This window comes from Schistocerca gregaria, chromosome 3, assembly GCF_023897955.1.
Source record: "Schistocerca gregaria isolate iqSchGreg1 chromosome 3, iqSchGreg1.2, whole genome shotgun sequence".
NCBI classification, from domain to species: Eukaryota; Metazoa; Arthropoda; class Insecta; order Orthoptera; family Acrididae; genus Schistocerca; species Schistocerca gregaria.
This window is the reverse complement of record NC_064922.1, coordinates 131,711,371-131,995,547: the sequence shown is the minus strand read 5'-3', so window position 1 is coordinate 131,995,547 and position 284,177 is coordinate 131,711,371. Positions and strand designations below refer to the sequence as shown.

At 42.3% G+C, this 284,177-nt stretch overlaps 2 protein-coding genes across 2 annotated transcripts; one reads left to right on the top strand and one right to left on the bottom strand.

The window, feature by feature from the left end:
• Positions 1 to 16,576: 16,576 nt before the first annotated feature.
• On the bottom strand, positions 16,577 to 94,285 carry LOC126355280 (arylsulfatase B-like). Its single transcript, XM_050005568.1, has 9 exons — positions 94,226 to 94,285; positions 84,230 to 84,359; positions 74,864 to 75,023; positions 69,994 to 70,229; positions 63,158 to 63,407; positions 55,034 to 55,191; positions 28,535 to 28,670; positions 20,425 to 20,583; positions 16,577 to 17,052 (listed from the first exon to the last, which is right to left on the bottom strand). The coding sequence occupies exons 2-9, from the start codon at positions 84,344 to 84,346 to the stop codon at positions 16,577 to 16,579; spliced, it is 1,692 nt and encodes a 563-aa protein (XP_049861525.1). The 5' UTR covers positions 84,347 to 84,359; positions 94,226 to 94,285.
• A 66,766-nt stretch (positions 94,286 to 161,051) lies between these two features.
• On the top strand, positions 161,052 to 261,989 carry LOC126355029 (arylsulfatase I-like). Its single transcript, XM_050005177.1, has 8 exons — positions 161,052 to 161,178; positions 184,229 to 184,388; positions 185,679 to 185,914; positions 210,049 to 210,298; positions 212,385 to 212,542; positions 215,167 to 215,302; positions 219,090 to 219,248; positions 261,439 to 261,989. The coding sequence occupies exons 1-8, from the start codon at positions 161,059 to 161,061 to the stop codon at positions 261,912 to 261,914; spliced, it is 1,695 nt and encodes a 564-aa protein (XP_049861134.1). The 5' UTR covers positions 161,052 to 161,058; the 3' UTR covers positions 261,915 to 261,989.
• The last annotated feature ends 22,188 nt before the right edge of the window (positions 261,990 to 284,177 follow it).

Below are 284,177 nucleotides of genomic sequence, written 5' to 3'. Positions count from 1 at the left end.
CTCACAGCTGCCCGTTGCCATTTCCCTTTCCGTAAGTAAACATCATACCAGCAAGCTCTCGATTCGAATACGGTACCATTGTTTACAACGCTGTACCACGTCTTCTACAGGGTGAGTCAGCAAGGAAAATGAATCGGACAAAGCATTACCAATTACCGCGGCAGGGGAGGGCGCTAGGGCATGAGGTATGAGCAAAAGTACAACCCTCTAGGAGGAAGCCATGCGTACTGTAACTGCAGCTGCACGGTACAGCGTGTACCAGACCGCAGTATCTGTAACAAAGTATGGTTGCATGAACGGTGTCTAGCACGGAAACGATACGTTACCGGACATAAGTGTATTAGATCTTTTTTTTTTTATTCCGTATCCTCTCATCGATCAATCAGTAGAGTATGTACACGGTAGATGTAGATGTAGATGTAGACAGAGTACACTGGTGATCATGGCGAACAGCAAACCTGAGGACACCTCACCTGGGCCATTCAGATCCACCTGCGACGGCGCTATACGCCGGTTGTCAGGGTCAGTCCGTCAACATGGTCTTAGCGTATTGGTGGAATACACACAATGCGCTGACAAACTGCGTGACAGGAGAGTCTTCGTCAGTTTTCTGTGGCACACCTGACACTCGTTGGCAGCCGCCTAGTCTAAGCGTCTTGGATCGCAATTATTCAGGTCCGGCTGCAATCCTGCATTGTCTCTAAATACGACTAAACGGCAATACACTATTATTAAAACTCGGCTCGAGACGGCAGCAGCATAACAGAAGAGTCATGGACACCAAAATTACAGAGGTAGATCGTCTCATAGTAAGACAATTTCGATAACTCATCCAGTAGGCTGCAGTTGTGGTTAAAGACAGAGCAGATTAGAATACTGGAGGAATGGATTTCGAATTCCCAGCCACTAATCTAGATTTAGTTTTTAAGTGATTATGCTAATCAATTGTCGTCTCCATCCTAGTGCATCCTGGCCGTTAGCTCAGTCGCTTGAGACTTGGGTCTTCCTATCTCCATCAACGAGCGGGGTGTGGCAGTCAGTTGCCGGTAACGGTCATAGCTAATAATGCTGTATCACTGTTAAAGTAAACATGTGATTACTGCTAGTGTCCTAACAGTTGCAGTCTTATCTAAGGAGCGTACTTATCAATAACAAAACAAAGTGTTTAATAGAGAGTGATCGGAGCAAATCGTTTTTATAGAGAATAACAGTTAAACAATGTCTTTTTGCATAAAATGTCGCTGTCACAGTACAAGACGAGTTATCTCGACCACTATCATGACACCAACCACAGTGGTTTTCGGGAAAACTTTCCTGTTGTTCCTCAGCTAAGGAAAACTAAAGTGCGTCACTGCTGGAAAAACTTCAAGGGCAGAGTAAGGTTACGAGCACGTTTTCCAAGGAAGGAATACCTACTGAAACTGCCGGCTTTTTATATTCCAATATAAAGGACTGCTTACACAGAGGGAGAACCCATAGAGAACAATATGACACAAGCTGTTTTTGTTTTAGAGCTTGACAGTAAAAAACTACAAATAGCGGTTGACCAAATGTCCCGTTCTATACATACTTTAAATACGCAAAGTTTCTACCATTAGTAGTGATAGAGTAACTACAAAAAGAAAGAAAATTATATGTGGCTATTCAGCAATGAGCTTGACTTAGGATGAATCTGCCGGTATTCGAGACCTGGGTTCGAATTCCAGTACGGCGCAAATTTTCAACTTTCCTCATTGATTTAAATCAATGACCATTGGCAGATAATGTTTTTCCTTTGTGTCTTGAACCGTTGTGATTACAGGTTGAAAAGAGTGTCTGTTGTTTGTCGCCGGCCGTGCTGGCCTTGCTGGCCGAGTGGTTCTAGGCACTTCAGTCTGGAACCGCGCGATCGCTACGGTCGCAGATTCGAATCCTTCCTCGGGCATGGATATGTGTGACGTCCTTAGGTTAGTTAGGTTTAAGTAGTTCTATGTTCTAGGGGACTGATGACCTCAGATGTTAAGTGCTCAGAGCCATTTGAATTTTTGTTGTTGTTTGTCCTAAAATACAGTCAGTACATTTATGAGAATATAGTGCAGGAATGTTAAATGGTTCAAATGGCTCTAAGCACTATGGGACTTAACATCTGAGGTCGTCAGTCCCCTAGAACTTAGAACTACTTAAACCTAACTAACCTAAGGACCTCTCACATATCCATGCCCGAGGCAGGACTCGCACCTGCGACCGTTCCAGCAGCACCTAGAACCGCTTCGCCACAGCGGCCGGCATAAGGATGTTATTTTTAAAGCAATGTTTCCTCATTTATGTTAGCTATTAGCCTCTAAGAAATGCTGGTCGCTTCGAAGCAGCTACACACATTTGCGTCTCCCAAACGTAATGTAAGTTGCCCTCCTGGTGAGCAAATTGTGTACCAATGGTGGCCACTTACCTTTGGGAGACGCAAAATTGAGTAGCCGTTTGGAAGCGAGCCGCATTATGTAACACACACCCACACACTCATTATATATATATATATATATATATATATATATATATATATATATATATATATATATATATATATATACCAGGAATATTTATTCAGGTAGCTAAACGTGCAACTATCAACGAAGTTTATCAGTTTTAAGTGGGATGCAGTAATGCGTTTAAGAATTTTTCATGATAACGTTATTTAATTTTTTATGTAGCTGATGCATTTAAACCAGATGTTTAATGTGGACACGATGACATGACCACAAGTCTGTGAATATCCCCACCGAAAGAAACTTACTGGCGTTTCATTGGGCGATTTTGCGGACCTTTCCAGAGAACACGGTTTCCAAACTATCGACCAGGAAATATGTTGTTCATTTCTTGCACAACATGGCACCAAAATTGACTGTGTGGGCATGGTTCTGTGACCATACCACCATATATGACCTCTGATGCCTAGACTATTATTTCCGAGGTGAGCATTTACAATAACAGCTCGATACATGTCATCTGTCAGGGCTCCTGCGAAGCAGTGTGAATCCCATATACCTTCATGTCTTACGATTTCATAATTCACGTTAATGACCCACATTCTTTGAAGATCGACGTGACGAATTCGACTTGGATTTTCTGTGAGACAGTAATGTTTCATCGCAGTCGAGTGCACCATAATTTGATGAAGTAAGTTATTGAGCGAAAATATCAAATCGTGAGATGTCCGGAGCGCAGTCATTCACGGCCTATCAGCTGAAACTTTCCAATTGAAGCGCTTCCCATGCAATTGTTGTGTCAGTGATAGGTGGTACGGGTGAAACTTGTGACCGTGTACCGTTCGCCACGCCGATACAAGGCTAGAATCAGTGACAAGAGCAACTTATCGTCAGATAACTTACGTATCGTGGTGTACTGTAGCTACAGCAAGATCTTTCATATGCTCACTTCTGTTGCTATCCGTCTGAGTGTGCCACACATTATGAATTTACTTCATCTCGAAGTCAATCTTCACCACATAAGAAAGCTACTGCTGTTGGAGCTCGGCCACCACGATAACTAACAGCATTAACCGTGGCTGTTACGTTGCAGCGTGCTGGCATTCACGGAGACTCAGCGATATGTGAATGTACTCGTTGGTTGTTGATGCCACGTTTATTAAACGTCAATTTCTGCAGCAGGCCGAACCTCGTTTACATGTTCATTCAGCGCTGCCTTGTATACTTCAGAGTTGAGGAGGAACTCTATAGTCTAACCGAACAAGTCCACAAACAGCAAAGCGACGGAGCTTGTCCCTCCATGATACCAGCAACTTCACGTACAGTCTGTTGCATCCACCCTCACAACTTAAACAGTTTCTACATCCCTAACTGAAACTGACAGAAGTTTGATTTAAACTGATTTCTACACATAACGTGAGTGCTAGTAATGAATAGTGTTGTATTTAAAAAATATAAAGCTGTTTGTCACTCTTTCGTAAATAATTAAATAAAGTGCGTGTGTGTGCGTGTGTGTGTTTGTGTGCATGTGTGTGTGTATGTGTGTGTGTGTGTGTGTGTAGCAGAGAGAGAGAGAGAGAGAGAGAGAGCGAAAAAGGTTGTGTAACACCTCCACAAACACTGCGCCTTCCACCTCGTATTTAAGCTTCGTATGTGACAACAATTGACACCGTTACCAAGCAGTTGAAATGTGTCCCTTGCATCCTTAGTTGCAGCAGCATTTCATACAGAAATTTACAGCCATTCTGTCTGTTTAAACCTACGCAGCTGAATTGCTGGTCTTCAGGACAAAAGCGTTTCTTACAGGATTTAGTATTATTCCGATCCATCATAAACAAAATAATATTAGGTATTTGAAAATTCGCATTCTTGCGTTATCACCCGTTCTGTTGTATTCCGTAGAATTTGCATCAATGTGCAAAAGGCGCACCGATATCAGTAACCGAGAGTTTACAACGCGCTAACCACCCACGATTTGCTCGCAGTCAGAAGTAATGACATGATGAACCCTGCTTGAACGTAAATGCTACGACAGTGTTGAGAGTCAGTTTTAGTTGGACTATATCACTGTTATGCACAATACCAAATTCTGGTGACAAAAAGAATGAACAACCTGCCAAAACGATCATGTAAATAAATTTAAAACAAGGGCACTGTCGCGCAAGGAAACGTATTGTTTAGATGAATATTAACAGTGGTAGTCCAATTAAGTGTGGAAAAAATTAGTACCACATCACTCACACAGGTTTATTAATCGGAGTAGGGATCCTCTAGCTATGAATGGAAACAGATGGTCACTATCACATTTATATTTATAATATTTAAACACTGAAGTTGCCAACAGATATACTAAGAAGAAGCACTGACAAAAGTGCAAATGATCGTAAACGTGAGGCATAACCTTGAGTAGGATGAGACACAGGTACATTAATAATGACCGGTGACTGCATAAGTTGGTAATTAAAAGTAGTAAGTAGACCGAAAGATAAGAGCGAGCACCATAATGTTGCCAAAATGTGCACTGAGAGCAAGAAGCCAGATGCGTGAGTTTACAGTTACTCACCTGGCTCCTGTGGGGAGCGAGTTAACTCTGTGGCTGGACGATGTCGGCGGGTGCGACGGTGACGTATATTACCAAAGCGTGTGGAACGTGAATAAGATTCTCGGCGGCAGCAACAGCAGCTGGAAAATGAGTTTTCAGCCGTCTCGTTGTACTTATTGCGTAAGTATCTACATCTCTGTAGTGGCAGCAAGGCTGATCTCACCACGTATCTCTCCTGTCCTAACCGGAAGTCTGAATTCTGAAAATCTAGAGTGAATTCTTCACCAAATACTACAGTGATGTAATATCTCTGCAAAAGCCTACGCCGAAGTGTACTCCTTCTGGCCGATCTGTAACTTTGCTGTTTCTCGTCACAACAGCTGGTCAAGGGCGGTAATGTTTCCTAGTGCTGACCAGTGAAAGTCGAGTGAAGATGTTAAAAAATAACCTATTCTCCTATATTTTTCCTATGATGATCAAATAGAACTCTTAGTTGGCGGAGGGATGAAGAAAATCTGTCCCACTCCATAGCATAATTCTCAAAAGAGCCTATACAGTGCCCTACATATAGCTGGAAGATAGCACCAAGACTCAATCATAATACTGGATTTAAGCCGAACGTTTATCGGAGGCGTCGTAACGAAGATTCACACGCCCTGTGGTAAACCGCACCTGCCTAGAGACCTCTTATCTTGCTAAAAGTCTTCTGTGGAGAATTATTTTTATGACGGCTAACTCCTCTTAAAGGGTCTCCTATCTCGTGCAGCCATAATTTAAGCTTTCAGCTTTTCGAAACCTCCGCGTACTGTTTAGTAAAGTCAGAAAAATGACTACAGCCACTGGTGATGCCAAGCCGGATCAGCAATTACAGAGCGGTGTAACTGAACGACTACTTGATCAAGCGAATTCGCATCCTCTGAAACATGTCAGGACAGTTTCAAAGAAAAATGGGCACGCTTCACAGCGGCCAGAACTGTTTCGCAGGGGTGTACACATAACATGGCGGCTGATGAAGTGATGTGCAGTGCACCGCATGACGTCACAAACAGTAACGTCACTCTCCCGGCTCTGTCTGTAGCCTGTGCTTCGCGCTGTACAGAGAATGTACATAGTTGACTGCCATGTTACTTCTGGTATGGCGAGGGAACTTTTCTATTGTCATGGACTGTGCGACTGGTCCCGGCGGAGGTTCGAGTCCACCCTCGACGTGGGGTCTTTAGGATAATTTCGGTTAAGTAGTGTGTAAGCTTAGGGACTGATAACCTTAGCAGTTAAGTCCCATAGGATTTCACACACATGTGAACATTTTTTGAACTTTTCGACTATAGTGTTTATTGTGGGTAAGAAAACAAACAAGGCACTAATATATTACGAAGCAACTGCAAGAATTTTTCCAGTACATAAAATTTCTTCCAGTGACAGTCAGAAGAAGAAATATTGGTGCTATGCTGCGTTCGTCTCAGCGTGACCCTGTATCAGGGTACGCAGTAGCTAGTGAATGGGGCGTGGGACAGAAACGGAGACCTCACTGATGAAGCCCCACAGGTGTGCGTAAATCTGATCGCATACACGACAGTGCAGCCACCAGCTAGAAAGTGTTGTCCGAATGTTTTGGGGCCTTATGAAGTAGGCATTATGGAAAGCATCTAACGACTTGAGAGTTTAGAGACAAACAGAGAGTATCGTAACAAGCCAATACAGTAGATACGGCAGTGTAACAGGAATGCTAGGGGAAGTTAGATGGGAATCCCTGGTATAAAGGTGACGTGTTCTCGCGAAACTCGGTTGGATTAATTTAGACAACGTGTTTTCGATCATGGCGGAGCGACCATTACGCAACACTCACCGTATGTCTGACGTTGAGATCATAAAAAATCTATAAAAGAGATTAGCGTGGATGCAGATCAATCTTCCCTCGCTCAGTCCACGAATGGAGTGGAAAAGAAAGCTGATGACACTCGTACGACATACGCCCCAATATGCACTTCACAACAGCTTCCAGAGTGTGTAATAAGACGTAAAATAAACAATTTTTTATTTAACAGTATTTCCCTTATTCTGTCATCGTAATTACAACATGTATATGTATATGGAAGTAATATACTCTTTCTGAAATAATTAAAAGAAAAATACATAAAACACCTGGTACAAGTAACTGTATGTAAGTGGCACACGTACACACCATCACCTAATACGCACATTATTGCAGCTGCATTTCTCTATGATGCATTAGTGTTGTTCTTGTTTATAGTTGTTACCGAGGATTGTAGTGTGTATAACGTGAACATAAGTAAAAGCCGACAAACATCAGGGACGGATTCCTAACTGCCAAAAACAAGAAAAAAGGTGGAATGAATAAATGGTTCAAAACGGTTCAAATGTCTCTGACCACTATGGGACTTAACATCTGAGGTCATTAGTCCCCTAGAACTTAGAACTACTTAAACGTAACTAAGGACATCACACACATCCCTGCCCGAGGCAGGATTGGAACCGGCGACCGTAGCGATCGCACGCTCCAGACTGCAGCACCTAGAACCGCTCGGCCACTCCGGCCGGCAAATGAATATGTATCCGGAAAGGCATAGTTGCCACAGAGGATGATGCTGACGAATGACGCTTCCTGTGACTGTGTTCCGTGTATTCCTTGTAGACTGTAGGATATGTGATTGACAGAAATTACTGTTAGCAACATAATGGTTCGATTTCATGTCGGGAAAGAGTTGAGATGGTTTTTGTGTACGGCCGAACAAAGGGGGATGACCGAGATGCAGCAGAGCTGTACCAAAACAGGTACTCTCACAGACACCAACCACATCACGCAACATTTCAAGCATTTCTTGGGTGTTTGTCTGGTCAAGGGACCCTTCATGCAGAAGAACGTGCAGGGAGATGGAGGACTGTAAGTACACCAGATTTGCAGGTCTGAGTGCCATAAGATATTGAGACGAACTCTAGAAGAAGTTCCAGGAAGTAGTCCGGCAACATTCTCTTGGTCGAACTACGATCATACGTATCCTGCAAGGCAACCGCTACTATCCCCATCCCCTGAAACCCCACGGAGGCCACTTTGAACATCTGTTGTGACGTGGGTGCCAAGCAGCTCTGTACTGTGTTCCGGGACGATTTGTTGTCATTGCACGCACACCGTCCATTTCCGGACTCATGTTCATAGGACCTCTTTTCCTCCATTTACATGCTTTCCAGTCATGAATCCGTCCCAGAGGTTTGTCGGTTTTCTTAATGTTCACTCTGTGGAAGAGGCGATAATAGCGTCAGATTTTGAATGAGCAATCTGAAGGACCCGGAGAGACCGCGTACTAGAGGGAGACAGCTTTATAGGTTCCTGATAGAGTTTCAGAGGGGACGTATAGCGGGCGTTTGACCTGCTGCTTGAATTGTAGAGCGGCCAGAGGCGTCTTGTCACGGCCCGAGCGGCTACCCCCGAAGGGCATGGGTGTATGTGTCGTCCTTAGCGTAAGTTAGTTGAAGTGAGATTAAATAGTGTGTAAGCCCAGGGACTGATGACCTCAGCAGTTTGGTCCCATCAGACCTTACCACAAACTTCCAACTTTTCGAATCTTAGGATATCCACGGTTGTGGTTCACTTGGCTACGACAGTGACCCGATGTTGAGTTGCAAGGGAACGTAAGAACAGACATACTCTCCGATAACGTTCCGGCTCTTCAAGTCTGACCACCACGTGGGGGGATCCCCGCAGTGTGCATAGCAGCCCCTTCACATCTGCGCCAGCCGTGAGGGAACGAGTAATGGACTCCGCACAGCGTTGTGTCTGATCTCGCACCATTGGCGAGTAGCAGAAGCCAGAGTAGGAAATTACCTGTACTCATCGATGAATCGTGGTTCTGCACTGCTCAGATGACCTTCGGCGGCGTCTGTGGGTACGACCTGTGGAGAGGGTCTATTCTTTCAATGTTTTAGCAGGCACCGCAATGCAACTCACAGTGTCACGCTATGGAGAACTATAGGTTATGGCTTCAGGTCACGCTCGGCAGTGACTGAGAGAACTCTGATTTCAAAACATTATGTCACGGAGACCTTTCGTCCATATCTGCTACCTCTCATGTGACAGTATCGTACCATTTGCAACAGGATAGCACTCATCCACACATGTCAAGTCTTACTATAAAATTTCAGCGTGATCTGACGTATTCCCGAAGCCAGTCAGACCCATAAGATTTGTACATTTGTGGGACCAGCTCTGATGTCAAGTAACCCCTTGTATCACCATCCAAAATATCGATGACCGCATACAGTTGTCGACCAGCGTGACTCAGGAAAGGGTAAAACAGCTTTATGACGCCCTTACAGTCGATTCACTGCATGCATCCAGGTCAGGCGGGATGCAACGTCATAATATAATGCCTGCTCGTACTGCCGAATTCCTTGTAAATTTGATATGATTCTGTGATCACGTATGCTCTCAAAACGGTAAGTTTCATTTCCTTTCCACCTTTACTTCCGCATGCTTCACTGTTCTTTTACAACGTTATGTATCTGAGGCCTCTTCAGGAAAAGTGTTTTCAAAGCTCTACTAACGATCCTTCTCGTATTAGCCTACGGTTTTATTTTATTTCTCCTGAGTTTCTTTATTTTACAGGTCCTTCTTGATCACATAATTTTTTTTCTTTTTCAACATTTCTCTATGACCGTTTTGGGGAAACTGCCATCTTCAGATCATAAAATACTCTAATGTAGTATCAACGTTTAGGTTGACGTCCATAGAACATCGGAATATTTTATGATCTGAAGATGTCAGTGGCCGATAGAGAAATGTTAAAATAATATGTGATCAAGACGGGCCTGTAAAATAAAGTGGCAAAAATATGATCACGGATTCATTTTCAGACGTTATGTCTCCAATTGATCTCCTGAGCTTACTGACGTCGAGTTTCCCACAAGTGACGAATCATCTCTTTGCACTGGCTTTACCTGTTCTTCTGATAGTAACAACCACCACAAAGAGACGAACTGTAGCAAAGATAATATTGGGAGTAGTTAAATACACTCTCAGAAAAAGAAAGGAAGAAGAACGAGGCACCACAACTTAACTATCCGATTGGGTCATTCTGTTTCACTGAATGGTGCACTGAGATACATTTTTTAATAGTTCTTTAGGAGAGGAAATGAATTACCGAATAAAAATACAGGGTGCCATTTAAAAAAGTCATACCGCTCTTCATATCTTTGTAAGCAAACAAAGCTACAACGAAGGTAATCATGTTGATTGATATCCCCCTGACGGCTAAACAACATTTGCTTGAAAAACTTTGTAATTTGTATCTGGACTTAAAGTTATTTAGGGTGGTCAAGATAAATGGGACACCCTGTATAACGCACCAGTTGGACAGAATTTGGCACGATATCCCTCAGGAGGGCATCCAGCTCCCTATCCATCAATGTCAAGCCGAATAACTGCTTTCTTCATGCAAGAGATCGACTAACGCGCTATTGTCTTGCTCAATTTTGAAGCCTCTTCTCTTGAGTAAATCATCAAATTTTTCTATAACTGTAATTATGATTGAACATGTACATCACTTCGAATGATTCTCTCAGATCATTCGTTCTTGGTGTGGCGGTTTTTCTTTGCCCATAATGTATGTTTCTTCACTAAGTATGAACTAGACCAACTTGACTCCTAGGCACCGTTTGTTCACAAATGGTTCTGAATACTGCGGGACTTAACATCCGAGGTTATCAGTCCCCTAGAACTTAAAACTACTTAAACCTAACTAACCTAAGGACATCAAACACATCCATGCCCGAGGCAGGGTTGTAACCTGTGACCTTAGCGGTCACACGGTTCCAGACTGAAGCGCCTAGAACCGCTCGGCCTCCCCGGCCGGCGCACCGTTTGTACCTGGACCTGTTAAAACTTGGTGTATAGAACAAACGGCGGGTGGCGGTAAATCAGAGTTTTATAGCGATATTTCTGAAAGCTGGTCGTACCACTAACTGGCCGACTGCTCCCTAACAGTAGCAGATAATAGGGCGACCCTCCTCCCGGAGAGGCCGATAAGTTCGAGCTTGCTAGATATCTACGTGTTTTCACTATTTTTCGTTACCTTTCTGTGGCTGCAACTCGACGACCTCCGAAGAGAAACCGCTGGGCACTGGGGTGTTCCAATTTCCGCTGCCCGTATAGATGACGCTGTTACTTCCAGAGGAACAATACGTTGCCCTCCGCGGGTAATACGCCAGTGGAACTCATAATCGGCACTGTATTCTGACTGCACTGGAATTATGACATTGCACGTTTTCTACGTTACCAAAATAGAATTCCGGTTTTGGTATTTGAACCGGGGACATCAGCTACGTGACAAATACTGACGGAAATCGCAATGCTACCGGACTAACGCCTCAGAAATTCTATGCGTGTGGGATACGTGGATTAAATTTCACCCTTCTCGTAATTTTCAGTAGGAAAGAAGTTATACCCATTTAAGAATAATGGTGTATGCACGTGATGGCTGTTGAGTGTGTCTAAGGTAATTAGTTCCATGTTTAATGAAACAGTTTTCTCAGTAAATCGTAATGCTGTGGAAAGAATCATTTTACACCGTCACTGAAAATTAATACACCTTCATTTAAGTCCTACCCACCTTATATTTAAAATAATATAAATTCCACAGAATAGGAGGAGATGTCAAGGTGAAATTTTTTTAGTTTATTTTAAAATATTACTTTCCTGCACACTAGGCTTTTTATGTCACTGGATAAGATATCAAAAATTTTTATTCTGGCATTATGCACCCCTTTTTGTGATAAAGACAATTTTAACTGGAGTAATGAATGTCATTATTCCCTCTGGTATTGTAACTGTCTACGCCAATGCTCCTTTTGAACTGTAGTGGAGTAGTTACATCAAACTTCATGACGAAATAAACATACTGTGAAGCAGTAGTCAGAATTCGCTGCTCCTTAAAAAGATGCCTACAAGATGATCATGGATGATCACGATATGTTATCTTTACAGCACGTATTTCAGCAATGAAGACCTTCTTCCTTAAAGATGAGTTGCAGCAGAACAACGTTTCATATGAAATCATTCAATAAAAGAGTGCAAAATAGCTTGTAGATTCGTCTCTCCCCAGTCTTTTCAATCATTCTAAGTGCAAATAAGATTGAACTAACATGATTTAGGAGTTCGAAAATGAGCCTTTTCCAGTTCAAATTTTGATCAGTGTACACTTAAGAATTTTGAAGTTCGTAACCTATTTATTATTTCCTCGACATTTACACTTATCATTGGTGTAATAAACCCGTCAACATCGACATTGGACTATTGATGACTTGAAACACGATGCCTGGTCGGACGAGTCTCGTTTCAAATTGTATAGAGCAAACCTTATATGGAGCAAACCTCTTCAATCCATGGACCCTGCATGTCAACAGGGGAAAGTTCAAGTTGGTGGAGATTCTGTAATGGTGTGGGGCGAGTGCAGTTAAGGGTAGCAATCGTCAGTATTCTATAGGAAACACAATCAAAGAGGAGAGAATGAGATTAGTGTCGAGCGTCCCGTCAACAACGAGGTCATTAAAGACGGAGCACAAGCTCGGATTAGGGAAGATAGAGAAGGAAATTGGCCGTGCCCTTTCACAAGAACCATCCCAGCATTCGTCTGAAGCGATGTAAGAAAATCAAGAAGGCCGGACGCGGGTTGAACCGTCGTCTTCCCGAATGCGAGTCCAGTGTGAAAACCACTGTGCCACCTCGCTCAGTGAAAAACCATCAAATGCCGCATGACGTTTGATTTTTGAGAGTATTTTATCAATTTCTGGAGGAGGCTTTGGTGAGAAATTCATATGTCTGAATTTTATAAGGGTTTCTTTCTCAACATACTCATGTGATCTTTCTCTTCAATTGATTCTTACTATACTTTCTACTAAACAGGTTGATTCTTATTAACATTTAAAAACTCTGGACCGACGTAGATGACTATGAGGTGGCCGAGCGGTTCTAGGCGCTACAGTCTGGAATCATTGACCGCTACGGTCGCAGGTTCGAATCCTGCCTCGGGCATGAATGCGTGTGATGTCCTTGGGTTGGTTAGGTTTAAGTAGTTCTAAGTTCTAGGGGACTGATGACCACAGCATTTGAGTTCATAGTGCTCAGAGCCATTTGAACCATCTTTGAACGTGAGGCCGCAAATGTCGGGAAAATACCCCTAAAGTGGATGACAAGTGTTGAATATGTGACGTCGATACATGACGTACGTCGGCGGAACTTGCAGTGATTGAGCCTGTCTATGGGACTTGACCACGCCAACAGCCACGAGGAGTGACCACGCGGTTTATGGTGTCATGCCACGGTTTGGGCGGCCCCTCCCGTCGGAGGTTCGAGTCCTCCCTCGGGCATGGGTGTGTGTGTTGTTCTTAGTATAGATTAGTTTAAATAGTGTGTATGTCTAGGGACCTATGACCTAAGCAGTTTGGCCCCTTAGGAATTCACACACATATGAAAATTATGCTAAGGCATGTCAAGCATTAAGGCCGGTGTGGCTGCGGTCGAATGATCAAAACTTCCGCGCATGGATCTCAGGGTTCGAGCCATCTGTCGGGCCGACAGCACTTTTCTTCATTGCGTCAGACAGTTATGTGTTTACGCTGATATAAGATGTACTGTTTTATTTGCCGTTCTCATGTTTTGTAGCAGTACAGCAAAAACATACCGTACTGCGTCACAAGTAAATTAATATAAAATTCCGAATTTCGTAGTAACCTATAAATGACCCATGTTGCCTTTACTACACGATGTCTGTAAACAAAGGAAATAAGGACCAACGGAAAGAAACAGAAAACAAGAACAGCATTTGCTTTGCGTTAACCACAGATCACACTTACAAAATGTACTCGAAATTCGCATCATTATGCAGAAATGGGTAGCACTGCCCCATTCCTGTAAGTATAGGATCGACAGGCACAAGCGTAGCACGTGCGGCGAGGTACGTCATCTGGTTACGCCACATGTTCAACATCTGTCATCCACTTGTGGGGTATTTCCTGCCATTTGCGGTACCATGTTTCTCATATTAAATCATTTGTCGCAGCGGCGTCTACATCGCTTCGGGTGTTTTTAAACGTTAATAAGACTCACCCTGTAGTTACGAAATTATTATTAAATTTATTTGCTACCTGTGAGTCATCGTGTATGTTCCTGGAACTTTTCAGGTGAGGATCGAAACATAGTATGTCCAGGGGAGTTCAGCACACCGCTAACTTCTGGCTTTTAGTAAGGTCGCACCAATGGAATGAGGAACACGGGAGAGTCATACTGACATGTCACAGAGACAGCAGCATAGGGGTTCAGGAAAACAGTGTGGCAATAAGAGTAGGCACGGGCTCTTCCAGACGGCCTACTCCACGAGGGGATCGACGGAGAACAGTAGTAGGCGAAAGACATACGTAGTCCGAGGCACGAGGCAGTGTGTCTTCAGGAATTTTGGGGAGCAGATTACTGGAAGCTGGGTTGACATCTCTAGTCATCATGTGTCGTTTGCCGCTCATACCAAACCACAAACAATAGAGACGCACTCCAACTAGAGCAATATTCGACTTGAACGCTCAGTGTAATTCTGTTGTGTGTAGCGATGAGTGTCGCTTCTGTTTGTGACGGACGCATCAAAGCCACTGTGTCTGTAGATGCCCTGGTGAAGGGTCACAGGATGCAGCGATTGTCGAGATACATGCCTCCCCGATTCTTGGAATTATACTGTAAGGAGCTGATTCGCATGATAATGGGACTGATTTGTTCATTGTTTAAGGGATTCATATTGGTCACCTACATATGACAAGAACGATTAGCAACTTTACCATGATCTTCATGACCAGGGTACCCAATAATATATCTGAGAGGTGGTAATGCAAATACCAAGCAGCAGTTCACACACAAACGTCTTGAGGAATGTATGGATATATGACTGGCCTCCACAGTCCACTGTGTTATGGCTCACATTAAATTCCCCCCTCCCCCACACCACTTCACTGTCAGCACTCTTATGTGGTCTGGGAGTCACTCGTAACAAGTCATCGATGTATAAGGGTGTGTAATGCTAGTTATAGTTCGCATTTCCATACTCTTGACGTCTAATGCTGCTGTTACTGTTTCGGCATTGGTGCTGTTGATCACTGAGCAGGCAAATGTTTAGTGTATCTGTTGTCCATCTATCCAGCCTAAAGTCAGCGGGATCTGAGGGTGATCTCCGTCATCAAAGCGTAGCTGCTCACGATAGCTAATTCGTGCATTACCGAAATTTCCCAAACCCACTACATCCTTATAGAACGGATGATTATTCAGAGCATCTCAACACACGACAAAATTTTTCAGCTTACTGTATATGTATGTATTTACTCCTTACACATTAAGTTTACAATATGAATCAATTTTCAGAACTACAGATAGTCAAGGTGAATAGAAACAACATAGTTCAGAAGGTCACGATAAGTTCAAAAATTGACAGACTTTTATTACGTGAATTTTCGAGGTAGTTTGAAAAAAAAAGTTCAAATGTGTCTGAAATCTTATGGGACTTAACTGCTATGGCCATCAGTCTCTAAGTTTACACACTACATAACCTAAATTATCCTAAGGACAGACACACACACCCATGCCCGCTGGAGGACTCGAACCTCCGCCGGGAACAGCCGCCCAGTCCATGACTGCAGCGCCTCAGACCACTCGACTAATCCCACGTGGCTCGTGGCAGTTTGAAACTGTATTCCGGGCTGGGAGTCGAAGCGTGACTTTCACTGGAAACCCTCTTATTGCCTGAGCACATGTCACAATTTTGCAGGGACAAGTGTTTGTGCACACATTGCGGCAATTCCGAAAAGTTTTTGTCTAGGGACCCTTAGATTACAGGCTTGAGTAGTATGACATTGAAAGAAGGGAACTGAACACTGAAGGAAAAAAAACCTCTAGTGAAATGGCCGAAATAACTCAACCTCTTTGGCTCGACTCTGCAAGTCCAAATATATGTATCGATGTTGAAGACCTAGCAACAAAATTCCTCATGTATGTCGGATAGTTGTGTCGATGGCGCCCACACAATATCTGTGGAACAGCATTCCAACGATGATGGTAGATTGTCATAGGTATCTGATAGAGCTTCCGGGCCGGCCAGAGTGGCCGAGCGGTTCTAGGCGCTACAGCATGCAACCGCGCAACCGCTACGGTCGCTGGTGGGAATCATGCCTCGGGCATGGATGTGTGTGACGTCCTTAGGTTGGTTCGGTTTAAGTACTTCTAAGTTCTAGGGACTGATGACCTCAGTCCCATAGTTCTCAGAGCCATTTGAACTATTTTGAACAGCTTCCGGATTTATGGTTATCCCTGAAAGCTTACAATGCCCAGCGGTAACAGATTTGTTGGGAGTGAAGGAGAAATGTCAACTTGATATATAGGCCAGGTAATAGCGTTTACTTCTACTTCTTATAATCTTCATGTACAAAAGATGTGAGAAGGAAAAACTGGTTCAAGTTTAACATAACTGAAAAAATTAACAGGTGCGCCATGTATCCGGTATATTGTATATCTTCAGATTTCATCTTTTCATTCTCCAACGTTACAGAAAGAGTGCGAGCTATCAAGACTACAGGTGGTCCACGGCACCCAGGTATAGTTCCAGCGCGCAGGGTCCGATATGTCCGGATGGCTGTTGGACTCCTCCTGAGGTACCACCTGCTGCCAGAACTCCTCTAGTCTCTCCAGCAGCGTGTTGACGACGTCCTCGGGAACCTCCACGTCTCCAGCCTCGCACGGGTCTTGCGTGATGTTGTAGACGCAGACGTCGGAGGCGTTGAGAAGCTGGCAGAGCGGCGTCTGTGGACGGTCGGGGCAGTACACGGTAGCCTCGGCACGCAGCCGCAGCATGTCCTCAGGAGAGGTGGACCCTCCCAGCACACTGGACACAGCCTGACCCGCCGGGCTCGCCAACACCTGCTCTGGGCCGTAGGCCGGAGTGGAGCGGTTGTTTTCCGCGCCACTCGCGCCCAGGTAGCCAGTACCAATGGCGTTGTTCTGGACTCCTGTTTCATGAACATTAACCACGGGTGTTGTGCGAAGGATCTATAGAACTGCAACAATGTGCAAGTGTAGTGGATGCTGACATGAAGTCGATAATTTGTGCAGGTAAGCAAAGTGGGGATAATGAAAAACAAGTATTTACGACCGCCTGTCGTCGGCTGAGGACTCCACATGTCGCTCTTTAGACAATGTAAACAATGAGTCCGTGAGGATCAAAATTACATGAACACCTTGGAACAGATTCTTCACTAATTCATTCCCAAATGTACAGTACTGGCCATTAAAATTGCTACACCAAGAAGAAATGCAGATGGTAAACAGGTATTGCTTGGACAAATATAATATACTAGAACTGACATTTGATTACATTTTCACGAAATTTGTACGAACAGATGCTGAGAAATCAGTACCCAGAACAACCACCTCTGGCCGTAATAACGGCAATGAGTCAAACAGAGCTTGGATGGCGTGTCCAGGTACAGCTGCCCATGCAGCTTCAGCACACAGTTCATCAAGAGCAGTGACTGGAGTATTGTGACGAGCCAGTTGCTCGGCCACCACTGACCAGACTTTTCAATTGGTGACAGATCTGGAGGAAGTGATGGCCAGGGCAGCAGTCGAACATTTTCTCTATCCAGAAAGGCAAGTACAGGATCTGCAACATGCGGTAGTGCATTATCCTGCTGAAATGTAGAGTTTCGCAGGTATCGAATGAAGGGTAGAGCCACGGGTCGTAACACATCTGATATGTAACGTCCACTGTTCAAAGTGTCGTGAATGCGAACAAGAGTTGGCCGAGGCGTACAACCAGTGACACCACATACCATCACGCCGGGTGACGCGCCAGTATGGCTATGACGAATACACTCTTACAATTTGCGTTCACCGCAATTTCGCCACACAGATGCGACCATCATGATGCTGTAAACAGAACCTGGATTGAACCGAGAAAATGACGTTTTGCCATTCGTGCACCCAGGTTCGTCGTTGAGTTCACCATCGGAGGCGCTCCTGTCTGTGACGCAGTCAAGGGTAACCGCAGCCATGGTCTCCGAGCTGATAGTCCATGCTGCTGCAAACGTCATCGAACTGTTCGTGCAGATGGTTGTTGTCTTGCAAACGTCCCCATCTGTTGACTCAGGGATCGACACGTGGCTGCAGGTTACGTTACAGTCATGCAGATAAGATGCTTGTCATCTCGACTGCTAGTGATACGAGGCCGTTGGGATCCAGCACGGCGTTCCGTATTACCCTCCTAGACCCATCGGTTCCATATTCTGCTAACAGTCATTGGAACTCGACCAACGCGAGGAGAAATGTCGCGATTGGATAAACTGCATTTCGCGATAGGCTACAATCCGACCTTTATCAAAGACGGAAACGTGGTGGTACACATTTCTCCTCCTTACACGACGCATCACAACAACGTTTCACCAGGAAACGTCGGTCAACTGTTATTTTTGTATGAGATATCGCCAGCCGGTGTGGCCTTGCGGTTCTAGGCGCTTCAGTCTGGAACCGCGTGACCGTCACGATCGGACATGGATGTGTGTGATATCCTTAAGTTAGTTATCATTTGATAACACAGCATCTTCTTCCTGTCGGTGAAATTTCGTGTCTGTAGCACCTCATCTTCGTGGTGTAGCAATTTTAATGGCCAGTAGTGAAGGTTACAATAACATGAACACTATGCCGACTTGTCATCAGATTGTCAGTCAACCTGACGCGAATACTTACAGACTTACGGAGTCTCAAAAGTGTCATTCGACAAGTACTCACACCTGGTCCGTCTTCGGGCAGCTATACAGCTTTCCCGCTGATAGTTTACTACGAGCAGGCGGCCATCCACCTAGCTGTTGAGGCATTCTGTGGCAAGCGTCCATCCTTACCGACGCATTTATTTTATCAGTGTTTCGGAGATGGAGACTGCCATGAGCGTCCACACGAGTTGGTGCGTGCATTTCTTTGACTAAATGGAAGATTTGTTTCTTACTTTTGCCACAACAGCTTGGTGACATGAAGACGGCAAAATTGATTAAAACTGCCATACAGTAAACCGAATCGTGTTTGCAACATTTCTGCCAACCATCGCCGGAAGGGACGTGACCTGGTGCTACCAGCACAATCTGCCATTATACTATGGCTGTTGGATTTCTCCTGAGGCACCAGCTGCTCCCAGAACAGGTAAACAAGCGGTTTGCAGTGCGCGGTTGTGTGTAGTCCATTTCGACGAACATCGTAACTCGTGTGTCATCAAAATTTGCATCAGTTCCAAAATCAACTCAGAATGATGGGTTTTAGTGGATAGCCCGTCAAATACTGAACACAGATCAAGTTGAAAATAGGGAGAAAGTGCACTGGACTGTCAAAAAAGAACCAAATTGAAACAGTGAATGATCCAGGCAATTTCGAGAGAGCTTCGGGAATCAGGACGTCGTAGTTGTGTGTTCAAGATGTTGGACTGCAAAGTGGGAGATCATTGTTAAAAATCTCTTTCAGGACCTCATTTATTTTCGCAAAGTTATCGACTTTCCACCCGGTGATTGACGTGTCTCTTCTCCGTCGGTAGTCTTGGCAATTGTCATATTATACATTGGTTATCATCGTGGACGATGTCACGTGGTGAAAACATTACCGTCGCAAGTAAATGTGATGAGTAGTGAGAGCAGGCGTGATGCGACATAGACAGACTACTCACAGAAATGAAAACAATTGTGAAACAAGTGTGAACTATGTCACAACAAAGAAATTCAAGAGGCAAAACTTCCAATAAGGAACATAAGAGTCATAATACGTTGTAGGTGTAGAACAAATAGGAGTTATGTACGCCTGGAGGTCCCTACCTTATACCTCGCGGTTGCAAACGGACGTTACACCACGGCACAGACACAAATCTGAATTCAGCGGACAGACATATCAATGAATGGACAAACAATTCAAAATTTTGTAAAAGAAAAGCGAGAAAAAGAAAAATTCGGGAGTACGAGAGAGATTTGAACGCGGATCTTCCCGCTCGCAAACACCGCGACCACACAACTACGATGCTGTAGTTGTTCAAAACCTCTCGGTGTTGCTCATCTTAGACTTGATCCGTTCACCGTTTCGAGTTTGCTTCTTTCTCCACAGTTCAGTACACGTCATTCCTATTTTCATGCTTGAGCTGTATTCAGTTTCTGAAGGGCTATCCACTGACAATCTTACCACTAATTTTGAACGGGGTGCGATGGGGAGTTTCCCTCGTTAGATCACAGTTGATAGCATTCTTCCGGACAATGTCATGAGTTTTTGGCGTTGTTATGTCATGTTTATTGTACTGACAATAATGCTACGTGGTTCATTAACAGCGTTCATTAACAGCGTGACAAGATACTCACCTTTCACAAGCTTCCAGTCGCCTATGCGAATTCCTCCGTTCTCTACCCTCTCGTCTATATTCAGCAGCACCTCTGTGCGGGGCGACTCTCCATTCGTTACGAGAGCGTCCCACAAGTTGACACCGTCCAAGTCTTCAGGAAGTGACGAAACATTCCCTCCTGCAAAAGATATGTGGCTCAGAAGTGCTTTGAAGAGAATCTGTTAATTCAGTAAATTTCTTCTTCATACTTCTCACAGAGGGAACTTGTCTAACCTATTGCTTAAATTTATAATTTTCGACTCGGCCACTTGTTACGTTATCTGAAAATTTTGATTCAGTAACTACTCGACTCACTTTGAGTTTCATAGCCTAGTGATACAACCCGATTTCTTTCCATTGCGGACGCTGGTGTAGTGCAGTGGGTGGGGGTGTTTCTTAGTCTTTTGAGTGGGTAGGTAATATCCGCCACGATTTCCTATCCTACACACCCTGTCTCCCGTAGACTTCCTTCTTACATTCTATTTTTAGTCCTTTTCCATATCGTTTAAATCTGTACTTTTCTTTCAAATGACAGTCATTTCTCGGACCGCTTCGTGTTTCTGCTGTCGCGCCACTACTGACCAAAGAGGACTGCATTCAGTCACGTTAGAGGCTCGCCACTGGGCAGACGCATGGATAGTGCCACGCGGCTTCTGTCGAGAAAGAATGGCATCTTTTATCAGCGCAATCTACGTTGCACTACTACATGGGAAACTGGTTCTTAGCCACCCAGTAAGGCAGTGGCAGCGTTCTTGTGGGAAGGCCAATTCCCACAACACCAAGGTATCTTGAACGGACATACACAACCGCTGCTCGCCTTACACTTTACAGATAAAGACCCGATAGTCTTATCTACAGCTTCTGAGCGTGCATCAAAAACTCGATAGTTCGCACTATATTAATAACAACGTGACAATCCGACTAACCCATACCCTGGGGCCCAATCATTTTGCCTTGAGATAATGTACACTTCGACATCGATGAGGAAGAATGGTCATTACTTTCATTTTTCAACTCCGGATCGCTTATTACTGGTGCAGAATTACATAAATACTAGCTGAGTACTCGGCGTTGCCCATATATATATATGTTTATATTAAAAATGAATAAGTTCCTCCAGTTCTGTTTGAGGTGTCGATTCTATATTGGCAACTAGTTTCAACATTGTAACAACGTCATCTTCAGGCCCATACACACGTTGACGTCAACTGCGTGCGGCTGATACTAGAAGTCAGTGGTGAGATACGGACGTGCTTCGTGTGCAAACTGGTAAGTAAATACTATGGATGTACGAAGATATGTAATTATTCCAGCCTTCTATTAGTCCATCTCCTCCCTCCATGTCTCTCTGTCCCTTGACACCCCTCTCTCTAGATGCACCTCCTCTATCGCCACTCTTAGTTCAACTCCTCCAGCTCCCCTCCCTACTCTTCCCACACATCTCCTCCTGCCTTGTCACATTGACAAAGTGCTCCTCCCGCTCTGTCCACCTGCTGCTTCCTCCTGTGTTCATTTCCTCCCTCGCACTAAATCCATATCCTCCTTTCTCTTTCTTGGTCAGCCTCCCCCTACCCTTCTCTCTTTTCCTCTCCTCGTCCCCCTTCCCCTGTCCATCTCCACCCCTTTCCTTCCCAGTGCATTCTCCTCATCATTTCCCTCACTGTCCGTCTCTTTACATTTCCTCCACTCGCCCTCTTTTTTTCTTCCGCATCTCTTTGCCTGTGCCTTCTTCGCCTCCTCTTTGTTCCACTCCTGCTCTTTCCTGTCTCTGTCCATCTCCTTGGGGTGTCTGTGGTGAGAGGTTATACCTGAAATTTGGTATTCTCGGCAAGCTTTCGACACTGTGAATCTCGAAACGATTTCCGATTTGGAAAGACCCAAGCGCCTGTCTCCAATTACCATTCCGCGTTCACAGTCTGTTATTCCCGTCATGCGGCCATAATCAGGTAGGAAATCTTTTCACATGGATCACCTGAGTACTAATGACGGATATGCCACTGCACTGCCCTTTTATAACTCGTGTACGCGATACTGCCGCCATCTATATAAGTGCATTCGCTAACCCATGACTTGTCAGCCCATTGCAAGATCTCTATTGATACACTGGACTTCTGTATGTGACGAAATGGGGGTCTTCCTCATATTTTAAATATATTACATTTATCAAAATACTGCCCGAATTTCGCATTCTAACCCCACTGGTTCTGTCAGTAACTAGAGCGCGTAGTGGTGTTGTCTACCGTTTTGACGTGGACCTCTCATTCTGTCAAATTAGTGGCCTCATTCCTATCAAGAGTCTAGCTGCTTTGCTGTCGCCGTTAACACCACCGGCAGGAAAGTAGTTTCAGCAGAGAGGGCATACATTTTCTTTATGTCTTTTATGATATGTGTAAGCACCATTATCCGGTCTCAACATGAACACTTGCTATCACAGAGGGGCCTGAACATTGGGCAATGTAACGCCGAAATCGATTAAAAATAATATAATAACTATAAATATATCTGAATGTGTCCACCTTACTCTATAAGGTACAGTAACAGTTCGCGCCACGTGATGTAACGGTAGATTCGCTTACGGAAGTGTAAAGATTGCTAACAACGAATGAAATCGGATAGCATTAAGAATTCGACAAATGTAAACCTAATTTGGAAAGCCCCCATAAAATGTGTATAATAGTGTTGCTACCATACACCATTTACATCAATGATCTAATGGGAAACAATGGGGGTGTCATAAGCCTATTGGCGACTTAAAGTGGAATAACCGCATAAAAATGGTATGAAAAGAAAAAGCCGTAGAGGGGTTCATTGGGAAAATGAGAAGGAACTGTAATTCATTCACGAAAAAAGTGGTTCACAAATCACTCCTTCGACTTACTCTTGAGTGCTGCTCAACTTTCGAGACTGATGGACACTGTAAGAGAGACGCTGTTCTTTACGGACGGGCGTGCTATTGAAATTTCGAGGGCGTACGTTCCAAGAACATCTGGATAACGTATTCCCTCTGCCTACGTACTTTTTACGAAATAATCATGACGAGAAAGTTAGAAAAATAAGATGTCGTACGGAGCCTCACCGATAATAATAATTCCTTCGCACCATTCATAAAACGAACAGAAACAGTTGGTAAAGGCAGTGGCACCAGATGCATCCTCCGCCACACACTGATATCTACATCTACATGTACATCCATACTCCGCAAGCCACCTGGCGGTATGTGGCGGAGGGTACTTTGGGTACCTCTATCTGTTCTCCCTTCTATTCCAGTCTCGTATTGTTCGTGGAAAGCAGGATTGTCAGTATGCCTCTGTGTGGGCTCTAATCTCTCTGATTTCATCGTCATGGTCTCTTCGCGAGATATACGTAGGAGGGAGCAATATACTGCTTGACTCTTCGGTGAAGGTATGTTCTCGAAACTTCAACAAAAGCCCGTACCGAAGTAATGAGCGTCTCTCCTGCACAGTCTTCCACTCTTCCTCTATCATCTCCGTAACGCTTTCGCGATTACCAAATGATCATGTACCAAAGCGCCCTGCTCTCCGTTGGACCTTCTCTATCTCCTCTATCAATTCTATCTGATACGGATCCCACACTGGTGAGCAATATTCAAGCAGTGAGCCAACTAGAGTACTATAACCTACTTTCTTTGTTTTCGGATTGTATTTCCTTAGGACTCATCTAATGAATCTCAGTCTTGCATCTGCTTTACCGACGATCAACGTTATATGATCATTCCATTTCAAACCACTCCTAATGCTTACTCCCAGATAATTTATGGAATTAACTGCTTCCAGTTGCTGACCTGCTATATTGTAGCTAAATGATAAAGTATCTTTATTTCTATATATTCGAAGCACGTTACATTTGTCTACATTGAGATTCAATTGCCATTCCCTGCACCATGCGTCAATTAGTTGCAGATGCTCCTGCATTTCAGTACAATTTTCCATTGTTACAAGCTATCGATATACCGCAGCTTCATCCGCATAAAGCCTCAGTGAACTTCCGATGTTATCCACAAGATCATTTATATACCATGCGAATAGCAACGGTCCTACGACACTCCCATGCGGCACACCTGAAATCACTTCTACTACGGAAGACATGCAGCTTTCTGTTATCTAGGAACTCTTCAATCAAATCACACAATTAGTCTGATAGTCCATATGCTCTTACTTTGTTCATTACACGATTGTGGGGAACTGTATCGAAAGCCTTGCGGAAGTCAAGAAACACGGCATCTACTTAGGAACCCGTGTCTATGGCCCTCTAAGTCTCGTGGACGAATAGCGCGAGTAGATTTCTAGTCTCCAGAAAAGTCATTGTACTCGAACATAATACCTGTTCCAAAATTCTACAACTGACAGACGTTAGAGATATATGTCTATAGTTCTGCACATCTGTTCGACGTCCCTTCTTAAAAACGAGGATGACCTGTGCCCTATTCCAATCCCTTGGAACGCATGCTCTTCTAGAGACCTACGGTACACCGCTGCAAGGAGGTGGGCAATTTCCTTCGCGTACTCTGTGTATAGGTCCAGCGGCCTTTCTTCTTTTGAGCGATATTAATTGTTTCTCTATCCCTCTGTCATCTATTTCGTTATCTACCATTTTGTCATCAGTGCGACAATCTAGAGAAGGAACTACAGTGCAGTCTTCCTCTGTGCAACAGCTTTGGAAAAAGACATTTAGTATTTCGGCCTTTAGTCTGTCGTCTTCTGTTTCAGTACCATTTTGGTCACAAAGTGTCAGGACATTCTGTGTTGATCCACCTACCGCTTTGACACGAGACCAAAATATGTTACGATTTTCTGTCAAGTCAGTACAGAGAACTTTACCTTCGATTTCATTGAACGACTCTCGCATAGCCCTCCTCACATTACATTTCGCTTCACGTAATTTTTGTTTGTCTGCAGGGCTTAGGCTATGTTTGTGTTTGCTGTGAAGTTCCCTTTGCTTCCTCAGCAGTTTTCTTACTCGGTTGTTGTACCGCGGTGGCTCTATTCCATCTCTTACGGTCTTGCTTGGCACATATTCATCTAACGCATACTGTACGATGGTCTTGAACTTTGTCCACTGATCCTCAATCTGTACTTGAGACAAAACTTTTGTGTTGAGCCGTCAAGTACTCCGAAATGTGCTTTTTGTCACTTTTGCTACACAAAAAAATCTTCCTCCCATTTTTAATATTACTATTTACGGTTGTGCGAGTTTTCAGATGATGCACTTAAAAATATTTCACTGGATTCTTTGCCCCTGCCACCCGTTATAAACGTTTGTGACTGCCAGTCTATATCCGGCAAATTAAAATCTCTACCCAGAACCATAACATGGTCGGGAAATCTACTCGAAATATTTTCCAAATTTTCCTTCAGTTGGTCTGCTGCTGAGCCAGGGGGCCTATGTTTGAGCCTGTTTTAACAGTGACCTCCACCCAAATTATTTCGTATTTCGGATCTCCGTCAATTTCCTTAGATACTATTGTACTTTTTATCGCTATAAACACGCCTCCCCCTTCACTGTCCAGCCTATCTCTGCTGTATACATTCCAATCTGAGTTTAGAATTTCATTACTGTCCCTGATACTATGTGGGCGTCGTGACCGTTTATTAAGGAAAGCAGTTCTGGGACCTTTCTATAGACGATCATGCGGTTTACTATTAGCACATTAACATTGTTACTCCCTATTGCGTTTTGCGTAGCACTACCTTGTCACGTCTCAGGAGGCTTATTGTCGGGCCTAGGGAGGAAATTCTGTAACCTAAAAAACCCGCATGTGCACTCCACACGTACTCCGCTACCCTCGTAGCCGCTTCCGGCGTGTAGTGCACGCCTGACCTATTCAGGGGGACCCTACATTTCTCCACCCGATAGCGGAGGTCGAGAAATTTGCACCCCAGCTCTCCGCAGAATCGTCTGAGCCTCTGGTTTAAGCCTTCCACTCGGCTCCAAACCAGACGACCGCGATCGGTTTTGGGAACGATACTCCAAATATTTAGCTAAGATTCCACAACGCGAGCGAGGCTTTCCGCCTTCACCAACTCCCCAACCACCTATATGAGCTGAGGATGATCTTTGAACCCAGACGGCAGGAGTCATTGGTGCCGACATGAGCAACAATTTTCAGTCGGGTGCACGCAGTGCTCTCTGTCGCCGCCGGCAGGGCCTCCTCCACATCTCGGATGAGACCCCCCGGCGAGCAGACAGAGTGAACATTAGCCTTCTTCCCCGACGTTTCCGATATCTCCCTAAGGGGCTCCATCACCCGCCTAACGTTGGAGCTCCCAATTACTAATAAACCCCTCTCCCCGTGTGCCTGCTCGGACCTTGATGAAGCAGCGGCCACATGTCCACTCACAGGCTGAGCGGGCGATGCCACACGGCCAGCCTCCACATTGGCCCTCCACCTCGTGCGCCGCGAACGCTGCTGAGCCCGAACTCCCCTTGGGGAGAGGGTGGCCCAACCACGCCCGGTACGCGCGAAGCAGAGACCGTGGGCGAAACATGTAACACCTGGGGTGTACCTTGCGACGCACCAGACTCCCCACTGCCGCTACACTCCGAGGCAGCAGCCTGAAGATGGCTGACCGCGGCCATCAACACGTTCAGCTGTTCGCGAACAGTGGCCAGCTCCTCCTGCGTCCGCACACAGCAGCACACATCCTATCCATCCTATGAAATGAATTTACTGTAGAGAGTTGATCAACTTTTAACTATGCTAATTCACTAAAAACGGCTGATAACTCGCTAAACTGAGGTTACTAGACACTTCTTGTTTACAACAAAAAAATAGGCATTACCTGTTTCTCGACTGTATTCAAAACAAACTCTAGCACTACTGGCACTAGAGCTGACTAAAGGGACCTTTTCTGACAGTATCAAAAGAAAAACGAAATCTATGGAACACTATTACTAGTACTCGAAAATTAAAGCTTCCTAAAAGCAAAAACACACGGAAGAAGAAGTGACAAGTAAGAAAAATACTGTTAATTCTTAAATTAACGTAGCTTGCTGCACAGCAGATATGAAGCAGACGGCAGTTACGACGATAATTGGCTTATACGTAGAGATACGTAGATAATCGCCATATGCTTTATCTAGAGTACAGCATTATATGGCGAATGAAACTATATGCTTCCATCCCTCTTAGAATACCAAAGATCTCTGATGAATACAAGCAGACTGACAATTTTAACAAGGCTGGGATTCCAACGCTGGGCTCCTGCTCAATAGGCAGATGCGCCAACCACTACGACACCCAGGCACAGAGGCTGTTCTCAACTACACGGACAAACCAAATACGCCTGATGAGGTTTTGTGCCAATACAGGTGGAGAACCTCTTCAATGCTGTTCTACTTTATGAGTAATACCGAGTGGACTGAGGCGTGAATGGGAATCTGGAGTGAGGAGGGATGCGTACTAGGGCAGTCCGTATACTTGTGGAAAGATCCGGGCTCGAGTTCCGGCCTTGCTACAGATTTTCATTTGTCGCTTCAGTCTGCATATATACATTAATATATGGCACTGAATCATATACAGTCAAAATAAAGCGGAAAAATTCTTCGATTGTTTTGAAATGTTATTTGTGGAAAAGCGTGCTCAAAGTTGAGTGGTCTCAGGGAATGACTACTGAAGAAACACTCTAACAACACGAAAGTAAAGACTAGTGGAAATGACGATGAAAAGTAAGGTGTACTGAAGAGATGTTGACGGTAAGGATAAATTTTCAAAGAAAGATTTCATGAAAGAGAGCAATGGGAAAGACAACAATTAGATATCTGGATAACATTAAAACGCACGATGTTATGAGCAGATTGAGGAAAATGCCAATGACCGATGAAAGTGAATTTCGTCTAGCCGATAACTCTCGTACACAGAAGTGCCAAAGAGAAATACACACAAATGAGTTGCTGTTGGTTCTCAGCGTAGAATCCAGAAACGTAGTATCTGTATAACCGGAGCCCAAAGTGGAACTCAGTGATGCAAGCCACTGCAATATTGATGTCATCTCAACTTGAAGTTTTTTTTTTTAACGACGACTTTCTTGTAGGTATGTCTTAGCCACCGAGAACGGAAGATAAGTACTCACCTGCAGCAGCGTAGAACGTGGGCAGCCAGTCGGTGATGTGCATCAGCTGGTGGGACACCCTGGGCGTGTTCTGCAACAGCGGGCTCCACACCAGGGCCGGGGATCGCACACCGCCTTCCCACAGCGTCGCTTTCAACTGGAAAGGACCATATGTACTGGTCATTACAACTTGTATCGAGTCTGATGGTAAAGTCAGTGCCCGAAAATCTAAGGATAGTGGGATCGAAGATTTTCGTTGTGACTTCTCATTTCTTTTCAGCTCTCAACAACGTGAAGATTCGCCAAGAACGACAGATGATTCCGATTTCACACTGAATTATTCGTAGGAGTACTGGGTAGATTGCAAATAAGTGGACTCAATCTCAAAGACTTGCACTAGGCTTCTCAGGTATACAAAGTTACTATTTTTACTAGATCTTGTAGCTCGTCTTTACTTTGCCTCTCATGACAATGAAAACAAAATGCTAAAGGAACATGGATTCATACATTCCTCACATGACAGATTTACACATTTCACTCACATTACGACGGATGTCTTTGATAATCGCCTTCCATTTTGGTCTCATCCAGAGAATAATAGCGCCATATACTGTACAACTTAAAAGTTAGTGAGAAAGGGTAATTGTGTAGGCCTCTCAGTATCTTACAAACCAGAACACAAGGTTTTGTTTCGGTTTCGGCATAATTGCGACCACATGATTTTTGCATCTATTGTTGTTTGATGTAGTACTGTTTACATTAAATAAACGTCCACTTGAAGGTATATTGCTGAATACATCGCCTTGATGATACTTTATAGTCTCATCACATAGCATACATGCATATTTACTGCCTAAAATAAGATATCAATATTTATTTTGGAGTAGAGACAACGTTCTTCGCTCAAATGGTTCAAATGGCTCTGAGCACTATGCGACTTAACTTCGGAAGTCATCAGTCGCCTAGAACTTGGAACTATTTAAACCTAACTAACCTAAGGACATCCCTCACATCCATGCCCGACGCAGGATTCGAACCTGCGACCCTTGCGGTCGCTCGGTTCCAGACTGTAGCTCCCAGAACCTCACAGCCACTTCGGCAGGCAGACAACGTTCTCCTTGCAAGTGTTCTTTTATTACTTTATTAAAAGGAAGGACAGTGTTGTACCTCAGAGCTATCTGTTCTTCATGAAATTGCCCATAGAGGCATTCAGATTGGATACATGAATGATTCTGCTAAAATGTCGTTTTACAGCTTATTGTTGCATCTTCAAACGCTTTCTGACGTCAGAGACGGATGACTGTTGACAATTTTATCGGATATGGCGTAATGTGTACTTCATTTTTAGCTTCTAGTATTTGATATGGAAAACACACCATATAACACCAAATTTGTAATCTATGTAAATCTCAGTACAGTGTTTCATTTTCTCCTGAACAAGTTCCATATCCGTAATATACGTATATAGGTGCCTAAATATTTTAATATTCGTTATATGAAGTTTATGTTCTGTATTCATAAATAGTGCCAGGAAGCTGTAATGCAGGCTGTATCAAAAAGAATCATCCGATTTTAAAAAATCATAGCTATTATGTTATTTTAAGGTATGTGCGTGAACGACGTACTGTCGGAAAGAGCAAACTCCAGAGTTTTACATGGTTTCCACTAGATAGCATTAGTGTGCGTCCACTTCATTTCTAGTAAAAATGGTGTCGGGACAACAGAAAGGTGACAAACAACAACGTGCAGAGTTTTGTAATTTCTTTCTTGCCAAGATGGAGGATGACTGTTTTGTTCCACGCTTAGTCTTTAATGACGAGGGTCCATTCCATTTAAATGGAAAGGTGAACCGTCATAGTTCGAGAATACGGGGTACGGAACAAACACATGAAGTTATACCACATAAGAAGGATTCTTCAATATTTAAAGTGTTTTGTGAAGTTACATGGGAGAAGGTGGATGGTCCATTTTTCTTCGCCGAGAACACTGTTAAAGAAATCACATATCTCGATATGTTTCAGAACTTTCTTTTCCCACAGTTGGAGACTGATTCGAACGACTTCACTTACCAACAGGATGGGGCACCGCCACACTGGCATCTGAATGTGTGGCAATTTTTAAATCACTGCACGATGGATCGGTCGCACTGAACCAAATGATTCAGCTTTACATTACTGGATTCCAATGTCACCAGACCTGACTGTACTTGATTATTTGTTGTGGTGGTTTATAAAAGACTCTATTTATGTGCCTCTGTCACCAACAACAATGCATGAACTGAGACATCGCGTAACGGCAGCTGTGGAAGCTGTAACTCAAAGCATACTCACTGCAGTGAGGAAACAATCTGAATACCGCACTGACATATACCCTGCCGCACATACTACGATGCGGCAGCCATCATAATGAAAGAATCTCACGATGCAGAGCAGCCTAGACCAGTGTTTCCCGGCGGCCAGGGGTGGCCGAGCGGTTCTAGGCACTACAGTCTGGAAATGCGCGACCTCTACGGTCGCAGGTTCGAATCCTGCCTCGGGCATGGATGTGTATGATGACCTTAGGTTAGTTAGGTGTAAGTAGTTCTAAGGTCTAGGGGACTGATGACCTCAGTTGTCCCATAGTGCTCAGAGCCATTTGAACCAGTGGTTGCCAACAGGTGTGCCAGAGGGGTCCGCAATATGATATTAGAATAAAAACTATATTAAATATATTTCGTATGATAACAGATTTTTTTGTTTTGGTCGCTTCCTGCATGAGCAGAGCTTTAGCGAACGCTAACTTCTGCGTCTAGGGTCTTCCTGGAGCCAAACGACACTAGCACACTCTAGCGCCAAACTAGAATTAGATAGAGGCAAATAGTTCTGCTGTATGCCTTAGACTGCCCGCGCTGCCTCATTGCAGCTGACAACTGACAGTCACTTTACACAGAAACTCGCATTTCAGACGACAATCGGCCATTGTTAATTTATTGTCAGTGCTTTCACATACCATGTTGTTTACATATTCAACATTCTGTGTTAAAACAGTAGTGTTTGTAAAGCGTTGTTTTTCGTGGAAGCTACAGTTCGCGTAGTTAAAAATGGACCGTGGTTCAAAAGTGGTTCGTTAAAACGAGAAAGGCCTACAGATGAAGAGGAAGATAATGCATTTGATGTTCAAGCAAGTAAGTCAGTGTCCATCGAACATATTCCTCGGCGTCCCTTGTACCTAACCCTTCCAAGATCAGTGTTAAGCTCACTGGGAAAATTAGAAAATTTAACTCTGATTACTTGGAAATCGGTTTTACGTTCACTGGACCTGACCAACAGCTTCAACTTCAATGTGTAATTTGCTATGAAAGCCTTTCGAATAATCGTATGAAGCCAGCAAAACTCCGGCGACATCTTGAAACAAAGCACCCAGAGTACAAAAGTCATTAGATTTTTTTCAAAATAAATTAGGAGTGTTGAAAACACCTCGTAAGACAATTACCAAACACTGTGATGCAAATGTAAATCAAAATTCAAACCTTGCGTCTTACGAGAGTGTTGCTAAATGTGGGAAAAACCACACAATTGCTAAGGAACTTATACTGCCATCAGCAATAATGTTAGGTGATGCAGCTGCTAAGGTAATAGGAACTGTCCCGCTCTCAAATAATACTGTTCAAAGACGAATTACTAAATGGAAGTTAACATCCAAGAAATATTGGTGGCTAGAGTTTGCATGAGTGACATGTACGATCTACAATTGGATGAAAGCACAGTCATATCAAAAAAAGCTACAATGTTGGTTTTCGCACGGTGCTTGTGGGAGGACAAAGTGTTTAAAGATTTACTTTTTTCATGCGAACTACTGCATGCAACAGCAAGAGATATTTTACTCCACTGAAGAATTATCTCATTGATCACGATGTCACCCGGAAAAAATGTGTAGACTTGTCGATGTATGTAGTAAAGTCAATGACTGGCAAAAAAACAGGACTTCTAGCTCATATCAAAGCAGTAGCCCCTGAGGTGAAATGGAATCACTGTTGTATCCATCGTGAAGCCTTAGTAGCCAAAAGATTGCCTGAACCTTTGCAAAAGATACTTAACGAAGTAGTTCAAATCATCAACTACATTAAAACTCGAAATCTGAGATCCAGATTATTTTCTTTGCTGTGTAAAGAAATCGGCGGTGAGCATGAGCATTTATATGATAGTAAGATGGCTTTATCGAGGTAGGATCTCGTCAAGATTTTTGTAACTTAGAGCCGAAGTTCGTGTGTTCCTTCTTGACGCAAATTACGCGAGTTTTCTCACTAACTTCTCTTGGATTTGCTCAGTTGCAAACTTATCTGATTTGCTTGAACACTTGAATGTGTTAAACTTGAGTTTACAAAGGAAAAATGTAGACATGGTCAAAGTTGATGATAAGATTAGTGCTATGGTCAAAAAATGTCATATCTAGGCGTCAAGGATAGTAAACGAGTCACTAACTAACTTTCCTATTTTAAAACAATTCTTGGAGTCATAAGAGGAGAGTTTGCCTGACCATATCACGATCAATGTAGCCGAGCATCTACGCAGCCTAGTCACCACTTTTAGAGAGTATTTCCCTGAACCTGACCCTGACTACAGATGGATTCGAAATCGCTTCATCTGTGAAGAAATAGGCAAAATCCCTCACTGAAGAAGAGCAAGATCAAATTGTGGTTCTGTGCAGCTGTGGTACGATGATAAACATTTTCATCGATGATAAAATTACAGACTTCTGGGCATCAGTACGCAAGGACTACAAGAAACTTGGAGATAAGGCAATGAAAAAGATCCTTCCACTTGCAACCACATATCGGTGTGAGCAAGCATTTTCTTCCATGTGTTTCATAAAAAACAAATATAGGAATCGGCTAGCCTTGCTGTTGGATTTCAGAGTGAAAGTTTCAAGTTTGGAACCTAATATTTCAGAAATAATAGACTCAAAGGTCAGATTGAAATCATCTCCTTAAGAACTGAATATTAATACTAACTGTATATTGATACAGTACTCTGTATGAAATTAGTGTTTTCTTATTTTTCACACTTGTCTACTCTATGCAATCTCAAGTGTAGTACACTTGAAAGACGAACAATCTCAGTTTTAAATTTTTACTGTCATTTTCAGTTCATACTCAATTTTTATCTTTTTAAGCAATTTGTTATACTAAACAACAAGATTTGAAGACAAATATTTTGAGCAATAATAAAAAATTTAACAATAACAATGATGGCTAAATTGAAAAAGTTTTAAGCTCAGTATTTTTTCCTCCTCCTATCATCATCACAAAATACGCACATTCACTACATTCATGTACACTACACTAAACAGATAACATACGATGCAACGTTTACATACAGTGATCAAGGAGATCATTCTGTGCAGGACAAAAACTGTCCTATTAGAGTAACCTATCCTTTTGCTATCCCAGCCAACAGTGCCGGAAGACACTTCTTTCCTTATCATTTTTATGTACGATTTTCGAACTATATTGTAGATAGATGACGCTGAACAGGATAGAGTAAATGGTGGCTGGGATTATGAATACGTACAATGGGGACATCTTATGAAACATGACTCACACTTACTACATGGGCAGTATACCTTGAGGAGGAAATTTTTTTTTAATTTTCCCTTGTTGCACAGCTTTCCTCATTCCTATGACGTGCGGTTTATGAAGCAAACTTGAAAGTGGCATAACATTCTTGACACCTTGTAGCTTATCTCTATTGTAAAACCACATTTTATTTCCTTATTTTTTCAGTGTACCATTTTGTTTCACTTCTGCAGACATCATGTACCATTCAGGGAATAAAGCGGTACTGCAGATCGCCCACAGATGGGAGAAAGTTCATTTCCAACGCCTCCTGAGGGAGCCCGTGGACCACATGGCGTTGCCAGTGGATGGTGTGAGCAACTATGGCTAGACATGAGAACGACCGCTACCTAAGCCTTGCAAGGCAGGCCACGTAACCAGAGGAAACCACGCAACGTGTCGGCGTCGCACTGAAATCACTCAGCACAGAGTAGCAGCAGGGAAGGGGTGAACTGGAGGTAAGCCCGCTGATGTCAGGTGTTTGACGCATGGCGAAGCATCTGAGGATTACGTCACCCAGTAGAGTACTGAAATGTACCCAAAGTTTAAATTTAGACCGGTTAACGCTGTATTATGTTAATTAAAAGTGGTAGATTAAGTTAAAGAGTTGAGAAGGGTGACCTAAATGGAACATCAAATGGTCTTGGGATGCGTACAAGTTTGTTTCTTCAACAATATTTTGAATGATACTTTCACTGAAGATATAAAGAAATTACTCGTGTGTACAACTGGTTTTAGACAAAGTTTTCTTTGGCAATGCTAAGCTTTCTCTAACGGGATCTATGTTCAAACATTGAGAAGGAGCTGGAATTTTTGCCTACTCTGCTGAAGAACCTGTAGATACCGAGAACACTACATGGACTGAAAAGTTGTTTACAATTGAGAGCACTTGTTGATGAGAAGTAGCAGGAGACTGTGGGTTCAGTGAACTATTCTCCTCATCTGTTGAAACATCGTCTGATTCGATGTCGGAAAATGACATACTCGGGAAGTGAAAAGAGATACTCTAGCACGTCTTCCTCTCTAGTAAAGTAATTCTGTGATGAGAAATACCTAAGATAAGTGAATGTGACTAATAACATCTCTATAAGGACACGTATTGTCTACAATGAAAATATGAAACAGTGCCAGATGTGTGGGCCGTGAGAGCAAATATTCCTGCATGTTTATAAGATTTTTTTAGGTGTTAGAATCGACTATAAATTTTCTTTCATACGTTACTGTCACGAAAATTCCATAAAGTAACAAAGAAGTACTATGGAGTTGCTTACGAACGCCACTGACTGCAGATAAACAAAATCACGATGTAACAGCAAGACGACGTCTTTCTGTCACCGAACTGAGCACAACAAACAAATAATACTCCGCCAATTGTTGTCAGTGCTCACCAGCAAGAAGTGGGAATCTCGAGTCCCTCGGACACTGCGAGCTATTAAATTATGCGGGACGGTATCTTCCCATTGCCGACAAAAGGGTTAAAGCTTTTGATCAAAATCTCAGTAAGGGAATTGAAAAACGTGATGTGTCAGTCTCCAATGTAAATATGGAAATAGATGAAAGTGGGTCAGAATGGTCCAACAGAACAGCGTTAGTACAGAATTCGGTAAGAACCGATACTAAAGAGATATTGGACAGTGTAGCTGGTATTCAGTGGGAAGCCAGTGATTGTACTGCCAGAGGCACTGATCTCTTTAGTGTGAGAGTAGAAAAAAAGCTACATTCGAATATAAGAGAGTTTATCGCAGTAAATAACAATAGTGGAAATGCTAACAAAGAAGATCATTACGTAAAAATAGTTACTTATTAAAACAAAAATGAACAAACAACTAACCATAGGAACGGGTTGCCGGGTTCGTTTCCTAGCGGGGTCAGGGATTTTCTCCACCTCGTGATGACTATGTGTTGTGTGATGTCCTTAGGTTTGTTAGGTTTAAGTAGTTCTATGCTCTAGGGTACTGACGATCATAGATGTTAAGTCCCATAGTGCTCAGAGCCATTTGAACCAATTTTTTAACCATAGTAAGAAAAATGGAACTGTTGTTCATGAAGGTCATTACTTGAAAGTAGGCAGGTTACACGGGATTGTCAATAAGACGAAAGTACGCACTATAGCCAACCCCAGAAAGAGATCAGGAAATAGATTGAGGGCTTTCCGTTAGGAGGTTTCTTTACCAGGAAGATTTTTAAATATCTGAATGTAACTTCAATTAGTGCAAATGTAATGAAGGAAGACAGAGTAAACGTAATATACGAAGTACTAAAAAGATGTGTATCTTAAAGTTTTCCCAGTGTATTGATTGGTCCATCATATTTCGGGCTTGCAGCCGGATCACGTTGACATCTTGGCACGATATTTCACCTAAAAAACATGCAGCCATCTTCAGGTGAGTACCTGAAGATGGCTGCAAGTTTGTTAGCCGAAATATCGTGCCAAGATGTCAACGTGATCCGGCTGCAAGACCGAAATATGATGGACTAGTAAAAAAATAGTTAAAAATATGTTTTCAGGACAAGGGGACATACTTTCAAAATGTACAAGAATAATGAAACACGACGAAAAATCATTCAGCATTAAGGACAGAGAAAGCTCCAGAAAGAGAATTTTGAAGTACAGTATATTATGAGCAGGGTACATACTTGTCATGAGGCAGCAGTAGCACATGCTGAATCAGAAGCAATAAGGAGTATATACAATGTAGTTGATGAGCAGAGACCGTGGTAGTTAAGGTGAAGCTGGCTGGCTCTGACAAATTTTAATACGAGCTACCGACGAGATTATCTCTCTAGGAAACAAACATATGAAGTGTGCTTGAAAGACCCAGAAACAGTGCTGAAAAAAAAAGGGCAAACTTGTAAAGGTTTCCGATTCAATCAAGATTTTTCGTTGCAACAATGCTTACAGAGTACGTGAAATGATGACATTTACGGATGAATAGCACAAGCTGTTCTGAGGTGCCACGTATCAGTCCATACTGAAACATCTATATTAGTAAGTGGTACACCTCCAGGAGGCGGGGATGTGGACGTGGGCTCTTGTCATACAGTCGATCGTACAGGGGGAAAGTTACTGTCCTGGCATACATTATTCTACGCTGGCTCGTTCTCTTCACGAAGTTCTCTAAGAGTTGTTGGTTGACGCACAAATCACTTCCGAATCACTTTTCATCCCGTCATATTCCACACAAATCCCACACGTGCGCCATTTGAGACAAGTCCGGAGATCGTGCTTGGCAGGGAGGTAGCTGTACGTCTCGTTTGTGGGTGAGCATTATCCGTTTGAAATAACACATCACGTTCCTGTTGCAAGAACAGCAAAAGCACCAGTTAAAGCACGTATCAAAAGCAGCTTAACGTCCCCTCCATAAACACCAAAGCTGAACGAGAATTGTAGCTTATCTCACCCCACACCATACGTTCTGGAGTGGGACCAGTTGTAAGTAGGCTGTTTAGGTTTTTATGTTGGCAACGCCATGTAGCACTCTATATGAAAACCTCAGACTTCATCCACAGACTGCACACAGCACAGTCAGTAATTTCCATATAGAGCGCTACATGGCGTTACCAACATAAAAACCTAAACAGCCTACTTACACAGTGTGTCTTGGACGAACGGACCCAACGAAACAGCGCTCACCAGATCTACACTGTGTACACAAATGACCATCACTTGGGTGGAAGCAGACTCTGCCTTCATCACTGAAGACCACGGCGCGCCATTCTATCTCCCAATTGGTCTTCTGACAGCATTAGTCGACCCGTGCACGTCGACGCTATGGCGTGAGTTGAAGACGGGCTAGAGGTGTGCGTGGCCATCGTCCCACTGCTAATAACTGGTTCGCAACAGTTCATGTTGATATGTATGGGCTCACACGTCCTCTGTGCCGTGGCAGCTGTACTATTTGCCACCTTTGCCCTTACAACACAACGATCCTGGTGGATGTCTGTGCTGCGTGGACGTCCAGTAATAAATGGCTGGCTCTGAGCACTATGCAACTTAGCTTCTGAGGTCATCAGTCACCTAGAACTAATTAAACCTAACTAACCTAAGGACATCACAAACATCCATGCCCGAGGCAGGATTCGAACCTGCGACCATAGCGCTCGCTCGGCTCCAGACTGTAGCGCCTAGAACCGCACGGCCACTCCGGCCGACGGACGTCCACTACCTCAACTCTGAAATGAGAATGTTCATGTGAACACTGAGAACCTGATCGTTGCACAACTGTCAAAGCACGTCCAAGTTGTGAGGCAATTCCCCGAGAGGACCATTCCGCTACTCGGATGTCACAATATGACCACTTTCAAACTCCCTCAGTTGCTATAGGAAGCACGAGTGCATCTCGGTTTGCACAACGCTAAGCAATCCGGCTGTTAACCTTCCCTATTAAAGGGTAGATACAGGTGGTGCTCTGGTAGCTATGCCCCTATGCCCCTAGGTAGCATATGTCATTATCGGATAGAGATCGACGTCGTCTTTCCAGGTGAGTATGTCATATAATTCACTATACATATTTGGTCGATTAGATTGTAAGGATATTAATAGGAACAATAGTTTTAAGGTTTTGGAGAAAACGTGTGTTTAGGTCCATGTTTGCATACAGAAAGTAGCAGGAGTTGAAAGAACTGGCTCGTGGATCTTGTAATGATTTTTTAAATTCTTTTAGAGTGTCTTTATGTTAAAATATTTATTTACAACTGTTTTTTAACCCTGTTGTGACGTCAGTGTGGCAGTTTAAACCAGTGAAGACTAATGATAATGGCCTTTAAACGACGAAGCTGACGCAGCCGGGTGAGTGAATGAATGGAGGCTGACGTGACGATGGAGGCTGGCGTGACGTAATAAAGTATGCGTCTCAATAGGTCTGTTAGTAAACTGGTTAGTTGAAGTGTATTAACCTGTATGTTTATACTGTTTACACTGTCAACTATATCATCAAATTATTCGTTTCTCTACATAACTGTTTTTTTGTCTCTAATTATTTTCTCTCATGTAATTTTTGTTATTATTTGTATTATCAACTTTTCGTTTCTCCACATAACTATTTTCATCTTTAATTGTTTTCTCATGTAATTTTATTAATTATTACATAAGGTAGTCTCACTTCCATGCTTAATTAGCAACCCACCATCATACTATAGTTGTAATCCTCATAAGTGAAATTAATATCACACTCTGACGTAACGTGCAGATTACTCCCGTTGTGTTTAGCGAAATTCCTTCTCCTGCCAGCCCACGGCTGCTTCCAGAACCGTTGCAGACCTTGCTGACCTTGGCGCAGATGCCGTTGCCTCCCCGGGGACCTACCCCCTCCCCTTCCCGACCGCTTTCACTGCACAGAACTGGGAGGACACTCCCTCACCCCCCCTCCCCCCCCCCCCTTTCACACGCCTTCCGCATTCCTCATGCCAGACCCTCTAGTCACCGCCAACCACGACCCGCAAACATCGGTCGGCAGCCTCCTCGGGCAATCAACACCCAAACGCACCAAGTTGCATATTGCACATGCAAATGTCCAGTCTCTGCTAGCTCACTTTGAAGAGTTCAAATATATATTTCAAACTGCTGATATACACGTAATACTTTTGTCAGACACTTGGCTCAAACCAAGTATTCCTACAACTTCTGTAAACCTAGATGGCTATATCTTTCTCAGGTACGACAGATGCAACAGACGAGGGGGCGGATAAGGGGCGTACATACACTCTGATTTGTCACCTACAGTACTACACACATCCGACAACAATGTAGATAAACAAGTGGAATATGTGTTCATAGAGATCAAATCACTTAACAGAAAATGCTTAATATGTGTCCTTTACAAACCTCCTAAAGAAGGTGGGTTTGCCTGCTTCGAAACTGCCCTCTCTAGTCTCGAATCGTCATATGAACATGTAATTGTAGCAGGTGACACTAACATTAATTTTCTGTGCAATAGTCCTTCCACTGGGAAATTTAAGAGGATGCTTTCTTCCTCAAATATGACGCTACTTCAGCTGGCACCTACTCATCACACGACTGCCAGTCACAGTTTCATTGATATATCTGCAACGAAATCTCCGAACAGAATAATCCGCACCGCTCAAATATCTGTGCCTGGCATGTCTGCCCATGACATCATTTCCATGACGTATTCACTAGAATGTCCTAGAAAGAAACAAAAACTGTCTACATACCGAGACCTCAAACGCATAAATTTGCCTGAACTCGAAACTGAGGCACAAGAAATAGTTTGGGGGATGACTTCTTCTCCCCTCATGGACATAAACGACAAACTATAGCATTTCACTAACAAAATTACTCAACTCTATGACAAATATGCTCCAATAAAGACCAGAAAAGTAAAAAGGCAACCTGCACCCTGGCTGACTGATGAACTAAAACAGCTCATGAATCTCAGAGATGCTGCACATCGAGCATACAAGATACACCCTACACCTGAAAATCATGCTGTATACAAGCTTAAACGAAACAAAGTCAGTCAAGCGGTGAGAAACGCTAAGCTCAGACATGCCCGTACATTAGCTGACAATAGATGTAGACCAGCTATCCCGTGGAAAAATCTTCGTAGTCTTGGTTTAGGCAAAATAAAAGTTGCAGAAAATCACATGGTCCCAGCTGAAGAACTAAACCGATTCTTCACGTTACCTACAACCAAAATTGTACCGCAAAAAAAAACAGAGAATCATTGATTACTTCATGGGGTTGAACGACTGTAGCAAAGAAAAATTCTATCTACAGCACGCCACTTGCAGTACTGTCAAGAAAGCCATAATGCGGATTAGATCAGCATCTACTGGTCATGATGGTATCACTATCCAGATGGTAAAACTTATTATTGACCATCTACTGCCCTCTATAACAGACATTTTCAACGATTCATTAATCACAAGTGTTTTCCCTAAGGCCTGGAAACTGGGACAAATTAAGCCACTGCCTAAAAAGGACATAGCCACAGCACCCTCTGTCTACCGCCCCATCTGCCTTCTTCCTGCACTATCAAAGGCCTTAGACTATATAGTTCATGACCAGCTCACCATCTACCTCACTACTAACAACCTACTAGACGAATACCAATCAGGTTTCCGTAAACATCGAAGCACAACATCTGCTCTGATAAAGGTGACAGATGACCTGAAACTTGCCATGGACAGACAAGAAGCGACTATCATTTGCTTCTTAGATTTCAGCAAAGCATTTGATACTGTCGACTTCGACATCTTACTGTCCAAACTTAGCGGTCTAAATTTCTCACGAAGTGCAGTGCAATAGTTTCGCTCATATATGACGTCTCGTCAGCAACGCGTCCTATCTGGGGACATAAAATCACAATGGCGGCAGGTAGTGTCAGGCGTTCCCCAAGGCTCAGTATTAGGTCCTATACTCTTCTCTCTGTATGTCAACGATGTGTCATCTGTTCTGACCTATTGCAAATACCATATGTATGCTGATGACCTTCAGTTGTATCTAAGTGCGAAACCAAGCAATCTCAAGAAAGCAATTGAAAATTTCAATACTGACCTCGATGCACTGTCGAAATGGGCACAGGACATAGGTCTAAAACTAAACCCATCTAAAACCCAAGTGGTACTTGTTGGTCACTCTAAGCTCATTAGCCCAAAACATTGGGAATCCTTACCACCTCTTATCCTAAACTTCTCTCCCTCAGCAAAGAGTTTGGGAGTAATAATAGATGCAAATCTAAATTGGACAGAGCACGTAACTGCAGTGTGCAAAAAAGCATCAGCATCCCTTCATGTCCTATAAAAATATAAAAAACTCTTCCCTTTCGATCTGAAAAAGAAATTAGTACAAACGCTTATACTCCCAATCATTGACTACAGCGATATTATCCTACAAGGGCTCTCTCAGGAAAATTCCCGACGTCTAGAACTGGTCATGAATGCCTGCGTCCGATGTATCTGTGACGTTCGACTTTTTGATCACATTTCACCAGCATATGCAAAATTGTCCTGGCTGCGTGCAAACAAACGCAGAGATTTGCATACACTCTGTCTCATCTACTGCCTTATAAATGTAAACTGTCCCTCATATCTCTCCTCGTCCCTAACGCTCATGTCGGAACAACATGGCAGAAACACACGTTCCCATTATAATAAAATCCTCTCCGTACCACTGCATCGCTCAGTCACCTTCTCAAAGTCCTTTACAGTAGCGGGAACGTACTCTGGAATAACCTCCCTCGTTATGTTAGAGAACTTAAAAACATGTCCAATTTCAAAAAAACAGTTAATGACGTATCTACTTAAGGAACAGTAATGCCTTCCTCTGTACATGAATGCACTTCACCTCATTACTTCCCTCTTTCCCCCTCCTTAAATCTCCATTCCCCAAAACACGTTAAACTAGTAAACATCTACTTTACACACAATGATATTATGTACATCTGCACAAACCTTCATTACTATTGCCAATCCTTCTCATGTTTGTCATTATAATTTGATTTTTTTACTGTTATTATTATTGCTTATTATTGCTTTTATCATAATCTGTATGTATAGCACCTGCTGTAAAAATACTGCCAGCATTTAATTTATTAAGTCTTAGTCATGTTTATCATTACATTTTTTACTGTAATTATTATTGCTTTTATCATAATCTGTATGCATAGCACCTGTTGTAAAAATACTGCCGCATTTACTTTATTAGGTCTTAGTCACTACTCTTTATTCATATTGTCACTAGAGTAAGCTAATATTCTCATTTAAACTATAGTCATGATGTAACTCTGATGTGTGAAATGCTGCACGTGTGGAACACTGATCCGATGTAAGAGAGGGCCTCATGGCCCTAATCTGATCAGGTTAAATAAATAAATAAATAAATAAATAAAATAAAATAAATAACCCTAAGCAAGGGGTATAAATAACATACATAAACATAATTGTTTCACGTTGGGGATTAATAGTTACTGTTAAACAATAAGTTAAAGTGTAATACATAGCAGAGCCAAAGAAACTGGTTCACCTGCCTAACATCGTGTAGGGCCCCCAGAGCACGCAGAAGTGCCACAACACGACATGGCGTGGTTGGTTTGGTTTTCGGGGATTGAAGGGGCGTGACTAGATAGGCCATCGGTCCGCACTTGGCATGGACTCGACTAATGCCTCAAGTAGTGCTGTAGGGAAATGACACCATAAATCCTGCAAGGCAGTCCATAAATCCGCAAGACTAGGAAGTGGTGGAGATCTCTTCTGAACAACACCTTTCAAGGCGTCCATGATCGATAATGTTCATGTCCGGGTAGTTTGGTGACCAGCGGAAGTGTTTAAACTCAGAAGAGTGTTTATGGAGCCGCTCTGTATCAATTCTGAATGTGTGGGGTATCGCATTGTCCTGCTGGAATGTTCCAAGGACGTCGGGATGCACAATCGACATAAATGGATGCAGGTGATCAGACAGGATGCATAGGTACATATCATCCGTATTACGCGTACCATGGGGTCCCATATCACTCAAACTGCACACGCCCAACACCATTACAGAACCTCCATCAGCTTGAACAGTACCCTTCTGACATACAGAGTCCACCGACTCATGAGGTTGTCTCCATACCCATACACATCCGTCCGCTCGGTACAATATGAAGCGAGACTCGTCCAACCAGGCATGTTTACAGTCATCAACAATCTAATAACAGCACTAACGGGCGCAGGCAATGCGTAAAGCTTTGTGTCACGCACTCATCAAGGGTACTCAAGTGGGCCTTCGTCTCTGAAAGCCCATATCGTTGAATGAATCGCACGCTGACATTTGTTGATGGTGTAGCACTGATATCTGCAGCGATTTTGGGAAGGGTTGCACTTCTGTCATGTTGCACGATTCTCTTCAGTCGTTGTTGGTCCCGTTCTTGCAAGAATTTTTCCTAGGCGCAGCGATGTTGGAGACTGATGTTTGTCCAGGTTTCCGATACTCATTATACACTCGTGAAATGGTCGTACCGGAAAATCCCCTCGGAGACGCTGCGTCCCATCGCTCGGTCGCCGACTATAAAACCACGTTGAAACTGATCTTGATAACCTGCCATTGTAGCAACAGTAACCGGTCGAACAACTGTGCCAGACACTTGTTGTTCTATATAGGCGTTGCCGATCACAGCACCGCACTCTGCCTGTTTACTTTTGAGTGCATTTGAATACGCACGCCTATACCAGTTTCTTTGTCGCTTCAGTATGTAATGAAATAAGTGTTCAGCAGGCTTACAATTGGGAGATCATTTTAAGAAAATATTTAAAATAGTAAAGAGGCAGCAGGAAAAAGAGCTGTGATGAGAGGAAAGGAAAGAAACGAATGGTTTGATGACAAACGTAGACTACGAATAGAACACAAAAATGCAGGACGACTAACAATGTTGCAGAGAGCGACAAGAAAAATGTGGAGGTGTATAACGAATTATGGTCTAATGTTCAGAGTATATGTAAGAAATAGAGAAAGGAATGGCTAAAATCAAACTTTCAAGAGATAGCAGACCAAAAGGAACAGAATGAGACAAGAAAATCCTATAATGCAACAGGAAATAAGAGAAAAAAAATTCGACACACGCAAATTTCCATGACAAAATAGAAATTGTAAGATAATCAGGGACGAACTACACAAAGTACAGATATTTACAGAATACTTTCAAATTATGCTCAGTACAAATTTAGACCAGGTATAATGTGATCCACATGAGCGGGAGGAGAATGTAGGGCAAGAGCAGATGAAAGGAAAAAACAGTGGGGGAGGTGGAGTCAGTGAACATATGAACTGGAAAATAACTGTGGTCCTGATGAGATGGGATAGTGAAAGAACTTATGAAATTTGGTGCCCATCATCCAATAACTGAAATACACGCATTAGAAAATAACATATAGGAAATTGAAAGAATGCCTGAGAATTGTAAAACTAGAATTATAAGCCCTATATGTAACAAGGGATAAAAATTTGATTGTGAAAACTGTGGAGGCATAACTTTATGGAATACATCCTACTAGATATTTTCGGGGTTGCTGAATGAAAGGATGAAAAAGTTCTCTGAAAATATTCTTGGGTAACACCAGTGTGATTTTCTATCAATTAGAGGCACTTCTGATCCATTGTTTCTTATTAGACAAATAATGGAGAAATTATTACGAATACAATATAGGTCTCCATTGACTATTTGTTGCTTCTAAAATATTTTTGATAGTGTTAACAGACCGGCATTGTATAACGTACAACGTACAATGTGATCAAAAGTTTTATCTTTACAAATGGAGTGGAACAGACTTATAGTGTCCCTTCAGTCCTCAGTCCTGTTTAACTTAGCACTTCATAGTTTGCCACAATGAAGTAGAAGAATAATGATGAAATCTAGTCATACTTATGTGATACAGATAATATTGCACTTATGGCAACAGATTCAAACACCCTTATGGAAATGTACGAAATAATGGAAGCTGGAGGAGCAAAAATTGGACTTACAAACAACCTAAAGAAATTTGAAAGAAAAATAGTGCGAAAAGTTTATGGGCACATGGTAGGAGAATAAGGTACAACAGCGAAACACAAGAGATTATACAAGGGGAAGCTATAGTGAAATTTGTTGAATTTCAAAGCATCCGCTGATTAGGACATATGGAGAGAATGTCAGATGACAAGATGCCCAAATGAATAATTAAAGGTAGATCTAAATCCACTAGACGGAAAAGCCCACCAAGAGCTAGTGGTCCGACCTTAACAAGATGGAGACCAGAGGATGGGAGCGAACAGAGATGTATGGAGGAAGACTGTTGAAGAGTCCTAGAGCCGTCAAGGGCTCTAGTGACAAGGAAGAAGGAGAAGGAGAATAAGTGAAAATAGTTATATTTCATCTAATGAATTAGATGTTTATTAACTTAAAAGATATATTTACTAAGGAAGAATCACTAATTAATAAGAATAGAAGTTTGATTTTTTTTAATTTTGCCACATTGAGAGAATAATAAATCTGATGACTAAAATATTCGCTGTCTGAACAATGTCAACCACATTCGTTCTTATAAGTGAAAATAGTTATATTTCATGTAATGAATTAGCTGTTTATTAACTTAAAAGATACATTTACTAAGGAAGAATCACTAATTAATAAGAATAGCAGTTTGATTTCTTTTAATTTGTCACATGGACAGAATAATACATCTGATGAATAAAATATTCGCTGTCTGAAGAATGAAAACCGCATTCGTTCTTATGTTCTTTCTAAAGAACCGTGTATGTTTTTGATGCATGTACTCATACTAAATGTAATGATGAATGCAAACACAGGAACATTCGGAGCACACATAACAAAATAACGTGCACTGAGGGCCGAACCAGGTGAACAATCAGCAGCAAGAGACGCGGTTGGTACAGATGCAAATGATGGCTTTCATTAGGGAAACGCCTCGCCTAGGACATAAGATAATTGTGTCAGTATCATGAGTTCTGAAAGGGCTACCACGAGGGGTATGTGCTTTTTAATAAAGCGTTATGGTGGGCAGTAATGCTCCAAAGTAGGGCAAAGAGATATAATTTCCTGTGTCTATTGCGTATAATTGGTTTTGAGTATTCTACCATACAGTGTTTGCGTAGTGTAAATCGTAACAAAATGGGTCAGGTGTCAGTAAGACTCACGTACTGAGAGTTCTGTACAAACTAAATTATGTATGTAGGCACTTCATAGATAATCTCCACCATTTTTGCCTGTTATCGACATTGATACTGCCAAGTTATCAGCTCCAGGGATTCCTCGATTTTCGACAATGTTTTCATTTCATTAATATGAAGGTAACATATAATCAGGCGAGAGACAGGTGAAGGTTATTATGATTATCATCAGTTCTGCAATCAAGCAGACTTGGCGGCAGACTAATCTGCGAATGTTTGTTTCACACACAGATTGATAAGCCATATCTACGTCAGTAATCGCTCCTGTATATCTATTGATTCACAAATTTCGAAACGTGTCATACGAGCAAAAAGTCATTCCTTGGGCGACGTTTAGTTTTTACCTTTACAATACAGTCAGCTTGAATGTAAAACTACTGACTGTTTTAATTTCAAGTTTAACGTCGTAATCAAATGACAAAAGAAATATTTTTTGTTGTTTAATTACAAATTAACTGTTTTCGTATGTTTTGCTTTACGTTTACTGTAAAAGTTTGCTTCTGGCCAAATGCTATGATTATAGGTCGACGGAAGATATCCTACAGCTTTTCACTAGTGGGTTTGCGGGAGTCAACATGTGTGATCTAAATGGCCGTAGCTTCTGGTGGCATTGACATTACATCGCCAACGGCCTATGGACCTTGGTATGCGACATAAATTTGAATTTCCCGTTCCTGAGAGAAAAGGAACTTAAAACACGGACGACTAGATTCAGATAACAATTGAAAAAAAAAATTTAGTCCGCTGATATAAATACAAGTTAACAGTTTTCGAATTTTTTACTTCACCTGTTCTCTGAAAACTTCCTTCTTGCTAAATATCATGATTCTAGGACAAGGGGAAGCCCGTAGGTTATGATGAGTGACTTGCGCGTATCAAAATATGTGACATAGACTGTGGTACATTTTGATTGCATTCACTTAGAAGCTAACGTTTATTATTCGCCAAGACACCACACATCTTTGTATATGTCATACATTTCAACTTCATGCCTCTGCACATTCCTGAAGGAATGAGGTATTAACAGACGGACTTACAGACAGACAATTGGAAAAGAAATGAAAAAATCTTTTTTTCGTGTGAATTAACAACAAATTTACAGTTTTCGGAGTTTTTCCTTTCGTTACACTGTGAAACCTTACTTTTGGCCAAATTTCATAATTGTAAACTGACGAAACGTACCCCAAGAGATTCGTTGAGTGAGTTTGCTATTGTTTAAATACATGACATGAATAACCGTATCTTTTGATTCAATTGACCTAGAAGCTTCAATTTTTTACACCGCCAAAGGATCATAGATCTCAGTATGTGACATAAATTTCAACTCGATACGTCACCTGTCCCTGAGAAAAAGGGTTTTCAGCAGTTCGACAGACAGACAACAATGTCCTATATGTGTTTCATTTTTACCGACTGAGGCACGGAACTCTAAAAATGCTCAGATGGGTTTCTCTGGGACGGCCAACTGGCCGCTAGAAAATGGGAGTGAAATGTTTTTATTATTTTTGTAAAAGCTCGTAAAATCAAACAATATTTTGCTGATGTTGTGAGCAAATTTTATGTTCATAATCAATATTCTGCACCTTATATTTACTATTTTTGATGTTGTATTTGAAGTGTTCTGTTTGATATGTTATTGGTGTTCAAAGATTTTCTATTTTAAAGATTAATGATATCTGAGCACGGGAGGTAAAATTCAAAGGTTCTCTTAATACAAATAATCGGAAAGCTAAGACGTGCTGTTTATTGCCTGCAGATGTAAGAGCACCTCTTGAAAAATTAGATATTGTGTTTAAAATAGCTCATAATGGATTACTAAAATTAATTTGACGAAAAAAGAGAAATACATAAAACAGGTGGCGTAAAAAATGTACTGATCTAAATTTTTCTGGCTGCTCCTGAGAGCCAAAGGACCGCGTTTCCAGTGCTTCCAAAATTACGATTTTGCTAAAAACGAATCACCGTTTTGGAAAAGAAATTACCGAAGGTTATGTGTAAGATATTCCTTACGTTAAAGTCCTTATATTTCCTTATTTTGCAGTTTTACAGTTCTATATCACATCTGCAGACAATATGTAGCACAGGCTAATGCCACACTAGGCTATTTTCTCCACCGAAGGTAATGATTTTTGTAGCGCCGGAAACGGAACTCCATGTCGCAAACGGAAGATGCCACACCGGGCTGTAATTGTCGCTCCGTTAAGTTTCCGCGCGAGACTGACGCTGTCGAATGAGCCCGGGCCTATTTTTGGTGCGGCAATAATCGTCGTCATCGCTGCCACACTAGACTGTTATTACATACAAGCCCCGCAGTAGCCTTAAGGGTACTGTACTCTGTTCTGTTTCGTCTGTGTTTGTGACAATGTCCGAAAACTCTTTAAATGTCGTTCCAGTGGATCATGAGGACAGTGAATTGATACTAATTGAGGTGGAGAAATATCCCTGCCTCTACAGCGTAAAATCGCAAGATTATAAAGACAGGCAGCTGAAGACAGAAGCATAGAAGAGGGTGTGTGCAGATGTTGTTGGGGCTGAGAAGTAGAACTCGTCATCACGGGATGCTAAAAATGTAGTAAGTAAGATGATAAACGTACATACTTGTACATAGTTGCTTGAAAAGTTTCATGACAATCGGCGTAACTTTCGCCTAGACAACAGCTAAAAAAGTAATTTAATTTTTATTTTTCCATCTCCCTCTAACAGTTTAACATGCATACAAACATGTTGCACCAAAACAATGTAACTAATTGTATTGAAACTTTGCATGATTTAATATAATGTTTTAGAGGTATTTTCAGTCTATTTTCTGTATTTGGAAAAAGTCAGAGAAATAAATACTCTGAATATGTACAAATTTTTCTTACTTATATCTCAATGCAATAATACCTAAGGTTTTGAGGATACAGTTGAAGAAAGGTCCTAAATTTAAGGTTTTATAGAATAAGTAATTTCAACAAGGGAAACTAGAAAGGGGTGGTTTGAAGGAACGGTATTCTTGTGAACGTATTCGTAGCATTATGTATTTAAGTCATAAACCAAATAGACTGACACGACAATGTTAACATGAAATGTATCGAATATTAATACTTCTAAGTTCAGCTGATGACTACAATGACATCCTCATCTGCAGACGTCTAGTTTTCTTTGCCGCAATGTATGCACCTTGCCAAGGATTTAATCTTTCCACAGAGCAGAAGAAGTTGCAAAACGCGTCTCTAAGGTCACAATCACGGTTGCTACCTCTTAGTCCTATGCTTTCCATAGACTCCAGAGAACAGGTTAAAGTATCTTCAAACCGATAGCCATCATGCTTCTGCACAAAGTTATGCGGCATGCAACAAGTGTTTATAATACTTTCAGCCAAGTTGCTATTAACATCTGTGGCCCTGTGGAAAATTCTCCACTTGTTACCAAGTATGCCAAACGAACATTCTACTACACGCCTTGCTCTACTCAGCCGATAATTAAACACTCTTCTCGAGAATGTGAGTAATTTTTTTGCAAAAGGCCGCATCAAGTGTTTATCAAGTGCAAAACCTTAGTCACCTATAAATACAAAAGGCACATTCTCATTGTTTGGTTCATTAGTCAAAGGTTTAGCGTGTGGAAAATGTAAATTGCTCTCACGAAGTTAGTTCCCTTTAAAATACTTGAATCGCCATCATGTCCATATCCTCCTATATCAAAGTATTGAAAGTAATAGTCGCTATCAGCAAGCGTCGTAAGCACTACACGAAGAAACTGTTTATGACTGTAAAATTCACCTCCACTATTCCAGGGCTTCACCAATCGCAGGTGCTTACTGTCAATGGAACCTATGCAGTGAGGAAAATTTGTAATTTTCTCACCATTAACAGCAATTTCTTGTAAGACCTTTTTCGTTGGCATTGGCATTGGCATGTACTTTGGTTGTAAGCAGTTGTAAATTTCTCTGCATGTACCTTCACTTATGGATGCAGTAATTGAGCCTCCTAGTAAAAACTGATAGTACAGAGACTTCGTGGAGCATCCCGTTCCCAGGTACCTACTACAGATAAGTAGAGTATAAAACACAATATCAGGTTGATGGAAATAAATTAATTTCAATGAACAGGTGTAAGAATGATTATGTCTACGTTCCTGCAGGAAAGTGTATACAAAAACGGTGGACCAATATGAGTAATGCATACAGTCGCAGCCCGAATCAATTACAAAAAATTAAAAGAGTGGAAGCGAGACAACTACAAAAAAAAAACGCAAATCTACTATAGACAGGTGCCTTTCGTGCAAGAAGCCATGGTATTGAGGCAGTAAGCACAAACTTTCTTCTGAAATTTTGAAACATTTAAATCTATTTCCAATAGATATGGCAGTTAATCACCTACTCAATACTGGCTTATTATACTTATCACATCACACACATTTGTACAGTACAAAGTGGTACGTGGGTTTTTCCAAAAATGTTTCATTTAATTTCAGGACCTCAGAAAATATTAGTCATGCCTCTATTCTTGATAACGATGAAGCGGAAAGCATTATGAAGACAATGCACTGCCACCTAACACTGCTGCTAAGCCTTCCACTGCTAAAGCAAATAAAAGGAAACTTCAGGACCCACTTGATAGAGAGTTGATAACAGTTTTGACACATAGTTCAACTTGTGCTGTACCACAAAAGAATCCTGATGACTTGTTTTTGACGTCCCTTTTGCCTTACATAAAAGAAATGACTCCGACGATAAACTAGACTTTCAAATACAAACATTACAATTAATAAAATCTTATAGCCGGAAGACTGTAGGGAGCAGCACTATTACTGACTGCTTCATAAGTACTGCGCCGTCAGGTTCGCCGACATCGACAAGAACACAAAGTCCTTCACCTGAGAGTCAAATCACTTATTTTTCGCCAGTGACTGGACTGCCGGATGAAGACTCGGTCTTGTCATTTGAAGAGTATTATAAGTGATGAGGTAGCTGACATGAACTTGTAATGTAAACTCTTTCACTGTAACCTAGCTTATGTTAACGATGTGTTTCAACTGTATGTTCATGTCCATAAATTATTTACTCTATGTAACTAAAAAAACGTACGTCAATGTTACTGCAAGTTTTTATTCCGCCCCAACAGAGTCACGTAACTTGGTATCCTTCTTTTGTGAGTTAATTTCTATACTCGAGAGCAGTAAGTCGAAAGATGCTAATGATATGCCGTAATATGCAAGGAATTTCTACGGATAACTCCTAAGTTTCTTGTGCAACAACACAAACTTCCCTTCACTTGGACGATTCATAATAATTGGCTGAATCCACCATTTTCGTTGGCGTTCACGCCTTCTGCGACGTCTAACTACGTGTAATGCTACTGCAGCTAAATATTTCAGTTTCGAATGACAGGTCATCATGCATGGTGTCTCTCGTGGCTGATTGCAACACACCTGCAGAAACCACAGATTTTTGTCGCTAGTGCGCCACTCAGTTTCGTCGGCGCGACTTCACCCGCCGCGATTACAATCGTTCGAAGCGTGACACCCTAGGCGACTATTTCAGCCGCTATTATTATCTAGGGGAGAAAATAGCCTAGTGTGGCACTAGCCTCATTGAGTAAAGCGGGACTGCAGAACGCACACAGTCGGGAGTATGATTTCAGTTCCCTCGCTGGTTGAAGGAGCCGGTGGACGATATAGCATTGCCAGTGGGCGGTGGTGCGAGGCGCTGTGGCTACAAATGAGACCGCCCCGATACGTCAGCTGCGAGATACGTAGGAAAAGTAGTTATTCGGATGCAATGTAGGTAATATTATTTAATAAATAATTGCTAGTAGAAGTGGCTTTTCCTATGCAGGTATCAGGAGAGGACTACAGATCACAAATGCTATGTTACACCAATTTACAACGCCTAATATCTATCATCTTCATAAATAAGTGACTAACGTTCACTCTCTAAAGCACTCATCTTCAGGCTACGAGAAGCTTACTGGGATCATCCGACCGCCGTGTCATCCTCAGTGGAGGGTGCGGATAGGCGGGGCGCGGGGACAGCACACTGCTCGCCCGGTGGTTATGATGGTATGCTAGACCGAAGCCGCTACTATTCAGTCGAGTAACTCGTCAATTGGCATCACGAGGCTGAGTGCATCCCGAAAAATGGCAACAGTGCATGGCGGCCTAGATGGTCACCCACCCAAGTGCCGACCAAGAACGACAGCGCTTAACTTCTGTGATCTTACGTAACCGGTGTAGCCACTGCGGCAAGGCCGTTGCTGAATAATGTTCAAGCCAACGAAAACGGTTACCAAGTATTACGAGCGTAAGTACGACGTACAGACCGCACACCATAGTCGCCAGTCGCCGCTAGAATGCCGTCCTATCTAATTCTGTCGTAAGACTATGCTGTCAGAAAATCGTTAGCTTTCAGTTAATCATTATTAATTGTGTCGAGGTTATCAATTTATGGTGGTAGTAGATAAATACATTATAACGGCATCCATTTTGGACGTTGTTCCGAATAATATACACTCCTGGAAACTGAAATAAGAATACCGTGAATTCATTGTCCCAGGAAGGGGAAACTTTATTGACACATTCCTGGGGTCAGATACATCACATGATCACACTGACAGAACCACAGGCACATAGACACAGGCAACAGAGCATGCACAATGTCGGCACTAGTACATTGTATATTCACCTTTCGCAGCAATGCAGGCTGCTATTCTCCCATGGAGACGATCGTAGAAATGCTGGATGTAGTCCTGTGGAACGGCTTGCCATGCCATTTCCACCTGGCGTCTCAGTTGGACCAACGTTCGTGCTGGACGTGCAGACCGCGTGAGACGACGCTTCATCCAGTCCCAAACATGCTCAATGGGGGACAGATCCGGAGATCTTGCTGGCCAGGGTAGTTGACTTACACCTTCTAGAGCACGTTGGGTGGCACGGGATACATGCGGACGTGCATTGTCCTGTTGGAACAGCAAGTTCCCTTGCCGGCCTAGGAATGGTAGAACGATGGGTTCGATGACGGTTTGGATGTACCATGCACTATTCAGTGTCCCCTCGACGATCACCAGAGGTGTACGGCCAGTGTAGGAGATCGCTCCCCACACCATGATGCCGGGTGTTGGCCCTGTGTGCCTCGGTCGTATGCAGTCCTGATTGTGGCGCTCACCTGCACGGCGCCAAACACGCATACGACCATCATTGGCACCAAGGCAGAAGCGACTCTCATCGTCCCTCCATTCATGCCTGTCGCGACACCAGTGGAGGCGGGCTGCACGATGTTGGGGCGTGAGCGGAAGACGGCCTAACGGTGTGCGGGACCGTAGCCCAGCTTCATGGAGACGGTTGCGAATGGTCCTCGCCGATACCCCAGGAGCACCAGTGTCCCTAATTTGCTGGGAAGTGGCGGTGCGGTCCCCTACGGCACTGCGTAGGATCCTACGGTCTCGGCGTGCATCCGTGCGTCGCTGCGGTCCGGTCCCAGGTCGACGGGCACGTGCACCTTCCGCCGACCACTGGCGACAACATCGATGTACTGTGGAGACCTCACGCCCCACGTGTTGAGCAATTCGGTGGTACGTCCACCCGGCCTCCCGCATGCCCACAATACGCCCTCGCTCAAAGTCCGTCAACTGCACATACGGTTCACATCCACGCTGTCGCGGCATGCTACCAGTGTTAAAGACTGCGATGGAGCTCCGTATGCCACGGCAAACTGGCTGACACTGACGGCGGCGGTGCACAGATGCTGCGCAGCTAGCGCCATTCGACGGCCAACACCGCGGTTCCTGGTGTGTCCGCTGTGCCGTCCGTGTGACCACTGCTTGTACAGCCCTCTCGCAGTGTCCGGAGCAAGTATGGTGGGTCTGACACACCGGTGTCAATGTGTTCTTTTTTCCATTTCCAGGAGTGTAGATTCCCGCTTCATCACGTAAAATGATAGTGGTAGAATTGCACTTCAACAGAGAACCAGACGACGCTGATACTGCTTCAGCGAGGAGCATAAGCTTCGAGAGCTTCTCGGCAAAACAGGTGGAAAGGAACCTACATGACGACTCTTTAAGATAGTCCAAGGACTTATTGTCTTAATCTCCGCAAAACTCGGATGGAAAAGCACAGTCACTCATATTGTACGTCTTTTATGCCATTCTCTACGGACTCACTGGCTGAACTTGAAGATTTCTGGAGTTTTAGTGCGAGTGAGGGTGTTCTGGCGTTGAAAATGACCTGCCTAGCTGCGACCCATCTACGATGCTCTATGCCACGCCGCATTTTACACACTTACGCCTCTGAAGGGGTAGTTGGATCCCCAGTTGGCCGTCCCGCCAGTCGAGGGTGCTCCGTTGTCCGGGCTGAACACGATGATGGAGTTCTCCAGCATTCCTCGCTGCTGAAGCGCAGCCACCACCCGCCCCACCGATTCATCCAGTTTGGAGACAACGCCTGTAACACGAGAAGGTGCTGATACCGCAGTTCACTGAAACGATCAGCAGTGCCTGTCACCATCGCTGAAAACAAATTGCATTTAGAGTTCGGCGAGAAATCATCTCTTTTGATCTGGAAATGGACCTCTCTCGTTGTAATACTCCCACTGGTGAAGCAGTTGGGCGTTCGTTCTTGGAGACCTACTGTCCCAAAATTAGTCTCTCCAAACTACAGAGTATCACACACTCCGCCGCTCTTTCTGTATTTCCTACTGTTCACTGCATATCTACTTTCCATATCACCATACTCCTCTCGTACATCTCCGGTAACCAAAACGCCTACACCCTATACTCACCGTACCCGGTGCCAGGCCTCTACCAACAGGCTCCCCTTCCCACCATCTCAGTGCACTACATATCCAGTCCCAACGGAATTTCAATCGCTCCTAGACATTCATGATATTTACCCCCCTTCTTCCCCTTCAACCTTCCAATCATAAGCTACTCTACTCATCTCAAAGGACAGTTCTACCCCACTTTTCCACTGACTAATCGACACCTTACCATAACATCTCAGCTATCAGACTACCCCCGTAATTCCCTATCAAAAATCATGTCTTCAGTACCTCTCACGTCCAAATCGCCAGTCAGATTTATCGGAAGTACACACTTCTATATTATGATTTCGAATATGGTGGAGGAGGGATATAAATTAATTTATTAAAGAAACTAATAATAGTCTAATGCCGAATGGTGATACCGAAATAGATAGTGCATAGATAGTAGCTCTACTGTATTATTGCGCATCCACACGTCAATCTATATAATGACCTGTCCAGACTCCTCCTCCCTTTCAACTGGAAATGAGGACTGCAAAGCCATTTAAACAGATGGCAATCATTTTTAAAATCACGAGTGATCTCAGTTTTAATAAGAATGAGATGCGCCTCCCCTTGGTTGACACGTTGAATGGCGTCATCAGTTGTTGAAGATACTTTATGCCACCGATAAACAGTACACGAAGAATAATTCAATTCCTTCGTAATGCAGGAAGATTTACTCTCTTTCTTCCCAACAGTTAGCATGATTGGAGGACGACTTATGCAAAGCGTGTATGATATGTGTGTCCTGTGAATAAAAGACATTGCAGCAAGAGTAAGTGAAGTGGAATTTTTCTTTCAACAATGCGAGACAGCGTTAACGTAGCGTTGGACAGAGAGTAGTGACAATAACAGAATTCCTTTGAAACTCTGTCAGTGAATAACTAGTATATTTTGCGAAATTTGTAGATAAAATTATGTATAACCAATGCCAGTTACAAGTCGAGCTGCCACTACTTCGGTGTTGCAACAGTTCACAGGGTCCGTGCAAAGTCGGAAAATAATCGTCAACTCTGAAGTGAGCTACAAACATACTGGTACCTGGCGACGTCCCAAGGCTGCAAAATGGTAAGTACCCATCCGAGAACTCATTTTTCAGTTCTGCAAGTGGTTTGAGGGCATAATTTACTAGATTTTAGAGTTCGTGGGAGTGGTTCATTTTTTGCAGTAGACGTTATTCAAAATAAACGGTGCTGTGACCTGGTTGAGTTGTGTGTATGGAGACTTCTTTAGATAGACTCACTAATGTGGGTAGGGGACTGAATTTTTATATGGGATTAATGCATGGTATCGTCTGTAATCTACATCCCACAAGTCATGTTACGGTTAGTGGCTGAGGATACCTTGTGTACCATTGTCGCTTCCCCCCGTTTTCCGGTTCCAGTTGCAAATGGATCGCGGGAGGAACAATTGCTAGTATACGTTCATTTGTGCTCGAATCTCTCTGCTTTTACCTTCATGGCCCCTTCAGAAGATGTGCTTAGGAGACAGCATTATATTGGTTGACCCTACTAGTATACGGGTATTGGAACTTTAAAGAGCGCCATGATGCAGAACGCCTCTCTTGCATCGTGTTCCAACGGAGGCGGCTGAGCATTGCCATGATGTTTTCGAGCTTACTAAATGAACCTGTAAGCAAACGCGCTACCCTTCTTTGGATCTTCTCCATTTCATCTAGTATGGATCCCAAATTGGAGTGGAATATTCAAGCAGTGGTCGAACGAGGGATTTCTAAGTCACCTCCTATGTGGATGGACTATACTTATTGAGAATTCTGACAAAGAATTTCATTCTGCCATCTGTCTTGCTTGTGGTTACACAGTCGTTCTATTCTGAATAGGTTTTATTAGTAGGTCCATCACAGAACTTACTATACTTCTCAGCAACGTGTCATGGCATTTCCCTGGCATTGGAGAACTATTGCTAGTTTAACGGTCTTGCCTGCAATAAAAAAGGTACGCCACCTGAATAATATCGAAATTTCAGGGACACGTTAGTGGCTGATCTGACAAGCAGGTGCTCTTGGTTATACAGAATCGGCTCTAAGCTTTGCACCTGACATCTTTAACCTTTATTTTTTGAGTCATCAGTCCTCTGACGGGTTTGTTGCGGCCGCCACGAATTCGTCTCCTGTTACAGCATCTTCATCTTGGAGTAGCACTTGCAACCTACGTCCTCAATTATTTGCTGGATGTATTCCATTCTCCGTGTTCCGCTACATTTTTTGCCTCTACAGCTGACTCTAGTAACATGGAAGCCATTCCATGATGTTTCTTACACATGTCTTATTATGCTATCCGTTCTCCTTGTCAGTGTTTTCCAAATATTCCTTTCCTCGTCTAATCTGCACAGAACATCCTCATTCCTTATCTCATCAGTCCACCTAATTTACAAAATTAGTCTGCAGCACTACTTCTCAAATGCTCGTATTATTTTCTGTTTCAGTTTTCCCACAGTCCATTTTTCACTACTATACAATGCTGTGCTCCAAACGTACAATTTCAGACATTTGTTCCTCAATTTAAGGTCTATCTTTGATAGTAGTAAACTGCTCTTGACCAGGAATGCCCTTTTTGCCAGCAGTAGTATGCTTTTGATGTCCTCCTTGCTCCGTCCGCCATTGGATATTTTGCTGCCTAAGCAGCAGAATTCCTTAACTTCGTGACCATCAATCGTGATGTTAAGTTTCTCGCTATTCTCTATACTGTTACTTCTCATCCTTTCGTCTTTCTTCGATTCAACCTCAGTCCATATTCAGTACTCTTTGCAGTGTTCCTTTCATTTTAAGCAGATCATGTAATTCTTCTTCACATTCACTCGGGATAGCAATAACAACGAATCGTATCATTGATATGTTTTCGCCTTGAATTTTAATTCGACTCCTGAACCTTCCTTTTATTTCACTCGTCGCTTCTTCAATGTATAGATTTTTGTTGCACATCCCCTAATTATTTTAGAAATTCTGATGGAATGTTATCTACCCCTTCTGACTTATTTGATCTTAAGCGTTCCAAAACCTCTCATATATTCTGATTCCACTATCTCTTCTAAATATGTTCCTCTTTTGCCTCTTACGAACCCTGAAAGATGAATTTCACTGTGAAAAATTATAAAAATACATAGAGGCTTTCGCCACACCAGATACAATTAAAGCCGTGCTTTTCTACGAGCTCGACTGAATTTCATTTTGTGAAAGAGTAAGAATCCATTCCTTTATGTCAAGTACAGAGTTATCACTGTTTAAACAAGAGTAGAAAAAGGAAATAAACACAAGATGGACGATTGGAAGCATCGTGTCACGCGTGCACCAGCAAAATCTCACTGAACTAAAAGAACCACCACCACACACTACTTGCAGAAAGAGCAACATCACATTTCGAGTATCGCAGTGGTTCAGTAAACATTGCACACCTCATTGACGGCACAGGTCACATAGATAACTGAACGTTAGGGAAATGGTACTCGTACACCTGAGCAGATCATTAGACAGGTAGAATCTTGATGCCTGTGGTCCACACGCGTACGAACTAACATGTGGACGCTGGATGAAACGATCGACCACTGATGACTGGACGAAGCCTTTAGTATCCAAAGTGATGAGTCAAAACATTGTGACCACCTCCTTCATAGCGTGTTGGCCCAGTTGTCTACACGGTGTGAATTCGACAAGTCCTTGCGAGGTTTCCGGACGTATGTGACCCCAGTTGCCTACGTACAGCCAACACAGTTCCCGTAAACTACAAGCTGGTTGTCTGTGGAAGCGGAAATAAGACCAGATGGTGCCGTAATTGTGTTCCATCCAGTTCAGATCAAGCGATATGGATGGCCAAGACATTAACATTTCATTATCAAGCTTCTCAAACCACTGTAGCAGAATTCTGAGACGCATCAGTTGGAAGATTCCATCACTATCTTGAAAACGCATGAAGAGGTGGAGGTGCTCCGCATATGTCTTAACGTAGTCCACAGGGCAGTAGTGCCTTCGACTGGTATCACTGATCTCTTGGGAGCCTTGGCGAAAGTTCCCAGTATCAGAAAACTGCCCGAAGTGGTCTGTGACCGTTACGTAATGCCTGTTTCGAGCAGACATTTTTATCGATAATGGCGTATAAGGACAAGACCATCAACGAAGTATAAAAATAAACGTGATTCATCTGACCAGGTGACATTTTCCATTCCCCATGACACAGTCGAGGGGGACACGTATCCTTTGCAGCTGCGACTGACAATGATAATCGGTGGACCACGGGGCCCCAGACTGAATAATGTGCCTTAAAGGTGTGTTCCGAAACACATCTTCCCGCACAAGCAGTGTACTCTCTTGTCAGACCTGCCACAGAGCACCGTTCACAAATCGTGTCAGTCCTCCACGTACTTTGTTGAGGTGTGGGCGTCCATAACGTTGTCGGCTACTCTTTGCTTCACCGTCCAACAATCACTTTCCTTAGATGATCATGACAGCACCACGGGAATAGCCGCTTGCGAGGTGTTCTTTCCCAGCCACCGGAACGCAATAATCAGCATTTATTAAAGCTTATGTCAGTGGATTTCCCATTTCATGCATGTATAGTCGCTAGTATAATTCTCCTTTGGTCTCTGCTCCTTCCCGCAGTTAAGTGCCCATAACTTCACTAGACGACAGCAATATCTAAAGAGCTGCTGTTGCGTTAAATAACTGTACCTGTAGTGTAGATTGCCAGTAGTAGACTAGCAACCGCATACTGTTGTACTGATTAAGCCATTGCCTTCAGTTCTGAACAAATAGGCAGTGCCTCTTCTATGGCTACCAATTCATGGTGATTTGCACTATATAGCATTATATAGCATTGCCTTCAATTCTGAACAAATAGGCAGTACCTCTTCTATGGTTACAAATTCATGGTGATTTGCACTATATAGCATTAAATTAAAGCTTACGTAAAGTTGCGTAGGAGAGGACACTGTTATGTTTCGATGAAAACATATTTTTTTCCTATTCTATGGCTGTTTTTATGGTGCTCTACCTCAGTCACTAAAAACATATCCCTTACGAGGTCATGTTGTTGTCTTTCTGTCAGTTTGTCCGACCCTTTGTCAAATGATTCAAATGACCCTAAGCACTATAGGACTTAACATCTGTGCTCATCAGTCCCCTTGACTTAGAACTACGTAAACCTAACTAAACTGAAGACATCACACACAGTCATGCCTGAGGTAGGATTCGAACCTGCGACCGTAGCAGCATCGCGGTTCCGGACTGAAGCGCCTAGAACCGATCGATCACAGAAGCCGGCTGTCCGACCTTTAAAAACCCTTTTTTTCACGAACGACCGGAAATTTATAGTTGCTAAGGTCTACATTTAAGCTTCTAAATCAATAAAATCACAGAACATCGCCATTTACGTCACCTATTTTGATACAAAGTCACTCGTCAAAAGCATATTGGGCACTTCTCGTTGGCCTAGAATGATAAAACTAGGCAAAAGAGAGTTTCCACAGTGAAAGTAGAGGAAAAAATCTAAAAATTGTAATTCTATGACTAGATTACACGAAGAACATTATTTATTTGTTGTACGACTGTCAGACCATATGTTAAGTCCCCTTCTCTCAGAAAAGGCTAGAAATGTCACGTTGAAATAATAAAGTTTGTAGCTCAAAAATGGTTCAAATGGCTCTTAGCACTATGTGACAACATCTGTGGTCATCAGTCCCCTAGAACCTAGAACTACTTAAACCGAACTAACCTAAGCACATCACACACAGCCATGCCCGAGGCAGGATTCGAACCTGCGACCGTAGCAGTCCCGCGGTGCCGGACTGAGCGCCTAAAACCGCGAGACCATCGCGGCCGGCCAGTTTGTAGCTCCTTGGCAGTGTAATAAAGGTAAACTTCTGAGTCAATGGAATCAAAAGATATGGCCATTTATCTCGCGTCCCCCGCGCCCGGGTTCCCGGGTTCAATTCCCGGCGGGGTCAGGGATTTTCTCTGCCTTGTGATGACTAGATGTTGTGTGCTGTCTTTAGGCTAGTTAGGTTTAAGTACTTCTAAGTTCTAGGGGACTGATGACCTTAGATGTTTAGTCCCATAGTGCTCAGAGCCATTTGAACCATATGGCCATTTATGTCACATATTTTGATGCCCGCAACCCACTCATTCAAAACTACAGGACAATTCCCCTTAACCGAGAATGCCAAAACTCGACGACAGGCAAGTTTCCATAGTATTGGTAATGGGAAAAATCCGAAAATTACTAAATTGTAACTATACCACATAAAAGTAGATTTTACTTCGCCTGTGAAAAGCATGTTGTTATTGTGTTGTGGTCTTCAGGCCAGAGACTGGTTTGATGCAGCTCTCCACGCTACTCTATCCTGTGCAAGCTGCTTCACGTCCCAGTACCTACTGCAACCTACATCCTCCTGAATCTGCTTAGTGTATTCATCTCTTGATCTCCCTCTGCAATTTTTACCCTCTACGCTGCCCTCCAAGGCTAAATTGGTGATACCTTGATGGCTCTGAATATGCCCTACGAACCGATCCCTTCTTCTATTCAAGTTGTAATACAAATTTGTCTTGTCTCCAATTCTATTCAATACCTCCTCATTAGTTATGTGTTCTAACCATAAATGGATAAGAGAAAACATTACTGCATGCAAACATAAATTGCAAGTTTTACTTATGTTTTATTTAATAAGGAAATAAAAGGATTTTGTAAAATATTCTCTCTATATATATGTAAATTGCAGTACCTTGTACGCTTCGTTTTGAGTATGGGAGGTTGACTAAGCGACTACTGTTGAAATTTTGATACAATCTTGGATGTTCCGGGACCAATATCTGGCTAATATCGATATCGACAACGGGTAAAATCGACGATACTAGCGATTACCGGGATGGATGAGCTTTCGACATACATAAATATGTTTGTACGGAACACACAGTGCCCGAATCCTACACGCATTTCGCCAATTTTTTTACCAAGGTACTCTGGCGATAAGACGCACACGTTTGCTGGCAGATAGCTTACACCTGTGCTTTCGTGATAGGCGATTTATATTCTACGCACATTTTCGAGCAGCTCTCCGCGTTCGAGATGACGCACTTCCTTGTAAGAAGAACAGCGTCTGCCGTGAAAAGTTTGTTTTTACGAGCACGGAAGTGTCACGAAGTTGCCCATCCGCCTCCAGTGGTAACACGTCCTGTGCCTTACTATTAAATTTCGTAAGTGAGGCAACCAGCGTAGTGTGTGTGTGTGTGTGTATGTGTGTGTGTGTGTGTGTGTGTGTGTGAAATCCTATGGGACTTAACTGCCAAGGTTATCAGTCCCTAAGGTTACACGCTACTTAATCTAAATTATCCTAAGGACAAACACACACACACCCATGCCCGAGGGAGGACTCTAACCTTCGCCAGGACCACCCTCATACCAGTATAGTGCTTCCACCTGCATATCTCCCACTGACTGAAGTGTAAATGGGGCGAGTGCCAGTTATACAGGAAGTACACTTCGCCTCTCGTCTTGACGTGAGTTGCGAAGAACGACACCGTTCCAGATTTCGGATTGTTGGCCTATCAGCGTTCCCCTGTCTGAGTTTTTGTTTACGTAAGACGGCTCTTCAGCGTACCTGCGTATATGCGCCTGTTGGGGTCCGATATGTAGAGGAACTTGTTGATGGCCTCCTGAGGCGCGGTGACGGGGGCGGCGGGGTCCCCCGCGTGGCAAGCCTGGTGCGCCAGGTACAGGAAGAGCGGCCTCTCCGCGTCGTGCTCCAGGATGAGCCGCTCCGCCTCCTCCGTGTAGACGTCGGTGGAGTAGCGGCCGGCGTGCTCCCACGCGGTCGTCAGGTTCTTCCACAGGATGAAGCCGTTCAGCTCCTGTGAGGGACAAAGAAACAGATTCGTAGAGTGCTTTGATGAATTGTGTTTCGGCCTGAGATTCAGCCAGGCTTTCTCAACCAAGACGTGCCTGCCAGCCACCAATGTCTGGTGGCCTACGCAAAAACGCCGACACAGCATCCTGGAAGGCTACGTTCTGCTGCCAGTAAATTCACTTTGTTGCAATTAATAAAATATTCCGGGTTATTAGGCCATGGTCGAAGAGATTTCACTTTAACACACGACGTCCCGTCCCCATCTGAGGAGGCCATTTTCAAGAAGGATCGCAGCTTTGCCTCGCTACTGACCACGGCAAAGTTCCGCTTCCGCGAGCTTCCGCACAGAGACGTGGCGTCAGATATTTTGAATTCGGCACACAACTGGCCGTTGTCGACTGACGTCGTTCGCTCTTACTATCAACCCATGGTGGTTCAAAATGGTTCAAATGGCTCTAAGAACTATGGGACTTAACATCCGAGGTCATCAGTCCCCTAGAACTTACAACTACTTAAACCTAACTGACCTTAGGACATCATACACATCCATGCACGATGCAGGATTCGAACCTGCGACAGCAGTAGCAGCGCTGCTCCGGACTGAAGCACCTAGATCCGCTCGGCCACAGCGGCCGGTCAACCCATGGTAGAATCCCAATTTCATTAAATTTCATGCCCTCCTCCTTGCTATTGAAAATTCTTGGAGTGTTTCACAATCTCTATGGCATCTCTGTATAGCCTTTCGTAGTATCCGCTTGTGGCTGCCAGTACTTGAATCCTATCAAAATGAATGTGGTGGTCTCCTGACTCTAAGGCATGTTCCTCAACAGCTGATCTGTCAGTCTGTCCTCTTCTGCAATTACCATTGTGCTCTTCCAGTCGTTTTTTGACTGTTATTTTTGTAGTACCCACGTACACCTCCCAACAACTACACGGTATCCTATAAATTCCTGCTTTATAGAGCCGTTGGTGAGCATCCTTTTCCAGTTTTAGGTGATAATGTATCCTCCGTGTGGGTGTGTAAATTACCGCTATATTCCGCTTTATCCGGTGGATAGCATCAAAGTTATACAAAGAGGCCATAGAGATTATGAAACACCCCAGGAGGATGTGAAATTGAATGAAATTTGGATTGCGGAGCTGAAGAGACGCGTACCTGTCTTCCACCATGGGTTGATTATAACAGCGGGCGACGGCAGTCGACAACGGACAACTGCGCTGGCGTATTCAAAACATGTGACGTCACGCTTCTACGCGGAAGCTCGCCCAAGCTACTTTAGTCAGTAGCCAGTCAAGGTGCGAATCGGACATACACCAAAGCTACGTTTCCCCTTGCCAATGGCCCCCGTAGATGGGGACGAAACGTAAGATTTTGAAGTGAAATTCCTTTGACCACGCCATAAGGGCCCGGAATATTTTATTAATTGTGACAATGCCGGCAGTGAAAATTTACATTTTACAACTTGACTTCGTTTAACACAGTGCAGAACAACGTGTCATTTCCTCAACCGAGTGAGCCTACCACCAACCGTAACACATCTGGGCGCAGGGAGGGGAAATGTTCGCAGCTCCGACCATAGCAGCATTACCTCGGCGCCGCGCAATGGCCCGGCATAATCTCCGAGCTACTCTGCCCTCATCGAGAACCACCAAGGTAAACGTGCTGTTCTACCAAATTACAGGTAGCCATGACGATACCGGCCTTCAGGCAAGACCGTAGGGTAGAAGTAGCTCAGTTCCCACTGCCAGTCAGGGCACATGCCGGTCACCAATCACCTTTAGTTGAGCTTGGGGCTACTGCAAGTTTCTGGTAGGTGCACGCTTCTGCCAGATGCCTGTACAAGCCGTGGGCCTTATGTCACAAGAGCTAATACGGTAAGTGATCAGCAAGGAGACGACGCAGAAAGCTGTAGTGGCGCTGCAGTGGCTTTACGCCATTCGTGACGTCACTGACTGCCTAGTAGCCTCGATCGGAAACTGGGACACAACCGTAGGAGTGGTGTACGCAAGGCATTAACTAATAAAAGTATTTTACTACTACTAAGCGTAAAGGAGGAAGCCGATTGGTGGGAAGAGTACACTGACTGCCTCTGAGATGAGTGAGGGGAAACTGGCCTGATGATAAGACAAAGGAAGAACTCAGAATCGATACGGAAGACATAGTGGTACCAGTATTACGAGTTTGGAATATTTTCGAAGAATGACGATAAAATAAGGCACAAGAGAGTTTCTGAAATGACTGTGGGGAACTGACAACAAAGCGACTATTGAATATGATGTGTAGAAATTATGAGTGTTGAGACATACCATCAAGGTATCGAAAAAATATCCACAGATTCACCAAGACATGTTAGGCCTGGTAGATGCATCGAAGTTGCTGACAAATATTATATATAGTACTTTCCAAAAGACAATTAAGAATCTTTTAGATGACGATCACTTTGGCTTTGCCACTGGTAAGAATACCAGAGAAACATTTCTGATGTTGTGGTGGATGATGGAAACAACAGCGAAGAAAAATCAAGGAGCTTTTATACGATTTGTCGACTTGCAAAAGCGTTCCACAATTTAAAATATAGCTGTATGCTCGAAATCCTGAGAAAACTAGGGCTTATGTCTAGGGAAAGAGGGTAATATACAGTATGTGGAAGAACCAAGAGGGAAGACTAGAAGACCAAGGAGGTAGTTATTGAATTAAGAATCCGGGGATGTATTCTTTTGATCTTACTGTTCAGTCTATATAACGAAGAAGCAACGGCGGAAATAGAAGAATCTTTCAAGAACGAAAACTAAATTCTGGTTCAAATTATTCTATGATAAGATTTCCTGATGACATTTCTACGACAGTGAAAGTGAATATGAATCACAGGACGTTATGAATGGAATGAAAAGTATGAATACAGAATATGCAGTGGGGATAAATCGAAGAAGCAGCAGAAATGAGAACAGCAAGAAACTTAACATCAGAACCAGGATCTGGAAGTAGATGGAGTAAAAGATTTCTGGCTCCTAGGAATCAAAATGGCACATGATGAGTGAGGACATACAAAGGAGACTAGCATGGGCAAAAAGAGCATTTTCGGCCAGAAGAACTCCGTTAGATGTATGTTTAGAGGACAGCATTGCATAATAGTGAAACATGGAATGTGGGAAAACCTGAACAGAAGAGAATCGAAGAATTTGGGTTACACAAGAATGTTGAAAATTTGGTGGATTGATACGGTAAGGAATGAGGAGGTTCTCAACAGAATCGGAGAGGAAAGGAATATAAGGAAAACACTGACAAGAAGAAGAGACAGGATGAAAGGACATTTGTTAAGATATCAGTGAATAACATCCATGCAACTACAGGTAGCTGCAGACGGTAACAACTGTACAGGAAGACAGAGACTGAAATACATCCAGCAAATAATTGAGGGGTAGGTTGCAATTGCTACTTTGAGATGAAAATGTTGGCTCAGGAGAGGACTTAGTAGTTGGCTGCATGAAACAGTCAGAAGACTGGCAATTCAAAAAAAAGGGGAAAAAAAGAAGAATTTGCCCCAAAACAAGAAATAACTTTCCAGTGTACATACCTTAAGATCTACGAACACTTGTTCATCCTCAATTAAAGCCTGGTGTAGATAAAAGGTGCCGGCCGCTGTGGTGGAGCTGTTCTAGGCACTTCAGTCCGGAACCGCACTGCTGCTGCGGTCGCAGGTTCGAATCCTGCCTCAAGTATGGATGTGTGTGATGTGATGTTATTAGGTAACTTAGCTTTATGTTCTAGGGTACTGATGAACTCAGAAGTTGATCTGTATCATTTTCGAAAGAAAATGGTTTTCGTTTTGTATATTACCATACCTTCGGGTTATATATTAAGAATTGGATTTCTTTTTACTGTTGTGTACTGTTATATTTATAAAAGAGAAAAACGTTCATATGTTTATGCTTTCCTAAAATTTTTGGTCGACATGAAGAAGTTCACCCGTGGTATTCACTAAGAAGGGGAGGTCTTGATGCTGAGCTCACAGATTTACTTCGAAATTTGTACACCTTTAGTAGGCCATTATAACAAAATAACGTGTCAGTAGTAAAGTTCACTTCTCTGGGATTTCCGAGAAAATCTCATGAGAAGTTTTATGTGGCTTATGTACCTTAGTGTAGGTGCACGATCATGGTGACCAAGTGATTACTGTTCGATCTTTGTTTAGTCAAACATGTATGAGGCAACGGTTCGAGTCCCACTAAAATTTAATTACTAATCTATGTTTTTACCAATGGTCATATTATTTAATTTGTATGGCATTTGATAAGCAATATAATTTAAAAAAAAAACGTGTTTTTGCATGAAATTTCAATTTATGTTTCCCATGTCTGCATGACAAATACCATCCTGCAATGTTTAATGTCGCGAGCACATCTACATGACTCTTTTGGTCTGGCATATTGTGACTTACTGTATTACTGATTGTGAATAACGCCATTCGCATCATTTTATCGATGTTTGATTTGGGCTTTCCAAGCCTATATCTCGTCCTTGAAAATTTAAATACAAATACTAAGTAATCGAATACCATATGAAATTTGGTACTACTTAACGAAAATGGGCATGATTTTTTTCCATTATATCAGCTCTCAAATGTCATATACATTAAATAATGTCACCAGTGACGAGAAAAATATACAGGAAGAAGTAACCGTTTGCGGGTCTAGAACCGTTGCCTAGTCTACAACAATGTGGCAAAGCGCAGACGCTAACTACTTTTGTTTGTTTTAGTTTTTTAGTCGCATTCTGTTCTTTGCAATCTTTTGGGGCGGACGTTCCATGACATCCGTAAAAATTCATCGTTGATCCGTTCATTCAGTTTTTTATTAGAAAGGGCTGCTGATCCTCTCACCGATCACCCCTTTGACCACAACGACTTCTTACGGCCGCAACCTTCGAGCAGATACATCAGTCACATAACAGACGTATAAAGATTCCCTTACCGTTTTCTGGGAATGGGCAGACTAGTGCACTTTACTACTTGCTCACTACGTTGTTTTACTGGCATACGAAAGGTGTACAGAGTCTGAAGTAAATCAGTGATCCCAAAAATGCGGCCTCCCCTTGTGAGTCTAATGAGGTCTCCTGTCCCCGCTAATAGCGATTATCACCTATTGTTCAAAATTATTTTAATAAGCAGGCGTTGAGATTCCCTTGTTTCCCTGGATCGAGTTCTTGCCGTTTATTGTCATCATCTTCTTCCTTACATGGGCGAATTATAGTTAGCATGAGTGCATCTCTTAGTGTTTGTTATCTGCTGTAAAAGGATTTTTAGAATTGTCATACTTGTTCAATTCTTTTTTAATTGCTGAAACTGTAATTAAGTGGTTCACGTGTAATTGTTAGTTACTGATTTCTTGTCCTTTGAGCGTTTATTGTGAAGGACGTTGAAACAGATTTTAAAGGTCTTTTAAATTGAATTGATTTTTCTGTATGAAAGCTTTATATTGTTGAATTGTTGTTTAAATATCATAAACTCTGTCTGAATTTAGAGTATCTTCATATATTCGTGGAAGTTTATTGTTTGTTTTAATTGTGAAACCTTCTAGGAGTAAATCATTCTGCACGCAATTAATCGTGAATAACGAACCAAACATTGGGGACCATTCCATCCCGTTAAGTCCGTATTGGTGATTTTGAGACGTCGAGGTTTCCCCATTACATTAATTTTTCTAAATAGCACATAATTTTATTTTATTTTGTGACTGAGCACAAAAACCTTTTAGCGTCATGGTGTGACAGGCCTGAGGTTTGCCCAATGAAACAAATCCTGTTGATAGACTCAACAACCGCCACTGTAATGTGAGCCATGCCTTACGCCTTCAGTGCCTTCTCAAGCCCCCTGTTAATGCGCTTAACAGCTATATTAAGATGCCTGTCAAGACGGAACATTTGCACGAAATGCACATTTGTGAGGTCACCACTCATGTCATACTGCCCACCCGTATCAAGAGTGTTCGTAACTTCACAGACAATCACTGCTTTATGCTACTTCGTAAGATTCCTGCATAACTTCACTATGTTAATAATCACGTGAGCCAACTTTGCACTAGGCTTCACAGCGCTGGTGACCTGATACTCATTCCCCAACACTTCCTGTAACTGATTGCCAATTCCTCTGCTATGCGAACTACCAAACAGCAGAACCTTCTTCTTCGTACTAAAATTTGCAGCTGACTTACGCTCCGTAACTGCAGAGATCTGCTGCATGATTCATACACCTACAACTACAAGAGATTCCTCTCCATTGCACTCTGACAGCTGGTCAGATCTATTCATAACAGGCATTGTGCAACCGCCTGAATGTCTCCATACCCTAGCAGACTTCTTGCCAACTGCCAATTACCGTTCCTGGGCCACCTTCTCCGTCCTGATCCTACCTAGTTCCCTCTTTGCGTTTTTGTCTGCACGTGAAGTGCACAGATATTACGCTGCTGTTTCTCTGGGTAACTTATTCTTTCTACATATCCTGCAATTCCAGAAGAGTATTTCAGTAGAATTCCCACTGGCTTCCCCACTGAATTCTCTCCAATGAACTCTCAGAGCAGGTGTAACTAATTACCTTGTCTTCGGGCGTCCTTTGGATGATGAAATCGAAGTAGCCGATGGAGCCGCCCCAGTGGCCCAGATAGGAGTCGAACCCGCGGTAGGTGGGCGTGAGCTCCACCTCGTGGAAGCCTAGGTGCCACTTGCCGACGGCCCTCGTGACGTAGCCCAGCTCCTTCAGGTATCCAGGCAGCAGCGTACCAGGGGCAAGGCCGCGACCCTCGAACTCGTCCATAGGAATACCCTGCTGACCTGTTTATCCCGTCAGTGACTGACTCATGAGAGAGTGATTTGACTCTTATCATTCATTTTTAATGTCAGAGATGTGGAGACAAATTTCCGGTACTCGAGGATGGGGGTTTGGCTGTGGGTTAGCATCCCACCACAGTATACACCGATTTGAAACATTCCCTAGAGAAAATGTAAACGTCAGATGGATTAAAAGATATCCACTCTGATTAAGAACAAAGACTCTAGTTTATGGAACACAGAACGTACAAGAATTTGCATGTAAAATTGAGAATTTAATTCGAGAAATGAAAGTACTAAGAATGGATAGCCTTGTAATGACAGAAATGAAACATTAGGACTGAGGGCAAAAAGTGATTTTAGACTATCCTGTTTTGGGGTGGAGTGGCAAAAACTGAAATAAGAGGTAGCAGTTTTTACAAGATGGAAATGGAAACAAGGAATAATTAACTGGAAAGAAGTGATTGAAGGAACAAACGGTGTAACAACAAAAATTCGTGGAATGGAACTCGAATTAATTTCAGTTATTGTCTAATAAAAATGCCACTGAGAAGAAGAAGAGAGACGTGCTCGATAGCTACAGGAAGTGAATGACGAATATCCAATTGTTAATAATGGAGAACTTAAAACAACGAATTGGAAAGACATTAATTAATGACATTTCAGGTTCATACGAAGTGAACACAGAGATGTTGATGGCAGCAGGCAGATTAAAGATGGTAAGGTTCAGAAGTGTACAGTTAAGAATGGCCAATTTCGGCACAAAGAAATTCGTAAATACACATGAGATAATTTGCTAACAAACCTAAAATCAGTTACAGTCTAGATAATAGTATGAAGAAAGCAGGAGATAAGGTTCAACATGTAAGGTAAAAACTCTGATAAAGAGTGGCTCCTGCCATTGTGTAGTTACTTCAAGGACTGCTTTTTCATTTAAGTTAAAACAGAAAGCGTAGGAGCAGACTGTTGGAAGCACAACTATAGAGAATCCCAAATAAAGAACTTAATTTAATCTATATTTTGCAGCTGTGAACGTGACTGTACGCATTACACACGAAGCTCAAATAAAAACGCGTTTACTCACAAATTTTTGGTGTTTCATTAAATGCATGACGCATTTCGGACCCTATGTATCCATCCTCAGGCGAAAGCATTTGATGCATAACTTACATTTACTCTTGATTAATGTGAAAGCATTTTTAACATTTTGAGGTCGGCCTATATTTGTTTATTTGTTTAGAATTCTTTAAAGATAATGAAGAGATGAAGTTTACCACACAATGTCTGGTATCTGAGTTTTGAGAAGTTGATATATGGAATTAATAAATTTAAGATAACTCTTTAAAATTACTAAAATAATTACAGATAGCGAAATTTGTTCGTTTAACTTGAATTCAGAGATTTTGGTTTACCGGAGGTATATTTTCTATTGTTCTAACAGACTTTGGGTCTAGCCATTGGCTATATTGTGCAGTATTGTCAGATTGTTTTCTGTTACACTGATCAACCGTTTGGTTTCTTGCATAAGCTGTGCAATAACTGATTTTTCAAAGGGTTTGAATATGAAAACATTTATGTGTTCTTGGAAATGAGTTTCGAAATTTCTGACATTTTTCCCTTTATAGTACGCAGGACAACTGACACACGATAGTTTGTACATTCCACTGTTCTTGAATCTTTTATTACCTTCTTCCACGTTGTGGACTAATAATTGTCCTAATTTTTTATTAGTGGATAATGCAATTGTTACATTGGATCTATTGGAGAGATAAGCAATTTTATTGTGTTATGGGGTCAAGGTACGGGATGGTGGCAAATATTTTCTTGTTGTCGTGCTTACCACGTAGGGAACACAGTCAGATATTTAGAAACTCATTTCCAAGGACATATAACTGATTTCAGACTCAACCACTTTGAAATATCAGTTAATGCACAGCATATGCTAGAAACTAAACGCATCATCAACATGACTGTAAAGACTTTGATAGTACTTCATAGTGAAGAGAATAGTAAGACCTTAAATCCATAAGAGCATTTGGGAATATACCTCCACAAAATCGAAAAGCATGAATCTATGTTAAATGAAAAAAACAGATTTCGCTACTGTACTTACTTTAGTAATTTTGAAGAATCATCTACAATTTATTCCTTGCATATATTAACTCCTTAAAACTCAAATTCCTGTGTGAAGTGATCTGAGACGACAGTATGAATAAACTAATACATGCTTACCGCAAAAGGTTAAAAATGTTCTTCCGTGTTGATTCTGTAAGTTTTTCATTGCATTTTCCTACGTTTTTCACATATTTTCGCAGTCAGTTCACGAAATACGAAACTTAACATCAAACTTTCTCATAACAAGAAAATACATTTCACTTTAGTCGAGAGCAAATATAAATGATGTATTAAACGCTTTGCGCCTGCAGCTGGTATTCAGGGTCAGAAATGTGTCGTTTAATTAAGTAAAACAGGAAAAAATTCTGACCGAAGACGTTCTTATTCGAACTTCCTGTACAAAATGCAGGATACATCTACTACAAGAAAAAAGTGTAAAAATGTTATATTAGCAAAGATAAAGGTTGGATGCAGTTGAGAATGGTTGGAGTTCAAGTGAAATATACAATTTCCTGATACAATTGATTAAGGAAGCAGCGGAAGAGGCTTTGTGAGGGAAAAGGAGATAACAGTAAGATCTGATTAAATGGCCACGGGCCACGGAGTTGTAGGAGGTGGATGTGGAAAAGAAAAAGCTGTATGACTTAGTTGAGCTGTGGGAGCAAGAGGATTGGAACTGATACAAGGTATGAATGGAGAAGGCTGAGGAATTCAGAGGAAATTATAGTGAAGGTAAGAATGGAGAAGGGTGAGGAATTCAGAGGAAATTATAGTGAATAGGCATGGGGAAGATTACCATGAGAAATAGAGCATTTGCTTGAGTATAGCAGATTGTAGAAGTCATGGAAGATGATAAGGGAATGGCTACCGGTCCTGCACCCACAATATAACGTGTACCTATTAGACAGTGGAAACAGCAAAACTTCTGGTAGAGGAAAGAAGAAACCAGGAAATAGAAAACTACAACAAAAGCAGTACTAGACGAAGATGTAAGAGAGATGCTGAAAAAGGTAGGAAATGGAAAGGCTGGTGGTCTGAAAGGAGATGTGACAGAATTGCGGAGATACGGGCCGCCTGAAATGGATATAGTGTAAAGTGTTCAGGCTGTGGAGGGAGAGGAACTACCAAGAAATTGGTGTGTATCATACATATCGGCTATCTACAAAAAAGGAAACAGGGACCATCCAAATAACTGCAGGGAAATTAGTGTTATGGCATCTATGAGCAGAATGTTTAGCGCTATACTGCAAAACATCTCAAGAATGAGGTTGAGGGAAAGAATCGGTTAGATGGCTCATACTTTTATCCTTAGGCAATTAAGTGAGAAGGTGAATTCTAACGGTCAGGAAGTACAACTAATATTTGTGTATTTTGAAATACCTGTCAATTCACTATGGGAAGTAATGAAGTATATAGGTAGAGATGCAAAGCAAATAATACATAATTCGGAGACCATACCAGCAATCGTTCGCAGTGGTTAAGTAGGGAAGCACTTGAATGAACCATTCCAAACATTGAAAGGGTTATAAAGGGCTGCGTTATGTCACGCCGACTTTGTTTGAAATATGTATGCGGTATATACTGAAATGGTGGAATCAGTCGTGCGGAGGTATGAGAATTGGAACAGGGAACTAGGTACTCATTATTATTTGGAGATGACAAAGTACTAATTGTACAAAGTAGGGAGAATGCGGAGTTTATGATAAAGAGAATACTGGAAGAATCAGAACGAGCCGGGCTTAGAGTAAATATGATGGAAACTATCTAACAATAGGACGAGATTGAAGGCATATAGCATTGCCGCAAGAAAATATAGTTCATATATTTAAGACCGATAATCCGAAGTTGTGAAGCAGATGTGGAAGGTAGGATCCAGCATGCAAGAGGAGCAATTAAGATGCTAAATAGAATTCTGTGGTGCCGGGCAATATCAGAATAAACTAAGAAGTAGAGTCAGGATATCCATAACAGAGAGGAGAAGAAATGAGGAAATTAGGGAGATAATCGATATGGAACAACCAACTGTGCACAGGATTGAGGAAAACATGCTCTTCAATGCTATGGCCATGTACGGCGAACAAAGCAAAAACAGTGGTCGAAAGCAATATGTAACGGTCGCCACCGGCAAGGAGTAAGCACGGACGGCCTAGACGCTGGGAGCGGTTCAAAAAACGGCTCTGAGCACTATGGGACTTAATAGCTATGGTTATCAGTCCCCTAGAACTTAGAACTACTCAAACCTAACTAACCTAAGGACATAACACAACACCTAGCCAGGCAGAGAAAACCCCTGACCCGCCGGGAATCGAACCCGGGACCCGGCCGTGGGAAGCGAGAACGCTACCGCAATACCACGAGATGCGGGAGTAACTGCAATGATGAAGAACAGGAAGACTGCCACGGTCGTATATGCTGGTGAATGGGAATACAGGGCAACTGCTGTAGAGTAAGACTCCCTTAAAACTAGGAGTAAGTACTATGTCTAGGTGTGATAATTGTTCCGTCGTGTGTTGAGCGCTCACCTGTGCGAATGGGATACTTTCCCGTCATGAATGCGGCCCTGGACGGCGTGCAGAGTGGCTGGACGTAGTGGCTGTTGAGAATGATCCCGTGGTAAGCCAGTGCGTCCATGTTTGGCGTGGGAATTTGGTCAGACCCGTGAAAACTGACATCATTCCAGCCCTGTTGGACACGAAGTAGAAAGCGTTAATTCAGTTCCAGGTATTATTTTTTTAATAAAGTTGAAAACTAGTTGAAGTGAACTACAGGATCATTACGTCAGAGTCTAATTTAGCCAACGTGAGGGAGACTAGCTCTTATGTACATTTGCACAGAACATTAGAGGAATGGCGGAGTCTGAGTAATAGGATTAGGAGCCGCAGCCCTAGCAGGTTTCATAAACCTGTTTTTATGGGTCGGGGACATCAGTGGCATAAAAATTGACGTCTGTACGCCGAATAAAAGGAGGAACAAATTCTGATTTGACGTCGACCAAAGCGTAGTCACAGATGAGGCAATACATTATAACAACCTGCTTAATACCGCGTGGGTACACATCTGGGAAGCAACATAGTAGCGATTGTAGTGTGGATACAAGTCCTTGTACGTTTCTGGACCTATGTGGTACCAGACGCTAGGTAAACTACCATGCTTCTAAAACCACTGCAGCCTCAGTCTGATGTAACACTGGCGAGATGGGAAGAAATAAATGACGGAAGGATGCAGGCAATCCATTGTAATGTCACCTATATCACACCTACCATGGTGGCCTATTAGTGTTATAGGAACCATGCAATCCTAGGTGCGCTTTCACTCTGTCGTAAGATGTCACAGATCGCCACGTATCTTTGTTTACAGAGGGGGGCAACTTTCAGACCCCTCTTTCTCTCGCGATGTCTACCACCATGTCACCTACTCGAGGTTTCACTATATTTCAACCAGTTTCTATAGATGCTCAAACAGAAGTACGCTAACGTCCTACCAGCCTTGGCGTTTGTGAGATGTTTGCTGTCGACCCGATCCAATGCCTACCTGTTCTAAGACCCGACACATCTGCCCTTTGACTGAGATTGTTGTTGTTAGCTTGCTTTAGAGGTTGTCAGATTTATCTGAATCTAACTGAACTCAAATGCTTAAATAATTTAATGAAATGATGGCCCTGTCATTTTTGTTGTCAACTGTTTATGGGTGATTAGTATATCAACATGGAATTGATGCTTCATGAAAATTATGGCGCGGGTTTATGGATGATAAAATAGGACAAATAATAAAAGTTATACATGATGATAAATAGATCTTGATATATTGGCAACATAAGTAGACGCAACAAATAGTTAACACTTCAGTGGTAGGCAATAGGTTGGCAAAGACTAGGGTTTGTCAGAGTAAACTATTTACTCTGGCTCAGAAAGTGGATAAGGCAATCTGAAATTATCTAACGGCAGACTCTCATGGATTTACCCTGTACAGGAGTTATACTATGCTGGTGCAGCAGAGAAAAAGTTTAGCGCTGACTCATGGCACAGTCGTGGTTTGATCATGTGCAGATCAGTGATGAGCAGTACCTGTAATTCGTTATCGTAGTTACAAAATATGTGAAGTTGTGGCTAGCAATCTGTTAGACAGATCGCAATTAATCTCTAGTGGGAGGCGTGTCTGACCAGGAGCCTCGGATAAACTAACAGAACTGCTTTTATGTTCCATCGTAGACCATTCGAAAGGCTCCATAAATGTTCTAAAATTGTTTACAAAGATCTGAGGCTTCCCAGACACCCAGAAGGCAGAGGGATGACACGAAGTGACAGCTCCCTCGACAGCATCCGGTCCACTTTGAACATGGAAACACGCAAACTTTTATACCCGCCGTTCTGTTAACAAACGGTGTTTACAACACTGTCGAAATGCCTTGGCAGTGCGACCTGAATTTCTCCCACACCGATGCACCTACCGTGGCAAAAGGCACCTAACAACTAGGCCAGAGACGCAGCCTTTTTCCTCTTCGGCCAAAAGCATTGTCTACACACTAGTGAGAGTAGTTCATGGGACTAGGATTCTGCCTCCGGTAAATACTTGGAGATATTCCTTTTCCCTAGTACATCCACATGGCTTCCAAGGCCCAAACGTCCACTGTAAGATTTGCTGTTAAATGAACAAATTGCCTTCTTGTTCTCAAGTCCAGGATACCCTATTCAAAGGAGAGCCACAATAGAGATCTAACATGCATTAACAATATGTATCGTACCACTAGTGCCTGGGGCTGGCCGGTGTGTCCTAGCGGTTCTAGGCGATTCAGTCTGGAACCGCTCGACCGCTACGGTCGCAGGTTCGAATCCTGCCTCGGGCATGAATGTGTGTGATGTCCTTAGCTTAGTTGGGTTTAAGTAGTTCCAAGTTCTAGGAGACTGATGACCTAAGAAGTTAAGTCCCACAGTGCTATATTTTCAGTGACTAGTCGTGTTGATAACTTCCTGTCGTTTCACAATAATGTCTTGAGTGTAAAATCAGAGTGTGAAATCAGAAAGGCCTTGAATATGAAAAATAGAGAATGACTCGTCCCCTCTCAAGCCTGATGCTACGAGTATTATCTGATCAGTGGAGTAGGATACCCAGATGTTGTGAGAGACGGAACGTACAGACATGAACGTGTTATAATGTGCTTGTTGAGCAACATGCCATTCCTCCTCTTTGGTGTGGACAGATTTGTTCGGAATGGACACTTGCTGCGCACGTGGATTACGTCACGGCATCATTCAATCCAGCTTAGAGTTATTGAATTGTTCAAATGCCCCACACGCGTTGGTATTGAACAATTAGACCAGGCAGTCACATGCGGACTCACAATGCAGCCTGTTTAAAACTCTATACGTTCTAGTAACGTTGTCACTTGATCAGGCGCCATTCTCTGAGACTTGCAGTGTTTACTAAGTAACTGACATTGTGTCACCAGCCAATTCTGCATTATTTGTCACTTCTTTGTCAGATAACATAGTCTTGCCCAGCCGCTCTCAATGTATTGTGGTGGCCTCTCTACATTGCAGTTTTATTCTCACCGATGGTAATCATACACTACTATTTTAAAAGTATCCAGTTGCACGTACGTAATGTGGAATTAATCGCTGGTGACATGAGAGACAGACCCGCCAGTATGAAAGGACGCAGCAGTATTGTGTTGTCTGTACAGTAGCCAAAGCAGCGGAATGAAGTGGTCGGAGAGCTCAGAGACCGCAAATGTGGACTAGTCATTGAATTTTACCCGAGTAACAAACCCATCAGGGATGTTTCAACGCTTCTATTGGTGCCCAGACTGACCGGTGCGTCATGTGACTGTGAAGTGAAAACAGGAAGCAAGAACCACAACCAAAACAAGAGCAAATAGACTCATGTACTGAGAGACAAGGTCCGTCGATTACTGCGGAGCGTGTTTGTAGAAAAATCGCATAAAATCAGGGAAAGGATCACTCATTAGTTCCAGTGTGTTAACAGAAGTTCAGTTTGATAAATGACTGCATGTAGGGAGTTATGAACGTGGGACACACTGGTGACCAGTTGGAAATAAATGATCTGGAGTGGTGAAACACCCTTGCATTCTTATGGAAGAATTTGTGTTTGATTAATTCCTGGAGAGCGTTACGTGCCATCGAGTGTACAGCCAGCTGTGAATTATGGCGGAGGTAGTGTTACCGTATAAGAGTGTTTTTCGTGGTTAGAGTGTGATCCCGTCATTGCGATTCGGAAACCGCTAAAAGTAAGAGATATGAACACGCTGCAGAGCATTGTGAACTGTCTAGTACAGGAACAACTCGGAGACGATTACAGTTTATGTCAACGTGCAAACCCACCTTTTTATAAAGCAGCACCTGTTAGGCAACAGTTCGTGGACAATACCATTCCTGAAATTGACCGGACTGCGAATATTCTGTCCCTGAACCAATTTGAACAGATTCGCGGTTAGTCAGAATTCCGTCATAGCTCCAAATATCTGCGTCCAACATCAGGACATTCTTTGGTTTCTTCTTTTGAGGCATAGAGATTCAGAGTGCTTATTGAATCTATGCATAGTAGAGCTCACAACGTTACAAACGCAAAGTATGATTACACCTCATATTAACATCCCCCTTCTCGTAGTAGTGCCAAGGCGCCGCGACGAAATATAGTCCTGTACGCTTCGGTGTTGATATGATTCGTCGTCTCAGCTTTGAACCACTGCGAGAAAAGGTACACAGCTGGATGCGACTGGAAGGGGAAAGTGCTCTTATCGCCTTCCACCTGCAAGTATCAAGATTATACACAACTTTGGACTGTGACTGGGTCGACGCAGCTACGCTTTCCCAACAAATGTCATCACAGGAACAAACAACAGAGAAGCAGAAAGGGAAGTTCGGCTGTCTTTCGCAGCAACACGGCGAGGACCACAGACCCACACATCGGAACGTCATCACTTTCACGGCGAGAGATATAGATTTCGGTGCAATGTCAATAGTCAAGATAGGACTTAATTTGGCACCTTCGCCGCCGGCCTTTCATGTCTGTGAAATAAGTGACATCGAAAATGCGGTCCGCTAACTCCGAAACAGGGGACGAAATAAGGCATGAAAGAAGCCCTACTCTCAGGAAATCAAAGTTACCAGTGTCCCACAGAGCAGCGCTGAAAGGTAATGTTGTCCTTCCTGCTAACAAGGTCAATCCAGCCGCAACTAAGGATGTTTTCTTTATTTATTTTTTCAGTCATCAGTCTTCTGGCTGATTTGATGCTGCCGGCCATGAATTCGTCAACTGTGCCAACCTGTTTGAGTAGCACTTGCAACCTATGGATGTATTCCAGTCTCTCCCTTTACAGCTCCCTCTAGTACCATGGAAATCATTCCTTGTGAGTGTTATTCACATATTCCTTTCCTCTCCGATTCTGCGCTACACCTCCTCATTCTTTGCCTTATCAGCCCACTTCGTTTTCAACATTTACTTGTGGCACCACATCTCAAATACTTCGATTCTCTTCTGCTCCGGTTTCCCCACAGTACATGTTTTACTGCCATAGCATTCCGTGCTCCAAATGTACATTCTCAGAAATTTCCTCCCAAATTAATGCATATATTTCATACTAGTAAATTTCTCTTGGCCAGGAATGCCGTTTTTGCCACTATCTGCTTCTGCTTTTGATGTCCTCCGTCCATCATAGGTTACTTTGCTGCTTAGGTAGCAGAACTCCTTAACTTCATCTACTTCATAACCATCAATCTTGACGTTAAGTTTCTTGCTGTTATCACTTCTGCTACTTCTCGTTACCTTCGCCTTTCTTCGATTTACTCTCAATCCACACTCTGCACTCATTAGATTGTTCATTCCATTCAACAAATCATGTAATTCCTCTTCACTTTCACTCAGAATAACAATGTCATCAGCAAATTGTCACTCATATCCATTGACCTTTCATTTTAATTCCACTCCGGAACCTTTATTTTATTTCCATCGTTACTTCTTCAATGTACAGTTTTAAGAGTTTGGGGAAAGACTACATCTCTGTGTTACACCTTTTTTAATCCGAGCACTTTCTGCTTGGTCATCCACTCTTATTATTTCTTTTTGGCTCTTGTACATACTGTACATTAGTCGTCTCTACCTATAGGTTACCCCTATTTTTATCAGAATTTCGAACTACTTGCTCCAATTGACAGTGTTGTACGCTTTTTCCAGTTCGACAAATCCTCTGAATCTCCTCTACTCTTGCTTCCATTATCAACCGCAACGTTTTACCTTTCCTGAAGCCAAACTGATCGTCATCTAATACATACTCAATTTTCTTTTCCATTCTTCTGTATATTATTCTGGTCAGCAATTTGGGTGCAAGTTGATTGTGCAATGATTCTCGCACTTGCCGGCTCTTGGAATACGAAGACTATAATATACGCAAATTTGATCACTTCTGGACCAAGTTACTTAACAGAAACTCCCACTTGGCGCTACATCTAGAATAATAAGAAAAACATCTCGACTTCTCAGACACGTAGACCTTCTACTGCTCATGCTTTACTGAAGATCCGCAATGAAGGAACGTCATTCCTTCTCACAGTATCCAAGATCCATTCACCTACATATAAGCTGGCGACGTACTTTGCTAGTTTCCTCGCTCGCTCGCTGAGGCACCTACGCAGTAACGTATATGAAGATGACCAAATAAACGATTTTACGCAAGAAACACAGTAAGGGCAGGAAAAGAAACTTAATTTCTTGCATTTCTATTGCTCCGTGTCGGGAAGGATAAACCGGCTGCTGAGAATACACATGATCAAATGGATATTTAGGCTTCCGACTGAAGTTAGTCAATTACGTAGACCAATAATACACATTTGACGTCTCAGGACACCTGGGGGTCTGCAAGATACATTGAAATTGTGGCCTGTCCTTCGCCCGACGAAGAGTTGACACTGTGGAACAACGCAGGAACGAGGATGAGAGGTTTTGTCGCCTAATCTATACGAGAAACAACTTTAGTTGAGTATGCTACAGAGGACAAATGTCACTGCCGGCGGCTAGTGTATTTATATAGCCTACGTACCAGCAGCCCACTGGCAGGCATGGCACCTGACAATGGCGATAGGAGTGTTTGGCCGAAAGCTCGTGTAATTTTGATCACTTGACTCGGCTGAAAATCCGAAACCTTTTACACAGTGCTACCACCGTGAGACTCTGCATTCTCACACTCCTTCCAGGAGATTCACTTAGTCAGTGAGTGCATAAATAATGTGGCTAATACGACTCAAAACAACTTTTTACTTTGTAATTGCACCTGTAGCACAGAAATAACATGGATAAGGTAACATCTTTAAAATATTGTTTTCATTTAGAAACAAACACCAATAGTTAAGTTGAAACTTCCTGGCATATTATAACTGTGTGCCGGACCAAGACTCGAACTCGGGACCTTTGCTTTCCGCTGGCAAGTGCTCTGCCAACTGAGCTACCCAAGCACGACTCACACCCCACCCTCACAGCTTTAAATCCACCAGTACCTCTTCTCCTATCTCCCAAACTTCGTAGAAGCTCTCCTGCATACCCTGCAGAACTAGCACTCCTGGAAGAAAGGATATTACGGAGACGTGGCTTAGCCACAGCCTAGGGGATGTTTCCAGAATTCATTCTGGCAAAGTTAAGCTAATTATCTGCTTCAGGATTCTCATAAATCTTTCCTAGAGTGGTCATTTGTTCTGTCTGGAGGTACAAGAGTAGATGATTTTGGATATATAGCGAAAACAGTTTTCTAAAATACTTGATAGTAGCTTTAAAGTCCTCGAAACAATCTATATGAAAGCAGGTCAGCTGGTGTTTGTCTTGAGGCAGAGTAACGTGGCAAGGTGTCAAGGAAGACGCACGCAGAGCGTTGTTGATTCCGAATTTTTATTTCTCTCCGTGTCTTTCTCTAAGATCTGTTCGGACTCCTTGCTCTCCCATTGACTGACAGAGCGGTGAGAGGGTTCTCTTTTCCGGGATCCAGTTCCCTGGCTTCCAAAAGACAAGCCACCGCCTGCTGGGTACATTGGTACCAACACGATGGTTTGCGAACAGATACAAGGGTTACAAAGATGTCCAAATGTAATATACAGTTTAGTTTTCATTATAGAAGGAAAGAAAGACTGTCACTTTGCTGCTGTAAAATATAGTGAGAAACTCAACTTGATTCAAAATTACAGTGCTATGGTATAGTGCTAATATTTGAAATATGAAAAACTAATTTTAATTTTTTTAAAGCATTTTCTTAGCTTCTGTCAGCCTACAAAAAGTGTTCGACGGTGTAAACAGCTAAGAGACCTTTGAAACATTAAAACAGATATACGGTTTAAGGCAAAGAGAGTAACATACAATATGCACTAAGTGATCAAAAGTATCCGGACATCTCCAGAAACGTACTTTTTCGTATTAGGTGCATTGTGCTGCCATCTACTACCTGGTACTCCATATCAGTGACCATTAGACATCGCGAGAGAGCAGAATGGGGCACTCTGCGGAACTCACGAACTTCGAACGTGGTCAGGTGATTGAATGTCACTTGTGTCATACGTCTGTACGCGAGATTTCCACACTCCTAAACAAACCTAGGTCCACTGTTTCCGATGTGATATTCAAGTGGAAACGTGAAGGGACACATACAGCACAAAAGCGTACAGGCCGACCTCGACTCTTTACTGACAGAGACTGCCGACAGTTGAAGAGGGTTGTAATGTGTAATAGGCAGACATATATCCAGACTTTCACACAGGAATTCCAAACTGCATCAGGATACACTGCAGGTACTATGACAGTTGGGAAGGAAGTGAGAAAACTTGCGAAACGACGCCTCGCCTGGTAAATGGTGGACGATAGAACAGTGGAAAAACGTTGTGTAGGTTGGTGAATTACGGTACCCAATTTGGCGATCAGACGGAAGGTTGTGGGTATGGCGAATGCTCGGTGAACGTCATCTGCCACCGTGTATAATGCCAAAATTAAAATTAAGGGGCGGTGGTGTTACGGTGCGGTCGTGTTTATTATGGAGGGGGCTTGCACCCCTTGTTGTTTCGCGTGGCACTGTCACAGCACAGGCCTACACTCATGTTTTACGCACCTTCTTGTCACGCACTGCTGAAGAGGAATTCGGGGATGGCGACTGCATCTATCAGCACGGTCGAGCACCTGTTCATAATGCACGGCCTATGGCGGAGTGGTTACACGACAGTAACATCGCTGTAATGGACTGGCCTGCACATAGTCCTGACATGAATCCTATAGAACACTTTGGGATGTTCTGTAACGCCGACTTGGTGCCAGGCGTCACCGACCGACATTGATACCTCTCCTCAGTGCTGCACTCCGTGAAGAATGTTCTGCCATTCCCCAAGAAACCGTCCTGCACCTGACTGAACGTATGGCTGCGAGAGTGGAAGTTGTCATCGAGGCTAATGGTGGACCACCACCATATTGGATTCCAGCATTACCGGTGGGGTGGGCCACGAACTTGTAAGTCATTTTTAGCCAGTTGTCCGGATACATTTGACACACGTAGTGTACGTAAGACTCAAAAGAGAACAAAGGAAAGGAACAGAAAAGTGATAGGGTAGAACAGGCCGTAGGTTTGGGATTCTGTCATTGTCTCATACTCTTCAACCTATGTAAGGAGAGCAATGAAAGAATTAAAAGTTGGTTGAAAAGTGCGCTCTAAATTAATGTTAAAAGAATGTAGGTAAAAAGATCGCAGTCCTCTGAAAAAGTGAATAGAAGTTTCAAGACTGACTGAATTTAATAAACACACTACTGAGCGCACAATATGGATTGAGAGTAAACAAAAGAACATAAAATGATTAAGAAACAACAAAACTGCGATCAGGGCTGAACTTAAAATGCAACTTTCTGGCACTTACCATATCGTCAGCGAGTATGAAAATGATGTGAGGCGGTTTAGAGTCAGCAGACGAGGACGTCGTCAGCAACGCGAATAGTAGCAAAACTATGGGCAGCATGTTTTCGAGTAGCTCCATCACAACTAAAGCACTGAAAAATAAAGTTTTCTGTAAATATAAGCTGTTCTCTAAAAGACTGCTTTAAAATCATTTCTTTTACGTTCTCTCAGTATTCTGTTTTATTTCTAATGAAACTGTAATCTGCTAATGGATGTATACAGGAGGTGGACAAAGATATTGAAAAGATAAAGGGACAACACCATGCCTAAGAGGGTGTAAGGAACCGTTCACAAACAAAACAGGTTACGGTTGTCTCTAAATGGATAAATACATGTCGTCCATGGTTTCCAAAAGAAACTTATGCCATTCTTCTTACAAAATAGTGGCAAATTTAGATAAGAAAAATGTGTAGCTATCGCGCATGCCCCTTTCCAAAGCAGACCAGAAATTCCCAACAACAATGAGATCTGGTAACTGCAGTGACCAGGAGACATGAGACAGTCCGTCCTTGTGCACACGGAACCAGCCCCGGACGATGCGAGCTGTGTGAACACGGACCCTGTCGTTTTGGACCCTTGGTATCACGATTGGGGATTAATTGTTTTACGATGGGAATGACCTGATGGGTCAAAATGGTCACATAATCCATAGCAGTAATATGTTCATACATGTGTGAAATCTTATGGGACTTAACTGCTAAGGTCATGAGTCCCTAAGCTTACACACTACGTAACCCAAATTATCCTAAGGACAAACACACACACACACCCATGCCCGAGAGAGGACTCGAACCTCCGCCGGAACCAGCAGCACAGTCAATGACTGCAGCGACTGAGACCGCTCGGCTAATCCGCGCGGCTTTGCAGTAATAATACCTTGCAGAATAAACATGGGGGTCGTGGAATACCGTGATACCGTCACCCAAATCAACGCCGAAGACACGCCGTTGATCTCTTGACGTGACATGGAGCTTCTGAAGGCAGGAAAATTACACCAGAGAGCCATCGCAGAAAAGACCACTAGTCTAATCTTCACAGTAAAATACATGGGTGTAGTTAATTTCTTCGGAGAAGCACGCAAAGAAAAAGAAGAAAGTAAATTACCGTGTATCAGACAACTCCCTCTCTGATACCGCTGCTGTTGCATCTGCTCGGCTCGGCGCCTGCCGGTGCACAGCGGGAACCCTCTGGTTGTCATCCGCTGCAGCGCGACCTCACAGCACAGCGGCACGTGGACGATATTCGGCGCTCTGTCATGTTGCCCTTCATGGCAAGCCATCCTGTGTTTACATTTCAGGAAAGTAATGCCCGCTCGCACACGACACAGTGTCTACTGCTTGTCTTCGTGCTTGCCAAATCCCACTTTTTCCGACCATTTCACTGGATCGCTCCCCAATTGTGAACACTTGGAGTGTTGTTGGCAGGACCCTCCAACCAGCTCAGGATTTTGACACTTTAATGTGTCAGTTGGACAGAATTTGGCACGATATCCCTCAAGAGCATATCGAATAATTCTATCAACTCCATCAAGCCGAACAACGGCTTGCGTACTGACTTGATCAATTTGTGAAGGTCTTTCTGTTGACTAAATCATCCAACTTTTCAGAAATTGTAATTATTTCTTGTTAGTACACGTACATCACATCGGTCGGTTTCTATCCTATTTGGATAATTCCTGCAACTTGCATTTTCATTTTATTTTACTTTTATTAGAGTATAGTAAGTTAATAGGATGGTGAAGCATACTTGTATCTACTTGTCGCTGCTGTCTGAAAGATATAAAATTTGATGTGTACTGAGACAATTATGGTCAGCACAGGTATACTGTAATGGAATGTGTGGGCCATGCCCAGAATACGACTAAATAATATGGAGATGTTGTGGTGATATGTGGAGTATGTTGTGTGCAATATGATTAAATATGAGAAAATGAAGTGTACCTACAGGTTCTTCTGTTGGCCTCTGAAGCACAGCAAATTACATGGTTCAGTTTCTGTTATTATTGCTACTGACGTAAGTGAGTGAAGCCTTATTTTGCTGTAACATTGTGAAAGTACGTCATGAAGCTAGTTTCCAGTGTGTGGAATGCGAGTTTGACTGTCTGTTCTATCATATGCGAAAGGCAATACGTCTCTGAACTCTCCCGTAAACTGACTGAACCCTACTGCCCACTGTGCATATTGAATCAATTGATTTGACTCTACTTGTGTTAATTCACTGTGTCTTTTGAGAATATTTCATGCTAATGAATGAAAATGTGGTGGAACTCTGCGGTAACCTGAGAGAAGGCATCTGACTACTCTGCATATTGAGTTCATTGATTTGACACTACTTCTGTAAAATCACTGTGTTGTTTGTAGGTATTTCATGCTAATTAATGGAAGTGTGGTGGAAGTTAACTTCTCGTGCACTAACCTATTTATAACTGATAATGTTGACAAAACACCTGTGACAACTCATAGAGATCAGTGAATTTATTTGGTCTGTGCTCATATTTTATAGATTTTATGTGGTTGTAAATATTAAAGATCTCTGTTGCATGAGAGACCAGTTCATCAAGGTTATCAGACACTTAAAGGTACCCTCACTTATTTATTGTAGACGATCTGGCTCTTGCACTTTTATTGGATTAACCAGCAGACGCCACTCAGTCATCTTGTTGAATTTTGACCTCAAAACTGTGCTTCTTTTAAAGAGGCATCATGTGCATGCCCTTCTGTACACTTTTCCAAAGTTAAGGATATTACTTTGTTTCTTTTAATTCTTATGAATTTCCTTTAGCTTTTTATGTTGATACTGGGCTTCGCTTAGAATGGAAACAATGCAACTGATTTGCCTCATTGTCTACGTTCTTCTACGGAGCTACCTTTTACATTTCTTATTTATTGAGTGTTCTTGTTCGGAAACATCTGTTTCTGTTCTTTCCTACGAAACGTTAGATATAAAGAATTAAAAATATGCATATGTCTTTAATTTGTGAGTCTACTGCGATCTCTAAACTAGCAATTTCTCTGCCCTTGTTACTGAGGAAATTGTGTTCTGTCTATTGGCTCCTTTCTCGGGTTCTTCGGCGGACGTTCATCTAATGATTTTACTGACGTTTCGCCAGCACGAGTGGCTGGCAGTGTTAAAGCTTCACCCTTCGTTGCCGGTGGTGAACTGCGGCCACAGACTATATGTACCTGGCAAGTCAACGTCCGAGGGCTTCTCCTCGGTCATTTCCTGTCCGGTTCTCTTGCTACCTGCGACGGTCGTCCATTGCAGTACGGGACGCCAGGATCCGTTTACCTTAAGGCTTTCCTCTTTGTTGTTGAAACTGTTCGCGTGTTTTTTTATTTCTAAAGCGTCTCTGAACAAGCGCGTGTGATAGTGCTTTTATACAGCCAGAACTTCGGCGTTGGCGAATTTTACGTGGTCGGTCTCACTTAGGGCGTGCTCTGCCACGGCCAATTTCTCCACCTGCCCCTTACCTACAATGTCGCTTATGTTCTTTGCTACTGGTGTTGATTGATCGTCCAGTCATTCCGACATGTGCATGGTACACGGTATATTCTCGACAATGCAAGAGGATCCCTTTTCTCCTTCGCCCATCTAAGACACTAAGATCTTCCTTGTGGGTTTGAAAATCGTCTTTACGCCGTGTTCGCGCAATATACGGCCGATTTTGTCCGTCACTCTGGGAATGTATGGCAGAAAGGCCGTACCCGACATTTCTTTTTCTGATTCCTTACTTCGCCGAGTGGTTGGCTCTGTTAAACTTCTAATTTAACTTGTGGAGTACCTATTGCTCCTCAGAACACTTTACAGGTGTTGCATTTCGCGTCTGAGGTGCTGCGGCTCACATATTCGTCCAGCTCGCGTTACAAGGGTATTAATCATGCCTCTTTTTCTGGCTCGGGTGGTGGTTTGATAGTTTTTGCATTTATCGGTCCGTGTGAGTCGGTTTTTCGATACACGCTGTGTTCAAGGTTTTCACCATCCCTTGTGACCAGCACATCTAGAAATGGCAGTTTCTGTCCTTTTCTGCTTTCATGGTAAATTTTATGTTGCCATGTAGGCTATTCAAGTGTCTTAGGAAGTCACCATGGCTCCACACAACAAAGGACAATCGACGTACCTGTACCACACCTTAGGTTTACAAGTTGCCAAGTCCATTGCCTGAGCTTCGAATTGTTCAGTGAAGAAGCTGGCCACCACTGGACTAAGTGGACTACCCATGGCGACGCGTTCCAGCTGTTCGTAGAAATCGCCATTCCAAGTGAAATAGCTCGTGGTGAGACATGCATGGAAGATCATTGTGATGTCTTGAGGGAAAATGGAACCGATGTGCTCCAGATCTGCACTGAGTGGCACTTTCGTAAACAAAGAAGCAACATCGAAGCTGACCAGGATGTAGTTCGATGCAAGCTTCAGTTTCTTCAGCGTCTCCATGAAAGGTCCTGAGTCTTCTATGTATGTGTCGGTCTTCCCCAAGTGGAGCAGAGAGGCCAAGTGTGTGGTCAGTTTATACGTCGGTGAGCCAGGAGCGTTAACAATAGGTTTTAGTGGAACGTTGTTCTTATGGATCTTGGGTAATCCATACAGCAAGGTGGTAGGGCTTCTGTGTTGCGCAAGTTTCTCTGTATGTCCGCTGGCATAGAAGACGCCTTGATTAATCGATTCGTATTCAGTGTGATACGCTCCGTCGGATCAGCGCTTAGTTTTCGGTACGTCGTAGGATCTAATGGGTCTCGGATCGTTTGCTCATAATCTTCGTTCTTCATTACGACGGTCGCATTCCCCTTATCGGCAGGCAGTACCAATATACTCTTGTCGGCGGTAAGACTCTTAATAGCTTGTACCTCTTTTTTCTTCAGGTTTCAAGCTGGTGGTTTTACTCGGTGCAGTATACTGGCTGTTTGAGTGCGTGTTTCCTCTCCCCTTTCAGAAGGAACTATACTGTGAAGGAAATCTTTGCAAACACCGAAGCGGCCATTCGGATCATTCCTTCTGATAGGGTAGTACGGGTATGTACTGAGGTAAGTGCTGTATTGATACATTAGTTTGCGTTAGACTTTTCTGTGTGTTTTGGGGAAAATTACACATACTACGTCATATGATCTACATGTTATGCCAGTTCATTTCAGGAAAGTTATTTAAATCACTGTGGTGAGATATTAAACTTTTGGTGTACTGGCATATTACTAGCACTGAACCACTTCTTACCTATAGTGACACTAAAGTGAAATAATTTTGTACTCGTGTAATTTCCCATTTTAAATCTTTAGATTATTTGTAGTAAGTAATATTTCATGTGCTTTGCGACAAATCAATGGAAGATCACATGTGGGCTGAAGATTCTCTATGAATTCATATTAAGTTACATTCAAGGCATACCTTAATGTTTTGTGGAGATGGAATGCTAGAGACGGTTGAACAGTTAGATGAATTTATAAGGATTTGCTATGATGATGTATGAACAGATATAATGAAAATTATGTTTACTGTGGGGCAGATTACCATTTTGGAAGACTTTGTTGGTGTTGTGTGACATTTTATAACATTGAGACAAGAGTATTTTTCTTACATTTTTCTTTCTTAACGAAGCAGATTTCATACTTTTGGATTGCACCCTCTATAGAAATCCCTGCTACATGATGGGAATAATATGTACAATGGTTTCCGTAGGTGGTGATGCATGAGGTAGTCAGTTGTGCTCTTACAAAAGATAGTTTATGGGGAGTGAGTATAGTCGATCTCATGTGATCAACGTTAACATCTTTCACAGGGTTGTGCTTATCTTAATTTTTGTCTCTTATACCTTCATTTTGTATTGAAGTTTTATTCCTTGCTGGGGTAGCTCTCTACGTCTTTTGTGCAGTTGTTCCGAGTGTCATGTGTGGTATGACGATATTTACTGCTATTCCATATGGGGTTGAGGTGTTAACAATTTGCTACATACATGCTTCCTTAAGAACTCTTTTGCTTCATGTTCTTAAAGTAAACAATGCATGAGTCAACTGAACTTTACTTGACTTACTGAGATGGTGGTGCAGGTTGATGGTTTTTGATGTTGTGGTTCTGGAATTTTGATAAGCGATCTAAAATGTGATTGTCTGAATTACTTTAGAATCATTGAATACAATGTTTATGTCTTTATCATAGGCTTTTGTGTGTTGTTGAGGTATTTGTTTGAACCATACAATTTCCTCAGATGGGGTCTCACCTAAATGAACACACTGATGCGTGAGTTGATCTAGTTCGTTTGTATACAGACATACCTATCGTTAAGAAAGAACGTACTTACTTTATTCACAAGGTGCTATTTTATTGTTGCTGATATCAAACAATACAGCCCATGTCTCTGCAGGGAGTTTTTGAACTTAAAAAGAAAGTCGGAATGAAACAGCTCCTATAGCCCCTTTAAATGCAGTGGTCAAAATAAATGTTGCATATTGCTTCCTTATCAGTGTTGAATATAACCGGATACAAAAACAGTTTCGTTCGGTCAGATACAGTCATAAGAAAACAAAAATAAAGATGATAAAATACCACTTGATAAACAAAAACAAAGACCCCTAAAAGACTGTACAGCTTACTGCAAACACCTCATAAATGAGGATAATTTAGAATACTTTTACGCATACTGCTTACATACTATTCAGATAAGCCTGTTGGATATTGTCCCATTCCTCCACAGCAGCCTGTGACGCCCTGTCAGGTCTCTGGTGGGACAGGAAGACAGCAAACCGCTTGTTCCAGCATCACCCATGCCTTATCAATGAACTGGTATGTGGAGAATTTGGAGGCTATTCCATTCATCTAATTCTGAGCTCCGCTAGGAAGCTGTTCACAGGATTGTGGCAATGGGGACGCGCATTCTCCTCCACCATCAGTGTGGTGATGCATCAGGGATTTTCAGCAAACGGAGCCACAATGCTTGCAAGGATGTCGTCCAGATACTTCGTGCAAGTCATCCACCCATGTGTCCTGCAGCCAAACATGATTTCACCTCAAAACAGAACCGAACTATACTGATAAGGGTGGCGGTCTACCATAAAGTTAGGGTTTAAACGTTGCTCTCGTTGTCTCCATACACGAATATCAGGATTTTCAGGGAGGAGCCAGATACAAACCTCAACAAAAATGCTAGTTGTATCCCAATGCAGTCCAATCCAGAAACAATCCTTGTAATTCCTGCTGATGAAGCCCATTTCATACTTTGTGTTGATACCAGCACTCCTGTACCTGTTGATGATACCTGCACTCCTGTAGCTGTTTGAAACTACCTGGGTAGATGTGTCGCATTATGTTAATAGTTTCCGCTTGCTGATGTACGCAAAAAATGTTCAAATGTGTGTGAAATCTTATGGGTCTTAACTTTTAAGGTTATCAGTCCCTAAGCTTACACACTACTCATCCTAAATTATCCTAAGGACTAACACACAAACCCATGCCCGAGGGAGGACTCGAACCTCCGCCGGGACCAGCCGCTCAGTCCATGATTGCAGCGCCTGAGAATGCTCGGTTAATCCCGCACGGCTGTTGTTCGCAGATATCGGTTCTGCACATGTGCTGTTTTCATTGTGCCGTCAATTATTTGACGATCCTCAACTGATTCTGTGGCTAGAAACTCGTTCTAGGTTTTAGAGACATCGCTTTGACTCAGCATGACATTCGCTGCGACGTCTACCTGTCTCATTTCTCGCTCCACATGAGTGACTATATGGAGCTTCTGATTGTGTGTGATTGTTGTCCGCACAATCCTGAAGCAGCACAACTCTCTTAATGGCTCACAATACTAGTACTGCAAAGTTTCCTCTTGACGTAGTTGTCGTAGACTGCACATACAGCCCCTTTTGCGGCGGGAGCATTGACTGTTCTCGCAAAAATCGCATTACAGACAAACCATGTATTATTGGAGCAGAAAGTTCAGTATTAATTTTCGGCAATACGCAAAATTTATTTTGATCACTGTTCAATATCTTGCACCTGGAGTAATCTTTTAAAAAATTATTTGTCTGTCCGGTATAATCGTAATGTGGATTAAGCGTAAAAGCACATTCAGCACAGAAGTGTATTTCCCTTTTGCAATGCAACACTTGCTTCACTGAAGAAAATTACTTGAAAATTGGTTTGTTATTAAATAAGTAACAGGGAATTCAGCTTTCTTTCTACGAACAAATTTGAACATATTTACAATTAGCCATTATTTTCTGTGTGAACGTACAGCAGATTAATATCCAATGGTCACATTGTTCCTAACCTATACACTGTAAAGATTATTCTCATTTTGAACTACCTCATTTAAAAACAGAGTTTCCGCACCAATAATGTGATAGATTTTGGCAATATCACCATATGTAAATTTTCTGCTTGACAACACTATTACAACTGTAAAAGAGCCTTCTCATATTCCATGAAAGGGCAACTCGTTTTCTAAAGAAGAGTCTGGCTCCTGTTTGTAAACACTGTGGGTCACCCCTTCTTTCAGGGTGGCCAGCCAATCAGTGCCGTTTTCTGCTTCCTTCATTTCTCTGAGTAAACAACTAGACTGGCAATCGAGCTCTACCTCCGAGTCCAGTCCGAGTCCTTTCTATATTCGGTCACTGAGAGTACATGCTAAGTTTTCTTTAATTAACTGTGTTTCGCAGCCGCTCTTCTGATTCTCATCCGTCACACTCTGCATCTGTACAGCGTGAAAAAGACCAATGAAGCCAACAAAAACCGGGACAATTGAAAAATTGACTCTATTATTCTAAGAAGTTACAATGTATGAGACTACGTATCAGCTTCAGAAAGTTGCTTATTTCTAAGTTGACATAGGTTCGACACAGAGAATAGAAAACTCTCAATCGCGTCCACAGATGGAGTACTACAAAGTTTTAAGTAAAGGTAGGTATGTTTATGTCCTTTCTCTCCACGTGAGATAATTTAAGCACCTACTGTCTACCAGAAATCAAATAAATTATATGCAACGTAACAAGACTTATAAATATCAGTTATTTTGTACTTATTCAATTCACAACCTCAACAGGCCGGACGGTCTAGAAAATCATCACAGTCTATCATGCCAGGGCAGGTGCGGCATAGAATAATACACTGTTTGATATGTATACTAAGTGGCACCGCTTTGACACTACTCACGAAAGCAAATTTCGGTGTGTATTTATCAGATACGAAGTATATTAAATAAATGTTCCGTAGGACAACATATTGGATCCACTATTGTTCCTATATTGTTTTAATGGCTTTAGAACATTAGTCATGGAGAACAGAACTGTGATTTATGACGATTGTAGGTACGTAATAACAAACAAAACGCTAGATTAGTTACGGAGTACGAAAATGAAAATTTTGGCGATGGTTAAAAATGATGCGTGTAGTAAAGAAGCCTGGATCAGTTCTTAACTGGCCATTGTTATGATGATACTGTGACAGCAAATAAATAATGTAGTATAGAAGAGATTGAGGAAGTTCAGTCGGTTATCTAATGAATCAAGAAAATTATATAAGTGTTTTCCACAAGCGAAGGGAGATTTAGCAATGTCACTTCATCATGATAATAAACAATGAATGCAAACCGAACGACAAGGTTCCAAAATCGAGTGCCCTGTTTTGGAATAACCCACAGCGCTTCCTTTAAGGAAGTAATAGTAAACATGACGGGCAGTTCCCAAGGAACAGTAACAGCACCAGAATTGGTCAATGTTTCATCTTTGTAGCCCAAACTAAAAATGTAGCTGGCATACAACCAAGAAAGAAATACAAAAATAAATATAAATTCAATTTTCTCTCCATGTCAAAACAGATCGAAGTTCACTGAAGTTTGCATAATGAAATATGCGAAAACATGGGACATTCACGAATACCTAAATTTGTTGGTCGTCATTGAGTAAATCGAATGACAACGCAGATTGAAAGGCTGGATCTCCCACTGTGTAGGAGTGGAATGTAGCCGTATTTCTGTGAGACCCACCTTAAAAGAGGAAGTGACGTAGTGTGACCAGGCGACTGCTTTAGCGTCTCAGACCTCTCCCTGCGCTGCTCAGAACTTAAATGAGGCTTTCGCGCTTATATCTCTGGTAACCACTCCACGAAAGGCTGTTATCTCTTTGTCTCATTCAGTCGATTGGCCCAAAATGACCGTCATGTTAACTGTTACTTCTTCAAAGGAAACACTGTGGGTTATTCCAAAACAGGGCACTCGATTTTGGAACCTTGACTTCGGTCTGCATTCATTGCTTATTATCATGATGAAGTGAGATTGCAAAATCTCCCTTGATACCCCTTCGCTTGTGGAAAACACTGATATAACTTTTTTGATTCATTAGATAACCTAACTACACTTCCTCAATCACTTCTATACTACAGTATGTATTTGCTGTCACAGTGGTCAATTCAGAACTGAAAGAGCATTCAGGCAAAAAGATTTCACATCAACACACCAAATTATTCATATTAGCTCTACAGGAATTTTTATATCATTAATCGAAGTACATCCAGAACAGTATAGTTATACCAGTGAGGTTTCTTTGCTTCTGGTGATGTAAACTTGAACAGTAAATCTACACACTAAACGCAGTAAAGAGTTGGTATAATAAGAGAAAAGCAATGTATAATTAACACATCATAAAAAACTGGTCTATATTAACGATTAAATCATTCTGATTCTTGGTGTTAAAAGATAAGATGGATAGCAAAAGAAGGAAGCAGAATAGTAACTTTGCACTGGGGACCTTTGGGTCAGCAAAGCATTCAATGTGATAAAAAGGAAACTTTTTAATTGTAGCGCATTACCAGTTTGGCTTGCCAAATATAGTCAAGTGAACTATTAAGATGAAAAGCTTAACTGAAACAACGAAATCAAGAAACTGTACTATGGGTAACTGAAGACACCGACTAAATGAACGGTAAAGGAAACGAACGAGAGAAAATTGCACAGAATGATTTTGGTAAACAGAATGTGTCTATCATAAATGAGCTTCAAATGCCTGAAACTAGAGTTTATTGTCAGAGTGTTTTATATTGTCTGGCATGCATCATTTAGTCATGTACGTTACTGAGCCAGAAAAATGAAACTGTATTGTGGAAAAAATAAATTAATTGCATTTTGGTTAGTTGAAGACTGAATGGGCAGTAAAAGAAATACACGTAAGAGTAAAAATAGCTATGACAGCTTTAAAAACTTCGTTTCCAAGACCATGACTAAAGTGTGCCTGGAAAAGAAAGTTTCCAAGCTGTGTCTCTTAGCGGTTTTGATTTGCGACTGCGAAATTTTTACCGCAGGATTTAGAAAAAAGAAAAATGAGTAGCTAAGTATGCTATGGAGGTACGCATGTTGGAAGTTAATGAAAGAGACAAGTAAACATACAAATTCATTGTGAAAGAGATTGGAGTGCATCGCGCAATTATGGCAGCAATAAAAAGAGAACTGGGTTGAAAATATAGCCAGGTGAACTAACGAAGTTCTTTGTGAAATTACAAGATACGAAGAAAGACTAAGATGAGCTACAGGAAGCTGAGTAGATTACATAATAACATGTAAAGTAGCAAATGAGACTCGTCTAAGACCGTAATGAGTGAACAAGTCTGGAGAATTTCTTTGTTTACTACTGATAGGGTTAATGGTACGACGGACTTTGTAACAATATTCTAATTGCTTATTCAGAGTAATCTCCTTCAAACTCCTATCTCCGAGCCTCTTTCGACTTTTAACTTTTTCCTGCTTTAATCCTTGAAGAAAAAATATTTTACTCTTTCTTTATAGTAAAAGGGGATCTTGAAATGTAATGAATAATTTTAGGGAGGCTGCTCATATTCAAGTAAGGCCATTCGAAAGCCAAAAATCGTCGTCGTTGTCGTCGTTATCTTGCAAAGAGGGATTAGGCACTTGTCGACTCCGTCTGCACAAAGTTTACGCCCATCTTTTCCCTGGTGTACATGTAGGCGTCTTTCTTTCGTGGTGTGTTTAAGAACTTTCTTGAGTGGTCTTTCAGTATGCCCACACATTGTTTCTGTCTGTCTCTGTGTTCAGTAACTTCGTCGTTGCGTGTCGATTCAGCTAATTTCGAACATATTCATTCTTTATTAAATCTCTGTTTGTGCATCGCCTTATTGTCCTCGAGTATCTCATCTCTGCTTCTTGTATTTCGCTGGCATCTTACCTTTTATTCATCCACCTCTCGCTGCTATTCAATGGTAATGGTGTCACCACAGCTTTGTAAAAGCTTACTTTTATATCTTTGCGGGTTCTGAAAGTAAGCTCAAGGTAGACTAGCATGGAGGACTGCATAAAACGAGTCTTCGGAGTAAGGACGACGACAACAACAAGAAGTGGTAAGTTTTATGCTTACTGTTCGTCATATTGCTTGAAATGTATGCAGGTTTTCATTTAAATCATTATAATAATCATTATTGGTGTCGCGACAGAAGTATAAACACATGGCCCGGTTCAGTTACATCGTTGTCAGCTATATTTTTCTATCGTATTGTCTAATTCATCGATAATGAATAATAACGTCTATTGTAATGAAAGATTTAGGTTGTATTCTGCACACATTCTTTTTTTACCGGTATAGTGCTAACTGGAGGTCGTCTCGCCTTCTTGAGTTATTATTGTATTCCCTGAGGATTACAAAGGAATTAGATTAGTGTGTTTATCTAATGTAAGTTCTGGATAATTATTTGATTTATAATTTTTAATGACATTATTAAAATATATGATGAAAAAGAATGCATGGAAGGAAACACCTCTCTTTCACGAGTAGTGGGTTATTACCTCATTTGTCCCTTTATCTCCTGTATTTATTAGCATTTTTATTTCACAGTACAAGATTTGATTAAAGACAAAAATGCAGTACCGGTGGCGGAAGTTTTTATTTTCAGATTTCCCATACTAGTTTCGTCTGTGGTAGACATCTTCAGATTCTAGAAACTGTGAACGGCGCACGCCGTCCATTAAAATGATTACACGACGCGAATACGTCGGCAAAATTCGATTAGGATATCAAAAAGTTGCAGATCCCCAATGTCTGTCAAATGAGTACCTCATTCATTGCCATGACTAAACAATGCCGCAGAAGCTACGAACAGATGCACTTCCAAGCTTCAGAGGGAGCACAAGTTCTGTTTTGTTAGGGGGTCCGCTCATACATGTTGTGCACTCGCTCTATCATGCTCTGCTGTGGACCTGTTTCTAACTTGTACAGCGTACTGTGCTCATGGCAACGAGTAAGGAACCCACTTAGGTACGTATGGGGATTTTCTACTTTTTAATGTAAAAATCGCATTTTCCCGATGTATTCGCATTGTGTAATCATTTTTATGGACGGCGTACGCCGTAACTAATTTCTGTAATATGAAGATGCGATCTACAGGCGAAACGCTTCATGGAATTTGAAACCAAAATCCCCAGTAGCCAATATTCTATTTTTATCTGGCATCCTACACTGGTTGTTGTATCAGCCGCAACGGTGGAATGGAAATTTTTTTATAGGTTTTGACTGACTTTATTACACATGCGACGGGTAGCGACTGCCATTCATTCATTAAATTCATTTTATTTCTTGAGTCTTTTATTTTAAACGTACGCGTATGTAAACAGAGTTTAATCTTTCTGGAGACATCATGGACACACGGTTCATTGTAACCTGAGCAATTTTCTTGTAGCTACTAATTTTCCCCCCAGTTAATGGGAACATATTCTGATGAATAACTTCAGAACGTTATGATCTGCTATGAGATAGTCGTACTTCCTTTCTCAGATTTCGCTACCTGTGACTGTTGCTCCGAACTACCGGCAGGAGCGATGATGCATCTTTTATGACAAGTGTTTTACTGACGACTGGATACAGTTCAGATTCTTGTTTACTCATGTTTACACCAAAGTAGGATAAAGCCAGAAGTGTCTACGTAGTAGTATTTCTGCTGAGGAATAAATAATTGTCCAACTGCTGAATAACCACTCCAGTTCCTATAAAGCTCCATGCCTTACTCCGCAATTCGTTTTGGCTTGTACAACCCCATTATAACTAAAGTGAAGCCACTCACAAAGATCCAGTGTTGGCTGTAACTATCGCATGGCAGCGAAATTTGGTAAATATTCTACTGGGTCAAAGTGAAACTGCTTTACACTAGGAAAATGTAGATCCATTTCTGGCACTGTGAATGCAAGAAAGACGTATAGAAATGTTTCCATATGTAATGGATTCGAAACGGATTCTGAGGAGAAAAAGGAAAACAACTGATAAAGGCATAATGTTGGTTTCATTAGAAATAGTCGCTTGCACAGTTTGTTCTATACGAGCACCGGTCGGTTGATCGTTTCTAAGATAATATAGAGACGTAATGTCGGTATGGAACCAGTTGTTTCTGCTGTGCAATTTTTCAAAACATTCTGACCGTGCGCACAAAATTCAATGCTTGAAAAATATTTGTACATATGTAAAAATACAGTAAAAACTGCAGAATAACGGCCAATGAGCCTGAAAATACGAGAGCCGGTAAATTATGAATCAATATATTCAAATACAGGAGATCCCGGGAAATACGGGAGATTTTGGTGCTCCAAGTATTGTCAGTAAAATGCCGTGGCTAGTGAGAAGTTGGGAGTGGTGAGGTGTCATGTTCCGTAACATAACATTTGAACCAGGAGAAAAAATTATAAAAAAATCGTACTGAAGATACTTATACATTTACTTAGCTCATCTTTAATACGTGTGAGGAACTTCAAGAAATAGAAGCAGAAAGGCAGCACAAATTTTGAGTTAGAAATGAAACATTTTAAATTAGGATGCCCTGTGCAAAGTTTAAACTTAACACGTGGCAATGTCTTCAGTAGGTCAGTTTCAACATTGATTAAATGAGGACATTTCCATTAGCAACTATTGAATACCAATAAAACTAGCATGAATGGGCATTTAGGTCAGTTCAGAACAATTAGCTATTGTCAAAAATCCCTATAAAACAAACGATAAAACATTTCAAATAAAATTTAACAAAGAAGGTTCAGTTGGCTTCATCACTGTAATACATTTAATGCTGCGTGCCCCAGCCAGCGTACATAATACTTCTGAATTACGAACTAGATACGTACCCAATAAAGAGGAATATTTGCTACATGAACAGAGAGAGGCCATTAGTAATGCATGTGGCTTGGTTTGACATTCCATCGAAAGGGTATACAAATAAATTTTTGACCGTAATGGCCACACGTCTTAAACTAAGACAGAAACTGAACTTAAACTATGCTGAGTACACAGTATAAAAATTTAACTCCACACCAGCAGGCTATGAAGACTCGACGGTACCGACCAGCCTCCGTGTCATTCACAGCCCACAGGCGTCACTGGATGCGGATATGGAGGGACAGGTAGTCAGCACACCGCTCTCCCAGTGTATGTCAGTTAAAGAGACTGGAGCCGCTACTTCTCAATCAAGCAGCTCCTCAGTTTAACCCACAAGGGCTCACAGACAGGACGGTTAGCCATGGAAGTGATAGCCCAGCCGAACAGCCCTTAACGTCGGTGATCTGGCGGGAACCGGTGTTGACACTGCGGGAAGGCCGTTGGCACACAATAAATCACCAAAAGAGCAAAAAGTAAAGAGGAAGAGCTAACCGTGAAGGAAAGACTAGTTTATGAACATGGCTACCGGCAAATGCCAGACAGTAATACGGCTCCGTCATACCTACACATAACACGTTGGGGTTGTGGTATTGTGGGGTGTAAAATGGATGAAGGACGCACGGTGAAAGATATTAACATAGGCGTGCGGCGACACAGAAGACGAGAAAGGAAAACGGCAGTGGAACGAGCCAACCGGTGTGTATGGTAAACGTATTGTCGTACTGCATTATTGGGGCATGTGGCCTTCATGGGTTGTAAGGGTTGCTTGCTTTTTGTACGTATCGTGATGCTGATCCTCTAGGATTAGTCCTTGCATTGGCCTGCAAGCACAGTTCAGCCAAGTTACAATGTTCAGGAATACCGATGAAATATCTTCTTCGAAACAGGCAAAGGTTTTATAGGAATCATTAAAAATGGGACAGGACGTGGTTTAATTGCAGCACATGCAACAAGATGGCGAAGAGAAAGCATATCACCAGGAAAGGAAAGGAAAGGAGGGGACGTGCATTTACTACCACACACAACCTAACGGATGTAAGACAAAATAGACCTGTATTTAAGTGGTGTTTTCTGTCAAAAAGGACAGGCACAAGTAATAGCTACGATAGTGTTTCAGGGACGGATTCCTAAAGAAGGACGAGGTGGGGACCGGAAGTACGTAAAATCAGCTGCGAAGAAGGCAAAATTGAGAGAATTGTTAGGTAAACTTCCGGCAACTGAGAGCCACTATAACAGATGTAAATTCCAACGTATTTATTTGTCATTTGAGCTAAGTCAAAGGAAACTACAAGATTCGCTTCCTTCGCATTTGCACATCAAAAGTCTATGTTTCACTAGTTATTTACCTGCTCGTTTAATACCGGTTGTCGGACACATTCCTCTGATGCTTGCAGTACATGCATTGCACTGGCACAAAAAATAAAGGATGTAACCGATCCTCATATGAAAAGAGTCTTAATGACGGAGAAACGAGTACATACCTTATGTGCCAAGCAATTGTATAACTTGTGTAAGACCAACGATCCTGATTCAGTGTCATTTTGTTTTGACTTACAACAAGTCCAACCCCTGCCACGAACACCTATGCAAGAATCATTTTATGCACGACAAATCAGTTTCTATACTCTTTCTTTTGTCGGAATGGACTCGAGGGAACCCATGGTTTTAACAATGGACCAAGAACGTAGGCGGCAGAGGGGCTACCGAGATTGATTCAGCACTCCTGCATTACTTGGAGTCGATGGTATTGGACGGAACAAGAATGTCGAGATTATTCTGTGATAGGTGTGGGGATCAAAACAAAAATTCCCACTTCAGACACACAATCATGTTTTGGCTTGTCAACAAATCACGTGGACAATCAGGGGAAATAAATTTGACGTTTCCCGTAAGAGGCAATAGCTTTCTCCCGGCAGACCGTGTATTCGAAAGAGTAGAGAGGCACTTTAGGACAGCGCCGGTTATTACACAAATTGACGAATATCAAACAATATACAAGGAGCATGGTACTGTACGAACCTTATGACAGGGCTATGTCTTACTAAATATTAAATCACTTGGAGAATCCTACAAAAAGGTCCCTTGATTAAGGGACATAAAACGATGTAACTTCAAGAATTACATCCTCATTCAGGGACAGAACAGAAAGGCAAAAGCATTATTCAAATGAAAATTCTACAGGATTTACAAGCATGAAACTGTTGCGGAAAGAAAGCAGTTCTGTATTTTCAAGGGCTGCAAAAGCCTTCCACAGACATTGTGTACTGTACATGTACCGCGTAGTCTGACAGCAGCCGAGAAACATGATGTGCCAGGTTTGCTGGTCAAACACTTTGAAAGAGAGTGGGAAAATGGATGCTCATTTCCTGTGGTACAAGAACCTGCTTAATGACAGTGAAATCCACGAAGGAGATGCATATGGGAAACAGTACCCGCAGATGAGCAGTGTGATGGTTTGGAAGATGAACTGACACTGATAATATAATGAGTATATTGCATTATGTAATTATAAAACGTGTTTGTTGCCAATAAAACCTACCTTGTGGTGTCAATAATGTATTCCTTGTTAGACTACACTACGGCGGTCGGATCAAAACCAAACATATACAGCCCGCGTCTCGTGGTCGTGCGGTAGCGTTCTCGCTTCCCACGCCCGGGTTCCCGGGTTCGACTCCCGGCGGGGTCAGGGATTTTCTCTGCCTCGTGATGGCTGGATGTTGTGTGATGTCCTTAGGTTAGTTAGGTTTAAGTAGTTCTAAGTTCTAGGGGACTTATGACCATCCATGTTAAGTCCCATAGTGCTGAGAGCCATTTGAACCATTTGAAACATATCCATATATTTTCACTGAATGCCCTGGGTGTTGCATAAACATCTACTGAAGGGAGTATAATGTACTACATCGTACTTTCTGCTTCTATATTTTTGTACTATACCACATTCAGCACTTGCGTAACCGTAGAGTTGTTTTCAGAGCGTCGAATAAGTACTTCCCTGGAGTTAATGGATTTTGATTCAGTCGCGTTTTTCAATTGATGATATAAACACATATGTCACGTTGTGCTGGAAATAATTTTGTGGCAGCATGTATTAAGCCCGTAGCTCTCTCCTGTAGCAAGTGGATTTATTGGGTTTTGTTCCGGCTCTCCTCAAACGTACTATTGGCTCCAGATATCCAAGTAATAGGTCAAGTCAACAAAGTCCATCTTTGGACATTAAGTGTTTGAGCAACAGCAGTATGGAACTTCGGCAATTTATTCTCGATACCAGCATATCAAGGCATTCATCCAAATGATTATATATGAGCCTCTCTGCTAGGAATACTCTTCCTTAACCTCAACGTCAAGCCACTGACAAGATTCTTAAGCATAAAGCGATATCACATATCTGCATCTATGTCAGCAAAACGCTATCAGTCCTGTGGTATTTGGCACAAAGTACTCCTGCTACCTCTTTCATGTCCTCATCACGCATTTTATGTGGTATGTACTTCTGGTGCCTATTTCATGTGCCTACCGCCCAGTTCTACCACGAGTGGTGCTTCGGAAAGGCAACTGTAAGATTCTGAGTCAGCTCATATATCACATTTTCTCATCACGCTAATTTCGTGAAGTGTGAATGGAATTGTCTTTTCGCAATTTTAATGCTAAACGTCCCCGTCACGTTACATGTCTCTATTGTTCCGTCTTTGTTGAGAATATCCGTAGCACTCTTCAAACTAATCCGTGACTACACCAATTCCTATACAATCCTACCAAGTACGAGATAGATTCATGACCAATACAACGCTTGGAAAGAACATTGGGAAGGATCACGACAACACAGAGAACACAACTACTATAGTCTGCAGCCGCTTACTCCCAGAAGATAGTGGATTATTCACTGGACACAAGGTACACAGCACCTGACGTCTACGAGAAACATGGCTTTGCATCATGATGAATTTGCCAGTCATCTCCATAAGGCGGACGTCAGACGTTTGTCAACTTGTTAGTGTGGCTCTTCATCAGATGGCGATTTAAATAACTGCGTACAGGTGTCGTCCTACAGGTTACCAACGAAACTGAAAAAGCAATAGCTTAATAAGAGTCACAACCATCCTAACATCAGTAAATACAACATTAATAAACAGCGTCAACCTCCTCACATACTGCGTCCTCCTTCGGCAATTCAACTTTTAAGCTGCACAGAGAGCCTTAGCGCCAATCCATGGACTGTCTAGTAGGCTGCAGAGTCATTTCACCGTTATGTTTAATGTTAAGTCAGCCTGCTTAGCTGAGTGCCCGCACCGTAGCTCACGTGTTCGGTCAGAGGTTTAGAAGGCCTCTCTAATAAAAGAAACTGAGTGAGTGGATTAACAATGAACTTAAACAGGTCTCCTGGGGCGTCGGCCCCGAATAAATGCAACGTGTAATAACGGACAAAATGACAGTAAAAAAAGTGGTAATGTGATTCAGCGTCCCGGGGTTCGATTCCTGCCTGGGTGGGCAATTTTCTCCGCTCGTTGACTGGGTGTTACGTTTTCCTCATTATCATTTCATCATAACCGATACGTGAGTCGCCCATTGTGGCGTCACCTAAAATACGACTTGCAACTTGGCGGCCGAACGAACCAGGATTGGGCGTCCCGGCCATCAGTCACACGCTGATTTAATTTAATGTTAATCTTAAGGTAGATACAGTTTTCAGTTCAGAATAATTTACTGAATTTGTTATATTCTTCGTGATTTATGGCAGAATCTGTTTAATACCAAAGATTTAGTGATTTTTTTTTTCATTGTTCTATTATCAGATTTTATATGCTCTGTGTGTCCTCGTACTTCCTCGGTAATGCAACGTACCACGTATGCAGTATCTTGCAGGATGCATCATATACAGCGTTTAAAATAAGTAAAATACTCTCAGAGGTGGTAGTAGCTATCAAAACAGTCCAATAAACATTGGCTTTAAAATGGATGCCTTAAGAGCTACGAGAACTTGTTCTTGTTCGATACTGCGCGACATACCTGTTCTACCGCAAGCTGTTTGCTCTCTGTATGAGGAGGTACTATGGACCAAAACAAGGAAGGAAGTCCAGTAAACATTAGTTATAAAACGCATACCTTAAGAGATGTGAGTGCATGTTCATAGTGGCTACTGTGAAGTACATCACTTCCTCTGAACAAGTTCTGATAGTTCTAAAATGTATACCATAAGAGCTATGAATACTTGTTCAATACAAGAGATTTGTTTCACAGTAGCCAATATGAAAAAGTACACGGCGCTCTTCAGGTACGGATTTTACAGCCCATATTAATTATACTTCATTTTCTTGTTTTGTTGGGTACTAACACCTCTCAAAATAGTTGACTTTTCTTTAACATCCTGTATACAGAGTTAATCCACTAGCCAGTAGCTTTTTATATCTCAAAATTACTGTTGTCTCGTGAAAACTATTTGTAATCTGCTTTCACCTTAACTTCATTATACAAACAGCAACTCTTTCTAGCAACTTAATTAACAACCGATGTACAGGCATCAACTTGTTTCTTTTTATTTTTAAGCAACTGCATGGTATGTTGCAGAGAGGACAGTATACCTTGATGAGACAGTGATATAACACTTTGTAAATATAACGATAAAGCTTGGAGTAAAAATTCGTTGACAATAGTTATTTTTACGCTCTTTCTCCGGTCATTAAATTACCTGCCACCCTAACGTTTACACCATTCTCGAAGGATTCTTGCGCATCTGGATTAACAAATGTTATGTTGTAGGACAGTCTTACAGCGGGTATAAACATAATACAATTAACTTTTCTAACTTCTTATAGTATTAACAAATAGTCAGATGCCCACGAGAACATCTGTTCCTCGCAAGGGAATGTTTCTTAATGAATAAATTATTGTTATATCATTTCAGATAAAAATCAGATTATTTACTTCGATTTTGTTACATACCCTGTGTCATTTACAAACAACTAACAACTAGTTAATTAAAATAATACATCGAATAAATGAAACCTATGATTTTGAACAAAAAGCATTGAAGACACTATTACGTGCCCTCACATATTCGTCGGCAAATTTCTTATTCTGTATATGCAAAGTAGGAACCATCTAGGGAAACGTCTTAGATCCAAAATTATAATCTGCCTTCATCTTTGTTTTACTTTCGTACTAGTAGTATCACTGATGAACTCACTACTGTCATCAAAATCTGGAGTAATCGCTCCACAAGAAGCAGTATTAGGCTCTCTATGCCCTTCACAGTCTTTGGAACCTCCCTATAGCCCACGTGCTTTATGATCCTCAAGCGGAGGAAGCCGATTTATTTTACGCTGAAGAGCCAAAGAAACTGGAGTGATCGCAGTATTCGGCAGTCTCAAGTCCTCCACAGTCTTTGGAACCTCCCCATAGACCAAGTGCTACATGTGACTCAAGTGGAGGAAGCCTATTGATTTGGAGCTGAAGAGCCAAAGAAACTGGTACACCTGCCTAATAACGTGTAGGGTACCGCAAGCACGCAGAAATGTCGCAACTCGACATGGCATCGACTCGACTAATGCCTGAAGTAGTGGTGGAGCGAACTGACACCATGAAACCCTCAAGGCTGTCCATAAACCCATAAGAATACGGGGGCTTGGAGATCTCTTCTGAACAGAACATTGCAAGGCATCCCAGATATGCCCAATAATGTTCATGTCTCGGGACTCTGGTGGCCAGCGGAAGTGTTTAAACTCAGAAGAGTGTTCCTGGAGCCACTATGTGTCGCATTGTCCTGCTGGGACTGCCAGAAGTCCGTCGGAATGCACAAGTGACATGAATGGATGGAGGTTATCAGACAGGATTCTATGTGTCACCTGGCACAGTCATATCTCGATGTATCAGAGGTCCCATATCACTCCAGATGTACACTCTACACACCAATACAGAGCCTTCACGAGCTTGAACGGTCCCCTCCTGACATGGATTCAAGAGGTTGTCTCCGTACCCTTACATGTCCCATACGCTAGATACAATTTCAAACGAGACTCGTCCTACCAGGGAACATGTTTCCAGTCATCAACACACCAGTGACTATGTTGACCAGGCGTAAAGCTTTCCGTCTTGCAGCATCAAGGGTACACGATTGGGCCTTCGGCTCCGAAAGCCCATATCGATGATGTTTCGTCGTATGGTTCGCACACTGATACCTGCTGATGGCCAAGCACTGAAATCTGCTGCGATTTGCGGAAGCATTGCGCTTCTGTCACGTTGAACGACTCTCTTCAGTCGTCGTTGGTCTCATCCTTGCAGGATCTTTTTCCGGCCGTGGCGATGTCGGAGATTTGATGTTTTACCATATTCCTGATATTCACAGCACTATGTTGTAATGGGCGTACGGGAAAATCGCCACTTCATCGCTACTTTGGAGATGCTACGTCCCATCGCCCTTGCGCCGACTGTAACACCACGTTAAAACTCACTTCAGTCTTGTTAACCTGCCATTGTAGCAACAGTAACCGATCAAACAACTGCAGCAGACAGTTGTCTTATATAGGCGTTGCCGACCGCAGAGCCGTATTCTGGCTTTTTACATATCTCTGTATTTGAATACACATGCCTATACCAGTTTCTTTGGCGCTTCATTGTAAATCGGGCGATTGTGCTGTATCCCTCTGAGTAGGACTGCCTCTTCCCACCCAACAGCTTAGAAGTAAGATGTTCAAAGCATCTCTTGCAAGTGAAGAATTCTGTTAGGAAAACCATCATGTTAAAAACATTTCATCTCACACCACACTTTCACGGTCCACTCTCTTTGGTTGAACGTGGATTAAGCCTTGACCAAATTTACGTTCCCGTGATTTGTGAATTTTGTGTCATTAATAAACAATACCTTCTGTACAAAAGTATTGTCTTGTTGGGGAAACCATTAACAGTACTCGAAAGGATGTTGAAAATCATTGCCAAATAGTTCATGATATAGAGAAGAGTGGAATGGGCTATGTTTATGTATATGGAGAATATACAGAAGGCTCCTTTGTCACATACCAACCTCCCATTGCAAATGATAAGAACGAGTCCGCGGAGTTATTAGCTGCATGAACCACACTCCTCCAGCTTCTCCGGCAGCGGTTTTTCTTGGTATACGTTTCCTCGAGACAAAATTTACTGTTCCACAAAGCAGTATTATCGCATTAACGAAGGAGAAAGAGTTGGACAGTCTGCCGTTATGCATGCGGTTCCGCTAGTCTTGTCGTATTTTGGTGACGTTCGCCATAAATTTCTTAATTTATGAAAACGAATTGTAGCATTCTTCGCAACAAACCCGATCTGGCTGAACAGTAGTTCCACACCACTGGGGTTAATGCCTATGAAGGGCAATTCAAAGCAGACGACGGGTCTCCTGCCTCGGCGACAAAGTCTTCCGTCGGCAGTAGCGTAAACATCAGATACAGATACACCTACTGCCTCGGTGGTGCTAGTGTTCTTGGAGAGTGACGTAAACTTGCGATTGTCGGAACATTCAAAGGACGCAACAACAATGCAGAAACTCCTACATTCAATGTATCTCGACTTCGTGATATATTTTTAGATCTACAAAAGAGATATATCACTGAGTTTGCCTCATCGAGATCTATTTTTCTATCCTCAAAACATAGCGTAGGTCCATCAAGTAAAACAAAATTAATTCCTGTGCCACAGTTAGCAATAAAGTTACGAGAACTTATTTCTGTGTGTTCACGACCCCTGTTCACTGTTCATAGAGGTGAAAACTAATTACAAATGTCTTAAATGGATCAAAACTACTATCGCCAAAAGCTCGCATTAATTTTTTGGGTAAATATTTTACGTGCTGTTTCTCTTTTCAGGATTTCGCTCACCTCCGAAAGTTTGTTTGTTTCTGTATTAATTTCTTTATCCTGGCAAAATTAGGTCCATTATGCCCTCCCTTATACCTAACCAAGCATTCTAATTTCACAATACAGCCATTAAGACACACATGTTATGCGTACTCTTACATCTACTACAGCATCCAACACTTAGAAATATCTGTAATACAAAAAATTTAAAGAATCATAGCTATAGCAGAAGGAAACGCACTCTATATTCGTTAGGAACTTCAGAACAAAAGAGGGAAACTACAAGCGGTAGGCTTTAACTCAGAAAATTGTCAGCAATGGGTTTGAGAGAAGCAGTCGGAGACGAAGAGGGAGAGAGAGGGATGTGTAAGAACTGACATAACGAAGAAAGGGCGAAATGAGAAATTAAAAGACAAGACGGGTGAGGTGGCGCAGTCGTCAATATAGTTGGTTCGTCTTACAGAGAACGATGGTTCAAATCGCCAAACGGGCATCCTAGCTTAACTTATCCGTCATTTCCCTCAATCACTTAAGGCAAATACTTGAATGGTTCCTTTGAAACATCCCCGCCGATTTCCTTTCCCATCTTTCCTTAATCCTTGCTCGTGCTCCATCTCTAATGACCTGGACATTAAACACTAATCTTCATCTCTTTCGAAAAGACAAAGATGCGTAATTGAGAGAGGATGCGAAGTTTTGCTTTACTGTTCGACAGAAATAAGTGGCCAAATACATTACATTTCAAGGGAATTGTTATCAGGTTAACTGAAGTGCTTGAGCATTACGGACTGATAAAATTTAGATACAATGCCTAAGTAACGGTCCTCCAGGAAAAAGATTCAGTAAGTTTGATAAACAGCCATTTAAGACATTATCTGGAGTGTGTGCCACGCGGTGAATACTTACGATGTTATATGTTTAGTTTTTCCGACCTGTTGATGTTATGCTAACGGTAAAAGTTTACTAGCGCTTTTAAGATAACATTTGTGTGCAACTGAGTAAATGCAATCTACAGTTTCCCATAAGTGTTTCCTATGAATTTCTTAAGGACCATCTTCTAACGGAACTTTAGAAGGAAGACGATTCCTCATAAACGACAGAATTTTCTAACTTATCTGCTCTACCTAGTATGGAAAATAATCATTAAGATCATTACCAACAGCACAGACAAACCAAAATACTTCAGGCAGGCAAAGAAAGAAGCTAGCTCCCGACACGGCCACCGCGCAATGCGCCATCTGCAAGTCGCAAACCACGCCATTGAACGGAGGTACTTTCCGAGAATTTCATACGACGGCAGAGGAATTGACTCAGTCTCGACAAAATCGAAACCAACAGCATTTGAAATATAAGGCACTTTTTTCAAAACCATCTTTCAACAAATACATTATTGCACCAGATTCAATTTGATATCATCGGAATTGTTGAAAATTCAGAAATGAAAGACGAATCAGACAAGGAGTTCGCATATCACCAAAACTAATCTCAGAGGTTGTAGTAGAAATTTCTAAGTACTTCAGGCGGGAAAATAATGGAACAGCATGTGTGAATGGAAAATATCTTTGGCATTTAAGGTTTGCTGATATCACTTTGCCTCTGGTGCTTATACACTTCAAGAGAAATGGTAGCACATATAGAACGATGTTGAAAATGCGGTTGAAAACGAACTGTACTAAACTTATCATAAATTATAACATACATACCCAAAACATAAAAGTAAAATGTAATATTCCAGTCATATAGTTATTTGTTCCAATTAGCACTTACGGTAATTGAAGACAATCACTTAATGATCAAGATAAGAAAGTAACAAGTGATTAACAATATCCTGGAATGCCTAGGATAGTTGTAACCAAACCGAGCTTCCAGTGAGTTTCGGAGAGCCTCTTTACAGTCAGTGTGCACCGTTAATATTCTGACTTGACAGTGAAGCATGGTGTTTTAATCAGAAGAATAGTAAAAATCTTAGGATTGTGTAGCGCGTAATAAGGAGGCACATCTTAATAATTATAATGGTAAATAGGAAAACAAACGTACCAAGGAATATTGGAATGTACTAAGTAGCTGTAATAGTAACAAGAGATCCAGTGTACATTAGTGGGCCAATAAATAGGCGGAAGGGAGTACTGTAATTAGCCCAAAGTTATTTGGTGGCGACCAAGAAGTGGAAAACTACCGAGACGGATATCAAGGAAGTCGGATCGATTACATTACGAAAGATTCAGTTTCACTTGGTATACGCAAACATATTAATTAATTTATCAGTTATCTGAAGCACTTTCGAGTAGTTGCAATATACTACTGAAAACCTGGCAGTTGAACACGAAGCTGCGTAATTCATTAGATTTCTTAAGTGAGCTAGATCACAGCCATCGTTACGCGACGCACAAATAATACTTTCAGGGCAACTAACTTTCTGCCAGTAATTACAGAATGATGTGCAAGATGACATTTCTTGAATGGCTGTTTTATTTATTCCTCTTATGTATCGCTAAACTAATGGACGTGTTGTACAGTAAAAACTAGTGCCACAGAGCCACGTTAATGCTGCATGTGCTCAAACCATGTCTGCAATATGTCCACCCATATAAAAAAAAAAATTGCGGAACGTCGCTCATTCAAGCATAAATAAACTTATAAACGGTAATTTGAATTATTGTAGGGAACTGTTCTGCTGTGACAGAAATTGCTTTGCTGTGAAAATATTTGTAATGGTATGGAGGTCATATACAGGGTGTAACGGGTATGTGCAGATAATTTTATGTGTGGTACTTTAATATGTGCACACACCAGTGCGTTAGTGGTGCTTCTTTCACTGTATCGAAAAATCTTCCCACAAACACATCACAAACTTGAAGACCTGATGTTTTTTGCAGTGCTGGCCGTGTGGACTAACCATTTTACATCCACACGTCCACACTTCAATGTCTTAACTGCTGCCGTGGGTTTCCTTGTGTCACATATACTTGGAGATAGTTACCAATCTAAAACTTACTATTTGTAATAGCTATAATTATTATTCCGCAAATGACATAGATACTGATGTAATGTTGTTTAGTACAGTACCCCAGTCACTAGAAAAAAAAATCTGCACTTATACCCGTTACGCCCTGTATTGTAGCTATACGAAAAGCTATAACTATGATAACTATTCTCTGAAATTGTCGCAAAATAATGTAACTTGCACCTCAGTTATTGTTCTGAGACTCGCTAGAGGTAACTCAGTGTCTATATAAGAACGTTTATTAGTACTATTTAGCAGAGAACTGCAAAACGTGCACTATGTGATCAAAGTATCCGGACACCTGGCTGAAAATTTTTGGAGCACGCCATGGGTAATGCTGGAATTCTATATGATGTTTTCCCACCCTCAGTTTCGTAGACAACTTCTACTCTAGCAGACATACATTCAATCAGGTGCTGTTAAGTTTCTTCGGGAATGGCAACCCATTCTGAACTGAGTGCTGCGCTGAAGAGAGGTATGGATGTCGATTGGTGAGGCCTGACGCGAAGTCGGCGTTCAAAAACATGCCAAAGGTGTTCTGTAGGATTCAGGTTAGGATTCTGTGCAGGCCAGTCCATTACAGGGATGTTACTGTCGTGTAACCACTCTGCTACAGGCCGTGCATTATTAACAGGTGCTCCATCGTGTGGAAACATGCAATCGCCATCCCCAAATGGCTCTCCAACAGTGGGAAGCAAGAACCTTAATGTTGGCCTGTGCTGTGATAGTGCCACGCAAAACAAGGGTTGCATAACACCACCTCTTCCGAATTTTACTGTTGGCACTACACACGCTGGCAGATGACGTTCACCTGGCGTTCGCCATACCACACTCCGCACAACGTTTTTCCACTACTCAATCATCCTTACACCAAGTGAGGTGTCGTTTGGCATTTACAGGCGAGATGTGTGGCTAATGAGCAACTGATCGACCACGAAATCCTTTTTCTCACCTCCCGCCTTAGTGTCATAGTACTTGCAGTGGATCCTGTTGCAGTTTGGAATTCCTGTGCGGTGGTCTGGATCGATGTCTGCCTATTACACATTACGGCCCTCTTCGAGCGTCGGCTGTCTCTGTCAGTCAACAGACGAAGTCAGTCTGTAAGCTTTTGTGCTGTACCTGTCCATTCACGTTTCCGCTTCACTATCACATCGGAAATAATGGCCCTAGGTACGGTAAGGTGTGTGGAAATCTCGCGTACAGAAGTATGACACAAGTGACACCCAATCATCTGACCACGTGAGTTCCGCGGAGCGCCACATTCTGCCCTCTCGCGATGTCTAATGACTATTGAGGTCGCTGATATGGACAACCTGGCAGTAGGTGGCAGCACAATGCACCCAATATGAAAAAGATGCATTTTGGGGTGCCCGGGTGCTTTTGATCACATACACTCCTGGAAATGGAAAAAAGAACACATTGACACCGTTGTGTCACACCCACCATACTTGCTCCGGACACTGCGAGAGGGCTGTACAAACAATGATCACACGCACGGCACAGCGGACACACCAGGAACCGAGGTGTTGGCCGTCGAATGGCGCTAGCTGCGCAGCATTTGTGCACCGCCGCCGTCAGTGTCAGCCAGTTTGCCGTGGCATACGGAGCTCCATCGCAGTCTTTAACACTGGTAGCATGCCGCGACAGCGTGGACGTGAACCTTATGTGCAGTTGACGGACTTTGAGCGAGGGCGTATAGTGGGCATGCGGGAGGCCGGGTGGACGTACCGCCGAATTGCTCAACACGTGGGGCGTGAGGTCTCCACAGTACATCGATGTTGTCGCCTGTGGTCGGCGGAAGGTGCACGTGCCCGTCGACCTGGGACCGGACCGCAGCGACACACGGATGCACGCCAAGACCGTAGGATCCTACGCAGTGCCGTAGGGGACCGCACCGCCACTTCCCAGCAAATTAGGGACACTGTTGCTCCTGGGGTATCGGCGAGGACCATTCGCTACCGTCTCCATGAAGCTGGGCTACGGTCCCGCACACCGTTAGGCCGTCTTCCGCTCACGCCCCAACATCGTGCAGCCCGCCTCCAGTGGTGTCGCGACAGGCGTGAATGGAGGGACGATTGGAGACGTGTCGTCTTCAGCGATGAGAGTCGCTTCTGCCTTGGTGCCAGTGATGGTCGTATGCGTGTTTGGCGCCGTGCAGGTGAGCACCACAATCAAGACTGCATACGACCGAGGCACACAGGGCCAACACCCGGCATCATGGTGTGGGGAGCGTTCTCCGATCTCCTACACTGGCCGTACACCTCTGGTGATCGTCGAGGGGACACTGAATAGTGCACGGTACATCCAAACCGTCATCGAACCCATCATTCTACCATTCCTAGACCGGCAAGGGAACTTGCTGCTCCAACAGGACAATGCACGTCCGCATGTATCCTGTGCCACCCAACGTGCTCTAGAAGGTGTAAGTCAACTACCCTGGCCAGCAAGATCCCCGGATCTGTCCCCCATTGAGCATGTTTGGGACTTGATGAAGCGTCGTCTCACGCGGTATGCACGTCCAGCACGAACGCTGGTCCAACTGAGGCGCCAGGTGGAAATGGCATGGCAAGCTGTTCCACAGGACTACATCCAGCATCTCTACGATCGTCTCCATGGGAGAATAGCAGCCTGCATTGCTGCGAAAGGTGGATATACACTGTACTAGTGCCGACATTGTGCATGCTCTGTTGCCTGTGTCTATGTGCCTGTGGTTCTGTCATTGTCATCATGTGATGTATCTGACCCCAGGAATGTGTCAATAAAGTTTCCCCTTCCTGGGACAATGAATTCACGGTGTTCTTATTTCAATTTCCAGGAGTGTAGTTTATATCAGTAAAATCTTTCTGTGCCATAAAATGAGTATATCTGTGATGGACATTATTTTATTTTAAAAGTGGATTTGTGTAGTCCCAGGTTGCTGAGCCACACATCCCCTGGTTTTCTTTTCAGTTTCTGTGAACGTTGAAGTTTAATTGCAGTTAGGCATTTATTACTGTTTTTCAATTTTTACGCTATTTAATAGAAAAAAATCGTTAAGCAAATTAGTTAGTTTCGTCGTTGTATATAGTGTTCTCAGCTTTATTTGGCTCGTCAGATATCTTTTACTATGGATTAGGCACTCACTTATACAATTTTATCTCTGATATCATCTGACTTGCAGTTGTCTTCAAGTAAATGGGAAGTGGGAGGTGTAGACCTAATTTGTCTTCAAGTGGCGGATTTTGAATTGAGCGGGCTCAAAGAGAGACAAGCTCACATTAGTGTAACAAACTGGCTTAAATGACCGTTGAGTCCATAAAATTTTGGCACGTAAAGCGTCACTTAACAACCTGCTCAACTATTTTGTATTTATGCTGGTAAATATACGCAGGAAGAGAGTTATCCGACTGAGCAACGTAAATGTTATTGATAATGGTATGAGAGGTCCGTAGGATACTCTTAGATGCTTTATGTAATATCAGATCTCGAAATTTGGAGCCGATCGCATTTCCGTAATCCTTGCTCTAGTCATCTAACTACCGCACATTCACATCATGCCGTCTGTATTCTCTTTATTCACTGGAGATATTCACTTTGCTCTGTAGAAGCTACGAGACTGGTGGCTTACGAACAGATTTTAGGAATAAGATCATTCACACAGATCCCGCACTAGCAATGGCAGGTAAATGGGAGAACTATCGCACCAACTGCTTAACAGTCCATGTATCGACATTGATGTACAGAAGAATGGAAAAAAATGTTGGGTATCTGTTAGGTGATGATTACTTTAGATTTAGGACACGTAAAGACGGAAGAGAGCAAAATGTCACGTTGAGTCTGATAATGGAGGCAACATCAAACAAAAATCAAAGCACGTTCATAAAAAATGCGTTCGACGGTATAAAATGGTGCATGATGTTAGAAGTTCTGAGAAAAATAGAAGTAAGTTATGGGGAGAGGCAGGTAATATATTTCTTCCTCTATGGTTCATGTATACCATGTTTGGCTTGCCAGTCGCATTTTCATGTTCTTTGTATTCATTTCGTCCTTCATTTTGATTGTATCCTGGATATTGCTATAACAATGGCAACTGCTTGTCAATATCTGGTTTAAATGCTGAGTCAAATCATCGATTTCCTCCAATATCGATTCCTGTTCTTTAACCAGTACTACTCCTTCGTGTTAATGAAACGTGGCACTGTAGGAGATATTAGGCGTTTCCATTGCGTCCTGGTCGGATCCCTACTGTAGAGATTACACTCTGCTTCAGGATACAATCACGTCCAGACATTATTCTGGACTATAGTCTGCAGCCAGAAATTTATCTTTTCTGGGCAACGCTCTTGTCGAAATCAGAACTTCAGTGACACTGGAAGAAAACACATTTTATTGTTGTTTTTACGACCAATACAGTGCATCCTAATAGGAGGAGATCCATCAATTTGACACTGCGCGTTGACATCGTAATGTTTATTTCAGGGATCACACGTAGAAAAAAGAACATAATTTTTAAACACTTAAATCAGCAAATAAAATCTGTGAAATGTCACACATAAAAGGTATAAGTTATGCGGGAGACAGATAATAGTTTACAACTTTCAAATTTTGAATGCTTTCAGTAAGATTCCTATAAATGACAAAATATATTATATAAATATTTCTTGACTAATGCCATTAGGTGAAAAGCAGTAACTGGACCGTCATCTTCCTCTTCTAGGAACCATAATATCCAGCTGAAGAATCGTCATACATTCGGGATTTCCAGAAGATTTTGGTCAAGTTGATTTTTTGAAAACGCCATAGTTTTGCAGTCACAGCTATCGCTTAAGACCGAGGTAACAGCTCTATCCAAAGATGCGTCAATGGTCATAACTTGCAGTATACAATCACTGCCCCCTCCCAAGTTAACAACGAGCACCGCCGCTCTATGTAGGATGATAAATCTAGCCTCTTCATTTATCACACAAAAACGAATGATAATATTTTTTTCTATTAAACTGTGTACACTGCTGCAAATAATACCTATATTGACAAAAACCAATAATTAGGTCTGGTGGTCGCAAGAGAACTGGGAAAGTGTAGAGATGTCGAGGCACATAGTAGATTAGGTGAGGCTGTCACGGAAGCGTGATGCGTTAGTTATGTTGTTTAGCGCTAAGTATAGTCTAAGCAACACAAGATGTAGACATGTCAGTATGGGCCTAATATCGAACCGGGTTGTGCCTGTAATCGGAAATCCATGATTCAGTGTTGTCAGTGATGTTTTCGTGAGTAAAGGTGTTTGAATGTGTGACACGTAAATAGAGAGTTTTGTTTTGTTCCACAGGAACAATGACTTTCCTTCAGAAACACTAGGAGATCATACTGCCAATCCAGGAGACTTCTGTGGAACAATTAATATGTTAAGCAACCAAGTGTGTTCACATCGACAAGAGAAGACTTTTAAGGATCTGATGTACGTCAGTTATGCAATATAGCGTGCTGTATACTTCTATGAGGGGGTGGTGTCTGGTCTTTCGGACTTATCCAAAAGAACAGGCATTTGGCTTTCATATAATTGATTCGCCTCTATCGACAATGTGTCCATCACTTCCGTATGGATGAACAGTTACGTTCAACCTTCTCCGGTAGTCTGAAAGTAGCCAGCATGGAAGACATGGCGGCGACTGCGGGTAGCGGGCGCTAGGTGGGAGTGAGTCCTGCCGAGATTGTCCGCGCAGCAGCGGTAAACACTGTTTGTGGGTGCCCCAGCTGTCAACACAGTTGCTTAGTGAGCACGAATTGCAGGAGCCCAGTAATGTAGATTGTATCTATTGACTGTGGGGTCATTGCCGAAACAGCATTAATCTCCCCAAAAAATCTGCCTGATGGAATCCAGATTTACTGCTAAGTTTCTTGCGACGTGTCTACAGAATGATACCCGATTTTGGAAATCGTTTCTGTACTTCTGTTGGTGTAGGTGCGGCTTAAAGGGATGCCAGATTCCTTCCTCGAGAATCCTTTGTAGCGAACACCTCCATATCCCCAGGTCCACTGCAGCTCTTCTTCGTCCTAATTACAATGAGAAATAAATAATATTGGACGAGATCTTACAACATGTGGTATCGATAGCAACGATGCCACGGCACGGTTTCATAAGTTGGCACTATGCGACACCGACGACAGCGCCCTCTTGCCGCCGCTGGAGAGCTCTTCGAGCATCGCGACAGACTCAGACCATTTGATCAAGAGCAGACGGCCGGGACGCTTCGCTTCAGTTTCGCACCTATGTACAAAGTTATGTGTGCCTTTGTATTTATTCAGGCTTCAGTAAACCACTTTTCCTTACGTGCAGTCCTGACGTATTTTTCCTGCTGCTGCTGCTACCCACGCGACGCTTTCCAGACGGGATACAAAATAACATTCAAAAGATTAATAATAATGACCACATTATTATCATTATTATAAACCCAAATAATACTGCAACCTAAATGCAACAGAATGATAATACTTTCGTTTATACTACATTGTACGTACGTGGTATTTTCATTTAAGCTATGCTTATCATGTGTGGGATGTACTCCAAAATACTCAATAATGTGCCCGGCAACATCTGGTGCGTCGCTGATTGGCCTTTCCACGACACATTGTATCTGAATGGCTGCCTCGGTTGTTAAACGCGTATCCCCACGTCCAAGAACATAGAAGTCGAGTTGGGCGTCTCCCCATAGATCGGTATCATGTCTGTATACTCTCCTCTGGCGTACATTGCAGTTGTTACCTGTTCGACTGTAAGACCTCACTCCAACAGCAAAAAGACAGCCATGCGACCTTGCCAGAGCGGAGCTAGTAGAAAAACGCACGCAGATAGCTGCACAGCTAGGTGGAATTTTGCTTGCAAGTGCACTGTCCCCTGGACAGCAGCGAGGAGGCAACCCTTCTTGCACTGGCGTAGGCGGGAAACATAAAACTACAGATGATGGCTTGCGCGGGCCATCATACGCTGAAGGGCCAAAGAAGATGGTACTCCTGCCTAATATCGTGCACACAGAGTGCCACAACACGACTTCGCTTGGACTCGAATAATGTCTGAAGTAGTGCTGGAGGGAACTGACATAATGAATCTTGCACAGTTGTTCCACAAATGCGTAAGTGTACGACAGGGTGGAGATCTCTTCTTAATGGCATGTTACAAGACATCCCAGACTTGCTCACTAATGTGGGGAGATTGGTGGCCAGCAGAAGTATTTAAACTCAGAAGAGTATGCATGAAGCAATTCTGAATGTATGGAATGTCGCAGTCCTGCTGGAATTGCCCAAGTCCGTCCGAATGAACACTGGACATAAATGGATGCAAGTTATCAGTCAGGATGCTTACGTATCTGTCACCTGTCAGAGTTGTATCTAGACGTATCAGGGGTCCCATATCACCCCAACTGCACACAGCCACACCATTACAGTGCCTCCATCAGCTTGAACAGTCCCCTTCTGACATGCACGGTCCGTGGATTCATAAGATTGTCCCCACACCAGTACACGATCACCCGCTCGATATAATTTGAAACGATACTCGTCTGACCAGGCAACATGTTTCCAGTCATCAACAGTCCAATGCGGGTGTTGAAGGGGCTAGGCGAGGCGTAAAGCTTCGTGTCTTGCAGTCATCACTGGTACACGAGTGGGCCTTCGGCTTTGTTGATGGCTCAGTATTGAAAGCTACAGCAGTTTGCGGAAGGATTGAACTTCTGTCACGTTGAACAATTCTCTTCAATCGTCTTTGGTACCGTATTTGCAAGATCTTTTTTCAGCCGAACTGGTGTTTGAGATTTGATGTTTTATCGGCTTCCTGACATTCACGATACACTCCTACAATGGTCGTACGGGAAAATTCCCTGTTTATAGCTACCTCGGAGACGCTGTGTCCCATCGCCCGTGCGTCGACTATAATTTCACGTTCAAACTAACTTAAATGTTGATAACCTGCCATTGTAGCAGCAGTAACCGATCTAACAATTGCGCCAGACACTTGTCGTTTTATTTAGGTGTTGCCGACCTCAGCGCCGTATTCTGCCCGTTTACATATCTCTGTATTTGAATATGCATGCCTATACCAGTTTCTCTGGCGCTTCAGTGTGTATTCATATATTTATTTATTCTGGATTAGACACATTTGTAGTTCGTTGGAGATGGGCATAGAACGTCGCTCGTTACTGAAGCTGCCAAACCTAAGTGCTCTGAGGAGAGTCAGGGCTGGTGCCATTGCGATCATTCTGCCGTCGTCGGAGCAACGGGGGTATCTGACAGCCAGATGGAGTCCTTTGTAAGTGACTCATCATTTAACAACTGGAGCGGTGCTCTTTCTACAAAGTGGAATTGGTGGACATTAGAAATTAATGATGTTCTAATGGATTGAATGTGGAAGCTTTGTGTAGACAACACACGTATTACACATATTATTCAAGGGAAAGAGATTTTTTCTTAATTCAGGACATTGTACTTCACAATAAGGTCTAAGAAGTCAGTATAACCAAATTACCATTGGCTCTTTTTGTGTATAACACATACCGGTATTTCCTTGTGTACAGATAAACCTTCCACACGAATCAGCCCAGTTTTAGAAAGCATCGTTCGTGTGAAATTCAGATTATCCTTTCCTCAAACGAGATACCACCAACTATGGATGAAGGACAGTAGGCAAACTTCATAATTCTAGAGTTACGAAAAGCATTTGACATGGTGCCCCACTGGAGACTGTCAACGAAGATACGAGCGTATGGAAAAGATTCCCAGACATGAGAGCGTCTCGAGGGTATCTTAAGTAATAGAATACAGTACGTTTTCCTCGATGGGAAGTGCTTTTCAGTGACAGGGGCATCGTCAGCGTACCCCTGGGAAGTGTCCATAGGACTGCTGTTATTTTCTGTATAGATAAATTAAATTTCGGAAGGGTGGGTAGCAATGTCCGTTTGTTTGCTGATGATGCTATGGTGTACAGGGAGGTGTAGTCGGTGAGTGGCTGACACAAGATGACGTAGACAAAATTTCTAGTTCATGTGACAAACCTCATGTAGATTCAAACGTAGAAAAATCAATGTTAATGCAGATGAGCAGGAAAAACAAACCTGTAATTTTCGAATACAGCATTTCCAGCTTCCTGCTTGACACAGTCTGGTCGTTTAAAAATCTAGGTATAATGTTGTAAAGCGATATGAAATGGAACGAGCATTTGAGGACTGTGGTTAGTGAAAACGGAGGTCGACATGTGTTTATTGGTGGTATTTTGGGGAAATGTGGTTCATCTGTAAAGGAGACCGCATGTTAGACGCTGTAGCGACCTATTCTGGAGTGCTTTTCGAGTGTTTTGGATATTCCCCCCCCCTCTCCCCCCCCCCCCCCCCCCCCCCCCCCCCCCCCGCCCCCGTAGAATTCCGGAAAGACATCGAAGCAGTTTGGGGACGGGCTGCTAGATTTGTTACCAGTGAAGACCTAAGTCTTACGGAAATTAAATGGGAAATCCTGGAAGGAAAGTGTCGTTCTTTTCGAGGTACACTGCTCAGAAAATTTAGAGAACAGATATGTAAAGCTGACTGCAGAGAGGCTCTATTCCCGTCGCCATAAGTTTGGTATTACGAGCACTAAGACTATGTGGAGAGATTAGGGCTCATAAGAAGGCATGTTTCCGAGTAGAAAATGAAAGGAAATTACTTGCAGTAGTAGAAGGAACCCTCCACCGCCCACCGTACAGATGCTTACGGAGTATACATGTAGATGTAGATAAGAGAAAAAAGTTTGTATGTGATGCTCTATGTGGCTCCAGGTTCTTTAGTTTCATAGCTGTAAAGTAGGAGGAAGTTGATGCCACAGTCGAGATAGTTATACATCTGTGCCTCATTTAGCACACTGTGTGTAGGCCTTTGAGTATAACGGTTTGTAACAGCGAACCTGATATTTGCGGGAGTTAATACGACAAAGCTGTACTCTGCCTTAAAGAAGAGAGGGTTAGTAAGGTGTATTGTAGACGATTTCTTCGTGGAAATATATTTTAGGCACCAGCATTGTCTGCTGAGGTAAATAAACTGTGTGCCTATGGTTTCAAACATATAACGTTTAAACTCGGAGGATACTGCAACGGTCTTATACATAAGTGCTATATTCAGCTAAGGAAATATTTTATTCCCTGAGCCCAGGATCTTCTTCAATTGTTACAACAAATAAAAAGATTCTATATCGTGACGGAAAACACCGAAATTACATTTTAAGCGTGACAGATTGAAAAGGTACAAGATCGTTCTTTGGCCCAGTGGCAAAATCTGGTAGTTATGCCATCATCCATGTTGACTTCTCCACGCCGTTGCTATTACAGTAAAATGTGTAACTCGTGTAAAATAACTTGTTACAAGTTTCCGGAAATTAAATTGTAACATCCTGGAAATAGTATGGGTAAAGTTAGAGTTCTCTGCTCCTTGCCATTCGCGGGTCAAACAGAAACATTTATGTCTCCAGAAGGTAAGTGCTTCGAAAACCTCGTGAAACCTGGTATCCGGAAACTACATATTAAAAATGTTAATTTGAAGGAGAATGACGACAAGAGAAAGATCATCGAATATCTTGCAACTTGTGAACTGCATAAGAAATTAGTTAGCGGGTAAGATCGGCCAGATAATTTAAAAAATATATTGATTTTCAGAAAGGCTAAGTAGAAGGTTCAAGCAACTACGATATTATCAGACGCACAGCTTCGGCCGACTACCAGGTGAGAAGTGGTGTATTTATATACCTTACAAGGGTACGAAAATCATGTAAGAAGAGTCACGCACATAGTTCTTAACCTGTCTGCAGACAGGAGCCAATATGTTAACCGGAAGGATTTCCAAAGGCTGTATGAATCACGACCATCTGCAGGTACAAAAACAGCAAACGTTTTAGCAGATTCTATGTATATCTATCTTATGAAAGTACTGCTAGTTCTTTGGAATGAATATCCAAACTCATTATAAAAAATTCTTGCTATTCACGGGTCCAGTATTAGAAGATATTACCTATGAGTTTTATAAAATTTGCGGTCCAATCATCAGGAAAGTGTTCACGGAAATAGCGAGTGAGTAACAGCAATGCGTCTACTTATATTCTGCAGAAAGAACCTGAAAAAAATCGTCTCCCTAGGAGAAAAGGATAATGGATTTCTGGTCTGTGATATTTTTATGTACACAATCGAAAATGATGGTGGCAAGAGTAGAAGAAACCCTTCCACACTTGTATAGGTCGGAACACATGTATAGCACATCCAATAGAAGCATTATAGATGCATTTCGTTCCCAGACTCCTTCCCATGGTAGCACCAGGTAGAGTAATTAGGGTAGCCGAAGATTGGTTATAGAGAAACCAGACACCATCCAACTTGCGTGTTGGTCGAATTCTAAATAATACCGTTCAGCGCTTTAGACACGTAAATGTTTTGTAAGACGAATTGTTTAGCAATGTAATGCTGGTTCGAACACTGGGCCTCTTTAAGCTTACAATTTGGTCACGTGGTTATGACGTCTCCTCCAGTCATGACTCTTAAATATTACTACACAACTATTTCGGCATCCATCTCTTTCTTACATACTACACGAGCTGTCGTTTGGTTCTCAGCAAGGGTTATATTGTCTCACTACCAGTAACTCGTTTTCTTGTTCCTCTCGCAAGTGGAGCGAGGAAAGTGTGGAATCTACATGCTTCCATACTACCTATACTTTCTGTTTTGTATTTACGATCCCTACGTGAAATGTATGTTAACGACAGTGGATTCATTCTGCAGCCAGTTGAAAGGTTTTCAGTTGTGTTTTTTTGTTGTTGTGTGTTACACATAAAATAAAACTAGGTACGAAGAAATGAGCATATTCAGAATGATTAGTAATACGGCGCAGTTAGGGTTATCAGATAACCAAGGCAGGTGTGCTTGCTGGATTTTTTTCTGCTCCCAACTTGATTAGAATTGTCAGTAATGAGAAAGTTCACAATGGACTTGTGAGTGCATAGGAACAGAAAAGTAGAACAATGGACACAGGGAGTCATGGTATAATTTACTTCTGTAGCGGGTTCTCATTTTGCTTAAAGTGCTGGTGGGTAAAGCTATTTTTTGATCGGGCGCAGATGGATAGTGTATGTTAATGTCTTCTCAAGCCCAGGGTGATAAACAGACATTCTACACAGTTATTAATTTTGGCCCTGTAATACCGCTTATGTTAGGTGTGGATTGTCTCAAATTAATTAGAAATTCTGCTTTGACATAACAAGAATGCATAAATTGATATAAATGACATTTTTGTAATTTTTCTAAAATGACAACCCAACCTCTCCCTTTTCCATTCTAAATTTAATTTACCATTGCTTTCAGGGTTCTAGTAATACATAACATGCAAGTTCAATTACTTTCAACTATCAACAAAATAATTAACATTTAGACATTTTATGTGTGATTATTAAATCCTTATCTCTGTGTATGAGAATGTTATAACTAGCAAAACAATTAAATCTTCATCAGTGAAATTTACGTTTACGTTGTCGTAGCTGTTCAATGGACTAAGTTGGTGGAGAATGAAATTTTATCTTTTAAACTAATCAAATTCTCCTGTACTCAAAGGGAGGTTTGTTAGTATTCAACTCTTGACATTCTATTTTCACAGTGTATGCTGGTTGGAGTGAGCAAAGTCTCGACTCAACATTTAATGTCACCTAATGCACGTTGGTACATTACCAATCGTGAACTGTGGCGGCGTTGTCTCTGCGCTCTCTGTGCTGGCTCTGAAACGCTAATTCCCTACTCTGGCCTTGACTGAATCTCTCAGTTTCAACTTTCCTGCGTTCCGTAGAACCTTAAATTTTCCCTAGTCGAAGTAAAGGCTAGTGCACACTCGCTAAGTGATGGAGCGAAGTGCACAATTCTCTGCCCGCCAAAATTCCCGCAGGAATATGAACTACCACTTTGCATCTGTCACCACGATACATGAAGCGTACCGCCCGCAATTCGCATACATAAAGGTCTCAACGTCTTCGCTATTTTTCCACACATAGGTGTGGCCCACTCTGAGACGAGAGAGCTCTGTTAATTTAGCTCTCGAAATGCTTTTATATGACGTGACTCTCCACAGCACGTCTGTCCTGTGTGACACAGTATTTTTCTGAGCAGCAGCTGGGCCTTCTTTTGTTAATGTTAACCGAGGTTTCCCAATACCATTCGCCACTTGCACAGTCCTCCTCCAAACTGCGTTCACTCTGATTTACGCATGCACCTGTCGTTATAATGGTCGATATTGTGTCGGTACATGAGATTATTACAGTTTCTTCCTGTTAACAATATAGAGTTTTTTTCTGGAGATTTCATCCTTTATCGTAATTATGAAGCTCACGTAAGGTCCGAAAAATGCGGACGCCTTACACTTGGACTTCCGTTTTTCACCGCTACATGCATAATTCATAGGAATCCACCAATTGCATAGTTGCAGAATGAGTTTCAGGAAATTATTAAGGAATAATACACTGACGGATGGTTCTTAACTCGTGATGCAGAGATTTTAATAAAAATTCATTATTGGAGATGTTCTCAAGTTAATAAACAAATAAATTTGGATCCTTTAAGTCAGGATGCTTGGTGTGCGCCCTCGAATTGCAGTACTTGTCGCGTTCGCCAGTGGCAATTTATCTCTGTTTGCGGGTGAGCCGGCTGTAGCCTGCCGACCGGTATCCTCCATGTGTGGGACGTGACCTCAGCACTTGTCGCGTTCATTTTCCCACCAGCTAACTGCTTTCTCACAACTGCGTGGGACGCCAGCGGGGGAAACGCATGGCAGAGACTCTCCACTGAACAGGAATGCGTGGGAAGCTTCCTGCACTTACTGGCAGCCAATGCGAGTAGCAATAGGCTGTCTGCAGATACAGTGGCAGTGCATCCTGGGCTCTCAACTGTAGCGAGGCTGTGCCGCGTGTGTGGAGGTACCAGACCGTCAAAGCAGTGGCTGGGAAGCGCCAAAGCTGACCTGACGTCGTACGCATGCGGAGCTGAATGGACCACGGCGGCCAAGAGTTGGTCGCAGCTTCGCTATCGACAAGATTCAGCCAGGAGTGTCTGCTCCATGGTTGGAAGTAGCAGCCGGAGCAAATTCTAAGCGTGAAGTGATATTTGGAGAGCAGTGGCGGGCAGTCGGTGGACGCCAGCGATGATATGCAGCCCGGTGAGGTCACGGCAAAGCCCTGGGTGGTGAGTCCTCGGTGGAGTGGTCCTTGCATCGCAGCGTGCTGGGCACTGTGTTGCTTAATCTGATGCGCGCTGAGATGATCACAGTTGGGCCTCACCCTCACGTTTTCAATTAAATGCGCATTCCCTGTACCATTCCTATCCTGTGGTGGTGGTAATTACACATGATGTACATTATCGATATCACGTGTGTCGATTTTTTCTCTCGTAAGTTACTGATAGCGATGTCACACACAAACATTGGTACACAGGTCTTGATATGTGTTTGTAGCGCTGTGGAATTTGTTTATCTCGGTTTATGAGTGTACTTGTTAAAATATCGCAATGTGCTATCTGATTATTGTGGCAAATCGATGTATTTTGTTTAAACACCCTATAGCGCCAAAGAAACTATTGTAGCGATGCGTATTCAAATACATCAATATGTAAACAGGTAGAATACGCACTGCGGCCGGCAACACCTATGAAGTCTACAAGTGTCTGGCGCAGTTGTTAAATCGGTTACTGCTGGTACAATGACTGGTTATCAAGATTTAAGTGAATTTGAAAGTGGTGTTTCAGTCGCGAAACAACAACTCCGAGGTAGCGATGAAGTCGGGATTTTCCCCTACGACCGTTTCACGAGTGTACCGTGGCTGTCAGGAATCCGATAAAACATCAAATTTCCGACATCGCTGGGACCGGAAAAAGATCCTGCAAGAATGGGACCAACGACGATTACTGTAACCCTTCCGCAAATTGCTGCAGATTTCAACGCTGAGCCATTAGCAAGTCTCAGTGTGCGAATCATTCAACGAAACGTAATAAATATGGCCTTCCGGACTCGTGTGCCTTTGATGACTGCACGACACAAAACGTTTCGTCTCGCCTGGACCCGTGAATGCTGACATTAGACTGTTGATGACTGGACACATTTCGTGGTTAGACGAGTCTCGTTTCAAATTGTATCGACGGATGATCTTGTTTGGGTATGGAGATAAGCTCATGACCCCATGGACCCTGCATGTAAGCTGCGGACTGTTCAAGCTGGTGGAGGCTATATACTGGTGTGGGGCGTGTGCAGTTGGAGTGATATGGGACCCCTGATACATCTAAATACCACTCTGACAGCTGATACGTATGTAAGAATCCTGTCTGGACACCTGCACCCATTCATGTCCATTGTGCATTCCGACGGACTTGGGCAGTTCCAGCTAGACAATGCGGCACATAACACGTCCAGAATTGCTACAGAGTGGCTCCAGGAACACTTTTCTGAGTTTAAACACTTTCTGTGGCCACCAAACCCGCCAGACATGACTCTTATTGAGCATATCTCGGATGACTTGCAACGTGCTGTTGAGAAGGGATCTCCACTCCCTCGTATCCTTACGCATTTGTGGACAGCCCTACAAGATTCACTGTGTTAGTTCCCTGCAGCACTACTACAGGCGTTAGACTAGTCCATGCCACGTCGTGTTGCGGCACTTCTGTGTGCTCGCGGACGTATACACTATGTTAGGCAGGTGTACTAGTTTCTTTAGGTCTTCAGTGTATCTCACCATGCTAATTTGTAAGTAGGACAATTAGTAATTTACATACATGGGCGATTATTTGGAGATTTTAGGTAAAATTTTATCAAGTAGCAGTGGTAGGTAGTAGTGCTTACAGGAAATGTCGTGATGTGACTAATTTATACTAATTCAGTCACATACGGTAAGATCGAGGTGTCTTACTACGAATATTATGTCGACATTTTGCAGATTATGCCGTGACATCATTAACTGATAGTAATTGGATCACACATGGTAATGTCAAGATGGCTTACCTTGTAAATTATCATAATATTTACCGCCATTTTCTAAGAAGGGTAACTCTTCACACTAAGGAGACGTATGTCAAAGTCCACACTAAGGAGACGAATGTCAAAGTGCCTTAATTCAAAATATAAGTGGCGCTCTAAGCTTTTCCGTTCATAGGGCGCACAGTTCAGAAAAGGTATGCCAATCAGGCGTAATTGTTGTGAGCACTGAGGCAATCATCCCATCGACGCTCTAGGCTGAAGATTAAAGTGTAGAAGATCATATAAATATTTATGGACAATAATTTAGGATAAAAGTGGAAGCAACAAAGAAATAAAGCGCAGAATACTGAAGGGAAAGGTAGCGATTAAGAAGTTGCACTACTTTACTTGGAAAGATAGCTGCGTCAAAAGATTTGTAGAGTGAAATGTACGAAACAGTACTTGATAGTATTGTTCCGTTTGATGCTGAACTGTGGAAAGTCTCCAAGGTCAATGAGCGGAAATTAAAACCAGTGGAAATGTAGTTTTAAGGACAAAGTTGTGAAGTAACAAGCAGAGATAAAGCAAAAAATGAAGTTCTACGAAAATAGATGAGAGTTACCAACGATATTGTTGACACAACTGAATTTCAACGGCTGACATGTTATGGGCATCTTCCAAGCATGCCAGAGGAAAGACGAACTTCCAATCTATGACACTGGAGACCTCCACGACACAGGAAAGAAGGAAGACCTTGTTTACGTTGAAACGACGGAATGAGGCGTGCGATCCAGGACAGAGCCCCGCAAGGAGAGGAATAGCAATATAGAAGAAGATGCAGACTTGGAAGCGAGAGACGCCGTATGGTGTAGAGAACTGAGAAGGAAGAAGATGATAATGATGAAAAATCGCTAACTCAAGTTCAGAATTACGTTTTGGTTCGACATCATGTAGAATGTAGACATCTGCAATAGTTCTATGCTGTGTATCTAATTTCTTATACTTCTGTATGATAAGCTTGCTCAGGTAGTTCATCTAGATATAATACTGATTTGGAATATATATTTATAAGTGTAGTAGGTAATATGCATCGGGTAATGACTGCCTTACAATCAACCTTTTGAAACGTATGAACAATATACTAGGTGTTTCTGGAGGTTCCTCGCGCTGATAAGTGAACACTATAACTCTGTGACTGAAACTGTGTTAGATGTTTCTATTACCCCTTCCTACCAATATTTTCGTTTGGAGGCTTGCAGTAGAGGTGCATAGCATTTCAGAGATAATCACCCTATTTCTTCAGATTATGTGTTATGTTTAATATTAGAAGAAAATGCTGACATAATTTGATTTCATAAGTCACACTGTTGACATAATTTTTGTGTAATTTTTGCCCCAAGGAGTCTTTATCTTGTTACACTGGTGATTAGGAACAAGCTCAGAAACATCCAAGCATGAGAAACTGTTATTAGCTTCAAGTAGATTTTCAGGACGACACCGCCCATTCGACAGCGCTTTGTGAGGAATTTAATCTCTAACCGCTTGAGATGGAGAGATTGTAGACAGTAGCAAGTGCATACGGCATCGGCTCTATTCCAGCTACAGCGATAAGTTGTGCGTCACACGTTACCTCGGATAGGAAACAGTGTCACACTTAGCGAAGGGAGACACACCCGTCGATGACACCTCTCTCCAATTCTCACTCATCGCTTCCCAGAAATATTCCGTTTCAACAGAGCCTTAAAGTGTGTGAAGAATACATACCAATCTATGTGTTCCCCTACGACAAATGTGATATAACTCTGTGTATGCCGCGCGGGATTATCCGAAATTTCTCAGGTGTTGCAGTCATGGATTGTGCGACTGGTCCCGGCGGAGGTTCTAGTTCGTCCCTCGTGCATGGGTGTGTGTGTTTATCCTTAGAGTAATTTAGGTTAAGTAGTGTGTAAGCTTAGGGACAGATGACCTAAGCAGTTAAGTCCCAGAAGACTAAAGAAAAAAGATCTCTGTGTATATCTTTGCTACGTCTGTAAATTGAAATACGCCTGCAGGCCCTCGATCTGTATGCGACAGACATCTTCAGAGCGAATGCTCGTTTTACACCGTAATCTAAATTTTGGATTGATAAAAGTTTGGTTCAACGTGGTAGTCACTTTCAACTACAGCTCTCAGCTCTCGTCACACGATAGGAGTTTTCGCTTTCCTATTTTAGAAATGATGACTAACATTACGAAAATTTATTGAAAGTGACAATCACCTGTTAATCGCAGTGGTGTAAAGGATTTTTTGGGAGACGACTTCCATGAGCAAATTCCACCAAATGTGATACGAGCGTACTGCTCAACCTCTTCTTTGAAACACCTTTAGAAATTATTTTGAATCCGTGAAGATAAATCAGTCGAAAGACGACGTCCAAACACAAGGTGTTTTTAATTACGGCTATTACTAATAATTAGTTGAGATATCGAACACAATATACACTGCTGAAAAAAATTGCACACACTTTTAGAGGTTTCCATTTCACTCAAAATTTATTGTTGCAACAGTGCATATGGAGTACATGAAATGATTGCTTTTATAGATCAATAGCACGAGCGATTCTGTGATACTAGGTGTTAAGTCAGCCACAGACGGCCCCTGCCAGACAAACTACACTCAAGACACCACTGTGTACCATACAACATACACTTGCAGGCGCAACCAAGAGGAAAACAATTCTTCAGAATATACAGAACTTGCTAGAGACTAATGCGAACATTTTTCTGGAGAGGTCGCCTCACAGATACAGGGAAAGTTGGAGTACTCCGCCGACCTCCTCCGGCTTTATAAGGCCAGCGCAGCAGTAGTGCAGCCAGTTCCTCGCCGAGCTAGGACCAGCTCCGACGGACCTCACTCACGATGTTAATGAACAGTCGTCTACACGTTATTTGTTTTCTTTGTGTGTATACAGTGATAATTCGAGAAGCGTAGTTCAGTTTCAATAAACGACATTATACCGTGTGTTCTACAATACTGAGTATTCTTCACCAGGTATCGACCGATCCTGAAACACTCCTACAATATTAGTGCGTGGTGTAGCCTCCGCGGGCGGCAGTGTTAGCGGTGAGTGGCATCGAGTCGATCGTGCGGCTGTCACGTACTGTCCTGGGATACGTTATGCAACGCCTACCTAACTGTCCAAGTGGTTCTGTAAGACATGCTGGCCGACAAGTAGCACGCGCCACTTCTCATTCCATCATTTCCCATAGGTGCTCGACTGGAGATAAGTCCGGAGATAGTGCTTCCATGGGCTGCCAATGGAGGCTGCTGCAGTCTTGAAAGGACATTGAGTTTCGCAAACAGTGTGTGGGCAAGAATTATCGAGTTGGAAAATACGTCACCTTCTGTTGCAAGAACGGCAGATCGACAGGTGTAACAACATCCTGCACGGACCGAGCGATGGTTAGCGTTCCCTGCAGAAACAACTAAGGTGAATTAGATTATAGGACTCCACACCATATGGCCTGGAACGGGACCTGTGTGTCTCGGACGAATGCGCTCTAAAAGACAGCGCTCACGAGGTCCACGTCGAACGTACAAAAGACCATCACTTGTGTACAGGCAGTACCTGCTTTCATTACTGAATACAACGGCGCGTCATTCCATCTTCCAAGTGATCCTGTGACGGCACCAGTCGATCCGTACACGTCGATGCTGTGGCCTATGTGGAAGAGCCGGACTGAGTGGCCGTGCGGTTCTAGGCGCTACAGTGTAGAGCCGCGCGACCGCCAAGGTCGCAGATTCGAATCCTCCCTCGGGCATGGATGTGTGTGATGTCCTTAGGTTAGTTAGATTTAAGCAGTTCTAAGTTCTAGGGGACTGATGACCTCAGCAGTTAAGTCCCATAGTGCTCAGAGATGCTAATCTCCATACCATAGCCCTTACATAGCTAGCTCAAAAATGTAAGGACTATGGTATGAAGATTAGCATCTCCAAAACGAAAGTAATGTTAGTGGGAAAGAGATATGAACGGATTGAGTGCGAAATAGGAGGGACAAAGTTAGAACAGGTGGATGGTTTGAAGTACTTAGGATGCATATTCTCACAGGACGGCAATATACTGAAAAAACTGGAAGCGAGGTGTAGCAAAGGTAATGCAATAAGGGCTCAGCTACGATCTACTCTCTTCTGCAAGAAGTAAGTCAGTACCAAGACTAAGTTATCTGTTCACCGTTCAATCTTTCAGCCAAATTGTTGTATGGAAGCGAAAGCTGGGTGTATTCAAATTACCTTATCAATAACGTTGAGGTTACAGATATGAAAGTAGCTAGGATGATTGCAGGTACTAGTAGATGGGAACAACGGCAGGAGGATGTCCACAATGAGGAAATCAAAGAAAAACTGGGAATGAACTCTATAGATGTGGCAGTCAGGGCGAACAGGCTTAGATGGTGGGGTCATGTTACACGCATGGGAGAAGCAAGGTTACCCAAGAGACTCATGGGTTCAGCAATAGAGGGTGGGAGGAGTCGGGGTGGACCAAGGAGAAGGTGCCTGGATTCGGTTAAGAATGATTCTGAAGTAACGGGCTTAACATCAGAAGAGGCACCCATGTTAGCACTGAATAGGGGATCATGGAGGAATTTTATAACGGGGACTATGCTCCAGACTGAACGCTGAAAGGCATAATCAGCTATAAATGATGATGATGATGATGATGATGAGTGCTCAGAGCCATTTGATTAAGCGGAAGACGGGCTAGAGGTGTGCGCGCCCGTAGTCCCACTGATAATAACCGGTTTTCAACAGTTCGTGCTGCCAAGTCTGGGATCGCAAGCCCTCTTACCTGTACTGTGGTAGCTATACGATTGGCCACTGCTGCCCGTACAGTACCATGATCCATGATCCCGGCAGCCGTCTGTGCTACGTGGACGTCCAGAACCTCACCTACGTGTGTGAGAATGTTCACGTGATCACTGATACTAGCATCGTTGCACAACTTACGCAACACGCACAGTTTGTGTGGAAATTCTCTAAAAGGACCATCTGACCACTCAGAAGGCAACAATTTCACTACTTTCAGACTTACTCAGTAGGATGTAGGAAGCACGAGTGCGTCTCCGTAACATTTCTGCCTGCTAACATCAGCTGGCCGGTGTGGCCGTGCGATTCTAGGCGCTAAAGACGGGATCCGCGTGACCGCTACGGTAACAGGTTCCAATTATGCATCAGGCATGGATTTGTGTGATGTCCTTAGGTTAGTTAGGTTTAAGTAGTTCTAAGTTCTAGGGGACTGATAACCACAGTTGCTAAGTCCCATAGTGCTCAGAACCATTTGAACCATTTGTAACTTCAAAGGTATGTGCAACACTGAGCCTTCTCGCTGTGAGCATTCCTTACGAATGGTTAGATACAGATGGCGCTCTGGCTGCAATGCAAATATGCTGTATGCTGACGGATGACGTTGAAATCATACAGGGTGTTTCACTAAGTGTGTTTACCTCTGTAAGATACGAAGTAATAGGCGACGGAAATATTTATTGCAGTAGGTCACCATCAGAGACGTTACACTGTTTGCGGAGCTGTGAACATAGTTTATTGTGTTATTATCCAAAGAGTTACACCAAATACATACAATTTATTAAGCGAAACAATAGTTGTTTCTATCATGCACAAGAATCAGTAACACCAGCTGTGTGTACATCAATTCAAGTTACATTCTTATCACTTTTAGTTTTGGAGCTACAACCTTTCAAAGTTCCAGGGGCAGATACCACACACGCTGCGCATAACTCAACAAGCCTTCTAAATGTGGTGCGGCCGGGTTGTAACGTCGCCAGTGTCACGGAGCGAGAAGCTTCCTCGACGCGCTGTTAGGGTGCAGACTGTATTCGCACACGGCCGTATACCCGACAGTTCGAGCCACATAAACAAACGCGGCTCAATATTCCAGAGTTACTGACATTGGATGAAAGTGGAATACACGAACAACGGGTACGTTGACATGTTGCTGATGCTCGGCGAGTGGCCACACGATGCCACTGATGCAGTCATGATGTACGCCGTGAGGTGTCCTAGGCGAAGAACTCCGGCAGCCAATACGTTCTTACCTGCCGAACAACGACTTCCGTAAACAGGCAGCTTGGTATTACGTAGTAGTAACAGGCGAAGAATTGCAACAAGTGAGGAGACGGAAGTGTTTGTTTTAGCTGCAGTACACCACGATCCTCATGTCAGCTTACGAGCGGTTGCTGCAGTCGCTGGTGTCAGTCTCACATCTGTGTGGCGCATAGTACACGGCCGCAAGTTTCAGCCGTACCGCCTGACCCAGGAGCTGCATGGGAACGATTTCCGTGAGAGAGTTACATTTTGTGAATGGGCCATGCGTAATGTCACGCTGGAGTCATTACGAGCTGTTATGTTCTCTGGTGAGTCCACGCTCACCAGTTATGGTGCAGTGAATCGCCATAACGTGCACTACTCGGCCGCAGACATTCCTCGTTGGTTACGTTCTGTCGACCGTCAACGTAGGTGTTCTATTAACGAATAGGTGGACCCTTGGGGATGAAGTCATCGCTCCACACTACTTCCCAGGTAACTGACAGGTGAGTTGTATCACGCGTTTATAGTCGACAATTTGGGTGGTCTTCTTCAACATGTGTGGCTGCACACGAGAGTCCATATGTGGATGCAGCACGATGGTCACCCAGCCTATTCTGTGCATACTGTTGAGGAAGAACAAAACTACAGGTTTGCAGGAAGGTAGTTGGGGCGCCATGGTTCTCATTCATGGCCCGCAAGGTTGCCCGATTTAACACCATTAGATTTTTGTTGTTGTGAGGATACCTAAAGGATGGTGTTTATGTCACTGAGTCCACATCCCCAGACGATCTAAAACGGCGCATCGGCGATGCATATTTCTCCGTCACACCGGCGATGTTACATCTCGTCCGCAGATCCTTTAGAATGCGCATTGCATTGTGCATTCAGGAACATGTACACACATTTGAAAATCTCATTTTAATCAACTTCCCACCGCCAGAACATCCATCACCCACCACACAGCATACTATGTACAGCGTGTAGTGTCTGCCCCTGAAATTTTGAAGGGTGGTAGCTCCAAAACTACCAGAGATAAGAATTTAATTTAAACTGATGTATACACTCCTGGTGTTACTGAATGACTGAAACAACTATTCTTCCATTTAAAAAATTGTATCTTTTTCCTGTAACTCTTTGGATAATAACACAATAAACTATGTTCATAGCCCAGCCGGCCGGAGTGGCCATGTGGTTCTAGGCGCTACAGCCTAGAGCCGAGCGACCGCTACGGTCGCAGGTTCGAATCCTGGTTCGTGCATGGATGTGTGTGATGTCCTTAGGTTAGTTAGGTTTAATTAGTTCTGAGTTCTAGGCGACTGATGGCCTCAGAAGTTAAGTCGCATAGTGCTCAGAGACATTTTATGTTCATAGTTCTGCCGTGTAACGTTTCTTATGGTGACCTACCGCAATAAATATTTCCATCGCCTATTACTTCGTAACCGACAGAGGCAAACTCATTTAGTGAAACACCCTGTATATACTATTCCCCAGGTGGAAGATGTTGTCATGAGATCAAAAGCGACGTCGTCTTTACAGGCGTATTTTTTTGGCAGTGTATCTGACAAAAAGTATTTTGCCATACAAATGTAATACGAAACTAACCACTGTATGTCCAGAGAGGCAGACCCTTCAGTATAAAAGGAGGTGGGTAGTACTGTGTTGTCAGAAGAGTACCAAGAAGTGCATAGTAGGTATACCAGGATGGCCTTATTTTTCGTGGTTAGGATGTACTCTTGATTATTGTGTTTAAGGAAACGCCAAATACGGCAGGATATGGGCACAATTTACAGTATTTCGTACCGTGTACAGTAGGGAAAAGTTCTGAGCCCATGGTTGTTTGTATAAGCTTGAAAAAGGACGCTGACATGAAGTAGGACCTGTGAAGCAATTTTTTTTTTTTTTTTGAACAGTAAGAATCTTGAAATCAATTGGCCTGCCTATAGCCCCGACTTCGCTCCAGCCCTCAACTTTGTCTTCTCTGACTAATGCTCTCGAATGGGGTGGCAATATCTCTAGAGACATTATGTACAGTTCATTAACGTGTCACAGTTACTGTATTACCTGCTTCTTTTGGGGTCAACATTTTATACTCAGGCTGCCTACAAAATCATTTACAGTTATCGATTTTAGGAGGCTTTGTATTAAAGCTGCCTGTGCTAGAGGCATGATCAGGAATGAGATATACATGAAAGGAAGACTTGGACTGCCTCTACTGACGTCACAGACAGAGAATCGCCCACAGACATAGGCATGATGACACTAGTAGTTCGCGAGCCGATTTAACATATAAAGCGTCATATACTGTGCGTTTTAGGCAGACTATATTGCTCTGTAGACTGTAGAGGAACCGGAAAAGGGAAATAAAAACTATACATCATTTTCTGTAATATTAAACACAAATTACCTACAAGTTCATGTCTCGCTTCGGTTTTTGAGGTTTCGTGAGATATGCGGCTTTGGGACTTGAGCTACTGCAAAAAATGTATGCTTCACATCACTATTAAAAATCAAATATTCAAGAAGAGAAACCTAGTAGGGAAATAAGCACCACTACATAGGAATAAGCATTTATTCTGAAAATGTAAATGAATTGTGCGTGCTATACTTCACAACGCAGTTGTTCCTTATTTTTGAATAACTATTTGTGGAAATGTTACACAAAATGTTTTGGACGAGATGTCTTCCGGATTTTTCCCACAAATACACCAGCCATAAAAAAAGAAAATGATCAACTGTCCTTTTCAGGAGGTATCTCAGCTCTGATCTATGATTATGAATATTTAAGAAACTTTAAACCTTGTGTGTTTACTATAAAAGTTCCTACGAATGTCCATTTCTATCCGTGGCTTCCCTATGTAGAAAATAGGATCTGATCTATTTGTTTCGCTGGTCATGGATTGTTTATCAGAGTCTTTTGATATAAAGTACTTGAAACACTTGTAATTCTCCAAAAAATATATGAATTGCTAAATCATGGTTGTCTTGTGGAAAGTCTGCACATATTGAATAGATATTTGTCAGTTTGACAGTTTATGTAGCTTACATCTACATCTACATCTACATCCGTACTCCGCAAGCCACCTGACGGTGTGTGACGGTGTGCTCATCACCATTATGATCAAGTGCTTTACATTTATCGCACCCATTTATGAATTTGAATAAAGAATGTGAGCGGAACTTTGTAGGTACAAAAATACCGTTAAGCAATTCTCAGTTTTTTTTATTTTACTTCAGTTTGGAGAAACATATTCTGCATGCCCAGTAGAGTTTCTATAGAACTTCAGCCCAGGTATTTTGTTTTTTACATTCACGTCCCAAACATTGCAGATCTCATTTTTAATACACACCTTACAACTATTTCCAGTGTAGGCGAAACCTGACACATGTCAACACGCACGTTAATCTAGAGCGCCCGATCCCGCTACTGTCCTGGGCAGTGGTTGGCTCGAGGGAAGGCACATGGGGCTACAGTTTTGCCGATCTTTCTACTAATTGGCAACCTGCACAAATTAGTACGTTATGAGTCCCCAAGAGCCTAACTATAGTAAGGGCGCAATAAGTAGGCTACCAGCCTCCAAGTGTTGAACGTTGAAAATCGGTACCATTCGGAACGCTTCGTGTCAAACGTCCTTTTTTCAGATTGCTGCCATTCTCAGCGTCGGCAAACTTATGTCAGTTTAGTTCCCTGACCAAGTGTTGTGTTTTCTGTGTGGGCGGACGATTAATTGATTAATAACAGGAATTGTATATTTCATTAATTTATTATGCTGTATAAGATGAGATACCAAATCTCAACAAATGTTGTGAATCTCATTTTTACTATTATGATGTAGGCTAAAGCAGTGACCTAAAACTTGTGTGAGCGCCGTTATTCGAACCTACGTCTCAACCTTACTAGGCACATGTATGTCAGTAATACTTTTCATTGTGGTCTATTTTATTGTTTTAAACTGTAGACGATCTGCTAATGTGTTTGTGCTTTTTACATATTTTGCTGCGGATCTGAAGATGGTCATTATAGAATGAAACCGGTAGTTCAAATGGTTCAAATGGCTCTGAGCACTATGGGACTCAACTGCTGTGGTCATTAGTCCCCTAGAACTTAGAACTACTTAAACCTAACTAACCTAAGGACATCACACACATCCATGCCCGAGGCAGGATTCGAACCTGCGACCGTAGCAAAACCGGTAGTCTGATGACAACAGATTTGTGACCATAGACGTATAAAGTAAAGTAAAATTATTCTATATTCGTGTCACTATTCAATTCGTAACTATGTCGCAGCTGGTCTCTCTAGGGTAGTCTGTACAGGCGTGGCACCTGGAGCTGCTGTTAAGGATAGCGCATGTGGCTAGTAAATAGGGGCTCGAATGCTGGAGCTTGTAACAAATTTCAATTCATTGCTTTAGCCTACATCGTTATCGCAGATAAAGATGAGACACAGTATGTATCAGGAAAGTCGACTGTATATGATTAAAGTCATTTATCTTACATGCATTGCATTGTATTGCAACAGCCTTAATGTAATTTCATATTTCTTGCTACAAATATCTACCGCTTTTGAATATGTCTGTGTAACGCACATTCACAAATTCATGTTTCCTTCATTAGAAATTTATACCATACTAGCTGATCGGTACGAGGCACACACATCCACGAGTCGTTTCTACTGCAAGACGAACAACAAGATAAATCCCCTCTCGTTTCTCTAATCCCGCAGTGCCTGCGGTACTTAAGCCACATCTTAAGCATTTACTATCTCTTTAAGTACTTTTGTTTGCTACCGAGCCGAGAAAAAACACACTTAAGTAGCTCTCAACGTTAGTTGGCTTCTCTAGATTAGGTTGCTAATTCGTAGATGCGTATTGTTACAGATCACGGCTGAGAGCTGCGGGCTGCTCAAATACGTCATTTGGACCCCATGTGGCCCGCGGACAGCAGTTTGATTACCGCTGGTCTAGAGAATCACACTGAAATTTACAGTCAATTAGTCATCTCTTCACCCTTCTATCTGTGTCCATTGCCTCCTTCCCCCTCGCCATCTCCGTCTCCTCTTCCTCGCTTCTGTCTCCACCTCATCACACTCACCGCAACAGGAGGCTTGCGGTTCTGATCCCTATAGCATTTCTGTGCAGATTCTAATTAATATGTCTGTCAAGTATAACTGAGATCATTCCATTGTTTTAGCATCAGCTTTTTACTTGTCACTTTACCCGTGTATGCACATGTCAAATATATTTCACAAGTATTTTACATATCTCACGCGTATTTGCACACGCATTGCACCAGTACGTCTACCGAAGTTCACCTTGCAGTTTCATTTTCACGCAACTGAATGTTTACACGTCGTATCTCCTGAACTGTGTGTCGTACAATGATATATTTCTGGTAGGTACATTCAGCGGCAGGTGTGCATACTGACTGCAAAAAGTGTTGCGAGTACAGTTAGTAGCAACGACGCAATACATTTAAACGTCTTCCTTGAAGCGATATTTTTCACTCATCCCTCTGTTTAAGACGTCATATCTCCTGAAGTAAATGTCATAGATGTATGCATTTTTCTGGTACATTCAATGGAATACGTGAATATTAACCTAAAAATGTGTCACGAATAATGTTAGCTGCAAAATAAAACTAAAATCCACGCTAACAGGCCATGAACGCTCCACAGTACCGACTGGCCACCGTGTCGTCTTCAACCTACAGACGTCAGTCGATATGGAGGGGCATGTGGTCAGCACACTGCTCTCCCTGTCATGTGTCAGTTTACGAGACTGGAGCTCTACTTCTCAATGAAGTAGCTCCTCAGTTCGCATTACAAGCGCTGAGTGCACCCCGCTTGCGAACAGTGTTCGGCAGACCGAATGGTCACCCATCCAAGTGGTAGCCCAGCCAGACAGCCCTTAACTTCGGTGTTCTGACGGGAACCGGTGTTACCACTGCAGCACGGTCGTTGGCTGCTAGTTTTAAGGAAATAATAAATTAAAACGTTGTGCTTCATGTTGCAGTCTCGCCGCTTGCACAGTGAAAATATGGCAAGTTTTAAATTTCTTTCATCATTTTACAGTGGTTGTCACGGAGAAAAGTTTCGTAAAGGTTTGAAATTATTTATAAGGTTTGTTGCAAGTCCATATGTGCTCTCATGCTCAACTATTGGATGACTAAAGTATGAGTATTCTCGTGGTATGAGCTATTTTACTTTTCATCCCGCCCCCCCCCCCCACCGCCACCCCCACCCCTTTAATTTCAAATGTGGGTAGTTCTTACAACTACAGTGATTCTTTCCAGGCAGAAAATGATATGTATATCTGTATAGAGGTGCAGAGGAAGATGTGGAACATAGATAGCGACATAAATACATACATGCATATGTACAGCTATATTTATAATTATATGGATAAAATGATATTACTGGCAAAAAGCATTAAACACTTGGTGAAAACCTGGAGCCTACGATTCTGGTCTACGGGAATAAGACTCGGCTACAGCCTATGCGGTTAAAAAAGACTACATAGTGACATCCTACAGAACTCGCCCTGGTGTGGCACCGACACGTGGCTTCCCTGACATCTGATGTCGCCCCTATATCCTGTACGAAACGGATGGCAGGCTGAAACCGGCGCCATTCACGACTGCAATCAAAGAAACCCTACATTTCTGTGTTACGCGGTTGATAGTGTGCATCTGCAAGGCTGTATTCTTGTCTTTCTGTATCTCTTCATCTTACACAAGAATGATATACCATGTCTATCCATTTGTTACACTAACTTAATGCTGTTCTTCCTCTCATCCTATCCCATCATGTCTACTACAATCAAAATGTGTAACAATATTGTTTTCACACTCTAATCTTCTCAATTTTGTTCTGATATTTGTATTTCCACCCAAAGCTAACTATTCGGAATGTAACGTTTCTGGTTCTTGCTGCTGATGTTATTTTCGTTCATCCGATTAAGATTTTGCCTCCATTTGTGATATTTTTCATCCTCAGGGTTGAAGAAACTCGTTTCTTGAACGAAACTTAACAATCTTTCACCGTCCACATATCGTGTGTAAGAACGTCGGCAGAGCCTATCGAAGAAAACAAATTAATATTGTGTAATGAGTCTGTGTTAAATGACGATCACTTCGGCTTTAGGAAAGGCAAAGGAACCAGAGAGGTAGTTCTAACATTGCGGTTGATACTAAAAGCAACTGTAAAGAAAAATCATGACAGGTTCATAGGATTTGACGACCTGTAAAAAGCGTTCGATAATGTAAAATGGTGCAAGATGTTCGAAATTTTGAGGAAAAATAGGGATAAGCTATAGGGAGAGGGGTAAAATATTTACAAGAACGCGATCAGTAACAGTGGAAGACCAAGAGGGAACTGCTCGCATTGACATGGGTGCAAGACAGGGAAGTATCTTCAGCTGCTTCAATTCAAGCTATACTTCGAAGAAGGGATGACGAAAGGTTCGTAAGTGGCATTAAAATTCAAAGTGAAAGGATGTCAGTGATAAGATTCACTGATGACACTGCTAACCTCAGTGAAAGTGAAGAGGAATTAAAAGATCTGAATGTAATGAACAGTCTGATGAGTTCATGATACGGATTGAGAGTAAATGAAAGATGAAAGTAATGAGAAATAGCACAAACTTGATATCACAATTGTTCAGGAAATAGATAACTTTCGGAATTCTGCTAGTTAGACAGCAAAAAAAAAGGGCAATCCTGATCATGTACGTTTGGAGCACAGCGTTGTACGGTAGCAGAGCATAGACTGTTTTGAAAACAACGTCAGAAAAGAATCGAAGCATTTAAGATGTGGTGCTACAGAAGAATCTTTAAAGTTACGTGGACTGGTAAGGTACGTAATGAGGAGGTTTTATGAAGAAACTGTAGAGAAAGACATCCAGCAAATAATTGAGAATGAAGCTTTTAAGTGCTACTCTGAGATGAAGAGGTTCGCACAGGAGAGGAATTCGTAGCGAGTCACATCAGAGCAGTCAGAAGAGCGATGACAAAAAAACAAAAATGTATTTCATCGAATGTCGTTCGATGTCAGTACACTCGGCTTAATAGTGACCACACACTTACTAGCGCTCAGATTTGGAATGCTCGGCCGTCTTCGACCGATCGAGCGAAGTCTGTGAAATGTAACAGCACGCTCAATATTTATTACTCAATAATACTGTGTGAATATGTTGCGAGACAACATGAGGCCAAGATCCGCACACTATTACTGTCCAATATTTATCAGAACTCTGTCTTCGTAGCAAGCGTGTCAGCGTGCAGCCATGTGCAACTCGCTGTAGTCGATAGGTGCCACCAAAAGAAAAGCAAGAGGAAACGGCGACGAGAAAGCGTTCTACATACGGCGTCACTAACAATCTAAAGAGAACGTGCACCATAGCCACGAGACTATTGCAATGTCTTATGGATGAACGAGGAATCGTTCGACAAACTGGTGAACTACGATACTTCTCATCTTACTGTACAGCCGTGGAACGTATAAGACTTTCGATATTCGAAGAACTTTGTGAGAAGACATTCAGGTCTATTTCCGTTGGGTGATTAGGTTTGCTTAAAAAATTCTAGAACGTTCGTAATTTAGCGACAGTGGTGTAGGAGTGAAATCCAGTTGGCATCCCTGCACTGGTCTGTGTTTAAAGTGTAAGTGTTGGAATTTTCATTGCTGTATGTCTGTTAGCTACCGTTCAGGCTGTTTGTCGCACAGTCTCCAAATTTACAGATTGCAAATATTGAGTGAAATTCAAATAAACCTTTACAGAAACACAGGAAATGATGCAGAAAGCCTACGGTGACAATTTCTTACGCCGCGCTCTGAGTTACGAATGGTTCACACGGTTTAAAATCGGCTGTATCGAGGTTATAGGTGTCCCTCGTTCAGGATACTGACCGGAATACTATGGACACATTAGCCTTTTCAGAGGTACTTAAATGGTTAACGCCAAATTATTTAACCTTATCATCATTAGCGAGTGATAATGAAAGCTGTTCAGATTGCATAAGCGGCAAAAGTTGTCAACCGCCACAAGCAAATTCCTCTCAGTGATAATCTAGTAAATCAATAGTCACTGTTCACTGTAATTTTGGCGCTAGGTTGTCTGAGGAAAGAAAATACGAAATACGATATACTAATGACGCATAATTATTAATTATTGTGCGACAAATTGGTATTGAGGTGAAAGGCATATACAGGCTGCGAGAATCGGACGTTCCGTGCTACAAACCCATCTCTGTGTCTTAAACGAACCAAAGATTTGTCTGATGGACTCTTTGCGAAGGAAATGGAGAGAGTGGACGTGTCAGAGGAGGAGAGATTGTATTGTTGTAAGACGCCATTTCGCTATAATCTAAATCTTCAAATAGTTGTTTGGACAAAATAAAATCGAATGACTAACATCAAGTATTCAAAGTGTGTATATGTCCATACCGAAAGTAGTTAATTATCACAGTACAAATAGTACCAGACGTAAATCGCCCAGAGATGTAGTTTGAAACGATAGTGCGAACATATATTTTCCACAGTCAGAATTCGTCGAGAGCTTATCTCCGAATTAATAAACTTTAACTTGCCAGATTTTTGGACCAATCATCCAGACTCTTCAAACAACATAGCACACAGTTTTGCCGAACGATCTGCGTAGCTAGTAAAGGTTACCCAATTGGTGGGTGCCCCGTCTTCCCAATCTCATTAAATAAAGGGTATACAAATTTAACTGAACAATATGTTATGTCAGTAGACATTGATTTGAATTTCAAGTTGTGTGATTCTTCCTCTCCAGACCTCAACACAGAGTCCTTTTCCTAACAGTTTCCAGGTGGGGTATGTGGTGGAATGGGGAGGCCTGTGGATTTCCTACAGGGGAGGTGCAATTAACTGATAAATTTCATTAATTAGTCGATTATTTTGATGTCAAAAGGGTGCTCATATGGGTGAGATGAAGGGTTGTAGACTTCGATTCGAAGACGGGTATTACATGAGCTTAGCCATTCAGAGAGATCATAACAGAGTACTGTGCAATCGTGTACCCTACCCTGTAGCTCAAAAAGTCACAGACAGACGTAAATGGCATCTGATGATTCGAGGTAACCAGCCCCCACCCTGATTGCGCTTTTGCATACTTACCTAGCATACTTGTTTTCAAACTTTAATAGCATGGAGACGATGTGTTTCTGACATAGGTTCGTATTCAAAATATTATGTACACACTCCCGCTCTTGAAGTCCTAAAGTCTGTGACGGGAAATACCGAACATCCCGTATGTGTACCCGCATTCAAGGCCATTTGTCACAACCAAGTATTTTACACTTTGTGTATGTAACACAGCACTATAGAAGGACACATGGCATTCAGTGATACGCATAACTCAATTTTTAAGTGTATGTAGTTGAACCGTGATTTACTTTCAAAGAATAAATAAGAATTTATTTTATTTACTATTGATTCATCAAGAACATTAACACATTTAATCACTCTATGTAAGCATGGAAAAAGTAGTAACTGATTAAATCATAACCAAAATCCTTTTAACAAACAGGAATTTTATTCATTTTAATAGTGCTTAAAACCATTTTTTAAAAGAAACAGATTTAAAATTATAATCAGAATAAATATAAAATTTGCAATTCATTCAGATACAGAAAGGAACAAGTTTTGACTGTATGAGCTTTCGGGCAGAGAACCTCACCGCTCCCGTTTGACATGGCTGTAGTTACGACCGCTCACAACAGCCTCTGACAGACTACACTGGTCCAAATTTGCAACACATCAGATAACTTTAAACTAAGAGTTTTAACAATTTACACAAGCACACAACTATGCACCCTCCCCCCCCCCCCCCCCCCCGTAGGAGGGATGGAAATGGTAAAAAACACTAATAATTAAAATATCAATCCTGCCACCGAAGGTGCAACTTGATTTTAACTTCTAAGAAAAGTCCTACGGTTGAAGGGTGGCAACTTTACATACTAAGAGATATCGTAAAAAATTCCATTTCACCCATATTTCACTTTCAAGGATTCTATCACATTTGTATTAATAACATCATTAATAATCATTTAAATAAAAGCCCATGAAATGAAGTCTTATATAAACTTGGCCAAACCATAGTTAATATGCTCTACAGTATCCAGATACAGCCTATCAAGAGAATAGGCAATAAATTCAATGTTTCCAACGATCAAAACATATTTCAGGTATTGTGCCGTTACACGCCAAGCAATAAATTCGTTAACACACCAAATCCGACAAACATGACAGAGGCAGCTACTAACGTACAGTAGACTGATAGGGAGATTACAGAACAACCCGGACCGCAGGTTGCTCTAACCCATCCTTACTCCACAAGGGAAAAACGGACCACCCAATTTATATATAACCACCTTCCCGCGGGTGGGCAAAGGGAAAAGAATGGTGGAATGACCCCAAAGTGAAACGGCTGGTGACCTAACCAAGAAAACAAGTAGAATTTAACAAGAGTAAATCAAATAACATATCACCAATCACTTGACTTCCAATAAACTGCGATTTCTCGAGAAGACCTGGCGCAGTACCCTCATATCGCTCTCCCGAATCGTCCGCTGCCAGTCGCTTCAACGGACGCAGGACCAACCGACCGATCCAACCATCAATGACCATTGCCTGAGCAAACTCGAGCAGACTGGCGGCCTAACGCGTAGACTTAGATGCTGAAACTAAGCCCCGACCGGGCGACCACTCGCTGAGTGAAAAGACTCTCAATTTTCCTGCTTTAAACGATGATCTCAACGACAGACATAGTAGCACTCCGAACGACAGACAGATACTAACTACTTAACAAATGCGGACGAGAGACTGACCCACACTGACTGACTGGAGAGCTCATAGCGCCCCTTAAATGCACGTGAACAGGCAACCTTTCCCCTTTCCCACCAGAGGGAGACACGAAAGCTGCGATTGCCACAGCGGCGCCACCGCCAGAAACGGTGGGCGACTGCTTCACACTACTCGCTGCGGCACGCTCTTCAAAGCAGCAATTTTACCACGGCTCAGTAGTGTAAATTAGCATATAATGTGTTACTTTTTGTAGATGTTTGTCTTTAATGGGCACTCCACTACTGACACAACAGCACAAGACCACATCAGGAATGACTTCAAGAGAACAAATTCAAGACATCTCTTACTTGATTCTAACGCAACAGAACAAAGTTGTTAGTCGTAAAGAGAATAGCACACATGAAAATATTGGAAGTTATTGTAAGAAGGTAAAATAATAATCATGTTTGTTATGCAAAATTACAGAAGACCTATATTTATATTTGTGCCAATAATAAATCTGTGAAACCCTCTTGTCTCTCTTTTTGCCTAGACGAATTTTGATGGCAGTTCAGAACCAACTTGAGTGTAGCTTGGTGCCACGTAAAGACTTCGAGCTACTGCCTTTCTGGAGCCAGTTTCCATCGATTGTAATTTTGATCTCTGACTTGACATCGATGCTTATTTGTCTTCTGCTGATCTATGGCGACGCGGATTTAACGGCAGCGCTGTTTAGGGAAGGTATGTCGGGATCGGCGGCGAGCGAGAGTCACGTGGGACTGTGTATGTAGACAGAACGGCAAGAGGACGAGTCGGACAACGAAGGAGAAGGGCCAGCGGCTACGGCGTGATCAGTAGTGATGGCAGATCTACCGCCCATGGTGGTTTGGTTGTCCTAGAGATCGGAAGGACAAGCTCCTTCGAGTCTGTTAATAAGCTACGCCGGATGATTGGAGTCGCCGAGTTGCTTCGGTGGGTTGCGTACGGCTTAATTGAATATGACAGTGTACTAAAAATCCTTTGGACTTGTTTTAGTTGTTGATCACGTACCTCGGTGTCGTGACTAACTATCTTGACGGCAGTTGAGGCAGTGTAACTACGCCCAACCAACCGACGTGAAGCGTAGTTGAAGACGTAGCTAGAAGGTCAACGATTAGTGAGTAAGTCCGGCTCCTGCGTTTCAAGACACGCCGAGATACGTCCTTTATTCCATCTTGTACTTTATTTGGTATTTTGGCGTGTAAATGTGGGCCGAGATAATTCTGGTCATATTAACTTTAGGACATGGTTTTAGCGAACTTATTAACCGGCGTTTAAGGGCTGGCACCGGCCAAGTAACTCACGGAGGCTAATGTGTTTCTATTGAGTTGTATTGGTCACCTGTTCTTTAGACAATATTGTGTAGTTTATGTCTCAGAATACTGTCTGCCATTGATGTGTGTTCTGTTACAGATAATTGGCAGCGGTCGACGCGAGGATACTGGGAGCAGAGCATCACTGGAACAGACAGAGGTATTTAAGGCTCTGTCCTCACCTTCACATCTTAGGTTATGTTGTCACTGTTGCGTGATTTCATCTTTCCGGTGGAGAATTATAGCATCTGAAATTCAGTTGCAGTCCAAAGTTGAGTACATTTCTATGCCACTTCCTGTCTCGGGGATCTCTCGTATTGATTTGAATCCTTGGTCTGCTCGCGTCTGTCGCTAATTCACACGTAATATTGAACAACCTCATTTTAGGGGTGATTGTCATATGGGCATGTTCTAGTTGTAATCATTCTAAGAATATAGTTGATTAAACACCTGAGTAACTAAACTTGAAGCACCTCCTTAATTGTTTTGGTAATTTGTATATAGTTTGTTTAGGAAAGCTGGCTAGCCGAACCTTAAAAGATCTGTGTTCTTACCCTTAATATGTTCTTCAGCTGATTGGAAGGAATGAGAGTTCTGATGGGAATTGTACAGGCATTTGTACTATTTAATTAAAGCTTTACCTGAGTATATTTACCTAGTCATATTCAAATTTCAAGCTGTATGGGTTTTTTTCCGGTTAAAGAAATTTATATCTTATTTGTGTAAATGATCTGGGCTTGTAAGGCGATCTCCTGTATTATTGTGATTGTGGTTTTATAATGTTTTTCATAGTGATAAAATATGTAGCAACTACAACAGATTACTATTGCGATTTTGGTGTGTCACTACTTTCATCAACATCGGATCACGAGAAAAATTGTGGTAATCTGAAGTTTCATCTAAAATCTTCTGCTCAGCTTACTAGTTCAGACCTTTAATCATCTTGGTGGAATTTACCCAAGAACAGATAAATGGCGCTGTTAGATCGTAGTGCTCCAATGAACCAACTGATGGCGCTCTTACTTCTTTTTAACCACAGAGGTAAAAAAAGTGGCATTACGTCACAAAAATAAAGCCGATGTCCGCCATCTTAACTAGCTCAAAGCATTCGGTTCACCGCGTTCATACTCCATAGTTCACCGCGGTGACACTTCGCCATGACGTCACTCTGTGTTGTTTTATTACAGCAAATAAGCGTTCAAGGACAGAAAAAGGTTCGGAACTGCCATCCTGACACCGTGTTATTAGTGTAGTCTCTCTAATTTTTAGTATTTAAAACAGTTGTTGCGCACAAAGCATAGTAATAATGAACAAGAATAAACATTAGTCTGCTATTGTTCTGGAATACTTATAATGCTGAAAAGCCGCATACACTCTGTCTTCAAAATTACTTACAGCATTAGTCAGTACTGCCTCCTACCTTCTTTCTTTACCTCAATGATTTTAAGTCACTGAGAGATTATTTTCGTAAGTTTACGCAAGTGACAGAATCAATCACAGTAATTTTATTTACACGAATAGAAACGAACACAATGTACTTTTGCTATGATATATTGATCTACAAATTTCACTTTTTTGTGTTAAAAATTAAACGACACTGCTTTGCTTCTTTCGATAGATTTTATTTATATTCCTCGCCAGCAAAAATGATGACGATGATGATGATGATGATTGCCTCGAGTCTTTTTAAATACACGAGATAGGTTAAAAGAATGAGGAGATATTCGATCTCAGGATTCCAGTGAAGCCCGTACGGCGAGACTTGTTTTGGCTGAAAAACATCAGACTTTAACACTCTCCTCTGAAACTCCTTCTGAAAGTGAGGTGCGACGTAAGTATGATTTACAGCGCCATGGATTATCTCGCTCCTCAGGTCCCATCACTCACAGAGGCTTCAAGTAACTTACCTCCAACGTAACATCATTGAAACGGAAATTTTCATGGGAGATGGCGAAGGTTGGAGAGATTTTATGGCCAGTTTCCCGATTATTCCTAACAATTTACAGTTTAAATTTAAGTGTGTAGAATTCCTGGTTTTTGACGTTATGTCATAATCAAAGAACGCACATATTCAAGTATTGTCTCTGGAAGCTGACATTTGTCTGTATTTCCCAATTATTAATGAAAGTAGCTTTGAAAGGTCAAAATAGTTTATAGCAGATATATTATCATATTGATAATAACTGTAATAACAATAATGATAATAACTGTTATCCATTATACGGTTCGGTGAAGAACTCGGGGAAGAATCCTGTATATTGAAACATCTGAGAACAGAAGGTAACCTAACTAAGCACAAAGGGCTTTGGCTAAAACACTGGCTTCGTACTGGGTAGGACCAACTACGTGTACCGACCAGCCATTTGCCGAATAATAACTGACGAATTCCAAGGTGGTTACTGTAACACAGAAACCGCTGATTTCTTTTCTCAAGCTTGTCCTCTCGGTGCTTGCGTTCGACATATAATGACACCGATGCCAACCAGAACTAAGATTTCCTTTTCCCCTAAAATACCTCCGACATCAGTATAAAACATATCATTTTTACTAGCAATACATTAAAATTTAAACCTGTGGAAAACCCCTTTCAGTACAGTTCTCTATTGCAGATGGCTTTGCTATAGAGCAGAGTCCTTGTAACGCATATTAACAGACAGTGTCCTGTCAATCATTCGTAGGCTATGTACAGTTGCCGTCGGCTATCTTCGTAACGTCCATGTGGTACGGTATTTTGTCATTTTCGCACCATATGATACATACATACGAAAGTGCCGGAAAGAATCTCTTTCTTGTTAGTGAGATCGTAAATGAGGAAGAAGTTCGATTTGTCACTTGACTATTATAAGACACACGTAACTGTTTGATACGACATAGAAATAATATAATAGTTTTAGTAATGAAGAAAACTAAAAATTCGCAATAGAATGAAAATAGGACAGCGGTGGTAGTGGTTAGTGTTTAACGTCCCGTCGACAACGAGGTCATTAGAGACGGAGCACAAGCTCAGGTTAGGGAAGGATTTGGAAGGAAATCAGCCGTGCCCTTTCAAAGGAACCATCCCGGCATTTGCCTGAAACGATTTAGGGAAATCACGGAAAACCTGAATCAGGATGGCTGAAAACAGGATTGAGCGGTCGTCCTCCCGAACGCGAGTCCAGTGTGCTAAAAAATAGGACAGCGGCAGAAACAGATTATAACTTCTTCTCTGTACATGTTGGCAAAGATGTAAATTCCCAAACTCGTGTAACAAGGCTGAAGTTCCCTTCTTGTTCAAAGAGTGCAATAGAATCGAATGTAGGAACTAACAGCAGTTCGTCTGTTGGACGCGACATATACGCTGCACTCAAAAATCTTGAAAAGTGGAATACCATTTTTAGCTGATGCAGTTGTCTAAGGAGGTCATAGTGGCTATAGAAACGGTCGTTCGTATCATTATAAGAAAACGACTCACAGAACAAAAGGGAATTTATACTTGAAACCCACAATATTTTCATATAATTTGAAAACGTCGTTGATGATGTTGATCTAAATAAATTATGGGCAATTACGAATGACACATGCCATTCATCACACTTGATAAGGGCAAACAAATGTTTATGACGTGAAACAAAAATAGCAATAAATACGGGAAACAAAAGAACAAATGATAATGTACGACATAGGGCCGCCCCCATTCGTCAACTCTTTTTAATATTTACTCTGATAAAGTCATTAAAAGGTTCAAATGAAATAGTCATTAAGGAGTTAAATTAGGTAAATACATTAAACTAAGTGCTTCCTGCTCACAGATGATAAAGAAATAATACATAGAAATAAAAACAAACTCCAGTTAGTAGTTCACCGGCTAAACCAAAATAGTGATTAACAAAAAAGTAATTGAATAGACGTCACGTTTCCAAATTATGTTATGCGACATGAGTTATAATTATGATGATGGTGTAGTTGGAAATATCCACACATTTCAATAAATATGTAGAACAATAAACAGAACACTTAATTACAAAAAGTGAAAAAGGTAGGAAGATAAAATTTTATAAAGTTATGGTGAGACCATTTCTGCTGCAAGGAGCAAAGAGGTGGATAAATAAAACGTAAGAAACCAGAAAAATACAAGCAGCACAAATGAGATTCTTAAGGAGAGTAAAGTGCTACACAAAGAGATTTAATAAAGGATGAAGATGTTCGAAGGAGTTTGTACATGTTGGTAATGAGGACATAAACATATTAAGATAGAGGTGGAAACAACTTGTGGAAGATGAAAGGCTACGGAAGAAAATGTTGAAGTCTCGCACAAATGGAAGGAGAGACTTAGGACTATGAAGGAAACGGCGGTCACAACGTTTATGAAGATGGAACAGGCATATATGGCTAGTGTACCTGTATGCAAGATGACGACGACAGTATTATGCAACGAATAGCGTATGGGCAATCTAGCTTTAAAAACTGTAAAAACAATTTGTATAAATTCTATTTAACATACCTACTCAAAAAAATGTCGGAAAATTGGAGTAGTGAAAAATAAGTAGTTAAGTGAGACGGAGATACAAGACTTAATTAGAAACCAGTATGAATATGCAATTAAAATGTGGTTTCCGTCTGTCATTAATTGTAAGAGTGTGTCATCAATAATTTCAATAACAGACTTAATCATTCTCTCTACTTTTTCATCCATTACAGTCTTACGCGATTCTCAACGGATTTAGGGCTGAACGTGTTGTAGTCTACTCAACTTTCTGTGGCTCATCTAGGTCTTTTCTGATATCTCGTGATCTCACAATGAATTTGCTTAGTTTATCTGGTTTTATGTCCTACCCAATTCCACTTCCATTGCTTTGGTGATTACGTGTTGGTCTAAAACCTTTTCCGAAACAAATGTCCGTGTTTACTTGGCCTTCTCATTAACTTACAACATGAATCCCTTCATTAGATGGTTATCTATCCTCTGTTTTCTTTATCTAATTACTGTGTGTAATATCTCACAGGCGCCAATCAAAACCTTAATGCACACAACTCTTTTTCTCAGGCACACCGTAATGGTATCCTTGGACACGCTGCTTAATTTGACGAAGGCTCTCCTGCCGATTTTCACTCTCAAGAATATTTGTTTTACTACTCATTCAGCCTTTGTTTTGAAGTACCCAAAATGCAGTTTACTTATTTATTCCATAGAGTTTCATTTTTCTATGTCAGCAGTGTAACTAATTATATTTTGTTAGTCAAATGTGATAATGTACTCTATTTCACACTGTCAGTTCCACACACATTTCAAGCCTTATTTGGTTTGCGATAATCACTCCAGGCAATTTCTTCCATTCTGTTTGTTTCTTCTACCTATCGTTGTCTTTGGTTACACTAAGCTCAGCTGATTTATTTTGCCTTTTCATATTAATAGTGAGCCCACTGTCGTTTGCAAAGTCAAAAGTGGTGGTACACTCTATTTAAAAACTATATTGTTCCGGTTGTATTCCACTCAACAACAAGAAATTCCTTCAGAGGTGAGTCTTTTTTGGTGATAAGAAGTGTTCATCCCTCAGTCCTCTTTCAGTTCTGAGTTTATCACTAACCTGATGTGGTGTGACTGGAAATAAGTAATAAATTATTACCACGATTGAAAAAATGCATTCAGGTTACCTGCTGAATAACGCAAGTCAGTATTTTCCACATTTAAAGAGAGATTCGGTGAGTCTCAGTGATGTCAGTTCATCATGAATGCAGAGGGAACGTCATCGGTCCAAAATCTAGTAGACTTTGGTAAAGCCAGGCGCTTCCGTTGAACAATTTGTGGTCAGTGGGTTCCCGATTGCATAGCTCATTGACGCAAGGAGATAAGAGCCTGCCGTGAAGTGGCCGCCACAGATAAAGCCACGAGAGCCTCAGTTATGTCCCGAGCAGTGCGGGGGGAGGTCTGATCCACCACAGCAGTCGTATGGTCACGTTTCGTCACGTTCCCTCTCAAGGTTTGTCGCTTTCAGAGCTACGGCTACAGCCTGGTCTTGATATAGACTGAGAAATGTCATTAGATTTGCTAACCGAAGACCAGGAAATTAGAATAGTTGTGAATTTACCAGGTTGTTACACATTTACTACATATCACAGACATTCGTATCAAGGTGCAATCTACAAATTGTAACATTTGAAAAAATGCCTCAGAGTCAACATCGGATTTAAGTAGTTATTTTAAACTGATGACCGGTTTCAACAATACATTGCCGTCTTCTTCGAGTATAATATATTTCAAAGTATAAATTTTTGTCAACGCAGAAAATTTAAATATTGCTTTTTATCTCATGTTTTTCAAAATTATGCGATATATTTTTACAATGTTGAAAATAGCAACAAAGCAACATGATTCTAAATAGTGTTTTTCTTAATAATATGCTGACTGGAGATAAGTTAGTTTTATCCAGCTTGCATTTCGTTGATGAGCGATTTACCAATGCTCGTGTTGTTAACGTTCCTTATTATCTTGGCTTTTTCCCTCTGCAGTTTTTTTACATTTGTGTATGTTCCTAATTTTAATTTTCTCTCATTTTCATTGGTGAGGCGTTTTCTTAGTGTATGTGACTTTTCTGTCATAAATCTCAGGTTTTTATAGCACATCTAATGTTGTAAAGGTACTAATGGAAAATAAGAATAATACTGGTCCCAGTAAGTTGCTGTAAGGTACATCTGTTTGACATATTCTGCCTCTGATAAACATAAGTTCAATTTTTTCTTCATGCCACGTGTCCTACCTACCTCACTTCGTACGTTTATCGAAATATCCTCTACACTATTCTGCACTTTAAACGACTTTCTATTGTGTAGCATATATTATTAAGCCAAACGAATATCAGAACACAAGATAATCGATTTGCACACTTCTTGCCATGTTTCTTAAAATTTCTTATATTTACATTAGTTGCTGCGTGTTGCAGTCATGAGACATGAGTACAGAGGAAGCAAAACTAAACAAGAGTTTCCGTCATAAGAAGGTTACAATGTAGTACAGTTTCTTTACGAAACTCTGTTGTTGGAAAGAGAAACTGATTATTTGTAGTATCCCAAACACAAAATACAATAACTGTCTGAAACTATCTGACAGACTGTGGGCTCAGTGTGAGCTTTTTATATCGTCAGTTAGACTTATTTTTCCTGTGTTCGCTATTGCTGTTTTTTTTTTTTTTTTTGTTCAGTCCCACACAACGTAACGAAAATTTGAAACGCAGAACAATTCACACATGGTTGCATACGTCCAACACTGTTTCACAAACTGTCATACCGGTGGGGATACTAAGCTTTCAACGGTACATAGACAGTTCGAAAGGGCGGGAGAGACCACGTATGGATACATTTCAAGAAAAGAACGGGAAAGACCGCGCAGGGATACATTTTGTAATGGTAGCAGGGATTGTCTGCACCAGAAAGCATTGTTGGCAGGAGAGACGGCACTTAAGCGTTCGTAGGAAGTCAGTAGTAAGCGAGAAGTGAAGCGAGTCGGTAGCAGGTCTGAAGCGAGAGGTTGAGAGGAGCGGTGTGCCTTCCAGCCACTAGCTATGATTTACAAGAGATTATAAACGGATGTACAGAGACATCAGCTAACTATTATAATGAGAGGATTTAATATTACTGAATTAAATTTTTGAGAAACTCAAGACTACAGAAGGTGGTCTTCGAAAGGCAACAAATGCATTCAGTTCACAGGATCAGCACAGTGTAATCACATGCAACGTCTTAATATAGATGCGCTTTACTACGTTTCTATGCCATATTATGCGCTGGTGTTCCTCAATTGGTTATAATTTACGTTAATATTAATTATAACTGAAGAGCTTCCACACGCATTGTTCCTTCAAAAAGAACGCTAGGGTGAAACCTGATAGTCGTTAAAAACGTCACTCTAAAGGCATGAAATGCAGTTAACATCTTTGAGGCTTTTGTTAAAAATAGCTGTTATGTAAACTTTCTTCACTCTAGGAGAGTAATTATGAATGACACAAATGAAATCAGAAGGAAATGTAAAAGTATTCGACAATGTGAACGTTAATAATAAATGAAGTTGGATTCAACATTCTGCAGTTAAATAAATTTAGTGTTGAAGCATATGAGAATTGTATCATTAGCACATGGTTCTGCCAGAAACATCCGGAAAACACGTTAATAGAAAAGAACGACAGTAAGCGCGAAATTCTGAAAAGTTTCAAGGCGCAACTCGTACGCTTATTGGGCTATTCCTCATCCATTTTGTAAGTAGTTCTGAAAATAGTTATTTGAATGAGCGGCAGTGGCTCTCAGAATAGAATTGGTATTTAAAACACGATCTAGGGAGATTTTTGTAAGAAGTTATATATGTAATGACGTGGATTTCTTGTACTTGAAGAACTTAGCATCTACGTCAGTCATTATGCGTGTTTGCAGGTAGGAGGTTATCATTTTGTATATTTGAGTTTTTGTCTAATTTAGGTTATTATATTTCATGTGTCCTATACACTGCAAAACGTAAAATTGTCTTAAACTCAGTACATTATCAATCTGATTATAGGTATGACAGGTCTAATGACTGATAATAAATCTATTATTAATAATAACTTAGTTGTATTTATTTTATCATTAATTTTGAAATCAATGACTCACTTGACCGCATGTAAGTGGCATGTGGAATTTTGTGACCAACAGCATAGAGAAAGACTTATTCTGGAAGTTGTTCAATGGTTACATTAAGATACTTCCGGTTATTAACAAACTTCCTTTAATTTTTAAATCACATGTGTGAAATTTTCTGATTTTATTTTTATCGTGGCTGTACACATTTCCACAATTATTATTATTTAAAAATTCTTGCTGTTGTTTTATACTCAATAAAATATTTCGGCTTTACTGTTTTTATCATATCGTTTCAATGTTAGGTTGCACTTTAGTAAATCTAAAATATATTTATGTAGCCGATATAGATTTACTGTTGTAGAAATATTTTGAAAAATGTCAGTACTTCCGTATTAATAATTGGTTAGTAGATAGACACAGAAGTAGCAGCGTTCTATAAATGAAAGTTTTTACACTGATATATTATTCTAGCTGAAGAAGAACTTCTTAGTATGGTGCTGTGAATGCATATGCAAGGGAACCAATTACGTCTCTTTGTTTCAGAGTTTATTACTGTTGTTACAAAAAGCCTGTGTGTGTACACGAACATTTATCATCTCCAGATTGATTTGTGTTGTGCAATTTTTGGAGTATCTTTTCATAGTAAGAGTACACAGTACGGTGGCTATATCCAGGTCTCCTGATGACCAAATCTTTCTGTACCCTTCTGAAGAAATTACTTCATGCTTTATTTCTTCAAAGTCCAGCACAAAGCATTAAAGTTCATTATGCTACATACCGCATGTATTTTCTCATTCTCACTCCAATGAGCTGGTATACTCTTCCTCAACCCATCTACAAATTATTATAGTTGTATTAATCAACTTTTTAAAATCTAAGTTGTTGTATTTGGCCTTCTCTACCTCTCGTTCGTATCATTTGCTTGACTCACGACACACACAAACATTTCTCGGCTCTTCTCACAAATGGTGATCTATCTGGCTGACTTTCTGTGCCATTACATTAGCCTGTTCCCGTACGGCTTCTACTATGTCTTAAGTATTTCCATATTTCACTTGTTTAGCAGTCCTAGCCTGCATCCGACTTGTAACCTCTGCCCTACCTGTCCAATCATGCTGGCATTTCTGTCCTCGATTATCTTTCCCATGTGTTCCTTTATGATCTTGATATTTTCATCTACTTATGACCTTATCGTTTTGATTCTACACCGGCAGTAGGTCCTCCAAGCTTTTCTTGTGTTTTATTACGTTATAAAGGTGACTGAGCACAGCATTAGCACTCACGCCCGCCAAAGGATTTGCTTCTTCCGATGCGCCTGCTTCTACTGTAACTATTTTAGCTGGTGACTGAAGCTCCAGTCTTGCTGTTTCTACGGCGTTCTCTTCTTCCTGCATAGCACTAGTTCTTACAACACAAGAATGCTTCGGCCACACACAGTATAAGTACACATAAGTTAAACGTATGAAAGATAATATACCCACAAATATTATGTATGCAGCTAGTGCTGTTGTAACAATAAATATATCTGGGCTATTGGTTGCTAATGAATATGGATATGTGGATAGGCAGTACACTTTTGTTATCCGAAAACGTCGTTTGCCAAGCTAGGTAAGATGATGGTTGTTGGCTTATTACTTTAAGCACCTTAAATCTGTTAGTATACAATTTCTACGTGGTAGAAAACTTTAATTATTAATGTTCAAATGAGTAATGACTTGGTTTCAAATCACTCAGTCTAAACAGATTCGACTTCAAGTCAGCGCATTACCAGTGCCTTTATTGTTTCACGATCATTAGCTCTTGTAATGTGCATTCACAGTATCAATAGACAAAAATTGTTCCACCTTTATCCCCAGTGTCTTGAAAACGTCGCTAGTTAAATTATGGCTTTTCCCTCACAACGGGTCACCAAGATAGTGGAGAAGTAGTGATCTCAGCAAGAACACTATATCAGCGCTCCTTGCTATGAGAAAATTGTGCTGCCACTGAAATAACCTTAACAGCACAACTGTAACTTTAATATGGGGTGTTACGAAAGGAGAGCTGGTGAACGGCAAATCGAATATTGTCTTGGCACTACATAACACACTTTAATAATATTTATCGATGGGAGCACATACTGACACACAGCAACAGTTAGTGTTGAGGTGACAGTCGATAGTGTGTTTACGGAGACGTGCATGCTCCAACTTCCTACCTGAGACGACTGCTGTAGGATCTCTGGTGCTGACACTCTATTGTCTCCCTGTTTGCTGGTCTGCACAATGCACCAAAAATGACCTTTAACTTTTTTTAAAGCAAGACGGGATATACCATTCAATTAATTGGCTATTAATAACATAAGATGGTTTCCAGAAGAAGAGAAGATGGCTTGTCGAATACCCACACTGACGTGCAATCAGATTGTTTATTCCTCGCCTCCCATTAATTACAATGTTCACTCGTTCAGCCCTCACCCAGGTCCCGATACAGCTTGGGACGTACTAAACCAGACGGTAGACAATTCAATTTCAAAAATGACGAATACCCTCTTCACTAGAAGCATTTCGATTTAAACATAGTTTGCCATATTTCCCTGGTCACCTAACACTCCGGCCTTAAACACAATCGTGAAACTGCTGGACCACTTCGACCCAACTGTTCCCGCCACGGATCGTTAACCAAGAAACCTAGCGCATCTGGCTAAGCCGTTGGAGTCGGCATGATTCCATATCCCGGTCGATACCTTCCAGAGGCTCACTGACTGTCTTCCTTCATATTCCACAGCGATACGAGTTGAAAATGGTGGTTACTGAAGCTTTCCACTGTTTGTCTCACTTTAACGTTACTAGACAGTGTATAGTGGTTGTTAAAAAAAAAGTGCAGAATGCTTTGAGAGGCGGTAGTAGTCGTCGAAACAAGAAAAATAAGGCCAATAAACGTGGGTACGGAAATGTATACTTTCTGAGTTAAGTCCAGTAAAAACGGTTCCGATAGTGCATAGTTTCTGCGATAAACGTGTGTTTACAGGAACAGCAGGTGTTCAACGTGGCGTCCATTCATGACGATGCACTACTCTGCCCTCTGGGTAAGGAATGATTCAACCTTTGACGTACACCCGGTTGTACGCATTGAAGATACAAACCTGCAATGTCCGCACATCGGTGATTGGTGTGACGTAGACCAACTGCTTCAGTGTCCGCATAAGCAAAATTCTAGGGGATTGAGGTTTGGGAAACAAGCAGACCAAGGTGTGTGACCCCACACCCACACTCGCCGCCACTCCGACCTATCCAGATGTCCTGACTGTCTGCGTTAGACGTTCGCGCAATTTGTGACGAAAGTGTGCTGGTGCACCATCATGCATGAACCACATTTGTATTCGTTTCTACAATGACACAGACTCCAGTAAGAAAAGCAACACATTAAAAAGAAAGACCAGGTAATGTGCCTGTCTTAACCATTGTGGTAGCATATATGATTCTGTTGATGCCAGGAACGCAAGCCCATATGTTGACTGAGAATAGGTAGTGCTGCCCACTTTCCTGAATTGCTTGGGGATTTACATCTGCCTATACACGCTGGTTATGAAAATTCACACCATCTCTTGTGAACTTTGCCTCATCGGTGAATAAAATGTTGAATGAGGACAGTGGACTTTCAGCACACTTCTGAAACAGCCGTGATGATAATCCTGTGGCTTTAGGGCCTGAACGCGCTGTAGATGATACGGGTACAGCAATTGTTCATTACGTAACCCCTAGACAAAAGAGTGAAACACTCCTTCTGCTGCTGCTAATCGTCACACTGGTCCCAAAGGTTTCTTCCACCGAACGTAGTGTACACTCCTCCATGGCATGTGTGGGGACTGTGTGGGGCCTTCGACTGTCACCTCCGAGGTGCAAGGGTACCTTTGTCCCTCAGACGCTGGAAAAATCTGCCGATATGGCACTCTGCGTTGTGGATGTTTTTCAGCCTAGGGTATGGGCCCCCAGACAACGTCCATTTGCTAAACCATAGCATAAATATATCCGCAATTTCACTTGCGAAGTAGTAGGCTTCCATTGATAAAAAGTGGTGGATGAGATGAACTGTAAATGTACTACACCAGCTGTACTTATAAACTAGCGCAATAACAGTAAACACGTAAATAAATCCGCGCTTGGAAGAAGTAAAAAAAAAAAATGATACGCACCCAGGGTTTACAGTACTGTGCATAAGGAACAAAAACACGACGAAAACTAGTGTAGCCTGCAACATGACTCGAACCACAAAAATTAGTGCAGACAGCCTAATGGTAGATAGAGCTCTAGAGTAAGACATCACAGTCCACTCCCGACACATTTGATGAAGCACCAATGCAACAACTAAAATGTTGTTTGGCAGTTTCGCATCAGCAGAGGATAAAGTCCGCAACAAAGCGTCGTGCAACCCTTCCTAAAAACACGTGTTTATCTCGGAAGTATGCTTTTCAAGCCCCATGCTGATTAGATTTATTTTCTTTATTCGATGAGTACGACCACCATTTAAAGTATGCGACACTTTTTTTGAACACCTTGCATACGCAAGCAAAGCGAAACTGATAAACAGCAAACGGTACAGTCTTGTATTAAGACAAACACACCCATTGCTTCTTGTTTCATGTCGTGCTAATGTAATGGCCGCTATCGACAGGGGATCTCAAGTTGATTCCGTATTTCTAGATTTCCGGAAAGCTTTTGACACCGTTCCTCATAAGCAACTTCTAATCAAGCTGCGGAGCTATGGGGTATCGTCTCAGTTGTGCGACTGGATTCGTGATTTCCTGTCAGGAAGGTCGCAGTTCTTAGTAATAGACGGCAAATCATCGAGTAAAACTGAAGTGATATCAGGTGTTCCTCAGGGAAGCGTCCTGGGACCTCTACTGTTCCTGATCTATATAAATGACCTGGGTGACAATCTGAGCAGTTCTCTTAGGTTGTTCGCAGATGATGCTGTAATTTACCGTCTAGTAAGGTCATCCGAAGACCAGTATCAGTTGCAAAGCGATTTAGAAAAGATTGCTGTATGGTGTGTCAGGTGGCAGTTGACGCTATATAACGAAAAGTGTGAGATGATCCTCATGAGTTCCAAAAGAAATCCGTTGGAATTCGATTACTCGATAAATAGTACAATTCTCAAGGCTGTCAATTCAACTAAGTACCTGGGTGTTAAAATTACGAACAACTTCAGTTGGAAGGACCACATAGATATGATTGTCGGGAAGGCGAGCCAAAGGTTGCGTTTCATTGGCAGGACACTTAGAAGATGCAACAAGTCAACTAAAGAGACAGCTTACACTACACTCGTTCGTCCTCTGTTAGAATATTGCTGCGCGGTGTGGGATCCTTACCAGTTGGGATTGACGGAGGACATCGAAAAGGTGCAAAAAAGGGCAGCTCGTTTTGTATTATCACGTTATAGGGGAGAGAGTGTGGCAGATATGATACACGAGTTGGGATGGAAGTCATTACAGCATAGACGTTTTTCGTCGCGGCGAGAGCTTTTTACGAAATTTCAGTCACCAAATTTCTCTTCCGAATGCGAAAATATTTTGTTGAGCCCAACCTACATAGGTAGGAATGATCATCAAAATAAAATAAGAGAAATCAGAGCTCGAACAGATAGGTTTAGGTGTTCGTTTTTTCCGTTCGCTGTTCGGGAGTGGAATAGTAGAGAGATAGTATGATTGTGGTTCGATGAACCCTCTGCCAAGCACTTAAATGTGAATTGCAGAGTAGTCATGTAGATGTAGATGTAGATGTGTATCGCAACGTGGTTTCCCATGTTCTCCTAGTTCGAGACCGAACTGATACTCATTTAAATTTTGTTGTACGCCTCCACATGACAAAATAACATCTTACCAAGTGGAACGCAATGATAAGGTTGGCTGCTTCCATTCTACTGTATACACGATGTTCTTCAGAAGTGAAAAAATAGAAAGACAAATCAAGTCCAAATATCTCTTATGCTACAGTGTAGTTCGCGCAGCAAACCAAAAATAAATTTAAAGGAATGTAAAAGAAAGGACATCAGACAGTTTAGATTTATTAAAAACGTCTTTTTTCAGTTCTTGTGCCGTGATGGAACGCTCGCAAAACATGCACACCGCGTTACTCCTAGCATTCGCATGCTTTCTGGCGACTTCCACGTCTGCTGATACGAAACCGCCCAACATCATTTTCATACTCGCTGATGATATGGTAAGTGTGAAAAACTTGTTTTATAATAATGTCCCATTTGCTGCCTCTTAATATTTTCGTATTATTTAGTTTATTCTCAATTCATAATCTGCTCTCAGTAGCCTTCATTCCATTCAACGCATTCAGATCTCCTTGCTTACTGTCAGAGAAGAGAACCATATTATTATCTACATCACGCACTCATTGTCTAGGGGTCCCGGTTTAGGACCACACCACCGCTTACATATTGAGTAAAAACCATCAAGCAATGCGGACGAAGATCCCAGGCCCAAGAAGTCACTGTCATTCAGCCAACTGCATTTCCACAGGGGGCAGAGGAGCACACTGACATTCAGGGCACTGCTCCTATATGAGGAAGAATCGGCAATCATTAACGGCATGAGGATTCAGAAGGAAATGGAAACCACTGCATTAAAGACACGTGAAGGGTGTCCACAGGACATGTGGCCTGTAATTGAAAAAGTGTCGTGATGGAAAAAGATTCCGGACTAGTCCTCCTTTCGAATCTCAGAGAGAGGACTGCCAAGGTGGAGGTGACCATGGGAAAAAAACTGAATAACCAATGTTCTGAAAGTCGGGCCATGGAATGTCAGAAGTTTGAACGTGGTAGGACAGCTACAAAAACGTAAAAAGGAACATGCAAGGGCTCATTCTTGTTATAGTGGGGTTCAGACATTGAAAGAAGACAAGTATTTCTTATCAGACGGCTGTAAAATAATACCAAACGCAGCAGAAAATGGTATAATGGGAGTATGATTCATTATGAAGAGGAAAGTAGGGCAGAGATTGAGTTACTGTCAACAATTCAGTGATAGGGTTTTTCCCGTCAGAATGAACAGCGAACCACACAGACAGCAAGCAGAAGATGAAGAGATAGAGAAAGTGTATGAGGATATTGGTCGAGTTATTCAGTTCATGAAGAGAGTGAAAAATCTGATAGTCATGTGCAACTGAAATATGGTTTTATGGAAATGAGTAGATGACCGGATTGAAGAAGAATATCGGCTTGGTACTAGAAATGAGAGAGGAGACTAATTGAGTTCGGCGAAAAATTTCAGCTAGTTGTAGCGAATACTCTGTTCAAGAATAAGAAGAGGAGGTGGTGCAGATGAAAAAGGCCGCAAGTTATGGGAAGCTTACAGTTACATAACATTAGCACTAAGCAGAGATTCCGACAGCAGATACTTGATTGTAAGGCGTACCCAGGAGCAGATATAGGAGAGCAATTCGTGGCAGTCCTTATCAAACCAGTCATACACTGATTAACTTAGTTTTCAAACCACGGTTTCAGATTCTTAGCACCCTATCGTACCTAGTACCGTACTTATGGCGTCACACTCCCTGGTTGCCTGCCTTTGCCTGTCTCCCCTTTCTGCCTCTCTATATGTCTCTGTCTGTCTTCCTCTCTTTCTTTATCTATTTCTCTCTCTCTTTTTCCCTCTACTCACACACACAATACACACACACACACACACACACACACACACACACACACACGTACACCTCCATTGAAATACAAGAGCCTTTTATTACGTACACCACAGAGTTGAATTTTGAAACTCTCAAATTGAATGTCACAGTGTTATTTCCACATCTAATTTGTCTCTTATATTTGCAAAAATAGGTAAAGGTATTGACAACACTGTTGTAACTTATTATATTTCCACGTCTAAAATGTATGTATTATTTATCAGAATAGACTGTTTAACACGAATGAGTTCTAGTTGTAAAGTGAATACATATATTCCAAATTAAAAGCCCAAGAGTGAACAAAGATGTTAGTCGATCGTTTAAGCTGTCCAAGAAAATTCTACATCTTTCTTGCGTAAAGATGTCAACAACGCTCGCCGCAGCGCTTGGATCGTACCCTGACGTATTGTACGACACAGGTAAGTGACTGCTTCAGACCAGCTGATAGATGGGCTACGAGCCGCAGCTCAGGTGATTGGCCGGGCAAGATAAGACACGCAGAAGTCTGTTGACTCTAGCCACGCCCGCAAGAGAGAGGTCGAACTGTTACCTACTGTATTCCGATTACAAGAATTGCGTTCAGTCATGACGAATCATTTTGATTACGAATTTGTGTTCGGGCTGCACACAAAGATGATCCTGAGACTCATTCTCTTGTGTTGAGTGCAACATTTCGGGAGTTACTAGCAATTTACTGATGAAAGTCGTCGGAGGTGGGAAGGACGCTCTAAGGGCTTAGCGAAGCTCCCTATGGAGTAAAGCCTTAGAAGGGAATCAGGCACAGTGGAAGGCCGTGAAGTGGCAACCCCACTTCCAACTACACCTGCAGAGCCCTCGTCAGGTGACCAGTTGAAATTAGAAATTACTGGCAGGCTGCATAAGAGAAAGTCGGATGGAAGCCCATATAACGAGCCGGCAAAAGAAAATTAAGGACTTTGGTGTATCGGAGAGAGAGCCAAAATGGAAAAGGAACTGCAAAAAATGCTAGAAAAGATAAGATGTGAAATAGCAATCATTACAGAAACCAAAAACGAGACAAAAAATCTTAGGGGTATAGGAAATTATACTATATTATATAAGGGATAGAATAATACAGAGAAGCGTAAACTGCGGTCAATTTAAGAAGAAATGGAAGAACAGGCTGGTAAGCTTGCAATCCTACGTGTACTTCTTTTTTCTGTTTATCCTTGTACTTTCCCTTGAGAAACATACAGCTTATTATTCATACTGCCTCTCATTTATTTTATTATGTCTTGTATTTGAATCAGGGGTTTTTATTTAACCTTTTAAATATACCGGGTTATGAAACTGAAACTGCCACTTTATGTCTACCGTACCTAAGAGCAGGAGGAAGTTGTTTGAGAATCGTGTAACTTTTCAGGCAGAATTGAAACTGATGTGCGCAGGAGACAAACTCTAGCTATAATGTACTAAGACTCCTGAATAATACATAAAAGTATGAATCAGATGTAAATGGATGAAATACCAGCAAAAAGATGGAAGGACCAAATGTAGCGGCAATACGCTGAGAAAGACCTAACGCACGATAGAAAAAGTAGAAGCAGCTCTATGTTTAAGTGGAATTAAGTTCCGATAACGCGATATGCGGTTACAGCTACCGACATGAGATTTTCTATGAGATTTTAATTAGACGTTATACGCAAGGACTAATTGTCATATTGTGATCCGAACACTAATAACATTTCCGTATGCATTTCATGTTATAAAAACGTATGCCGTTTAACAATGCACACTACACAATATTTTGACTGAACACAGTTGGTTCCACATCCGAATTCAGTACTAATTGTCGGTAATCATCAGTGGTTAGCTCTTAACACAAGATTGTTTCCGTTTCTGTCTCAACCCTTCTATCCTCTATCCTCGTAATTACGTGAAGTATTAGGATGACACAAGCTTTCGGTATCTGCGTAACACAGTTTTACATGCTTTTCTGGAAACTTCTTTACTGTATTATTTTCATAATGAAGGTGTACAAGATAAGTTTTTGAAATATCTAAAATCGCGATTCCTACTGCTACCGGCTCCTCGAACACTACATTACTTTAGTTTAATTCAATGCCAACTAAAGTTTCTTGATGAGTAAATATAAAACTACTTTCTAAATTAAATATTCCTATTAATCCAGGTGCTCCGTATCTAACTTCCCGGGTGGTCACTAGTTTCTTCACCCTTTGTCGTACATTCTCCATAGTTGCACTGAAGCTAGTGTTACTCCTGTTTGAGTGGCGGCACTCTGTAAATCTTCTTCAATACCAAACTGCGATGTTAGCAGTGTTTTAGATCCCTATACTGTACTACATCGTTATTCTTATCACCTAAAGTAATAAACTTCCTGAACAACAAGGGATGCTGCTGATGCAGCTAGTTGGTGGTATGATTTTCTCATGGTGCAATGGTTCATGATACTGTAGATAGTAGATAATTTTAGGATATTCAAGATCTAAAAGACATGCAATATTGAAATCATCTCGTATATTTATCGCGTCAAAAGTTTCAAGAGTTTCCGAGCTAAGCCAAGGAGAATAGAAGACGGGAATCATTGTCTAGCTGCAGAGGCTATAACATCGAGATACTATTCATCAATTCTCTGAGGACAACTAGAGATGGAACTGTTCCTTACACTAGGCTGTCTACATGATGAATCTGCTCTACTAGTTTTCAGTAAAGCATCCCAAGCCAGTCCATGTGGAGCAACAGCTCATAAGTTTTAAGACAAAGGCTGCGGAAGTTCTAAAAAACGTCAGAAAATAGCGACACACCAGCTACCAATTCCAGGTCACCGTACTCTCCTAGTGTCTTGCACTTGAACAAATACCATACGTCATATGCCCTATGGTACTCACATTCTGTGATAGTTTCATCAGATGGTAAATTTTTACATTCTTCCATCGGAGATAAGCGAACGTGTAGTAAAACAGATTCGTTATTCACAAACTCATATATGGCTTTCTGTTTGACTAAATTAAGCTAACGATCGTCAGGAAAATAATCTTGTACCTCCAAATTCGAGTACGACGATCACTTTTCGAGGTAACACGTCAAAAAATTGAATGAATCTATAAATCGCTAATTTATACTACAATACCCCTTGTAAATAATTTGTACGTCTTCATATTTAATACCAGCAGAGAAACACTACAAATGCAACTGTTAGTATAAACTGAGCCCCATAGCTCAAGTTGTGATTGATATCCGCGGCACCGCGATGTCAAAGTAATGCTTCTATGTAATCGAATGTAAAGTGTGGATGTGTCGGCGGTTTGTTAAAATTACAGTGGGGCTACTTGTTTGGTGTAACAACATGACCTATGTAACGTGCAGCTCGTTACATTTTTCCCTTGTGAAGACAGTATGAGAAACGACAAAAACAGAGACAAAACGCCGAGGGAGAGCAAGAGCATTAATAACTGATTGTTCACTGAGGAAGACTGCTAATAAATACAAAATAAATTTCATGGCGTAACAGTGATAATATCGAAAAATTAAAATTCATGCAGCTAGTAATAATAACAAAAATTACACATAATTCTACAGTTTAACTGTTTAAGGGTACATAAATTTATGCAAAAATAATTGAGTGAACATTTTATCTTGAATTACTGTTCCATTCTTTGGCTGTCATCCACAACAAATATAGTGAATCTTAGTGGAGATCTTAATGACATAATATATTACTCTCAATTTCAGCCAGTAATTAAATTGAGTTTGCAAGGTTTTGCATAAATCTCCACGAAATATATGGAAGAATCTGTAGCTGGCGCAACAAAGGGAGACTGAAGCAGAGTCTGTGCTAGAGAAAGAATTTTAATCAATTTCTTAACCACTAGAAACATTGATTAAGAAGAGTAGCTATCCCGAAAGGATTAGGAAGACTAAGAACAAGAGCAAGAGATTAGAAGCGAATAAAACGATGTGTATGTGAAATCAGAAACAGAGAAGGTTGTGAAGTAGGTAAATACATCGAGGAGAATGATGATTATTATTATGAAGGTGAAGAAGAGCTACGAAAAAAATTGTAGCAGCATAGCAGATAGACTATCACATCAGTCTGTAGTAACCGTTGCACGATATAGACAAGTCTCGGTCCAGCACAAAGTTTTATCTCCCAGGAAGTTTCATATCAGCGCACACTCCGCTGCAGAGTGAAAATCTCATTCTGAGAACTCCTTTACTTCGCTCACTTCGTGATCACCAATTCTGGTGTTAAGATTCTTGCTCTTCTCGATTATGCCCCTTCTCATTAGTTTTGTCTTTTTCTGTTTTACACTCGGCCCATATCCTGTACGCCTTAAGCTGCTCATTCCATTCAACAGTTCCTGTAATTCCTCTTCACGTTCACTGAAGATAGTGATGCCATCAGCGAATCTTCCCATTAAAATACTTTCACTTGAATTTTAATTCTACTTTTGAACATTTCTGCTATTTCTGTCATTACTTATTCGATGTACAGATTGAACTGATATCTTTCCACTCTGAATTTAAATCACACTTCTCAAACTTTCATTTATTTCTGCCGCTGCTTCTTCGACTTGTAGATTGAAGAGTTGGGACTAAAGAATGCTTGCATTCCTCTTTTATGACCCTTTTAATCCCAGCATTTCGTTCTCGGTCTTCCAATCATACTATTCCTTCTTGGTTCTTGTGTATACTGGAAATCAGATGTCTATATCTGCTTACTTCTATTTTTCTAATTTCGCTCATCTCGCACCGTTACACATTGACGAAGGCGTTTTCTTGATCAACATGTCCTATGAATATGTCTTGATTTTTATTCAGTCTTGCTTCCGTTATCAAGCGCAAAGTGAGAACTGCCGCTGTGGCTCCTTTACCTGCCTTAAAGTCAAATTGATCTTTATCTAACAGATAGTTTTCTTTTGCATTCTTCTGTATATTATTCTTGCAAGTCAATTGTATTTGTCCGATATCAAACTGATTGTGATTAGTTTTTCCCCTTTCTGTCTTCGAAATTGTGTCGGTGTTATCTTTCCGGAAGCCTGATGGTAAGTTGACAGTCTCATAGATTTCAACTAAAGAGCCGTTTGGTTGTCATTTTTCTTAATGCTATGAAAGGATATCTAACCCTTCTACTCCATTTGATCTCAAGTTTTCCAGAATTTAGTTCAATTCTAACCCTGATACTTAATCCTCTATGTTACGCTTATGGACTCCAGCTTCTTCTTTTGTCATTTCATCAGAAAAGTCATCCCCCCATAGTGGGTCATCAGTGCATTCTTTTTACCTAACCTCTCTTTCCTCTGTGTTAAACGGTGGAATCTCATTCCGCTCTTAATGTTACCACCATCGCTTTCAATTTCACTCGAGGTTGTTTTGACTTTTTTATCTGCTGAATCAGTCTTTCTGACGATTATTCCGTTTTCGACTTCTTCACATGTTTCCTGCCGCAATTTCGTTTTGACTGGCAACAATCGTATTTATTTCATTCCCAAGTGAGTTGCAATTCTGTATTCCTAAATTTCTGTACTTCCTTCTTTCATCGTTCAGTTCAAGTATTTCTTCTGTTAACCATGGTTTTTTCGCAGTTAATATCTTTGTTAATATCTAGTTAACGAATCTGAGAAATCCGTGGTCTGAAAGTTCGGCCGAAATCCCATCCCGCGACTTTTCGTTTTCCATACACGCTCTTTACTACTTTTCTATTTTGAAATCTTAAAACATACTACTCAAAACAGTATATAACTAAATGGGAGTTAGTCTTACGTTGCTACGCCACTTTTACACTCAGCAAAGGAAATAGGATCCTTTCTCATTTCCAGTCGTTGCCCGCAATAAGTTTTGCATATTTTAATTTAAAAATGACCAACCACAAAACTGGTATGTACTGTGTAACAGTACACCTGAAAAGAGGCTGTGACAAGAATACCACAAGGACCGGTTAACTCAGCCAATAAGGGGTTCAACATATTGGCCAATAAGCTGCGCTATCAGAGCAGGCGCAAACACAAACAGTACGCAATGGCCATATATTGGTGGAAGGCGAATGGGCCATTATGGTCCCTTCCATCTAGAACGTAATGAACATAGGACTGATCTAGAGCATGCAACATAATATAGAGCATGCAACATAACATCGCCGTCTTGAAAGCCTGATGTCGAATCAGATGACATAGAGAAGTCAGTTCATCCACAACAACGGAACGTGCTATGGATCACATCCTTAACCCTTCCATTTGACTGTGCTTGAACGTAACAACTGCGTTTTACAAGAGTGACGTGTGTACTCTTCACTTGAGCCTGATGAGTACTTTCATGCCACGCGGGTTTACCCCAGCGGTGTAAGGCGCTGTAGGCATGGACTGTGTGGCTGGTCCCGGCGGATGTTCGAGTGCTCCTTCAGGCATAGGTGTGTGTGTTTGTCCTTAGGATAATTTAGGTTAAGTTCTGTGTAAGCATAGGGACTGATGACCTTAGCAGTTAAGTCCCATAAGTTTTCACACACATTTGAACATTTTTGAGTACTTTTATAAACGTCACATAAGAGAGAACAGTAAAATTTTTGCGTCCTCCGAAATTCCCGCTCTCTATCACTGCAGAACCACGTCACGTTTGTCGGAACCTTGGCTTTTCCAGTTGAATCCATCATTCCAAACTGGAGGCTATCAGGGGTTGAACGGAGACTGTGGTCCCACGCTTCCCGCATCACCCCATCGAGAGAGGGATCCTCTAGGTGCGCCACATTCATTATCCAAGGCGACAGATATAATTTATGTGTGATTTAACGTAACAGAGCCTGCGCTGTAGTCCGTGAGCCTGACATCGACAACCAAAATCCTATCACGTAGCCTATCAGATGAATAAAATCCAACACGCCAACTGCTAGAAGCAAAAATAAAATAAGTAAATTCGAAGAGAGTCATATATTTGCAGACCACTATATCTTGCAGTTTCAAGAAACGAACTAAATCTTGCAATTTCCACCTGAAATTAAAATTGGAAGACTGGTCTACAGGACACAAGATTCAGTTAATACCATCACCGATCAGAATACTCCGCGAACCTTTCAGTAACAAATAAACCCGCTCTCCCTTATAAAAATTGGTGCAGAGATCGTCCGATACCGGTCGGTGCATAATGGAGAATCAAGGTCAGACGAAAGGAGTACATCCCATTCCTTTACTATTGTCATGAACTACAATCCCTTAAAAGGGAATGGCCTCCCTAAAAAATGAAGCAGTCCCCGTGGAACATTCTGGAGCCACATTAAACACAGTCCAATAACCAGAGAGAGAAATGCGAGTAAATTATTCCTCTTGTAGGGATACCACATCGGCACACGAATCATAGATAAATTTACACAGTGAAGAGAGTCATGTTGCAGGCTACACTAGTTTTCGTCGTGTTTTTGTTCCTTATGCACACTACTCTAAACCCTGGGTGCGTATCATTTTGTTTTACGTCTTCCAAGCGTGGATTCATTTACGTGTTTACTGTTATTGCGCTAGTTTGTAAGCACAGCTGGTGTAGTACATTTACAGCCGCAGTCCCGATTCCTCATCATTAATATTCAAAGAAAGGAAGTATAAGTCTGCATACTTTAACAACAAAAAAAGAAATTTGATCTGCCAACCAATTGAATTACGTCATAAATGGGTGTCTAGATCCACTGGTGAGTCCATTGACGAATAAGTGGTTGCCAGGCTTGCACTTCCGCCTCTTCAATGTTTATATTTCTTGGTTTTTGAGCCACGACGCGCTCTGATTGGACGCCTTTTTGACAACGCCACGAGGTAATACAGTGTCGGCAGTATCGGACGTAGGCGGTTCTTGGTCATTAACCAAAGCAACTGACAGACAACGATCCGCAGAGACCCACTCCAAACGATTCATCCTTTCGATTCAGATCGACGCACAAGTGAGGGTTAAGGCACTAAAACAGCTGGATTGAGAGGTGGAGTTTCCTGGCTGCCAACCGCTTCCACTGGAGTGACAACATCGGTCGCTACGAGGGAACAGGTAATTCTAGGGGAGCCTCAATTTTCTGCTGTTCACTCACTGGAACATTAGAAGGCTAAACGACTTCCCCACTCTTGGATGGGTCCGCAGGAGCTACCTCAGTCGCTGAAGAAATAATTCGGGGAACATTGGGGACCTCAGCTGCTGTTTCCGCACCCATCAGGATGCAGAACTCAGCACTACGAGATACATCAGTCGGTGACGTTACTTCATCCTGAGGTGTGTGATAAGTTGACGTAATCGATTCCTGAATATCCGGCGTAAGATGTCTCTCGTGTTGCGATGCGGGCACTGCCAGGTACGCAACTAAAAATTGAAGACCGTGCTGTGAGGGTAAAGACGGAAAGTCGGGAGCAGTAAGCGTCACTCTCGTTCTATTTCACCGGTGTAGACGTGGCACCAACCAGGTAAGCAATAGTAACCAAATCAGCTATCAGTTTTCTACGCTGTTCAAAAGAGAACTTCAATGTAAATACCCGGTGCGGTCAATTAGATATAAGGTTCCCAGTTTCACGACCCTACTTGCCCGTAAAGTGGTAACCTGAATGCAGTAGATGGGAGGGATCGTTAGCTTTGATTAACAACTGCACTGAACAGATTCCGCTATAACATTGCAACCAGTGTTGAGTGGACCAGCGTTTGCGTCGTACAACACGCATAAGGAAGCAACACTTCCTTAAGTAAACTTTCGTTTGCTTCCGGCGGGAGGCTGAACACTCGGACATTGATGCAAACCAGTTCCGCTTTAGGAAGAAGCACCATAATTATGGAACCATCACGATATTTAAGAACCATAACGACAAAGTAGCCTCCCTACTTGTAGTGTATCCAAAAGCCCTACGAAAGAGAAATAGTTATCAGAAGCTAAATTAGCAGATTGATCCTGATCAGATGTTAAAAGAATTCTATCAACCAGCCATTCATGAGTCTCTAGAGATCCGGGCTGCACAGAACGCACGGATTTGTAGAAACTAAAGCTGAGTACCCTTTTTCTTGAAACACCCATCGAACCTATAGCGGACAGTACGCCTATACCAACGGACAGACACAATAACTAACTCTACGAACCAGTCGGCAATGTGACACACCCGAAGACAGGAGCAAGAATGAGGAGAAGCTGTTCAGACGCACTCGAAGCTGTGGTGAGGCGGTGAACTAATAACCTTCTCGTTCGGCACTAGAGGTGGAACTGCCCGTAGACAAAGTGTGCATAACTGGTTCTGAGCACTATGGGACTTAACATCTGAGATCATCAGTCCCCTAGAACCTAGAACTACTTAAACCTAACTAACCTAAGGACATTACACACATCCATGCCCGATGCAGGATTCGAACCTGTGATCGTAGCAGTCACGCGGTTCTGGACTGAAGCAGCTAAATCCACTCGGCCACAGGGGCCGGCAAATATAGTACCTTATAGACTGAACCTCATGACCAGTGAACTACTATCGGTATAAACCCGTCGAGGCGTTAGCAGCGTCACCAGACGAGGAATGACTACTAGTCAGACACACGTACAGTGCATGCAGTATCAGTGAGCGTGCTGTCCTTGTGTAGAATGGGGAAGGCGCGCTATCTGTTTGAGTTTGACCGACGGCAGACTGTGATCGGCCGCAAGCTCGGCACGAGCATTCCTAAAATTGGAAGACTTGTCGGGTGATCGAGGAGTGCTGTGGTGAATGTCTTCAACACGTGGCGAAACCAAGGTGAAATCACTTCCAGAGGCGGTGCGGTAGGGTGGCCATCCCTCTTATGTCGGAGGTAGTAGGCTGGGCAGACTGGTAAAACAGGACAGGTGTAGAACTGTGACGAAACTAACATCAGACTTCAACGTTGGGCCTATTTCATGTGCGTCTGAATACACAGCTCACCGAGCACTCCTAACAATGGGCCTCCACAGCTGACGACTCATGCATGTACTAATGTTAACAACACTACATCGGCAACTACAGGTGAAATGGCACGCAGACATCGATACTGAAGGTTTGCCCAGTGGCAGAACGTTGCATGGTCTGATGAATCCCTATAACTTCATCATGGCGATGGGAGGGCGCGAATCCATCGTCTTCCAGGAGAAAGCGTCCTTGACACCTGTATTGCACGGCTGAAACAAGCTGGCTGTAGGCTCCATTATGGTCTGGGGAACACTCACGTAGGCATCCACGGGTTGAGTGGAGATCGTGCAATCACCATGAGTGCCAAGGAGTATCGTGCACTGGTTGCAAGCCACGTAAATCCCTTCATGACGATCAGGTTTCTCGACAGCAGTGGCATTTTTCAGCAAGGCGATGCGCCATGTTACACTTCAAGGAGTGTGATGGAATGGTTCTAGGAACACAGTGGCCAGTTCCAGTTGATGTGTTGGCCCCAAAAGTCAACAGATCTGAACCCAGTGGAGTGTGATGTGTTCTATCATGGTATCAGAGCTCATCGCCCCCTCCTCGGAATTTACAGGAATTAGGTGAGGTGAGGACTTGGAAGAGCAGTTGAACGGAATGGACAGTGTCTTGAAAGGAGGATATAAGATGAACATCAACAAAAGCAAAAGGAGGATAATGGAATGTAGTCAAATCAAATCGGGTGATGCTGAGGGAATTAGATTGGGAAATGAGGCACTTAAAGTAGTAAAGGAGTTTTTCTATTTATGGAGTAAAATAAGTGATAATGGTCGAAGTAGAGAGGATATAAAATGTAGACTGGCAACGGCAAGGAAAGTCTTTCTGAAGAAGAGAAATTTGTTAACGTCGAGTATGGATTTATGTGTCAGGAAGTCGTTTCTGAAAGTATTTGTATGGAGTGTAGCCATGTATGGAAGTGAAACATGGATGATAAATAGTTTGGACAAGAAGAGAATAGAAGCTTCCGAAATGTGGTGCTACAGAATAATGCTGAAGATTATATGGGTAGATCACATAACTAATGAGGAGGTATTGAATAGAATTGGGGAGAAGAGGAGTTTGTGGCACAACTTGACAAAAAGAAGGGACCGGTTGGTTGCACATGTTTTCAGGCATTAAGGGATGACAAATTTAGCATTGGAGTGCAGCGAAGAGGGTAAAAATCGTAGAGGGAGACCAAGAGATGAATAAGCAGATTCGGAAGGATGTAGGTTGCAGTAAGTACTGGGAGATGAAGAAGCTTGCACAGGATAGAGTAGCACGGAGAGCTGCATCGAACCAGTCTCAGGACTGAAGACCACAACGACAACAACAGGTGAGTCGTGTGTACAGAAGTGGTGTCGACTCCTTCCAGCTACCTACCACGGCCTCATTGCTTCCAGGACAGGATGCGTCGCCGCTGTTATCCGTGCATAAGGTGAGTGTACCGGCTATTAGGTAGGTGGTCATATTGTAATTCTCGCATATGCTATGCTTTGCATGAAAAAGTAATGGAAGAGCAAAGCGCAGTGGAAAAAATTTTCCAAACGGTCTCTCAGTGTCCAGGTGTCATTCACATCTTCATCTTGACACATGGAACTGTAAGTATACAGCTGTAATTTCTTAACATAACCTAACAACCAGGACTTTGATGTGTTTGTGTATGCATGCGAGCACCCAGCCAGTAATCACTGCGTCCTCAGCTGAACGCGCGCTACCCGCAAGACTGTTCTCATGGGCTCGGTACTGCACATGTAATACTGAGGGACAGAGTTAGGATAGACGTAATACTTCATTTCACCCCTGCTTTCATTTGGGTTCGGAATCTTCTTTTTTACTTTCTTCATTGTTCTTCGATATACGAGCCACAATATATCTGAAAAAAATGTATAGTTGCTTTTTCGTCATTTTCTATTCTTCTGTTTTCATTTGATGTTTCAAAAGCATCTGATGATGGGAATAGCTAAAAGTTGTCATTAATGACGTTAAAATTTGAAAGTCAACTACCATCTAGTAATTCAACAATAGGTTCCAATATTTGTAATTTGCAGCAGCCTTTTCCCTGATCTGTCCAATCAATTGCGAGTATGTTTTATGTGACTACAACAGTTAGCCTTCGCAATATAAGCGCAATGGGGCACTGTCTACTAAAACGGGAAATGAATATGTGTAAGAATGATTACGTATTCCAGAAAATTAATATTAGAATGTGCAGCTACGAGTGTGTAGTGTAAGTGGAGCCATCCTTAAACGAATCATTTCTCTCGCTTGTATACATGGTGGTCCATTGATCGTGACCGGGCCACATATCTCACGAAATAATCGTCAAACGAGAAAACTACAAAAAACGATACTCGTCTAGCTTGAAGGGGGAAACCATATTTAGCTATGGTCGTCCCCCTAGATGAAGCTGCTATAGGACAAACGGATATCAACTGTTTTTTATAAATGGGAACCCCCATTTTTATTACCTATTCGTTTAGTACGTAAAAAAAAAATGTTTTAGTTGGACCACATTCTTCGCTTTGTGATAGATGGCGCTGTAAAAGTCACAAACGTACAAGTACGTGGTATCACGTAACATTCCGCCAGTAGGGACGATATTTGCTTCGTGATACATTTCCCATTTTAAAATGGACAATTTATCAAATGCGGAAAAGGTCGATATCATGTTGATGTATGGCTATTGTGATCAACATGCCCAACAGGCCTGTGCTATGCTTGGTATCCTGGACGACATCATCCAAGTGTCCGGACCGTTTGCCGGATAGTTACGTTATTTAAGGAAACAGGAAGTTTTCACATGTGAAAAGTCAACCACCACCTGCAACAAATGATGATGCCCAAGTAGGTGTTTTAGCTGCTGCCGCGGCGACTCCACACACCAGATGCAGACAGATTGCGCCAGAATGGGGAATCTCTAAAATATCGGTGTTGAGAATTCTACATCGGCATCGGTTGTAACCGTACCATATTTCTATTCACCAGGAATTGCATGGCGACGACTTTGAACGTCGTGTACAGTTTTGCCACTGTGCACAAAAGAAATTACTGGACGATGAAACATTTTTTGCAAGCGTTCTGTTTAGCGACGAAATGTCATTCACCAACAGCGGTAACGTAAAACGGCATAATATGCACTATTAGGCAACGGAAAATCCACGATGGCTGCGACACGTGGAGCATCAGCGACCTTGGCGGGTTAATGTATGGTGCGGCATTATGGGAAGAAGGATTTTATCGATGACAATGTAAATGGTGAAATGTGTGCTGAATTCCTTCGTAATGTTCTACCGATGTTACTATAAGATGTTTCACTGCACGACAGAATGGCGATGTACTTCCAACATGATGGATGTCCGGCACGTAGCTCGCGTACGGGTGTAGCGGTATTGAATAGCACATTCCATGACAGGTGGATTGGTCGTCGAAGCACTACAGCATGGCCCGCACGTTCATCGGATCTGACGTCCCCGGATTTCGTTCTGTGGGGAAGGATGAAGGATATTTGCTATCGTGATCCACAGACAACGCTTTACAACATGCGTCAGGGCATTGTCAATGCATATGCGAACATTAAGGAAGGCGAACTACTCGCTGTTGAGAGAAATGACATTACACATATTGCCAAATGCATTGAGGTTGACGGACATCATTTTGAGCATTTATTGCATTAATGTGGTATTTACAGGTAATCACGCTGTAACAGCATGCGTTCTGAGAAATGATAAGTTCACGAAGGTACATGTATCACATTGGAACAAACGAAATAAAATGTTCAAACGTACCTACGTTCTGAATTTTAATTTAAAGAACCTACCTGTTACCAACTGTGCGTCTAAAATTGTGAGCAATATGTTTGTGACTATTACAGCACCATCTATCACAAAGCGAAAAAGTGGTCCAACTAAAACATTCATATTTCTTTACGTACTACACGAATATTTGATAAAAATTGGGGGTTCCTATTTAAAAAAACGCAGTTGATATCCGTTTGACCTATGGCAGCGCTATCTAGCTAGCCAATCATACCGCCATCTGGCTTCCCCCTTCAAGCTAGACAAGTTTCTTTCTTTGTAGTTTTTCCGTTGGACGCTTATTTCGTGAGATATGTGGCCTGGTCACGATCAATGGATCACCTTGTGTAAGTGCTGTTTCTGTATTTCGTAATATCATGAGCATTTCTTGTGCTCACAACTAACAAAATCAACTTGAGAATAAACGGGAAACTTTTAATCGAGCATTTGTTAAGAGACGGTAAGCGGAGAGTGATGACTTCGTTGCTGAATTTACTACTAGATTTCCGGTTCGGCAACTCCCCTCTAGGTACTAAAAAACACATAATATGAAGACAATGCCACATTTGTTGGTCAATGTTCAAAGTATGTGTGGTGAGTCAAGTATATTAACATGGGACGGAATCATGGCACCGTCTGTGGCAGGTGAGAATACGTAAGCACGTGGGGAAGGAGGAAAAATAGGAATCTTGAGAGCAGTTATATGGGTGCACAATTAGTTAGAAATGTGCTCTGTTAGACAAAAACACCTTTATACAGGATCACAATTACACATTAAAGGCCATTAATTAACAATGAAGACCGAAACATGTGCAAAAAGGGATTTTGTTTCATAGTTTCTAAAATCCAAATGACATGCTACCAGTTGTGTTGGGAAATTTATATACGGTTTGGGTACAGATTGCGATCGTATATATGGATACCCCACTTGATATGGGAACAAAACTTAAACCATTAGACAAAATCTTCTGTAAAAGTTCCGGGTTTCAATCAGGAAACAAAAGAAGAACGAAAGGATTTACTACAGATAACTACAACATTTCCAGTATTGTGGAAACACTTAAGGCGAGATCTGCTAGTCGTTCATGGGATTTTGAGGGCAAGGCGCAACATCTCCTACATACTGCGCCCTAATATATCATATGAGACAGTATCCGAGAACCATCTTTCAACACAATACTTCTTGACACATGGATGATGCCTGTGTGATCCCACAGCACGATGCTTCAGAACTCCCATGGCCAACCAGGTTCAAATGGCTCTGAGCACTGTGGGACTTAACATCTAAGGTCATCAGTCCCCTGTAACTTAGAATTACTTAAACCTAACTAACCTAAGGACATCACACACATCCATGCCCGAGGCAGGATTCGAACCTGCGAGCCTAGCAGTCGCGCGGGTCCAAACTGATGCGCCTAAAACCGCTCGGCCACACCGCCTGGCGCCAACTAGGTCCTGAGGTCAGTGACTAAATATATACATCACACCAAACGAAAGGAGAAACATCCTAGAAGGGAGAAGAAGCAAAATGGAACTTCACGAGTTGAAGAGGAATGTAATATTATTTCAGTGATTTCAATATCTAGTTAAACTTACAAAGAATTTCCTAGCAAGAATCTGCTTATGAGTATGGACTTGATCCATAAACTGATTTGGATAGGATGGCTGTTTCAAACCGTTCTGTGCTTTTCTCAGGCAAGCTGACTGACGACTTTTGTGAATGGTTGATATCCTTGATATTGTAGGTGGGGTGTAGTTGATGTCCAAGCTTGTCACACATTTGTTCTGGATCTGGAGAAATTGCTGACACTCGCGTATCTCAGCATTACTCAGATTGTTCACGGAGACACACGCCACATGTGGACGAGCATTCTGATGCTGAAAAGTCGCATAACGATACTGTCGCTTGAAGGAACACATGAGGGTGCGGGATGTCTGTGACATACTGTTTGCCTTCTGATTTCCCACAGTCACTACCAACTGTGATCTGAAGTCATAGTACCTCAACATGACTCCCAACTACATGACGTGAGGAGTAGCCCCGCTCTCCAGGTCAGCACCTTGCTCGGCGATGATGCACATCAAGAGTCGTGTCGAATTTATTGATTGGTGACTCCATAGAGTGCTGTGCGCACAGCGACCATATACATGAAATTAGAAGGAAGGTCAGTGTAGGCCGTAATATTGATGGTTTATTGATAGCAAAATCGATTTTCAATCACATAATGATCATCTTCCGTGTTATGGTGTACAAATTAAACGCATAGGCACTGGTATCAAGTTATTATCAGAAACCAAAGCTAAGAAACGATCACACTCACAGGCACTGGTTTCTGATAACTAGAAAGCAGTGGATATGAGTTTATTTTGTACACAACAGCACTGAAGATGATCACTATATGATTGAAAATTGATTTTGCTATCAATAAACCATCAACATTACGGCCAACGCTGACCTTCTAATTTCGTGTCGAACAGTAATTCATTTCAGGACATAATCCTAACCCATCCATTAGCAGTTTACAGTTTCTAGCCACAGCACCATAAACACAGCCATTTGTACTGTGATGTCAGTGGCAGCCTGCACATGGAATGGTAGCTGACTAGTCCAGCTGTTCCCAGTCTCTGAGCAAAGACCAATAGTGCAAGTTTACACAGAATGTTTCAGAGACTATATTACTTTTTCTTTGATGGCAGGCACATATCTGAAGGGCAATGACGTGGTTATTGCCTGTATACGACCAGAAGCTTTATGACAAGTATGCCTGCCTACAGGTTCCCATGCAGTCCAACTCTGGGCTAGTGGGAGCAAATAAATGACTTTCAAGTCACAGGCAACATTTGTGTTGTGGAGGTACCTTCAGCCTGCTTTATTGAACTGTACTACAGGTGCTACGTGTACCACTGAGCATGGCTAGGGACACGGTAAGATGGATAGAGGCGGCAGGGGTGTAGAGCTACAGGTAGAAAGAAACGGAGTGAGAGAAAGATGGAAGAGGTGATGCATAAGGCTGGTGGAAGATGTAAAGGGGTAGTGGTGAGGTTCAAAAGGAAGAGGAAGAGACAGAGATGGAAAGAGAAAGGGCGAAGGGGAAGAAAAATATGGCCCGAGAGAGGTGGTGGAAGAAATGAACAAAGGAAAAAGGGGAAGGAAGAGACAAAAGGCAGGGAAAGTGGGGAGGGGAGATAGATGGGGGTAGGAGGATACGGTGACAGAGGGTGAAAGACACAGAGGGGAGGAGGAGGTCTCTTCAACTAATGTGTCAAATATATACATGGCTGAAGCTATTGGGAAAACGTTAGTGTACGCTGACGCTAAAAAGATCACAACGTCAAAATGTAACTGATTTAGAGGAATGATATTTTGGTAATACATTTGTCTAGGTAACAAATGTAAGAGATAAAAATTTGCAAGACACTGGTTAATGTAAGCCTGAGATAAGCCATTGTATATGTGAAATAATTCTAAATTAATAACCAGTGTAACGGCCAGGATGCCAAATGCAAGCATGGAAATGTGCGTTCATTGTGTTGCACAAGTACCACATGTCAGTTTGTCGGATCGAGCTCCATGCCTGTTGTACTTGGTCAGTCAATAGAGGAACGGTTAATGCTCTTAGTGAATGACGCTGAAGGTGTAGTCCGCATTTTTGCTCGACTGGAAACAGGTCTGGTGATCGAGCAAGCCAAGGCAACATGTCGATACTCTGTAGAGCATGTTTGGTTACAACTGCGGCATGTGGGCGAGAGTTACCCTCATGATAAACACTCCCTCGAATGCTGTTCAGGAATGGCAGTATAACACGTCGAATCAACAGACCGACGTACAAAGTTAATCAGGGTACGTGTGTTGCTGTTTCTTTTTCCGGCTGTGTACTCATGGTGGAGCAAATAAAAGGGGCCTAGAGAACAGAATTCCAGGGTATCAAGAAACTCAGCAGGTTGCTAACCTGACTACAGCAGATGCTGAAGGTAACCACCTTTCATCTCTAGACATTTTTGGGCCCTCGTTTTCAGGCAAATTTCAGAATAAAACTTCCTGGCAGATTAAAACTGTGTGCCGGAGTGAGTGTCGGTCAGGCACACAGTTTTGATCTGCCAGAATGGTTCATATCAGCGCACACACCGCTGCAGACTGAAAATCTCATTCTGGAAACATCCCCCAAGCCGTGGCTAAGCCATACCTCCGCAGTATACTTCCTTCCAGGAGTGCCAGTTCTGCAAGGTTCGCAGAAGAGCTTCTGTGTGGTTTGTAAGGTAGGAGGCGAGGTACTGGCAGAACAGAAGCAGTGAGGATGGGTGTGTGTCGTGCTTGGGTAGCTTAGCGGTAGAGCACTTGGCTGTGAAAGGCAAAGGTTCTGAATTCGATTCTCAGTTCGGCATACAGTTTTAATCTACCAGGAAGTGTCATATCAACGCACACATCGCTGCAGAGTGAAAATGTCTTTCTTGAGACATTTCAGGATGTATTTTTGACTTGTTCAAAACAGAGCCAGTCTGACGTCATTTTCGGACTAAGTGTTGCATGGCCCTCTCTCTCTTTACCGTCACTTTGACAACATTAAACAAACGACTGACTTTGTTTTCACATAACTTTCAACAAAGAACGCCTGATGCTCCATTGTTAGTAGATCGTCCCCTTTGCGCTGCTTTACTCTCACTGACACAGCACACACTATGCTCTGAACCCGCAAGGATCATGTGGAGGAATGTGATTATAAACACACATTTACGTCCAGCCATATCCTCTCGCCCGGACCAGTTTCATTTGTTCACCCTGTACATAAGATACACAGGGTGAGTCACCTAACGTTACCGCTGGATATATATCGTAAACCACATCAAATACTGACGAACCGAACGTGAGGGGCTAGTGTAACTTTTTAATACAAACCATACAAAAATGCACGGAAGTATGTTTTTTAACACAAACCTATGATTTTTTTAATGGAACCCCGTTAGTTTTGTTAGCATATCTGAACATATAAACAAATACGTAATCACTGCCGTTTTCTGCATTGTAAAATGTTAATTACATCCGGAGATATTGTAGCCTAAAGTTGACGCTTGAAACCTGCGACGTTCAGTTGCGTGTTGTAACAAACACGGACCACGGTCGGCGAGCAGCATTTGCAAGGACATGTTTACGATGACGACCGTGTTTACGAGTGTGGTTGTAGTGCACTGTTGTGGTTTGGTCTAGCTGTCGCAGTGTCCGCATGTAGCACTTGCTGCTATTGTTATTCTGCATTCGACTCCGCACGCAGACCTACTGTAGTACACCGTGTTACCAGACGTCTGTGATAGTGTAGTGTTGTAGGAACTGTGACCATGGTGTATTGGAACTCTGAAAAGATGCTGATGATACTCATCTATGTCAAGTGTCGACGAAATGAAGCTGAAGCCTGCAGGGTGTATGCAGAACGGTACCCGGACAGAGAACATCCAACGTGCCGCACATTGCAAAATATCTACCGCCAACTGTATGCAACAGGTATGGTCGTAGCACGGGTCCGTAACAAGCCCGTCACAGGAGAAGCGGGTGCAGTTGGTGTGTTAGCTGCAGTTGCCATAAACCCACATATGAGTGTACGGGACATTGCGAGAGCCAGTGGACTGTCAAAGTAGTGTCATGCGCATACTGCATCGTCACTGCTTTCACCCGTTTCATGTGTCGCTACATCAGCAATTACATGGTGATGACTTTAATCATCGAGTGCAATTCTGTCAATGGGCATTAACAGAGAATGCGTTGCAGTTCTACCTGCTTACCGATGAAGCGGGTTTCACAAACCACGAGGCAGTGAAACTATGGAACATGCATTACTGGTCCGTGGACAATACTCGCTGGCTCAGACAGGTATAGCGACAACGACCGTGGACTGTAAATGTATGGTGCAGAATCATTGGCGACCACCTCATTGGTCCTCACTTCATTGCAGGGACCCAAACAGCTGCAACATACATCGCGTTTCTACAGAATGATCTACCAACGTTGCTCGAAAATGTCCCACTGGAAACGCGTCGACGTATGTGGTATCAGCATGATGGTGCACCTGCACATTCCGCAATTAACACTAGGCTGACCCTTGCAGGATGTTCGACGGGCGTTTCATAGGACGTGGAGGACGCATAAATTGGCCAGCCCGTTCTCCTGATCGTACACCTCTGGACTTCTTTCTGTGGGGTACGTTAAAGGAGAATGTGTACCGTGATGTGCCTACAACCCCACAACAACCACATTCAGTACGCCAGAGATTGCAATTGTGTACAGCAAATGATGGCCGCCACATTGAGCATCTATTAGCCTGACAAGTCGGGACACACTCCATTCCACTCCGTAATTGAAAACGGAAACCATATGTGTACGTGTACCTCACTCCTCATGATAATGTACATGGGCGTCAGTGAAAAAGACCAATAAAAAGGTGTTAGCATGTGGACGTAATCTGCTGTTCCTGTCTCTTCTGTACCTAAGGTGCATCACCGTTCCCTTTGGATCCCTACGTAATTCGGTGATCTCCGATACACACGATCGAACAGCGGAGGAGTGGTATTCAAGCGTCAACTTCAGGTTACAATATCTCCGGATGTAATTAACATTTTACAATGCAAGGAACGGCACTGATTACGTATTTGTTTATATGTACAGATGTGCTAACAAAACTCACGGGGTTCCATTAAAAAAAGGTTTGTGTTAAAAACACACTTCCGTGCATTTTTTATGATTTGTATTAACCAATTACACTATCCCATCTCCTCAAGTTCGGTCTATGGAATCGATTTGTCAGTATTCGATGTGGTTTACGAAATATTTCAAGCGGTAATGTTAGGTGACTCACCCTGCATATACGTGGATATATTTGTGCACATATTTTCACATCTCCTCCTAAACCAGTGGATCGACTTCAACCAAACTTGCTTCATGTAGGACTTACTGTCTGGAAAGAGACCTATGGAATAAGAACTACATTACTCCCATAGAATATGGGAAGAGAATGAAAAGCTTTGTAATGTCTTCACTTTGTATTGTGTGGATGTATAAGGCTGAAGGCATGCGGTAGAGGGAGGACATGATACTGAGAGGGGTAGATGGGAAGATGAAGGGAGGAGAAGATAGATAGAGGCGAAAGATGAGATGTATAGAGAGAGGCGGAAGACGACATCGATAACAAGGGTAAGGGGGTAGGAAAGGAGATGGAGAGAGAAAGGGAGAAGATGAAAGGAGAGAGGGAAAAGAAGTAGGCGGTCAGAAAGAGAGGAGGGAGCAGCTAGAAAGAGAAAAGACGAAATGTGCAGAGAGGAGTGTGGAGAAGGGTGGCAGAAAGAGGGGGAGGAGGAGATGGAAAGAGAGAGAGGTAACGCCAGCGATGGACAGAGGGGGGGGAGGGGGTAGTAGGAGATGGACAGAGAGAAGGGGCTACTGTAGGAGGCAAGATAGAGAGGGCTATTGGAGAATTGGAACAGAAAGTTGGTGTGAGTGTGTGTAAGGTACACCTAATGCCCTGAGGATAAGTATGAGAAAAACGTGACATTTAAAAATCTTCTGAAACTGTCGTTTCGCTCTTGTATTTAGCTGACTTGGAGCACTTCAAAAGTATGAAGTGGACTTTATCTATTATTTGTACCGCTCATTGTGTCAATGTCGCGAGAGTGCTCCAGTGCTTTTTTCGGCTGTTTTGAGGACCAAGGACCATGTCACATGGGTGAACACCCCCTACATTCAAAATCCTCTCTGGGCTCCCATGGTGTAAATCAGCAGAAAGTGCGAAATATATCAGGCATACGCGTACGCAGACAGAGCTGAGGACTAATGGGCACAAAAGATATGTTTCCACTTCAGCTATTCCTTAACTACACAAAAAAGTAACTGTGGGAACTAAATCACTGCTTTTACTTTGTGTCCCTTAGGGCTGGAATGACGTCAGTTTTCACGGTTCCAACCAGATTCCTACGCCCAACATCGACGCATTGGCTTACCATGGGATCATCTTGAACAACCATTATGTTCAACCAATTTGCACACCGTCCAGAGCTGCCTTTATGACGGGGAAGTACCCTATACGCACAGGTGGGCAATATATAGACTCTAAGACACAAAAAAGACATAACACAAAGGATTTGTCCAAACGGGACGGAAATCGGTAGATGTTATGTACATATGGAGACAAACAAATGTTTACAATTTCAGAAAAACTGGATGATTTTGTGAAGAGAAAGACCAACTGAGAAGGTCATTAACATGATGGGCGATCTCTGGCTTATATAAAACCAGCTATCCGGTTAGACGTAGATTGAGAGAGCAGTTGAATATCCTCCTGAGCGATATCGCGCCGAAGTCTGTCTAATTGGTGCGTTAGATCGTCAAATTACCGAGCTGGTAGGAGAGTGCTGTCCATAATCCTTCAAATGTTCTCAACTGGGGACAGATCTTGTGACATTTCTGGCCAAGGTATGGTTTGGCAATCAGGAAAACTTTCGCCATATGCGGGCAGGCAGTATCTTGCTGAAATGTAAGCTTTCCATAAAGGGAAACAAAGTGTGGCATAGAGTATCGTCTACGTATCGCTGTACTGTAAGAGTGGTGAGGATGACAACCAAAGAGGTCCTACTACGAAAGGAAATGGCACCTCATACCATCGCTCCTTGAAATTGGGCAATATGGCGGCCAACAGTTAAGTTGGTATAGCACTGCTGACCAGACCGTCTGCAGACATGTCACTGATAGTCGGGACTAACTTCTAATCGGGACTCATCACTAAAGACAAAAGTTTCGAGGCCGAAGACATGTCCCGAAACGCCCTGGAGAGCAGTGGGATGCTAACCCGAATGTCATCTGCTATACACCGTGTCTTGTTGCTCGTCGTAACAATCCTGGGCTATTTCAGCAACATAATGCACGCTCGTACAGGGCGAGAGTTTCTGCTGATTGATTTCATGATTGTCAAACTCCTCGTTGGCTCGTTGACCAGAAAGTTCTACAGATCTCTCCACAAATGAGAACGTTTGGAGCATTGTGTGAGGATCTGTCCAAGCAACTCGGCATTTTGACGATCTAACGCGCCAGTTACCTGCAACGATATCTCTTAGATGTTCATCTAACAACTCTGTCAGTCAATTCCTAGACGAATAGCTGCTTGTATAAGGGACAGAGTTGGGCTAAGGCGTTGTGGAGCTCTTGCTCTAGAATCAGTCATCCAATTTGCTGAAACTGTAATCACATTATCCGATTTCCTTCCACTTAGGGTAATTCCTTCATATTGCGTCGCTTTTTTGTCTTTGTAGATAACAGAAATTTAACTATACCTATACATGTCTGATGTTACAAATAAACTGCAGTGCTTCATAACGCACTGAACAGGTGAGCAGGGTACCCCCATGGACGAACACGAGGATCGCGGCTTAGCCAACGGCACGCTACTGCCCGGCTACCTGAAGCAGCTCGGTTACGTCACCAGAGCCGTCGGCAAGTGGCACCTGGGCTTCCACGAGGTGGAGCTTACGCCCACCTACCGCGGTTTCGACTCCTTCCTGGGTCACTGGGGCGGCTCCATCGGCTACTTCGACTTCATCGTCCAGACTTCACCCGACGGCAAGGTAACTAATAATATCTTCCTTGTCAATTCACACAACCTTCAGTCCCCACATTTTTTTTTGAATACGCGTGAACGTTGATGACCCGTTGATCGGTGTACCCCTTTATATTACGAGGCGTATTCGGAATGTAAGGTCCGATTAAGCGCGAAATGGAAACCAATGTGAAAATCCGATGGAGTTTCGCACAGCTTTTCTGGGGTGTGCCTGTCGATCGCTTCGCGTCGCTCTTTTCAGTTCAGAGAGCAAAGTGATCACGTGGGAGGTATGTGCATCTGGTGAGAGATTCGCCTGAAGCTATGCAGCTCACATAAACGTCATGCGTTTCTTTCTTCAAGACAACTTTCAGCGGCAATTTGCCGGGGCAATGACTACGCTCCAGGAATTTTTTCGATAGGAAGTGATTGATACCAACAATACAGCCCTTAATTGACTCCCTCCGTTGTTCATCTCTGCTAAACCGCTGGCTACGAAGACAACATTTTGTCACAAACAGCGAAAGTCAGACCAACGCAGAGAATTGGCGGAAAACACAGGCGGTTGCTTCCTGTGAAAAGGACACTTTAAAGTTTGTACAGTGCCACGACAAGTGTCTAAGTCGGAGCGGCGACTATTTAGAGAAGTAGCTGGAAGGTGTGGCTAACTGTTACGAATAAAGAAATTTTGAATTTCCGTGTGGTTTTCATTTCGCGACCGCTCGGACCTTACATTCTGAACAGCCCTCGTACTTCCAAGCTTTACCGTACCACATAGGAACTGTTTTGAAAGGGGAGCCGTGATTTGTTGTTCAACCTAAATGGTTCAAATGGCTCTGAGCACTATGCGACAACTTCTGAGGTAATCAGTCTTCTAGAACTTAGAACTAATTGAAGCTAACTAACCTAAGGACAGCATACACATCCATGCCCGAGGCAGGATTCGAGCCTGTTCAACCTAATATTCAGTCCTAAATCACTAGTGAAAGTGCGGTAACTTAACTGACAAAGATAACGTATGTTAGTGCACTATCTGTTCGAATATATAGAGTAGAGGCCGGAATTGAAAAGGAGGTGGGGAGTACCGCCGTATCGTCAGCAAAGAAATGGTAACAGCAAAACGGGTCTGTTGGGAGACTTCAGTGATTTCGAACTTGGACCAGTCATCGGATGCTGCCCAAGTTGACTGTTGGTGATGAGCCTGTGAAGTGGAAGCGTGAGGTTCGAGTGTAACGGAGGGAGAGTCATTGGAAAAATTTCTCACGATATCATCAGAACTAAACATTCATGAGTGGAAACAGCTACCAGTAGTCCAGCTAGCACAATGACTGTCCATAGGGACTTAAAGAAGAACGGGGTACAATGGTCAAGCAGCTTTTTATAAATCAAGCATTTCTGAAGTCCGTGCTACGTGACGCTTAAGAAGCTGAGTATTTTAAATGAGTGATTTCGAGTGATAAATCACTCTATACACTGCAGCTATCCGGGGCTTCAGTTTGGAAAATGCCAGAAGGACGATGCTTCCTATTATTTATAGGGTTCAAATGCTTCTAATGGCTCTAAAGAGTATAGGGGTTGACATCTCTGGTCATCAGTCCCATAGAAATTAGAACTACTTAAATCTAACTAACCTAAGGACGTCACACAAATCCATGCCCGAGGCCGGATTCGAACCTGCAACCGGACTGAAGTGCGTAGAACTGCTCGGCAACATCGGTCGGCTGTGAAGCAGGAAGTAGTATCACGATAAGGCAGCGTTTTACGTGGTTTGGGAGTGCCCCCTTATTGTGCTTAAAAACGCTAAATTCGAAATGACATGAATACAACTTACGTACTGCATAATGCTTACAGTACAAGAGCGCTCGGGAGACGATGACTGTATAGCCTAACAATGCACCCTCGCATGACCCAGCATCTGAGAGACAACGTTTTTTATGGACAATAACATTTCCGAAATGGACTGGCCTACCCAGAGGCCCGAAATGAAGCAAATGGAACACCCTAAATATGAGTTAGACAGTGTGTAGTTCACTCCAGAACCCAACGTCCAACATCGCCGTCTTCTCTGGTCTCGGGTTTTGATGAGAAATGGCCTGCTTTTCTCCACAGACATTTAGACACCGCATTGAAAGTATTCCCAGCATTCAAGACGTCGTAATGTGAATGGTGGACAGCCCCATATTATTGTCCACAGATAGGTACCTGTATAGTTTTGATTAGCTGGCGTATATGAAACAGTAGGCCTTGGCGGTGAAATTAAGTGACGAAATCTTCTCTTATCAACGAATTTAAAGCACCATATTCAAGCGTTTTAATGGGTTTCCTAATTTTTCATATTCGGCGTGTGTCAAGTGGGACATGACTTTTTTCTTCTGCCGAGAAAGAATCGGGCGATGGGGGTACATCATGAAAGGGGCTTGGGAAGGGGGCGTGAGGGGCTACATCCCGTGTTATGTAGACACGATTCACGAAACTTTTCCGTTCCTAAAGTATCATCCACAGCTGTGCTGGATATCATCAGAGCTGCTGCTGGTTCCACTGAGTCCTGTCTCGCGTCCGTCGCCCGTCGTAATTTAATATATTATTTATTGGTAATGTTGATTGTTTCCGACTTACGTGGTGGACCTTAATCAAAATGATACTTCATTCAATTTTGATTTACAATTAAACACTTTTGTTAAGTTCTCTTTTTTTAACAATATTGATCTTTAGTGGAAATAGACTCGCTGAATTTTAAAACATGAGTATATAAGTTGAACAATGGAATAAACTTTTTGTATTAATTTCCTCGGCTAGTCAGTTCACTTCAAAGCAAAAAATCTTTAGTTATTAACTACAATTGCAGCCCCCACACGCGCGAGAGTATTTTCTCTTACCTCCGTTAACCATTGGCTCTTGGCTGTGGTACTGAAAATAAGATCCTTAAAGCTACGTATTTTCTGCAACGTCGGGAGGCTGTGGAGAAAAATGTATATCATGTTAATAGCGGGCGAGTTTTTCGCTTCCGCTAATTTTTATAAGTTAATATCGCCACGTAATGGAGTTGTTGGCTGCATCGGCCGCTGCAATTGTTGCACTGTAAATTACTCGAATGCAGGTAATTCAAGGAAGGCGGACATGAAATCGGGACCACCTCTTACATATTAAAAGTGAACAATAATATTAAATCAATATATTATCTGCTTAATTAGCACGAATATACTTACATTTGCCAGCACTCGCAAGATGTCCGTCTACACACAACCAAGGCAAGAGAAGAAGTGAAGACGACTAAAAAATTAACAAAAGATCGTATCTTGTCCTCGCTTTATATCATTTTGTAATATTTATTTGCCATCGAAACTTACAAAAATAAAGTATTATTTTACGGATACATGAGAAAAATGTATGTTATTCAGTTTTTAAATGTCTCTTCTTTATAAATACTGTTTTCTAAGTCTCTTCGTATTATTTCACTGGGGACGCTATACTTGCCTACTGACGGGCCGGACGTCGTAGAGTGACGTAGATACTCCGAAAAAGTGATAGATGTTTACACGTGATCGGTAGTTTCATGAACTACGACCCAACAACCCGGAATAATCAGCAGCATCTAATACATCCGGTAGTGAAAGCCTTTACTGAATGTTACTGTACATTTTCAACAATGATTGACTGTTGACAACAAACCTCATAAGCTAGTAAATCTACAATGAGGTTATTGTACAGCTTGAAGGTTCAAGAGTATGAGTTACATGGTATTTCCAGTACAAGTTCTTTTAACGCAATCACCAAAAAATTTTCAATACTGTATTGCATTTACTGGATCATTGGCGGTCGAAGTACCAATAATACCTCTATTTAATAATATCTATTACTATTAGTTAAAACGTTATTAATGCATCAATGAACTTCACTAAAACCAATAGCGACTGTAGCAATATATTCGTTATATACTTAAACGCAACCTCATACGAATTCAGTACAATAGTAATACCTAAAGCAGAATGCAACATTCAATAGTGAAATGCAACAATAATAAGAGTTGAATAATAATGATTTTGGAAACAAGCGAAACCACAATAACTAAAAAAAAAGGGACAGAAAAATTCTCGTATTGAAGGCAATATCTAAACAACATGTACCTGAGCGCCGGCCGGAGTGGCCGAGCGGTTCTAGGCTTCAGTCTGGAACCGCGCGACCGCTAAGGTTGAAGGTTCGAATCCGTCCTCGGGCATGGATGTGTTTGATGTCCTTAGGTTAGTTAGGTTTAAGTAGTTCTAAGTTCTAGGGGACTGATGACCTCAGCTGTTAAGTCCCATAGTGCTCAGAGCCATTTGTTCTGTACCTGAGCAAAGACATGTATATGTGGAAATATTGACCAGTTTCTTATTGTCTAATCAATGAAATTTAATTTTGAATCTTTTTTGTCTGATAAATCTTAAAGGTACGAGGTTCTGACAGCTGATACTATAATCTGGTGAGATTGGTGCAGTGAAGATGGCTAAAAGGTTTAAGATATACCTGTGCTATCATGAACAACAGTTTACTTCATATGTGTTCTTATGTGCAGATATACAAACTTACACACACACACACACACACACACACACACACATGCGCACTCACTCACAGTCAACATTTGCCAGTTCTCAAAAATTTTGCTTCAGATGAAGACAAAGGTAAGAAAAGAAGTTACAAATGTAACGATCAGTACTGTATACGTCCTACAGGATTATTTTATTTAGTCAACCGGATTTCGGCTTACAACGCAATCATCAGACTTTAATTTACTACCGTCGTCAAAAAACTACAATATTTGTTAACAATATTGGGAAACATATGACTCATCTAGACTGACGCTCGCATACGCAGTAAATGTAGTCTTTGACCGTGAAGTGGTAATAGAATTAAAAAGGTAAAATGTTGAACCATAAAAACAAAGAGAAAAAATATGAGAAACATAAACAGTAAATTCTGAAAACATTCCATATAATAACAATTAAATTGAATTAACAATCGCAATGAAATAAAATTTGTACCTTACAAGAGAAGTGAAAAATAATTGGAGGAGGTATTACTTATGGAAAGTGATGCAGAAACAGTGTAAAAGATGTAACTAACAATGATAACAACAGATATACGAAGTACATAGGCAGTCACAACAGAATGAATAAATCCAGGAAAATGAAGAAATGGAAACGAACAAACGATGTGGGAAGTACCAGAAAGCTGTCACTTTCAGTTAGGTTTAGGAGATGGCAAGTATTGACCTCTCTTGATCATTTAACACTGAATCATGACTGTGGACCAGATGTTTTTGACACCCATAGCATCCAAGAGGTTGAGTTTTTGGCCTTTTTTCTGTTAAATATGAACATGGGACTGTGGGTGACAGATGTGGCCCTACGTCAGTGCATACTCAGTATATCTGGAACCATATTTCTACGACTTCGAAATTGCATTCATGTTCCGCCAACCAAGCTGCTATGTTTCTGCCTTATTGACCAATATAAAAAAAGATCAAAGTCAGGACAAGCAATTTTGAAAACCCTACTGTTGGGTAGTAATTGGGTTTCACCTTTGCAAGTAAAAATTCACTGTATTATGTTCTGCATATGGTAGGAGAGCTTATAGTTGCAAGGCTATCTGGATTTCTGTTACATTCCGTGCTAGCTATCCTTGCAGACAGTGTAGGGATCAGCGAGAGACAGTGGAGGAGGGACATAATTTTCAGTTTGTTTTCCTACTCAAAATGTGGTGAATCTGGACAGGATTGAAGCGATTGGTTGAGCTCATAAATTGTATTATATCTAATTCTGCTTTGAAATGTTCTTCGGGCATGGTAACAGATATGAAACGGTGCTTCATTGATTGGGAAGCAACATATTTTGTGTGTGTTTCTGGGTGCTGTCTCTAGTTGTAGTATTTCTATAAACTGAGAAAAGTATGTTTGTATATTGATGTCAGTGGTTAAAACTAGGGATTTTATAAATTACTTGCCATTCTACATTGTGATATAAATATTTTAATGTTGAGTGTCTGAAGTTATGAAAAAATGTCTTGAGCTGTTTTGTAGTGCATGTACACATGTACACTTTGTCATCTAAATATCTGTACCAGTATGTAATATTTAGAATCAAAGTTTCTTTATTCGAAAAATATTGTTTGGAATTGCCCATTAATATCTCAGCCAAAACTAGTCTACGGCAAGACGCCATGGCTAACTAGCGACAGGTTTTTCCTAAGCGTGCCTGAGTGGCCGGTCCCAAGTCATTCACTTCCACAGGGCTGACATTAGACTTGTACATCAAATTTGTCAGAGTATCGACATTTTTGGTGTATTGGAAAACAAACCGCAGACATCGAAATCCACTAATTTATCACGATGTGAGATAGACAAATATTTTTTCTTATTTACGACGTCTAATGAGGTTGTAGTTTCATGCATTTGATTATTACTTTCTCTTACTTATAAATAAAGTGTCGAAACCACTTGCGGGTTTGTAAAATGGATCAGTGAATGATGATAGAACTAGCCTATAGGGTACATCTTGAATATGTAGTTTTGGAAGCCAATACAGTGTAGGCCGCAGCTATTCTTCAAAAATCAGATAAAAATACCTTACCCAGAATTGGTTACACATTTAAACTCATTTTTGAATAACGTAGTAAGGTCTTTAGGAAAGACTGCAGGCATGTGGGACTCAGGAAATCACTACGTTTTTTCATGCAATTACACTTATTCAGGTTTACTTATCCCGAATATCGTGTTCTATACCGGTCAATAAGACAGAGGGATAACAACTACATTTTCTCAAAGCAAACACAGCTGATGGTTTAAGATTTCTGACTACACGTCTGCTGACCATGTACTGAGCGATGGTCATAGCTACCAGCCACAGTCACATGTTCTTCACTTAGCAAACAAAGGACGAAACTCAGCCTGTTGGAAGCGCTGGATATCAGCAGACATCTGGCCGACATTCCTGCTTTAATATGAGGACGTGCTGAAAAGTAATGACTCCGAATTTTTTATGAATAACTCTTAACGGCTATAAAATATAACAAACTTTATTAACATTCTAATTTTATTCCTCGTGTCTACATATTTATTTATCAGCACATACAGATTTGTGAGGAACATATTTCTCACAACGGGAGATCAGTTTGCAGATAGCGTCATTATAGAATATTTAACGTCGTTGACGGAGGCAAAATCTCGCGTCTGCTTCCTCCGCTTCATCGCTACCAAAGTGAAGACCTCGAAGGTGCTGTTTAACTTTCTGAAACAGGTGAAAGACTGAAGGTGCCAAGTGGGGACCGTACCTAGGATGGTCGGTAGCGATCAACCCAAGTCATCGGATTGCTGCAGACGTCGCAGCGTTCGAGTGTCATCCGGCATTGTCATGCTGGAGAAGAGCGTGCTCCATTTGCAGGCATACTGTTCGAATTCCCACTTTCAGTTTTCTGAGGGTCTTGTAGTACATTGCAGAATTTGTGGTGGGGCCTTTATGCACAAATTCCAAATGCACCATACCTTGAACATCCCAGAGCACTGTAAGCATCACTTTGCCTGCTGCTAGCATGGCCTTGAAATTTTTTTGGCTTTGGCGATCGTTCATTGCACACCTCCATTCATCGATGTTTTATTGTTTTCTGGCTCAAAATTGTGAACCCTGCTTTCATTACCTGTCACATTTATGAGGAAATCATTACCCTCACGCTTAAAATGCAAAAGAAATAGTTGACAGATGTCCACTCTCCTTTGTTGAACGTCAGGGGTGAGCAATCGAGGCACCCACCACGCACACTGTTTTCTGCACACCCTCTGTGATCTGTCACACGTCCCTGAGAGCTGTGGCTGTGTTAGCTGACCACTGTCTCTGATGAATTCATCAACCCGATGCTAATGAGTCTCGTCGGTTGCCATGCACAGTCGCCCACTCTCAGCTCTGACACACATGTTCAGTTCAGGATAACTGTTAGATTAATAGGAAGCGCGAACACGTTACTGATGTCGATACTTTCATCACTATGCCGAGCTTTCATTCTTCTACCGATTTCAATAAGAGGCACCTCTTCTGCGGTCTCAAACTCGATTTCAGAACTCTGTTTCTCACTAACCGACGTAATTAGGTTACACGTCGCCATGATACATGCTACAGTTCGGTACCCCTTAGCGCCAGCAGTATTCAACTTGTGTCGGCAAAAGCGAAAATATCGATCGAGTAATGTGCATGGCATGTAATATCTCAAACAAAATTGAGAATAGAATAAAAAATTCTGAGGCACTAGTTTCCGGCATGTCCTCGTAAATGTCCAAACTCAGCTGAATTCTTCCATTCTCCTAAACTTCACTTAATCTTCACAGCACTTTTCTGCCAAATTGTGAGAATCTAAAAGACACAACATAGCACTTCCTTTAGCAGGCCTGATATTGAATAAAAAAGATCTTTTACAACTACTTTGAATGTCGTCATCCAAATTAGGATGTCTGAAATTGCAAATGTGGATCTAATTTGCAGCTTCTACTACATTACTACTGTCAAATTCTAATACTACGTTATTCCCTTTTCCTATTTTTACTGATCAATGAAATCCCGATAATCACGGCAGACGTCGATTACCGTCCAACTGCTACAGAGGTAACGACGATGACGCTAGTTTTTGGAACCGAAATCACTTTTCTCAATAAAATAACAAGCAAATTACAAAACTGGCTTTAGATATTTACTATTACACCTGTGAGACTGAACTGTGTAATAGAAACAGAGGCTACAGCACGACTCCTACAAAAGTCCTTTGCGGAATAGGAGGACGGTTGCTGGTGGTTCTCAGCGCCACAGATGTCAGTTTAGAACCAAATTTCAAAATGTGCTTTGTAACTAGGCAAATTATAAAAAAAGCTTAACAAAATCGTGCAAAAGTGTTGTTTAGTAAATATAAGCGATTAAAGTTACAGCTTGTGTTTTATATACTGAAACTGAACAAACCTTTAATCGCCAACGTTGAAACACTCTCATTTTGACGAATCTATCTCTATTAAGAGTGTCCACTTACAAATCGAAGTGTTTTCTCTACGCCTTGGATTACTTTTCGAACTTTTCTTCACGTTTTGATTTGAATAAAAAACAAGCGAACTGACAAGTAACACAGACCAGAAACAAGTACGTGGTTTCAGATTGTTTACCACTAACAAATGACGTGACAAACAGAAATCTTGTTGAGAATAGTATTTTAATAGATTCCAATTTCCCTCTATGATACTATTCAAAACTAGCAGGACCCTAATTACGTCGGTAACTACTGCAGTACATATATATTACATCGACTGCATGCGAGCGCTCAGATGCGCCAGACCCATGAGCAGTAAATAGTGGTTTTTTACGTATTTAACACTTATGGGACACTTGATATGAACGAATCATAAAAATAAACTCTCTGTGGAACATTTTAATCGCCTAAAAATTAAGGAAACCCTGTGCTATCCTTTAAACCACAGTAGCCACCTGTGTCTCCAGTGCTATGAGCTGACCAATTCTGGTTGCAGAGAGGCATTTGAAACTGTAGTGCCGATTCTCCAGAGCTATAGCGAGCCCCAGATCTGTACGTATATCATCATCATCAGCATCATCATCACTTACTCCATTTACGGGACTTTAATGCCTACAGCAAAATAAAAAGCCACAATTTAATAAGAATGCAACAAACTACGCGCTATAAAGTTTGCAAAGGTACTCATTACAAAAAGGAAGAAAAAAAAAAGCACCAGTCAGTCACAAGCACAGTATAGGAGACATTTACCGCAGTTGGCGGTCCATCACTATCGGACCCCAGCCTCATCTTCTACCGCTGTCGGATCCACTTGTTTGAGTATCGCCAGTACCTGATACTTCCTCCACGTCCGCGGTCGTCCCTTTGGGCGTCTCCCAGCCGGTTTGGGACGGAAAGCACGGTTAGGGAGGGATCCACTGGCTCGGAAGATGTGGCCAAACCCCTGCAGCCTCTTCTTCCCCAATTTTCGGCCAACTTGTGGCTTTCCATACTGCTGGTAAAGGTCTTCTTTCGTTCTTCGTTCCCATTTACCTTCCATGGTATTCTAGGCGGGTCTCTCGAAGTGCCTTTCTCTCAAAGTTGCCCACGTTTCACAACGATATAAAAGTACCGACCATACTAATGTCATTCACAGTCGAATATTGTTACTTACCGATATCAGCCGGACTTTGAATAGATATTTTAGGCTGAAAAAAACGCTGTTAGTATTTGTTATTCGTTGCATCACCTCTTTTGTCACTTCCCTTTTTTTGGTCAGAATGGGTCACAGGTATTTGAATTCTCTTACTTGTCCTAAGGCATTCCCACCAACAACAATGAAGGACAGAGGAGCTTGATGTTGTAAGACCACAAGATATTATGTTTTACTTTCGTTCACTACCAGCCCTATTAGTTTTGCGTTGCGGAGGAATGGTGAAGTTTCAGCACTTATTCGATCCTGTATTTCGCCGAGGATCACAACATCGTCAAGAAATGCTAGTATTGTGTCTGTTCCCACCATCTTCATTTCTCGGTTTCGACCAGTGTCGCGGTTTACCATTTCCAAGGCCAGCTTCAATAGTATTGTGGCAATGGATCTCCTTGTCGCAATCCATTTCGAATACCGAATGGTGGTGATAGTTGACTGACGAACCTTACTTGGCAAGTTGACTGGATGAAGCAAGCTGTTATTTGTCTGATGAATTCAGGTGGAATATCCAGTTCTTCTAACTTTTCCCTAATATAGAGTTTACTTCGCTAAAATCAATGAAGATGAGATGTAGTTGCGATCAAACTCGTAAAATTATTTTTTTAGCTGACTCAAATATGTGATCAAGAGTCGACCTCCCAGAGATGAAGCCACATTTATAAGGCGCAATAATTTCTTCACCCAATGGCTTCAAGCGGCTTCGGAGCAGCTTTATAAATACTTTGCACCCAATCTGAAGCAGTGAAATTTCACGGCAGTCGGATACTTGTGGGGCATCTCCATTCTTGAAGATGGGACATTTAATTGCGCCCTTCCATTCTTCACGAATTTTTTCCACTGTTCAGGCGATAAATATTAACCGCTTCAACGCCTCCATCAATGCTTCATCCCCCAGGCGTAGCATCTCAGCTGTGGTACCACTACCACCTAGAGCCTTTTTGTTGTTGAGGGCCTTTAGCGAAACACAGATTTCTTCTTTTGATAGTTCATGGATTTCCTCTCTATCAAATTGGCCCTGTATCTGAGTTGTCAATACTGTTCTGTTTGAAACGTCCCTTTAGAAAAATTAAACGTGACTGTGCTTAAACTGACAATATTTTTTAGCGCAACGCAATCTGACTTTCAAAAATCCCTACTAAAGAATTGCCCTCACTAACATTAACCTATATGTTTCACAAATCACTTACTTCACAAAAATCTTCGTTTCTCGAACTACTGCAATACAAGGAGCGCCACTACTGCCAGCTAACTAAAAGATTCAAACTACGGAAGTCACTAACTACCGATAGGCACAGTTAGCAAATGAAAGATTTTAATAGAGAAAAAACAATGTATTTACCTTAATAGTCATAATATATATAGCAGTTCATGACATTCATTCTTACAAATTTCAAAACTCCGCCATCTCTCTCCCCACATCCACCACTGCTGGCGGCTCACCTCCAACTGCGCAACGCTACGCGCTGTCAGCATCCAGCTGCCGCTGCCCAACACTACAATGGCAGACAACAATGCAAACCAGCCACAGGCTGCACACGGCACAGCCAGTGATTTTTATACAGAGCGCTACGTGGCGGCGGCGTTACCAATAAAAAAACCTAAACAGCCTACTTGCATAGCCCTCATGCTCCCCACAAAAAAATTTACAAATTGTTTTGGGCAGTGGCCAATACAGATTTGAAAATTTTTTTCATAATTACAATGACAAAGAAATGAAATGCACACACTTATCGATACAATGTTGGTCAAAAGCTAAAATTTTCTCACAGTCCATAAAGACAGTCCTGATCATTCATCAAAGTAAAATTGCAGTGTTTTTCTCAAAGTCTGAGTAGTAAAAGAAAATGCACTTGGAAGTAGTGGACTTCTAAGCAGTCTTGAAGTAGTAGTGTTGTCCTTCCAACCAAAGACAGTGCTGACTCTTGACATGCAGACAGATAATGGGCCACAACAGAGTCAGTCGACGTTGAAGGCTATCGGTAGGTAGGTCATCACAGAGCAGACCCACTGTAGTCCTGGTAGAGATTGCTATTGGTGGGCCACCAGAGGTGCAGACCCACTGCAGTCCTTGTAAAAATAATGGTATTGGTGGGTCATCAAAGGTGTAGACCCACTGTAGTCCTTGTAGAGATGGCCAGCAGCCATCTGTTTGAGTGTGCAGGTGCACAATCACCATTAAAGAGTCTTGCAGATAATATAGCAAGTCCATAACCACCACTTTTGCACTCACAAAAATTGTTTTTGAAATGTCCTTACAACCAGCAATGCTGTTATCTAGTCCCTTACTGAATTATTAACACATGTGCCAACACTATCAGTCCCTACTTCTCACATATTGTCCATATACTATGACCAACAGAAATGTGTGCAGTGAAATGTAATTTACAAGTTACTTAATTTGATGAACTAGTGTCCATTACAATTTTATAACATAAGAATACAATAACAAAGGACAAAATATATCATTAAAGAACATAATAGTACAGATAATATTTGCTGTAGTACAGGCTTTACAAAAGAATCGAAATAACAAACACAACAGTGTTACAAAAATTACGACATAAGTACATACATAAAAGATCAGAATGACTTTTGAAACATCAACTTCACACATGAGCATTTGAACAAAACAGAAAAAATTATGTGTAAACATGTTTACGAAAGTAAATAACATGTTATTAATGCAAGTTATATTTGAGGATAACAGTATTCCTCATCATAGTGAATGTAGCTTAGTATTAGAAGAGAAAAAATTCTATGAAACAGTACACAGAGACAGGAAGAAAATAAATACACAAGGGTACAGAAACACATAGTGGGATAACACAAAAGGAAAGGACAGGGTTTTCGTTTTCACTGTAACATTTGGTACTGCAGTCCAACCCAAAACTGCAGTCCATAGATCTTTCGTCTTATTTCAACATTTGTTTCCGCCTAAAAAATCCTGTCCAAGCATGCTTTCAGTATTCTGTTCAAATCCTCTTTCGAAAATAGTTTTTCTCCACTGTACACTACTTTTTTTTGGCCAAACCATTTTCTTATAGCTTCTCAATGCTTTCCTTCCAATTCATCATAGTTAGTTTTTTATATAGTCTACCCCTCTTAAGCTAACTTAAACCTACTGAGCTCAGATGCTAAACTGAGGGACGACGCAATGCAGCAGCACAAATCAAATAAACACAAACAGCAATGACCCAAAAAAAAAAATGCAGATTTGCAAAGCAAGCAGCAGTAAATGTAATAACTTATATCTAAACATGACAAACCCACAAGCAGAAAAAATAGTATACTATAGACAACAATGCAGATAAGGGAAAGTTATAATCACATCTTAATGTCTATGTAATTAAAGTGGTGCACCACAAAAACTAATGCAACAACAAATTACCAAGTACTTGAAAAGAAAATTATATATACAGTTACTGTTATTAGTCGCTTCTTATTGATCTTTCCATTCCAAGAGCTCCTTTTTCGAAGAATGTGGATCATAAAATAATTATTTAATAGATCTGTTGACAGAAAGTGTTCACATTAGCAAATGAATTTAATTTTATTTTATAAAACCAATGCTGCAACACAGCTGGAAAACAGATATCAAATGAAATAAGCAACTATGAAAAGAAAAGCATAAAAATATCATTCAATAGTCATGTGAGATTCCATAAGTTAGTAGAAATTCTGTCAACTCTCGTAGAAAGACGTTTGATATAATCAGGTGTCAGATGTAAGTATCTTTCCAAGTAATGGGCGTGTCGTATTTGCGATGCTTTTTAGAAAGGAATGTCAATAGCGAGGATAGTGCCCTTTTTTTTTAATGGTTTTCTGTTGTCAGACGACTACCTCTCAGCCGGGCGCCCAAAACGCATTACGTCAAGGTCACTTACCTTTCTTACTGAAATATTTATGACAGCAGTTTCCGCTACAGTGACAATCTCATATAAAAATTTCACACGTCAAGAATTTGCGTTATTCATCTGTAGAAACAAAATCCTATTTATATAACAGAGTCCAAAAAATTTTCGTTGGCATTGTAATACATTCACGCATTTACACACATTTCTTAACTCTTAAAGTACGATTCTTGGTTTCCAACAACCTTTTTCACAAATCAGAGTCCCTAACCAATACTCATTATTCCTTACCTTATTATACATATGCATATTCGTTGACACTTCTTCCATATTTCATCATAAGAAATACGTAGCACAATCAAATTCCTCATATATGGTAGCATCATCTTATTGATCATAAACATACCTCAACAGCATAATACACATCGTCGTCGTAAAAATAACATCACAACACCTCAGTCAAATCTCTAAAACAACGTAGCTTTCTGCAATAATGTCAAAACCTAAAAAATTCTCTGCTCATTTCAATATTGTCATCTACCTCAAACGTACTTTATAAATCATGATCCCATACCAAATACATCATTCAAAGCTCTCATAGTATCACAATGGTTCCGAAAAAATATGAACATTTCACAAAGTACAGACAAAATACAATTTCATAAATGTGAAATTATCCTACTGTGTAATTGCGTAAACATGTGTCACTGACGTAGTTGAAAAAATGTTTGTTTCTCAGTTAAATGACCAGATACCTGTGTAATTTATGTGTTAGAGAAATATGGTACCGATGTGTAAATTTGTATAAGCAAATACCATATTAGCTGGGGCTCCTTGTGCTTGCCAAACACATTAAACACAAAGTAAGCGTGTACCTCCCTGAGGATTAATGTAATTGTATCCTCAGATGTTACAGGTTACAGCAATGGAATGAAATGTATCACGGAAAACCTTTCTATCATTGTATTTCAAATATCTTTAAACATAAATGTTTTAAGTACAAAATTAATCACTCAAACACGTGTACTGTAGCGCTAAACTGTGCGTCATGCTGTAAGATAATCTCTGTGGAAGTGTCGTAGTTATCCTCCTCCGATAGCTAAGTTCTGCAGAAGTCAATGTACTGACCTCATGATAAACAAAAGTGAAACGCTTTGCGTATAGATACTGTAGTTACTACGCTTATTGCTGTGATGAAGTAAGTACTGTACTGTAACGTATTGTTTTGCTACAGAAAAGGCTGTCTCATTGTAGCTATACTACATAGTTACTACTAAAACATGTTTTACTTTACAGAATAATTTAGAAAAACTGTGCAGATATAAAACAGATACACCGCAAAAGCAACATTGTAAATCGTGTCAAATGTTAGTAGTGTCGTGATATAATCATGTAGCTGTCACATATACCACTGTGTCATCTGGTATCTCACAGAAAGTACTTTAAATCCAGAATGTATTTTCAAGTAAACCAAAATGTTGCATTAAAATCTCATTAGCAGTACTGGTAAATGCTCTAAGTTTGTGAGCCTTATAGTCATTACACAATAACACCGTGTCCTCTGTTCACTAGAACACTGCATTCGTAATTTCTGTTTAAATAAGTTTTGTTGGTTCTTGACTGGATATTTAACTTCAAACATTGTTGTACGTTAACAGATTCTAAGTCTGACAAGGCATACTAGTAATGTAAAGTGAAAAGTTATATGCCAAATAGAAAGTTAAAAAAGCAGATTATCTTACAATAAGCGGTTTTACATGTGAAATGTGGCCCAATACGCAGAGTTCCAACTTCAAAGCAGTTATCATGTTGTGCACGTCGGTAAGGAAAGCTAAAATTTTTCTCAAGGCTAGCGTCTTATGTTATTTTTCTTGGAGCCAGCGGGCGCACGTGGCTGCCTGCGGTGAGAGTCATTGTCTGTCTCTTTGTTGGCGCGCGTCGTTATTGGGATTAGGAGACCTAACTTCTACAAATTCACCTTGTCGAGAGGGCCCTGCTCTGTTTGATTCCCGCCAGTTCTGCTGCAATTCAGGTCTGTCGTTACGATCATATCGTCTGTCGTCATGTCGGTAGATTCCATAGTTTCTTTCTTGTCGGTCACATGGTGGAGAATTTATCTCTGAATCGTAACTGCGCGCTGGACCGTTGCGTCTAAAGTTATTCTGTCTCCCTTGATAATATTTATTTTGGTTCACATATTGTCTGTTTTTCTGATTGTCTCTGTGACAGTCACTACCGCGTAGAGGTGATCATTCCCTGTAATTATTACTACTCTGCCAACGGTTGTCATACAGGTGGTGTCTGTTTTGGTCACGATTTGTGTTGTGAGAATAGCCTTGTCGTGTCCAGTTATTATTTCTTTCATCGCGGAATTGCGACGGATGTGACCTGTAATTGTTGTGTTCCTGTTTTCGCGTTCCGCGATTGTCAATGTCAGTTTCTAATTCTTGTAAGAGTCCCTGAAAAGCTTCAATGCCGTCTTTGCACGCCCTGCCAAAATAATATGCCGTAAATATTCAGGCAATTTGATTAAGCAAATGCGGATGAGTTCTGACGGGCTGTATGGGTTTGAAAGATACCGATTCTTATGTAACATGTCTTCAAAATATTTCACAAGACTTGAAAATTCAGATTGTTCAAAATTTTTCATCATTATGATGCCATGTTTTTCTCGGTCTTGTGTGGCTTGGGACCAATATGCTGACAGGAATGCATGGTAAAATTCTCCTTCACTGTGGCAATCGTGAATGACCGATCGCATTCTTACAGCTGGTTCATTCTCTAAGTAGCCACACATAAATTCTAATCTGTACTCTAGTGACCAGTTGGGAGGAAAACAATGAGAGAACTGATGGAGCCACGCTTGTGGATGAATTTCGTTGCCAGAATTCTTAAAAGTTTTGAATTTATGTGTAGTAATGAACAGCTTATAGTCAAAATCATCGTGTCGGCGGGTCGCATGTCGGTCATTGTTACGTCGTTTCGGCGGTTCCATCTCAAAATTCGGTGCACCTTGCCAATTTCTTTCACAATTTCCGAAAAGCCCTGTGTTATTATTTTGTGGCTTTTCCATATTTCTAAGTCCCTCTTCCCGTGTTGGAGCGCGAGTGTCCTCTGAAATACGTAATTCTTGTATTACCTGTGTCAGCTGATCTTGTACTTCCCGGATTTCTCTTTGGTGTTTGGGTATTAATTTGATTCTGATTTTGTTTGAATTTCCTAATTTGTTCGAACTTTTCTGTGTCATTAAAGACTACCGGTTTTGTGTCATTCAGATTATCATCTACCTTCGTAGATAAATTATTTAGCTGATCTGAAAGTTCAACTACTTTCTCTGATAATGAACTAATGTCCTCCATGTGTCTTTATGAACCAATTTTCAGAGTATCTACTGTGTCCTTTAAGTTCGCTTGAGTTTTTGCAAGTTGCGTAACCGAATCGGTAGATGCAACTGAGTCAATATTAGCTTCCAAGGTCTCATGATTTTCATGAACAATAGTTTGCAGTTCTTTTAAGGCTGCTTCGTGATTCTGTGATGCATTTTCATGCCGCGAAAAAATAGGTTGGAAATGCTCACAAATTTGTGTTTTTACGTCATTACAGACTTTTTGATATTTCGATTCGATTTTATGTAATTCAGTAGTTAAATCTTCACGTGTTTGTTCAAGTGTATGTTCCACTGAGTCTAACTTTTGAAGCTTTTGTTCCATTGCGTCTAACATTTGAAGCTTTTGCTGTGTTTGTCTCTGATTTTGTTCCATTGTGTCCAACTTTTGAAGCTTTTGTCCCATTTGTTGCATTACTTGTAATAACAATGCACTGGTGTCTGAAACATATTCCTTAGTGCTATTCGGCAATGCATTTGAACCGGCAATATGCGCAGTTTGAAAAACAGAAAACGTGTCTTGACTTATTTGAGAAAGCGGTGAGGACGCAAAACCTGTATCTACAGTATTTGCAAGAATGTGTCCTGTCATTTCGGAATCCTGAGGCGAGCTGTTGCCGACTGATCGATTGATAATTGTTCCCTGTTCACTACGTATTTCACTGTCTACACCATTGTTTGCAGCCCGCTCCATTTCCCTATGTACAATTACCAAATTACTACTTTGAACACTAGTTAATTCATTACTCGGTGGCGCTAACACTCCGCTTTCGTCTTCACTGTCATTTCTCAGTTTACTTTGGAGCCTAGTATTACGTTTTTCACACGCCATTATTGTCACAATATTTCACACGACAACACAGAAAAAAACAATTTGAAGAGCAAAAATAAGAGAATACATAAACATGGAAAATAATATCTAGTTAATTGCAAGCGCAGCTGCGAAATACTTGGTGCAACTCTACATGCATGCTACAACTGTTTTACTGTACAACAATGAAAGACTACAACTACAAAGGAGATTCTCTCTACAATTACGCGCTAGCAATAAACAAAACCTACACTAATTACACAAACTACAAGAAAAAATCAGAAGTTTCCAGTGAGGTATCCTAGGCTAAGGGTCGACATATGAAACGTCCCCTTAGAAAAATTATACAAGACTGTGCTTAAACTGAAACACAATATTTTTTGGCGCAACACAATCTGACTTTCAAAAATCCCTACGAAAGAATGGCCCTCACTAACATTAACCTATATGTTTCACAAATCACTTACCTCACAAAAATCTTCGTTACTCGAACTACTGCAATACAGGGAGCGCCACTACTGCCAGCTAACTAAAAGATTCAAACTACGGAAGTCACTAACTTCTGATAGGCACAGTTAGCAAATGAAAGATTTTAATAGAGAACAAACAATGTATTTACCTTAATAGTCATAATATATATAGCAGTTCATGACATCCATTCTTACAAATTTCAAAACTCCGCCATCTCTCTCCCCACATCCACCACTGCTGGCGGCTCACCTCCAACTGCGCAACGCTACGCGCTGTTAGCATCCAGCTGCCGCTGCCCAACACTACAATGGCAGACAACAATGCAAACCAGCCACAGGCTGCACACGGCACAGCCAGTGATTTTTATACAGAGCGCTACGTGGCGGCGACGTTACCAATAAAAAAAACCTAAACAGCCTACTTACAAGTTGTCATGGTTGAATAAACCCACAAAAGTTTTTAAAATACGTTTTGTATACGCGACCATGTCGCAGTTGGTTGAATATGTTTGCCTGCACTAGTGGTGGTACCACTTCAGCAGTCTCACTCGATAAAACCAATGTATGTTGCCAGTAGACACCCCTGGGAAATCTTGAGGCCGGGGAAAAACATCGTGAGGGCTTTGACTCTCCTACTGCTATCAACAGATAGTTTTGGTGTTCCCATATTCTTCCTCCTTATGAGCTATGTTTCGCCTCGCCTCACAAAAAGCAATTCTTGATCATCTGAAGGTTGCTCTAGCCATTTCAGCCTTGTCGCTGATATTGTCTCTACGGATTTCTGACATTCTTGATCAAACCAAGGTTTACTTCTGCGTTTTGGAAGGCAAAAAAAGCTCTTAATTTTGCTGAGTAGTATTGCATTCCGTATTGCTAGCCACGCGCCTTCTACATTATTACTACCCTCCGATGGTGTGAGATGTTCTGCAACTTTTTTTTGGTAACGCTGTCTCACTGCTACATCTTTCAATATTTCCTTGTCAAAGCGGACCATATTTTCTTCATAATTTCGCCAATTGGTGGACAGTTTCAGATGTAGATTGGCTGCAGCCAAAAAGTGGTCGGAGTCAATATCTGCCTCGCGGAAGGTTCGTATATGTTTCTACAGTTCCATGATGCCCTCGGTCACCTAGAACATGATCGATCTGGTTCTTTGTACTTACATCTTGTGACATCCAGGTAATATACTTCTTTACGTGGAAGTACGTGCCTCTGATAGTCATAACGCACTGTCATCCATAAAAATTCAAGACATTGTTTGGGAAAAAATCCATGAATGGCTGCAAATGCTCTCCAGGTAGCCAAACAAAATCATTTCAAGTCAATGATCGGTTGATCTGGACCAGAGGATCCAGTACATTGTTTCAACGAAGTTAATTAACCTGACACCGTTCTTATTGCTTGCTTCTTGGCTATTATCAGGGTCAATTTTTGGCCGACACTCCTTTTCTCTCCCTATTTTGGCACTGAAATCTCCTATTACCAGTTGGCTTGAACGCCTAGGTAGTCCAAATACTTTTTCTAGCTGGAGATATAAACTGTTCTTTGTTTCTTCGTCAGCATCTTCTAATGGGGCATGACAGGTGACTAAGCAGATATTCTTTGGTTTAGTGTTTAATATGATCTAGCAGATGCGGTTATCTACTGGAGACCAGTTATTGACAGCCGATATCATTTTATTATGGACAGAAAATCCAACTCCTGATTCCATGCTTGATTTAGCTCGTTTGCTGTTGAAGAGCTTGTACGTATCTTCAATCTTCATGACTCCATGAGACAGTCTTGTTTCTTGAGTTGCTGTCACTAGGCACTGATATTTACCGAATGCTTCTCCAAGTAGTTTCATTCCCCCGGTCATGACTGACTTTACATTCCATGTTCCAATTCTAAATCCAGAGAATCCATCAACATATCCACATATCCAGTTTTATAAATGTTTTGATCGGTGCGATATTTCGTCTTTTCATTTAACGAGGTTCTTTTTTTTTCAGAAGCGGAGGCTGGCCCATCGTCTAACTCTCCTCCTTTCTCATCTAGGCTTGGGACCGGCAATAACGTTATATGTATAAATCATGAGATACCGCCTAATGCAGTGCCGGACCTCCTTTTACCCAATATTGAGCCATGATGCCTCAGTATCCATCCGTAATTATGTGGCTCTATATCTGTCAATGATTACGGAGATGTTGCACGTGCAGGACTTACCAAATCATACGCTCGACTTGTACAAAATACTCTACGTGGTGCATTGCCATCCATAAAAATTCAACCCTCATTTGGGGAAAAATCTATGAACGGCTACAAATCGTCTCTAGGTAGCCAAACAAAGCCATTTCAATCAATGATCGGTTGAACTGGACCATGGCATCCAGTCCATTCCATGTAAACTTAGCTCATACGACTGTAGAGCCACCACCAGCTTCCACAGTGTGTAGCTGACAACTTGGATCCATGACTTCGTGGGGTCTCCGCTACACTCGAACCTTATCGTCAGCTCTTAACAACTGAAAGCGGGCCTCGCCTGGTCAGGCCACGGCTTTCCAGTAGTCCAGGGTCCAATCGATACGGTCACGACAGAAGAGGCGCAGCAAGCGATGTATTGCTGCGGGCAAAGCAACTAGCGTCGGTCGCTGCGACCATAGCCCATTAAAGCCAAATTTCGCCGCAGTACTCTGACGGATCTCTGCATTTATTTCACGCAGTGTTGATTGTCTTTTAGCACTGATAACTCTACGCAAACGCCGCTGCTCTCAGTCGTCACGCAAAGGCCGTTGGCCACTGCGTTCTGTCTGGTAAGAGTTAATGCCTCAGATTTGGCATTCTCTGCACGCTGTTGACACTGTGGATCTCGGAATATTGGAATCCAGTGAATGTTCCTTGACCAGATCCTAACTCTCCTTCCACATTCTTCCGTATTGTAACACCCCAAGAAACACTAAAACCCAAATAAGAATGTCATAATAATTTAAAGTAGGGAACAGAGTTATCCTGACAGTTACGACAACTTTGAGAATAACGTAACGCCTTAAAGTTTTGATGAACATCAATTTCAATAATTACTGAGTATGTCATGATATCAAGCTAGAAAGAAAGAATGGTTATTTTAATTAGCTATCAAACATCTTAGTAATAACTGCAAATCAGTATGACGAAAGTTATGTCCAAAGTAATATGTCGGTCAGAGATAACATTTATTGTGAAAGAGAATTTTATACGCTATGGAAAGGAAATTCAATACATCTACAGTGCTCGCTCATGGAAAAGTCAGTTGCTTGCTAGCTAGCTTGCTATCAAGTAGAGAGAGAGCACCGTTTGTTATAGTACTACAAACGGAACGCTACGAGATATTTTCTTTTTTAACAAAAGTAATATTGTGTGACAGACATGCATGGACTTTGTTCTCAGTTATCCAGACTTGAGAACTTGAACTGAAGTGATATTCTGATAGTGTACGACGAGTTAATGAACTTTAATTATTGGAGATATTATTGTTTGACTCAGCCTTCATCAAAGTGAACAGTTACAACAAAGAATGGACATAGTATCGAAGACTGCAATACCTGATTAGCCTGGAGTAGGAAACATTTATACGAACACACGAAGATAATACAAATACGGTGACTGTAAATGCTGTCATAGTTGTCATGATCACCGAACTGAAAAGAACTGTAATTGATCTGATCCATCGGTGTGCGTGTGGTCTGATGATTATAAAGTAATTGCTAAGAGGGAATAATAAAATTGTTCGTCGGTAATGGAAATTTCACGTGTTGGCTCCATCATTAATTGAACTGTGTGATAGTTGAGAGACTAAATTAATTAGCTGTGAAAATATTAATTGGAAGAGGGACTTGATGAACATTGAGAATTGAAAGGAGTGTTTTGCCGAAATAATATGACGACGCACGAAAGCAAGATGGCATGGATTTGCGTCTTGCCCTAGTGAACAATTCTGCCTAGCAACGTAACAACTACTGATACTGAACCGCAAATGAATTTTTTCCTTCCTTCAGTGGTATGAAACGACACCGGTGATGAATGATTCACTCAGTACTACACTAAATAACTAACTGTGCATAACAAATCATCATAAAACCATAATAAACAATTAGCAGTTCACATCGCTGAGAAGACTGTGCGCACTCCAAACGGAGTTTCATACATTACACGAGGAACAATGTTCGTTAGAGATTTTCAGGTGCTGTTCGACGTTATCCGACGGGGACAACCATCACTGCGCGTAGCGTCTCCATTCCACAGACCAAGCTGTAGCAGTGGCGGCTCAACATTAACAGCGACAACACAAAGGGGAGAGGGGACGTCACAGTATATAATGGTCGCCAGCAACTTCTTTGCCTGAGCCATTAAGCTGTTTGTGTGATAGATCTCCACTCATCTGCCCCTGGTACCTTCGAGAACCTGTAGATGATATTTTCTCTAAAGTGTGATAGTATATCTCCAGACTTCTTCACACCAATTTCAATACCCGCTTGGTTGCCAAATCCCCATAACAAATTCATAAATTCCGTAGGAGGACTAGACAGCCCTCTGCCTTATTTGACTTCAGGTCTTCCAAAGCTCTGTTAAACTCATAATACTGGGTTCCTTATGTCTTCCATATCGACTCTGATATCATCCCAGCCGCGTTCAGGCAAGTTCTTCCCACCTGAGAGAGCGCATTGTGCTCTTTTCACCAAACTTCTTCCTTCACTGCCCTTACTAATCAGTAAAGCTTTGGCGACTGCTTAAAACCTTCCATACCCCACTCCTACACTTGTGTGCCAGGTGCTTGTCGTGGCTGCTAGGTAGTCTGTGACGCCACGAACGGTGTAAAACTATTGCAGCGCCACTATGGCTTTCGACACCACCTCCTCGCTGACTAGTTAACCGTGTCAGCTCTTGTTGCGTAAGGGCAACGGCTGGCATAGGCACCTGATAGAGGCAGACACGCAGTAAGGCAAAGCTGCACTCAAGGTGGTTGGAGACCAACTGGTGTGCTGAGTGACAGTGGCGACTGAGCTGCCTCAACCCTACGGATCCCACTCGAAGCCCAGAATCGTCATGGCTGGCGGACTGTTCATAGAAAAGCAGGTGTGCCTTTGTCGTTCTTGCTGAGCTTTAGCAGATGACTTTACGGAGGCTGTGCCGTACAGTGCACAACGCCGAAGTAATGCTGCTTTGGTCTGAGTTGGTAAAATTTCCTTGCAGCCAGGCCCATTGCGCTACCCAGCCAAATGTTGACTCCAAAACGCCGCCTTGTAGGGTGCTACGTCGACACTATTACAGAAGCTAGCTTTAGGAATTGCATTGGTGGCTGGCCCCACGTATCAGTTACTCGGCTGCTAAAGCCTGCCTGAAGCTCAGGCTTCAATACAGTTATCCACAACACTGTTCGAGTGTAGTGACTTTATTACTCACAGGAGCTGAACGGCTACATCCTGTGGAAGAACCTGACGACGGCGTGGGAGCACGCCGGCCGCTACTCCACCGACGTCTACACGGAGGAGGCGGAGCGGCTCATCCTGGAGCACGACGCGGAGAGGCCGCTCTTCCTGTACCTGTCGCACCAGGCCTGCCACGCGGGGGACCCCGCCGCCCCCGTCACCGCGCCTCAGGAGGCCATCAACAAGTTCCTCTACATATCGGACCCCAACAGGCGCATATACGCAGGTTGGATGATTAAGTGTATTTCATAAATGCTAGCTCTCGTTGTTAAACGCATACTGAATCTTGGCACGTCGAGAGACGAGATGAAGGTATCTTCTTTTCGTGCTGATAAACAATAACGCCAAAATCGCATAAATCTTTCTCAATGTTTAACAGCCGGTTTCGCTAAAGTTTGCTGTCATCTTCAGACCGGAGAAAGTCACAATAAACATGTGTTGTAAAAAATTTTGAAGACCTGAAGATGCCAGCAAAGTCTGTCGAAATCAGATGCTGGAAGTAAAGAAATATTTATCCGATCTTGGCTTCAGAAAGTTTTCTACCATGTTAAATGCTAATACAAAGAAAAAAATGCTGAAACGGAAGCGACGGACCAGTTAATCTTATTTTATACTTCGTAATCCTCCATACGCTGTATGGCAAAGGGTACTTCATGTAGAACTGGCATTCAATCCATTTTCTTGTTAAGTCGCGAGTGGTGCACTGAAAGAACGACTGTCCGCAAGCGTCTCTCTAATTGTACCTCCATGGTCACTTTGCAAGATATATGTAGGAAATATCAGTATGAGGGCTGACACCTGTAGGAACATACACCCTCAAAAATTTAACTGTTAAACGTACTACGACGCGCGATCCCTTTGTTTCAGCACATGGCATTAGAGTTCAGTGGGCACCTCTTTCTCCAAGGCATGACTATATGCTGAAACGGAAGCGACGGACCAGTTAAGTAGCAGACTGGAAAATTACCGAACTAAATGAATCAAAGTGAATCGATTCAAGTAATAATGACATGAAAGAGGGCTGTCGGGGGCACATTTGATTGTGTAAATGTCCCGAGACGGAATACCTCTTGGCGTACAAATTATCCAGATTATATTCATCCAGTATTTCAGAATGAGAGCACTAAGCTTACATAAAATCTCAAACATTTTCCGAACTTTTTCTGTGTGACATCCTTCACAAAACAATGAAGGGAAAAAAATTGTCGCTTATTGTCTTTTCGCCGTTCCTATAGTAAAACTACAGCATCAGGCATTTAATTTATTAATACTTTAATGCTACCTCTGTTTAGGTTTTACTAACATAACGACTAATATTATACACGTTAACGCATATATAAAGTTATCAGGTGCCTGATTTTGTAGAAGTGAGTCCAATAGTGAATTAGATTCTTTAAATATCATGCGCAGCCGGTCGCACTGGTATTTTCTAAATCGAAATAAGGATGGCGTGATATAGCCTCTAGATAAGTGCGAGCCGGGAGTGACGTATGGGAGATATATGGGAAGGCGCTAGACTGAAAAGATTGACAGATGTATTTGTGGAAAGGAACTCACAGCTGGGTTGCAGGTTTTGGGACAGGAGTTTGACGCTGGCCTGGTTGGGGTGAAGACTTCAGTTGGCACGGGATGTTCAAGGTATGTTGTGGCTGGAAATGAATCAACGATCAGAGAAATGAAGGCGATTGATAAGAAAAGGAAATGAGTAGGAATGCAGTACGCATTCAGCACGAATACGGTTCTTCGGTTATTGCTCGGATCGTGTCAGATGGAGCGAGGGTAGGACAGCGATGAAGAAAGTGTCGGCGATGGTGGCTGGATACTTAGTCAGCGTCCTTGGAACTCACGCTGTCCAAGGACGGCCTAGTGAAGTTTTGGTCCAGACTGCACATTTCGTCCCTGATGGAAGGATATGGAGTGCGTGGAAAAAAAAAGAGGATGTGGAACATGCCGATAGGGGCGTGGCAGCAGCCATTGCGGTAGATGTGTGAGGGTCAAAGGAGTGTGTTGGAAGATGTGGAAATTTAATTAACTGACCAGATGGGTGGGGAAGGGCATATGGATACGGAAACCAAAGGATGTTCACTTGTTTCGCCAATAAGGGATATTACAGCACCAGATGTATGTTCAGTCCTCTTCCAGATCAACAGATATATTTACTATACGAGGCATGAAAACAGTTTGTTTTCTTATTTTTTTTTGTCAAGGGCGGTGACAGCCACTGTCGATCGTTATGCGTCGAACAAAGGGCTTCGGTATAATACGATACAGATCTCGGCGACCCGCGACTTCTGCACCTCCTCCTGTTACAGGCGTGGTGTCCAAACTGGATGAATCGGTGGGCCGCGTAGTGGCTGCGCTGCAGAGCCGAGGAATGTTGGAGAACTCCATAATCGTCTTCACCCCGGACAACGGAGCGCCCACAACGGGTAAAACCGCCAACTGGGGATCCAACTACCCCTTCAGAGGCGTAAGTAGAGATCTTCCGTGTAGGTGAATTCCAAGCACCGCATCAGGTGGTCGGATTGCGTACGTCATCTTTGATTTTGCTGCGTATTTTGTCAAGTAATAAGAACGAACAAATATATTTTAAATAGATTTTGATGAACGATGAAATATGAGCAATTCAGACTATTATTAAATGATTCGCATTAGTATTTTCTTACACAGGATGCTATAAAAGAGTATTCCATATTTTGAGAAAACTAAATTAAGAAAAAATGACTAAAATGTTCTGTAAAAGAGCTGTTGTTCATTTTCGCCTCTGAGCAACCCATCTCGTCTACTGAATGATCGTTGTTATCACGAAAGCAGTAAACAAATGAATACACACATAATAACACATTATACTGCTACTGCGAAATAGCAGAGTTGCTATTGTGATCAGCTTGCTATTACGTACGTCTTCCTCTTGTCAGCCATCGCTAATGGAGGCGTCCCTTCAGTGTAAGGCGTGCTTCTGTCAGACTTCTTAGGGAATGAGGCACTCTCCGAAAACCTCGAGTTTGGTCACGGATGCGCTGGCAGGCGTTGATGACGTGTTTATGTAGCGTTTGTATACCATTAGTGGAGCTTGCATACAGCAGCGACTTCATCTGTCTCTGACACCAAAAAACAAAGGATTAAGGCCGAAGAAACCCTCTGCTCCACATACTGGACCTCTCCGACCAATCCGTTGTCCATTAACTGTATGTGCGAAGTGCTCTCGAATATTATGGGGAAAATGGGGTCGTGCTCCATTATGCATGAAACACGTCCCAAGCTGTTGTTGGTATAATACCTTAAGTAGCAGGACAAGCAAGTCGTTTTATAAGAACCGAATATACCCTGCATCAGTCGAATTCGTTGGTGGAATATAAGGTCATATTAGGTTTCATTTGCCACATCATAACGTAAGATGATGTCTGCCATTAGCCGTGTGGAATAATAACCTTCCACTATACTGGTAATTGAAAAGATTATATTCCGATGTATAAGATTTGTACGGACTTATCAAATCACAAACTCGTTCCACTATTACTAAGGTATGCGCTGTGCGTACCCAGAACTGCGAATACCGTTTACAGTAGATAAGTAACGATGTTTACTGTTACAAGGACAATAATAGAAAAATGTGTCCTCATATGTTTACCACATTCTGTAGACAGCTCGTAAAGGCAGATGGCTTGCAGATATGTGTTTCATAGTAGTGAAGATGTACAAGCGCTCATAGCTTTAACAATATGCATTTTAGCGCCCTCGTTTACTGGACCTATTTGGCTTCCTTTGATCCTTACTACCACCTCGCAGAATATAGAGCACTTTGTTCCAACATCCTCTTGCAGCTCTCGTAAAATAATTTGCTGACTTCTTTTTTCACCTCGACGTAAAACCAAGTGCTTCACCCAAGTATGTTTCCTTTTCTCCGGCCGCTGCACTTCAAAATACACGCACAATGCAACTGTGGTACAATTGTCAAAGAAGTAGGCCTAACACCGACCTAAGGAGCGAGTGCCACAGCCGCATCGTGGGAAAGGCTCTTTAATGCTGCAATAGCGGCACCAACCATCCGTATCATTGGACCAATATCCATGATAGGAACCGTACCTTAATTTACTGATACCACGTGTGCTGCAAGAGCCGGGAACTGTATTCCCCAGCGCGACGAATTACTGTGTCACTCTTACTACGATGTCTTTTAAGCAATATTAATACATACCGCTCTAGCGTTATTACTTACTTAGAGGACCGTCACATTGTTAATCACACAACGAGGGTTACACTTATAGTTTCACATTATCACATTCTGATTTACTAGTCTTTGGGATGCTATACACAAGGAACCTTGCTCACTGATAGGCGATGGAGGTTGCTTGTAGGTTGTATAATGTGCAATACTATTACTCTCTGGTTAAGGTCCAAATGGAAGCGAATTATCAACGACATTCCTCGAATTGCTGCTGAATTGCGTACTTCTGTAATGCGAGTACTCTGAGGCCATATTCGTCTATGACTTTGTTCGTATTGTCGTAAGAGATAAAGGCGAGCTGAAGGTGTGGTAATAATATTACTTTAATGTCGATCAACTATCTGACGTGTGTCTTTCAGAAGGAACTACGCCAGTGACCTACGTATGTTTCACTAAGACGCCCAAGTAACTTACTGGCGAAAGAGGAGGTGTATTTCAACGTTGGATTCGAAGCTCCGGTAGTTCCTGCCGAATCTTCACAATTGTGAGAGGCAATTGCGCCTACACGATAGTTTGTAGGGGGCCTGGCTCTTGGGGTATGTTGAGCTTTTTATATTTCGGAAAAAGATCCGTAAAAGTGTTACTGTTGCGACACTGTTAAAAACCTGCATAATAGCGACTTTGAAATCATTTTCTCCTAAGAAACACTTGACTACACAATATATTTTTCCTTTCCCTGGGGCTCCCCCAACAAAAACTACTGGGTTTCGATGCCCTTGTTGAGAGGTGAAGCCTAGATTGAAGCCAGACAGGAAATTTCGTGGTCGAACACGGATTCGATCTCACGATCCTTCGATTTCCCGTCATGCAATTTACAACCGGGCCTGATAAAAGTTGTAGTGATCAGTACATATTGTCCCTTCCAGTTGAAAGCGACGCTGTGGGAAGGCGGTGTGCGATCTCCGGCCCTGGTGTGGAGCCCGCTGTTGCAGAAAACGCCCAGGGTGTCACACCAGCTGATGCACATCACCGATTGGCTGCCCACGTTCTACGCTGCTGCAGGTGGGTACTGGTCTGCGGCAGAAAGATACCAACATGGACATCGCACATAAAATAGAGCTTAATGCTCAGATGGCATCAATACCGATGTGTTTTGCTTCAGTAAATTGCACGTTAGGCGCCAGTTATATAGAAGTTGCTTTCCTGGACTCCGCACTAGTAGACAATTATACCACCAGCCATCTGCCGCTATTTTCACTCAGTGTATCTGTTTTACGACGGATACCCATTGGACACTCTCCACTTTCCTCTGTCATGTGCTTCTTCCTTATTCTTCTACACACTACTTCCGCTTTTAATCCTCCGTTGCTAGCGCGGATGAGACTCGTCATCCACATGACTTTCCCGCTCAATTTTGCCTGACACTGATGGATTGAGTTCGCGCCATTTTCAGTGCCTTTCTGTTAACTCTCCGGCTGTTAGCTCTAATCATTGTTGGCTTTCAGTTACGGAAGATACATTGTTTATGAAACATTATTATAGTCTGGAGGACACTTGTCATCCGCGCGAGCTCTACTGCCACAATCTGAAACAATGTAAGTCTGTGTTACTTTAATGCTGTCCCAGATTCAATCGATCTTTCATGTGCGTAAATTTAGACGTACTGAAACTGATTGCAGTTACCTCCCGTGTTACCTAGTATTGTCTTTATTTTTAAATTGTGGAAGAAATGTCGAAGGCAGAAAACCTCGGACAGAGTTTAGAAGAGATCCTAATGTATGGTCGGAATGGTTCAATGAGCTGAGTGACGAAGATGGTCACAGTGACAGCGCTGACTCAGACACTGCGGATTCTGTTCACGAAAGCGTCATGATTCAGGAACAGAACAGTAAGTGTCAGAAAATGATGAATATAGGTCACAGGAAGAAGTAATTCAAGAGGATGCATTTTTTAGGGAAAGATGGAATAACTAAACGGAGGAAAAATAAATATCCTACCAGTGTTAGAAGCAGATCTTGTAATTTTATTACGCATTTGCTCGGACTAAAAAGTCAAGCTCGTATAAAAAAAGACAAATAGAAATTCTGAATTTGTTCTTGGATGAAAATATAATAAGCATTATCGCAACATGCAATAATATATACATCAATTAAGTTCTTGCTAAATTCTGTAGGGAAAGAGACGCTAAAGAAACAGATGAGATAGAGTTCAGAGCTTTCATTGTTTTATCTATGTGGGTATTTGAGATGTTATAGGAAGAGTGTATCGAAATTGTGGGATAAATCAAAGGGAAACGGACTTGAATCATGTTATTTATGCATAAGTGAAAACCGATTCAGGTTTCTGTTGAGATGTCTGAGGTTTGATAATATCCGTGAAAGAGGTGTTCGCAGAGAGATTGACAAGCTGGCTGCTACTAAAGTTACCAGAGGGGTACTTGAACTATTCACGAACAATTGCCAAAAATATTTTTCACCTAGTAAATATCTTACTGCTGACGAACAGCTTAGAGGAAACTGCCCGTTCAGGCAATATATTCTTAGCAAATCAGCAAAGTGTGGGTTAAGAGTGTTTGCTTTCGTTGTTGTAAAAACAGCTTACACTTTGAATTTAGAACCGTATGTCTGCAAGCAACAGGAGGGACCGTGTAATTCCAGTAACTCAGCTGAAGATGTTGTTCTTCGATTGCTCAAACTGTTTCAGTCGTTAGAATATATTATACAGTGTACAAATATTAAATCTATTATATTTAGATTTAATAAAAAATTATAAAACCAGTCATAAAGACCGTTCAGAGTATACAAAAATAGACCGCTTGCTTTGTGGATGACACCAGTCATCCGCGCGAGTGACCATGTCACGAATTTTCGCGCTAATAACGGATGGTTAATGTCATCCACAATTCGAGTGTTCTTTATACTCTTCCTCTCCGCAGTGCAATCTTAATTTCGAAATTTTTCGTTGGAGGCAACTTTTTCACACTTTACGTCCCACTGAATATGCTTTACTGATATTCATCATTTCCATTATTTTTCTTTACTCTCATATCTTGAGAAGTACTTCCTAATTCGTTATTCATCGAATGAAGCATTATTTTGCAGGGCAGTATTTCATAACTATCCAAGTTTTTTTCCTCTTTCTTTTATGCTGCGTTTGATTAACTACGCTATGATATTGTAGCCCAGATAAAACGCATGGCAAATGTCTACATTTACGTTTATATAACCACAAGCCGTTTATTCACGTGTGGCCGAGGTTACATCTAGTATCAACGACTTCCCTCCCCCTTCCACGCCTCCACCTTTCCTTAGCTGTTTCACTCACTAACAACGCGTGGGAAGAATGATTGCCGAAAAAGAAAAAAACGGAAAAGAGAATCAAGATGAAGTGGATTTCGAGATAAGAAATATAGGCTTCCGTTTAAAAAGTCGTATCACTATTCGTATCTTCGTAACGAGCGAAGTTACAAGAAATTCTGACATTCTGGTCAGTGTCCGCTGGTAGCCAAACAACATTTGCTTCATAGATTTTTCACTTGCTTCCGGACGAAACGTTGTTTGGGGTGATAGATCTGCATGGGATACACTCTACATTAATCTAATTTGCGCTTTTGTTTCCTGCTTTAAACGTTACTTTACGATCCCCCTATTCTTCTTCGCTTCTCAGTCTTAACTGATATAGTTCCAAAATTTTAGTTATGTACATCCCCATTGCTTTTGCATTTTATCCCTTCTTCTCCCACCACTGTTCATCGTTTTAACACTGTAGTTGTATGAGCGCGCTGTGCATTGTGCTAAAGTGGGGGAAGAATATGTATGTGCGGTTGGTCCCGGCGGAGGTTCGAGTCCTCCCTCAGGCCAGGGTGTGTGTGTTTGTAGTTAGGATAATTTAGGTTAAGAAGTGTGTACGCTTAGGGACTGATGACCTTAGCAGTTAAGCCCCATAAGATTTTACACACATTTGAACATTTTTTGAAGACCATGTAGTAGACCTGGAGCATCATAAGTAGCAAGTTTTTTATTAATCCAGTCCCGAACCATTTTGGGCTGAATGGGTGACATCTGCGATTTTCAATACTGCAGGATACGGTTATAAGAGCTCCAATAACCACAATTTTCGATTAAGTACAAAATCTTCTACCAGCAATAAGTGGTTAGGAATAGGAACATAAAGGCAATGCCAAATGTGCCTCGGGAGTATCAAATCATTCTTCCTCGGGACAAAGCGATAGGTCTCTTAGATTACGGGATAGTCATACCATAACATTTTGGCTCATTATAGGCCAAGCTGCCCAATTGTGTTGTTCGTGAGGAAACCTGAGGATACGACTGGTGCTGAAGAACGAGCAGTGCTAGTGAAGGGGGAAGTAACCTTCCCCAGAAAAAGGCTCCAGCTACCGTTCAGCGCGCGAATTGACTGCTCTCTTAAAAAGTACGCCATACACCGTCAGGTGGCTTGCGGAGTATGGATGCAGATGTAGATGTAGACGAAAAAGAACGACACGAAAAAGTACTAAAAAAAATGTTGGAGGCATGCCTGTGGAAGACGTGGGTGTATCGCCGCAGTGAAAATCATGGTGGAACTCTTCTGGCCACTCATATGGTAGAATACAGTCTCCCTTCTCTTTTCCCGAAGAAACACAACTACATGACGAGCCAAGTAAGTGCGAAGTGCCGTTTAGGCGAATTGAACAGAAGATCGAATATAAAGTAAACAGTGGAAGTGGAACTGGTAACCTAAACCCATACGGTAAGCAAGAATCACCTGTAGGAAATATGACATGAAATAAACCCAGACAACAAATTTGCTTAAGTAAACACTTCTCAGTACAAGTAACACGTTGTTACAGGAGGAAATGTGTCGTCACTTCCGGAAGACCTGGACGGCGTCAACGTGTGGGACGCTCTCGTCACTAACGCGGAATCTCCACGCACAGAGGTGCTGCTTAATATAGACGAGAAGGTCGGAAACGGTGCGATCCGCATCGGTGACTGGAAGCTCGTCAAAGGTGAGTAGTCATCCATTCTATTACTGAACACTTAACAGTAATTGACTTGTAAATAATAGATTCCAGCTATCAGTCGTCCTTTTTAAATTTTATTGGCAGATCTAGATTTCAGCTAGAAGCTGGCCATTCTCAATGCACTATCATTTTTTATAAGTGCTTGAGTAGTATTCAATGAACTGTACATGAAGCCCGACCAACAGGCATTACATGCATTGATAAAAAATGATAGTGTATTGAGAATGGCTAGTTTGTAGCTGAAATCTAGATCTGGCAATAAAATTTGAAAAGGACGACTGATAGCTGAAATCTATTATTTACAAGTCAATACAACAGTCGCTCCGTGCAACAGCCTTCTCAATGTTGGTAACCTGACTTAAGAGTATTGTCAATATAACAAAAAAATACTTTACAGCGCCAAGAGTGGACGAGATGATGTTGCAGATTGGTATCAGCCTTTAGCTGAAAAAAGTTATAACGCCACACGTCTGTTTATCAGGAAACATGTAAAATTGCACGTAGCACAATAGAGAAAAACATTACAATCGCAACAAAAAGACAAAGAAAACACAACATTACGTGAATATAAATGTTGTTTGCTTTAACTTGAGAAGACTAGATATCTCGAAAACGACATAACATTATATGAAACAAATACGTTGTAAGTGAAAAGTTAGTATTATTAAAGAGTATATTTGTGTGTCGTGTAATTGACCACCTCCTGCGTGGGAAGGGTCAACTTTGTATTTTCAACTGGGAACCCCCATTTTATTGCATATTCGGATTACACGCAATGCAGTACCTACAGTTTACTCAAGCCAATCTTTTGCACTTGTGCTAGGTGGCGATGTAATCGACAGATATCAAATGCATATGTCTTTGGAGTTAAGAATTTACGTGTTCTGACAGTTGATATTTATGTTCGAAATTTACTTTTCATGGTTATACATTTCAGTGCCTGCTTACAGACTACGTTTAGCGTGATGCAGGAACAAGAACGTGGGAGTAATAAGTTTTTTGTTCCCATCGGGACGCTCGATATTGGCGAGTTACTTTGTCTCTCCCCATTGGCATGCTTCGGATAGGTGAGTCCCGTAGCTTCTCACCACCGTGTAGTTTGACGTAGTTGAGTATCCATGGCAGGTATGCCTGTCACTAACACTTCGAAAATTAGGAAATTTGTGGTAAGTTCCTGTGGGACCAAAGTGCTAAGGTCATCGGTCCCTATACTTACACACTACTTAATCCAACTTTAACTAACGCTAAGGACAACACACGCACACACACAGACACGCCCGAGGGAGGACTCCAACCTCCGACGAGGTGAGCCGCTCGAACCGATACAAGACGCCTAAGACCGCACGGCCACCCCTCGCTGTACATTAACACTTCATGGACGTTTTACATTATTACAGTGGTTGTGTTTTGTACTCCGCCAGTAGACGCATAACAACCAGAGCAACGGATACGGCAGCTGGATGGAAACATATACCGAAATCAGTCACCGTGACGGCGGGATTCGACGGCGACCACCCAAATCAAGCATTCCGTTGATTTAAGGACTCACAGTAAACAGTCCCGTAGGGAACAGGAAATTACGTTACCATACAAGTAGCTTGTTTGCCAGAAATGACAATGTCTAGCCATATTACACTACTGGCCATTAAAATTGCTACAACACGAAGATGACGTGCTACAGACAAGAAATCTAACCGACAGTAAGAAGATGCTGTGATATGCAAAAGATTAGCTTTTCAGAGTATTCACGCAAGGTTGTCGCCGGTGGCGCCACCTGCAACGTGCTGACATGGGGTAAGTTTCAAACCGATTTCTCATACACAAACAGCAGTTGAGCGGCGTTGCCTGGTTAAACGTTGTTGTGATGCCTCGTGTAAGGAGGAGAAATGCGTACCATCACGTTTCCCAGTTTGATAAAGTTGCTGGATCCGGCCTCGTATCACTACCAGTCGAGATGACAGGCATCTTATCTGCATGGCTGTAACGGATCGTGCAGCCACGTCTCGATCCCTGAGTCAACACATAGGGACGTTTGCAAGACAACAACCATCTGCACGAACAGTTCGACGACGTTTGCAGAAGCATAGACTATCAGCTAGGAACATGGCTGCAGGTACCCTTGACGCTGCATCACAGACAGGAGCGCCTGCGATAGTGTATTCAACAACGAACCTGGGTGCACTAATGGCAAAACGTCATTTTTTCGGATGAATCCAGTTTCTGTTTACAGCATCATAAATGGTCGCATCCGTTTTGGCGACATCGCAGTGAACGCACATTGGAAGCGTGTATTCGTCATCGCTATACTGGCGTATCACTCGGCATGATGGTATGGGGTGCCATTGGTTATACGTCTCGGTCACCTCTTGTTCGCAGTGACGGCACTTTGAACAGTGGACGTTGCATTTCAGATGTGTTACGACCAGTGACTCTACCCTTCATTCGATCCCTACGAAACCCTAAATTTCAGCAGGATAATGCACGACCGCATGTTGCAGGTCCTGTACGGACGTTTCTGGATACAGAAAATGTTCTACTGCTTCCCTGGCCAGCACATTCTCTATATCTCTTACCAATTGAAAACGTCTGGTCAATGGTGACCGAGCAACTGGCTCGTCACAATACTCCAGTCAGTACTCTTGATGAACTGTGGTATCATGTTGAAGCCTCATGGACAGCTGTAGCTGTACACGCCATCGAAGCTCTGTTTGGCTCAATGCCCAGGCGTATCAAGGCCGTTATTACGGCCCGAGGTGGTTGTTCTGGGTACTGATTTCTCAGGATTCATGCACCGAAATTTGGTGAAAATTTAATCACATGTCAGTTGTAGCATAATATAATTGTCCAATGAAGACCCGTTTATCATCTTCATTTCTTCTTGGTGTAGGAATTTTATTGGCCAGTAGTGTACTTGTACTGAACAGACACGTTTGAAACAATGAAGTAACATTACAGCATCAGTACCAGTCTTTAGAACACAAAAGTTCACACTTACATCGGAAATGAAATGTAGAATCAAATGCGTAGTTTCTTCAACTCAGAAACATGCACACTTTATATTTGACTACTACAGTGCGATTTACCAGTAAAGTGACTCATGCGTATTTTCTCGGATAGAATTCAGATATATAAAGTTGACCTCGCTCACATTGGACGGGGTGGTAGGAAATGGCCAGCAGTAGCACACCCAAATATCCTCTTCACTATTATTAACTGTTCGTCTAGAAAACGTTTTTCGTCCAACACATCATTTTCGAGATATTTAGATCTCTCAAGTTTTACCGCTCATTAACTAAAGTGTCGCCTATTGACGACGGGAAGCGTTGTTACGATAAAAATGAATTTTAAATCGGGATTTTACGTGTCCATTCGTTAGAGCAGTCACAAATTAGTGCAGGGTAATATTTCTTTTATCGATATTTATCACCAGGGGCAGTGCAAAAATTAAAAGAAAACGAGGAATAATGAGAGAGATCCCAGCTCACACAGAGGCTTACCAACAATCTGCCTTCACATGGACCATTCACGACTGGAACACGGAAGGGGGAAATAACAGAGGTACACAGGGTATGTCATGCACCATAAGGTGATTTGCGGAGTGAAGTTGTGTAACTATAGATGTATGGGATTTTCAGACATTGTTAACGAATCTGAGGAGAGGAGGGTTTTTATCAACCGATAGACGGTACTTGTAGATCGGGAGAATGAGGACGCGAGGTTTAGTGGAGTACATGAGGTGTAGGTCTCGTAAGAAGCTGTAAGGTTTTCATGGTGTGGTAGTCCACAGGTTACCAAAGATAAGGGTGGGTTGAAAAATATTTAAAAAACTAAAAACGCGCCTCGATTGTGAAAAAAGCACCTAGTGTTAAGTGTTCTACATCTACATCTACATGATTACTCTGCAATTCACATTTAAGAGCTTGGCAGAGGGTTCATCGAACCACAATCATACTATCTCCCTACCATTCCACTCCCGAACAAGGCGCGGGAAAAACGAACACCTAAACCTTTCTGTTCGAGCTCTGATTTCTCTAATTTTATTTCTATGATCATTCCTACCTATGTGTGTTGCGCCAACAAAATATTTTCGCATTCAGAAGAGAAAGTTGGTGACTGAAATTTCGTAAATAGATCTCGCCGCGACGAAAAACGTCTTTGCTTTAATGACTTCCATCCCAACTCGCGTATCATATCTGCCACACTCTCTCGCCTATTACGTGATAATATAAAACGAGCTGCCCCTTTTTGCACCCTTTCTATGTCCTCCTTCAATCCCACCTGGTAAGGATCCCACACCGCGCAGCAATATTCTAACGGAGGACGAACGAGTGTAGTTTAACCTGTCTCTTTAGTGGACTCAGGTTTCGGCGTAGATAACTACACCTTCTTCAGAACAACAATAAAACCCACAAGTGCTTAAGAACACGTTTGTCAATGATTAGAAGAACGCCATAGCTATACATTTATAAACTGAAAAGAAAAGGAAAACACAAACAGTACATATGTACAAAGTCAAAACCACTGCTTAACTTAATGCCGTACGCTCCACCTCACACCGGCCATGACCCTCCATAAAATGCAGCTACAAACGGTCGCTCACTTACAAGCCTGATCTGCTATCTCTGCACATGCGTAAGACAAGGGAACTTACTTGAATGCGCATGTGCATACGAATACGAGAAAGTTTATACATGGGTCTGGGCTAAATAGCCCATATGTTCCTAACCATGGATCAACGTATATAAAAAAATGAAATGAATAGAACAAGAGACGAGCAAAATAGGATATGAAACCTAAAAATAACCGGACATGGTTCCTTATTCTAGTAAAGAATTTTATATATGAAGCTATCTATGACAACAGGAGGAACTCTTAAAAAAACATTGGTGCAGCAGAAGAGGCACCAATGTTAGCACTGTTATAACATTGGTGCAATGTTATAACATTAGTGCAGCGGAAGAGGCACCAATGTTAGCACTGAATAGGGGATCATGGAGGAATTTTATCAGGGGGGCTATGCTCCAAACTGAACGCTGAAAGGCATAATCAGTCTTAAATGATGATGATGATGATGATGATGATGTTTATGGGGGTCTTCTTCCTCGCTTAGCTGTAGAATATTGACAAAATATTTGCAGGAGTTCACGGGTTACATCTTGTTGTATAAATTTTAATCAAAACAATGAACGCATTTGTTTTTTCTTTGTTGGTATATTCTTGAAATAATTTCACAGATTTTAGTAACATTTTCTCTTTGTGGTTCACAATTATACAAAGATACTTTGGAAAACAATTATTTAGACATAATGGGCAACACTCATCCAAATTTGACCACGTGCGGCCATAAGCAACATCACTCCACAAACTACTCGAGAGCAACTAGCTTTCTTTACCCACTGATAGTCCACAGACTACTCAGTACAAAGACAACAAAACAGTGCTCAAAGATAACTAAATTTTTTCATGATTGCATACCTCTCTGACGTTTACATTCAGAAAAATAATGAAAACAATTTTTATAACAAATATTTACAAAATTTATGATAATTAAAAAAGGGTATGACAACATGCGTGATAAAACATCTTGTGTTGGAAATTACACTTGATACATAGAACATGACGTGGTCAAAGCTGTTTGATTAGAATTATCGTCTGCAAACTGTTACTTCAACCCTCCCCTATACCTGAAGCCGCTTTTGAACACCTGTGCTGTGGCCCTTGACTCGTAGTGACTCGTAGGTTGGCAGGGGTGTCGGATAAAGTTTTCACCTCTAGTATTTGACAGAAAGAAGACAAGAAGTTCACGCGTAAAATTCCCGATCGCTACACTTTCCACCAATATCCTCAATTAAATTCCAAACCTCTCAGAAGTGTCTTGCGGAGTGAGGACATGCCATACCGTTGATCCTTGCGTCATATCGTGGCGTTAAGGTCGGTGGCTTGTATGATGCTATTCAAGATATCTATGTGCTATCACTGGTATTAGCCTTCTCCCTTCTCTCGTAAACACACAACAACCAAAATAACACAACACTGTTGGGCTACACATAAAAATTACAGTCACCTACCCTCCACAAACATAAGTAAGACGTAACTCCCACATGTCTAGGGAAAGGTCCAGTATCAGTTCCGCCATCGACGCCACACCTCACTGCCAGGCACACTGGACTCATCAGACCGGAACAGCGTGAAGGACTCGTAAGCAGATTTTAAGATCAGTTGTGTGTTGTGAGACGTTCTCGTGTCAAACGTATCTGTTGTAAATCTGCAGCAAAGAAACCGCTTTTAATTATGTTACGCCCGCTGTGGAGTAGAACTGGAATCCTATGAAAATATATTCGTACTCATTTATATCGATCATGATAAGGTTTTGTGGGCGCACTGCAGCAAGGCCTCTAGCTCATGCGTTGCTACTGAGGTTCACATCTTCAGCAAAGCTGGAGAACACGAAGTAATCTCATTGCAGAACAAAAACACTTTGTAAAAACCTGCTGTTAAATGAACATTATAAATAGTGTTTCCCAGTCCCATTTACAGGCTTCTAGGGACTATATGGAGGAACTAGTAGATAAAATTTTGGTAAGTAAACCAGGTTCGGAAATGTAACGTTTGCATATAAAGTAAGTTTAATAGTCCGACCTCTTTCAAATATCCCGTTTCAAGACTTGTACTCATACTGGAAACAGAGGGCGTCGTCGCCAGCACCTGCTGAAATTATGATGTTACAAACCACTTTCACCTGACTACCGGGTGTAGAGAAGCAGCTTAAAGATTTGGAAACAAATAAATCACCAGGTCCGGTTGGAATCCCAGTTCTATTTTACGAAGAATACCCTACGGCATTGTCCCCTTATCTAGCGTGCATTTATAGTGAATCTCTCGCCTAGCACTAAGTCCCAAGCGACAGGAAAAAGCACAGATAACTTCGGTTTGTAAGAGAGGTGAAAGAATGGACCCGCAGAATTACAGACCAGTATCATTAACTTCTGTTTTTGCTGCAGAATCCTCGAACACATTCTCAGTTCGCACATAATAAACTTTGTTGGAGCTAAGAAGCCTATGTGCACGAATCAGCATGGTTTTAGAAATTATCGCTCGTACGAAACTCAGCTTTCCTCACATGATATGCTGAGAACTATGGATGAAGGGCAAGAGGCAGATTCCATATTTCTAGACTTCTGGAAACAATGTGCCGTTGCAGGCTGTTAAGGAAGGTACGAACATATGGAATAAGTCCACAGATATGTGAAGACATCTTAAGTGATACAACTCAGCATATTGTCCTCGAATGTTCATCAGAGGCTAGGGTACTGTCAGGAGTGCCCCAGGAAAGTGTGATAGGACCTCTGTTACTCTCTGTATACAGAAACGATTTGGCGGATAGGATGGGCAGCAATCTGCTGTTGTTTGCTTGTGATACCGTGGTGCACAGTAACATGTCAAAGTTAGGTGACCCTAGGAAGATCCAAGAAGACTTAGACAAAATATCCATTTGGTGTATGAATGGCGGCTAATTCGAAATGTGGAAAAATGTAAGTTAATGCGGATGAATAGGAAGAACGAAACTGTAATATCCGGATACAGTGTTAGTAGTGTCCAGCATGACATAGTCAAGTCGTTTAAATATCTGGGAGTTACGTTGCAAGACGATTTGAGAGAATTTTAGGAAAGGGTGGATCACTTGTAAAGGAGGCCGCATATGGGACCATGGTGTGACCTATTCTTGAGTGCTGCTCGAGTGTTTGGGATCCGTGCCATGTGGGATTGAAGGAGGACATTGGGGCAATTCAGAGGAGGGCGAAGACATCGAAGCAATTCAGGGGAGGGCTGTTAGATTTGTTGCCAGCCGGTTCGAACAGGGAGTATGTTTCGGAGATGCTTCGAAAACTGAGGGTGAGTCCCTGGGGAGAGGGCAGTGTTCCATGCAGAAGGCACTATCGAGAAAATTAAGGGTACTAGCATTTGAGGCTTGCTGCCGGGCGATTCTGCGAGAATGGGGGCGTCGTTGTATTTGCAGGTGGGCAGGGGTGATCAGTGGTAGTGCCGGGCGGGTCCCTGGGGGTGGGTGGGGGGGTGGGAGGGGGGGGGGGGTGGCGGCCTTCAGTTCGGTAGCCGCAATCATGCCAAAACTTAGAGCGCAGGCATTTGAGGGTGGCTGTTGTATTTGCGAGTGGAACGGGGGTGGGGGGATGTTGAGTAGTGGTATCACGTACCGTTCGACATTCATCCTACGGCCGCCAGCTGTGTATCTACTGTAACACTATAATTGAATACCATTGGCATCCAAACGTTACATTTGTGATCATGGGTTCCTCATCTAAGCTTCATCTACAACCCCCAGAAACCCATAATAGTAGTTGCGCAACACGCTGTATAGGAAGAATGAGCAATAACTAGTGGATTAACTATGTACCGATTGAGCACTTCAAACGGTTAAAGAAAATTTAAAAGAGTTACGTTAACTTATTCAATAGTAATAACATACTCAAATTCATACACAATTAATCAAGATTAATTTAATAGTTTAAATCAGCGTTAAGGACAAATAACGGTAGGCCAACTACGATAGTGCAGTGTAGTTGGCGTATTAAAATTCGACATAGTGCAACTCGGTTACGGATAGGTTTAAGCAAGTACCAGACAGTCATAGTGGCGTAAAAAAGACAGTACTGCTAAAACTAACATTCTGAAAACAAATAAACTTTCAGTTAATTCTGCGAAACAGTCGGCATGAAGGTACAGCTCTCATCAACCTTAAGGCTCGTTTAAATACCATAGTACCTTATTAGCCACGATGGTAATGGATGAAGCGTGCCACGCGGCTGCTACGGAAGCAGGTTCGAATCCCGCCTCGGGCTTGGATGTGTGTGGTGTCCTTATTTTAGTTAGGTTTAAGTAGTTCCAAGTCTAGAAGACTGATGACCTCACATGTTAACTAGTGCTTAGAGCCATTTGAACCATGAAGTGTGCTGTTGCCTTCTTGTGACCTTTCAGCTGACTTACCCCTCAGCTATAGAGCACCTGAAGTTTTACGTGGACTCCGAACAACAGCTCGATTAGACACTTTTAACATAGAGTACCAGAGTTAAATGGCTTTGTAAGAAGTCATAAGGTCAGATAAAGAGATTCAATTAACATGAATACATTGGATCATTTAATCAAATTTTTAATCTGATCATGCGTTGCCTTGCATGTGGAAAAATCCAGTCGTATTAACTCTGAAGATCGTTTGCTGCGGTCGTAGTCCCGTTACGTTAATTACGACCACTCTCTCGCTCGTTAAGTCATTATGCGCGCTTGCTCATCAGTCCAGGTCTCTGTAACAAACCGGAAAGCTGGTTAGTGGGCCGTGCAGATCACAGCGTGCCGTCCGGGTGGGTTGAAGTCCGTCCTGCTTGGTTGTAGTGCTAAACTCCGTTTTTGCTGGGAAACAATTGGAATTGGAATATGGTAATAAAATCTCCTCAGCTCACATTCAAACATTTACGTAACACAGATGTACAATACTAACTTTTACCTATTTTTGACTTTATAAAATCAATTTTGGTTGCACAGCTCTTAAAGCAAAAACAAAAGGTATATCAAATGTACGGGGTGATTTTTTCCATTGTGTACAAATTTTAGGGATTGATAGATGAAAGGATACGGGACAAACAAGGTGTAATGAAATTATGTCCGTAAATGAACGGTTTCCGTGCTAGAGACCATTTAATCAGTCTAATAGGCGCTCTACCATTCAGCCACAGTTACAGTCTGTATTGAAAATGGTTTCCACGTGTTCAACGCAAGCGTGTTGGTGCTGTTCCATGTTCCGTCTCGCGCATCAATTTTGGCAAGGCTGCATCCAAACAGTGTCATAGGCATCATGAACAAGCTGCTTCATCAGATACGGCTGCAGCTTTAATCGCACTGGATACTGAAGACATTCTCCTGTCGTCAGACAAGGCCTACGTGATAATGTTGACAAGTTCTATGGCTCAAATTGAGTATCGTGAATTTACGTTATGAAATGATGTGAAGATGGCATCTGTTTCTTCGGACATGGTCGAAAGAACAGATGCCATCTTCAGTCATTTATGGCTAACTGGCTGATGACCTTTTTCCGTGTGGATGCACACGATTTGCCTGAACTCTTACGGGACTCGGTGGATTGTCTGCCGCGAGTAATGGATATAATGGCAGGGCACCATGAATGTAGTGTGTGGACTATAAGTTAAGAACGTGGGTCTCACGGGGAGCGGGCCGGCGATAAATCCCTGCAGTTACGCGGTCCTCCGTGCCATCGGTGGCTCAGATAGATGGAGCGTCTTCCATGTAAAAAGGTGATCCGGGGTGCAAGTCCCGGTCGGTGCACACATTTTCGACTGTCCCCGGTTGATGTATATCAACGCCCGTCAGCAGCTAATGGTATTGATTTCATTGTAATTTAAGTTACGTTGGTGGCTAATAATACAGATAGTTTAGTACATCTGAATGATTTTGGGAATTCTTCACTTATTGTCACTTCTAATTGCTTGCATATTGTTTTGATTTTATTGTACCTTGTTGAAAGTGGTGGGAAAGGCTAAAACATACAAAAACAAAAATCGGTCGAAATGTGCAATAAATGAAAATCTAATGGAATGTTATAATGATGTACTTTAGGGGCAGTCGACATTTTTTAACTACCGCCCACATTTGTATCACTGTTAGCAGAAAAATTTTCTAACCTCCCACTGGTTCCAAATCAATGGTTATTTATAAAGTTAATAACTTCATAAAGTAAGTATGAAGTAAGTAACTTTAGAAAACTTGTGAACCAGCGAGTTATAGCTAGCTGAAATACTTAACAATAATTATGTACCTAATACTTTTTGCAAAACGTTATGAAAAACTAATTAAAAGTCTTTTAAACATCTGCTGCCTACTATCCAACATAAAAGATGGAACGCTCATTAAGCGATTCTGTTTTTTCGGAGGATTATAAAACTGTAATTACATTTCGTATACGGAAATTATTATAAAAGTTATCTGCACCTATGTCATAATAAACAGTAATTCAAACACCTAATTTTATGTGAAACTACACTGAGGTACTAAAGCTTTATGACCTTCTGCTTAATAGCTTGTTCGCTCGCCTCCTGCGTATTGGAGATCCGACCGTTCGTTAGTAGGTTTGTGGAGGGAGGTATGTGGCATTAGACGTTTACGCGCAGGTCATAGAATTCGCGTAAATAAAGGGCCGCTGATTTGCGTACACGATGATGGCGCCCGATAGTGACCCAGATGGGTTCAATATTACATCGCGTGAACTTAGCCTCTGGCACGTCAACGAGAGTTCGCTATAAATATCCTCAAACGCTTGTAGCACGGTTGTGGCTCCAAGACTGCTAAAATATATTATTGCCGTCGGGAAAGATATCAGGAAGGCTGCTTGCGGTTTCCAGCAATCTGCGTGTCTTCGATTAGTACCACAGGTGCCATGCAAGAGCACGAGAACGTCTCCCATAGCATAATACTGTTCCCAGTAGCCTGTGTCAGTGGCGCACTGTACTACCAGAAACCGCCGGCAATTGTGGAGACGACCGCCGACTTAGTGTAGCAAAAATGCGATTCACCCCAAGAGCCAAGACGGTCGAATCCCGATGATCCCACACCCAGTAGGTGGCGATGTTGTTGGGTCAACATGTGAAAACGTATGGGTGCCCTGGTGCGAAGCTTCAAGTTCAACAATGTACAATGAATGGTGCACTTGGAAACTTGCGTGCTCCAGCAGTGTGCTCTTTCGGCAGAGATGCCACAGACCACCATCTGTCCTACTTTACAGAGCAGACAATGCTCCGAACCCCTCGTTTTTTGAAGAGTCGTGGACGTCCAACCCTGTAACGCGTAGTGATACTTCCACTGTCCTACTACCTCTTTCCGTAGATGCTAAAGACAGTATCACTTGAACATTCGACCAGCCATGTCTTCGCTAGGGTGATCCGCTGACCGTATCTACTCCGCTTACACACACTTCTGTTACCGTGTTACGTGCCCGCAACGCCACTAGGTGTCATGCAGCGTCGCGGTCGGCAGTGGTAGTTCCCGAAAGAGAAATCAAGCGAGGAAATTTTAAGCACAGAAAGAAAGCTGATAACACAAAAACACTGACACCATCAGTCCCCTAGACATAGAACTACTTAAACCTAACTAAGGACATCACACAAATCCATCCAGGATTCGAACCTGCGACCATAGCGGCCACGTCGTGTCGGACTGAAGCGCCTAGAACCGCCACAGCGGCCGGCGCTGATATAACAAATGGAAGCAGAAAGGTCACCATGAAAAGGGACGGATAATTTCAAGCAATAGTGTACAGAGGCCGATGTACCTGTTACGTTACATCAGCACCAATTTTCAGGTATCTGCGAGTCAACGTGTGTAAACGGAACCCTTGTAACATCGTTTTGTTGTCTGTCTAGCTGTCTCTACAGTAGTATAGAAACCTTTTTCTCACAAACGCGTGGATGTCGCATGGTCCCTTGGCTGTGTTAAATATTTCATGTTTCTCAGTCAGTGCGATCAAGAGATACGCCCATTTATGTCACATATTTTGATACTCAAAAACTCACTCATAGAAGTCTGTAGGGTACTTTACGTTCACCTAGAATCATGAATTTTGGCAACAGTCAAGGTCTCACGGTACAAGTGAAGGGAAATATCCGGAATTGTTAGCCGGCCGGAGTGGCCGTGCGGTTATATGCGCTATAGTCTGGAACCGAGAGACCGCTTCGTTCGCAGGTTCGAATCCTGCCTCTGGCATGGATGTGTGTGATGTCCTTAGGTTAGTTAGGTTTACGTAGTTCTAAGTCATAGGAGACTGATGACCTCAAAAGTTAAGTCGCATAGTGCTCAGAGCCATATGAACCATTTTGAACCGGAATTGTTAATTCCTAATTATATTACACGAAAGAATACTTCTTTTGACATTTGTTATCCGACTTCTAACTTCAAATTAAAACGTTCTCAAAACACTTGGCATCCCTGGGGGTGACATCTTACGAACATCATTGTCCATAGCGGACAAAAATCTTCAATACCCTCGACTCCAGCCGCACGGGATAGCCGCCCGATCTGAAACCTCCTGTCACGATTCGCAAGGCTGCCCCCCCCCCTCCCCCAACCCCGTCTAAAGTCCTAGTCCTCCCTCGGGCATGGGTGTGTGTTGTACTTAGCATAAGTTAGTTTCAGTTAGATTAAGTACTGTGTAAGCTTAAGGACCGATGACCACAGCAGTTTGGTGCCACAGGAACTTACCACAAATTTCCAGTTTCCTCGACTCCCAGAATGGATAAACTACATACAAAATTAATTTTGTAAGGAACCTTCAGTACATGAAACCTAATCGCACTTGGCCATTTGTATAACATAGCCTTTGAGTTATCAGGGACAAATCATTCTTCATCAGAAGCAATCTTTTTGAAATCGACTTGTTCCTCTAAATCAATCTCGGATTTATGGGAAATGCAGCAAATTGAATGGCATTATCCGCTAATTTGTCACTTTGTGACATAAGAAAAATTAAACTGAACATTTATATACTCTAATAAGAGAAGACGATCTCTCTTGAAGGACTGAACGCTCAAAAGCAAAAACATAATAAAAATTCAATTGGCTATGTGCTTATTGTCACTAACTGTTTGTAACTTAAAGATCCAAATTCATACTATGAATTAGAAACTTTCGTCTCCTATATACAACTGCAAAGCGAATACCTTATTTTCTTTTTATGATTCTCCAAATTACGTTATTATTCTTTCGCCAATTTCTACTGAGCGAGGAAGATCATTGGTTAGACAAGGGATTCTCATTTAGGAGAATGGCAATACACATTCTTCTCTAAAGAAAATTAAGGGATGATTCCTTTCAACACGGGTGCAGTAAATATCTTTCCCATCCTTTTCCAACCATAGTTTGTACTCTGGCACCAGTGACGCAGTCGTCGACGGGCCGTTACACCACAATCTTTCTACCGTCTTCAGCAAAGTTTACTCCTAAAATATAATACAGAAGGAAACCTAGTTCCACTGTAACAAGGCACAATCTAATAGAGTCTCATGTGCCCTTGAGCAAAATTAAAAGCAAGGTCTTTAACATTAAGAGAGAAATGGAAATTGCACTGTTAAACACTGAAGAGAGAGCAGATAGGTGGAAATAGTACATATAAGCGGTCTGGAAGTCCATATAGAAGGCACAGGCGAACCAGTATTTGAGTCAAACGTAGCTTCGGAAGGCAGGTTCTCAGATAAATCATAAATCATTGCGGGATTGGCATATAAGCGACTATTCAAGTTGTTATATAGTATCAATGAGACTTAAGACATACCATCAGACGTTTGGAATCATATCATCCTGACAGTCCCATAGCGACAACTATCGCATAATCAGCTTAATGGCTCATAGATCCACGTTGCAGATATAAATAATACACTGAAACATCAAAGAAACTGGTATAATCATGCGTATTCAAATACGGAGATATGTAAACAGGCAGAATATAGCGCTTCGTTAGGCAATGCCTATATACCACAAGTGTTAGATCGGTTACTGCTGCTACAATGGCAGGTTACCAAGATTTAAGTGAGTTTGATCGTGCTGCTATAGTCGGCGCACGAGCGATGGGTAACAGCATCTCCGAGGTAACGATGAATTGGGATTTTTCCCGCACGACCGTTTCACGAGTGTACCGTGAATATCGGGAATCCGGTAAAACATCAAATCTTTGACGTCGCTGCGGCCGGAAAAAATCATGCAAGAAAGGGACCAACGACGGCATAAGAGAATCGTTCAACGTGGCAGAAGTGGAAACTTCCGCAAATTGTTGCAGATTCAACGCTCGGCGATCAACAACTGTCAGCGAGCAAACCATTCAATGAAACATAATCGATATGGTCATCTGGAGCCCAAGGCCCGCTCGTGTACCGTTGTTGACCGCACGACACAAAGCATTCGCCCACCTGGGCCCGTCAACACCGTCGTTTGACTGTTGATAAGTGGGAACTTGTTGCTTGGTCGGCCGAGTCTCGTTTGAAATGGTATCAAACTGATGGATGTGTGCTGGTATGGAGACAGCCTCATGAATCCATAGACCCTGTATGGCAGCAGGAGACTAAGCTGGTGGAGGCTCTGTAACGGTGTGGGGTGTGTACACCTGGAGTGATATGGAACCCCTGATACGTCTAGATACGTACATAACCATCCTGTCTGATCACCTGCATCCATTCATATACATTGTGCATTCCGACGGACTTGAGTAATTCTAGCAGAACAGTTCGACACACCAAACATCCAGAATTTCTACTGAATGGCTCTAGGAACATTATTCTGAATGTGAACACTTCAGCTGGCCTACAAACTCCCCAGACAAGAACATTGTAGAACACATCTGGGACACCTTGCAACGTGCTGTTCAGAAGAGATCTCCAGCCACTCGTACCCAGCAGGACTCATGGTGTCAGTTCCCTCCAGCACTACTTCAGACATTAGTCGAGTGCATGTCACGTCGTGTTGCGGCACTTCCGTGTGCTCACGAGGGCGCTACACGGCAAGTGCACCGGTTCCTTTGACTGTTCAGTGTATAAAGAAAAATGAAAAAGAAAATTTTTCAAGTATCAGATGACGATTAGATTGACTTTCGTAATGGTTAGAGCACAGACAGGCCGTTTTGTCACTGCATTTGTTAATGGAAACACGACTTAAGAGAAATCAAGACACATTCATAGGATATGTCGACCTGGAAAATGCTTTCCGAAGTGTAAAATGGTGCAAGACGCTCTAAATTCTACGAGAAATAGAAGTAATCTATAGGGAAAAACTTGATAATTTCTTACACGTACAAGAACCAAGAGGTAACAAAGGATGAAAGACCTAGAATGAACTTACTTGGACTAAAAATGGTGGAAGACTAGATATAGTTTTTGACCCTAATGTTTGATCTATTCAACAGTGAATTAATGACGTAGATAAAAGAAAGATTGAAGAACGATATTGAAATTAAGGGTGGAAGGACATCAATGACAATATTCGCTAATGGCATTTCTATCCATAGTGAAACTTTTAAGTGGGCTGCTTCTATGTTGGCATCGCTGTGCAGGGCTTTGGATTGGATCTCTGACCGCGCTTTCTTTGTAAGAGACTCTGTGGCTGGTTGGAAGTTAATGACAGGTAGTGTTGGGCAGCTGGAAGTTAGTCGCCAGCAGTGATGGAAGTGCTGTTGGGCAGTAGGTGAACTGCCGCCAGTGATGTATGTTACATGTGAGAAGTTAGCATTGTTGGAGGGCAGAGGCTGAAATGTTAGCGTAGGCTAACGATCTGTACATGTTCGACTTGGAGATTGAATATTATTCATGAATAAATACCTCTGCACTAGATGTCAATGACGATTTATTTTCGTGTTTCAACTGGATGTAGCGTTATTAATGTAAAACATACGTTATTTGGTTTGCAACATGCCTATTAGTAGTTAGTGGCCTTAGTAGTTAGGATCTTTTATTTAGCTGGCAGTATTGACGCTCGCTGTATGGCAGTAGTTCGCGTAATGAAGATTTTTCTGAGGTAAGTGCTTCAAAAAATGTTCAAATGTATGTGTAATATTATGGTCATCAGTCCCTCAGCTTACACACTACATAACCTTAATAATCCTAAGGACAAACACACACCCCCATGCCCGAGGGAGGACTCTAACCTAAGCTGGGACCAGCCGCACAGTCCATGACTGCAGCGTCTGACATCGCTAGGATAATGCCGCGCGGCAGGTAAGTGCTTAATGAAACGTGTAGGTTATTGTAAGGATATCTTTTTGGTCAGGCCCATTCTTTTGAATTAATTACCTGAGGTCAGGCTGTAACTTTTTTTTAGTAGTCAGATTTGCGTTGCTCTAGAATATTATGGGTCAGAGAAAGTAAAGAGAATGTAGGTTCTGTAAGTTCAGTTTTACTCAGCTGTTTCAGAATCAACTAACGTAGAAGTTTCATCTTCTCATTCTGCAATTTGAGTACAGCCACACTAATTTAAATAAAGTAGTTTCAAAGTGAAGAATAATTAGAGGACGTATTGAATTGTATGAACAGTCTGATCAACAGAGAATACGGATTGAGTATAGACCGAACAGAGATGAAAGAAAACCGGATTATCAGAAATGTAATTAGCGATAAACTTTGTGTCAAAACTGGAGACCTCAAAGTAGACGATGTGTTGGAATTCTGCTACGTTGGATATAAAAAGAATGTTGGGACAAGCAGAGAAGGAATACCAGAAAAAATAAATCTACTATTACCAAACAGCGACCTTAATCTGAGAAAGAAGTTTCTGATAATGTACATCTGAAGTACAGCATTGTACAGTAGTGTATCAAAGACTCCATAAAATTAGAAAACAAGAGAATCGAAGCGTCTGAAGTGGGGTGCTGCACAAGCATGTTGAAAATTTGGTGGACTGGTAAGAGAAAGAATGAGGAGGGTGTCCACAGAACGAACGAAGTAACCAACAAGAAGAAACGAACAAGGAGAAGGAACAGGACGACGGGACATTTATTAAGAAAGCAGAGGATAACATTGATGGTATTAGAGGAAACCACAGAGCGTAAAACCTGCAGGTGAAGACAGAGATTGGAATTCATCCAACTAATAATTGAGGACACAGGGTGCGAGTCCTTACTCTTTGTTGCCTCATCAGACCGGTGAAAAGACTGACCACTACTAAAGAGAACAATACGAAGCATAGATTGCACCGCAACTCTGTAATACAAATGCGTCAACATATCGTGTCAATATGGAGGGCATACATTCTTCAGTATTAATCAAACACTACAAAGCAACTGCACTCTTTCTCGTGCATTGAGAATTAGCTGTTGTACTACTGCCACAGAGCAACACGTATATCCTTACTCTTCCGCTTCTCATATCAGAAACATGACACTGTCAACAGCCTCCTCCGCAGCTTTTTGTAATTGGCATCCTCTTCTCCAAGTATCTGAAACTCGTGTGCCTCTTGAGCTCCATCTTATTTTGGACGGCCTCCATACCTGAGTGGCCAACACGACAAATGCCATGCGGAAGACCGGGGTTCAATCCCCTGTACTACCAGGGACTTTTTCCTTCCACAGCTACATCGATACTTCGTAAGCCACCTTAAGGTGAGTGCTGGAGGGTACCCTGTACCCTGCTAGTCATTTCGTTTCCTGTCGCACTCGCAAACAGCGCAAGGGAACAACGATTGCCTATATACCTCCGTATGAGACCTAACTTTTCATATCTTACCTTCCTGTGCAGGTGACTCGCTCTTTGCTAAAATTCTTCCAGTGTACCGAAGTCAACCACTCGCCTTCCCTACCATAGTTGTCACATACTCGTTCCTTTCCATATCGCTTTGCAACGTCACATCCAGATACTTAAACAATTTTACTGTTTCAGGCACGACACTACTAATATTGTAACTTAAAAGTACAAATTTGTTCTTCCGAACCATCCGCATTAACTTACATTTTCCACATTTAGAGCTAACTGCCATTCATCACAAAACTACGACACCTAACTATACACTACGGCATCATGAGCAAACAACCACAGCATGATGCTCACCCTGCTGACAAATCTTGTATGTATAAAGACAATAACAGCGCTCGTATCACACCTGGGAGACGATACCCTTGTCTCCGATGAACACTCGCTACTGAGGACAGCAAACTGTGGCCTATTACTTAAGAGCCATCCACATATACCCTGTCCGGAGAAGTAAAATGAAGTCCAATAAGGTTCGTGATGGAGAGTTAAGAGTTACCTGGATGAGGCGTGGCCGTTCCGAAGTCTGCAAAGCCAACAACGGCCGGGAGAGAGCCGGGCTCACCCAACACCACTTAGACTGCAGGCCTGCGCGCGCACTTGTGACGTCACATACTGATGGCCGGGTCTGTATCGGAATTCTCCTGTTAAGCACTGTGCTGCTGTACGAACTTTACGAGTCTTAGAGCTGGGACCGCATAGAGATTCTCGTCCTTTCCTCTTCTACATGGCCTTGTAATGAAAGTATGGAAATTTATATCATTGCGTAAGTAACTGAACAAAGCTGCCCATTGTTATTTCAAGATTATTTTGACTATTTACCTTAAATACGCGTTTTTGAGCTTCAATACAAACTGTAATTTTAAATTCTGCCTTTTACCTCAGGAGATATGTTTTCTTGCAGTAAAAAATCGGCAATATGCCGACGTTTTCGGTTTCATATAAAGCAGCTGGAGCTCTTACAGAATTGAAGAATTTGTTTCCCTGGTTATTTTCGTAAATTTTCCTCTCCACTTCAAAATTTGGTGACCTCACAATTAACTTAAATCATTCGACGAAATGGAGCACCTCCTGACATAATGTTTAATCACTCAAAAAACCCGAAAAAATTAATTTTATTTTCCTGTTTCTCACGACCTTTAGAATCTTAAACATGAAAAGAGTGTATCTTCTATATCCTTGATTGAAATTCGTGTCACAGACTGCTGCTAATTTAATCATAATGCACTTACTTCGATATTCTGCTTTCTATACTGCTCAATCTGTCGAACACTGAAGGCAATTTTCTAAGGTAGTTTACTCAAATTGAAATTATTTCCGAAAAGCTGTATATCTAAAACCGAACAAAATCATTCTGTCATTCTGTAGCTCTTTCAAATGAAAGTACTGGAAACTTAATAATCTGATAGGAATAATAAGGAGTACTAAACATTTTCGAGTCACACTGATTAATATAACAATTCTGTGTGACAATAGTTGCAAATGTGAGAGACATTTCACAGCCAGTTTCGTATTAACCTCGCAGCAATGGTCCTAAATTAAGAAACAAATGATACTGCCAAATGGTACATAACTGCTTTTAAAAACAACTGGCAAATGTGGTGCAATGAAACAAATAACACGCTGCAATATTTTTTTATTTTTTTTATTTTTTTATTTTTTTTTTTTACTTACCCTTGAGTGACGCGTAGACACAAATTCCTGTATGGGAATAGCTGCAATCCAGAGATTCTAAGCTTCACACATTTGAGAAATCGAAACATTTGCACTTTCATCAATTTTTGGTATTTATAATTTTCCTGGCTTAAGGGAACGCAGCACTTGTATCCCATACTTCCCTGAACTGTAGGCGAATATTGTGTGGAATTTATTTCACTTTCATGTGTCACACACTTTCAACACAACATACACGCCAACAGGACTGCCGACTGAAGATAAGATGGCCAACATTTCGTGACGTCATGTGCCAATATGGCCGCTGTATCTAGAAGGCTTTGACTGACCCCACGCCGCTCCATATCGCATCCAGATGACGTCATGTGTTGGTAATGACACAGCGGTCGGTCGGCCCTGACTGGCGCGTCTAAGCCCAAAACGTAGGTGCTAAGAGTCTTTGTTCTTCGAGTATCTCCTCTGACACTTCTGACAAACAGTGTCATAGTGTCCGTATGTATCCGCTTTGCCGTGCTCGTTCTCTTGGTTAATGCGTGAAACTGATCGTGAATCAGTGCGTGGACACTGCGGAAAAAGTGGCACGTTCTGTGCTCGTGTTTTCATCGTAAAATTCGTTTCGGTTCGTGTTCATTCGAAATTTTCTTGTAAAATTCTGTCAAAACGGCCGAAAACAGTTACGCCAAAGAACTAAAATATTTTGCAGCACACGTGGCGGTCATGCAGTGACATTCGTGGTAATGTCGGTGTTCCTCTGTTTCGCATCTACAAAGAAAGTGCCAAAGTACCTGAAATGAAATACGTGTCTCGTGAACAGAAGTAGTACGTGACTCTTGACTCTGGCCATCGCCGACTGGTTAAACAAGCAGTCAGCGTTTTGCGTACGCGGGGACTGCTGTGCCACGCCACGTTCCCTGACGGAGCGTCAGCTGAGGGGTTCAAAATGGCTCTGGGCACTATGGGACTTTTCTAAGGACATCAGTCTCCTAGAACTTAGAACTACTTAAACCGAACTAACCTAAGGACATCACACACATCCATGCTCGAGGCAGGATTCGAACCTGCGACCATAGCGGTCGCTCGGCTCCAGACAGTAGCCTCTAGAACCGCAAGGCCACTCCGGCCGACTCCATCACTTACAAGACACCGAGGTGATGGAAGTCATGGAAAAAGAATATGCACGAACACATAATGGATTATTATTGCGCGTATACGAGGTATTAAACGCCAGTGCACTAGTGGAGGTGTCATTTGTATTCAGGTGATTCATGTCAAAAGGTTTCCGACGTGATTATGGACGCGCGACTGGAATTAACAGATTTTGAACGTGAAATGGTAGTTGGAGCTTGACGCATTGGACACTCCATTCTCGAAATCGCTACCGAATTAATATTACGAGAGCCACAGTGTCAAGAGTATGCCGAGAATACCAGTTATCAGGCATTACCTCTCACCATGGACAACACAGTGACCGACGGCCTTCACTTCACGACCGAGAGCAAAGGCTTTCGCGTAGAATTGTCAGTGCCACCAGAGAAGCAACACTGCGTGAAATACCCGCAGAAGTCAACGTGGGACTTACGACGAAGGTGTAGCGAAAGTTGGCGTTAAATGGATGTGGCAGCGGACGACCGACACGAGACATTTCGCTAACAACACGACGTCGCTTGCAGGGCCTCTCGTGGGCTAGTCACCACATCGGTAGGACTCTAGACGACTGGAAACCGTGATCTGGGCAGAAGAGTCACAGTTTCAGCTGATAAGGGCAGATGGTAGTGTTCGAGTGTGTCGCAGACCCCACGAAGTCATGGACAGAAGTTGCAAATGTTCAAATGTGTTCGAAATCTCATGGGACTTACCTGCTAAGGTCATCAGTCCCTAAGCTTACACGCTACTTAACCTAAATTATCCTAAGGACAAACAACACACCCATGCCCGAGGGAGGACTCGAACCTCCGCCGGCTGCAATCCATGACTACAGCGCCCCTGACCGCTCGGCTAATCCCGCGTGGCACACAAGTTGCCAATAACCCACTGTGCAAGCTGGTGGTAGGTCCATAATGATGTGGACTGTGTTTACATAGAATGGACTGGGTACTCTGTTACCGGAAATATGGCTGGTTCAAATGGCTCTGAGCACTATGGCACATACCTTCTGAAGTCATCAGTCTCCTAGAACTTAAAACTACTTAAACCTAGCTAACCTAAGGATATCACACACATCCATGCCCAAGGCAGGATTCGAACCTGCGACCGTAGCGGTCGTGTGGCTCAAGACTGGTGCTTCAAACCGCTCGGCCATCTCGGCCGACCCGGAAATATGTTCGGCTACATGGAGACAACTTCACGCCATTTAGTGGCTTAATGATACGCCGTATCACAGGGCCACAATTCGTCGCGACTGGTTTGAAGATAATTTTGAACAATTAGGACGAATGATTAGGCCACCCAGGTCGCCCGACATGACACTCATCGGTCGTTTATGGGATATAATCGAGAAGTCAGTTCGTACAGAAACTCCTGTACCGGTAACACTTTCGCAATTGTGTACGGCTAGAGGGGCACCAATGCATAGTGTTGCTGCACTAAGCCAGGCGAAAGGGTATGCGAAACATTTGGAAGTATCCCATGAGCTTTGTCAGCTCAGTGTAAAGAGCTGCTTCGATCCATGTTCCCGATCTCGTGAGGATTTTCAGTCTTCATAGCGTCCTCACGTTTTCTTCTTTCTTCTTTCTTTTTTTTTGTAGAGGAAGTTAAGGCATTTATTTCTGAAAAATATGCTCGAATGTCCTCTGTCAACTGTAAAGATCTTGTCTACGTAATTCATATGAAGAACCTTAGGATAAACTATATGCTCACCTTGGCAGCCTTTACTATGTCTGCTGAAGTGATATGCTTGTTACTGCTACAAACAGTTCTTACTCATTTTCATTAACAGACCACAGGACGCGTAACGCATCACCATCAACCACACCAATCGTTGAATGGTTTGTTTCTTTCAGTATTCTGGAGCATTAAGACGGATTGTTGTTGGTTCATATTCCGTAATTTTTCTCACGACGGCTTTGGCAGTAAATCTCCCACACGATTCGATTGTTTCATCTACAGGTAACTACAAATTTAAATCTCCGATAATGTCTCTTATTTCTTGTATTACATGAAAACAATTATTTTACTGAAAATTAGTAAATATCAGGGGCGTAATTTGGAGTGTTATTTCTGGGGCAGGGTAGGAAAAAATGTTAAACAATTGAAAAAAATATCTTTCATCATTATAAACTAAACTAAGAATTCCGTGGCTATTTTTAATCTCTTTTTGGTTTCGATTTTGTACTTCTTACTTAACACTGGCCTCTGGAACTTTCGGAGTCGAGCGCGCATTTTACCTGAGGCAGCGTTGTCTCGGCGTGCAAGGGCAGCAGTGCCCCACGGTAGTGGTCACGCGCCACCACAGTGTGAGTAGAAAAAATATTCCAATGTGTGTGAAATCTTATGGGACTTAACTGCTAAGGTCATCAGTCCCTAAGCTTACACACTACTTAACCGAAATTATCCTAAAAACAAACACACACACACACACACCCATGCCCGAGGGAGGACTCGAACCTCCGCCGGCGTGAGGAGAGGGGTCGGTGTCGAACTCCAGCACGCAGCCGATGCGCGCAACAGTGTCATGCATAACTAGTAGGAAGGACTTGTTACAAAGTGAAATTAATAGCGGAAGATGTTACGTCGATTAGTAGAAGGAAAGTATGTTTGGAAACGCAGTTATTTCGCTGAAAAAGACGCGGGATTAACTGAGAGATTGGTACACGGGCGTGTTTGAGAATCAGTAATTGCTTAAAAGCATATTGATTCTAGAAAGTAAATTAAAAGACTTCCATGGTCAGTGATTACCTGTTTCATTAAAATGGTAATACAACGCAGCAATCGTTCTTCTGTGTGAAGATGAAACAAATATTACTGTTTAAGGAGACTGGATGTACCATCGGATCTTCACACTGTGTACCGTGATTCGTCACACCAGGTAACGTTTTTCCACTCTTCAATTGTCCAATGTTTACACTCCTTACACCAAACGATGCGTCGTTTGTCATTTACCACCGTCATATGTGGCTTATGAACAGCCACTTGGCTACGAAATTCAAGTTTTCTCAACTCCCCCCTAACTACCGTAGTATTTGCAGAGGATCCTGGTGCAGTCTCAAATTCCTGTGTGATGGTCTGCGTAGATACCTGCCTATTACGCATTACAACCCTCTTCAACTGTCGGCAGTCTCTCTCAGTCAACAGTGAAATCAGCCTGTCCACTTTTGTGCTATACGTGTCCCGCAGATTTTTCCACTTCACTATCACATCGGAAACAATGGACCTATGGGTGTTTAGGAGTGTGGAAATCTCGCTTACAGACGTATGACACAAGTGACACCCAACCACCGGACCACGTTCAAAGTCTGTGAGTTCCACGGAGCACCTCACTCTGCTCTCTAACGGTATCTATTGACTACTGATGTCACTGATATGGAGTACCTGGCAGTAAGTGGTAGCACAATACACCTAATACGCAAAATGCATGTTTCTTGAGGTGTCTGGATACGTTTGACCACATAGTGTAATTACATCTTTGTCTCCTTAAAGGAATTCTTAAATATAAATTCAACACGTCTAGTACCAAAGGTAACTAGCACTCACGACCCTTATAGAGTGTATTTAAAACCAACATGATTTGCATCTTTATAACGGCGTTAGAAGTACCATTATTACGCCACGGGCGTGAAACATCAATAGACATCATCTTTCAGAAGTAGAAACCCGCTTATCAACTTCGGTTTATGTCACCCAACTCCATCTTGGCACTGCGATATTTCTTTTCCGTCGGTGTGTATAAATGCACATACTTTCGTAAGAGAACAGAATTCATTCCAACATTTCCTCTCTGCCCATAAACCTCCTATTTAGAAGATAGTATAAAAATTGCTCACGCAGTTAAGAATCAATTGTCTGGTTTTCATTTTGTTTTTCAGTTTTTAGTTTCTATTCCCTTGCCCAAAACTTAATCATATAGTTCTTTAAGTAACATTGTTACTGTTACACCATAGGCTGCAAACGTATATATCTTCTCATTTACCGTCATTTAATCATTATTACTACTCTTATTATCAATATTACTGTGGTGTCACCACCAGACACCACACTTCCTAGGTGGTAGCCTTTAAATCGGCCGCGGTCCGGTAGTATACGTCGGACCCGCGTGTCGCCACTATCAGTGATTGCAGACCGAGCGCCGCCACACTGCACGTCTAGAGAGACACCCTAGCACTCGCCCCAGTTGTACAGCCGACTTTGCTAGCGATGGTTCACTGACAAAATACGTTCTCATTTGACTATACGATAGTTCGCATAGCCTTCAGCTACGTTATTTACTACGACCTAGCAAGGCGCCATATTCAGTTACCATTGATATTGTGAATCATGTACTGTCACGAGCGACGTTCTTCATTAATGGGGCCGGCCGCGGTAGTCTAGCGGTTCTAGGCGCTCAGTCCAGAACCGCGGGACTGCTACGGTCGCAGGTTCAAATCCTGCCACGGGCATGGATGTGTGTGATGTCCTTAGGTTAGTTAGGTTTAAGTAGTTCTAAGTTCTAGGGGACTGATGACCACAGATGTTAAGTCCCATAGTGCTCAGAGCCATTTGAACCATTTCATTAATGGATTAAAGTTAAGTGTTCCACTATCTACGTTCGTTTTTCTCAATTCTAATTCCCTAGAAATGTTTCAGACCTGACGCCAGCCTGCGTGAGCTGAGACGCGTGCATTTCGGCCTCCTTTAGTAATACGGTATTGGCTCTCCTGCCAACCACAACAATTTCTATGTTGACGCGCAGATTATTATGCAATCAAATCGTCAAACAACTTCAAAAATGTTAAAAAACTATACCTGATATGTAAGCAGAGAAAGTAGGTATAAAAGAAACAAGGAAAATTTTAATGATGGAAAAAGTCTCTCTTGATCTCTCCTCTCTTCTATAGACGTAGCTTGCCCATGTAAGTATCCTTGCCTTGGGTTCTGCAACATCTGGTTCGTTATTTATACCCATGACTTCCACCTTCTTTCCTCTTCACGCTTCTCCTTCCTCACAAAGCGGTGAGGCATCTCCCACCTTATTTTTTTAACCGTTTACCTTTCTGTTGTATACTTCTCTATTGTTCATTTTGCGGCACCAGGTAGTAACACTGGGCTCACTATTGTTGTATGCATCTGTTATTCGATTCCATCTGAAAACAATTTTATGACATTAATTTTCTGAGTAGCAATGACTTTCTTGATGCCGTTTTGATCAAGGCTTCAATTTATCGTTTGTCATAATTTCTGTTGATTAGTGCAAATCCCAGGTACTTAAAGTCATCTCGTTCTTCAAGCACTTGGTTATATATCATCAGGGCATCCCGTGTTTTCCTGTTATAAACTCCTGGAAATTGAAATAAGAACACCGTGAATTCATTGTCCCAGGAAGGGGAAACTTTATTGACACATTCCTGGGGTCAGATACATCACATGATCACACTGACAGAACCACAGGCACATAGACACAGGCAACAGAGCATGCACAATGTCGGCACTAGTACAGTGTATATCCACCTTTCGCAGCAATGCAGGCTGCTATTCTCCCATGGAGACGATCGTCGAGATGCTGGATGTAGTCCTGTGGAACGGCTTGCCATGCCATTTCCACCTGGCGCCTCAGTTGGACCAGCGTTCGTGCTGGACGTGCAGACCGCGTGAGACGACGCTTCATCCAGTCCCAAACATGTTCAATGGGGGACAGATCCGGAGATCTTTCTGGCCATGGTAGTTGACTTACACCTTCCAGAGCACGTTGGGTGGCACGGGATACATGCGGACGTGCATTGTTCTGTTATAACAGCAAGTTCCCTTGCCGGTCTAGAAATGGTAGAACGATGGGTTCGATGACGGTTTGGATGTACCGTGCACTATTCAGTGTCCCCTCGACGATCACCAGAGGTGTATGGCCAGTGTAGGAGATCGCTCCCCACACCATGATGCCGGGTGTTGGCCCTGTGTGCCTCGGTCGTATGCAGTCCTGATTGTGGCGCTCACCTGCACGGCGCCAAACACGCATACGACCATCATTGGCACCAAGGCAGAATCGACTCTCATCGTTGAAGACGACACGTCTCCATTCGTCCCTCCATTGACGCCTGTCGCGACACCACTGGAGGCGGGCTGCACGATGTTGGGGTGTGAGCGGAAGACGGCCTAACGGTGTGCGGGACCGTAGCCCAGCTTCATGGAGACGGTTGCGAATGGTCCTCGCCGATACCCCACGAGCAACAGTGTCCCTAATTTGCTGGGAAGTGGCGGTGCGGTCTCCTACGGCACTGCGTAGGATCCTACGGTCTTGGCGTGCATCCGTGCGTCGCTGCGGTCCGGTCCCAGGTCGACGCGCACGTGCACCTTCCGCCGACCACTGGCGACAACATCGATGTACTGTGGAGACCTCACGCCCCACGTGTTGAGCAATTCGGCGGTACGTCCACCCGGCCTCCCGCATGCCCACTATACGCCCTCGCTCGAAGTCCGTCAACTGCACATATGGTTCACGTCCACCCTGTCGCGGCATGCTACCAGTGTTAAAGACTGCGATGGAGCTCCGTATGCCACGGCAAACTGGCTGACACTGACGGCGGCGGTGCACAAATGCTGCGCAGCTAGCGCCATTCGACGGCCAACACCGCGGTTCCTGGTGTGTCCGCTGTGCCGTGTGTGTGATCATTGCTTGTACAGCCCTCTCGCAGTGTCCGGAGCAAGTATGGTGGGTCTGACACACCGGTGTCAATGTGTTCTTTTTTCCATTTCCAGGAGTGTAATACCTTTCTACACTCATGAATTATGTTTTCTTGTCACTTACCTCTAACGAATTTCTTGCCAGATTTTCAGCCGTTATTGCTACATCATCAGTTAAAGAGAGGTAGATTAATTTTTATTCCGTTCAAAACTCTGTCTTCTGCGTCTATTCTCTATTATTATGCTGCATAAGTTGGATAATATTCGATATTCTTACCTGGCTCCTATTTATATCTCAGTATACCTTTCTAGCCGTCCGGTGTAAATCTGTACAACATTTGTAATCTTCACTTCTACTCAGAACTTTCTGTTTATTTGTCTTAAGCTTTCATAAAATTAACAAATAAATTGCCATTGTTTGGTTGTATTCTCAGTATTATGATGTGACTTTTTCAGTGCGAGCATCAGATGAGTGGTGCATTAAATATTCATAAATGCCATGTATTTCACATCTGTTACCTGTTTTAAATATGGTTTCAATCTTTTCTAGAGAATCTTCAACAATTGGTTAGATGCCTCTACAATTCTTGCACTATGATTCATCGTCCGTGAAAGACTCACCTGTCATTCTGCCTTCATTCCATATGTTGGGAACGAGATTCCGTATAGTCTTCTCATGTACTCCAGCTCCATTTATAGGTACTTCTATGGTAATTTCTTCTCTCTGGAGCTTTATTTCTCTGTAAGTGTTTTGATTGCGTTGTCTGTCGGCGGTGCAAGTAAGTGATACACGTTCAGATAATTTCGTCGTTCCGCATTTTCTTGTCTTTCACCTTCGTCGTTTAAAAGCTTCTCCTATTAAAAGAGAATACACAACGGGTACAAACCCAGGTAACTATCTTATCTCAAGATTACTGATAAGGTCATCTATTGCTGGGTTACACACTTGGTGCTCCTTGCTATTCCGACCGCTATCCCTGGGGATGAACCAAATGGGAAATAATCATCAGGAGTCACACAGGTGATTGTGTCACGTGACACAAAAATGGTATGATACTATACCCTCCCGTCTGAACCAATGACTCTCTTGCACCACATCCACAACATCTTTTGTATCTGGGACGTTTGTGTAGGAGGCGTTACGCTTTAGCTGGACAGCGTTGGGAAACTATGCGCTCATTTGTTTATAACAATGTTACGTTACATGGACAGCTTTGGGAAATGTTGTGCTCATTTGTTCATAACAATCTTACGTTAAGTCACGTCACTTGAGTTCTATTTCTTAACGTGAATATTACGTGACACCAGTATACATTGGTACGTAAGTATTCTCGTGTTCATGTACACACATGAAAAATTGTTTTGCATCACCCCGGTTCCCGGAACTCCAGAAGATAGACGTTAACTGCGGATATTGCATCTCACATATAGTCCCTTTGACAGTATCTGAGATGTCACTAAACTCGCCCAAAGATGTAAAAAACCATGCATGAGCAGCGCCTATTAGACAGAGGGGGTCCGACAGCCGATCGGTTCCAGTTATTCCACCAGGAAGGCGGTTCACGGCCCTTGTTGTCTGTAGTTAAAACATGCCTTTACGGTCAATACCGTGGTTCGATCGTGTCCGCATTATTACATTGTGCAAGGATGGGCTCTCAACAAGGGAACTGTCCAGACGTCTCGGAGTGAACCAAAACGATGTTGTTCGTACATGGAGGAGATACAGAGAGACACGAACTGTTGATGACATGCCTCGCTGAGGCCGCTCAACGGCTACTAACTGCAGTGGATGACCGCAACCTATGGATTATGGCTCGGAGGAATCCTGACAGCAACGCCACCATGTTGAATAATGCTTTTCGTGCAGCCACTGGACGTAGTGTTACGACTCAGACTGTGCGCAATTGGCTGCATGATGTGTAGCTTGTCTCCCTACGTCCACGGCGAGTTCCATCTTTGTAACCACGACACCATGCAGCGCGGTACAGATGGGCCCAACAACATGCCGAATGGACGGCTCAGTTTTGGCATCACTTTCTCCTCACCAATGAGTGTATCATATGCTTTCAAGCAGACAATCGTTGGAGACGTGTTTGGAGGCAACCCAGAAAGGAGGAAAGCCTTACACTGTCCAGCGAGTGCAGCAAGTTTGAGGTTCCGTATTGATTTGGGGTGGAATTATGTGGGGCCGACGTACGCCGCTGGTGGTCATCATAGGCGCCGTAACGGCTCTACGATACGAGAATGCCATCCTCAGACTGACAGTTCAACCATATTGGCAGCATATTGCCGAGCCATTTGTTTTCATGGACGAGAAGTCGAGCACCCACCGTGTACTTCTTGTGAAGGATTTCCCTTCCTGGTAATAACATAGCTCGACTAGAGTGGCCAGCTTGTTCTCCAGACATGAACGTTACCGAAGATGCCTGAGTTAGAATGAAAAGGGCTGTTTATGGACGACATGACTCGCTAATCACTCCAAGTTATCAACGCCGAATCTCCCTTAAGGAATGAGACAACATGGACCAACAGTGCCTTGAAGAATTTGTGAATAGTATGCGACGACGAATACACGCATGCATCAACGCAAGAGCAATAAATATTCTAATTTTCTGTACAGGTTCCAGAACTCTCGGAACCGACGTGATGAAAAACTTTTTTTGATGTATTTCCCATATTTTTCATAGATTCCCTAATTTTACGTATTTTCTACTATTTTCACTCTCTGGGCCATATGGAAAGGTAGTATGTCTTTCTTTACAACAAAATGCGTTACTCTAGGGCTATCTGTTACTAACAATATTACGTGGCACCTGCAGAGACCCCGCCCCGATATATATGTGATTACTCTCAGATTTATTTATTTTTCCATACTTTTCGTGGTTTCTCCAGTTTTACATACTGTGCCCAATAATGTAACGACTTCGTGACGCTCTCCCAGGCAGTAGCAACGCAGAATTAGATATCACAGACGCTGAGGAACATCTCCCCAACTGGGAGCACCATGAAGCATAGGCTGAGGCAGAGTATGTTTATTAATAACAACATACGTCACATGAAGACTATTTGACTGACATTTAGAGGCACTAGGACATGTTACATCTAAATCGTTATGTAATGACCTTCCACAGTTTTTCTCACAGCACTCAATCATGCGAGTTATGTGCCAATACTGCATCGCATTGTGTCACAACGTCAAGTCATGTCTGCCGATGTCATGAAATTGTCAGCCTTGGCCCCGATTTATTACTGGTGTATGACGTCATAGTGTTAGAAACGAACACGTTGATATAAACAGTGTTACAGACAATTCCACAAGACATGATATTGTATAAAAATTATCGTACTACATTACTAAGTTATGTGCAGTCGTAGTTAGTATCGTATATGTAGTACACCTACATGGACAGAAAATCATGTCGTCGTCGCTAGAGGGTACACCATTCGACCTTTGCATGTGTGGCCGCGAACGCTGATGGTTGCAGACACAGTGCCCAGCAATTACAGGGAAATTTGCGGTTATTGCATCACATTGACGAACAATATATCCCCCGCCAACTGTAATAACGGCAGACGCATCCCAAGTCGTTGGAGGAAATATCAAAGACTGATACTCATACAAATTAAGAGGGTCTCCTTACCTGTATTTCCTGGATAATACCGATAAGGTACGGAACTTCTTGTACGATCATGGCCATCAGGTACCGAATAACAAAGATCCACGTGTCTAACACTACGCCAGGCTATGTCTCAAGGCGTGGTAGAGAAATCTCCACAATGCTTGTGTAATCACTTCGCACATCGCAGCTTTTGCAAATAACGCTCAGTCGTCCCGAGAAACGGTGTACCGCAACAGCAAAAACTGTTGCAAATTGTCGACTTGTTTATGCATAAACGTTGCTAACAGTTTAAGCGCCAAGCATATCTCTCCCCACCGTCCATTCTTTTTGCACCAACCAGAAACATATTCCCTTCCTATATCCTCCTACCGTTATGCCTATGATCTGATGTCATAATAAAATAAACCTGCAAGTATGAGCGACATTACTGTAAACCTTGTATGCTAATTAATTTCGAGTGATCCACAGAATTTCAAGGACACCTGACACATTACTGTATTTGGTACGAAAACTTTCGTTGTATTAATAAGGTGTATGCCTCAGACGTGAGAGGAGCTGGTGCAACTCCCACCTCCGCAACCTTTTTTTTTTTGTCATTAGCTTTTGTCTGGTTTATTACGGTCCGTCACGAATTCCTTTCCTGTGCCAAGCTCTTCATCTCATAGTTGCACTTGGAACCTACGTTCTTAGCTACGTGTTAGATCTATTCCAATCTATGCCTTCTCTACAGTTTTTACCCTCTATAGATCCTTGTAGGACCCTGGAAGTCATTCGCTGATGTCGTAACAGATGCCCCATCATCTTGTCCCTCCTCCTTGTGAGTGTGTTCCATATATTCCTTTCATCTCTGCTTCTGCGCAGTACCTCCTCATTTGTTAACTTACCAGACCACCTAATTCTCAACATTCATCTGCAGCGCCACATGTCGGACACATCCGCTTTTGTTGTCTTCCGGTTTACGCACATTCCATGTTTCACTACCATGCAGTGATTTGCCCAAACCTAGATTCTGAGAAATTTCATCCTAATGTTAAGTCTTATATATATGATACGTACATTTGACAGGTACTACCAATCTTGGCGAGGAATGCTCATTTTGCCAGTGCTTTGCTGATCTGCCTTTTAAAGACGTTTGCGTTTTAAGTCCTCCACGTTCCATCCGTCATGGGTTATTTTGCCGCGTAGGTAGCAAAATACCGAAACTTCATTTACTTCGTGATCAGCAATCCTGATGGATAATTTCCCGCTGTTCTCATTTCTGCTACTTTTCATTACTTTCGTTTCCCTACACTCATCAGACTGTTAATTCCGTTCAGCAGACCCTGTAATTTTTCTTCACTTTCGCTAAGGATAGCAATGTGATCAACAGATTTATCATGGATGTCCTTTCACCCAGAATGTTAATTCCATTCCTTGATTTCCAATACTGCTTCTTCGATGCGTGAATTGTACAGTACGGCTGAAAGACTGCATTCCTGTACTACTAACTTTTTAATCTGAGCACTTCGATGTTGGTCTTCCTTTCTTATTATTTCCTCTTGGCTCTAGTGGATGTTACATATTATCCCTCCTCTCCCTATAACTTACCCATATGTTCCTAAGAAGTGAAAACATTTGTCATCATTTGAGATAGACGAATGCTTTTTCCAGGTCCACAAATAACACGAACCGGTCTTGATTTTTCTGTAGTCTTGCTTCCATGATTAACCGCAACGACACAACTACATCTCTGGTGCCTTTACCTTTTATAAAGCCAAATTGATCGTCATCTAGCACATCCTCATTTTTTTTCTGTTCTTCTGTATATTATTCTTGTCAGTAGCTTCGATAGGTGTGGAAATAAACATATGCGATTTTACCACACAAAAACAAGGCAGAGAAACTGTTACAGATTCGTAGATAGACTCCCCGTCGTCACGATACTGTAAAGTACTAGCTGGCCGGAGCGGCCGAGTGGTTCTAGGCGCTTCAGTCTGGAACGGCGCAACCGCTACGGTCGCACGTTCGAATACTGCCTCGGGCATGGCTGTGTGTGATGTCCTTAGGTTAGTTAGGTTTACTTACTTCTCACTGTATACCGATAAGTGTATCCTCGAAGGAGCAATTACCAAAACAACACACACACACACACACACACACACACACACACACACAATGACTGTTGGAAGAAATGGTAGCAGGTACCTGATAACTGTGCATTTAGCACCATGTTTATGAAGATAAGCTGTGTGTCGTTGTCGAGCTATGATCGAGACTCCTGCAAAAGCCAATGAAAACTGACAGATGACGGGAGTCCCCGAAGAAAGGTGCAGAATTCTTTTCCAACTTGTTTTGTCTTGTAAGTAACACCGTCACTGTCACAATGCGACAGCTGAAACATCAGTTGAGAATCTCGCAGCCGCCGCCGGTATCAGCGGAAGCTGCGGACTGATAAAGACGACAGAGTGTGCCGCTTAGCAGAGACCCTAACGGCCAGAGGAACAAAAACTGAACTAAAATTAATAGGGATTACACTACTGTGAGTTGCTGCTTTCAGTGGTATTAACAAGAATCAATCCATACTTGAGCTCATTAGGACAGTATCAGCAGATGTTGGGGTGTTAACATTCTACCACGGATCCGCCTCTCACACGCACTATTGGATCAAAAGTATCCGGATACCCCAAAAAATATACATTTTTCATATTATGTGCTTTTTGCTGCCACCTACTACGAGATACGCCACATCAGCCACGTCAGTAGTCATTAGATATCGTGACAGAGCAGAATGGAGTCCTCCGCGGTGGTCACGGACTTCAAACGTGGCCGGGTGATTGGGTGTCATACGTCTGTAATCGGGATTTCCACACTACTAAATGTCCCTAGGTCCACAGTTTCCCATGTGATAGTGAATTGCAAACGTGCTGGGATACATACAGCACAATAGCGTGCGGGCCGACCTCGTTCGTTGACTGACAGTTGAAGACCGACAGTGGAAGAGGTTCGTAATGTGTAAGAGGCAGACATGTATCCAGGAATTCCAAACGGCATCAGGATCCACTGTGAGTACTATGACAGTTAGGCGGGAGGTGAGAAAACTTGAATTTTATGATCGAGTGGCTGCTGATAAGCCACGCATCACGCCGTTAAATGCAAAACGACGCCTCGCTTGGTGTAAGGAGCGTAAACATTGGACCATTGAACAGTGCAAAAACGTTGTGTGGAGTGACTAATCACGGTACACAGAGTAGCGATACGATGGCAAAGTGTGGGTATGTCGAATGCCCGGTGAACGCCATCTGCGAGCATTTGAAGTGCCAACAGTAAAATTCAGAGGCGTTGGTGTTACCGTATGGTCGAGTTTTTCTTGGAGGGGCTTGCACTGCTTGTCGTTTTGCGTGGCACTATCAGAGCACAGGCCTACATTGATGTTTTAAGCACCTTCTTGCTTCCCACTGTTGAAAAGCAATTCCAGGATGGCGATTGCATCTTTCAACACGATCGAGCACCTGTTCATTATGCACGGCCTGTGACCGAGGAGTTACACGACAATAACATCCCTGCAATCGACTGGCCTGCACAGAGTCCTGACCTGAATCCTATAGAACACCTTTGGTATGTTCTGTAACGCCGACTTGGTGCGAGGCCTCACCGACCGACATCGATATATCTCCTCAGTGCAGCACTCCGTGAAGAATAGGCTGCCATTCCCCAAGAAACCTTCCAGCGCGTGACTGAACGTACGCCCTCGAGAGTGGAAGCTGTCATCAAGCCTAACAGTGACCAACACCATACTGATTTCCAGCATTACCAATGGAGGGCGCCATTAATTTGTATGTCATTTTCAGCCAGGTGTCCGGATACTTTTGGTCACATAGTGTATCGTTAGAACTCCGGCATCACGATGTCGTTGATAACGAAGCATAAATCAAGAGCCTACTACTTCATAGAGTAACGGTTGCAAAGTCTATATGTAGAGTGACATTTGATAAGGTTGACAGTACTGGGAGAAAACGCTCAAAATCAAAAGTCAGCTACTTCGCTCACGTTTCATATAGTGATTGGACTCAGGAAGAAACAAAAAATAAGAAATAAAATAACTGCTATGACAACGTGCGCAGTGTTCCATTACTATGGGATGTATCACAAGACAGTTTTATAGACCATTTTAGCCCCTGACTGTGTCACCGTATTACATTCTACCATTACCGAATAATCCTTTACAGTCTTCAATCACACGTGCACATCCAGCTACAAAACGTAAGGTATATTCAAAATTAGCATCCATAAACATGAAAAGGCAACACAATCGATTCCATCTGAGCTAGTGTTAATTACCCGCAGTAGACAAACTACGGAATGATCTCGGTAATTTTAATAGATCTGCTCGACCTGTAGGTCTCTCCCATAAGTATCAGGAAGGCATAATTTATTTTATATGGCAACCAACCAACCCTACAGAGCAGATATGTTATTGTTCTTTACATTCTTATGTTTGCTTTCACTAGAATTTTGCATACCCATTTGCTTACGACTAATAGACAGTCATATGGGTGTTCAACATATATAGTGTTACATTGCAGTCGATATATCACAAGACAGTTTTATAAACCATTATAGAAACTTTTCGCACTGAGAGAGGTGGAAAAAATATGTGTCTAAAGAATAGTAATTTACTTACGACAAACATCCAACAGTGTTTGGAAAAATAAATCTGTTTTATAAGCAATAATTTCTCAAATGATTTAAAATCGGTGGCCTACGACGGGAGGATCTCGCAAGATGGCTCATACACCTGTAATAGATATAGGCGAAAGCAAAATCAGCACTGGCAGCACGATTTCATTCTCCATGAGAAAAATTCATGGAAAAAAACAATTCGTTGACAAAAGAAAAATTTAAAGTGTACGGTAAATAGGGTTATAAAATTAGACAAACACGAATCAATAGTATTAGTAGCTAATGTACATCATTTAAATAAAAATTACGCGAGTCGCATCGCCAAAAGAGATCCTTTCATAGCCATCATCAGCCAATGTCGCACCATTTGCCTATATTGTCGTCAGTATGCAATCAATGTGTTTCGACTCTGAAATGATACCACCAAAACCAACTATTTTTTATGATTCCAAATACACATGTCTTGCAAATAGCATGTATTGGGTTAGAGACTTCCACATCATTCGCTATAAAATAACATTATAGTTCCCTCATATGAAAGTAGAACTAATCAAATTATGCCAAATTCGTCATGTCTCTCTATAATGTCCTGTCGTTCCACTAGTAATGCGAATGTGCGGTCAGTGCCCTTCCTGTATCTACTCGTCACAGCTTCTACTTTTGGCCGATTAAGTCTGTATAACGACTTTGCTTTCTTTTCTTCAAAGTACACCTGTAACGCTTCTCACTTATTCTGTATAAGTAACGTCAAAATCCATGTATATACACACAGGGGTTACTATGCAGCTTGGCAGCATTGGGAAATGACGTGCTCGTTTGTTTTTAACAATATTACATTAAGTCATGTCGTTTGAGTTCTATTTCTTAACGTCAATATTAAGTGTCACCAGCAGACATCGATACGTTAAGTATTCTCGTTTCTATGTACACTCATCAAAAATAGTTTTGCATCGCCCCGGTTCCCGGAACTCCTGAAGATAGACGTTAACTACGGATATTCTATCACAGATACAGTCCCTTTGACTGTATCTGAGATGTCACTAAACTCGCCCACATATGGAAAAAACCATGACAGAGGGGTCCGACATCCGATCAGTTCCAGTCACTCCACCAGGAAGGAGGTACACGGCTCGTGTTGTTTGTAGTTTAACCATGCCTAGGACGTCAATACGCGATTCGATAGCGTCCGCATTGTTACTTCTTGCCAGGAAGGGCTTTTAACAAGGTAAGTGTCCACGCGTCTCGGATTGAACCAAAGCGATGTTTTTCGGACATAGAGGAGATACAGAGAGACACTGTCAGTGACACGCCTCGCCCAGGCCGCCCAACGGCTACTACTGCAGTGGTTGACCGCTACCTGTGGACTGTGGCTCGGAGGAACCCTGACAGCAAAACCACCATGTTGAATAATGCTTTTCGTGCAGCCACAGGACGTCGTGTTAAAACTCAAACCGTGCGAAACAGGCTGCATGATGCGCTACATCACTCCCGGCGTCCAAGGATAGATCTATCTTTGCAATCAGAACACCATGCAGCGCAGTGCAGATGAACCCAACAACATGCCGAATGAATCGATCAGGATTGGTGTCACGTTCTCTTCACCAATGAGTGTCTCATATGCCTTCACCGGACAATCGTCGGAGACGTGTTTGGAAGCAACCCGGTAAGGCTGAACGCCTTAGACACACAATCCAGCGAATGCAGCAAGGTTGGATGTTTTGGGATGGCATTATGTGGGGCTGACGTAAGCAGCTGGTGATCATGGAAGGCGCTGTAATGGCTCTACGATACGTGTATGCCTATCGAACATGCCTGGGATAGATTGAGAAGGGCTGGTTATGGACACCGTGACCCACCAACTATTCTGAGAGATCCGCGCCGAATCGCCGTTGAGGAGTGGGAAAATGTAGACCAACAGCGCCTTGAAGAACTTGTGGATAGTATGGCACAGGCATGCATAAATGCAAGAAGACGTGCTGTGTGTTCAGCAATCTCTGCAGCAATCTCTGAAGGTCTCACTGTATGGTGGTACAACATTGCGGATGTGTGGATTTCATGAGCAGTAAAAAGGAGGGAAACGATGTTTATGTTTGTCTCTATTTCAATTTTCTGTATAGGTTCCGGAACTCTCGGAACCGAGGTGATGCAAAACTTTCTTAATGGCTGTAGGATTACCTATAGCATTCCTACCTAGATATTAGTTTCTAACACTATGACATCACACACTAGTATTGAGAAATAAATCGGGACAAAGGCTGACTACATCATGATATGGACACTACGCGATGCGGCTTGGTGTTACGTTGCGGCGCAGAGTTTACACATAACTCGCATCATTGTGTACAGTGAGAAAAAATGTGTGCAAATACGTTAGACTGACGAAAATTACATAACAGCCTAACAGCGGCGTGTGCTGGTGCCTCCTAATATTAATCAGAGTGTCATAAATGACGTATGTTGTTATTAACAAACAGTCTCGGCCTCTCCCTAACCATCAGGCCGCTCCCAGATGATTACATGTGCTTCATTGACAGTGATATCTAATTCCGCATTGCCAGCTTCTGTAACCGAGAGGCTCAAGGTGCTTCAGTCCGGAACCGCGCTGCTTCTACAGTCACAGGTTCGATCCTGCCTCGGGAATGGATATGTGTGATGTCCTTAGGTTAGTTAGGTTTAAGTAGTTCTAAGTCTAGCGGACTGATGACCTCAGACGTTAAGTCCCATAGTGCTTGGAGCCATTTTTGAATTCTGCATTGCGATTGTTTGGGAGAGCATGTTGACGTTGGCGCGACGCCGGAAACACTCTTGCAAGATTGAGCAAAATAGGTAAAATTGTGAAAAATATGTAAAATTGGTCAAATATGTGAAAAATACGCGGAACAGCATACTTTTACATATCTATGTAGTGAGGTCTCTGCCGGTGCCACGAAGGACTGTTGTTAACAGACAGACCAGGAGAAACGAATTTAATTATAAATAAGTAGTGAAATCCCCTCCCTTCGGCCCAGAATGTCTCCAGCCATAGAAATAGGAAATTCATGTAAAATTGAGGAAACGACAAAAGATATGGAAAATACGTAAAAATGAGAGTACTAGCGTATCTGATTGTGGTTTGATTTAACTCAAGTGACGTCTTTTAACCGTATTTAACGTGTTATTAAAATATGGATCAATCTTTTCCTAATTCTGTGCAGCTGGAAGGTAACCTCTTAACGCAAGTGTTCCAATGGTAGAAGATGAAAGTGTGAGAAGGGTGCTCTTTCCAGAGTGGAGGGAGGGGGCTCCTACTACTTCTATTTCTCGTGACACAATAGCGTGTGTGATTCTCCTCGATCAGTCGCCGCTGGATCCCAACTGTGTGACTTGACATCGGACGTGCTTACCAGTAATCTCGATGTAAGACCGGTCCTGTACTGATTCCTGCTGAAGTACTCCTTCCCAATTTCGGTACCTTTTGTTTTTTCATCTTTGATAGCGTATATCCGTAGTAGAACTTCTACTGTTAAGAACCTCATTCAGTATTTTTTCAGCTAAATGTCTTGTGTTGGCTGCTGTTAGGGAAAGCATTTGAGGAAGAAGAACCTACTATCGTGGCCAAAGTCAAGAAAAACGTAACTAATATCGTTTATACTCGCCATCTTTTGGTGTATAGTCGTGAATCAGTTTGGGACATACGACGACTACACTAGGGTAGGCCTCATCGTTTCAGTAGACGCCGTACACCGCAGATAGTTGGCGGTTACCAAAGTTCGAAAGAAAGAAACATTCTCGTCATGTACAACGATTGACCTGGTAGCCGTCTCACTTTTTATAAAATTTCCAGCTGGTCATCCAACCAAATACCTAATGACTTTGCTTGATATCTCATTGCGTGTATTCCAATACGAATCTGAAAGGTCACGATAGTGGCACCTCAATACAAACAAATCTGAAGATAAGTGATATTACCTTTATTCATTTCTAACGGTATGCTTCATTTATGGAAGTGGCGAGACTGGACTGAGCAAAGCTTGGGAGTTTGTATGGGCGCTGATAAAGGTGCAGTTGAGCGCCCCACAAACCAAACATCATCATCATCATCATCATCATCATCATCATCTAACGGTATGCGTGGAAACAATATACCAAGCGAAAATTTATGAAGCAACTAAGGTCGGTACTGTAAGGTTTGTTTTATAGCTGATCCAAAGTTTGATGACAAGCGTAAATGGATGTTTATCGTAAAGGGATGTGGACAACTGAAGAGTGCCATCTGCGCCTTTACGCACCCAATGGCGGATCTCACTTGAAGCAACCATCGGTTACGCCTGGCAGAAAAGTTGACTGACCGAAATTCCACTCAGTTTAATCTGCGATAGTTTTCGTCACTGTTGCGTTATGTTCGGCAGACAACTGTTGTGGGACAAACGGGAAACAAACTCTCCGTTGAGTCAAATACGTAAGAGCTAATGGGGACGGGCGTGCACGTTCGTACCTGCCTACTTCACGGAAACGTCGACAACCTGATTGCGTCACTACAGGTGAAGCCCCGCCGCAGAATGGCTCCATAGCTGCATTGCTGGCAGCCTGCACGCTGTAAGCTGTCGGCAGAAAATTCTGTCTAACTGGCCGAGCAAGTGTGCTCTTTCTCGACGCACAATAGTGAGTCTTGTTATATTTATAACTGTTCGGACTGGCATAGTTATCGCTTGCTGGCGTAGCTAGCGTGTTATTGTAACCTACACCTGGCAATAAAGTGGTGAAAATTTCTTGCTTTGTGTTCAAGTATTTCTGATGCTCAGGGAGCCACTGCTCTGTAGGAATCAACATGGATTCTCGAAACAGCGATCGTGTGAGACCCAACTCGCTTTATTTGTTCATCAAAACCAGAAAATATTAGATACCGGCTCCCAGGTAGATGCTATTTTCCTTGGCTTCCGGAAGGCGGTCGATACAATTCCGCACTCTCGCCTGATAAACAAAATAAGAGCTTACGGAATATCAGACCAGCTGCGTGGCTAGATTGAAGAGTTTTTAGCAAACAGAACACAGCATGTTGTTATCAATGGAGAAGCGTCTACAGACGTTAAAGTAACCTCTGGCGTTCCTCAGGGGAGTTTTATGGGACCATTGCTTTTCACAATATATATGAATGACCTGGTAGATACTATCAGAAGTTCCATGCGGCTTTTCGCGGATGATGCTGTAGTATACACAGAAGTTGCAGCACTAGAAAATTGTAGCGAAATGCAGGAAGATCTGCAGCAGATAGGCACTTGGTGCCGGGAGTGGCAACTGACAATTAACATAGACAAAAGTAGTGTATTGCGAATACAGAGATAGCGGAACAAACACTGGTAGCAGTTACTTCTGTAATATATCTGTACTCGTACGGAACGATTTCAAGGGGAATTATTATATAAAATTAATTGTTGGTAAGGCGGGTACCAGGTTGAGATTCATTGGGAGAGTCCTTAGAAAATGTAGTGCATCAACAACGGAGGTGGCTTACAAAACACTCGTTCGACCTATACTTGAGTATTGCTCATCAGTGTGGGATCCGTACCAGATCGGGTTGACAGAAGAGATAGAGAAGATCCAAAGAAGAGCGGCGCGTTTCGTCACAGGGTTATTTGGTAACCGTGATAGCGTTACGGAGATGTTTAGCAAACTCAAGTGGCGGACTCTGAAAGAGAGGCGCTCGGCATCCCGGTGTAGCTTGCTCGTCAGGTTTCGAGAGGATGCGTTTCTGGATGAGGCATCGAATACATTGCTTCTCCCTACATACACCTCCCGAGGAGATCACGAATATAAAATTAGAGAGATTCGAGCGCGCACGGAGGCTTTCCGACAGTCGTTCTTCCCGCGAACCATACGCGACTGGAACAGAAAAGGGAGGCAAGGACAGTGGCAGTGCCCTCCGCCACACACTGTTGTGTAGCTTGCAGAGTATAAATGTAGATGTAGATGTACATTGTCTAATAACTAGCATGTGGTGCCTCAGTAAGAAATTCAATTAATAATACTTCCTTTTGATGATACCCATTCCTTTGGATACTAGCACTGTCGATCTTCCACACTTCAGTAGAGCCTTCCACATCTCTTTTAACAGATGGGTGTTTTATGTTCATGAAACAGGAGTCCAGAACAACGCCGCTGGTGCTGGCTACCTGGGCGCGAGTGGCGCCGAGAATAACCGCTCCACGTCGACCTACGGCCCAGAGCAGGTGTTGGCCAGCCCGGCGGGTCAGGCGGTGTCCAGAGTGCTGGGAGGCTCCACCTCTCCTGAGGACATGCTGCGGCTGCGCACCCAGGCCACCGTGTCGTGTCCGGACCGCCCGGAGACGCCGCTCTGCCAGCTTCTCAACATCTCCGACGTCTGCGTCTACAACATCACGCAGGACCCGTGCGAGGCTGGAGATGTGGAGGTTCCCGAGGACGTCGTCAACACGCTGCTGGAGAGACTAGAGGAGTTCTGGCAGCAGGTGGTACCTCAGGAAGAGTCCAACAGCCACCCGGACATAGCGGACCCTGCGCGCTGGAATTACACCTGGGTGCCGTGGACCACGTGCAACGCAGACAGCTCCCACTCCTTCTGCAATGTTGTAGACTGAAATAAGGATCCTCCATGATGCACTACAAACTACTATCATGCTTGTGGTGATTACTAATAAAATCAAAATTATGAATTTCTCATTTGTTTGACGTTTTGCCTGCATATGGAAATATTTCTATACGTGTTCCTTGCACTTGCAGCGCGAGATTGGCACCTGCTGGCCACAGTTGGAATTAAATTTTCTCCTGTGTGAATCCGACGTGCTTTATCACCGTAGCATATCTGCCAAAATTCGCTGACATATTACAATTACAGTCCACACTGGACCTATGGGAGTAGCTGCGCTTTGATTATAACAGCCAGTACATGGGGCTGCGGTTGCAGGTTCGAATCCTGCCTCGGGCATGAATGTGTGTGACTTCCTTAGGTTAGATATGTTTAAGTAGTTCTGAGTTCTAGGGGACTGATGACCTCAGCAGTTAAGTCCCATAGTGCTCAGAGCCATTTGAACCAACCAGTACTCGGTAACAGCAGGTTCATTTTACAGTTATGATTAACATTACACTCAAGTGCACTACACTTTCTATCTGTATTTTTTTTTTTTGTCATTGCATCGTCTGTAATAAATGAAGATTATAAAGGCAGTTATTATCGGCATGTCACTACCTCTCGCCTCTACCGAGATGGCGCTTCTCCTTCATCAAGCCCAAAAGTCTGTTGGGTGCTGTAGCCATTCAGGAACGACCGCATATCAGGAATGCCCCTTCTAGTACTTCTGTACATCATTCATTATCTTTCAGATTCTTTGTAACAGAGGCAAGTTTTAGAGACACCATGCCTACAATGTAGCTCACATAAATGAGGAGCTTAGTCACTAGCACCTAGATTTCGATATTGATCACTTGGACCTCTCTGATGCTTTACTGTTAAGTGATGTTGCCCTTCAGGGCCTGCAACATTATACAACTCTAAGTCTTGACTTAAGGTCTCCTAGAGATCAACGAAACGTAAGATACTGCTAAATGTTTGCACACAAACTTGTCCCAGCTCAGTGAATAGCAGTATTACTTCGTGAAACACATTGTGAGCAGTGGTAAAAATGAGCGTCGCCGCATGTGAGGTCGCCACGTGAGTCCAGTGGGCTGCGCCTTATAGCGAGGGGTAGTGTCTTCACGGTCGACACTACAGCATCAGGAGTCAACCCACGACATCGGTCTGGCCGGCGCAAGCTGCGACGCCGCCTTCCTGCCTCCGTTGAAGCGGCTGGCAGCGGACGGTTCGGGAGAGCGTTTTGGGGGTGCTGCTCCAGGTCTTCGCCAGACATCGCAGTTTATTAAAAGTTAAGCGATTCGTGATATGTTGTTTCATTTACTTATTAAATTCTACTTGTCTTCTTGGTCAGTCTCTCGTCCCCAGCTCCCTCGCCTGTCTTTCGTTCGCATTTGTTTGGCAGTTAGTGTCTGTCTTTCTGTCGGTCTGCCGGTCTGCTTAAGGTGTAAAGGCCGAATTTCTGAAATATGTTTTTATCTTGCCTATCATCTTGAGAGCCGTTATATGTGTAATGTAGAGCATGTTTGTAAATTTTATGTATGACTGAATTTCATGGGTTATTATTTATATGATTATTTTAGTATTTAAAAGTGCCACCCTTCCACCGTGAGAGTTTTCTTTTAAAAGTAAGTTTCACTTTCGGAGGCAAGTAATTTCTTTAATGTGAGTGTTTTGTACCATTTCCATCCCTCCTTCGGGGTGCATAGTTTATGTGTTTGTGTGAGTAGTTAAAATTTTTGTTTAAAGTAATCTGGTGTATACTGTAGTCTTTGAAAGGTGGCTGCGAGCGGTCGTGACTACGGCCGTGTTAAAAGGGAACAAATTGCAACTTGATATTCAGAGGGTGCTTTCTGATTATAATTCTTAAATCTTTTTTTTAAAAAAAAGGGTTTTTGAAAGAAACTGGTTTTCATCAGTTACTCACTGGCAACTACGTCCACGCTCACGCAGTGTGATTAAATGTGTTAATGTTCTTGATGAATCGCTATTAAATAAAGTAAATTCTTTAAGAAAATATTTTGAAAGTAAATCCACGGTCCAAGTGTTCGAGTCTCATTCCCGCCATTAAGTTTCGCTTCATAAAAGTTCCAGATTTGGCTCAATGACAATTTCTGAACATGTCTCAGCATGAACTACTTAGTGTCCTTTCTTTCCTTGACAGCAACCAGCGCCTTCACTGCGCTGTTTCTATTCACCTCGAGTAACTGAATTCTGAAAATTACTTAGTTCGGTAAATATGATGTGTAACAAGGAATACGAAATACATACACAATAGCCTAAAATTTGCTTTATCTTATTCTTGGAAAGTGAAATAAACGCATACTCGAGCGGCTTCATACCTATTAATGCACTTCATGAAAATAGAGGTTTGCTCCAAGGCCCCATTTCCTCCTTGATATTTTAGTGCTTTCTGTTATATTTCATCAAGTTTGTTTCCATTAGATATACCCCACATATATACTCCTTCAGCCTTTCGGCTTTCCCTTCTTTGCTTAATACTTGCTTGTATTCTGAGCTTATGATATAGATATTTCTCTTTTTTCTAAAGGTTTCTTTCATTTTCCTATAGGTGGGTTCTGTGTTCCACTTTGTCTTACGAGGGAATAACAAAAAGTTCCGGAAGTAGCTCTGTAACATGCAGGTTACCAACCTGATAGACAAGGGAAGGCAGGATTCGGTCACGATTGTGGACGAGGCCGTAATCAGTTACAAATGGTTGTCTTTTGCAGTTACACACAATTTATTTTAAACCATTAATTCCATACTCAACAATAAGTATAAATACCACATGTTATTAATTTGAGGAATAAACAACTATGTAAATAATAATGTTTTCAGTGAGTTACAGTTTGGCAAATCACCATTAAATACAGATACAGAAGATAATGTTTTAAAAGCAAGTCCTTATGATCTGGGCAGGAGGCCTTACACCTCAGAAATGTCAATAAATCATGAATTGTTTAAAACTCGCTGCAACTTACAAATTAGGTATTGAAATATTAATGGTGAGTCACCACAAACACAGCATAAGGTATCAGACGCCAGGAATGGCAGCAAATAAGGTTTTAAGGCTTACTGCTAAAATAAAAATACCAAATTAGAATTTTAAGGCAAATGACCACAATTACAGCTGAAGGCTTTACACCATAGGAACGGCAATAATACAAAAATTTTAGAAACCTGCTGTAAAACAGCAAATACAATAGCAAAGGTTAATTAAAAAACAAGCAACTGATCACCAAACGGGTGAAATAAAATGATGCTAAACTTTGTAAGACAACCCTTAACATCTACTGAACACTACCCTGCTAGATATATTCCAGAAGGCGACCAGAACTATTAACTAGACATATATAACCTTTAATGTAGGCATTACAAGGTATTGTAATAGATAATACAATAATAAAACACAAGGATCAGTACATAAATCCCTTAAAGGGTAATTTGGCGGATTATACCCACAGAAGACGTGGACTGAAGGAGCGCTACACTGAACTACTGGCCATCAGACCTCCTTTTAGAACAAACTTGTTAAAAGAACTAAGTGGCGACAGACGGTGCTCCAGGAATCGACCTCTGAGAAGGTCCGGCAACAAACACTTTCGCGAGCGATGAGAGAGGCAGCCAAGAGTTGCATTCACTTAACAAGATGGCAACTCAGACTAGTGTCAGTCTAACGAATGACTAATGATAATCTTGCTGAGGCTACCTGACATCCGACAAACCAAATGCAACGGTGGAACAATAAGCCAGACCCGGCACTACGTCCCCAGAATGCTGTGTTTAGAGTGCCCGGAGCTAGAAAGAAATCACCACCACCAGAGTAGAAGAACCACCAACCGGCCTTCAGAGTAGGTAAATGGGGTGTTAGCGGCCACCATGCAAGAAAAATTACCGCTGGTTGAATTTAACAAATTGTAAGAAGTTGAACGCAGTAAATGGTAATAAGAAGTCGAGGAAAGCTAATCAGAACCGCATTCCCCAGTCACTCCACTCTCTGCTCTTTGCCTCAGCGACACTACGTGCAGTGACACGAAACCTAGAATCGCGTGATATCACAATGATGGAGGTTTCTGTACTTGGATTGAAATGCAATCTTAAGGCTTGCTGGATCCGGTTTACGACGTGGTTGTGCACCCTCGTGGCCACAGCCCTTCCATCTAGCACTCCATGCCAACCGCCAGCGGTCCCGGCGTGTTCTGGCACAGCGCAGACCTGGCTCCTCCTGAGTTCCCAACGGAACTGGCCCACTCACACGACCCGAAACAACAACGACTTCGCCCCAAAGATAGGGCAATAGCTACTACATACCAATAACCGCCGCTGCTGCCACTAGCGGACAGGACACGCTTGCAAAACCGAGTGGCGCCAGTCAACACTAAAAGAAGACAAACAATCATGCCAACTAAATCATACCGTCTAACCTCCAAGAGGGGGCGGAAACCTACAAAAAGCACCAACGTGAGCCGCCGTATGGCTCAATAAGTGTTTCTCTTTTTTCCAAAAATTTATTTAATTTTCTGGTAGACTCTTCTCTTACGAGAGAGTAATAAAAACTTCCGAGAGTAGCACTTTACCATGCAACTTGTGCATATAGATCGTCGTAGAACAATACAAAACACTGGCGCCATTGTCAGAGTGTCATACGGAACAGTGCAGGTAATCTTCAGGTGCGATTTCAACATATGACTTACTGATACCAAATCTGTCCACAGGCAGTTCATTGGGGACCAGAGGGAACACCGTGTGGAAGTATACGAAGACCTCTGTTAGCTTGCCACCGATGACCCGTCCTTCACGTCGAGCAACATTACAGTTAACGTCAAAGGTGATCGTTTTGCCACCGTTGCGGAGATCCAGCGAATATCGCAGAAAGTTCTTGGTACGCTTCTAAAAGAAGACTTCCGTAATACATTTTAGCAGTAGCAGAAATTCTGGCTGCACGGTAGTGCTGTACAAGATGACTACTTTGATGTTGATGGTGTTCGAGGCGAAAAAATACTTTCTTATAAATAAAGCAGTTGTTAATTCCTCCCACGTACATATTTTTATAGCCTTGCATTTGTGCTCTACTTCTACTTAGCCATTTTGCATTTTCTGTCAGTCTCATGTTTTAGACCACCGCAGGATTTCCCACCTGCTTTATTTGCTGAATTTTTTCGGCTTGTCTCAATTAAATGCCATATTTACTGAGTTATTCAGGGATTTCTACAACTAGTGTTCTTTTGGACTATTCCATTTTCTGATGGCTCCTTTTTTCATCTATCCATTCGTATTCTATTTTATTCCTTGCCCCTGATTCCTTGAAACTTTTCCTAATGCTCCCTTTGACACTCTCAAATACCTCTGGTACTTTAAATTTGTCGATATCCCATCTTCTCAGTTTGCTACCTTCTTGCAGTTTCTGTGTTTTAATCTACAATTTATAACCAAACAGTTATGATCAGAGTTGTTATCTTCCTCTGGAAAAGTTTAAAATCCAGTTTTCGAAATTCCTCGCCTACCATTGTATAACAATCTGAAACATTCCAGTATCCCCACGTCTATTCCATGTGTCCAAATTTCTTTCATAATTCCAAAACCAAGTTTTGGTAGTGATTAAGTTATTCTACAAGGTCCTTTGCGTATCCGACATTACCTCATAAATATAGTAATCTTGTGAAACCTACCCACGACAAAACAGTCTCACCTGGTGTGTAAGGTACATGATGCAGATGAAACATTTATGAAGTCGCAGACGTTCTGCTCACTATGTCATTACAAGGTCGAGGTAAAGATCGCAACGTAATGCGATGTATATGCCCCAGAAAACTTCATAAAATATAGAAACTATTGGTGTGTGGTATGTCTTCAAATGTTTTAAACTTGTGTGCGATATTTCATGTTTTCCATATCAGGAGAATAAATGAGTTTCGATACTGATTTGTTATATTTTTGCCGGTCGGTGTGGCCGAGCGTTTCTAGCTTCAGTCTGGACCCGCACGACCGCTAAGGTCGCAGGTTCGAATCCTGCCTCGGGCATGGATGTGTGTTATTTCGTTAGGTTAGTTAGGTTTAAATAGTTGTAATTTCTAGGGACTGATGACCTCAGATGTTAAGTCCCGTAGTGCTCAGAGCTATTTGAACCAGTTGTTATATTTTCCCCGAATTGGCATCCTGATAAAACCAATATAAAATTAAAAATTTACTCTGGCAGTTGTAGATTCCCATGAAGAAATGTATCTAGACACGTTGGTGAAACACAACTGTCCAATTCATACGATTTTAAAAATCGGTGTGCTTAAAAAGTTACTGGTAGCGAAAACGTGTTATTTATTACAAGGAAAGTCAGTTCTTGATTTTTTATTTTTAAAAAATAATCAAGACAAATTTTAAAGATATAGAGTTGAAGCAACACCTCCTAACTATTTTGTAATTTTTATGTTTCTAACTAATAGCACGGAATCTGTGTTCTATTTGTGGACATGGCAATGATGAATCAGCCTGTAGCGAAATGGTAGCTGATCATTCTAGCATTTTCGAAATGGCGCTTCAGCAGCTGTTTCACTGGATTTTCAATGTGTGGAGGTGCGCCATCTTACATAAAAATGATCCCGTCCACACATCCATGTGGTGGGAGAGTTGGAACGACGTGGTTAAGCAAAAGACAGTCATAGCGGTTAGCAGTTACGGTACAGGTAACAGGGCCGGATGCATCTGTCTCTTCGAAAAAATGTGGCCCTACAATAAATCATGCCATAAACCCGCACCGCACAGTGATCCTTTCAGGATGAAGTGGTACTGGTTGACTTGAGTGTAGATTTTCCGTTGCCCATATCGATAGTTTTGTGTACTGACATATCCTGTCAGAGGGAAGTGGGCTCCGTCTGTCCACAGAATTTTCCACGGCCAATCATTGTCCACTTCCATGCGAGCCAGATATTCTAAAGCAAAGATCTCTCTTGTTGGAGGGTCAACAGGAAGCAACTCGTGCACATGGGTAATTTTGAATGGATAGCAACGAAGGATGTTTCGTAGGATTTAACGTTACGTGCTCGCGAGTGTGTCCAATGTTCGAGCAATTCTCCGTGCATAACACGTTTGCACATCACCACACGTCTCCTCCTGCATTACTGTGGCTACTGTTTCCAGTGACGTCAAATCAATTCGTTTCCTCCCTTTACCAGGTAGCACAACCAAAAGATCCCGTCTTTTCGAATCATTTTCTCCAGACCCACGGCAGTTATCGGACCAAGCCCTTTTTGAAACCCTTCAGTGACCGGAACTTCTGCAGTGCGATGTGTGCACAGTCATCATCAAGCAGAGCTCTATCCTATGTTGAGACAAGCATAGCGAACGTCGCAAACGTGAAAGGAGGAAAAGCAATACAGGTGGTTTCATTCACGTATTCTGGCACATATAGTGCCATCAACAATTTTCTAACTTTTTCTTCTTCTACCATACGTTTTCCCACTCTTCCTGTAATATTCAGTTGAAAATTGACGTAATTCTGACCGGTGATGTTATTTCTACAGCGTTTCAAAAGTTTAATTATAATCACCCTATATTTTCACGCTCAGACGGAAGCTGCGAACCACCTTGTCAAGTAATACAACAAATACCGAGAAATAAAGAAGAACACCGCTATCACCTCCTCAGTAAAGGCACGTTATTCAGCAGTAGGTTTGGTTTTCCCAGCTGCCGTTGTTTATCTTTGCCGCGAAAGGTAAGGCACTTTGCTCTCCTGCTTGTTTACACACTTCAGCTCGCGCTACTCTCGGTCTAGACATATACGATCTCTCTCTCTTTCTCTCTCTCTCTTCTTTAGCAAAACCTTTCGGCTTATTTTGTACCGTCAGACGTTCAGTTTTGACTCGACTGGCTACAGACACCTCTTACAACCTGGAAACATCTTCCGTTCCTCGATGACTGTCAACTGTCAGGTACAAAGCCGTTCTCAGAAAGGAGATTGCTTTAACTGGGTGCGGTTATTTAGGAGATGGTACTGCATTTGCCATCGTCCACGCATCGTGCAATAAAGATCGGTAGAATTTTGATAAATGATAGAAACTGCGAAGTAGTTAGTGGAATTTCAGGTAACGAACTTAAATAATTTTTTAGTTTAGAGTGGAATGGCTATAGAACAAGGTCGCCAGCTCACGGAGTGAGCGAAAAATATTTTATAGTTGCTAATCAATTCAGTAAAGTATTTATGTAATAACTAATGCAGGTCAGTCAGGAAGGAATGGGCAAAATAACATTGATTCGAGCTTAAATTCAATATCACAGTTAACGACATGAAATACACTCCTGGAAATGGAAAAAAGAACACATTGACACCGGTGTGTCAGACCCACCATACTTGCTCCGGACACTGCGAGAGGGCTGTACAAGCAATGATCACACGCACGGCACAGCGGACACACCAGGAACTGCGGTGTTAGCCGTCGAATGGCGCTAGCTGCGCAGCATTTGTGCACCGCCGCCGTCAGTGTTAGCCAGTTTGCCGTGGCATACGGAGCACCATCGCAGTCTTTAACACTGGTAGCATGCCGCAACAGCGTGGATGTGAACCGTATGTGCAGTTGACGGACTTCGAGCGAGGGCGTATAGTGGGCATGCGGGAGGCCGGGTGGACGTACCGCCGAATTGCTCAACACGTAGGGCGTGAGGTCTCCACAGTACATCGATGTTGTCGCCAGTGGTTGGTGGAAGGTGCACATGCCCGTCGACCTGGGGCCGGACCGCAACGACGCACGGATGCACGCCAAGACCGTAGGATCCCACGCAGTGCCGTAGGGGAACGCATCGCCACTTCCCAGCAAATTAGGGACACTGTTGCTCCTGGGGTATCGGCGAGGACCATTCGCAACCGTCTCCATGAAGCTGGGCTACGGTCCCGCACACCGTTAGGCCGTCTTTCGCTCACGCCCCAACATCGTGCAGCCCGCCTCCAGTGGTGTCGCGACAGTCGTGAATGGAGGGACGAATGGAGACGTGTCGTCTTCAGCGATGAGAGTCGCTTCTGCCTTGGTGCCAATGATGGTCGTATGCGTGTTTGGCGCCGTGCAGGTGAGCGCCACAATCAGGACTGCATACGACCGAGGCACACAGGGCCAACACCCGGCATCATGGTGTGGGGAGCGTTCTCCGATCTCCTACACTGGCCGTACACCTCTGGTGATCGTCGAGGGGACACTGAATAGAGCACGGTACATCCAAACCGTCATCGAACCCATCGTTCTACCATTCCTAGACCGACAAGGGAACTTGCTGTTTCAACACTGGCCGTACACCTGTGGTGATCGTCGAGGGGACACTGAATAGAGCACGGTACATCCAAACCGTCATCGAACCCATCGTTCTACCATTCCTAGACCGGCAGGGGAACTTGCTGTTCCAACAGAACAATGCACGTCCGCATGTATCCCGTGCCACCCAACGTGCCCTAGAAGGTGTAAGTCAACTACCCTGGCCAGCAAGATCTACGTATCTGTCCCCCATTGAGCATGTTTGGGACTGGATGAAGCGTCGTCTCACGCGGTCTGCACGCCAGCACGAACGCTGGTCCAACTGAGGCGCCAGGTGGAAATGGCATGGCAAGCCGTTCCACAGGACTACATCCAGCATCTCTACGATCGTCTCCATGGGAGAATAGCAGCGTGCATTGCTGCGAAAGGTGGATATACACTGTACTAGTCCCGACATTGTGCATGCTGTCTATGTGCCTGTGGTTCTGTCAGTGTGATCATGTGATGTATCTGACCCCAGGAATGTGTCAATAAAGTTTCCCCTTCCTGGGACAATGAATACACGGTGTTCTTATTTCAATTTCCAGGAATGTAAAAGTGATCATGAAACCAGTAAAGACAATTGCGCTAAGCATATGCATTTGGTTGCTAATAATTTGGCACTCTGTTTGCACAATATATAACATTGTGCACTCTGACATAATGCATACTGTTCATATTTCTACTACCGTACTGTAATTGTTCGCAAACATTTTCTATTAAGGAAATTATGTTTTATTTGCATGTAACTATCATTAAATAACTACTGATAACTTTGACATAACACTGTTATATATTTTGGAAATGGGATCAGAAATTACTGATTACACAAAGAAATTAAATATGGTGATTTACAACAATCTTTAAAATCTCACTGAAATATTAATATTAGTTATTTAAGTGTAGAATCATTACGAAACAATCAGCCTCAGTTGTTTTATCATTACGAAACAATCAGCTTCAGTTTTTTTTTAAGTTCTGACGACTTCTAACCAATCATACATTTTGCCTAAGTGCATGAACCGTTCCATCTCTTTGTCTGCTGATCCTACCTCCTTAAGAACGACAACATGCTTCTTCGTGACAAGAAACCGACCAATTATCGGCGCCGCAGTAGTACTCAGGTGCAAAGCACCCGGCGTCGCTTTTACAACACCTCTGATTTCATTCACTACCGCATTTCATTTACTTTGTCCACGAAATTCAGTACCCTCGCATTGTTATTTATGCACACTGATTCTTTCTTGGAACGGCCCATATTTAGACGCTCGTACTTTGGAGGTTACTGAGCACTCTATGTTCAAGCTACAGTAACGTTGCTTTTTTCTGCGGAGTCGCGTAATGCTCTCCGCACCAGTGTGTCCCATTACTGCCGGATCTCCGTTTTCTGAACAGTAATTTTCGTACATTCGTCCATACCGATTTGCTCTTCCACGACAACCACCTCATCCTCTCCTCTCAGTTTCTAGGTGGGCACATGTCATCTTATAATCATTGTTGTGGTTATTATGGTTAAGGCTTTACATATTTTGGTGGTCGTTATTCCTGTGGTGCTAGTTTTCATTGCCTCGGTACCAAACATCAGTGTCACCCACTTTTTTCATATAAGATGTTTTGCACTCTCCGCTCATTAAATAGCCTCGGACACTCCAGGTTAATTTTCCACGCAGAACCGTTTACATGCTCATTTTTGACATCTATCCTTTTACGTACTCCACTTTTCCAAACAATTCCACGCAGTAGCTTTTCATATTTATTTCTTTGCCTGCCGGTTATGGAGAATCTTGCATAAATTTCTGCACCACTTTGTTCTGTTTATCTATACATTATTATTTCTTCTCAAAACTATTTTAAAATGCCTTCTAAAAGCCGGCAACTGCCCGTAGTGTGGAATACCCAGCTACTCTCGTCCGCGATTAATTTTGATCGCACAATCCTTACCCGAACCTCTTCAGGTAATGCCAAAGTGATTATTTTCCTGCATGTGTCCATAAAAATAACAAGATGGACTCTGCCTTTTGGGTCGAACTTTTCAATTGCGAAATTTGCATGATTAGGATAAGCTCTTACTACAGCAAATGTAGCAGCCAAAATTGTCACATTCTGTTGTTTGCCCATTTGTTCTTTGATTTTATTAGTTTCAGATCTCAAAGTCTTTACTTCTTTATTTTTAAATTCCCCCTTTTTGCGATTCTCAAAAGTTCTAACGTCTGAGATTTACCCTGCACATCAGTGTTAATAGCAGACAGGGATTCTTGTAATCTGGTTTCTGTCTCGTTGTGAAGTTTCACGATTTGTCCCTGCAAATCCGTTACAGACGGACCTAATTCTCTACGAATATATCCATATTGATTATTTACTATTTCAATTTCCTGGTCTACTTTCGTCCTTAAATCCACATGAATAGTGTCAAGATTTTCAGCATTGTGCAGTTCTGCTCTTTTTTTTTTTTCGCGTACGGGCTTCTTTACAGCCTCTATTTTACGTCGATTTTACCGTCTAGCTCATTCATTTCCTTAGTTATTTTATCGTTCGTTGTTTGGGTCAGAATTTTTTTGGTTTTCAACAATGTTGGTACCCACCGAATCCATTTTATTATGTAATATCTGACTTGATGTAGATATTTAATTTTTCAAATCATTATTCATCGCAAATATGATTGTTTCAACTCATTCAAAAAGCCCAACTGCACATCGCACGCCTGATTCAGTGTAGATTTTATTTCTGTTTCCGTTTTGATCTCATCTGTATGAGAACTTCTCTTCCGTTCTTCCCTGTACCTTGGTAAGAATCGCTGATCTCCTGTTTTATTGTAATGTTACTTACATCTTCCATGTTTACTGAGCTACCCATTGCATTGTCATTAGTCAGTTCGCTGTCAAACAATTCCGGTCCTGCGAGCTCCTCTCAAGCTCCTGTTGATGTCGCTCCTCCTGCATTGTTATTTTCAGAATTTTCACTTTCTCTGTTGTCAACTTACTAATATTAATTTCACATCTAAAATTTGCAATGTTTGGTCACGGCACAATCCAAAGATTAAGAAATGTCCTGTCATCACCTATAAGGGATTTACACTTTCGGATAATTAAAGTAATTGATGACGTGCATCGTCTGAGAAAAAGTATCGGCTCCGAAGAACGAATTAAATAAAAGAAAGGCTCAAATGGCTCTGAGCACTATGGGACTCAACGTCTGAGGTCATCAGTCCCCTAGAACTTAGAACTACTTAAACCTAACTAACCTAAGGACGTTACACACATCCATGCCCGAGGCAGGATTCTAACCTGCGACCGTAGCAGACACAAGGTTCCGAACTGAAGCGCCTAGAACTACTCGGCCAGCGCGGCCGTCTGATAAAAAGAAATATAAAATCAGTTATACCCGAATCGTTGTTGTGTGACTCCTTCAACGCAACAACGATAGAAATAATTTTGAAACATGATGAAATTTGCGAAGTAGCTAGTGAGATTTCAGATAATGAAGTTAAACAGTTTTTTTAATTTAGACTGCAATGGTTATAGAAACTGGTCTGCAGCTCATGTTGTCAGCGAGCGCACCATGTTGTTAAATGTTAATCAGTTTCGAAAAGTTCTTACGTAATTATTAATTCAAGACGATCAGGTGTGAATCGGCACAATAATACTGACTCAAGCTCAGATTCAAAGTCACAGTCAGCAAAATGAAGTAAATGTAAAACAAAATTGAGCTAAGCACATACACTTGACCGCTAATTGTTCGGCACTCGGTTAGCGTAATAAATAGCTTTATGCAGCCAACTCCACAGCCAGAAATAACGCGTGTTCAAATCTGTTAATCTTAGTGGACACGAAGTTAGAAACGGTAGGCGAATTACGCAGTTTTCTCCACATGGGTTATGGAACAGGCGAGTGACTTCAAGAGCAATGTGAGCTGAAGCTCCATCGTGCATCAGAACAGATGGCGCCATCTCGCTTCTCTGCCGTGGAGCTGAGGTCAAGTGTTGGCTAAGAAGCCCACAGTAACGTGCGCCGTTCACGCTGTATGTATGACTTTGGTGCTCGGAATCCGATTTATTTCCTGTGCCACTTACCACTATCGACGACTAACGGCAAGTCATGACACTAACACTATTAACAACGGAAATCCTGCAGCGCACAGTCTGAACGTCATTCCTATCAAGCTGAGTGTCTAAACATTAAATAGTTTTCCGTCTTCTCGGGATCAAGGAGGTAAAATTTAGGTACAACCAACCTATACTTTATATCCCACGTTAAAATTTCTTTGACTACAAATTGTCAAGTGGTTAATTTGTCCATTTGTATTTCCTTTTATTATGTTTAATACCTGTTTTGTTTACTAGTTCTCACACGAATAAAGAAATATTCGGAAATTCAAAAAATCAATTTGTGAAACATTCATTCTATTTCAATTTTTCTCATTTGGTGAGATCGACTGGGAGTAGGGCGACGAAAATATTATATGCACGCTGTAAAAGCAGAAACTTGTAAACGACAGCAACTTACGACGGTGTTATATTAAATAATTTTGGTACCTTGGTAGCAAATTAGCACATGACTGTTGAAACAAGGAGGACATAATAAGCAGATTACCACAAGCAAAACGGGCATTCCTCGTCAAATGAAGTCTGTTAGTATCAAATTTCTAACTCTGAGAAAGAAGATGCCAAGAACTTTTGGAGCACAGGACTGAATGTTAGTCAGTCATGGGCTGTGGAGAAACGGGAAAAGATGAAAATAGAAGCCTTTGAGATCTGGTGCCAAATGAAGTCCTAATATTTGGTGGTCTCATGAGATAACGAAGGAGGTGGTTCTCTGCAGAAGCGGCGAAAAGAACAAGAAACGGAAGACAGTGGGAAGAAGAAGGGACAGGACCAGAGGACATGTGTTAAGACGTGAAACGATAACTTCTATCTAGCTAGGTGGAGCTGGAGAGAGTCCAAAACCTTTAGGAGAAAACAAAGATTGGAGTACATACACTAACAGATTGAGGACGTTAGGAAGTTGGATGTAAGTGCTACGCTGAGATGAAGGTGGTGCCACAAGGGAGGAAATTGTGGCTGGCAGCATCAAACCAGGCAGAAGACTGACGATTCAGTAGTGAAAGTAAATAGAAGTAGTGTTCCTGATGGTGGCCCGGAAGCTGCCAACCAACTCTGCAGACCATGGTGGTGGACAGGTCTTTTATGCAGGCTCATAATGGTTGTACGCGGGAGCGACTGAAAAGTTCGGAGACTACACTTTGATTATGTTCTGTGAAGGTCAGCATCTGCTTCAATTCCAGGACAGCACTGAAACCGCACCATATCGGTCCTGAAAATCTGATAATAGCACCTAAAGCCACAGTATATCTCGTCGAACGAGGAAACCCTGAATCTGTTGTTTACTAGAATCACGATTAAATACTAATTGCGAAAGTGCGTGAATGGAAAATGTCTGAACCTCAGTTTCCAGGAGGGGACAAGGACCTCCTCTTGACTCGACTTCCGAACACCTATGTGTATATGCTTGTTTTTATCCGCGGTGAAGCCGACGTAAAATATCAATTATGGGAAATTGAAGTCTCGCAAGCGGACGTAGTGAGAGCGCGTGGTTAAGAGGTGGCGTAATTTACGTGTTGCGGTACGAATTGCTACGGCGACACTACTGCATTTGCCGAATTAATAAATACAGCTCGTGGACAGTGATTAACGGAAGATACTTAATGAACAGTGATCTTAAGATAACCATTAAAAAATGTTCCAGCAGTGTTGTAGACGGTTAGCACCAACTTGCAACTGAAACAATGGGCACGCGATATGAAAACGAACTGTACCAGAAGAATCTTTTAACTGTGAGTGCTTTCAAAATAACTGTAAATTACGAATTAAAAACCAGGTAACAGTTACGATATCTGTCAGTGGCTGTGGGCTTCAGCTTACATTAAATCAGATGAGTAGCCAGCGTTTTCCTACTCTGTATATATTTCAGTCTTCAGTTAGTCCATCTACTCCTTTCCCCTCTCTCTACGCCAGTCTCTGTCTATCTCCTCCTGCCCTTCTCTCTGTACATCTGCTCCTTTCCCCTCTCACTATTCACCTATTCACCTTCATCATGGGCGCTGATGACCTCGATGTTGAGCGCCCATAAGCCCCAACCCTCACCCACCTTCATCATACATTCTCTTCATCCATCACTCCTCCCCTCTGTCCATTCCCTCAATCTCTTCTAAGTCATTCTCCACTCTCTTCCTCTACCCTCCTTCTGTCTATCTCCCACTTCCTCGAGTCTTCGAATTTCATCCTCCCTCTCTCCCTCTTACCTGCTGTTCCTCCTCTCTCTGTCCACCTCCTACTCCCTCATATGTGAGTCCATCTCCTCTTTCTCCTTCTCTCTCTATATCATCCTCCCCACCTTCTCTCTCCATCAAAATGTTATCACACACATCCAAATACCAGGCTGATGGTCCTTACACCGTCAGAATTTCTTTCCATGTATTACGTAATATGTAAACGAAGTTTGATTGAAATGGATACAGAGGTATAGGAGGAGCGTCCCACCTGTGGGCTTGCTAGGGTACTCATTTGTGACATATATTTAACATATTTCTGTGTGGTCCTGTCCACTCATGTAATATAGGGTGCCTAGGATGCTACGTTCTCTGATAGCTAAACAACAATTCAAGCACGTCTTATTAATGGAGTTTAATACCGTAACTTAACTTTGCCTTTTCAGAAACAGGCGTCGGAGGGAATTGGTGACATGCAAATAATCAGTGTCCTCCGGTATACACAGTTTCCATGCAAGCAAAAAATGAATCTCGTCTAAAGAGTTAGGGTGACGGCTCATCTTCTGGTGCGGCCGAGGCTAGCTGGAGCGGCGCTTATATTCTCTTCGTATAGGTGTCGCACCTTTCGTGGTGCGGTCGTAGTCAGCGTTCTATTGGCTGACGTCTTCTCACAGCCTTCCCTACGGTTACGTTCCGGGCCGACGTGCCGGCGCTTGATCGTACGCCGGAACAATTTCAAACAAATTTCTGCACATATTTTAGCTGTAGCTGTAACGAATTTCGTCCTGTAGTTTCGTTTTCATGATGCTCAGCCTTTATGTCGTAATAGCTCCTGAACAATGTGTTGTACTGTGATATAGATTGTGGCACAACTTGACAAGAAGAAGGGACGGGTTGGTAGGACATGTTGTGTGGCATCAAGGGATCACATATTTAGCAGTGGAGGGCAGCGTGGAGGGTAAAAATCGTAGAGGGAGACCAAGAGATGAATACACTAGGCAGATTCAGAAGGATGTGGGTTGCAGTAAGTACTGGGAGATGAAGAGGCTTGCACAGGATAGAGTAGCATGGAGAGCTGCATAAAACCAGTCTCAGGACTGAAGACAACAACAACAACTGCAGAAAAGTTTTACGAGGAACATGGGGATCAGAATTAAACGGACAGTGTTTTATTACGACGAAATGTGGATTCAAACAAGTTACAATGTGTAGGGTTATCAGAGTGTGCGAAGAGTGTTCAAAATTTGATTGACGTGCTATACAGAGGATAAGTTGTGGTTGTAAAATACCAACACGATTTGTAGAAGAATGGGGAAAGTGGCACAGGCCAACCTTGCGGAAGATCAGATTCGATTCCCGAGTAACGTAGAACCACGTGAGGGCATACTTTTCCCAAGACAAATTTCGGATGATAGTTTGAAGAAAGCAAACTTCCTTGATTTCGTTTGTAGATTTCGAGAAACTATGATAATGTAGATTGGAGTATACTCTACTAAATTTTAAAGGTAGGAGGCACAAGATATAAGGATCTAAAGGTTATTTATATCCTGTGCAGAAGTCATAATGTGTTTGTAATAGTGAGGGACGTGAAAGGGAAGCAGTGGTTGAGAGAGAGGTGAGACAAGGTTGTAGTTTGTCCGCGGTGGTATTCAATCTGTCCATTTAACGAGTTTTGAAGGAAACTAAGGAGAAATTTGGTAAGGGGAATGAAGTTCAGGGAGAAGTAAGAAAGACTTTGCGATTTGCCAATGACGTAATCCTGTCAGAGACGGCTAAGGACTTAGAAGAGCAGGTGGACGGAATGGATAGTGTCTTGGAAACAAATTGTAAGATTAACTCTAATAAAAGTAAATGAAAGGTAATGTAATGTACTCGAACTAAATCAGGCGGTGCTGAGAAAATTAGATTAGAAAACGGCTCGCTAAAATAGCTGAGTTTTGTTGTTTAGGCAGCAATAACTCAAGTCCGAAGTGCGTAATCCCTTAAAATGCAGATTTACAATAGCAAGAAAAAATTTCTGAAAAATAGGAATTTGTTAACGTAAGATATAAATTTAAGTGGCACCAAGTGTTTTCTGAAGGCATTTATCTGGAATGTAGCCTTTTACGGAAGTACGAGCAGCACTTCAGGCAAGAAGGGAACAGAAGCTTTAGAAATGCATTGTTATAGAATATTGCCGAAGCTTTGGTGGATAAATCACATAAATAATTACGAAGTAACTATGGGAATTGGGAATCAAAGAAATGTATGGCACAAAGAAGCTATCAGTTCATAGGACATAATCTGGGGTATGAAGAAATCGTCTAGTAAAACTGGAGGGAATATTGGGTAAAGGTAGGGGTGGCGGTAAAATTTTTATTGGAACAATGTGGACATTTACACTAATGAGGTAGAAATGAATGTAGGTTGCAGCAGCTATTCGGAAATAAGGCGACTGCGATAGGATACAGCAGCATGGAGAGCTGCATCATATCGGACTTCGGACTGAACACCCCAATAACAACAACAAATTACATTCTCAATAGTTGTCAGTGTGTGCTAAGAGCCGGTCAGTATTTAACTGCTGCGCTGTGCAGAGTATATATACAGACATGTAGAGCGTGACAGCACTGCACTCGCAGGGTACGACTCCCCATATCTGCTTCTGTGACGTAAAGGCGGCTGTGCTGACACACTTCGCAGGCCTTCAGTTCGCAACGTCGCGTAATACGAAGGCTATCGGCCCGGATCTGGTGGCAACAGGCAGGTAGCTCCACAGCTCACTGAGCGTTGCGAAGCGCCGGAAACCAGCGGTCAGGCGGTGTAACTGAGTGGCGAAAGAGGAGAGATGAGGTTTCGTTCGCAGCGACCGCCGACAGATATTTGTGTCGTTTCCCGGATGTGATCGCCGAACTCATCAGGACACGTGCTGCGGCGACAAGAGCGAGGACGCGACAGCTGCCCGCCAGAGGCAGTTATCGGCTGGTCACGCGCCACTTGCGGCCGGGGAGCCCTCGTCACGGCGCACAGCGGGCAGTGTTTGTCAGTGGCGCGAGTACCTCAAAGCCGCTCAGCGCGTCTGACGTCACGCCTCCGCGGCCACCTACTGCAGCCGACAGCGGGGCGACTCGAGAACCTGTTAAGGTTAGCTCGTCTCTAGTACGTACGTGACTTGGACAAAATTATTTTAACATCCTCCTGGTAAATACTTTAACAAGAAATTTTTGGGGCAAATGTTCGAGCGCAGCGAAAATAAACCTCCTTAAAAATTACACAATTTATTTTTGTCTCACATTTTATAGATAAACGAAGAGTAAGCAGAGGACGAATGGAGTATCGAACTTAGCACCACGATGTTCAGAACGAAATTTTCACTCTGCAGCGGAGTGTGCGCTCATATGAAACTTCTGCCAGGGGCAAGTGCTACACCAAGTGGTAGAGCCCGCGAAAGGCAAAGGCCCCGAATACGAGTCTTGGTCCGGCACACAGTTTTAATCTGCGAGGAGGTTTCACCAAGATGTCCAGAATTACCAAGAAAATATGTAACTGCCCTAAAGTAATCAGGATGATTAAGGAAATAAGAGAATATCTCATGCTTCCTGTATAAAATTTGCAAATTAGAAACAAAAACTGAGAAACGTACGGTCAAATGATTTGTGAAATGATTTGCCTAAAAGTGAGAAACAAAACTAATTAGAGAAACACTCGACGCCCCTTCGGTTGATGATCGAAATCATGTACATTAACTGTTCTCCTGTACCCATTAAGATTCTAAGATTCTTCGCTAAATATTGAACTTAAAACTTTCAATCTGGACCGCGTTACCTGTACTTGTTTTCGATCATCATTCAAACGTGGAGTCAATATTGTCTCTCATTCTTTCGCTTTTTTAGTTCTCCTGGAGAAAGGCAGGCTGCCGGGTGATACAGCCGATCTTGAGCGTAAAGATCCACACGTTTATCAAAAGATTTGTAGAGGCTGATGCTGTTAAGCTGTTTACTTCAGATCTTACCGGTACCGTTGAAGATATCGTAACTGTAGTTTACCCTAAATAACTGGAGAAACGTTCTCACAAAATGACATATAGTCTCTTGTCATTTACAGAGTAATTACAGATATCGGAATTAACTTTTCTTCATCAAATGGAACTATAACAACTTCTGCTGCTGCTACTCTAGTTCTAATGGTTACAAATTCAATGTATTTTCATTCCTCAAAATCAGATTAGTAGTTTCGGACAGATTTCAGTATTGGAAATCATGATTTACCTGTTTTTGCCATCTATTACGGATGTACGTGTTACCAAACTGTGAAACAAATCATGCTCTGTAGTTTCACACAACTAACAGCGTCTACATACTGAATATGAATATGTACATAAAAAATGTATATGTATATAAGGAACCAGAGCACTCCTGTCACACGCTACTGGGGCACTCCTACAATATCACTTTTTAAATTGAAGTGAAGTTACGTGTGTTGCCCACTCTGCACAGTAACAGTGTTTGTGTCTGTTCGTTTCTTCTCGTTCTCGTTGTCAGTGTTTCCAACCTAGGAAACTACATTAGTTTTTTAACTCGTGTATGTGTGCGTCAGTCAGAGAGAGAGAGAGAGAGAGAGAGAGAGAGACAGAGAGAGAAAGAGAGAGAGAGAGAGAGAGAGAGAGAGAGAGAGAGTTAATGTATATATATACGTACGAATTAGAATAATGTAGTTTCAGAGGCTGGCAACAGTCACAACGTGAATTCAAACAAACGAACAGACATAAAAACTGTTACTGTGCAGTGTGAGATGCACACATAACTTTAGCGCAATTCACAAAAGTGAAGCGTAAATAATGCGGTGCAAGAAATACTGCAGAAAGACAAAAACTGACAAGTGCATACCTGAATCGAAGTTTTTCGACGTCAGCCGCTGCTAGCAATGAGAGAAGAAGCACTGGTTTGGAGAATGTGTAGAGAAACACCGAAAGTAACTTGCACACAAACTTTATAAATAAAACACTGTTTTAAACCTAAAATAACTATAATAGTACAAACATGTATACTCAATTTGAAGAATAATCACGGAAGACGCTTTATTAGTAAAAGCGAAATATATGCGGTGAAACTGTCTTTAGTTAAATTGCGGTAAGCTGAAGACGGAAACCAATAGTAACCGATTTTAACAGTAGCTGCGGAGGGTGGCCAAGAAAACAAACGTACTGTAGAGTAAGATCGAGTTGGTATTCTATCAGGACCTAGCGACATATCTGTTTTGATCTCTTTCAGTTGCTTCCTTACGCCAGGAATGCCTATTACTATCTCCTCCATACGCAACTCTTTGCGATGGTCTAAAGACGATAAATTTGTACAATCTTCCTGAATGAACGATTTCTTAAATACGAAATTTAAAATTTCAGTTTACCATATACTGTGTCCTATTACCATACCAAAATGGTCAACGAACGACTGAATAGAAGCTGTCCATTAAGTAAGCGATTGTACGCAGGATCAGTATTTTCTCTGGTTCTCGCCTAAGATTTGACAGTTGTGTTGTATGCTTCGCGCATTGATCTTTGTACAGATGCGTGAAAATCTACTTACTTCTCCTTCTCGCCTTTTTTGCGTTCTCTTTTGAATAGAGAGTGTAACGGCCTTTCCTTTTTCAGCATTTTCCAAATTTTGTTATTAAACCTCGATGGGTCTTTTCTGTCCTTAATTCACATAATCGGTACATTTTTCGGCAGAGTGCGATTTACAATCAGTTTCAACTTTGCCCCTAAAGTCCTCTGCTTTCGTCATATTCGAACTAAATTACGTCCTTTCATTGTGTAAATGCGTCCTAGCTGTGCTTATGTGCACTTCTATCAAATGTGCTCTTCTGGCCTTCTTAACTGATTTGTTATCTTTAGTAACCATCATCGCTATGTCGGCATGATGATCACCAATCCATGTCTGGATACTACACCGTCATACGGTCAGGTACGATTGTAGCTGCAAGGTCTGTGTTGTTTACAGGGCGTCTGGGCTGTCGAACGTACTGCTCACGTCAGTTTTGGAAAACGTGTTCAAAAGTACTTCGCAACACTTCCTTCGTACCGATTGCTATGAATCTGTAGATGTCCCCGTCTACACTTGGTAAGTTGATGTCACTTCTAAAAAATACAGCATGATCTAGGTAATTAAGCTCTACTGAGCTTTAAAACATCCATCGATGAACTTTCTTCCAGCTAGGCCTGAAGTCGCATCCAGATAACTTCAGAGTCGCGCTCAAGGACAACCCCACTAGAGGCAATGTTTTGACCGACTGCAATGAACACTCTCCCTGCTATGACGTCTAATCAGTCCGTTCGATAGACCCCTTGACTCGCTGTATATTTTCTACTTCGTGTTTCACCGATCCCTCGATCCCGAAAATTATCTGACTTGTGCTGGGCGAGAGATGCTGAGTAAATGGAAGCTATGTAAGGGGCCATACTGAAGAGTACTCGCTGTAAACCCGAAATGGAATATGAACTGGTGACTTATTTAATTCTTTCAGTTACTTCTCACTGACACGGATGCCTATTTCTGTGTCCCTTCTATTTTGGAGTAAGTGCAACGCTGACACATTCTGTTACCACACCAAAATGGTCGCCGACTGACAGAATATAAACTTCAGCCCTTATTGATTTTATCTAGAATCAGCATTTACTCGGGTTCTCGGCATGTTTCCATAACATACGGTGGTAGTAACTGTTGTATGCTCCCCTCTTTTTTTTTTATCGACACAAGAAT

What these genes read in the sequence shown, in the direction of transcription:
- LOC126355280 (XM_050005568.1), bottom strand. Translation starts at nt 84,346, where the DNA reads ATGGAGCTACTCGAAAACATGCTGCCCATAGTTTTGCTACTATTCGCG. An exon ending in CACGTTCTACGCTGCTGCAG is followed by an intron (nt 20,584 to 28,534) that starts GTGAGTACTTAT and finishes TATCTTTTGCAG; the next exon opens with GAGGGAATGTTTCGTCACTT. An exon ending in CGACTGGAAGCTTGTGAAAG is followed by an intron (nt 17,053 to 20,424) that starts GTGAGTATCTTG and finishes TTCATGAAACAG; the next exon opens with GAGTCCAGAACAACGCCATT.
- LOC126355029 (XM_050005177.1), top strand. Translation starts at nt 161,059, where the DNA reads ATGGAACGCTCGCAAAACATGCACACCGCGTTACTCCTAGCATTCGCA. An exon ending in AGACTTCACCCGACGGCAAG is followed by an intron (nt 185,915 to 210,048) that starts GTAACTAATAAT and finishes TATTACTCACAG; the next exon opens with GAGCTGAACGGCTACATCCT. An exon ending in TGACTGGAAGCTCGTCAAAG is followed by an intron (nt 219,249 to 261,438) that starts GTGAGTAGTCAT and finishes TTCATGAAACAG; the next exon opens with GAGTCCAGAACAACGCCGCT.